This window comes from Adiantum capillus-veneris, chromosome 13 (assembly GCF_014529385.1).
Source record: "Adiantum capillus-veneris isolate H3 chromosome 13, ASM1452938v2, whole genome shotgun sequence".
Taxonomy (NCBI): domain Eukaryota; kingdom Viridiplantae; phylum Streptophyta; class Polypodiopsida; order Polypodiales; family Pteridaceae; genus Adiantum; species Adiantum capillus-veneris.
This window is the reverse complement of record NC_140943.1, coordinates 137495886-137784243: the sequence shown is the minus strand read 5'-3', so window position 1 is coordinate 137784243 and position 288358 is coordinate 137495886. Positions and strand designations below refer to the sequence as shown.

The window sequence follows — 288358 nt, the reverse complement described above, 5'->3', positions numbered from 1 at the left end:
GATCTTGTCTTGACCAAGTCTATTGGAAATCTCTCATTAGCAGTAGAAGAAGTCGAACCATCAACTCAATGGCAAATAACAGAATTAAAACCTAAACAAGTCTATCATCATAGACATTTGTTTAAACCTCACGCATCTAGTGAATCTTTAGTAAATAGATCTTTTATATCTATCTCTTCTGACAGTTCAATGCATTTCTCTAAACTCACCGAGATCCTCCAAAATGACAAAATAGAAGCCATCTAGGGAGGCAATCATTTTGTTCAATTTGGTTGTTTAGATATTTTAGAGTTCTGAGAATTTGTCAATAGAATTCTTAAATCAGAATTACTAAATATAATCCTTAGAGTAGAATTATTAGACATAATTCTCCGACTAGAACTTGTACAAAGAACTCTTAGATTAGAGTTAGGAAATAGAGTTCTTAGCATATATAAGTTAGAACTCAGAATTCCTAGATTAGTATTTATTAGAAAAATTCTCAAATTACTAATAGTAAGTAGAATTCTTATATTAGTATTCATAGATAGAATTCTTTGTACATATTTCTTTATGACTAATCTGGATTCATTTAATTATATAATTAGCTCACAAAAGCTGGTCAAAAGCCACAAGCCTATCTTTCTTTGCATACAAAACACTTTGCTTCTTCCTCTTATCTTATTATAGCAAGCCTCTCATTTACAAAACCATTGGTGCATAAAACTCCTGGTCACTCAGACAAATGTATGTTCTTAAATGTATGGAATTTACTAATGAACAGAAGAATTTTTCAGAAGAAGAACCAAGGTGGGAAGGTTGGGAAGCTATGAAGCGGCTTGATAATAAGCTACAAGGCAGCTTGCCTAATTCTGAGTTCAAGGCGGGGAGAGATTCATAGACTATTGTTCATTGTCATAAAAACTGCAACAATCTTATTGAGAACACAAGCAAAACTCCCTCCAAAGTCCCAGTAGGTATATCATTTGCAACAATTGACTATGCTTGGGAAGATGACTCAGATGAGCCAAGATGGGATATGACAAATGCAGAAACCAAGGGAGGAGTTAAAGACTGGTCTAAATGTTACAATGAATACAGTCAACAACTTTACTATTTTTATAAAAGAGTTAGTCTACAATGGCCTCAAAGAAGAATACATCTCATCTCAACTTCCATCTCCTCCTTACACTTACAATTTCAGCATGGCCCGATACAAGTGAAAGTGAAATTGATGATTCACAGGTATGAATTCCATCAGTACTAGATAACTCAAAGTTATATATCTCTTAAGTACCTCTACATATGGAAAAGGATGAGCCCATGGGAGAAACCTCTACTAGTGCTCCACCCATTCCAAAAACTCCCCAATTTGCAAGGCTTCATCTGCAGCAAAATAGGTCATTGGGCTTTTCCATGCCCTAAAAAGAAAAAATCCATGGCATTCAAGAATATATTTCTTGAAGATGGTTATAGCTATTCAGAGCTTTCCTCCAATGAAATCTCAAACTTCAATGTCAGTGTTACCCAGTTCAAATGTGAAGCCTCTTCTACAATCTAAGATTCTTCAAGCTTAGATTTAGGATTTGTAAGTGCTCAATATCATGACTATAGAAGATTTCATGCCAATAACCTTCAATCCTCACAGATGGAAAAAGTCTTCCAAAGCCAAATATTCGTCACGAAGATATAGGATTGAAGAATCTAAAGCAAGTGATTCCAGTTCTTCTTCAATGTTTGCAAAACCAGGTAAGAAAGATTGATCTGAAATATCAATCTTTCACAAGCAGCTAAAAGCAACTCTTAAAGAAGCAGAACAAGCCAATGCACCAGCATCAAAAAGAATGGTAATGCCAGCCTTGGCTAATAAAATGAATATAAAGAAATTCAAAGAGAATAAACCTTTCTTTGATGGAACTTTTAAAAGTAATATGGAAAGTGGAAAAGTCAAATCCCAATATGTCTATGATCTACCACTAGAAGAGGATCTTCTTCTTCATCAAGTTCAGATTTCGAAGATCTCTCAACCATGGCATCAACATCCAAGCAACCCATTCCTTTCTCTTATGATGCATTCCTCCCAAAGGAAAAAGAGCTTAAACAAAGGGAAGAACTTCTTGCCAAAAACAAACCAGCTCTCAACCACAATAGCTACACCTACAATCGACTTATACGCAGCATCTACAATAAGCATGACTGCACCAGTAATAGGTACAACTGCACCAATAGAAGTCACCAAAAGGTCATCCTTTTACCTCTGAAGAAATTCAAAGGCTTAAGGAATTATGATCTTTGCCTAAAAAGCCAAAAGAATAGTCCATAGAAGATAGGCAAAGCTCAAAAGCATTAACTCTATCTAAGCAACAAAATTAACCACCTAATGAAGAATTTAGAGAGTTACAAAGCGCCAACCCTATAGAACTACCAATGGCCAACGAATGCCAAATTGGCAATAAAGATATCCTACCGCTAAAGGCGGATATCACAGTAATTGGCAAAACTCTTGTCAAAGGAGAATGACATCTTACTTCTTTAGCAAAAGAATCATGTCCAAGCTCTTCAGCTAGTAAAGGTAAAGAGTCTCAAACTAAAGATAATGTCTCCATTATAATAAAGGAAATTAGTGAAGCAGACAGACAAGATATCTTACAATCTCCAGTAATCAATATTGATGGTATTCCTACAAAAGTCTGAAGAAAAGGTAAACTCTTATATCCATTATTTCCATAAAAAAAAGAACCTATTCTAGATCCAGAATACCCTTGCAGACTTCAAACCGATAAAGACAAAGCCAAATGGATTAATGCTAATGTGGCAATACATAGAACATCAAGGTATAAAGATTGGAGAAGGTTCTACATCAACTATGTAGACTCTGATTCAAAATCAAAAATCTCTGAAGAAGCTAATCCTCCTAGGAAATTGGATGTTGAACAAATCAAGTCAATTAATCTTAAAGCCATAAAGAAAGCATGGATCAATCCAATCAATAGACAGATTCAACAATGGATTGATGATCCTACAGAGCTTCAAGTCTTTGCTCAAATAATAGATGATAAGCAATCCCAGGATCAAATCCCAAAAGGATCATCTAGACAGAGCAATAGAAAAGGTAAGCAACCACAAAAAGAAAGGTTCTACCCAATGACCACCCATTCAAGAACCTCCATCAATATAAGTTTGGTTCTAACCAAACTCGACAAGCTTTTAGAAGATGTTGATGACATTCAATCCAGAGTATGTCATAACACAAAGTTAACTAAAGAAAATCAACAAAGCCTCGCAAGGATTACAAAAAAAGTAAAGGAATTCATCTTGTTCCAACAAGAAGAAATTCAGGAACCGATCAATGGCGTGGAGACAATTGTCTTTCACCATTAAAAGGAGTTTCCATTTCTATTATCCTTAATACAAAGTTTTAAAATTCTCTCAATGCAATTTTGTATACAGGAGCCAGCTTAACACTCCTTAATGAAAGGTTTGTTCCAAAAAATTATTGAAAAAGCTAGAGGAACCCTTTCTTATCAAATGTGCTAACAAATCAGAAGAGCTGATAAAATATCGGGGCTAAAGTTTGGCCAATACTTGGAAAAGACAGAATTCCTATCTTTGCCTATCTTTGTTTTCAACCAGGCTATGATATGATCGTTGGCAAAATGATCTTCTGGACAACTGTAGCCAATCACATTGGATATTTCAAATTCCGATGCAAAGAAATAGATTGCTTTATTGCAATCCTACATGAAATCCAATATACCATTCCTTCACATGAATGGACAAAAGTATATGAAGAAGAATTCAACTTAACCAATGCGGTCATTCAACAAGAAGCTACAAATATTATCCAAGTAAATCCCTATCCGGCTACCACGAGCACATTCTTCAAAACTAGAAAATATAAAAATCCAAAGGAGAATCCATTGAACCAAGGCCAACGGAGATCTCTACTTTTGATGTCACGATGGATCTAGCAATCTCATTCTGGAGGCGGGGTGGGATGACATAATCACTTACCCAAGGGTAAGGAATCTTATCGGTGACTTAATCCCTTATGTCATAAATGACACAGCTGTGCTAGCACTCAGTGTTTAGAAAAAAACATGTGCGATAAGATTCTCCACGTATCACTCCTCATCCTCCACCTCTCTCTACCTTTTGACTTGTCCACTTTGTAAAGCAATAAACCACCCTGGACAGTGACACTGACTAACGTAAAGTGATGCCCATCATGTAAAGTGACATCCACTACCTTACCCACCAAGGCGTCACCTTGAGCCTCAAGCCAAGCCTTTCCTATATACAGGAGTCCACACCTCACTGTAAATCCATCTCGGTATGAGTCTAGTTTTCATAGAACCCAACATTTTGGGTTGAGTCTTTATCTTAGAGTCTTGTAATACTTCTTTAGCCATCTACGGTCAAGTGTATCTTTAGTTGAGTCTTAGAGTCCTTCCTTGAGACTACTCTCTCAAGTTGAGTCCTTCTGTATCCCATTGTAAGCTTAGCCTATCTCTTGTACAATACTTTACTAATATAAGGCTTTCTTTTGTATTTCAACCGACTGCACACTCTGTGTATTTACCTTCCACCTATGTTAATAGAAATACACTCCTTCCTGCTGCAAGTTCTTTGTGTGCATTTTTTGGATGATATCATCGCTTATCCAAGTGAAAGGAATCTTACCAGTGACATAATCCCTTATGTCATAAACCACATGGCTGTGCTAGTACTCAGTGTCTAGAAAAAATCATGTGCGATAAGATTCTCTACCTACCACTCCTTATCCTCTACCTCCATCTACCTTTTGACATGTCCACTTTGTAAAGTGATAAACTATCTTGGATATCGACACCCACTAATGTAAAGTGATTCCCACTCATGTGAAGTGACATCCACTACCTTACCCACCAAGGTGTTACCTTGAGCCTCAAGCCAAGCCTTTCCTAGATAAAGGAGGCCACGTCTCATTGTAAATACATCTTGGGTTAGAGTTCTAGTAGTCACTCCTTTACTCCTCACCATCTTTGGTTGAGTGCATCTTTAGTCAAGTCTTAGAGTCCTTCCTTGAGACTACTCTCTCAAGTTGAGTCCTTCCATATCTTATAGTAAGCTTAGCCTTAACCATTGTAAAAGCTTTCACTAATATAAGCTTTCCCTTTTTTATTTTGATCCACTGCACACTTTGTGTATTTACCTTCCACTTATGTTAATATAAATACACTACTCTCGCCTGCAAATTCTTTGTGTGCGTTTTCTTGGTAACAGAGTCTGTGAATTAAGTTAATCTGCAGCTTACGTTCTCATTGTTTATTATGAATCTTGTTCTATGTGGTATCATACTTCAATTGTGTATGAGCTAAAGTCCAACAAGCCTTCGATAGAAGCCTACTTGCTCCGAGTGATTAGAGAGGATTTATCTCTTTATCCATTATTTATCCAACCATTATTTATCTAGCAGTGTTATTGTTGTTCACTTGAATCTACAATGCAAGGCAAGGTTGCGGTAACGTGGTAGCAAGGTAGCAAGATACAAATTTGGTAGCCTTCAGTGTTAAGGCAAGAAGGAAAGCCACTATGCCACAGGTGTAAAGTCCTCGGTAAAGTCCTACATGAAGTTCCGTGTAATGCGCCCGCTATAAATCCCCATCTTTTGATGTTTATTCAGGTAAGCTTCAATTGAATTTTTGAATAGATCTTTGTCTAAACTGACCAACTCTATTGAAAATCTCTCATTAGCAGTAGAAGAAGCCAAATCATCAACTCAATGGCAAATACCAGAATTAAAACCTGGACAAGCTATTGTCATAAACATTTGTTTAAACCTCATGCATCTACTGTATCTTTAGTAAATAGATCCTTTACATCCATTCCTTCTGACATTTAAATACATTTCATTAAACTCATTGAGATCCTCCAAAACAACAAAATGGAAGCCATCTTGGGAGGCAATCATTTTGTACAATTTGATTGTGAAACATATATAGAGTTTTAAGAATTTGTCAATATTGAGTGCATCTTTAGTTGAGTCTTAGAGTCCTTCCTTGAGACTACTCTCTCAAGTCAAGTCCTTTCATATCTTATAGTAAGCTTAGCCTTAACCATTGTATAAAGCTTCACTAATATAATCTTTTCCTTTTGTATTTTGATCCCCTGCACACTCTGTGTATTTACCTTCCGCCTACGTTAGTATAAATACACACTTTTCACCTGCAAATTCTTTGTGTGTGTTTCTTGTGGGATGATATCATTGCTTATCCAAGCAAGAGGAGTCTTACCAGTGACATAATCCATTATGTCATAAATCACACCGTTGTGCTAGCACTCAGTGTCTAGAAAAAAGCATGTGCGATAAGATTCTCCACCTACCACTCCTTATCCTCCACCTCTCTTTACTTTTTGACATGTCCAATTTGTAAAGGAATAAACCATTCTAGATAGTGACACCCACTAATGTAAAGTGATGCCCACTCATGTAAACTGACATCCACTACCTTACCCATCAAGGCGTTACCTTGAGCCTAAAGCCAAGCTTTTCCTATATAAAGGAGGCCACGTCTCATTGTAAATACATCTTCAGTTGAGTGCATCTTTAGTTGAGTCTTAAAGTCCTTCCTTGAGACTACTCTCTCAAGTCAAGTCTTTCCATAGTAAGCTTAACATATCTCTTGTACAAAGCTTCATCAATATAAGCTTTCCTTTGTATTTCAATCCACCACACACTCTGTGTATTTACCTTACGCCTATTTTACTAGAAATAAACTACTTTCGTCTGCAAATTCTTTGTGTGTGTTTCTTGGTATCAGAGCCTGTGAATTAAGTTAGCCTGCATCTTACGCTCTCATTGTTTATGAATCTTGTTCTACGCGGTATCATGCTTCAATTGTGTATGACCTAAATCTCAACAAGCCTTCGATCAAAGCCTACTTTCTCTTAGTGATTAGTGAGGATTTATCTCTTTATCCATTATTTATCCATCAGTGTTATTGTTGTTCACATAAATCTACAAAGATAGCAAGGTACAAATTTGGTAGCCGTAGACGTTAAGGCGAGAAGGAAATCCACTGAGCCTCAGGCATAAAGTCCTCGATAAATTCTTGCGTAAAGTCCCGTGTAATGCGCCTGCTATAAATCCCCATCTTTCGGTGTTTATTCAGGGAAGCTTCAATGGCATCTTTGAATAGATCTTTGTCTAAAGTTACCAAGTCTCTTGAAAATCTCTCATTAAAAGCAATACAAGAAGCCAAACCATCAGCTCAATGGCATATACCACAATCAAAACGTGAATAAGTCTATCATCATAAACATTTTTTTAAACCTCGTGCATCTACTGTATCTTTAGTAAATATCCGACTAAAGTTCGTACAGAAAACTCTTAGATTAAAGTTATAAAATAGAGTTCTTAGCATATATAAATTAGAACTCAAAATTCTTAGATTACTATTTATTAGCAAAATTCTCACATTACTAATCCTAAGTAGAATTCTTAGATTAGTATTCATAGATAGAATTCTTTGTACAGATTTCTATATGACTAATCTAGATTCATTTAATTATATAGTTAGCTCACAAAAGTTGGTTAACAGTATGCAAAATCCACAAGCCTATCTTTCTTTGCATACAAAACACTTTGTTTCTTCCTCTTCTCCCATTATACCAAGCTTCTCATTTACCAAACCACCGGTGCATAAAACTCCTGGTCACTCGGACCAATGTATGTTCTTTAATGTTATGGAGTTTACAAATGAACAGGAGAATTCTTTAACAAAGAACCAGGGTGGGAAGATTGGGAAGCCGCAGAGCGGCTTGATAACAAGCTGCAAGGCAGCTTGCCTAATTTTGAGTTCAAGGCAGGGAGAGATTTATACACTATTGCTCATTGTCATAAAAATTGGAACAATCTTATTGACAACACGGGCAAAACTCCCTCATAGTCCTAGCAAGTGTACCATTTGCAACAATTGACTATGCTTGGGAAGATGACTCAGATGAGCCATGATGGGATATGAAGAATGCACAAACCAGGAGAGGAATTAAAGATTGGCATGAATGTTACAATGAAAACAATCAACAACTTGACTATTTTTATGAAGAGTCAGTCTACAATGTCCTCCAAGAAGAGTACATCCCATCCCAACTTCCATCTCCTCCTTACGATTATAATTTCAGGATGGAAGATGACACCAGTGACAATGAAATTGATGATTCACAGGCATGAATTCCGTTAGTATTAGATAACTCAAAGGTATATATCTCTTAAGTGCCTCTACATATGGAAAAGGATGAGCCCATGGGAGAAACCTCTACTAGTGCTCCACCCATTCCACCAACTCCCCAATTTGTGCAAGGCATTAGAAAAGTAGGTGACATCACATTCTACAACATTGACAATTTTGAACAAGTTGATATCATCCTTGTTTTAGAATATATGAACAATTGGATCTATCAACAAATATTTTTTGGAAGAATGAAGCAACACACTATTGTGGAAGCGGTAATTAATGGATTCACTGGGATTCTAAAATCATGGTGGGAAATGCTTCCTCAAGAACTTAAAAATGTCGTCTTACGACCTCCTGACAACAACAGGTCTCCAATGCTTGTATTAGTTGAAGGAATCTACAAGGAGTCCATTGGACATCAAGAATCTGGCCCTTCAAGCTTTTCATGAAGCACAGATATGTAATTTCTCTTCAATTTGGGATTTCTCTATCTATTGCAGAACTTTAATTTATAAGCAGGAAAATATCATTTTGGAGAAATTAAAGGAGAATCCATCCATAAGGTTCCAAAAGCAATAACAAAGTTACTCTCAAAGAAATTAGAAAATCAAAATCTTGATCTTCAGACAACAACACTAGGTGACATCAGTCAATCTTTCCAAATAGTAATACATGAACTCTGCATCCAGAAGCAAGCACAAAAAGCGTTGAAAAACTCTAAACCTTCAAAGAAGTTATGCAAGCAAAACTATTATAGCAAAAACTTTGGTTGTGCTGATTGAAAGAAGAAATGTGCCTGCAAGGATAGAAAGAAAGAACCCAAGGAGAAGAAGTTTAGAAGAAAATCAAAATATCACCTTTTCAGAAAACATAAGTCCACTTCTTCTAAAATAGATAACAAATGCTTCATATGTGGTAAAACAAGTCATTGGGCTTCTAATTCCGTAGAAAGAAAAAATCAGTGGCTATAATCCTTCAAGATGGTTACAGTTTTTCAGAGCTTTCCTCCAACTAAATATCAGACTTCGAATCCAGTATTACCTAGATAAAAAACAAAGCCTCTTCTACAACAGAGATTCTTCAAGTTTAGAAATAGGATTCGAAGATTGTCCTATAGCACTCAATTTGATGACTATAGAAGATTTCATGCCAATACCCTTCAATCCTCACGGATGGGAAAAGTCTTCTAAAGACAAGTATTCTTCACAGAGACACAAGATTGAAGAATCTAAAGCAAATGATTCTAATTCTACTTCAATGTCTTTCAAATCAAGTAAGAAAGGCCTCTATGAAATTCACTAGCAGCTAAAAGCGGCTCTTAAAGAAATAGAACAGGCTAATGCACCAGCATCAGAACGAATGGTAATACTAGCCTTGGCTAATAAAATGAAGATAAAAAGAGTCAAAGAGAGTAAACCTTTCTTTGATGGAGGTTTTATTAGTAATCTGGCAAGTGTAAAAGTCAAAGCCCAATATGTCTATGATCTACCACTAGAAAGAGGATCTTCTTCTTCATCAAGTTCAAATTACAAAGATCTCTCGGCCATGGCATCAACATCCATGCAACCTATTCCTTTCTCTTATGATGCATTCCTCCAAAAGGAAAAAGAGCTTAAGCAAAGGGAAGAAATTCTTGCAAAACAAGAAGCACTTCTCAAATGGGAAACTGACCTTCAGGTTAAAGAGCATACTCTTCACTCTTTACGGCGGGGTGAAGTAAGGGAAATACTGCCTACAACAAGAAACCAACTCTTAACCACAATAGTTGCACCTACAATTGGCTTATCTGCAGCATCTACAACAAGCATGATTGCACCAACAATAGGTACAACTAGACCAAAAAAAAATCAGTCACCAAAAGATAATCCTTTTACCTCTGAAGAAATTCAAAGGCTTAAGGAATTATTAGCTTTGCCTAAAAAGCCAAAAAAATAGTCAATAGAAGATACGCAAAGCTCAAAAGCAACAAATCTGTCTAAGCAACAAAAGGATCAACCACCTAATAAATCATTTATTGAGTTACAAAGGGCCAACCCTACATAACTACCAATGGCCAATGAATGCAAATTGACAATAAAGAGATCCTACCACCAAAGGTGGATATCATGGTAATTGGCAAAGCCCCTCTCATAAGAGAATCACATCTAGCTTCTTTGATAGGAGAATCAGGACCAAGCTCTTCAGTCACTAAAGGTAAAGAGTCTCAAGCTAAAGATAATGTGTCCATTGCCATAAAAGAAATTAGTGAAGCACAAAGACAAAATATCTTAGAATCTCCAGCAATCAGTATTGATGGTATTCCTACAAAAGATCTACCAATTCTTACTTCTGAAGAAAAGGTAAACTTTTCCATCCATTATTCCTATCAAAAAGAAGAAACTCAGAATACCCCCTCAGACTTAAACCAATAAAGATAAAGCCAAATGAATTAATAATAATGTGGCAGTACATAGAACATCAAGGTACAGAGACTGGAGAAGGTTCTACATCAACTATGCAGACTTTGATTCAGAATCAAAAATCTCTGAACAAGCTACCCTCCTAAGCAATTGCATGATGAACAAATCAAGTCAATTATTCTTGATGCCATAAAGAAAGCATGGATCAATCCAATCAACAGGTAGATTCAACAATGGATTGATGATCCTACAGAGCTTCAAGTCTTTTCTCAAATAATAGATGATAAGCAATCCCAAGATCAAATTCCAAAAGGATCATCTACACAAAGCAATAGAAAAGGTAAGCAGCCACAAAAAGAAAGGTTCTACCCAACGACCACGCAATCAGGAACCTCCATCAACATAAGTCTAGTCCTCACTAAACTTGATAGGCTTTTAGAGGATGTTGATGACATTTGATCCAAATTATATCATAACACAAAGCTAACTAAAGAAAATCAACAAAGTCTCACAATGCAAAACAGGTAAAGGAAGTCATCCTCTTACAGCAAGAATAAATTCAAGAACCAATTAATGGAGATAACCATCTATCACCATTAAAAGGAGTTTCCATTTCTATTATCTTGAATACAAAATTTCAAATTCTGGAGTCAGTTTAACACTCCTTAATGAAAGGTTTGTTCCTGAAAATTATTGGGAAAAGTTAGAAGAACCCTTTCTTATCAAATGTGCTAACAAATCAAAAGAGCCAATAAAATATCGGGCTAAACTTTGGCTAATGCTTGGACAGGTCAAAATTCCTATCTTTGCCTATCTCTATTTTCAACCAAGCTATGATATGATTATCGGCAATGATATTCTAGACAAATTGCAGCCAATCACATTCGACAATGAATATTTCAAATTCAAATGGAAAGAAATAGATTGTTTTACTGCAATCCTAAACCAAAACTAATGTACCATTCCATCACATACATGGCCAAAGGTATATAAACAAGAATTCCACCTAACCAATGCGGCCATGCAAATCCCTGTCCGGCTAAAAGAACCACATTCTTCAAAAATAAAAAATATAAAAAGACAAAGGAGAAGGCATCGGACCAAAGCCAACGCAGATCTCTACTTCCAATGCCCCGACGAACAGAGCCAACTCACTCTAGAGGCGGGGTGGGATGATATCATCACTGAGACAACTCACTCTAGAGGCAGGGTGGGATGATATCAACGCTTATCCAAGCGATTGGAATCTTACTAGTGATATAATCCCAAGCAAGAGGAATCTTACCAGTGACATAATCCCTTATGTCATAACCACACGACTGTGCTAGCACTCAGTGTTTAGAAAAAATCTTGGGCGATAAGATTCTGCACCTACCACTCCTTATCCTCCACCTTTCTCTACTTTTTGACCTGGCCACTTTGTAAAGCAATAAATCATTCTGGACAGTGACACCCACTAATGTAAAGTGATGCCCACTCATGTAAAGTGGCATCCACTACATTACCCATCAAGGCTTACCTTGAGCCTCAAGTCAAGCCTTTCCTATATAAAGGAGGCCAGGCCTCATTGTAAATCAATCTTGTTATGAGTCTAGTTTTCATAGAATCCAATATCTCGGGTTTGAGTTCTAGTTTTTGAGTCTTAGTGTCCATCTCCTTACTCACCCAACAAATCTGGTCGAGCTTAGCAATTATAGAGCATATCTCTTAGTAGTCATCTTTCTTTAGTTGAGTCCTCCCATAGGCAGCTTAAGCATATCTCCTATACAAAGCTTAATCAATATGAGCTTTCCTTTTGTATTTCGATCCATTGCACACCCTGTGTATTTACCTTTCGCCTATCTTAATAGAAATACACTACTTCCGCCTGCAAATTCTAGCGCCCACCTGTGCTAAACGAGAGAGAGAGAGAGAGAGAGAGAGAGAGAGAGAGAGAGAGAGAGAGAGAGAGAGAGAGAGAGAGAGAGAGAGAGAGAGAGAGAGAGAGAGAGAGAGAGAGAAAGAAAGAGATAAAGAAGTTACATGTGAATATTTCTTCAATTTCACCAAATTGAGGTTACACACTTAAAGAAGTTCTTTATATACATCTCAAAAAGCAAAAACTATTTTGATTGTAAAAAGCTTTAAAATTTTGATTTTATCCTCTCTCTCTTTCTCTCTCTCTCTCTCTCTCTCTCTCTCTCTCTCTCTCTCAACGCAAGAGGGCGCTAGCACCCACTTGTGTTAAACACAAATGAGAGAGAGAGAGAGAGAGAGAGAGAGAGAGAATGTTACTTTGGAATAATTCTTGAACTTCTCATAATTGATGTTACACATTAAAAGAAGTTCCTTAAATACTTCTCAAAAAGCAAGTGTGTGTTTTATTTTTAATATATTTTCTCTCTCATATTGATCTAAATTGGGTGCTCCCTTTCAATCTCTCCCTCTCCCTCTCTCTCTCGCATTGATCTGAGCTGAGCGCTAGCACCCAGGAGGGATCAACACGAGAGAGAGAGAGAGAGAGAGAGAGAGAGAGAGAGAGAGAGAGAGAGAGAGAGAGAGAGAGAGAGAGAGAGAGAGAGAGAGACATTTTATTATCGTCATGGGAGGTCAAATATGACTATGGGACCAAAGTTATATATAATGTAGTATGCGTATGTCTAATGAGTGACTCTTGATGCTTCAAAATTTTGGTGATGAGAGTCGCAATGAAGAGCCCACACTGTGTCTGGGAGAGGAAAGTGTGTAGGTCTAAGTCATGGCTAAAAATGTGAGAGAAGCAAGTTCGGATGTGACCAAAAGCTGAGCACCCTAGTAGTGTGTGGTACTCAGACTCTCGAACTTATAGGAGCATAAAGTGCACAGTCGATTCGACTCTTCTCCATTGCCCCAACGCCCTGTCTCGCATCGAAGGAAATGGGAGCTAAGCCAAATGGCTGCGATAGTGTGTATCACCGACAAGGAGATAGGCTCAAGCATGTAAGTGTGAGTACGGTTTTCTCTTTCAACAAAAAGCATGGTTTTGTAGTTGGGGGCAATATGGTTGGTGTAATTTCTGAAGCATGACCCACCGGATTTCTCCCAAGCCATAATACATTGGCATTGTAGAAAAGCTTCATTCACTTGGGAGTCAATTGAAGCATCATGTAGCAAGTGTAATGCATCCCATCTCCCAAACCACTTCTTTATGTCTTCAATCCATCCCTTGCTCAAGATCTTGCTTTTATGCGTCTTTTGAAATTTTTTGCTTGATTCCCATGCAACTGTGTTTTGATGCATCTTTATCATGTACTCCACAACCCTTTCCATGCCCCTAACCTCAAATGGAAGAGATCCCAACTCAAGAAGTAGGAGCATATATAGTGTTTGTGTCTTAACTTGGAGAAAGTTTGTAAGAAAATGCTTTTGGACATTCTCAAACTCTTTCCAAGTAGACTTTGAAATGCTCCCGTCCCACACTTCAACTCCATAAAGAAGAACCTGTGTCACCAATGCATCAAAAAGATACTTCTTGAGAATCCATGTTGAGCCAGTAGAGGATCACACCCACATTTTTGCTCACACTCATCATTTTGTAACCATTGATTGTAATAAATGTCTTTCCGACATTAATTTTGATTTGAGCCATTCATTAAGTAACGGGACTCAATTGAGTTTCCAGCTCGTAATTCCGAAGTAATTTCACTTGCTGATGTAATTAGTTAGAGATGTTCTCACCTCCAAGGCTGAGGTATATAAGCCAAAGTTTTTGTAACCTAGGGATTCAGATTATTAATCAAAGTGAGTTTTTGGAGCGCCGTGACTGTGTCTGAGAGAGAGAAAGAGAGAGTGAGAGTCTTATCTACTTGCTACGCGAGCTACGGAGCCGCCATTGGAGAAGCGACACCGCCATTGTGTTAGCAACGGCGAGAGCTACGCACAGATACCAAGAGTGCGCACTATCGACTTCTATGTGTGGTAAGTTCCTACGAGCTTCGGTGTGAGTTTTCTTCCAACTCGTGTGTCAGAATAGAGAGTGCAGCATATCTATAGAACCACAACGAGTAGAGCTACACATTAGTACCATCGGGGTCAAGTTTCGATCACCTGCATTTTTCGGCCTGTCTTCATACGCGTTTACCGCACGGAGTGGTTATAGGTTGATTTTGGAGTTCAAGTCTTTAGGGTGTTGTTCTTACCTAGTGTATAGACTTCCCCTTGAGTTTGAGATCGATTCAATGATTCTAGATCCTGTTTCGTATAGCATTCGTTCGTAGTACGGATTTCAGTCACTTGCGTATTTTAGAACTTAGATTTGATTTCCTTAGTAGTGATTGTCATTAGAAGGTCGAGTAGGTGATTTGACACCCACCTAGTTGTTTCCATGCGCCTGCGGGTCAAGCTCCGTCCTCGTCTGACAAATTCTGTTGTTGGTTGAGTTCTCGCTATTTAGCTTCCGCTAACGGCGTAACCGCCTTAACATTTGGCGCCGCTGCTGGGGACGAGAGCCCTAAGTAGGTGACCTTAGACTAATCCTACGAGGTGAGTCATATAAACTACTTTGTATACTTTAGTTAGAAAAGATCTAGGAGTGGTGGACTCCGAAGATCTCAAGAGATACTAGGAAGTGGGGTATTCCTGGGTCTTCCGTGTTGACAGTATTTTTAGTTTAGCTTAGATTTGTTTGTTGTTTTATTGGTGTTGAGTAGTTGTTGATAGAAGAAGAATTTGCTAGTCCGTGAGTGACAGTGGATCTCTTTAAAATCACAATTACCAAACCCATTTTATGATTAGGAATAGCTTAGGTAGGACTTCATTTGATCCTGATCTGGAGCTAGTAATCATTGGAGTATTTGCTTGATATGGTTGATTGCATGTTAGATCACTAAACCGTCGAGTTAGTAGTGAAACTTGCAATAAATAAAAGTCAGAGAAATTTTTTGTGTATCTGGGAGCTGCTGAGCACTTGAGAAAGCTTTAGGAAGGATTCTGTGCCAAAAAAATTGGAAATCTACAACTTTAGACATCATACGCGTATGATGTCTAAATGACCAAACAGAGACCAAAACAGAAATTTTGACTTTACCAGAGTGTTCAAAAGGGGGGTTATACCCTAATTTCAACTTAAAACAAGAGCATTAACACTCAAAGAAACCCAAAAAGACAAGTCGGAGCCCAAGAAACGCAAAGAACAGGAAATTTTGGATTCAGATCTTGTTTTTACATTCAAACCTGACAAAAACACTTGAAACTCAATTATAAACATTGGAGAAGGCTTAAAACCAAGAATAGCCAAAATCTGGGAAAAAAGACATCATACGCATATAATGTCTTTTAGCACATCCACTGCTTATTTTTTATATCTGACCTGACAAGATTGTTACAAACACTGTAGAAAGCATAAATATCAAGTCTTGACCCAAATTGATGAAAAAGACATCATACGCGTATGATGTCTTTGACCTAATTTTGGACATATTTTGATACTTTGCCAACACAGATCCATTGTAATAGCTGTCTAGAGGTTATATTTCAAGTTTCATGGATCATAATTGACCCAAAACAAGTCAAAAGCGAAAAATTGCCAAGAAAAGCCTAAATTAGCCATAACTTGCTCAAACAGAGTTCAAACTGAATTTTGTGAGTGGACAGAGCATAAGGGGGCTACTGAGAGTGAGCATAACCAAAATAGTCCACATCTGTGAAAAAAGACATCATACGCGTATAATGTCTTTTTCAGCATAAGTGCAACAAACTTCTCACTTGACGAAACAGAAGTTGTCCAACTGACAAGATTAAACAATTGACCAAGTATCAGTCAGTTTGGATCAATTCTGACCACAAAAACTTGGGAAAACAAATTGCCGAGACGGAAAAGTTAAAGTCCTTTAGGGGAATTGATGAATTTGAGATCGGGCAGGAATCTCCAGAATAACCAACCAAAACAAGGGGAACAAGCAAGTGTCATATCAACCGAGGGAAGTGTGAACCAAAGTTGGGTGCAACCATTAGAGCCGATCTTTGAAGGAAGTGTTTCTGATACTTCTTCGGAGAGACCTTACGAGATTTTCACCGAACACTTGGAACACTTAAACCTGAACAACAGAGAAAATATGGCAGCAGGATCATCAAACCCTTCCGCCACAATGAAGCTATTGTTCATAAAATACCAGTACGACAATGAGCAAGGTGCCAAGATCTACAAAGACGGAATGGACCGCTATTGTGTAAAGATAGAAGATAGACCTAGTGAGTTCAAGGACTTAGTGCCTGTGAGCTATAGCGGAGATAGATATCTAGATGACGAGGATACCATGTACTTGGTAGTCCTAAACCCTAACATTGTGGACAAGTGGGGATTGATGGGCACCAAAGACAAAGTAGATGAAGAACTCGAGGAGAAAGCACCAATAATGAACTTCCCTGATGCGAGGTTAAGAATAGAGAATGAAACTACAAGGATCAACATTGATAACATCTATGTGGGGCTATACAAATATAATAATGGGGAGCAAGATCTCTATTATAGATGTGAAGAACCCTACACCAGAGAGTTGACAGATCAAAAAATACTTTATGTCTTTACCTACACAGAGGGATCGGAAGTGAAAATTGCCGCTTACGACAAGTATGGGAGGCAATACTCAACAATGGGCAAGAAAGAATTAGAAGGATATACATACTTTGGGGGACCACTACATCAGTATTATGTTACTTCTAGCTCACAAAGACCAGCACCAACAAATGGAGTGCAAAATCCAATGACAACAGGAGGACAAAGAACTCAGGCTGCTGACTCTTTCAGTCAACCTCAGTACTCGAAGCCCGGACCAATGGGATCATTACATTCCAGAGAGTCAATGGATACGAATCGAGGTAGTGCAGTTCCAATCCCCACATATACCACTCTAGGTCCAAGGTTCGAAGCGGAACCATCACATTTACCTCCTAGTAGTAGACTCAGGGCAGGGGAACCGACAAGGGTAACCCATGAAGTCCATGATGCTAGAGAAAGCTTTAGCCGGGACACAGGAGCAATGAGATTGGTAGCAGACCATAGACATATGAGACCATCACAAGTAGCCAAGTGTATGACAAAGAAGTATGATGGATCAGGAGATCTGTATGCACATGTGTCACTCTTTAAGCAAGTTTTAAGAGCTAAGCAGATAACAGATTTCCATACACAATACGAGGGATTTGGTCTTACTCTAGAAGGTATGGCATTGACATGGTTTCAACCACTGAACAGAGGGGGATTCCATGACATTGACCATTTGCTAAGAGAGTTTGCTAAGGAATTCTCAAAACGAGGGATTAAGCACAATACGGTCTCACAAATATATGCTTTTAAACAGAGAGAACACGAAAAAGTGAAGGAAGCTTCACTTCGCTTCAAACAATACATTGAGAGATGTCCAGTACGTGAACGACCACAAGATGACAGACTATCTGTTCTCTTTATTGAAGGATTGAGAAACGACACTCTCAAGAAGGACTTGCACTTGAAAGCTTGTACAAGTTTCGAGCAAGTAACAAGAGAAACATTGTACTTAGTGGATAACTGTACGGTTTATGGAGAGGTGTCAGCGGATACAGATTTTGCATCCAGTAGCTCTTCCTCCATAGCGAGTGAGACTACCACTAAAAAGAATGTTCAAACAACAACCATGCCAAATGTAGAGCAAATGATAGTAGATGCTCTAAAAAGGATGGCACCATACCAAAAACCATTGCCAAAACCACTGAAATGGTGTGCTATTGAACAAAAATGGACAAACCATCCAACAGAGGAGTGCTATTACAACAAAGGGTATGTAAGGGAGCGTCAGTATGCACCTCCTGCTCAATTAGCACCACCTCAGGTACATCCAGTACCTCGATACCCAACGGGAAATGTACCAGGACCTATGGGGATAGAAAGACCGCAACCGGTATTGGGACAACAACCACCTTTACCAGGAGCAAGACCAGTGGGCATTAGATATACACCAACCTTAGAGAATCAGGAAGAACAAGCCTTAGTGCCTGTTCAAGCCTATTATGAAGAATCTGGTGCACACATGTCTCCAACTGTGTATTACCCACCAGAAGAACCCAAACAACCAGAACCATGGGGCATGATTGGGAATGTTGGAATACCAACAGTTACAAGTGCTTCTGATGAAGAGAGATACAATTTGGACGCAAGAACATTGATGTTCATAGCTCATGGAGGGTTAACAGGACAAAGACCATCCTATCCACAAAGGACGAATCAAGTGGGACCAAGACCAGCACTAGGACCCTGTTACAAGTCTGGAGGTGACCATCTGATGAATGTTTGTCCACATACGGAAATCATTAGAATTTACGCTTATTGCACTGAGTGTGGGGTTACTCACTTCATTGAGGATTGTTCAAAGAATCCAAACAAAGTGCAAAAGACGACATTGAATATGCTAAAAACTATTCCTACCAGCAGTGGGTCTGAAAATGAAACTCTGATACCAACGCAAGTTGTGACTAGAGCTCAAGCTAAGAAAACCACTAGAGAACCTGAGAATGGAAAGTTAGCGACTGAAGTGGTTAGTCAAGGACCGCGGAGTCAGAGAAACACATGGAAAGCTAGAAAAGCACGTATGAAGTTGAGAAAAGAACGTGAAGACGCTATTCTAGCTGAGGAACTAAAGCGAACTAAAGATAGATTAGAAAAACTTGAGAGTCAAAACGGGAAACGAGAGATGATCCCGGAAAGAACGAAACAAAAGAGTACCAAAGAAACAACGAGCTTAAGCTCAGGGGGATCAGTGCTAGTCGACAAAGTACACGAACCATTGGACGCACTGATGAGAGCTTACGAAGCTAGGTTAAAGAACAAGCAAACACAAGAACAGAGATGGATGACATACCCAAACGCGGAATTGGAAAAGCAGAGACTTGAAATGTGCCAGAGAATGATCGAGACTGCACAAGCCTTATTAGAACCACCAAGAGAAACAATGAATTGTGGAACGAAAAACCCAATTAAGCAAGAGACTATCATTTCACGGGTAGCTGAAAAGATTCCCAGTGCACAAAAGCCTGAAAATACACACAAGGATGACCGCATAGTGTTGAACACAACCGATCAGGAGATAGAGAGTTTTCATCCAGTCATACAGAGGTCTTACGGAAGAGATGAGGATTACAATGAATTTTGGAAACAAATGAGAGAGGCAAACTTTGCAAACGAGCTAAGTTGCCAAGCTAATCAGACAAATTGAGAAAAGGACATCAGGAATCCTCCCATAGTGGAATTTGAGGCAGGATCTCAAGTGGACTTGGATCTGCAATCTTACTGGGGAGATGGGGGCTCAGTTAGAACAATGGAAAGCAAACCTCATTCACTGAATACCTTACCTTCATACTTAGGAGAGTATGAAGCAAAATCCGAGATTAGAGCACTTCCCTCACGAAGAATTTCATCAGAAAAAGTCATGGACTCGCAAGGATTGATAGAGATCTTGTCAACACCAGTGACATGCACTATCACTCTAGCTGAGCTTTTGAGGCTAAGAACACATATGTGGACCATTGTAGGAAAATGCTTGGAGAAATTCGGGATAAAAGACCCAACATCGAGACTGAAAGAGGGTATACAAGAGCTGAGCAAACCACAAAAGAACGCTAAGCCTGTACCCTTAAACAAGGTCGGAGAGTATTGCGAAGGTGAAGAGGGGAATACAACCTTACCAGTTGAATTCCAAGGAGTGAACACGATGGCAATACTAGACAGCGGAGCTGGGGTAGCCATTGCTACAAAAGAAATCTGGAAAAAATGGGGAAAACCAGCAATAAGGAAGACTAGGTTGAAACTCCAATTAGCAGATGGACACATGGAGAAACCTATGGGGTTATTAGAGAAAGTCGTAGTGACTTCTTGTGGCATTGAATACGAACATACTTTTGCTATTGTCGATTTTGGCAAGGAGTATGATATGATACTGGGAAGACCATTCATGAGACAGTTGAAAATGGTCTAGGATTGGGGCTACGATCACATATACCTGAGAAATATGGAAACCACTACACGTGTGAATCTGAAAGACCATAGCTACAAAGATGTGAACCGAACACCGGTAGAGGAGTTTGATTCAGCTACTTTGGCGGGATCCAAATTTCCAGCTTGGTTAGGTAAGCCCAAGGAGTTATGGATGTGTGGAGCCTCGAAATGTGGAAGTCTGAGGCGAGAAGAATATGTTTTAGAAAGGGCTATCGAAGACGAAACTTATATAGGAGAACCCTTTCCAGAGGACACGCTTGAACCATTAGAATGGACACACATTCTAGCAACCCTAGATGTTTGTGCAATTCCGGATGGTCCCACAACGAAATTTTGTGACAAGGACGGGTACGACGTGGTTCCGTACTTCATGCTGAGAACTATACTCGAAAAAGAAACTGAAAAGAACGATACACTGGAAAAGGAAGATGAAGAAGAGGTGTTTCACGACATTCCCGATCATCCAGAGTGGGGAAATGAAGCAGACAACGAGTCAACAGACAATTCAAGCGGAAACAAAGAAACTATAACGGATGTCAGATTTTATGATTTTCCGAACCAAACTAAACAACGCCAGAAACGCTATAGAGCAAAGAGAAAAACTGTAAGGTCCCCAACCCGCCTATACCAAGATCGGGATGGGATCCTTGACAGGTCTCTAGGTCTGATAAAAATCGGAGTCTCTAAACAAGAAAAATCCAAGGAATAGACCTTTACCATTGACAATGGCTTGGGTCTATAGCCTTAGAAGCAAACCCAGTCCTGTCTCGCAGCGGAAACGGGACAATGTATTCAAACAACCTACGAAAAAAAAAAATCTTATTTAGGCCCTATAACTTCATCACTCAAATTATGGTTTCCTTAGCCAACGCTTTTTTCCCCCTAATATATATGAGGGCACAGCCGTTGGTGGATTCCTCTTCCAAGTGAGAAGTTTCTAAAACGTTTTACTGCACGGGAATGGATAGTTACCTGACTAATCAGGTCCACCCTTCCATGATTGACAACCTTAGTCAATCCCCACTTACCACCCCGCACTCACACAAGATTCATTTATCTTATTATTACATTGTTTTAACATTTAAAATAATGGTTTCTTTTAACGTTCCATCACAGTAATTCCTTGAAGACAGCATTGAAAGCATTCTTTCAGAAAACAAACATCTTTAAACTTAAGGCAGGGTACTGTCAATCAAAACATTATCCATAATAACCATGACCAGTACTATTCTTGTCTCAAGACCACCTAAGGGTGAAAAAACGACACCCATTCCTTATTCAAATCCGGAGTGGATAAACCCCCACCCAAGGTTCCGGGTGCCCATACACCAAACCAGTTGCCCATACAACCGGGCGGCTCCCCTAGGATATAAAAAACGGTATCCTAACTTATGTAGAAACATCAAGACGTGACACGGAGTAGAAACTCATCGTTCATGGGGGTAACCGACTTAACCGTGGCTAGAAAGCCAATCATTATCATCAATTTATATCAAGGAGTCGGAGGTGTCTTGAGACAAGTTGTCTTAAGGATGATCAAACATATCTTTCCTAATTCAACCAGTTTTAACCCAAACAATTCTTTCCTACCTTATAAATAAATGCACGTTGGAAGTTACCTTTTGTTTTGAGTTAGTTTATCCTTCTTACGTATGCAATGCTAATTTATAAAATAACTTAAACTAATTAAAGACTTAATTGAATAATGGGACACCCACCTGGGATTGATTGGCCATTTGCTGCTGCACTGGCGCCTGAAGACTCTCCTCCGTAGGCCTACTACTAGGCCCGGCTTCGTCATCGTGCGACGCTCTAGTTTGTTTTGAAGCTACTTCCTCATCATCAGATGTAGGATTTTCTCGGTTTCTTTTTGGTGCCATAACTTCTTATCCATTTAAAAAGGACGTTTAATCATTAGGTAAATAAATCAAAATCTAGACTTAGGCTTTATATTCAATCGTAACCCATCCAAGGTTAAATTTATAGTCTTATTTGATAAATTCTTGACCTAGTAATTTCCTATTTGTCTATATAAGCATGATAACTTCTTCCACCGCTTCCCTAAGGGTTTTCTAAGCTCTCCGAACTTTCTTATAATTTTCTATATCTTTTTCCTAATTTTCCTATCAACTTTTAAGCTAATCATTTACTTATTTTGGGCTTAATATTTATTGTATTTAATTTCTCTTAAAGATTTCATTTCCTTAACTTGATATCATAAGTTTACACTTACTATAATTTTCCTAAAAACTTTTGACCACAAAGTCTATTTATTTTAATTAATCATTCGCTAAAAATAGGACTTTTGGTCAATTATAATTTTTTTAACCTCACCAATTAACTATGGTATAATTACCACAACTAGAAAATGATATTTTTGACCTCTGGTAATTATCTTATTATTTTCCAACTTATTTATATAATTTCCATCTTCAATTTTGAGCTAAATTTAGGATAATTTGACTTAAATAAATACTTATACTACTTTTTTAACCTTGAAATATTCATCACGGCCTCTTTATTATGTAAACTAGCTTTGATAAATAGAATGTAATCATATAGCATGATTTACTAATTTCCCCCTTGAACTTTTCACCAAAATTAGTATATTTTGACTTAGATAAATATTTATACTACTTTTCTAACCTTGGCATAATTATCACGGCCTTTTTACCCTATAATACAGCTCTGATAAATATCATGTAATCATATAGCATGATTTACTAATTTCCCCCTTGAAATTTCCACCAAAATTAGTATATTTTGACTTAGATAAATATTTATACTACTTTTCTAACCTTGGCATAATTATCACGGCGTCTTTACCCTATAATAAAGCTCTGATAAATAGCATGTAATCATATAGCATGATTTACTAATTTCCCTCTTTAATTTTTATCTGAAAATGGTGTAATTTGACTTAGATAAATATCTATACTACTTTTCTAACCTTGGCATAATTATCACGGCCTCTTTACTCTCTAATATAGCTCTGATAAATAGCATGTAATCATATATCATGGTTTACTAAATTCCCTCTTTAGTTTTTAGCTAAAAATAGTGTAATTTGACTTAGATAAATATCTATACTACTTTTGTAATCTTGACATAATTATCATGGCCTCTTGACCCTATAATACAGCTCTGATAAATAGCATGTAATTATAGCACATGATTTACTAATTTGTCCCCTTTACTTTTTAGCTAGAAATGGTATAATTTGACTTAATTAAATATCTATACTACTTTTATAACCTTGGCATAATTATCACGGTCTCTTGACCCTATAATACAGCTCTGATAAATAGCATGTAATTATAGTGCACGATTTACTAATTTCCCTCTTTACTTTTTAGCTAGAATTAGTATAATTTGACTTAAATAAATATCTATACTACTTTTCTAACCTTAGCATAATTATCACGGCCTCTTTACCCTATAATACAGCTCTAAAAAATAGCATGTAATTATAGCACATGATTTACTAATTTTTCCCTTTAATTTACCCCTAAAAAGAGCGTAATTTCTCCTAATTATCACAGATTTTGACACACCTAATTAACCACTGGTAAATATATCACAGCATTTAAATTCCATTAACTAATTTTTGCTATGTAATTTTCTCAAAAATTAGTGTATTTTAGCTAAAGTAATTATCTAAATTACTTTTCTGAGCTTCTCCTAATTATCATAGGATGTCACACACCTATTTAACCACTGATAAATATATCACATCATTTGAATTTCATTTACTAATTTTCCATATTTAAATTACTAAAAAAACTGGGTATTTTAACTAAAGTAATTAGCTAGATTAAGTTTCTGAACTTATCCTCATTATCATGGCTTATTGAACACTTAATTAACCACTGATAATTATATGGAAGCATTTGAATTCCATTTACTAATTTCCCCTATTAAAAATTGCTCAAAAAATAGGGGATTTTAGCTAAAATAATTAGCTAAATTAACTTTCTGAACTTCTACTAATTATCATGGGTTATTGAACACCTAATTAACCACTGATAATTATATGGAAGCATTTCAATTCCATTTACTAATTTCCCCTATTAAAATTGCTCAAAAAATAGAGTATTTTAGCTAAAATAATTATCTAAATTAACTTTCTGAACTTTTCCTAATTATCACGGGTTATTGAACACCTAGTTAACTACTGATAATTATATGGAAGCATTTTAATTCCATTTACTAATTTCCCCTATTAAAATTGTTCAAAAAACACAGTAATTATGCCTAATTAATTATTTAGATTAATTATCTGAGCTTCTCCTAATTATCACAGGTTTACTAACACCTGATTAACCACTGATAAATGTATCTCAACAATTGAAGTCAATTTACTAATTTCTCCTATTTAAATTGGTCAAAAAATAGAGTAATTCTACCTAATTAATTAGCTAGATTCATTATCTGAGCTTTTCCTAATTATTACGAGTTCCTTAACACCCAATTAACCACTAATAAATATATTATCGCAATTGAAATCAATTTACTAATTTCCCCTATTTAAATAGCTCAAAACACAGAGTAATTCTGTATAATTATTTAGCTAGATTCATTATTTGAACTTTTCTTAATTATCACGGGTTTTTTAACACCCAATTAACCACTGATAAATATATTATAGCAATTGAAATCAAATTTACTAATTTCCCTTATTTAAATGGCTCAAAAAACAGAGTAATTCTGCATAATTAATTAGAAAAATTACTCAAAAAATTATAGGATAATTTTCCTAGCTTGATGGCTGTCTAATGCAACTCTGATAATTACCTCATCTTAATCTAAGCTTAATTAATATATTTATCATTAATTCATGGTTAATTTGGCTAATTTCAGCCATAATATGATATGATAATTCATTAGCTTAATATTACTAAGCTTAATTACAATAATCAGCAGAGATTAATTAATTTAAAGAGGTTTAAGGAGCATGCATAGGCCTAATCTTTGATTTATTAACAATTTATCTTAATCTAACCTTGCTAATTAAGAAGGATTAGGTTAATTATCGTTAGGGTTAATCAATTAGAGATTAAACTCTAATGATTTCTGCGTAGTATTCTCTCTAGATGAGAGAGAGAGAGTAGCAAGGCTCCGAGTCTGTGTAAAATGTGAAGCTAGGGGTCCTATTTATAGTTTTTTGGCACTCATAAGCTCTCACCGGCTGAAAAAGGCAGTTGCTTGAAGTTCAAGCAGCCCCCAGCAAGTCAAAAAACGACCCCTGCTGCTAAATGAGTCCTTGGCAGGTCAGTGATGACCCTCCCATTACCTGTCAGCTTTTAAAATGTCAATTTTGCTATAATTTGACCTATTTTTGCTTAATTGGTAAATATCTTGTAAATATCTAGGAGACCTTTAATAAGGTCTATGCTTAAATGATTACTGTAACCCTTCAATTTTTCATTTCACAGTGTAAACTTCCAGGGGTCATGACTACGCCAGTTTTTATCGGAATTCAATTCTGAAAATTTCTAGCCCGGGGTTTGTTGTGCTTAAGATTCCAAAAATACCAATATTTGCCATGGTCGGACAATTCTACATTGCTTTTTCAATAATCATATCAGTTTGATTAAGCTTATACAACCTTTAAGGTTTCAGAAACTGGAAACCTTACAAAAACAAAGGGGGTTAGAACCAATCTGATGCCTAGAATAAGAGGAAAAAATCAATTCCTAATGCTAGTAAAGGCGGAAGATTGTGTTAAGGACAAGATTTCTGGAAGAATGAGAGGCAATGAGCAAAAGAGCTTACGAAAAGACAAAAGAAGCTCAAGAAATCAAGTTCAAAGGAATGAAACGAAAACTGAAACAGAAAAATCAGAAAAGAGCAAGCGCAACAGAGAACACACGGAGTCCAAGTTAGAACGTAGAAACAAGTACAGAGAGCTCAAGAAAACTCTGAAAGAAGTTTGGACAACAGAAATTGAGAGTGGAGAGGACGAAAACGCCAAAATCAAGGAAAGCATGGATGTTCCCTCTCACTACAAGAAATTCACAATAGAGGATAGGAAGGTGGTATTAACCCAACCTATTCGAGAGAGAAAGGCGAACGAATCTTATGACGGACCGGAGGATGCAAAAAAAGTTGATTTAGCAACTCCAGGTGAGACACCTAGACCGGTGTACATAGCCACAAATTTGTCTCCAGGCGAGGAAGAGAGACTTTTGAGTCTTCTCAGAGAGTACAGGGATGTGTTTGCATGGTCTTATAAGGACTTAAAGGGAGTTGACCCATCAATATGCCAACACACAATCCCACTAAACCAAAACGCAAAGCCTAGCAGACAGAGACCATACACATATAATGATACGTTTGCTAAGCGAATCAAAGAAGAGATAGATAAGCTAATGGAAGCTGAATTCATATACGAGATTGAACACACCGATTGGGTATCTCCGATTGTGGTGGTACCCAAGAAGAACGGAAAACTCCGAGTGTCTGTCAACTTAAAGAAAGTGAATGCTGCAACAATCAGGGACAATTATCCCCTGCCGATAACTGATCATGTTCTAGAGCGTGTATCAGGGAAAACAGCATACTCCTTTCTTGATGGTTTTTCAGGATATAACCAGCTAGCCATAGCACGGGCAGATCAACATAAAACAGCTTTTGCAACGGAGTGGGGAATTTATGCTTATCGGGTTATGCCTTTTGGTCTAACCAATGCTCCCGCAACCTTCCAGAGGCTGATGACGCATGCTTTCAAAGAATACTTAAGGTTGTTTCTAGAAATATACATGGATGACTTGTGTGTACATTCTCTTCTAAGAGATGAGCATCTAGAACACCTAAGAAAAGTATTTGAGAAATGTAGGACATATCGCATTTGTCTCAATCCTGAGAAATGTGTGTTTATGGTCCGACAGGGCAGAATTCTGGGACATATTGTCTCACAAAACGGAATATCCACGGATTTAGAGAAGATAAAAGTTATAGTGGATATGCCTAGACCAACCAATGCGAAACAAGTACAGAGCTTTATGGGACATTGCGGATATTATAGACGATTCATTTACATGTATGCTATAATAGGCCAACCACTTTACAAGCTAATAGTGAACTTTGAATGGACAGAGGAGTTTGAGGAATCATTCAAGAAATTGAAAGAGGCACTCATTACTGCTCCAGTCTTGAAATCACCAGATTGGGAGAAGATATTCCATGTGCATATAGATGCTTCGGCATATGCAATAGGATGCATTCTGGCTCAGCCAGAAGAAGGAAACATGGATTTTCCTATCTGTTACGCCAATCGACAGCTCAACAATGCAGAGAAGAATTACACCACAACAGAGCGGGAGGGATTAGGAATGATATATGCTGTGAAGAAATTTTGGCATTATCTTCTAGCCAACAAGTTTGTGTTTTTTACGGATCACCAAGCCTTGCTCTACCTAGTGAATAAACCATGCAATACCGGGAGAATAGCGAGATGGTTCATTATCTTACTGGAATTCGACTTCACGGTAGTAGTAAAGAAAGGAAAAACACATCTTAGAGTTGATCATCTTTCGCGATTGACGAATGGGGAAGACCCTATAGGAGTAGATGACGACATGCCAGACGCGTACTTGTTCAACATAGAAATGATACCGAAGTGGTCTCAAAATGTCGTTAGCTTATTAACCTATGGAGGAGAGTTTGATAGAAGAGAATACAACCAGAAACATATTGCTATTCAGCAATCCAAGAATCTTCAATTGGTTGCAGGAAGGTTGTATCAATTGGAAAATGATCATGTTTTACGACTATGCATCAATCCTGAGGAATATAATATATATCTGCGCGAAGCACATGTTCAAGAATGTGCATTTCATTGTTCAAGAAGGAACACGTATAGGAATTTGTTACAATTGGGAGTCTATTGGCCAGGAATGAAAGAAAGCGTACATGAATATGTCACTGTATGTATTGTATGTTCATCAAAACCGCCAGCAGAGTATTCGACATTATATCAGATAATGATAGCTCCGGAATGGAGTCAGTATATTGTTGAATATCTCACAAATAGAACTTTCCTAGAAGGAACGTCAAAAGCTCGTCAGAAATCTGTAGAGACAGAAGCTAGAGATTACGCTTTAATAGGAGATCAACTCTATAAGAGAGGTAACGACAACCAGCTTAGGATTTGCGCATCAGAGTCTGAGTATGTGATAATCCTGGAGCAAGCTCATGGAGGAGTAGGTGGAGGCCATTTCTTAGGTGATAAGACAACAAAACTTGTCTTAGCCGCAGGAATATGGTGGCCAACAATACATATGGACGCTGAGGAATACGTTAAACGGTGTGATGACTGTCAGCGGACCAAAGTACCACTTAAAAGAGATGATATGCCGCTTAGACCAATGATGGGGGCAAGAGCTTTTGCAAAATGGGGGATTGATTATGTCGGATCCATTTCACCTCCTGCATATAAGACTCATGCACAATACATCGTTGTGGCTACAGACTATCTAACAAAGTGGGTCAAAGCAAAGGCAACTCAAAAAGCAGATGCCAGGACCACGGCACAATTTCTATATGAATACGTCTTCGTACGATATGGATTGCCAATAGAAATTGTGAGTGATCGAGGCACACATTTTATAAATGAAGTGATAGAGATCCTTCTAGATGAATTCATGGTAATCCATAGGAAATCAGCCCCGTATCATCCACAAGCAAACGGACAAGCTGAAGCAACAAACAAAACCATATGCACGGTACTTACGAAGATTGTATCTGAGTCAAGAACTGACTGGGACCAGAAGTTGCATTCAACTTAATGGGCATATAGGGTAGCATATAAAACATCAATAGAAACGACCCCATATAACATGGTTTTTGGGCTAAAGGCTATCTTACCAATAGATTTCTTGATTTCAACCTTAAGGGTGGCTAAGGATCTAGAGTGGACAGGGCACGAGCTTTCTGATAGAATAGATGACCTGGAAAAGCTAGACGAGCTTCGCCTAAAAGCAGTAGCTTCTATCTACGCTCAAAAAAGGCGACAAAAGGAATTTTTTGATAAGCATGTGCGGACTAAAGAGTTTAAGGTTGGGGACTATGTCCTAGTTTACACTCTAAAACAGCATGCTAAGAAGCTTAAAAAGCGAGGGATGGGACCTCTGGTGATTAAAGATCTATCACCAAGTGCAGCCGTCAAGCTTGCTACATTAGACGGAGAAGAAATGCCCAATTGGATTAGTGGATGCAGAGTGAAAAAGTATCTTTTTCCGCTAACCCAAGACATGCTTCTCAAAATACATCAAGAAAAGCTGCGTGTCCCGAAAAAGAAAAAGATTGTGGAGGAAGCGCAAGCCGAGGCGAAGGAAAGAATGGAGAAAAGAAGACTACTGCGTCAGAAACAGCGCAATGAAGGAGCAATACAAATAAACGCAGTCAGTATAACAGAAATGGATAATGACAAAGAAGAACCCATCATTGAATGCAAAGTAGGAACCAACCAAATCAAAGCCAGAGCACTATTGGATTCAGGAGCTCAAACTAACCTACTTTCACTCAGTTTGTATAGACAATTGACAAATGACACTAAATTACAAACTGCCACGCAAGAGTTAAAGAGTTACTCTGAAGAATTCAATCAAAACTGTCGGATGCACAGTTTTACATATACAGATTAACCAGTATGTGTATCCTCATATGTTTTACGTGGTTGAAGACCAAGCTACACAACATCCATTATTGCTAGGACAACCATGGCAGAAGCAATACAATGCAATGATTGACTGGAGTTCTAAATCAGTGCTTATCAAATACGAAGGTGAAAGTCAATCAATTAAGTTCACCAAAGGAGCAGAGCCAACTCCAAAGGAAGAATCCAAGAACAAAGGTAAACAACAACCAGAGAAAAAGAAGAAGCAATGGCAACCAAAAGTTTCTATACAACTGGATTGCTCTTCGACGAGGAACTCTCAACATTGGATAAGGAAGACAAGCAATAATATAACAACTCAACCTTGGGAAAAAACGGAGTCAAAGTTGGTATGGAGACCAAAAAAGGTTGTGCCAGAGAACACAAAGGTGGAAAACAGAGTCTTCAATACTAGACAACAGAGTGATTTCAGACAATCAAGGACAGTGAAACAGATCTGGATTCCAAAGAGGTTCATGACGGCACAAAGCTATAGCCAGCAAATTTGGATCCTAAGGATTTGTAAACAGGAACTCCCTTCAGTACAATCCACGGAAACTCCTAGGTATTTCAAGGCGAGAAAATCAACACAAAGAACAAAGCAGGTTTGGGTCACAAAGAGTTTGTGGCAAGCACAAGCGAAGCGGAAGCAAATTTGGATTGTGAAAAAGAACAACAAGGTAAAGAAGAATCCATCTACTGATTCTACTACCGAAGTACCACCAACCCAAAACCCGACCACCAATCCTTCAATCAAACAAAGAGCAGCTTTATTGGAAAGACTGTTGTATCATCGCTCTACAATTGCATTGGGAACTTATGACCAAAACAACTACAATGCTTCACCCACAGACACTTCATAGTCGTCCGGGAGGACTCAGACTAGGAGGGGGGGAGGTATACAGGTATACAGGAGCTACAAAGCAGCTACAAGCGACAAAAACAAAGAAAAACAAAAATTATATTACAAGGGCAGTGTCTTACATGATTTTGCAATTTTTATGTTTGATTGCGGATATTGATAATATTTATGCCCTTATATACCTTGTTTTGCAACAAGAAGAGATCAAATGATGAATTTGGGTCTCCAGACGTGTAAATATCACTAAATAAGAGTGTTTTTGGAGCTAAAAAGTAAAAAAAAGTGGTAATCTAAGTCCAAAAATCACAAATAAGTGTATATTCATATACAAAGGGTTACCAGCTATTTATTGTGTATGTTTGGAATTTTTTGGCTTCAATTTGCTATTTTCCTTTATTTTTTATGATTTTCTTAATAAAAGTAAAAGAAAAATAAAAAAAGCAGGTGAAATGAGATCGGAAAAAAGAAAAGAATAGACGGTGATGGTTCTAATGACAAGGGCAACCCATGGTAAAAATTGGGTACAATTCTGAAAAAGTTGCGGAAAGTCCGAAACGGCAGAATTTTGGCAAGTGGACGGAATTCTAAGAAAACAGGTCAAACGGAGTCCAATTTGGGAAATTTCAGATCCTAAAGCGCATCTCACAACGAGATAGGAGCACATGACAAATTTGGTGGCAAGTGAACCGGGAAGTCCGAAGTTAAGTATTTTTCACATCACTTTCAAGCTCATTTACACTGTTACCTTCTTGGAGAAGAGCAGAGAGCCACAGGAGCACAGATCTTCTACGACCTTCTACGACTTCCACGAGAGCTCAGAGGACACCAGACATGAGAGGTAGACTCGTTGCCATAAGCTTTTGATGCTTATCATTAACTTTTGTCGCGAAAACTGACCAAAACCAAGAAACAAGAGCAGACGGGGAATGTGGTAGAATGCTAGGTAGTGGCACAACCGCCTAACCAAACCTTGCAAGAACTTATAGGTGGGTTACCCTAGTATAGAAGATGGGTTTCTAATACTCAAAGCTCGAGAAAGAACGACTGAAAAAACCCTAGGTCAACAGAGCCTGCAAGAGGCAAACAGGAAAAAGTTGTCGAAACAACACGAAACTTCACAGGAAGTTCAACCACATCAAGGACAATGCAACCATGGAGTATATCCAGGTTTGGACCACCAAAAGTAGGTCGGAACAACCGATTCGGCGACGGACACACAAAGCGTCATTTTGGCATAACGGCTGAAATTGACGACCGAATGAAATGAAACTTCACAAGCAGCTTCAAATATACATGGATGACTTATGTTTGCAAGCAAAACCCAAAAGAAAGCTGATTCACTTACCGATGGTGAAAAAGACGCTTTCGGGAAACCAAATGGAGAAAGATGGAGAACGGGGAGCCAAAGTCAAGTTCAACCAAATAGATGGCTTCACAACATATCCAATGAGCTGGAAATGCAACTCTCGAGAAGAAAAGTTGGAGAAATTCAACTCCAAGGCAAAAAGACGACTTCGGAGACTGAAATGCCTATAAGGGGGCTTTTTAGCTAAACTGATGACTTTTTAAGTTGAAAACTAGTTAGCAGGGCTTAGGGCACTAGCACAAAGCATTCTTTGCACAAAAAGACCAACATTTCAAGAAAAGACATCATACGCGTATGATGTCTCACATCATGAATTTCACATCCATTTCAACATTTGAGTGCATAGCCTCATTCCACATGTTAATCACATCCTATGAACCAAGTATCATGAGAATTGGATTTAGAAAACCCAAGGAAAACCAAAAAGACGCAAAGTAGGCCATAAAATTGATTTTTGGTTCTAATTTTGTCAAAATAACTCCAAACTCATTGAAACTTTGTAGGATTGTTGATTAACACATCTACAAGCTATCTAGAACCAAAAAGCACCATTTTGACACAAAAGACATCATACGTGTATGATGTCTATTTGCACTTACAGAGCCAAAACTGCTCATTTGTCATCATACATCCATTATATATATCTAATACATGCTACATATGAAATTTGGAACCATTTGGTCAAGAGGATCACCCCATTAGCCCAATTGAGGAAAAGCCTTCACCTAAAGCCTATTTTTGGCCCAAATCCAACATACTCAAGTCCAAACCAAGATTTGAGTAGAAACAGTCCTTCACTAGTACATGGTGAGTCCACAGAACCAATCCCATGCAAAATTGATGAAAAATGACATCATACGCGTATGATGTCTCCAGAGCCATTTTTAGCCCAAAATCTATCCAAACTTCATAAATCCACTGAATAAGCCTATCTAAAGCCAAATCCAAGCTTATAGAGAAATTTGATCCAAAAATACACTAAAACACATCATACGCGTATGATGTCTCACTATGTGATTTTGGCACCTCAGGGCTTCAACCACCAAACAGAAGTGATCTACATACCATTTGAAAGTGAACCACCAAGTTTTATCCAATTTGGATCATAAAATCCAATTCCCTTTCAAAATTTTGCCAAGAGCCGGAACTGGACTAAACTGGCCAAAACTTGACCAAATGGGATCCAAACTCAAATCCAAGCATATGATACTCATGTATACACTATCAGCTACAAGCACAACCAATATGAAGTCATTTTGACACAAAAGACATCATACGCGTATGATGTCTCCAGCATGATTTTGAGCCCATTTTGCATATTTTTTCACCTACCTTGCATCCTTAGGCCCTAAATAGCTCATGTTTCAATTTTCAAGTCATTTGAATAGTTAAAAGCTTCATTTCGGCTTTCAGTACTAAAAAGACGCTAACTTCTGAAATTGGAGTTACAGGATTCATGGATTCCGCCAAGTCATCGGCAACGAAGAGAAAAAGACCGACAATCAAAGATGCTCTTGCAAAAGCGGAACCCTTTGACATTCCAGCAGAAACCCTCAAGCCAACCAAAACTTGGGTGGAGGAAGCAGTATTGGAGAAAGAGGGAATAAAGATCTACCAGGGGACTTTCAGAGATCCTCAAGGGCAAGCGGTGGATGTACCGATGATCCCACAGGAATTGGTAGATTATAGCAGGTCAGAAGACATCAGCAAATACCTGGAAAGGGCAGACTTGCATAGTTTCTTCACCTCGAGACCATCAGATGTGGATACAAGAAGAGTGTACGAGTTGGCAAGATCCATTCAAAAGGACGGAAAAGCCACATTGACAGCCATGGATGGAGAGAAAGTAGAAGTACAGATCACTCCACAGCTCATTGCAGACGCATTGAAGCTGCACAACAAAGGGAGCTCGGTCAGGGAAAGAAGGGAGGCCATAGAGGTCTATGGGCCCAAGAAATAGAATGCAACCTATGGAGATATGGCGGACCCAAGAGCGGCAACCCTTTGTCGACTGTACAACCAGTTTCTCCATGTTTGCAATAAGAGACCGCAAAAGTATACGACACCACCCCATGTCATTGCGACCACCATCACATGGGCATTAAAGAGCAATATGCCAAAAGAGGTGAATTACGCTCAACACATCCACGAGCAAGTAATTGCCATGCACAACGAGAAGCCAAAATACATAGGAGGAGCGGAAATTCTGACAAGAATAGCTTATGAAGCTATTGGAGCTAGAGATCAGTGGCCAAAGGTTCCCTCCCAGAATGAGTGGCTTAGAGAAGCCGACGACGAGGAAGAACAACCCGAAGTATCCAAGAGGGCATCCACAAGAGCACGCCGGAAACTAGAAGTAGTTTCAGAACCTGAAGAGGATGTGGACGAGCCGCTTAAGAAGAAAGTAAAGAAGAAGGTTGCTCCCAAGCAAACCAAAAGTCAAAAAGCGGTAAGAATGGAAAGACTAGTGGAGCAGTTTAGAGCGGAAAGAGCTCTAAAGGGTGACTTTGAAGAAAAGTGGGTGCCAGACCCCACTAAAGTCGGAACTAGCTCATCCAGGCCACATATTGATCAATACGATCAATATATTAAAGCTTATGAGGAGTCAGAGGCTATTCTGGAGCAGCAACCTGTCGAGTCATACACTGAAGAGGAGGTACAACAATTAAAAGCTGAGCTGAAAAAAGACGACAAGGGGAAAAGGAAAGTAGATGAGTCTACTAAGCCTCAAGAGAAAGATGGGCAAGCCGACAAAGGGAAAGCCAAGGAAGCTGAGGACAGATATCCCTCTATGACTGATGTACCAAGCCCTAAGAAGACGGAAAAAATTGTGGAGGAGACCACAGTAGAGGTGGACACGGATGATTTGGAAAAGCCAGAGGTCGAGACCAAAGAAAAGAAGATAGATCCAGTTCAGCAAAAGAGAAATGATCATGAGGATCTGATAGAGATAGGATACACCGAAGAAGAGGCCCTTGAGGCAGTTTATGGGATCACCCTACAAAAACAAAATGAACGGAGAGGAACGGAGGAAAAAACAAAGAGTAAAAAAGAAAGTGAAGAGAAACTGGACGAACCGAAAGTACTAGAAGAGCCAAAGCCAGTGGAGGTGGTGGCGAAAAGAGCTTTAGAGTTGACAAATGATGATGAAAAAGACATGCACATGGTGCATGAACTGCTCAGCAAGATAAAAGAAAGGTCCAAGGCAAAGGAAGTAGAGATTGAGACAGCCAAACAAAGGGAAGCGGAGTTGCAGAGAAAATTAGAGAATGCTATGACTGAATCTGAAAGTCATAAAGCATCACTCTATGATGCGGAAAACGAGAGAGACGGCTTGATACTCCAGCTAGCCGAGGCTTCAAGAGAAGTAACAAATGCACAGGAAGCAAGGGAGCGGATAGAGGATGAGTTGGAGGCGGCCAAGGATGAGCTCATTGAGCTAAGGGAGAGAGTCGAGCTCCAAGAAAGAGCAATCACTAGACTCAGAACTACCCCTAGAGCTAGCAGAGCAGGAACCGAACAAGAGGGATCTATCGTACCAGTTTTGGAAGACCAAGTCCGAAGCTTACAAAGAGAGCTGAGATTAGAGCAAGTGCAAAGGTGGCACATTGCGGAGGGATCATTGGCCGTAGAGGAGAGGCCCACATTAGAAAATCAAACACTATGGACAGAGAATGAGGCCCTCCGCAAACAGCTCCAAGATCTACAAGAGCAACAAAGAAGAGAGACAGAGACACCACAAGAAGAATCAGGTGGAGCAGCCATAGAGCTACCAGAAACTGGAGAGGCAACCACAATTGAAGATCTAGCCCCAGCTCAAGAGGTGGCCTCGACTTCAAGAATCTCTGAAGAAGAAGAACAAAGGCTCCATGACCAAATAGAAAAGTCAGCAGAGGAGAGTGCCAAGGCGGAAATGGAATGGGAGAGGAGACTCCTAATCTCCATTAGACTTCAGGGACTAGACACAAAAGTGCTCCATGAGCAGTGGATGCAACCCAGCCTGCCTTTCCCTTTGATGAAATTTGAAGTGCTAAAGACGAAAAAGAGAATAGAGGAGGAGCAGTATGTCGCTCTTTACGAAGGCGACATCACAAAGGAGGAACAGTCAAAGAAGATAGTAGATTCACAACCTAGATGGAGGAAAGGTTGGCTGAACAAATACCCAGCCTACCTCATCTACTTGGTGGAGGCACCAAAGGAGATTCGGGAGGATGCAACCTTCTGCCCGGTGCCAAGAGTCAGAAACTGGAAAGAGCATGGCAGGATTGCAGAAAAGAAGTCAAATTGGCTTAATTATCCTAGGATGCCAGGACCAAAGGCAGAAGAGAGAATAGGTAAAGCCTACATGGTGAAAACCCTAACGGGCACCATCAAGCTCTTTACTGGCTCTCCTGACCTTTCATGTCAGATGCTCAAAAAAATCTGCAGGACTCTCTTAGCTTGCATTGAAGTGTTCGCGCTAGATAAAGCCACGACCTCGAGTCTACTATCGACGGCCGACACGGTGACTGATATGATGTACGATCTTTCATTGCAGCCTTCTCCAAAAGTGTTACACCTCCTATACCAAAGGATTATGTTTTTGCCTAGCTTCCACATGCAAACATTCGAAGAAGCTTTCTACACCGGCTTTTTCACCCACGAAAGCAAAATATTCGGCCCAACCTTGACCATCGGAAACCTACGATACGAATCACATTTGCAGATGCTCAAGACGACAGGACTTTATTGACCAAGCATAAAAGTCATGTCAGGGACGACATGAACGCGGAGGGGGGGAGTGTTGAGCCAGCAGAGGATCACACCCACATTTTTGCTCACACTCATCATTTTGTAACCATTGATTGTAATAAATGTCTTTCCGACATTAATTTTGATTTGAGCCATTCATTAAGTAACGGGACTCAATTGAGTTTCCAGCTTGTAATCCCGAAGTAATTTCACTTGCTAATGTAATTAGTTAGAGATGTTCTCACCTCCAAGGCTGAGGTATATAAGCCAAAGTTTTTGTAACCTAGGGATTCAGATTATTAATCAAAGTGAGTTTTTGGAGCGCCGTGACTGTGTCTGAGAGAGAGAAAGAGAGAGTGAGAGTTTTATCTACTTGCTACGCGAGCTACGGAGCCGCCATTGGAGAAGCGACACCGCCATTGTGTTAGCAACGGCAAGAGCTACGCACAGATACCAAGAGTGCGCGCTATCGGCTTCTATGTGTGGTAAGTTCCTACGAGCTTCGGTGTGAGTTTTCTTCCAACTCGTGTGTCGGAATAGAGCGTGCAGCATATCTATAGAACCACAATGAGTAGAGCTACACATTAGTACCATCGGGGTCAAGTTTCGATCACCTGTATTTTTCGGCCTGTCTTCATACGCGTTCACCGCACGGAGTGGTATAGGTTGATTTTGTAGTTCAAGTCTTTAGGGTGTTGTTCTTACCTAGTGTATAGACTTCCCCTTGAGTTTGAGATCGATTCAATGATTCTAGATCCTGTTTCGTATAGCATTCGTTCGTAGTACGGATTTCAGTCACTTGCGTATTTTAGAACTTAGATTTGATTTCCTTAGTAGTGATTGTCATTAGAAGGTCGAGTAGGTGATTTGGCACCCACCTAGTTGTTTCCATGCGCCTGCGGGTCAAGCTCCGTCCTCGTCTAACAAATTCTGTTGTTGGTTGAGTTCTCGCTATTTAGCTTCCGCTAGCGGCGTAACCGCCTTAACAATCCAGCACTTGATATTTCTCGCATTACACATGTTCTCAAATGAATAATATGCTCTCTTTCCTGCTTCCAAACAACACATAGCACATTCATGCCACTTGTGATTGGACGGAACCTCAAGGACAAGGTACTTAAGGCTCTCAACAACTTCAAGTGTGTCATTGTTGTACACAATGCATGGCTTCTCCTTATGGTTGGTTTTCACAAGCATAACCTTTGTTTTGGATTCATTCACAATCAGCCCACTATACAAGCAAAAGTTCTCAAGGAAAACCATAAGCTTTTGTGCATCTTCTAAAGTGTGTGCTAGAAGCACTACATCATCCGCGTACAACAAAAGCATGATTTCCACATTGCAAATAGTGAACTCTTTAATGCCTTCTTCTTGCATAAGTCAAGTACCATTTCCAATTGATCGATGCATAGACCAAAGAGAGTTGGTCACAACGGACATCCTTGTTTAACCCCAATAGTGCCTACAAATATTTTTGAAATTTCTCTTCCCATGCGCAATTGACAAATTACCTTCTCATGGATTTGAGAAACCGCAAGCATAAACTCACTTGGCACTTGGAGTTCTTCCATCCTTCTCCACAAATGGTTACGTGGAATCATATCAAAGGCTTTCTTAAAGTCCACAAAACAACAATACAATCGCTTGCCTTTCAACCGACTTTCCTCCATGAGAACACGAAGAGTAACAAGATGATCAATGGTGCTATGGCATCAACGGAAAACCCGCTTGTCCTTTTGCACGCTTGTCATTCTCTTCAGCCCAATCACTCAATTTCATCTCCATTATGCACCCAAACAACTTTGCCATAAGAGACACAATCATTATAGTTCGGTAGTTGTTTACATTCTTTACATCCCCTCCTTTATGCAAAGGTTTAACTCAATTACTCCAATCATAAGGCATACGATGTTGAAGTGCAAGGTTGAACATATCACACATCCACTCATGGGTAAAATCTCCCGTCCATTTGATCATCTCCGGCTTGATACCTTGAAGATCTCCCGCTTTGCGAGTGGCCAACTTTTCAAGCCCACCGTATACATCCTCAATAGTAAAAAAGGAGGGCATACATGGGAGTGAATCATAAAATAACATTTTCTCAGTATTTGCTTGCTCATACAATTTCCTACAATGTGTGTACATATCCACAAGACTCAAGTTACCAAAATTCTCAATCCGCTTGCCCCTCAAGTTTCTCCAAAATCTTCCACGTCATGTGCCTTTTCTTGGACTTGAAAAAGTTGTTGCTTTACTTCCCATCTTCTCCTCTTCTTTTGAATTAATGCCTTGTATGTATGCAAATGACTTTGATAGTTGTCTTTGTTCATAGTTGCATCAAGCTTTATCAAGGACTTTCGAGCCATAATGTCGGACATGCCAAAGTGGGTTTTGAAGAAATCTTTGATAACAATGGTAAGAGAAAAAGGTGTCTCTAACTTATCTTTGGGAATTCCACGAATAACAATGTTCTTGGAACGTCGCTCCCGTTCCTTCAACTCCTCCACATCCACATTCTCAACATTCTTTGTTTGAACCATAGCTTGCATGAGTGAGAAATTAGGAACCACATTGCTACCACATACATCAGCCCAAGACTTGTTTGTGCATACATTTTTCATCGTGCATACATCCCGGCTCATGGTGTCAAATTTCTCCTCTTTCAATACATAGTCATGCTCTACTTTGCTCACGCGCTCCTTCAAAGCATTCAAGCCCACAAGACAGAGTTTATATTCCTTTATTTCCTCTTCAAGCTACATCAAATGTGTTGTTTGCATCTCAAGTGTCCTCTTGAGATTCTCATTCTCAACCACAAGTACCCTTAGTGTGCCATTCTCCGTTGCAAGTGCTCGTAAGTCTTGGCCTTGTTTGTTTACGGTCTCTTGCAAATGATACCAAGTATGCCATGATCATGGTTTTCGATGTCATTGGTTGGGTGGTTGTGTTGCTATCTCCACACTTAGGATATTTTGGATCATTTTCCACAACAGTTGTGAACCTTGTTGAAGAAGAAGAATCCTTGCAAGTGCCGCAAAACATTGTATGTAAAATAAAAGATGAGAGTCAACTTTCTTGAGTGTGTTCACTTCAGAAATGCTGCCATAGAAACACCTTCCATAGCTCTGCAAATTTTTGTCTTTACATCAATGCGTAGAGAGCATTGTGATCTTTGATTGAGGCTATAGATCACCCAAATTGGAGTTTGAATGAAGAAGTTATGATCAAAAGAGTGAACTGCTATCTAGTAGGTCAAAAAATGGCTGCGTTTTTTGTCAAAGGAGAGGGAGAGAGAGAGAGAGAGAGAGAGAGCGTTTTTTGTCAAAGGAGAGGGAGAGAGAGAGAGAGAGAGAGAGCGTTTTTTGTCAAAGGAGAGGGAGAGAGAGAGAGAGAGAGAGGGAGAGAGAGGAGGGGAAGGGGGGAGGGAGATGTAGAAATAGGAAGAGAGAGAAAGAGAGAGAGAGAGAGAGAGAGAGAGAGAGAGAGAGATGGATGTGTTGTTCATTTAACAAAGGGAGGAGAAGAAGAGAGGAAGAGAGGGTGGGAAGGGGGGGGAGAGAGAGAGAGAGAGAGAGAGAGAGAGAGAGAGAGAGAGAGGTATAGGTATAGAAAGTGTGGGAGAGAGAGAAATTAATGCAAGGTGTAGAGGGTGAGAGAGAGAGAGAGAGAGAGAGAGAGAGAGAAAGAGACGGATAGAGAGAGAGGGAGAGGGAGATACAAAATGAGTGAGAGAGATGGATTGAGGTAGGGATTAACAAAGGGAGGCAAAAGAAGAGAGGGGGGGGGGGGGGGGGGGGGGAAGAGGGTGGAAAGGAAAGAGAGTGAGAGAGATAAAGAGGCAAAAAAGAAAGGAGAGAAAGAGATGAAGAGTGGGGAAGAATGATAGGGAGCATAGAGAGAGTTTCAATGTTTGTATTTGAGTGTGTCGATTGTCTATAAATATAGGCTAGGTTGTCAACTAAAATATATCTAAATAGCCACTAATATTTAGAAGATTCTCCCAATGGTGGCTCCCTCTTCGTCGTGCAAGGTGAGATTGTTCTTGAATATTATTAGCAGTGAACCTTTTGTTGCTTGATTGCCCTGCAAGATTTGCCATGGTCAATCCTAGAGATTATGAGGGTAGTAGTAACAGTGAGATGTTTGCCATCATTTCCACTTTGGATGGCGACATTCAAACTTAGGTGAAAGATGGTATGACATTAGGTCATCAATTTTAATTTGTATTGGATTCAACCATTTCAAGCTAACTTAGGGTTATTACTTCCTTAGCTGACAAAAAAACACTAATTAGTGACACTATTGCTTATAGAAAATACTATCTGCAGAAAGGAAGCTCTCTTTTTTAATGCATTAGTATTGAGTGATTTTCTTTAATCTCCCTTTTAAAGATTACTAAAGAAAGAGTTCCTTCAAAGATAATTCTGTTTCTACTCAAGATTCAATTCCTAGCCTTGTTTAAATCTACCACTCTAACCGATCGCACTTCTAAAAATTAAAAGAAACTAGTATGTGACCCGCATGCTGTTGCGGCCAAGCAAAGCATGGAAATTCTCTCTCTCTCTCTCTCTCTCTCTCTCTCTCTCTCTCTCTCTCTCTCTCTCTCTCTCTCTCTCTCTCTCTCTCTCTCACACACACACACACACACACACACACACACACACACACACACATAGTGTTTGTGTGCGCCTACGTGTGACAAGAATGGATTTGGAGTTCTTGGAATCACTCTAGTATGTGACCCGCACGTTGCTGTGGTCAAGAAAAGCATGGCAATTGGATCTCTCTCTCTCTCTCTCTCTCTCTCTCTCTCTCTCTCTCTCTCTCTCTCTCTCTCTCTCTCTCTCTCTCTCACACACACACACACACACACACACACATAGTGTTGTGTGCACGTGCGTGCCCACGTGTGAGGAGAATGGAATTGGAGTTCTTGGAATCACTCTAAGAAGATAACAATGTGTATGTATGCCTTCTCTCTCTCATATTAGATCTTGAGATCAAGACTCATCGTATATATTTTTGCTATCTCGTTTTCCACCTTCTTTTCCCCCTTTTTCAATTCTTTTGAGTTGAAAACTTTTTGAGTAGCTCTCTCTCTCTCTCTCTCTCTCTCTCTCTCTCTCTCTCTCTCTCTCTCTCTCAGAGTTCTACATTGATTTTTCATTCAATATATTTTGTATGCATTGAAATGATACCCTTATGGTGCTCTAGTGTGTGTGTGTGTGCACGTGTGTGCGTGTGTGTGTGTGTGTGTTGTTGTTCTTCTTCTTCTTCTTCTTCTTTTTAGACTTATACTTATACACAAAAGAACAAAACAGTTCAAAAAACAGCTAGCTTTAGACAAAGGACAATGATTAGCACAAAAAAACCTCAATCATTGATTTATTTTTGTGCATCATAGTGAGAATGAGGTATCATTCTAGTGTTTTGTACATAAGATAGTGAAAAACAACTTATTCTGAAGTGAAAGAGGCGAGGTTCGACAGTGATGGACAACAGCTTAGTCAAAAAGATCCTAAGTAAGTATAGAGTCCTCGCTTGCATCCATATAAACAAGACAACACATTTGTTAGCCTTGAATACGTATTACAAGTGTCAACAAACCTATCAGTTGTTATCCATGTCCTACTCAGAACCTTTTTAACTTATATCTACCATCCATGTAGCGTTAAATATCAACAAGTATCCATTCTTAGAACAATAAGAAGCCACAGATGAAAGTGACATATGTGTGTGTGCACACGCTCCTGCCCTAACCTAGGAACCATACTCAATGAGTGGTTAGTAGGTCCATTGAGTATGGGCCTACTACCTCATCAAGTTGATGAGGATAGAATAGTCAAGTCTAATGCCAAAGAGTTGTATCATATCAAAAAATCCATGAGTCCCATTGGAGCTATAACTAACATTGTTAAGAGAGAGTATTATAATCCACTCGGAGTTTTAAGGATTTGTTAGCCAATAGAGAATAGTATGGATGTCATTCATAGTCAGTCATAGAAGTTAATCTATGGATAGTCCTCAAATGAACCGTCCATCCAAGAATCTAAATATTACACAAGGGAAGTAACTTTGGATTAACTTGCAATCTAAAACAGCAGAGTCAAAGACTACAATAGTTGTGAGCAGGTTTTCAATCTATAGACAAGGAAATACCACCTAACGCATGTCAACCTAACAAGGAGTGATAGATAGTGGGTCCATCAGAGCTATAGACAAAAATCTCCAAAGCCAATGTTCTGGTTTCCCAGCTTTCGGGGGACCTTGTATTTAGGACGTGTGTGTTGTTATTTTTAGACTTTTACTTATACACAAAAGAACATAACATTTCAAAAGACAGTTGGCTTTATAATGATTAGCACAAAAACAACTCAGTCTTTGATTCATCTTTGTACATCATAGTGAGAATGAGGTATCATTCTCACTATCATTCTAGTGTTTTGTACATAAGATAGTCAAGAACAACTTATTCTAAAGTGAAAGAGGAAAAAGATCCCAAGTAAAGATAGAGTCTTCACCTTCATCCATATAAACAAGACAACAAATTTGTTAGCCTTGAATACATATTACAGATGTCAACAAACCTACTAGTTTTTATCCGTGTCCTACTTGAAACCTTTTTAACTTATACCTACCATCCATGTAGTGTTAAATATCAGCAAGTATCCATTCTCTAAACAGTAAGCCACATATGAAAGTGACGTGTGTGTGTGTGTGTGTGTGTGTCTTTCTTTGAGAAATAACAGACTTCTTCTTGCAATTGTCTTCTCCACCCCTTTTCTCTCTCCTCTCTCTCTCTCTCCTTCTCATACCAAGTCTTGAGGTCAAGACTTGCTCGCTAGATTTTCAATGTTCCTTTGGATTGAGCCCATGCTGTTAAAAATTATGTTTTCTCTCTCTCTTATCTCTCTCTCTCTCTCTCTCTCTCTCTCTCTCTCTCTCTCTCTCTCACACACACACACACACACACACACACACACACATGCCTTGCGATCCTATGAGTAGCTAAAGTAGTCGGAGGCACTGGCTCCTAGAAGATAAAACAACATTGCTAGCCACCGAAGAATCCCAAATGCATGCAATGTATGGTGCTTTGCATCTTGCATCCCCAATAAAGGTCTTTTTCTATTCACCATTAGGGAAAAGACCCATTTTGACTTTTTGCTTCAATTGCTACATCACCACCATAACCTATAGATAAACATCTCTCGGTACATCGGCCTCCACAACACTCTAATAGACAGGGAAGTGTCATCACTGATGATGGGAGGGTGGGAGAGTGCATGGAGAAAAATGTGCCCCCCAAGTTTGGACAGGTGAATGGGCTCTTGCATCTCTCTCTCTCTCTCTCTCTCTCTCTCTCTCTCTCTCTCTCTCTCTCTCTCTCTCTCTCTCTCTTACACACACATACATATACATAGTTTGTCGAGTTGTGGTTGAAGTTGATCCAGCCTAAGCCATTATCTCTTTACCCTCTTGCTACCATCCCCAACACTCAGTGGCTCAAACAAACCCATGTACACCCAATGCCTTGAGCACCTAGCTGCTACTACCAAGTGCTCCCCAGCAGTGGGAAGTGCATGTCCCCTATTCGCCTCCGATTTTCAACCAAGTTATGGCTACTAAACATCATGGCACCACCACTTAGCCTACCATACTAATGCGTGATCACCACCAACTACCCTCGTATTGGTCTTGGTTCTAGTCCTTGTGACCCACCTCACTTTCTCTTTCTCTGTCCGCTTGCCAATGGCAAAGTGCTCTTTGTGTGTATGTGTGTGCATGCGTGTGATGCACACGCTAACGATCACACACACACACACACACACACACACACACACAAAGCTGTCAGGTGCACAATTTTGGCTATATAGTCTATCCATTGTTGGAAATGGCTAGATTTTCATAGTCTATGGGGTCTCTCTCTCTCTCTCTCTCTCTCTCTCTCTCTCTCTCTCTCTCTCTCTCTCTCTCTCTCTCTCTCTCTCTCTCTCTCTCTCTCTCTACACCATGTCAATAACTATTGGCATTACTTGCACTCTTAGCTTAGTCAAGCCATGGAAACCTACCCTAATCTCTTTTTAGTTTTTTTACCCACTACTTGGATAATTTCTACACTCGCCCCGTTGTGGAACCCCATCATTAACTTGAAACCCCACTATCTATTGCATGTGTTATTACTCCGCACCCACGGGCTCAAATGCCACCCACTACCTTGCAATTTTTTGCTACAGACGGGCTCCACCATACCTTCACCCCGCACATGAGGGGTCTATTACCATATACATTTCATAGTGATGTGTATGAACACACTTAGGACATCCAAGGCATTTTTTCCCTCACTAGGCAATTTTCCTCCTTGTGGATTGTATATACGCCCAACACTCTAGGGCTATCTCATATTTTCAGTGCAGAATAAGTAATACACTCTTTGTTGTGTGCCTTGAGCCTCCTTTGTCTTCTCCAAGTTGTGTGGGTTTTCCTGCAACCCTAATTCCAACAATTGGTGTCAGAGCAGGTTGCATCCTCCCGAGCTTAGTCGCCAGTAGCTCCATCACACGCCTACTCACTTTCTTTGATTTTTGTGAGCTTCTGTGAGCGTCATTTGGGTGCGGGTGCGCTCATAGAGCTCGATCTGCTCAGGTTTCAGATTGGACTCATTGAAGGGGATCGGAGAGCACCACAGACGGAGAGTGAGAGAGAGAAGGAGACACACCACACAGATATGGGTGGGGAGACTCAAAAGAGTGAGCAACCCCCTATACACTTATGCTATGTATAAGGTATACAAGTCAGTGGGCGCCCAAACTCTGGGCGACCGAGCAAGGCACAGACGCCTATACCCCAACAACCTCCCACTTAAAGGCGATTGTGCCTTTAAGCAAGAGAACCTAATCTAAAGACTACAAAAGGCGAGAGAAAACCGCTCTCAACCGATGCCCACTGGCTGTCAGTGATCGTGTGCATCCAGTTGTCCTGCTCTCGTGTAAGTCCATACACCACCAGACATACCGCACACGTACTGCAAGTATGTACGCAATACCTGCATATCTCCCTCATGCACTATGCCATCATCAGTCAACAAACGACTGACAACCCCAACTGCAAATGCTCCCACTGCAGCTGCGATATCCAGTCTCAAGATCAGCATCTCATACATGAGACCACCGAATGCCGATGCAATGCTAGCGGACCCTGCTAGCTCTAAGGAGCATGCATCAACATATATATCCCTGGCAATAGGCATCTCTGACTGACAAGGTGTGTCAGCCACATGCATCTCCTGACTATTCGCAAAAGACGCATCAACCTGTCGTGCAACCTCAGAGCAAACCAGCTGCTCTAGGTGTCTGCTGGAAGACATATCCTGCACAACTATATCCCCATGCTCATTGTCGAGCATAGAAAAGAATGATTGCATAATCGCTGACATCTTAGTCTTCTCTGCAATCATCCACTGCAAACATGACCACTCAATCTGTTGTGACTCACTAGAGCTCTCATGCTCTAACTCCGTATGCATAGACTCTTGCACAACGTCCCTCTGTCGTGACTCACTAGAGCAAGACCGCTCTACCTGTCTATCCTGCATAGAAGTATCTCGCACAACTCACTCTCTGCTTTGCTTGGTCACTAGCAAAGCATGCATATCTGACTCTGTCACCTCTCTGTGTGACTGCTCAAGTCGTGCCCCAACTGTGTGCACAACGAGCTCACTACTCTGCACTCCATGCAAAGCACCCTGCAACCCATGAGTAAAAGAGACTGTCCGGGTCTCTCTCTCTCTGCATGGCTGTAACAAGATTGAGACTCGACCATCTCGCACCAGTACTACGTGTAATGGGTACCATGTGCCAACTCTAGCACCTCTCGCAATCACTAGTGAACCCAAATGCAACGCAAAAGATCGCTCAAGCAGCGATACCCGACATCCACTATCCCATAACTGTCTGACTGAGATCAAATCCCGTCTCAGATCTGGCACATACGCACATGACGCAGGGTAAATCTCATACCACTGGGCAAGGACAAACATACGTCTCCTGCAAGCTCAATGTCATACACAACACCATCAGCCATGTGCACACAACCAAGTCTCCCACTAGAAAACGTGCTAAACCACTCACGATGCGACGTGACATGAAAAGTAGCATCTGAATCTAGAAACCAATGTGAAGACAATGTGCAATCGGATATGCAATCCGTAGACATAAGATCGTCTGAAGACAAGCTAGATGTAAATGTGACATCGTTGTCACAAGCATACTCAGTAACCATCGTACTAATCTCACTAGCATCTGTCATGACCAAATCTGCATCACGCATATGTCGCCTCCGTTGTCTCAAATGCCTGAAACATCGACGCCTAATGTGCCCTCTATGTCCACAATGCCAACATGTCAAGTCTCTATGCCGTCGAGACTTGCGTGTGGGACCAATCTCTCCCATGGACATAGAAGTGGGACTAGACTCCCCTGTAGACATGGATGTCGCGTACATAGCATGTAAACTCTGCCATAAAGCATGAGTTGTAGTCTCCCTCGAGACCTGCCAGTAAACGGACTCAACCAGATGCAAATGAATCGTAGACATGGCTAACTCATCAAGATCCTGCCAATCATCATCACGCATAGACTTGGGCTTCGCCGATAAACCACGCAAGGGTTTGACCTGCCCCAAATCCGTCAATGCAACAAGCATATGCTCCTTCCAAGCAACAAAATCTGCACCATCAAACTGTGTCAGACCATAACGCTGGAAGTCAAATGAAAAATCAGCCATAATTCTCGCAAAAGAGTAACCAACAATGAGTAGCAAATGTCAACCAAATCAGCCCTAAACTGGCTCGTATCGCATCAACAAAAGTCTGCAAATATGGCTCAAAACCTGATGCAAAATTGCACCAATAACCGTGCAAAACCTTGCACAAAATCACAAGTCAATATGACTTGAATCCGGCTACATAGCTCGTAGCCACACAAGCATACATCACAATATTCACTCCTATGAGTGTGCGAAGATAATTGTACGCCTGTCAAAACTGTGAGTTAATCACCAAGCCCACACTGTGCGGTATCGATGCATACACACGCACAAATCTCCCACCTACAGAGAACACCACACGCAAATGCTGAGTGCAACCCACAATCTCTACCTAGATCGCATAAATGATACGCATAAAACTCTTCGGAAAATTTTGCCAGAGTTTCGACGCACAATGACTATTAACACAAAATAACCATTGTCCTGCAAGCTCAATACAATGAGCAATCAATGCGCATCAAACTACACTCAACATACATGCATAAGCTCTACAAACCTCTGTCCAACAAATGCTCACAAAGAGTACCACAGGTGACCATACATGTCATCTACAACCAACCTCTGCACTTGCTCACAAGATCTACTGCTCACCACATAAGCATACATAGAGCATTACCCGCTCAAAGACCATGTATGCAAGCCACAACACTGCAGAAGAACCACTCAACTGCAACTGGCAACACCTGTGGGAGTACTAGACTCAACCTGTACCTGGGAGTCAAACTTGATCTTGTAACACCTGATTTGTGCCTGTTACTTGCAGTGTGCACGGGTAAGCTATCTGCAGCAAAGAAAACAACAGAGCCCAAAACTGTCCTGAAAAATAGTCTCTGTGTTTTTAATTTCAGACCCACCTGCACTTCGAATCAGAGAATGATTCCTTCTACAAAGTCGTAGAGCTTGAAGCCAGCTCCGTTTTGAACCAAAAAGTTTTGGAATCGGAGCTGTGTAGCTCAAGTTATGAGCAAAACAGTGGACTGCTGTCAAACTGTCAAAAACTAAACGACTTTCTTTTGTGCTTCTTTGAGCTCATAGAAAGGCTCAAACTCACTTCCCACCTCGATGCGTGAGCTGAATGCATCAATCTCACAATGCTTCCATGTCTATGGAAGCTCCAACCTATCGTCGATGTAGCCATTGCAAAGCTTGCCGAGAAGAGGGAAGATGTTGTACACAATGGGCTGATTTGTAGAGGAACTGTGGACTGATCTGTGAGCACTAGGAAGCTCCTGAGAGCTCTCCTACAAGCCTCTGTATGGTTTTACACAAGCCTCCTCTATTTCTTTGCTCAGATATGTGACCTCTCTGCCATAGCCGACGAGTTCATCACGAAGCCGTCTATCTACGCTCTCACACCTATCGCTCTGATACCAATTGAAGGGGATCGGAGAGCACCACAGACGGAGAGTGAGAGAGAGAAGGAGACACACGACACAGATATGGGTGGGGAGACTCAAAAGAGTGAGCAGCCCCCTATACACTTATGCTATGTATAAGGTATACAAGTCAATGGGCGTCCAAACTCTGGGCGGCCGGGCAAGGCACAGACGCCTATACCCCAACACTCATTTCGGCCTCCGTTTCCATTACATGCAGTGCAACGCATGCAACTTTAGCATTTTGTGATGTCAGTGCCTTTTATTGCATAACACGTCCCTTACATTCTTCTATGGTTTGTGCTATATAGCACGTGTTGTTTTCGCTTTGTTTCTCCTCTTTTTTGACAGTTTTCACATCAAGTGCAGCATTTGCCATGGCTAACAACAACACACATGTGTTCAAGATGTTTACTGTTGAGGATAGATTGGATGGGGACAATTACCCTATGTGGGCTTCTATGATGCAACATGTTCTTGTGTCAAAGGGAGTTTGGAATATTGTGCATGGCATTGATGTACATGCTGGTTCTCAGGATGTAGGCGATGTTGAGGATGTTGTAGGTTTTGGTGGCAGGATTGCTGCTGCCAGAGCTGTTTTGCCGATGGCTGAGCAAGCTCGTTGGGATGTAAAAGATGCGCAAGCTCATGCATTAATTGTGTTCTCTATGAAGTGCACTATTACTCCTCACATTCGTTCATCAAAATCTGCAAAACAAGCTTGGGATATTCTAGCTGGTCTCTATGCAAGTCACAATGAGGCTACAATTGCATTGCTGCATAAAGAGCTAGAGTCGAAGATTATGCATGAGGAAGATGATATGGACACTTTCCTTGTTGGTGTCAAGGATATCAATGAGCAACTTATTTCTACAGGTGAAGTCATTTCTGACAGTTTCTTTGTGCAGACTGTTTTTGATGCTTTGCCACATTCTTACCAGACTTTTGCTAGTACTAGGAGACTTATGACCCAAGGAAATCTAGAAGTTGTCAAGTTTGATGCATTATGCACATTGCTGTTGCAAGAGTCACTTTCCAAAAAAAAACAGGACTAGACAACGCGCAGTTGAACATGCCTATATTGCTACTCAAAGAAAAGGTGGTAACAGCAATGTAGCCACGTCTCATGGTTCTTCTACGAGTGGTAAAACACCTATTCTAATGCTTCTACTGGTAGCAATCGGTTGGGAATCCCAACAAAAAGAAGATGCATTGCCATTATTGTAAAGCTATGATGAAGCAGTGTCCTAAATTGAAGGCCAAAGAGGCTAAGAAGAAAGAGGCAGGTTCCACTATTTATGTTGGTTCCACTACAAATGCAACTATCATTGGGTCTTTTGTGAAAGGAGACTGTGATGCTATTGTTGATGTCGAATGGGCTTTTAGTGCAGAATGCACTTATGATCCTTCTGTCCATGATGCATGTTTGTCGGTTTTGCTGCAGATGCTCATGTGTGGTACTTTGACCGTGGTGCTACAAAGCACATTACCTCTCATCGTGACTTGTTTACCTCTCTCGAGGATGTCCCTCATGGGATTTCAGCCACTTGTGCCAACAATATCTCTTATCCGGTCAAGGTAGTTGGCAAGATTGTGCTAATTGCTGCAAATGGAAGTTCTTTCACACTTGTTGATGCACTTTATGTACCTGGGATCACGCAGAACCTTTTGTCTGTATCTGCACTTGTTATACTTGGTCTTGTTGTCAAATTTGTGGATGATAGATGTACAATGCATGATCTCAATTTTGGTGATGAAATCGTTGCATCTGGCATTTTATGTCGTGGGTTGTATAAGCTCACTTTGTATGACAAGTGTGGGTAGAATTTTGCAAATGTTGTTGTGGATTCAAAGGCTATTACTGATGCAAAACTTTGGCATGCACATTTTGGGCATCTGAATTTTGCCAATTTGTTGCGTTTGCAAAAATCTAATATGGTTGCTTTTGATGATACTACTGAGCTCTTGGTCCTTGCCTAGCTTGACATACCATCATGGTTCAATATTTACGCTCTGGCTAGAGAGAACTATGCTATTGCAGTCACCCATCTCATGGGAACATTGCTGCAAATCTGCACACCATCTAGGATGATGATAGTAGAGAGCATACGGAATGGCTTGAGAACTCCCCCCACACCATGATAAAGCTCATGGATTTACATGTAAGCAACTTCCCTGTACAGCTTGGCCAACCTTTTGAAGCCCCCAGTGGTCGTGTTTGACAAGCCTTCACACGCAATTGTCTACCTACTGCTAAGTCCCTTCTCTATAAATAACCTCTTTTTAGTTCTGCAAGTCAAGAAAGAAGCTACTGGAAGGCTATCCTGGTCCCTCAGAAGAAGTAACTCGGAAAAATATTCATTAATGTCACCTACTATAACCCTCTTATGGATTTGCCTAGTCTCAAGTCCTTTTTTGGTTTAAATTTTAGAGTGACTCCTTGGTGGGAAGCCTGCTTGTTCACTTGGAACTTTAGGCCTTCTCTGGGAATTGACACTTTGTAATCAAAAGGATGTGTTCACTTCAGCTCACCCCCCTACATACCATTGTTTACCTACTACCCTGGCTTTGTGGCAGAGTTGGGACATGTGCTTACTGAAGTAACTAGCCTAAGTATTCCTCCAAAAGTAAAAAGGCTTATCCTTTTTGGGGCTGAGCCATATTCCATCATGTGCTCCTAACCTAGATGATACTTGTCTTGAACTTTTTTTTGTGGTAAAGAAACTCATGTTTGAAAGAATTGTTCTTCCCTCATTGTTTAGTAACTGCAATATTAAGGAATGCTTTTCATGTATTGTCATGTCTGGTTACCCTGACATAGATATCAATGTCTTTTTTCATACCCTCAGAACCAGATACTTAATCACTTGTATTGACAAGCCCCTAATAACATACTGTTTATCTGCAAAGTTTTTGCCCACTCTGAGATATTAAAAAGAGTTTCGAGCCTGAATTTTACCATTTGTATTGAGAAGCCTACTATTCTAGTAGAGGATATGCTTAATAGAATGTGCTTACCTATTCTTTACCGTGCTTACCTCTCCCCTTCCTAATGGCTCCTACAATATGCACAAAAAATCTTTCAAATTGCTCACATGTGGAGCTAATAGTGCTTATACCGAGTTATCCTTGCTCATGGCATGCTTGCTAAAGGCTTGCCTCCCCTTACTAAAAAACAGAGCAAGGGTACTCAATCAAAGGGCATTACTCTGCCATAACATCAAGCTCCAATCTTGGTGGATTATTGACTCCATTTATGATTGCATTCTCAACCTCCCAATTAATGCCTCCTCATTGTTCTCAACTGACATAAAGAAATGTTATGAGAACATCCCTCACTATGGTAAATATGGGTTAGCTCCACTCATAACTGACCTTATCTCATGGGCTTCTAAATCCATTACTGATGAGTTTATTTCTTTCAAAATATTCCCTCTGCTTGCCAATAAGTGGTTTGGACCAAGACAAAATACAAGAATGGACTCTCTTTTCACCTTATAAATGTGATTGAGATCAACAATTGGTTAATAAATCACATGGACATTCAATGTCACCAAACATTCTATAGATAAACCAATGGAATCCCAATGGGTTTAGCTTGCTCATCCATGTGGTGTAATCTCTACCTTCATGCCCTTGGATATAATTACCTTCAATAAATGCTAATGTCCCCTCTCAATAAGAAGAAATTGGCAGACTTGACCTACCCTTTTAGATATTTTGATGATATCCTTTTGATTGACTGTCCAAACCCTAAATTTTTTCTCTTTGAGAAAGGTATTTACCCTCTTGGACTCACTATTGAAGGCAAAAAGGCTACTAGTACTACTTCTCTCAACCTCTTGTTGTCTATATATCAAGGGTTTCTCACTAAATCCTTAGCCAAAAAAGAAGACCTCTTACCGTGTGCTCCTATAAGATACATTCATAGGGCTAGCAATAGACCTAGAAATTGGGCCCATAAGGTAATCCTCTCCCAACTAAAACCCATCCTCTGTTGCAATAGCAACACCAACAATGCTAGTAAAGATATCCTATGCTTGAAATATGCCTTTTGTGTAAAAGGAGACTAGTAAGTCATAACCTACTTAGGTTCAACCCCTCCCCCTATACATGTCATCCCCATGAAGTCTTGGCACAATTGTCTCTTGGTGTTGGACACTAGGACCCCTTAGAGGGGGTCTAGTGGCCCCTCTTAAGGATCTACTGTGGGAGTGGATGGAGGGATCTACACACCATGCCAATAACTACTGGCATTACTTGCACTCTATCTTACTCAAGCCACGAAAACCTACCTTGATCTCTTTTTAGTTTTTTTAACCGCTACTTGGATAATTTTTACATTGGATGCATGTGGAGCCCATCATTAACTTGAAACCCCACAATCTCTTGCATGTGTTAGTACTCCACACTCGCGGGCTCAAGTGATCCCCACTATTTTGTGTTTTTCTACCACAGACAGGCTCCACCATATCTTCACCCTGTACAAGAGGGGCCATGGCCTTAAAAGATGTTTCCTTCTTTGATTTGGTGCAGCATGAGGCATACTACCTTAGAGTAGTTGTGCAGGACATCAAGACACTGCAATTTTTTGAATAGCTGCTTGGACCTTACTCATACATACATGCTTCTACTTAGGTGTTTAGCTTCACACCCTCTTGAAAGCTTGCAAGTGCTTCATGCTTAGAGTTGACATCAATAACACATGGATTTCTTTTTTAACACATGTCTTCCACTGTCTAACACTCTTTTTGTTGTTGGTTGTCGGTGGCAGGTATAATAGGAGGAATCCTTGCTCTAATCACAACAGCATCTACTTCCAAGTTTTGTTGACTGCAGAACACCCCCACTCTCTACTTTTTTGTACCACTAAACCTCTCTAAATTAAAAATTATTGTTTATTTTACTGTATATTGCATCTTCCCTAATTTTAAGTGAAATTTGGAGAGTCTCTATTTGACAACCTACACACACACACACACAGAGGTTGTCAAGCGTACGATTTGACTATTGTGGGTCATTGGAAAAGGATGGAGTTGAGTAGAATCTAAACTACTTCATGCAAATGTTTTTAAGGCTCATTAATGCGTCTACGGTAAGGAGGAAATGTTGGGGGGTCCAATCCTTCCTCCAAAGTTCCAAACTCCATTATAACAGACTATTGATGAATAATAGAAAAAAACTATTGCAAATGTTTTTAAGGCTCTTTAATGCGTTTACGGTAAGGAGGAAATGTTGGGGGATCCGATCCTTCCTCCAAACTTCCAAACTCCATTATAACAAACTATTGATGAATTATAGAAAAAAACTATTGTGTACGAGAGTGTAGATAATGGACTATTGGGTAATAGAGAAAAACTATCCAATAATACAAATAATATAGATAATCGACTATTGAATAATAGAGAAAAACTATTATGTACCAGAGTGCTCGAGAAAAACCTAGGTTTAGTGTAATCCAACGTACAAATTCTCTCAACTATCTAATGCACCTTGGAGACCCTGCCACGTGACATAAGGAAAGGGCTTGGGGGGGGGGAGAGAGAAAAGTGTGAGTGTGTGTGTGTGTGTGTGTGTGTGTGTGTCCATAGGATGGGCCACACAATCGTAAGATTTAATTTGAAGGCTAGGACACCCACAACAATTGGAGGAAAAAACTGAGGTTTAGTATAATTCCACCTACAAATTTTGAGATTTACACCTTTTTTTTTAATGTTTTTAGCAACACTCACTTAACAGAGTGAGTTGTAATGAATTAGAAACATAACAAATACAACATCTCCATGCTCCAAAAGAGGCATGGACGCAAAAAGAGTAACAATTTTTTTGTTTCGATCACACAAATCCTGTGCAAGTCAAAGAAAACGTTCTTATGAGTGCATAGGGTGGCCTGGTCGCACTCGAACCCATGAGCCGGGCCACAGAGGTCGAGTACTCAATCTTAAATTTTAAATTGAAGGTGAGAATACCTCCGAAGTTCAAAGAAACTACAAAATTCAGAGACCTAAGCTAAAGTTAAGAGACACTATAAAGTGCATAGAAGTTTAGTGCAAAAACCTTCAAATATAGTAAATTTGACTCTCTCTCTTTTTTGGAAAAAAGCATAGTATAGGCGAATGCTTGAAAAGTCCTAGGTTTAGTGTAATCCCTCCTATAGATTTTGAAATTTATCTCTAAATTCTAGATTTGAAGGTGAGGAAACCTACAAAGTGTAGAGACAATGAGCATAAAAGCCTTCAAATATAATAAATTTGTCTGTCAAATTTCTCATACATAAGTTTTCTAAATTTTGGGAAGAAAGCACTCTACCTCAACTAGATTTAGTATAACCCTCTTACAATTTTTTAAAGAATTGCTTTGAACATTCTAATTTTCCTTTAAGCACTCAAAAAAATCTAAGTTTAGTGCAATCCCACCTATGGATTTTGAGATTCACCTTTAAATTCCAAGACAACATGAATGAGAGCACCCGCAAAGCTCAAAGAAATCTAGTATAAAAACCTTCAAAAATAGTCAAGAGTTGCCAAAGTTGCCTCTCGTCGTCAGCCTTTGCCATTTGTTGATGTTCGCTCCTACCTTGGGCTTGCACGCCTTCTTCCTTGGATTCATCGAATCAAAATTTCCCAATTACATCGATTCCTGATTTATCGATTCTCGATTCTACATATGTCGATGTTGATAGTTGATTTCTGATTCTCAGTTGTGGATTTTGTCGATCATCGCTTTGTCGATTTTTGAATGTAATACCAATGCTTATTCTTCGAGCCTTCTCACCCTCTCTCTCTCTCTCTCCCTCTCTCTAGCTAAGGAGAGCTTGGTGTTCTCTCTCTCTCATGCTCACACACTCACTCACATAGACTGTAGCGAATAACACTCTCTCTCACACACCCAATGATCTCTCTCTCTCTCTCTCTCTCTCACTCACTCACTCTCTCTCTCTCTCACACACACACACACATAGGATAAATTGCATGGACCATTCTCTATTTCTCAGCACTCTCGATCACACAAAAAAGCTTGCAAGCAACAACGTCACGATCTCTCTCTCTCTCTCTCTCCCTCTCTCTCTCTCTCTCTCTCTCTCTCTCTCTCTCTCTCTCTCACACACACACACACACACATGTCACTTTCATCTATGGCTTACTATTTAGAGAATGAATACTTGCTAATATTTAACATTACATGCATGGTAGGTATAATCTAGAAAGGTTTAAGGTAGGACCTGGATAACAAATGATAGGTTTGCTGACACCTGTAATATGTATTCAAGGCTAACAAATTTTTTATTTTGTTTATATGGATGCAGGTGAGAACTTTATCTTTACTTGGGAACTTTTTGTCTAAGCTGTTGTCCATCACTATAAACCTGGCCTCTTTCACTTCAGAATAAGTTGTTCTTGGCTATCTTATGTACAAAACACTAGAATGATACCTCATTCTCACTATGATGTACAAAAATGAATCAAAGAGTGAGTTGTTTTTGTGCTAATCATTGTCCTTTGTCTAAAGTCAACTATCTTTTTGGATTGTTATATTCTTTTGTGTATAAAAACAGCAACACACTCGTCCTAAACACAAGGTTCTCTTAGAAAGCTGGGAAACTAGGATGTTGTCTTTGGAGTTTTTTGTCTATAGGCTTTGACGGACCCATTGTCTATAATTCCTTGTTAGGTTGTCAGGTGTTAGGTGGTCTTTCCTTGTCTATAGATCGAATTCCTACTCAAAGCTATTGTAGTCTTTGACTCTGTTGGTTTTAGGTTGCAGGTTAATCCAAAATTACTTACCCTTGTGTTGTTATTATTCTTATGATTTCAGGAACATTTTATCTATAAACGCACTTTCTTGGTTTGTTTTAGGACTATCCATAGAAACTCGTTAAAGCATGGAAAACTTCTATGACTGACTGTGAATGGCATCCATACTATTTTCTACTAGCTAACAAAGCCTTAAAACTCCGACCGGAGTATAATCCTCTCTGTTAACATTGTCACTTATAGCTCCGATGAGACTCATGGATTTTTTGATATGATACAGCTCTTTGGTTTCAAACTTGACTATTCTATTCTCATTAACTTGATGAGGCAGTAGGCCCATACTTAAAGGGCCTACTGTCGACTCATTGAGTATGGTGCCTGGGTTAGGGCGGACGCGAGCGCACACACACACACACAGGTACTACTACTTTGATTAATAAAAGCAGGCCCACCGTTCCCCTAAAAGAACTAGTTCGGATTGCTTAAAACACTCTTTTGCCTTTACCTTCATTAAAGCCTGATACAGTCTGGAACACTGTACCAAGTTTGGTACTACCTTTTCTTTTCTATTAACCCCCCCCCCCCCCCTCTCGAGTGTGACCCGCGCTTTCCTATGGCAATATAATGGATATTTTCCTAACCTCTTTCACCTCAAGTTTTTTTTTTTTTTTTTTTTTTTAAAGGCTATTATAGGACTATACCCTTCACAAGGTGCTTGGGAGGTGCTTGGACTGTGTGAAACCACCCCAATGGGGCGCCTTGCTTAGATTTATTTTTTTTGTCACACCTACTTAAGTGCATAAATGACTTACTGGTGGGGGTACGTGCTCTATAAATGCATCACGCTTGGTTTTTTTCCCCTCTCTACCTCACAATTGTGTTGCGCTCTCTCTGCACCTGCACGCCTTCTAATGATTCCTTCTCTCTCCAACCCTTTCCTCTATGGGATTAACCATGGCGGCTGTCACTTCTAGCCATTTGCCTTGAGAATCTAGCATCAGGATGAACAGACCGGGAAGAGATCCTCCTTATTAGCCTTAAACATTACATCCACCAATGGTTGATCACTATATAAATGAGGTGAGGTTGGCTTTATGCCACTCACTTAGCCTTGTCTTTGTGTTTTGTGTGTGTATATGAAAGAAAGGTTTGAGGGCACTTTTGACGCCTGCTTACTATATGACTAAGGATGTGGTGGAACATGATGGTGCTTTTCAGGTTAGTACACTGTCAAAACCACCTTTGTCTTTTCAATTTTACAACATCCTCTATTATTGTTGCCGTACACTGGATCGTTGAATGAGTTATTAATGATAACACTACGGTAAATAATAGGTATGTTGCGCGGTTAAAAAACAAAAACATTAAAATTGTGGGTATTCTTTTGGCATCTAGTTGGGGATACCCGACGACCTGGAGGGCGCGTGTTACAGATAGCAATGGTTTTTTTTTGGTGGGGCTCTCTTTTTTGCATACTCTTAAGTGGTGTTTTTTTAATTCACTCTGCGTATGGTATGCTTCATAAGGGTCATCGTTTTAATGTATATGCATAATGTTATTAGCTTTTGTTACTTTGGCAATGCAAATCGGTTTGTATACTGTGGAAACTTGGAACTCTTTGCCGCAAAGGTTAGGAAAGCATTTTTTCACCTTAATGGCCGTTTAGGGTGCTGCATAATTCCTTATATATTGCATCTAGTGATGTTGTTTGCAGGCATAAAAGGATAGGTGATGGCTTTTGTTTTTGAATAAGAATAATGTAGTTGTTATGTCAATTGATTATAAGGTATTACAATTAAGGTTGGCCCAATAGGCCATTAAAAAAGGTTTTTTCCTTGGTTATTATGTTCTATATAGCATATGGTGATGCGCTACTGAAAAAAATGTAAGAAAAAGATAGTGGAATGTCACCTCATCCATTTTATCTAGTTTTTTATGCTCAAATTAAACTAGGATAGGACTTGTCTAAAGCCAACTGTCTTTTGAACTTTTATGTTTGTTTGTGTTTATTTATTAAAATAAAAACAGCCACACACACATCCTACACAAAAGGCTTTCCTAGTTTTCTGGAAAAACCTAGACGCTGACTTTAGAGACTTGTTTGAATTATAGGGTTAAGTTGGACCCACTGTCTATATTTAATGTTTATGTTGGCTAGTGCTAGGTCGTCCCTCTTAGACTATAATTATGGATACCTGTTCACTGCTATCATAGTCTTTTGACTTTGCCGGTTTAAGGGTTGTAGGTTTATCCAACGTTACTAACCTTGATGTTATATGATCTTTCAAGATCACACGCATTATAAATTGACTGCTCACATAAGAGTCATCTAGGACCGGAGAAGCATGCAAGAATTTTAGAACAAATTAGAACATACTTAAAGGACCACCCTCCAAAAAAAGCCCTTGCCCTTAGAACTAGACCCTTTCTTGCTCGAAAGGCCAAAAGCGTTGTAACTTTTTACCCTAATTAGTCTCTTTCTAACTCGTCAAATTGTTTGTTATAGGCCCTTGCTCTTTCTCAAGGCCTAGAATTAACTTCTGGCTCTTTTCTGTGGTGGCAACTTCCCTTATCCTTAGATGTATTAGCAGCTTGGAAGCGTCACAACTTATTTATGAATTGGCTTTAGCTTTAGATAAAAAAATATTCTATCTTACACATGCTTTCTTTTAATGATCGGGTCAAGATCTTGGCCATTTTAGACGAGGACAGTAAGGTTAGTGTAGCTATGATTTCCTATACATTGCACAATTGCCTATACTCTCTTTACAATACAACTAGGAGGTGGCTAGGTTCTCTTCATCGACGACGGAGTTATCTAACTTTCTTAAGAAGTTATGTGGCCTTAACCAAGATTTTATTAGTACCCCTACTACTCCTGCTATCCCTCAAACTGGTGGCATCTCCTACAGGGATAGTGCTACGATTGGAAGCCGTCAACAAACTTCAAAACAACCTTTGCTCGCTCAATGACTCTAACCTTTTGGAGATGGTGCCCAAAGTCTAAAGTTTTTCCTTTTTTACCTATTAGACAAATTGAGTGAGTATTTTGGTGTGGACCATCAGCTTTGGGTCCTCCCCAACAAAGCCTTTCTAGCACCTATCCTTACCAAAACATGGGTATATCTGGCCAACCTCCCTGCTTCCACTGTGGAGGATTGTAAACTCAAAGTTCTGAAAGGAGGGCAATTCTTGGACAAAGGAAAACTCATCAAGGCTCCCTTCAGCCTCAACTTTGTTGATCATTCTAAATGTTCATCGAATGCAGGGGTATATATTTGTACGAAAGGTAACATGGAGTTCGCTAAGAGCAACCCATACTTCTAAACTGAATCTATTTGGAATGTTTTACGACCTTATCTTAAATGTGCTTGCAAATTTCTCGACCCTAAGGCCTCTTGTGATTCCAATATCATGTGGCTTGACCATGCTATCTGGTACATTCTCAATCACTTGGAAACTCAAATATGATTAGCCTGGCACATATCTCACTACTTATGCCAATTACAAAGGTGTCAAAATCATTACTGGGTTTCTCAGGCCATATATTGAGGATGAGGATTCTCCCTCACTGAAAAGGCCTAACTCTTTAATCACTCCCAATAATTCTTTCACATCTTTTCTAACACCTAGTACTTCCTCTACCTTTAATAGAGGAAAGTCTCGCAACTTTACTAGAGGAAGAGGTAGAGATACTCCCATCCGGCACCTCCTTGACTTGTAATCATCTTTACTTTGCAGGTAATTCTTGGCCCATGTGGAAGGATGCGTCTCTTAAAAAAGACATTTACATCAAATTTTATCTATATACATTGTTTGTACCAGAATGAACTTTTGGATTGGTTTTCACCCAAAACAATATTATGTGAGTGTTTTGACTTACTTTTTGACAACAATAAAATGTTGGATAATGTCTTAACTAGATGGACATATCATCATCCTATCAAAATTTTAGTCTAAAACAATGATTTGTTACGTTACAATACTATTCCGGATTGTGCTTGTGATAAGTATACCACTTTTTGTAAAGATTTTGGTGATTTAGGCAAGCATGCTTGCACTTGTGATCTTAATATGATTGATGACACCACGGTCCAGAAAATCTTGGGTGGCGAAAGGATTGAATAAAAAATACATAGTTTTCCAAAAAACCCATACCTTACTCTATCAGCTTTACTTAGCTGCTTAACTGACCTTGTCATTTCTCTCCGACTAGAGAAGACAATCCTACTGGACTTAACCGAATTGGTTCAACAATGTTTCTTTCAAAAAATCTCCCTCTTATCGCACAATTGGCTGTCTACAAATAGAACTCGGATCACATCGGACCTCGGTTTGAAATTTCAAAAGCTCGCGCATAATTGGTTTGTTGCAAATAAACAAAGAGTTTATTCGGACTTTCTCAAGATACACTATAACCCCTTTTGGTTTATCAAGAACTTTACTGAGGTCATTCTCAACCTCCCTAGTCAAACATCTCTTTTTTGCTAACATCACTCAATGTTATGACAATATATCCCTAAATGGGGATATGGGGTTGAAGAATGTTAAATAAAATGACTAAGATTGCGTTTAACCATGCTAGGTTAAAAGGTTTTTTCTACATTTCTCTCGTTTATAAGCCTAGATGGATTAAAAAACCAACTCATCTTACTAACATCACTTGGCTTCTGGACAATTGTTCAGTCCACTTTGGTGGCCATTGCTATAACCAAAGCCTCGACATCCCTATGGGCTTTTCATGCTCACCCCTTATGTGTAGTTTGTATTTAGCATTTTTTGAGTACAAATAGTTTCTTGAAACCATGAGAGATAAAAGTACCAGTCATAAAATCTTGCTATTTAAACTACATGGATGATATCCTAAGCCTCAACAATAGAACTTTCCCTGATGAGATTAGCCTCATTTACCCTAATTGCCTTAAAATTGAGCCGACCTACGATGATGGTTTTAAAACAACTTCCGGATTCTTTTCCACTTCTATACAATTCGATAACTTTTCAATTATGTTACACAATCCCTGTAATGGAAACTATGACTACTGATTCATTTGGAAAAGAGATCAACTTAAAATCTCTTCCATTGAATTTATCAAGAAAAGGAGTAGCCAACTACATAAAGCGCCCAACTACATAAAGCGGCTCTAAATACATGTATTAGTCTTCTTTATATGATCCTTTATTCTTCCTCTAACTGTTTCATCGCTTGGGAAGACATGAGACAACTGATTCAAATTTTTGTCCTTAATAGCTTTAAAAGGAATGACCTAATTAATACTATCGTAAAATCCATTTCACTAAATAACTGGCATGGCTTAAAGTTTAATCACAGTAACCTCATTTGTTTAATTAGGTAGTAGACCCATGCACAATGGGCCTACTATCGACCCATTGTGTATGGCGCCTGGGATAGGGCGGGTACACACACACACACACACACACAAGTACTACTACTTTGATTAGTAAAAGCAGGCCCACCGTTCCCCTAAAAGAACTAGATCGGATTAGCTTACAACACTCTTTTGCCTTTACCTTCATTAAAGCCTGATACGGTCTCGAACATTGTACCAGGTTTGGTACTGCCTTTTCTTTTCTATTACCCCCCCCCCCGGGTATGACCCACACTTTGCTATGGCACCGTAAGGGATCTTTTCCTAACCTCTCTTCACCTCGAGTTTTAATAAAAAAGGCTATTATAGGACTATACCCTTCACAAGGTGCTTGGATTGTGTGAAACCACCCCAAATGGGGTGCCTGGCTTACATTTTTGTTTTTTGTCACACCTACTTAAGTGCATAAATGACTTGATGGTGGGGGTACGTGCTTTGTAAATGCATCACACCTGGTTTTTGCCTTCTGATGATTTCCCCTCTCTCCAAACCTTTCCTCTATGGGAGTTACCATGGCGGCTGCCACTTCTAGCCATTTTCCTTGAGAATCTAGTATCAGGATGAGCAGATCGGGAAGAGATCCTCCTTGCTGGCCTTACTCATTCCATCCACCAAGGGTTGATCACTATATAAATGAGGTGAGGTTGGCTCTATGCCCCTCACTTATCCTTGTCTTTGTGTATTGTGCGTGTATGTGAAAGAAAGGTTTGAGGGCATTTTTACGCTTGCTTACTATATGGCTATGGATTTGATGGAACATGATGGTGCTTCTCAGGTTCGTTCGTACATTGCCAAAACCACCTTTGTCTTTTTTCAGTTTTACACATTCTCTATTACTGTTGCCCTGCACTGGATCGTTGAATGAGTTATTATGATATGGTAACACTACGATAAACAATGGGTATGCTGTGCAGTAAAAAAACAGCAACATTAAAATTGTGGGTATTCTTTTGGCATCTAGCTGGGGATACCCAACCTAGAGGGCGCGCGTCATAGTTAGCAATGGTTTTTTTTGGGGGGGGGGGGGGGGGGGGGGGGGGGGGACTCTCTTTTTTGCATAGTTTTAAGTGGTGTTGTTTTGATTCACTCTGCCTATGATATGCTTCATAAGGGTCATGGTTTTACTGCATATGCATATTCTTATTAGCTTTGCCATTTTTCTCTAGATACAAAATACCTCGGGTTGTTTGATTGAAGGTCCTGCAAGTTGTTTTTGGATCAAATAAGGTTGTTACTGGCTGGGGACGGTTACGGAGCGAGCTTTGGAGTGAGCTTTTTTTTTTTTTCATCCCACCACCACTACCTCGTATTGCCGCCCCTTAGCACCCATCACCACCCACCACCCTAGCCAACACTAGTAGTTAGTGGTGTTAACTTACTACCACCATGTGCCGCCCCTACTCCTACCACCACCGCCCATTGCCACCCCTCCCTCCAGTGGAGTAGCCAAGGACCTCTCTCTCTCTCTCTCTCTCTCTCTCTCTCTCTCTACTTTTCTATGACATTAAAATTCTCTTTTCTTTCTCTCTATCTCTCCAACTAACCTAAAGCATTTGCAATTTTTCTAGGGTGCCTTTGTTTTTTTAAAATTAAAATCAGACCCTCTCACGGCTCCCCTTCTCTCCCTCTCATGATCCCTCCAACCCATTCCCTCTCTTGCCCCTCTCTCTCTCTCTCTCTCTCTCTCTAGCCCACCTCTTTCCTCTCTCTGGCCCCCACCTCTTGCTCTACGTCCATCCCTCCCTCTTCCCTAGCTCCTATCCTTCCCCTCTCTCTCTCTCTCTCTGCCCCCCCCCCCCCCCCCCCCCCCCCCCCCCCCCCCACTTACCACCCCTCTCCGCACCCCCTATTCCCTTTCTCTCTCTTTGCTCCCACCACACCCACCCCTCGAGTCCCTCCAGCCCTAGAGAGAAATCAAACAAAATGGAATGAATTGTTATATTAACTAAAATGGAATGAAATGCTATATTAAGAATTTTCATAAGGCAAAAATGACCTATGAAACCAAACTGATTCAGTCTTGGTGGATCTAATGCAATGCATGGGTACAAAGTAAAATGAGAGAGAGAGAGAGAGAGAGAGAGAGAGGGAAGGGAGGGGCCAGCGGGGAAGGGAGAGGTAGATATACAAATTTTATTATTGTCCTGGAACGTCAAATATGACATATGGGACCAAAGTTACATGTGATATAGTATTTTTGTGGCTGATGTGAGTGATTCTTGATGGTCCAAAATTGTGGTGATAAGAGTCGCAAATGGAGAGCCCACACTATGGTTGGGAGAGGAAAGTGTGTATGTCTAGGTCATGGCTGAAAATGTGAAGGAAGTAAGTTCGCATGTGACCAAAAGCTGAGCACTCTAGAAGTGTGAGGTACTCAGACTCTCGAACTTGCAATGAAAGGGAAAGAGAGAGAGAGAGAGAGAGAGAGAGAGAGAGAGAGAGAGAGAGAGAGAGAGAGAGAGAGAGAGAGAGAGAGAGAGAGAGAGGGTGTGGTGTGTGTGTGTGGGGGGGGGGGGGGGGGGGGGGGGTTGAGAGGGGAAGAGTGGAGTGTAGTATCTTTTTTTTTAAGGGAAAGAAAGGGAGTGCAGGGATGCTTAGGCCACAAAAAAGAAAAAAAGTCATTCAAAGCAATAGCGATATAAAAAAAAAGTCATCCAAAGAAATAGCGATATGGCTATTGCTTAGATCGAGAATGGTTAGGTTAGCTATTTCACTTTGGCCATCCGTTTGTGGATGATAGGCCGAAGAGAAGTTTAGCCTTGTCCCTAAATTCTCAAAGAGACCCTTCCAGAAATTACTGGTCATTCTAGGATCTCTATCCGACACTATGGACATTGGCAAGCCATGGTACTTGAAAATTTGTGAAATGAAGAGCGTTGCCATTTGATGGGCTTTGATAGTCTTTTTGACAGGTATAAAATGAGCTTGTTTACCAAACCTGTCTACTATCGTCCATATTCCCGTATTCCCATGGATAGCCTTAGGCAATCCAAAGATAAAATCCATGGATATGCTCTCCCATGGTGAATTAGGGATTAGCAAGGGTTGAAGCAATCCAAGTTGCTTCCCTCTATCAAATTTGTCTTCAGGCATACCACACATTTGGAAACATACTCTTGTATGTTCACTTTCATGGTAGGCGAATAGAAATATGTTTCAATTCCCTTTAAGGTAGACTGAATCCCTCTATGCCCCGCATAAGGTGGAGCATGAGATTCATACATTACTTTCTCACGTAGTGAGTTAGTAACGCATAGTCTATTGCCATAGAGAAGATAACTATCTTGTAAAGTAAATGGTTCTTCTTTCTTCCCTAATGCAAGGGCTGAAATCACATCTCTAAAATCGGGATCAATAGCATACTCATCTATCATTGAAGATAGATCATTGTGAGTTGCTATGGAAACCGCATTCACTCTCGGCCGTCTTGAGTGCATCAGCTACTTGATTATGCTTGCCAGCAATGTGAGCAATATGAAAATGAAATTGCGAAAGGAAATTTGCCCACCTCATTTGTTTGTCGGAGAGCTTGGTCTGCGTCATGAAGTACTTAAGACTTTGGTGATCCATTCGCAGAATGAAAGGAGTCCCCAATAAATAGTGCTTCCATGAGTCTAAGGCATGTAGAACTACAAGGAGTTCCTTTTCGTATATGCCTAGAGCTTGCTCAACAGGGTTGAGCCTTTGACTCTCATAGCCTATGGCATGCCATTCTTGGAGCAAAACAGCTCCAAGGCAATCACCACAAGCATCACATTGGACCTCAAATGGTTTTGAGAGGTCCGGTAGTGTAAGCACAGGTTGAGAGATAAGCTTTTCTTTAAGCTTTTCGAAAGTATTGTTCTCCTTAGCAGACCATGTATACCTAACGCTTTTCTTTGTTAGGTCATGTAATGGTCCCGCAATTTGTGAGAACTTTTCTATGAAGCGTCTATAGTATGCACACATACCTATAAAGCTTCTTAGTTCATGAAGATTCCTTGGTTTAGGCCATCCTTTTATTACCTCTAACTTGGATGGATCCATTTGGATGCCATCTTGAGAGATAATATGACCTAAATACTGAATCTCTTGCAAGAAAAATTCACTTTTCTTTCGATTAACATAAAGTTTATTCTCTCTCAAAACTTGAAATATTACCTGGAGATGTTGCTTGTGTTCCTCCAATGAATTAGAGTAGATGATAATATCATCAAAGAACACCCCAGTGAAGGTTCGATGAGGCCTGAACAGCTTCTCCATCAAGCGGTTGAATGTGGCTGGTGCATTGGTAAAACCAAAAGGCATGACAATGTATTCGTAAAGACCAAATGTGGTGCGAAATGCGGTCTTTGCAATGTCTTGATCAACTATCCTTATTTGATGATAGCCACTTTTTAGGTCAATCCTACTGAAGTAGGTCGATCCTTGTAGCTTATCAAATAGGTCTTCTACCCGTGGAACGGGAAACCTATTCTTGATAGTGATCCTATTTAGTGCTCTATAGTCGACACACATGCGATATGTGCCGTCTTTCTTTTGCACTAATAGCACAGGTGAGCAAAATGGAGATGTGCTTGGCCTAACCCTTCTCAACTAACTCATGCACTTGCCGCATGATCTCCTCTTGTTGAGCTTGAGAAACTCTATAAGGAGGTTTGTTAGGCGGTGAACTTCCTGGAAGAAGTTCAATTGCATGGTCATCATTACCTCGTTTAGGAGGTAGCTCACAAGGGATGTCGTCAATAAAAACATCTTGAAACCCCTTGAGAAAATTGGATAACTCTAATTCCTTTTGGTTGCTTTTATTTTCGTTTGCTAAAGCATTAGGTTCATTTTGAGAATCTTTAACAAAAATCATGTACACGGAAATAGAGCTCTTTATTGACTTGTTGAAAGCTGGTGTATGTACAATGGGGATGGTGTTACCCATTTCCTTAGCATCTATATACATGTCTTTTTCCCTGAACTTAAAGGAGATTCTCCTTTCAGGAAATTTAACATCGGCAGCCAGGCGGTCAAACCATGGTGCCCCTAGGATTACATCCTCATGCTTGAGAGGAGAGATAAACAAGTCCTCTTTGTCCACATAGCCTTCGACATGAAGCCTCAATTTCCCAATTAAGGGAGTGACTGAAGCTTCTTGCCCCTTGAAGGCACTGTCTGCGGGTAGGACATCTCCCATCTCGTAGGATTGTATGCCTAGCTTGGTGGCTAACTCCATAGATATAAAATTGTGGGTAGAACCAGGGTCAAAGAGAAAAAAGCATCATGTTCTCTTAGCTTTCCCCAAGCATGGCATAGAGGAGATCCTTTGTGGTGAGTTTGGTGAGTCTCCTCCTCTTGGATTTCAACCAAGGAAGCTCTAGGAGGATCTTGGCGGTTGTTCTTTTGGGGACAAGCGCGGTACGCATGCCCTTGTTTGCCAGACTTGAAACACCGGTTATCCTTACGATAACGCTCAAGCTCTTCAGGAGAGAGTTTATTCTTACCTTTGTAAACTCCCTTCTCTTTAGCTTTGTTGGAGTTGCCCTTAGGAGACTTTTGGACATTGTCCTTCCCCTTAGGCTCATTGGAACCCTTGTTTTCCGGGGGCTTATTATTTCTTTTTGCCCCCGTTTGGAAATTGATTCGAGAGGCCACCACAGTGTGGTGTATTACTGCCGATATGGTACGTGGCCTTTGGGAGTTGACATACTCCGCCATTTCTTCGGTTAAGCCCGCACAAAATTGTTGCTTTTGCTCTCCAAAATCCAACTTTTTGAAGACAGTGGCTTTGAGTTGTAGTTCCCAAAACTTGTCTACATATTTGTGGATGGATTCATTGGGAGAGAGCTTTAAGCTTCGCCATTCGGTGAGTACTTTGTCTTTGGCATCGGTGGCCAAAAACTGCTTCATAATGGAAGCTCTTAAAGCTTTCCATGTTCGTGGAGCTTCACCGTTGGCTCGTAGGCTAGACCACCATTGTCTGGCGGACTTTTGAAAGTGCATAGCTACATGGCGTAGCTTAGAGGACTCCGTGAAGCCCTCATCTCCAAACGCCGCATCGAATTGCTGGATAAAGGCCAAGACTTTGTCCGTGGCACCAAAGGTACCATCATAGGTAAGGAAAGAGATGCTCTTCCCTCCCTCTTTGAATTTCTTCAGCTTGGACGACCTCTTCCATGCGGCATAGGATTTCCTATGGCCTCTTCTTTTTGATGGTTCAAAAGTTGCACCATCACTTTCTTCAGAAGGTGAAGAATTTGAAGAAGGTGGAGAAGAGGGTGACCTCTTTCTCGCCTTTTTCTTATCTGGATCTTTGTCGTCTTCACCATAGCTTTCATAAGAGGAAGAGGATGAAGAAGATGGAGAAGAGGGTGTCCTCTTTCTCGCCTTTTTCTTCTCTTGCTTTTTATCATCCCTCTTTGAATTGTGGTGAGGAGAAGAATACGATGGTCTTCTCCGCTTTGGTGGTGATGGAGAGCGTTTAGCCTTCCGTCTTTGTGGAGCCATCTCCGCCTAGGTGGCGGGAGACTCGCTTCTTTCTCGTTCCTTCGGTGGAGGCTCTTGAGTTCTCCTTTGGGAAGGAGATACATCATCAAGAAGTAAATTCTTGAGCCCTTCATAAGGATTCTCTTCTTCTTCCCGAATCGGAAAGAGACCTCTTTTGGTAGTCTCACAAGGAGGCTTCCTAGGTGTTCTCTCGTCATGGTGAGTAGCTTGAAGAATCCCGTGAGCACGGAGCTGTCGTTGCACTTCACTTTGGAGAGATGGATTGCCCATGGCTTGTTGAAGCCTAGAAACAAGATAGTTAACAAGCATTGAAGCATCATCAGTAGCTTGCTCATGAGCAAAATCAAAGTTATCAACATTAATTTCACTCTCTTTACTATTGTCAGCCATTCTAACAACTTTTAGGTGTAAACTTTTTAGGTGTACTTTGGCACTTCAAGCCCTAGTTGCTACTCCTCTTTACCCCTTTAGAAAAAGCACTCAAGCTATTGTACCCGCGGCTCGAATACCATTTTGCAAGGAATAGAAGAGAGGGTCTTTCAACACCAAAACAGCACCGGCTCCTGTCAAGCTTCTAATAGCTCAATAGTGGTTAAGCCGTAGGCAAGCCCCGTAGGACTCCAATATTAAGACCATAGCTCTCGACGGTGATGCCCCGTTAAGTGCACAAAGGCAGGCGCATTGCAAGGCTGAAAAATCCCTATTCTACTTACTCACAGGCAATTAATAATACCAACCATTTGTAGCTAGCTTGAGGACCTCCCTTCTTGAGCAAGAAAAGAGAAACCTTGAGCTTTGATACCAATGTAACATTTAATGGCCTAATAACTTGTGTGTAGCGGAAATGAGCATGAACATAGTGGGCATTTCATTAGAATAGATTCCTAATGAGAATTACAAGAGTGCTTGGGTGGAGAGAGCAACAAAAAGCATAACACCTAGTTAGATAGCATCAACAATACTTTCAAAAGAGAGAGAAATTAAGATATTGACAACAGTTGAGGACCGGATGTGCATGGAGCCGGTCCCCCCTCCAAAAGGCTTTGTATTATGGTTTCTCCCATCAAGAGAGACATTGTACAATAAAATTCTTTGTGTTCCTTCAAGACTAGCTAGTGCAATGAAGATGGAAACTTCATGCACTAAGCAAAACACTTAACAAACACAACTTGAATTATCCCCGTTCTCAGACCCAAGACCTCACACACCTTCGAAGATGGTGAGAGCTAGCAGGGTATGAGAGTAGATTGAGAGGAAGAAGGAGTATCTTACAAGAAAGATGTACATCTCCTCACATAATCACTCATATTAGCATAGCTTAGCTTAGTAATTAGCTTGGTAGAGGAGATGAGCATGCATTGAAGCTTGGCTCTTGGTTGGATTTGCATCCACATGCCAAGAGAGTGTTGATGTAGGCTTCTATCTCACAAGCTTGGAGTAGGTGATGAGTTCTCCATTAAAGCTTGGGAAGAGATAGTCTTCTCTTTCTTCACACATGAGCTTGTGTGAGTGTGTGTGTGATAATGCCTTGCAAAAATCAGTCCCCTCTCTCTCTTGGGCGAGCCCTCTTGCTAATTGCTCTTGCTGAAGTCTCATTGGCCCTCCCCAAGTCAAGCCAATTACAATTAAGCAGCATAAGTGATAGCCTTCTGACATGTGTCCCCCTTTCCCCTTTTGTGAGAGCTTTAGGTAATTAAATAATTAAACTAAACTCTCATTGGACCCCTTTGCCTCCTGGCCAATAGGAATCAGGCAAGCCATGGGGCTCCTGAATGCTCATTGGACCCCTTGGGAGACTGCCCAATAGTCTTCTAGGAGACTTAATTCTCATTGGTTTCTTTTATTAAATGTTTTTAAATTAATTAAACTAGATTTACTCTAGCTAAATTCCCATTGGTCCACTTCAAGGGTCATCCAATAGAAATTGGGCACACCTTGTGGGCATCTAGCCTAGGGAGCTGACATGTGTCCCTCATTCCCTTTGTGTAAAGGGAGCCTGTGTGTGTGTGTGTGTGTGTGGCTTTCTCTCTCATCCCCTACCTTTAGGGCTCGCCCCCTCCCATGTAGGGATGTGCAAAGACTTTTAGGGCACACACAAAGCATCCAATTTTTCCTAGGGTTGACCTTTGGACACAACCTTTGAATTTTGGAACCTTAGCATTTTGGAAGTCTTAATGGGCTGAACCTTAGGGTCTTTTTAGCCCATTGTTGCACATGGCTCTTTTGCAGATGGCCCCCCCTTTGGATCCCTATTTTCCCTCCTTTGGATCCCTACTGTGGCCGGTCTGCTAGCTTAACCAATGTTCTAGCTTTTTCTCCCCTGGCACTTCCCCACATTAAATGATCAGTTTAATATGAGAAAATCATTTAGGAGAATTAGATATTGATTATTATGACAAAGTCCAACCCTCTTCCAACTAAGCTAGCCCCCTTGGGTACTTTGTCTTTTTATTTTCTACCATCTCAGTATTTATCCTTCACTTTTGCATTTTAAATTAAATGTTTCTTAATTTTTGTCTGCTGTCTGACACGTGAAGGCTCTCTCCTTTCTTGAAAATTTTAAGCTCCATTATATAAAGCATAGAAGTATAGATGTTCATGAGAACTATTTTGAATAGAAAAAGTGGAATTCTTCATCTTGCTACCTTTATGATTGTTAGAAACAAATGATTTATGTTGATACAATAGGTACTTGCTGCCACTTAAAGCTGACACTATCTAGCTACTATAAGCTGTCATACCATCATACTAACCAAAAAGCATAAAGAATAGACATGAATGTGAAAATAATAGACATGGATAACCATGCTTAACCAAGAGTGCTAATGATTTTTTTGTTTGCATGATGGTTGCAACTAAGGATTCTGATTCTGTTATCTCTAGATTCAAAAGCTGTTGAACCTTTCTAAGCAAAAAACCTCTATTGGTGCTACTTCACTTTTTTATCTTTTAGATGTAATTAAAACATCAAAATTCATTTCCATGTGTACATATATTCAATGAAAAAATTATATGTACCCATTTTTCCTTATCTTTGTTAATTTTCTTTTTGAATCTTTTGGTTCCATGTGTACATATATTTAATGAAAAAATTATATGTACCCATTTTTCTTATCTTTGTTAATTTTCTTTCGGAATCTTTTGGTTCAAGTTGTAAATAAGATATATAGATTAATATTCATACTCACTTGAATGAGCTTGAAAAACTATAGAGGTTGGCCCGTTGATAAGGCTATGGTCACGCGAGGCTTAGTTTTCGTCACAAGCTCTGACACGCTGCAGCTTTCGACCTGCTTAGTAGCTCAACTATGCCTAAAAAGACATAGTTGCAAAAACAATTCCGGTCGCCACAGCTTCGCATTGAGTTTCTATCTCTTGCCTGCGCCTGGCTCTCCCTCTCTCTACTTGCTGCTCCCGGTCTTCGCTCTGCACTCTTGTCAGACGCACGCCAGGCTTACGGGTAACTAAGCCTCGCGTGACCACGCCCTAAGAGCGAACGAGACCCGCTACAGCCGGCGGATCGTGCGAGGTCATAGTTAAGCGAGATCTTAGTTACAAAAGGCTTTGCTTAGTGGTGAAGTGTTTTCAGTTGAGCTGCTTCTCCATGCTGAGAGCTGCGCCCTCGCCCCTGCGCCCTCGCCCTCGTTCTCGTTCTCGTTCGTGTCCTTCAGCTAGGCCTGGCCCCTCCTCCTGGTGTGCTGCCGCTCTGGATCCCCACCCTCCCTCCCGCCGTGTCCTTGTCATTTCTGGACCAACCGCTGTCGGCAAGAGCTCCGTTGCCCTCGAAGTTGCCAAGCGTTTAAATGGAGAGATTATCAGCGCTGATTCTGTGCAGGTGTGTGTGTGTGTGTGCGCGCGCGTGAGAGAGAGAAGAATTTACAAAAGAGAGAGAGAGAGAGAGAGAGAGAGAGAGTTTGTTTCTTTTTGAGGATTGTTAGGAGGTAAATGTGTTTTGATCATTAGTTGTACTGCCATGTTGGAATGTTCCTCGGGTTTACTATTGTGCTTGTTTTCTACGTCTAGCTAGCTTGCTCTTGGATGGTCTATTCGCTTGCCAATTGGTTTTGGATAACACGTGCTTGGGTTGTTGCACTAGAGTAATTCTTGGCCACTTTTTAGTTGTGCTTGTTGGAATGTCTAGCAGCTAGCTGTCCTTCTCATGGGTGGTCTATCCTTTTGTCACTTGGTTTGTATAAGCGACAGCCATCCTTGAGGGGTCAAAAACATGTACAAGGGCTTGATCATTAGTGCTACCAGTGGTTCAAGTACCCTTTGTATGCGTTACTGCTATGCTTCATTTTTTATGACTAGTCGGCCAGCTCTTGCGCGGTCCTTTTGCCATTTGGTTTGCCAATTGCTAATTGGTTTAGATAGGAGCCATCCTTGAGATATTTTGGAGAGGTACCAGTGCTTTAATCATTAGAACTTAGTCCTAGGCTTGCACTCAGTTGAAGTGCCCCTTGTCCCCTTGGTTCCGTTATATAAATTTACATCTAGCTAGCCTACACTTGGTGCTCCATTCTTTTGCTGATTGGTTTGCTAGTTAGTTTGGGCTGGGGCCATTCTTTAGGCATTTTGGAAAGGTGTAAGTGATTTGAGCATCAGGCTATGAAGGGGTTGGAGCGCTTATTGACCACGTCAATCGTTGCACTTTTTTCATGTCTTATCCTTTCGGGTGGCCTATCCTTTTGCCATTGGTATGGACAAGATCCAGTTTTATGAGGATTTAGAGAAGTTCATCAGTCCTACCACCGGATCTTGAGTGCTCCTTGCTCACTTGGCTGCTCCGATTGTTTTGTAGGTAATGATTGTTCTTTCTTTCATTTTCAAATACTGGGTTAGTAATAGCATTAGCCTCTACTTCACGAGCAAGTATTTGCTAGGCAAGGTGTTTGTTGTAAAGAAGAGTCCTAAAAATGTCCAACATGCTTGATGATTCATCACATCTAAGAAACAACAATGATGCACAATCAAATGGGTATCCCTAAAGAGGGATTCCAAATGGAGTTAAACAACATCTACAAAACAAGAGAAAGTTTGGTGGTAAACCGTAAATCTCCTAGCCTAGAGTGACAATTTGCAACAAATTTTAACAAATTTCTGAATGGTAATGTGACTTATGTGGCTTCATCAAACCTAGAGCTAGGGCAATCTTCGCAACCAGTCGCCGTCGAAGAAGTTGAAGAGCTCATTCTGCATAGAGAATCACATTCTTAGGCTAAACTTATTGTGTGTTTGGAGCAGATATGCAGCTTTGTTGAGGATCAGAGTTTTGTGACTTGTGGCTTAATCGAATCTGTAGATAGGGCAATCTTTGTAGTCTGTAGAAGTATCTTGAAAATTCGTGGGCAGCTCTTCCTTTCTCTAGACTAAGTTGTAGGAGGCAGAATTGGACACATGGAAGAGTTTTCTAAATTTATGCGTGCGCGTGCGCGCGCGCGCACACACACACACACATACGATTATTTAGGGGTCTGCAAAAGAGGGTGTATACACACATGCTACATCATATATTGGCGCCGAGGCTGGGTTCACATCGGGGCGACGGAAAACATGACACTTTATGAGCTCTTCCCGGTGGAAAAGCTTGCAAACGTTCTCTTCCACTGCCCATGTGTTCACATTGCTGGTGGAGGAAAATGTGAGGCAATTTTCTACCACCGTCTTATGTGAACGTCGGGAGGCGGCGGAAGAAAGAGGAGGCAAGTGTGGACAAAAGGGTGGGAGGTTTAGTTTAATGTGATTGGTGTCAACACGGCACTTTTTGCCAAGGTGGAGGGTGGAAGAAAGAACTTTGGGGGGGGAGGGGTCGGAACAAATCCCCTTTTTCTCTTCCACGATATGGCACTCTTCATCTCACTTTTCCGCCGCCCTATGTGAACAACAGGGTCCACATGGCACTTTCTTGTTGGTTTACAGCTTTTCCAATTCCTTTCGCCGCCTTATGTGAACGCAGCCTAATACGATAAAGAAATACCGCCAGGGGTGCCTATTTAGAGAGAGAGAGAGAGAGAGAGAGAGAGAGAGAGAGAGAGAGAGAGAGAGAGAGAGAGAGAGAGAGAGAGAGAGAGAGAGGAAATGAAATGAAATGCTCTATTAAACGTCTTCAAAAGGCTGAAATAATCGTTGAGACCAACCTTATACAATCTTGGTGGATCTAACACAATGTCTAGGTACAAAGTAAAATGAAGTAAAATGAAAGCTAAAATGAACATCAATGTCCGAGGATGCCCGACATCGGGCACTGTCTGAGGATGTACTGCATTGATTACTGAAGAGCAACATCATTGTCGGCCTCTGTAAATAGTGGTATTGGATGTCTCCCATGTCATGCTAGAACAATCATGATCATTTGATGGAGCCTCCGTTGATGTCGTGGTGGCCCTCATAGATGTGGGTGTCTAGCTCTCCCAAGGTCAATGTCTCTGTTAATCAATATACCTCTAGTATAGGTGGACTCTGAAGTCTGCTGTGAAGCTTGTTCATCTGATTGTCGAGTCTCTGCTCTAAAGAGGTCAGCGATCTCTCTTTGTGAATGTCTCCCACTATCTAATCTCCTCACGAGACTCTCCCTATGTTTGTGCAGCTCTAGCAAAAACAACCCGAGGCATCTCTGATCGTGATGTCTCATGACTCTAGCATGTGGTTCAAGGCCCTTTCTGAATAGACAGTGAAAGCGGCCTTGTATTTCATAGTATATCGGACAATGACAGGTGATGTAAGTTGTAACTCTGTCTTTGGCTCTATATGACAGAACTGGCAAATCTTGGCCTCTATTGGCATTCTCCTAAATTTGCCAGTCTCAATCTCTAGCTAATGTGATGATGTGCACATCTGAGCAATAGCACATTGTATCCCATGTGATAAATGAGTGTCTATATAGGCAGGTCTTATTACATATCCATCCTCTATTAGCTGGAGAAGATGCTAAAAAGCCATCTTCGTGCCAAGCTCTTGTGTTGGTCTTACCAAGTCCTCCTTGTGTCTATCTGAATCAAATCTTGTCCGATGAGGCGGGTAATCTTGGTCTGTGTGAGGGACAAGGAGGGTGCATCCAAAGAGCACTGGAAAGGGGGTAGTTTGGCCATACTAAATCAATGTAGCTGAGACAATGATGTCATTTCTGCATACCAACAAGATGTGTCTTCCTATGAGGCAAGCTGTCGAGAAAACTTTAAAGCTACTTTGGGCAGAATCCAGATTCCAGATACTTTGTATTAACGAGACGGATCTGGTAAGTGCCCCCATGACGAGCGGGGGAGCAACAAGCTCTGCACAAATAATCTCGTGCGGTATAGAGGCCTTGGCCTCTCCGTACATCTCCATCCATCGGTACTAGCTCGGCTATGATGGTCTATTGATGGTCCCCATATCTTCACAGTATCCAATGTGTCAAATAGCCAGAGCTGTTCGAGGTTCCTGAAACTGAGTTTGAGAATACATCCTCTCCCTGCTCCCCAAAGGTACATATGCTCTCGTCAGTCTAGTCTGTGCTCCTTTCGTCAAGAACTTTGGACCATTGAAGACCACCCCCAGGTAAGTGTATGCGTCTGTATACCCAACGGTTTAGTGATCATACGTGAACGTTGGTGTAGATCACCTGACCCACTGTGTTGTGGTGTTGAACACCATAACTTTGATCTTGCCAAGGTTCACCGACAAGTCGCCATCACTAGCAAAAGTATGCAATGCATCTAAGTGTCGTTGCATCCCCTCTGGTGAATGTGTGATCAACACAATATTATTTGCATACAGTAGTAATGAAATCCATGTCCTTGCTAGCTGTGCTCCTTCGTCGCCTCCCCTCTCAATGTAATATGAAACCTCATCTACATACAAAACAGGCAATGGGGAGAGTGTGCATCATTGTTTCACTCCAATTGTGGAGTGAATATGCTTAGATAACACCTCGGAGTACGAACCTGTCACAAAATGATGACGTGGCATGACCACCTGCAGACAGAGGTGTTGACGTGGTAGTACGGGTGTTGACGTGGCAGTACGGGTGCTGACGTGGCAACGTGTACGGCCTTTCGCAATTCGCATCGGTAGCATGCTGACATGGCACCCTGGACGGCCCTCCGCATAAAGTGCTGACAGCATGATGGCGTGGCGATTGTACGGTTCTTCCGCATATTGCACTGGCTGCTTTTGTTGGCAGACTTTTGACTAGTTGCTTTTGGGACTCCTTGCTTTTGAGTTTGACTGCTTTTGGGGCTCTACTTTTGGGGCATCCCTTGTAAGAATAAATAGACTCTTAGGGGCCTCACTCTTTAGAGCATCTGGACACAGAGTTTCAGAGCGGAGGACTCCTTCGGGTGTTGTACTTTGCTCAAGCCTTAATATAATAAAGAAATATCGAAAGGGGCAATAGGTTTTGGGGCCAATACCTCTGGGCACGGAACTACGCCAGGCCGTGTTGACTCAAGTTTTAAAGTTGTGAATTATTTTAAGTGATTCTCTCGTGTGTAGTGCCAGATTTCCAACTTGGTGTGCCTAAGTTTGTGACAGTGGTGTCAAAGCATGGCCGATTTTTCTTCTACCGAGAAATCCGATCCTCTTACTGCGACACACATGGATTCAAACGACGGATCTCGCAAGAATCAGACGAACCCTCCTAACACTTTGGAAACAGGAGATATCACTGGAAATTCAAACGGATCAGCAGATTGTGAGTATATGCCACTTTGGCCTACGAGATATCAATTGATGGAATGCAATGTTGACAACAGGTTGATGATTGTGCAAAGCAGATGCTTCAGTTTGCAAAGAATCTGTCACAAAGTGATGACGTGGCTACCGACAACAAAAACCCTAATTTCTTCCAGAAACCCTAAAATTCTTGCAAACCCAATCCTACCAGAAACCCTAATTTCCAGAAATCGCGGAGGTGGAAAAATAAAAATAAACATAATTTTTTTTTTGGTTTTTTTGAGCGACGCAAATTCCTGCTTTTTGGCTTTGCAAGGAAATTGGAAGAGAGATAAAGAGAGAATATGCTTTATTTTTACTCTCATTGAGAGAGGGAGAGAGAGAATCTGCTTTTGCTTTCAAGCTTTTGGGGCTCTGCTTTTGGGCATCCCATGTAACATTTAAATATGCGGTGAGGGCCTCACTTCTTAGAGCATCTGGACACAGAGTTTGAGAGTGAAACCCTAACCGCTCTTTGTACTCTGACATTGATTTTAATACATAAAGAAATACCGAAAGGGGCGCCAGTCTTTGGGGCCAATATCTCTAGGCACGAAACTCCGCTGGGCCAATGTAAATCTATTGTGATTTGTGAATTGTTCTGAAGTGGTTATTTGGTGCTGTCGCGATTGATTCTTGACTCGGAGTGTCCAAGTCTGTTACAGTGGTATTAGAGCACGACCGATTTCTCTTCTACATGAAATCCGATTCCCAATTTTTTTTTTTTCCGCGGCACCTATGGCTTCATGCAAGAATCAGTTGACTCTCTCTGCATGTGGAGATGCGGGCAGGGATCACAACGAAGATTCCGACAGAGTATGGCCCGCCTCGGCCTACTCAGGCGGAGCAAAGAGAGATGAAGCGTCGTCAATTGATCGGCGATGCAACAAAGATGATGCTCACTTTTTGCGAAGGATCCGAAATTGGCAAAATATATGAGCGAGACTTCTTTACCTGAAACTCGCTCTCAAGAAACCTTCTGATCACAAACAGTACTCAGAGAAGGAATTACAAGAGGTGGTTGATGCACGGATTGCTCAGCTTTTTGAAGCGCAAAAGAAAGCCAAAAAGCACGGCAAAAAGCAGAAGAAAAGCACTGACTTCCTTGGATATTTGGGTCGTCAGTCTACTTTTGACAAGGCAAAGAAACGGAAGAAGCGTGTTCGGTTTGAAGGAGGATCCAGTTCTTCTTCTTCTTCTTCTTCTTCTTCTGACAGTTCTTCTAGCTCTTCAGATTCGAGCGAAGAAGACAGAAAAGGTAAAAAGCGAAGCAAGAAGCAAAGCTTCGGAAAGGGCAAGAAAAATGTTGAATCTCGCCCAGAGATTGACAGTTCTACTGAGGACTCGTCTACAGACAGCTCAGATTTGGATGACGGAAACTTCTATGCGAACAAGAAATTTTTACAAAGCCAACCAGTATGACTTTCTCGAAGATAAAAGCAAGAAAGTCCGAGAGTTTAAGGAAGGTGGCCACTCCATCAAGTTTTACTTTTTCAGGATACTCAGATGCTTCGAAGGCTTTGTCTTTTATACAGCAGTTTGACATCACTTTCGGGAGAGGACGCTATTCAGAGCACTCCAAGATTCGGAGAGCTGCCTCTTACTCTAAGGGGAATGCTCGTACTTGGTGGTCCACGCTTCATTTAAACAAGACTGCGCCTGTTAAATGGCTGAAATTTAAGAAGCTTTTTATTTCTTCCTGGTTGACGCAAGAAAATGAACGAGATGTACGAGCTGCTTGGAACCATCTTCGGATGACCAAGAAAGATACAATCAATGCTTACTGTGAAAGATTCTGGAGCTCTTTTCTACCTGCCTCTTCATTCAAGAAGATCTCGTTCAAAGAACAGATTGAGCGGTTTACCTTGGGTCTACCTACAGAGATCCGAGATCACTGCTTGGAACGGAAGTTAGCTTCTATTTAGGAGTTGATGAGTCATGCGAAGTGGGGCTTTGCCATTTACTCTGGTAGTCTGACCTACCCCACAGATGAGGTCATGACACAACGAGCCGAACAGACTTCTGGGAATGAAAGTAGAAAGAAAAAGAGCAACCCAGAGAAAAAGGATGCATGACCCAAGCTTACTCTTGAGGAGAGAGCTCGCTTCATCAGAGAGGGGAAGTGCTTTGGATGCAGGGAACATGGACATGTCTCCGCGAAGTGCCCTAAAAAGGCACAGAAAGAACAGAATGATAAAGACGACGACAGGCCTGAGAGTTCGAGAGCAGCCGAGGAACGTGGCAGAAAAGGCAGATAGAAAAGTAGAATTGGTACCACATGGCGTGGGACCTGCACCGAATCTAATGAATGAAAGTACAAACTTTGCCGCTTTTGGGGCAAAGTGAAGGATCAGGAAGCTCTTTTGAAGGAGCCAAGGCCAACTTCTTTTCACTTGGAATTGGCGGCTCGATTTGGAATTACGCCCGACAAACTGACGCCACAGGCGGAGGTAGTTCGACAGGCACCCGGATGGGATGTTGCCATTACACCGAGCATTGGCAAACTTCGTTTGCAATGACAGGGGTGTTCAAGGCACGCGAGTGACGTTCTACTCAGGATCCCTTGGTACCACAAGAACTACGCCGTGGTTGACTATCGAGCCGAGAAAGCGACTTTGATAAATGAAGGGCTTAGAGATTGTACTTGATGAACTTCAGTTTCTTTACTCATTCTTTTGGGAGAGAACTGAACGATGGATAAAGGTTGAATATCTTTTGACCCGATCAAAAGATCGCCAAAGATTTTTCTCCACACTCATGCCGATTGTTTTTCAGAGGGCGTGAAGATCAGACCATTGACCTGATACCTGGAAGCACGCCACCGAACCGGCCACCGAACCGTGTGAGCCGAGTACAGAATGAAAAGATTATGAACCCAGTGAAAGACCTCTTGGAAAAGGGTCTTGTCCAGCATAGTACTTCATCGTATTGCTCTCCACTGTTGTTGGATTTGAAGAAAGACGGATCTTGGAGAATGAGCATTGATTATATCGCTCTTAACAAAATCACCATCAAGAACAGATTTCCGATTCCTAGGATCGATGATATACTCGACAGGTTACAGGGATCCTCGTGCTTTAGCAGGATTGACTTGAAGAGTGGATATCATCAGATCCGAATCGCACCGGGAGACGTCTACAAGACAACCTTTCAGACGACTTTTGGGTTATTTGAGTTTTTTTGGTGATGCCTTTTGGCTTAAGCAATGCTCCTGCGACATTTAAACAGGATGATGGACATGATTTTTTCAAGAGTACAGGCTATTTGTTGGCACTTTCTTTGATGATACCATTGTTTTCTCCAAGAATGAAGCAGAACATAGAGATCATATGCTTCAAAGATATATTTTTTTTGGGACACTTTGTCTCAGCAACAGGAGTGCAAATGGATTCGGCCAAGATAGACACTATCCGTGATTGGCCCGATTTGAAGAATGTCCATGAAGTTGAAAGCTTCTTGGGACTGTGTTCGTACTACAGACGGTTCATTCGAAAGTTTGCAGAGGTTGCTTCCCCTTTGCATATTCTTGATACAGAAAGGAGTCCCTTTCTCGTGGGGATCCACAGAGGTGACTGCCTTTCAGACATTGAAAGAGAAATTGACTACAGGACCAGATTTGACTTTGCCGGACTTGCAGAAGTCATTTGAAGTATTTTGTGATGCTTGTGGTCGTAGTCTGGGTGCGGTCTTAATGCAAGAAGGCCATGTCATTGCTTACGAGAGTTGATAGTTCCCTAGGCCGGAACTAATAGCACAGATTTATGAGAAAGATACAGATTTTACAGATTTATTTTCACAGGATACGGGATGGGAGGACAGTAGCCGGATACTCCCTTCGGGAAGGCTACTTGATGAGAAAAACCATGTTGTGTGTTACACAGCCATTGAGGGAAAAGGTTACGATTGAATGCCACTGTCCACCTTTTACAGGTCATCGCGGCATTGCTACCACCATGAAGGGGGTAGAGAGATACTTCTTTTGGCCGAGACTCAAAAAGGATGTGGAAGAGTTTGTGCGCAGTCGCTTAGTATGCCAGAAGGTCAAGTTTGATAGGCATAAGGCACAGGGAATCTTACAGCCTTTACCCATACCCACCCGCCCCTGGGAAAGTATTGAAATGGATTTCATTTTTGATCTCCCGAGAACACAGAATGATCACGATGGTTTTCCAATTACATGGCACGTCTAAGACGATTGTCTCCGACAGAGACCCAGATTTATGAGTTTGTTTTGGAAGGCAATTTGGGAGAACATTGGCACGCGGTTGCAGTTCTCGTCATCGTTCCACTTGCAGACTGACGGGCAATTTGAGATTGCCAATTCGGTGGTTTTAGATATATTGAAGTCTTGTATCTCGAATCAAAAGACTCAATGGGAAAAGAACTTACCTTTGGTGGGATTTGCCTACAATAACACGATACACTCTTCGACGGGGAAGACGCCATTTGAGATTATTGAAAGTGCTGCGAATGTTCCATCCTTCCTGAGCACGAAAGATCAGATATTTGAAGCGGATGAATATTCGCGAGATTTGGATACGGGTTTTGCCAAGGTTCGCGAGACTTTGCAGAAGTCTCAAGAACGACAGAAAAAGGCAGCAGATCGCCATCGTCGTGATTTGAAACTGAAGGAGGATGATTGGGTGCTCTTACGTTTTGAGAAGGCACGCCTACGAAAGAAAAAGGGAAAGGAGAGGCTTTTTCCAAAGCTTAGTATGCGATACTACAGACCTTTCCAGATCACTGAAAAGATAAATGATGTCTCCTTTCGATTGAAACTGCCAGATACTTGGTGATTCAAAATGGATTCCATATGAGTCTCTTGAAACCTTTTAAGGGTGATGTGCCTGATGATGGGGAGTCTGATGAGCAACCCCAAGTGGAAGAAAACGAGGAGATCCTTGTTTCTGAACAGATTTTGGCATATAAAGATACGAAGACTAAAGGTAAAGTCCGAAGGCGGTTCTTGGTTAATTTCAAGAACTATCCTGCATTGGATGCGAAGTGGATGGAGGAGGAGGACCTAGTAGATACTCCTCGGATTGTGAAACTTTACCTCGATGCTTTGGTTTAGCATAGTCTACTCCAAACGGAACCCAAAATTCAGCTTGGCGGCAAGTCCACAAGATAACTTGTCTTTGACTCGTTTGCGTGCACGCGAAGCAAAGGCAGTTTCTTGCTGGCTTGCCGGCTCTAGCCCAAAAAAGTAAAAAGTAAAAGTAAAAAATTCAGCTTGGCCGGAGATCTGGTGCAGTGGGATGCACAAGAGGGGAGTCACTCCACTCCTTTGTCAACAGATGCCTTGATTTTGATACTAAAGTCACTGATGTCTCTTTGAGTTTCAGGGATACAGAGAGCTGACAGTATTCTGATGGATGACTTTATGAAATGGAATTCCTAATAATGATACTGATTTGTTCTTGACTTCTTTTGAGTGCAGGAAGTGATAGACGAAATGACAGTATTCTGATGGATGACTTTATGAAATGGAATTCCTAATAATGATACTGATTTGTTCTTGACTTCTTTTGAGTGCAGGAAGTGAGAGACGAAATGACTGCAGCATTTTGGTCTGATTGATCTCGAATAGACATGGTTGCAATAGGGGTTAGTCAATCAGACATCGATGAGGTCCCGATTGGACCTAGATGTGATTGCTAGCTACATTGCCGATAAATCATGGTCTAAGATCCGAATGAATGTTGAATGTCATGTGATGTCTAGTGATGTCCTTTGATGTCATGTGATGTGACTGTCGATTTGGTACATGTGCTAGATGTGTGTCCCTAGTACGTAGGTACTAACAGTCAGTGTCTGCTAGGACGGTTTATGGCTTTTGTCGGTTTTGCAGACATAATCGCGATCGATTACAATGCTTTCAAGAGGGGGGTATGTCACAAAGTGATGACGTGGCTACCGACAGCAGAAACCCTAAAATTCTTGCAAACCCTAATTTCTACCAAAAACCCTAATTTTTGGAAATCGCGGAGGTGGAAAAAAAAATTTGTTTTTTTTGAGTGACGCAAATCCATGCTTTTTGGCTTTGCAAGGAAATTGGAAGAGAGATAAAGAGAGAATATGCTTTATTTTTACTCTCATTGAGAGAGGGAGAGAGAGAATCTGCTTTTGCTTTCAAGCTTTTGGGGCTCTGCTTTTGGGCATCCCATGTAACATTTAAATATGCGGTGAGGGCCTCACTTCTTAGAGCATCTGGACACAGAGTTTGAGAGTGAAACCCTAACCGCTCTTTGTACTCTGACATTGATTTTAATACATAAAGAAATACCGAAAGGGGCGCCAGTCTTTGGGGCCAATATCTCTAGGCACGAAACTCCGCCGGGCCAATGTAAATCTATTGTGATTTGTGAATTGTTCTGAAGTGGTTATTTGGTGCTGTCGCGATTGATTCTTGACTCGGAGTGTCCAAGTCTGTTACAGTGGTATTAGAGCACGACCGATTTCTCTTCTACATGAAATCCGATTCCCAATTTTTTTTTTTTCCGCGGCACCTATGGCTTCATGCAAGAATCAGTTGACTCTCTCTGCATGTGGAGATGCGGGCAGGGATCACAACGAAGATTCCGGCAGAGTATGGCCCGCCTCGGCCTACTCAGGCGGAGCAAAGAGAGATGAAGCGTCGTCAATTGATCGGCGATGCAACAAAGATGATGCTCACTTTTTGCGAAGGATCCGAAATTGGCAAAATATATGAGCGAGACTTCTTTGCCTGAAACTCGCTCTCAAGAAACCTTCTGATCACAAACAGTACTCAGAGAAGGAATTACAAGAGGTGGTTGATGCACGGATTGCTCAGCTTTTTGAAGCGCAAAAGAAAGCCAAAAAGCACGGCAAAAAGCAGAAGAAAAGCACTGACTTCCCTGGATATTTGGGTCGTCAGTCTACTTTTGACAAGGCAAAGAAACGGAAGAAGCGTGTTCGGTTTGAAGGAGGATCCAGTTCTTCTTCTTCTTCTTCTTCTGACAGTTCTTCTAGCTCTTCAGATTCGAGCGAAGAAGACAGAAAAGGTAAAAAGCGAAGCAAGAAGCAAAGCTTCGGAAAGGGCCAGTGTAAATCTATTGTGATCTGTGAATTGTTTTGAATTGGTTATTTGGTGCTGTCGCGATTGATTCTTGACTTGGAGTGTCCAAGTCTGTTATAGAATCCCTAGTATACCAAATTTTTGACCCGCCACCCGATTGATGAGGTGCATTCCCATTGGCAGAAAGCCATCGATTCCCCTGGTTAAAAGACGAGTCAACCAATTGTTGGGGGTAAAGGAGAAGCAACTGAAGAAACGTAACAAGGAAACTGACTTCCCTGGTTACTTGGGTTGAAAATCCTCTTTTGAGAATGCGAGAAAATAGAAGAAGCGGGTATGCCTTGAAGGATTGTCCAGTTCGTCCTCATCTTCTTATGATAGCTCATCGTCTTCTGACTCGAGTTCTGAGGACAGAAAGGGCAAGAAACGACGGAAGGACCATGCATTTTATTAAAAAAGGAAGCACTTTTACAGAGCCAGTTAGTATGATTTTCTCAACGACAAGGGCAAAAAGGCTAAGGAATTTAAAGAGGGAGGACATGCAGTAAAGTTTGAGTACTTTTCAGGGTTTCGAGATGCTCCCAAGGCTTTAGCCTTTATCCAACAGTTTGATATAGCCTTTTTTGGAGGTTGCTATACCGAGCACTCCAAGATTAGACAGGCAACATCCTTTTTGAAAGGCAATGCACGGACATGGTGGTCCACTCTTTTGTTAAGAAACGAAGCACGAACAAAGTGGTCGAAGTTTAAGAAACTCTTTATTTCTTCATGGCTGACTCAAGAATAGGAACGAGACGTGATTACTGACTGGAATCATATTCGGATGTTCAAGGTAGAACCGTTGGATACTTACTGTGAGAGATTTTGGGATGCTTTTCTACTTGCTTCATGCTTTAAGAAGATCAGTTTTAAGGAGCAAATTGAGCGGTTTTGCTGTGGACTTCCGAGACTACTGTCTTGAGAAGAAGTCAGAGTCCATACAACAATTGAAGGGACATTCTAAGCGGGGATTCACTATGCATTCGGGTAACTTGACTTACTGTAAAGTGCAGCGGAATGAATGTTTGAACTTTGCTCAAGATGAGTGCTCCAAACTGTGCTCAAGGGTTCCTTTTACTTACGGAAGGGAGAACCTTCCGTTCCTTTAGTGAGAGAGTGCAATGGACACAAACAAAGTGAATGGACACCGTGAATGGAAATGCATGAGATTGAGAGATAGAGAGAGAAGAGAATACGACACCAGAGACGTCGTAAAACCCTCCTTCGAAGGCCCCACTCTCTATGGCGAGAGTGGTCTACTTATGATTGCACAAATCTCTACAATGCTTGGACTTGCCGACGATGTCGACGACGATGAGGACGGTGACGAGACGGCTGAAAATTGAAAACGCTAAGGGCTGAAATGTGCAAATCTTTATCTGCTGAATTCTGACTCTATGTTGGTGACGACGATGCAACGACGACGTGTTGAGAACGCAGATGCTGAAATCTGTGTTTTCCGAGCTGAAACTATAAACTTTGCGGAAACTGACCGTGCGGGGAGGAACTGTTGCGGGAAGGTGAGATCTGCGAGGTTCGGGACTTGATCTGCGGTGTCTAAGGGCTGAAAACTGAAAACGCTGATGCCTTGGTGTTCCGTCGCGGTAAATTTGTAAAACACTGGGGCTGATCTGCAAATCAAAAACGCTAGGGCTGAAAATGGTTATGCTGTCGCCGGATGTTCTGCAAATGCAAAACGCTAGGCTGATCTGCTTCTTGCTATCGCCAGGAATTTGCAAGACCCAAAAACGCTGGCTGATTTGGTCCAAAACGCTAGGTTGATGCTGTGGAGCAAAAATGCTAGGCCTCTTGGGGGTTTTGCTAAGAAGTTGCCTGTTGAGCGTGTGCTCCTGCTGCCTCTTCTGCCAGAAAGTGCTAGCCTAGGTTTGCTTATATACAAACTTACTCAATTTGCCCTACCTACTTTCCAACAAAAGTCACTTAGAAATAATAAGTGAAAAATGTCAAAAATAGGGAAAACATGCTAAATGCACTGGAAAATTCCCCTGAAGGATTCTGATGGGAATGCTTATGATCATGCTGTGTGCAACCAGAGGATATGCATCTACACTAAGTGTCTGGGCATGCACGGTCTACGAACAGACTCACAAAAGTGCCAGAACAATTCTAAATCTAGACTGAGTGGACCAACGGAACCCTTGTCGTGCTGTAGCTTGTCCACGGACACATAGGGTTGGATGTGTCACGTGACATCCCCTCCTTTTCAAAATGAGGTACTCATACCGAACTGTATGGCGTCGAGGGAGATCGCCAATAGCATCCGTAATCTCGGAAGGGACTCTTCACCGGCCCACTGTGATGTGTGGGTCGTGCGATACTTGAACTTCATAAAGGTCTGCAACGCTTGCTTCTTTGGGCCGCACCGAAATCGACACAAAGTCTTATGTGGCTCCTTCGATGCTTCAACTTCGTACATAGTCATGCTTCTTTCTTCTTCAAGAATCTCCATGGCTAAAAATTCTTGAAACCATTTCCAACACAAAACCATGAACATACCTATTCCATGTAAAGTGAGTGGAAAAAATTCTGTCGTCCTAATAGACTGTGCATGCAATGTAGATTAACAAAGAGACGGTGTGTCAAACTGTTCACCACACACACGCAAACAATGAGATTGAATCTTTCTCTTATGGTCTAAATTAATCAACTGTGGCAATTCACAATGGAAATGCCGATGCTTGGTGCTCATTCTTTCTTGTGCTCGTTCTACGAATGTGTCATGCCAAGGAAGAGACATGGAATGTGACTTCCTTACATACATACTTTTCAGCTTTTCATGAACAATCCGCATACATTTGTGCTTATTCATGAGTGAAACGTGCTCAACGTACAATATGTCATGCCTAGGAAAAGGGATCACATAAAGACGGTGACTAAAATATAGGAAACGATCACGAATGAAACACTCGAACAATGCGTGCGTACTAATCATGCGAACACATAATACTTCTTGCGAGGGTTCTTTGGACCTAGGCTCGAGAGCCAAGATCGGTTCTTCCTGAGGGGGTTCTTTGGACCTAGGCTCGAGAGCCAAGATCGATCCTTCGTGATTGATCGAATCTGCAACGAGGTTAGCTTTGCTAGAAAAAGCATCAACTAACTTATCATCCTTGTGAACAATCACATCGTTTTCATGCAAATTATCATGCTTGTGAGAAATCACATCTTGATCATGCAAATCATCAAGCTTGTCAGTGTCATCCAAATCATCATGCAAATCATTGGGATTCAATTCATCATGCAAATCATTGTCATTCAAATCATCATGCAAATCATGTGTGTCTTGCTTTGGAGAAGAAGAGACTGAGAGAGTCTCCTCCTCCTGATTCTGTGCAAAGTGCGCTTGCACTTGAGAAAAAAGTCGCAACATCTCTTCCATGTGTCGGTCGTTCATTGTCTTTCTTGCTTTCTTTTCGCGATCAAATTCGGCTTGTCTTTCTTTGACTTCCAAGCGTGCTTGCGTGCTCTCACGCGCCATGGCTGCCATTCTTTCTTGGTGTTCGCGCTCCATTTCTGCTTTCTTTCTGCTCTTCTTGCTTCGCGTTCTAACTTCCTGTCCATAAACATCTGCTCCAACTCCTCCATAGGAGTTAGTGCAATTCTTGGCGTAGATGGGGAAGGGGGAGGGTCGGAAAAACCTCCTTGTGGGGAAATTCTTCTTCGCCTCTCTCATGCTCATCACCTCTAAGCGAAGTATCCATTCCGCTTCGAGTGATGACCATCCACTGAAGTCTTGGGTTCTTGTGGGTTCTTGTGGTCTTGGGTTCTTAAGTTCACGAGGAACTTGGGCTCTTGCGGGTCTTGGATCTTGGGGTTCTTGAGGGTCTTGAGGTTCTTCTTTCGCTTGCAATTTGTGTTAGAGAAGGATCTTCTCTTCACCCAAGTTCTGCTCTTCTCCGTGGGCGCACCCCTGGGCGGCCTTGCGCTCACACCAAGGTTGCTTTTTCCCACCTCACGTCGATTAGCCGGCCGCTAAGTGCACGATCCGCTCTCAAATGAGTGAAAAGAGGCAAAAGGGGAGGCTGGGCAAGCCCTTCCTTCCTGGGATTCCTGTCACTCTTCAAAAACACGATTAGGAATCGACATGCCCAAGCGAACTTGGGTTCGTGCGACCGCAGCAAGCAAAAAAAATTATTGTGGTTCTTTCCTTGAGTGATACAGAATAGTGCCAAAGCTCTGATACCAATGTTAGGTGCAGCGGAATGAATGATTGAACTTTGCTCAAGATGAGTGCTCCGAACTGTGCTCAAGGGTTCCTTTTACTTACTGAAGGGAGAACCTTTCGTTCCTTTAGTGAGAGAGTGCAATGGACACAAACAAAGTGAATGGACACCGTGAATGGAAATGCATGAGACTGAGAGATAGAGAGAGAAGAGAATACGACAACAGAGACGTCGTAAAACCCTCCTCCGAAGGCCCTACTCTCTATGGCGAGAGCGGTCTACTTATGATTGCACAAATCTCTACAATGCTTGGACTTGCCGACGATGTCGACGACGATGATGAGACGGCTGAAAATTGAAAACGCTAAGGGCTGAAATGTGCAAATCTTTATCTGCTGAATTTTGACTCTATGTCGGTGACGACGGCGGTGACGACGATGCAACAACTACGCGCTGAAAACGCAGATGCTGAAATTTGCGTTTTCCGGGCTGAAACTATAAACCTTGCGGAAACTGACCATGCGGCGAGGAACTGTTGCGGGAAGGTGAGATATGCGGTGTCTCAGGGCTGAAAACTGAAAACGCTGATGCTTGGTGTTCCGTCGCGGTAAATCTGCAAAACGCTGGGGCTGATCTGCAAATAAAAAACGCTAGGGCTGAAAATAGTTCTGTTCAAAATGGTTCTGCTATCGCCGGATGTTCTGCAAATGCAAAACGCTAGGTTAATCTGCTTCTTGCTAACGCTTGTTGATTTGGTCCAAAACGCTAGGTTGATGTTGTGGAGCAAAAACGCTAGGCCTCTCGGGGGTTCTGCTGAGAAGTTGCCTATTGAGCGTGTGCTCCTGTTGCCTCTTCTGCCAGAAAGTGCCAGCCTGGGTTTGCTTATATACAAACTTACTCAATTTGCCCTACCTACTTTCCAACAAAAGTCACTTAAAAATAATAAGTGAAAAATGTCAAAAATAGGGAAAATAGGCTAAATGCACTGGAAAATTCCCCTGAAGGATTCTAATGGGAATGCTTATGATCATGCTGTGTGCAACCAGAGGATATGCATCTACACTAAGTGTCTGGGCATGCATGGTCTGCGAACAGACTCACAAAAGTGCCAGAACACTTCTAAATCTAGACTGACTGGATTGCCGAACCTTTGTCGTGCTCTAGCTTGTCCATGGACACATAGGGTTGGATGTGCACGTGACACTTACCCACCAGATAAACCTTCACAAGTCATAGCAAAAGCAGACGACAAAGAGATACACCATCTCGGCTGATAGAGAGATGAATATTTGGAAGCAAGAAAATGTTTTGAATGTGGAGAACAACTTACAAGGACATATCTCTGCACAGTGCCCGAAAAAAGCAAAAGAATAAGGAGGACTGACAGATTGAAAATACAGCGAGGTGAGGAGATACTCGTTCCAGAACAATTATTAGATAGAAAATTATGAATGACCTAGCATTATTTTGCTTTGTGAATTTATAAATGAAATAAGACTTTTTGAAGATGACTTTGATTTATGTATGAAACCAATGTTGCATGGGGAACTCGGGGAGGGCTGTCGAGGGTGAGGCTGAGGTGGAAGCTGGAGCAGGGGCCTCGTCCTGCTGAAGAGGGTCGAATCGGTTTCCCGTGGGAACCCACTGCTGCTGGGCAGCAGCCTGAGGACCACTCTGAGTGCCACGGTGGTGCGGTGGCCATTGTGGACGTCGACCGCGAACCTGCTGCCAGCCTTCCTTGCTTGAGCCCCAGGCTCGGAGGGTGGCTCTGCCTGTGTACTCTGTGGCTCTGCCTGCTGCTGCTGGCCAGCCTTTGAGGGGTGGGATTGGGCCTGAGGTGCAGGTCGGGGTCTCCTCTGTGGACAGGCCTTCGTCAGATGGCCCATTTGTCAACAAATGAAGCACTGTTCGGGAGGCCCGAAGACTCCACGCTCTGTCGGAACCAACCTCCACTCACCTGAGGAAGTAAGATGACCTTCGGGAGTGTAGGTATCCTTAACCAGAACGCGTACCGAGGGAATGCCGACCGCCTTGGCATCTATAGACGCTGTCGTACGAGGTGTCTCTAGGACGGTCCCAATCGTTGAGCCTATCTTGGACAAAAGTGGTAGGTACTCTTTCCTCAAATCAGAAAAGCAGACAGAGATGGGGAGGTCTGCCTTCTCTACCAGAACATCTGAAACTGGGTCAAAACCATGTCTCCACTGTCAAAAGTGGGCTTGAACTGCTCGGATGGTCAAAGGACTCATTGCGATGACCTTGGACGCCATCTCGGAGGTCTCATTTTGATAGTAGCCTGGTTCGAGGAATTGCACGTCCAAGATCTTACCCACCTCTGTAAGAAGGCGGGCTTGGAGAAGGTCTTGCAGCTCTCCTCTGCTAGGTCTGGTGCCAAGAATCTTGTAGATGACAGAAGTCGCCTGTAGGCGGTCTACCTCTGCGGCGGCCAGGCTCGCTTGCTTTCTCGGTGAGAGAGCAAGTTGAATGGTGGGCTCAGCGGGGTCGGGCGAGGGGACTTCATTAGAGTCCATCTGTGGCGGAGCTCGAGCCTCCATCTGTGTTCGCTGTTGTAGTGTAAAAGGAGTGGGTAAAGTAATTTCTCTACAAAAGGACCCCGACTAGCACTGTCAAGAACCAGCAGTGCCAGAGCCAATTGAAAGCAAAACTTCGGGGAGAGAACGACAGAACGAAATGAGTCGGGGGGGGGGGGGGGGGGGGGGGGTTTCAATGAGCGAAGAGAGGTGGGGGGGGGGGGGGGGAGGAGATGCAGTGGGCAATAGGGGCAGCAGGCAGCGAGGGCGCAATGAAGTGGCAGCGGGTGAGGGCATCGCAATGGGGGCAGCGGGCAGCGAGGGCGCAATGAAGTGGCAGCGGGTGAGGGCATCGCAATGGGGGCAGGAAACGCAATGGGCAGTAAGGGCGGGCGCAAGTGGCGAGCTGGTGACAGAGGGGGGCAGCGCAAGGGAAGGGCGAGGGGCAGCGCGCGTGTAGCTAGGAACACTAGCAATGCTAAAGCGTGGGGGGGAGTAGCTAGCAATGGCGAACGGGGGCGACAGGTTCATGTGCCAGGGGGCGAGCGGCAGTTGCAGCGAGCCCTGCATTGCAGCAGTCATCAAGCACTTACAAGTGCCATGTTTCCTGAGCGGCTACCAAATCGAGGCATCTGTTGACAAAGGAGCGGAGAACTCCCCTCTTGTGCAACCCACTGCACCAGATCTTCGGCCAAGCTGAATTCGGGGTTCCATTTGGAGTAGACTATGCTAAACCAAAAGCTTCAAGGTAAAGTTACACAATCTGAGGAGTATCTGCTAGGTCCTCCTCCTCCATCCACTTCGCATCCAATGCAGATAGTTTTTGAACTTAACCAAGAACCGCCTTCTGACTTTACCCTTATTCTTTCTGTCCTTATGTGCCAATATCTGTTCAGGAACAAGGATCTCCTTGTTTTCCTCCACTTCGGGTTGCTCATCAGGCTCACCATCTTCGGGCACATCACCTTAAAAGGTTTCAAGAGACTCACATGAAATGCATTGTGAATCCTCCAAGTGTCAGGCAGTTTCAGTCGGAAGGAGACATCATTGATCTTTTCAGAGATATGGAAAGGTCAGTAGTTTTCCATAGTAAGCTTTGGAAAAAGCCTCTCCTTTCCCTTTTTCTTTCTCAGGCGTGCCTTCTCAAAACATAAGAGCACCCAATCATCCTCCTTCAATTTCAAATCGCGACGATGGCGATTTGCTGCCTTTTTCTGTCTTCCCTTAGATTTCTGCAAAGCCTCGCGTACTTTGGCAAAAGCAGTGTCTAAGTCGCGCGTATACTCATTAGCTTTAACAATCTTATCTTTCGTGCTTAGGAAGGGTGGAACCTTCGCGGCACCTTCAATAATCTCAAATGGCGCCTTCCCTGTCAAAGAGTGTATCGTGTTGTTGTAGGAAAATTCCACCAAAGGTAGATACTTTTCCCATTGAGTCTTCTGATCTGAGATATAAGACTTCAATAAATCTAAAACCATTGAATTGGCAATCTCAGATTGCTCGTCAGTCTGCGTGTGGAAAGATGACGAGAACTGCAACCGCGTGCCAATGTTCTCTCAAATTGCCTTCTAAAAATAACTCGTAAATCTTGGGTCCCTATCGGAGACAATCGTCATGGGCATGCCATATAATCTGAAAATCTGGGCCACAAACAGTCTCGCTAAGTGATCCGGCTTGACTGTCTTCTGCATTGGAATGAAATGAGCTTGCTTGCTAAATGTGTCAATAACAGTCCATATCCATCGTGACCACTCTATGTTCTCGGGATATCAAAAATGAAATCCATCGTAATACTTTCCCAAGGGCGGGTGGGTATGGATAAAGGCTGTAACAATCCCTGTGCTTTATGCCTGCCAAACTTGACCTTCTGGCATACCAAGCAACTGCGCACAAACTCGTCCACATCCTTCCTTAGTCTCGGCCAAAAGAAATCTCTCTCTACCCCTTTCAAGGTGGTAGCAATGCAGCGGTGACCCATAAAAGGTAGACACTGGCATTCGATCCCGAATGGAATATCCCGCTACTATCTCCCCATCCCATATGCGTGTGAAAATGTCTGCAAAATCTGTATCTGTGGCATACCGTTCGACCATATCCTCCAAGCTCCTATGATGTATCGCGGAAATAGCCAGAACCAACGGCTTCCTAGACAAGGCATTTGCCACCAAATTCTTCTGTCCCTGCACATGGACAATCTGGTAGTGAAACTGTGACAAGATGTTTGCCCACCGCATCTGCTTTTCCGATAGCTGCTTTTGTGACAAGAAGTAGCGTAAACTCTGATGGTCTGTAAAGATAGTAAAATCCGCTCTGAGTAGATAATGCAGCCACTGAGTAAGAGCATGGATAACTGCCAAAAGCTCTTTCTCGTAAATCTGTGCTGTCAATTACGGCCTTGAGAACAATCGGCTCTCGTAGGCAATGACACGGCCTTCTTGCATTCAGACTGCAACCAGACTACGACCACAAGTATCACAATATACTTCAAATGACTTCTGCAAATCCGGCAAAGTCAAAACTGGTCCCGTAGTCAATTTCTCTTTGAATGTCTGAAAGGCAATCACCTCTGTGGGTCCCCACTCCTTTCCGTGTCAAGATATGCAAAGGGGAAGCAACCTCTGCAAACTTTCTAATGAACCGCCTATAGTATGAACACAATCCCAAGAAGCTTCTAACTTCATGGACATTCTTCAAATTGGGCCAATCACGAATAGTCTCTATCTTGGCCGGATCCATCTGCACTCCTGCTGCTGACACAATGTGTCCCAAAAAGTATGTCTCTGGTAGGAAAAATTCACTTTTCTTCTTATTAATCACTAACTTGTGATCTTGTAATGCCTGAAAGACTTGAAGCAGATGATCTCTATGTTGTGCCTCATCCTTGGAGAAAACAATGATATCGTTAAAGAAAGTGCCGACAAATAGTCTATACCCTCGAAAAATCCTCTCCATCATCCGGTTAAATGTCGCAAGAGCATTGCTTAGGCTAAAAGGCATCACCAAAAACTCAAATAACCCAAAAGTCGTTGGAAAGGCTGTCTTGTAGACATCTCCCGGCGTGATTCGGATATGATGATATCCACTTTTCAAGTCGGTCCTGCTAAAGCACGATGATCCTTGAAGTCGGTGTAACAAACTGCTAACGTGTCAAAGCCTTGAAGAAGGGAGCCAACTTGCAGATGTCAGCTGAGGGGCCTAAACCCTAAGAAGAACAAGTAAGAAGAAGAAGTCCTACCAACTTATGGGGACCTCGGTCGATGGGGCCCCAAGTGACAAAGGATTAGAATATAGCAGGACTTGCACACACACACAAACTGATGACGTGGCAGATTTTCAAAAATTGCGTTGACATGATGACGTGGTAGGCTGTATGGATTTTCGCGTTTTGCGTTGGCTGATGACGTGACAGGTTGTACGGATTTCCGTGATTTACTTTGGCAGGCTTTTGGCTTTGTTTTTGGACCAATTGGATATTGCTTTTGGGGCCTAGGGCCTTTAAACATGAGGTTAGGGCTCATTCTCTGGCATGCTTCGTGGAGAAGGTGCAGACTCTGGAGTATCTGCTTGTATTGAGTTGATGCAATATAAAGAAATACCGAAAGGGGCGCCAAGGTTTGGGGCCAATACTCTTTGGGGTGGAATTCCGCCACTCCGTGTCGTGTGTCGTCTCTCTCTCTCTCTCTCTCTCTCTCTCTCTCAATTCAGTTGTTATTGAAGTGCTAAAAAAGTCTGTTCAGTCTGTTCTTTTCTATTGGCACGTGGTGCCCGTCTTGTGACAGTGGTATCAAAGCATCAGGCATGTGCTTTTCTGAAAGCATACCGGTCCTACAAAAGAGTAGACAATTGGAATTTTATTTGAGGTATCTTTGCCCTCCAACCCGGACTATTAACCACTCCCACCCTTACTTCATCGCGCATCGGACACGCTCCCGTCTTCACCGCTCATGTCTTACAGGGCATAAGCCCTAAAGATCACTTACAAGAGAAGGATCCAAGATTTGTTTCGAGCTGCTGTTTTTCTCAGAGGTAGTGCCATGCAGATGTTGATGTCTATAGCTACCAAGCAGCACACTCCAAGGACTTGGCAAGCTTTCAAGAAATTTTTTTGTCCGAAGCTATATGGTTTTTGACATCTTCCTTCGGAGTGCAACGTCTGGCAGAGTGGGGTATCCTGAAATGCTTGCCATGGAAACCCTAAGAGATTATATCTTGAAATTTCTCGAGATCTCTCAATCGATGTCTCTTCTCGAGTTGATAACCTTGGTAGTTTTGTGCGATTGCTATCTTGGGACTACCATTGCTGCCAAAGAAACACTGTCTGTCCAAGAGCTAATGGACCATGCTGTGCTCGGCTACGACCTTATGGAATGAACCTAACCCTAATTTTTGGTGCAGGTTTCAGGATGAAAAGTCAGTCGACTTTTTGAGCTCGATTGATGTCGAGATTTCTTTTTAAGTTTGAATTCTGTTTGATCTTGTTTGGTGATCTTGTTTGGAATCTGTTTGAAATGGATGGTATCTGTTTTGAACCTGTGTTGGTACCGATTTGAATTGTTTGACTTTGGTTTTAAATACTGGTTCAATGATTGGTGATTTTACTCCCGGGTGGAGAAGTCATAAATATGTTTTGGTATTGTTTGAAGAAATACTGTTTTGGTATTGTTTGAACCTCGGAACGGTGCAGGCCGATGCTTGGGGAGCGTTTCATTGTATGTTTGAAAACCTCGGAACGACCCAGGCCGATGCCTGGGGAGCGTTCCGTTGTATGCTAGAAAACCTCCGAACGACGCAGGCCGATGCTTGGGAAGCATTTGGTTGTATGCTTGTAAAATAATTGTTTTTGTGACTCCTGGCCCGGACCCGGATGGTTATGCGGGAGGAGTATTAAGAAGTCTGAGTAGTGGTTACTCTCAGCACCTCCAAACGACGCAGGCTACGGTTTGGGGGGCGTTTGGTTGTAAAAGGCCTCTATATCTCCTGGCCCGGACCTTTTTAGGTTATGCGAGAGGAGTGATGAGGGAGTCGTTGAATATCTCCCGGCCCAGACCTTGTTAGGTTATGCGGGAGGAGTGTTCATCGGCAGCTTTATGTTTCTATGTCTTGTAACATACATATGTGAGTATTGTGTTGCATTGTGATGTGCCAATTACTGAGTATTCCTAACTAGATGAGGTTGCCTAGGTATGTAATTTTTTAGTGCATCAAGACACCTGTGGAAGATGAATATGGTATGGGTGTGATGGCTAATTTTACTACGCCGGAATATCAAGAGTTCTGATCCGGACGAAAGGAGAAGCTAACTCCTTGATCAAAAGAGCAAAAAGGAGAAGCTAACTCCTTGATCAAAACAATCGAAAGGAGAAGCTAACTCCTTGATCAATAGAGCAGAAAGGAGAAGCTAACTCCTTAATAAAAAGAGCAAACTGATTGTCCCTCGGAATGTCCCTCGGAATGACCCTCGAAATTTTTTGAGCTAACTTGAGTTGTTTTGCAGATATGTTGTAATCGCGGACGATTACTCTCTTTCAAGAAGGGGAGATGTAACAAACTGCTGACGTGTCAAAGCCATGAAGAAGGGAGCCAACTTGCAGATGTCGGCGGAGGGGCCTAAACCCTAAGAAGAACAAGTAACAAAAGAAGTCCTACCAACTTATGGGGACCCCGTTCGATGGGGCCCCAAGTGACAAAGGATTGCAGGACCTGCACCCACACACACAAACTGATGACGTGGCAGATTTTCAAAAATTGCACTGACATGATGACGTGGCAGGCTGTACGGATTTCTGTGATTTTTGCTAGCAGCTTTTTGGCTTTGTTTTTGGACCAGATGCTTTTGAGTTTGAAGGCTTTTTACTGTAAACTGCTCTTGGGGCCTAGGGCCTTTAAATATGAGGTTAGGGCTCATTCTCTGGCATGCTTCCTGGAGAAGGTGCAGAGTGTAGAGTACCGGCTTGTATTGAGTTGATCAATATAAAGAAATACCGAAAGGGGCGCCAAGGTTTGGGGCCAATACTCTCTGGGGTGGAATTCCGCCACTCCGTGTGGCGTGTCATCTCTCTCTCTCTCTCTCTCTCTCTCTCTCTCTCAATTCAGTTGTTAATGAAGTGCTAAAAAAGTCTGTTCAGTCTGTTCTTTTCTATTGGCACGTGGTGCCCGTCTTGTGACAGTCGGTCAAGTATATCATCGATTCTATCGAAAATCTGTTCTTGGTGGTGATTTTGTTGAGAGCTTTATAATCGATGCATATCCTCCAAGATTCGTCTTTCTTCAAAACCAACAACACTGGAGCGCAATACGATGAAGTACTAAGCTGGTCAAGACCCTTTTCCAAGAGGTCTTTCACTTGGTTCATAATCTCTTCATTCTGGGCTAGGCTCACATGGGAAGGTGGCCGGTTCGATGTGTGTTTCCAAGTATCAGATCAATGGTATGATCTTCAAGACGAGCAGGTGGTAACTCGCATGGCAGGCATTCTGAGAAGCAATCGACATGAGAGTGGAGAAAATCTTGGCGTTCTTTATCAAGATCAGACATATTTGCCCTATCCTCATTACTCAATTCTTGCAAAAAGATCGAGTAAACAAACAGACTGGATTTCATTAATTTAGAGATGGTCGAAGCCGATACAATAGGGACATACTCGCCCTTAAGTTTTATATCGAGTACAATGGTTCTGCCCTTCTCTGTGGTCAATGTCGCTTTCCTCGCCCGATAGTTGACCACGGCGTTGTTCTTGTGGTACCAGGGAATTCCCAAGAGGACATCACAACCTTCCTAAGGCATTATGTAAAAGTCCTCATGCCCCAAATACCCCTGACAATGCAACCGAAGTTTGCCAATGACAGGTGTAATGGCCACGTCCCTGTCGGGTGCCGCTAGAACTGCCTCCACTAGTGCCGCTAGTGGTCCCATTCGATCGGGTGTGATCTTGAGCCGCGCCGCCAATTCCGGTGCAATGAAGTTGGCCTTGGCTCCTCCATCAAAGAAGATCAGGGCTCCTTGGTCTTTCACTTTGCCCCAAGTCGGCAAAGTTCTGTACTCTCGTCTATCGTGCTGTGATCGGTACCCACGCAATCTGGAACCAGTCGTGTTTTCGTCTTGCCTTTTCTTCCACGGTCCTCAGCTGCTCTCGAACTCTGAGGCCTCTCATCGTCCTTGTCGTTTTGTTCTTTCTGTGTCTTTTTAGGGTACTCCGCGGAGATATGCCCAGTTTCTCCGCATCCAAAGCACTTCCCCTGCTTTATGTAGCGAGCCCTCTCTTGAGGAGTAAGCTTGGGTCGTGCATCCTCTGGTAGAGTGAATGGCAAAACCCCGTTTCACATGACTCACCAGCTCCTGAATGGAAGCTGACTTTTGTTCCAAGCAGTGATCTCGGATCTCTGTAGGTAGACACAAGGTAAACCGCTCAATCTGTTCCTTGAACGAGATCTTCTTAAATGAAGAGGCGGGTAGAAAAGAGCTTCAGAATCTCTCGCAATAAGCTCCACTGTGTCTTTCTTTGGTCATCCGAAGATGGTTCCAAGTAGTTCTTATGTCGCGTTCATGCTCTCGAGTCAGCCATGAAGAAATAAAAAGCCTCTTGAATTTCAGCCATTTAACTGCCGCTGTCTTGTTTAATAATCTTGTTCAATAGAAGCGTGGACCACCAAGTTCGAGCATTCCCCTTAAAGTAAGAGGCAGCCCTCGGAATCTTAAAGTGCTTTGAGTAACGCCCTCCAGAGAAAGCTATGTCAAACTGCTGTTAAAAGACAAAGCCTTCGAAGCATCTCTATAACCAGAAAACGTGTCAAATTTAATTGAATCTCCACCTTCCTTAAACTCTCGGACTTTCTTGCTTTTGTCTTCCAGAAAGTCATACCATATGGCTTTATAAAAATTCTTCTTTTTTGCATAAAAGCTGCTGTCGTCAGAGTCCGAACTATCTGAAGACGAGTCCTCTGTAGAACTGTCAACCACTGGGCGAGATTTAGACTTCTTTGCCTTTTTCTTGCCCTTTCCAAAGCTTTGCTTTTTGCTTTGCTTTTTACCTTTTCTGTCTTCTTCGCTCGAGTCAGAGGAGCTAGAAGAACTCTCAAAAGAAGAAGAGCTAGGTACTCCTTCAAATCGAACATGCTTCTTCTGCTTTCTTGCCAATTCAAATGTCGACTGACGACCCAAATAACTTGGGAAGTCAGTGCCTTTCTTCTGCTTTTTATCGTGCCTTTTATCTTTGTTTTGCGCGTCAAAAATCTGAGCAATTTGTGCATCAACCACCTCTTCTAATTCTTGCTCTGTGTACATCCTGGGCGTTAGGAGGTTTCTTGAGAGCCGGTTTGAGGGGTGGCTCTGTGGTCTTCTTCCACTGCATATGCACCTCATCGAAAGAGGTCTCGCTCATATATTTTGCAAATTTTGGGTCCTTCGAAAAATTGAGCATCATCTTTGTTACGTTGCCGATCAATCGTCGACGCTTCATTTCTTTGAGCTCCGCTTGAGTAGGTAGAGGCGGGCCATGCTCCTCGCGTGAATCTTGTTACCATATACATGTGGTAGTGATGTGTGTGAACACACTAGGACCGCCGGGGCATTTTTTCCCTCTTTAGGAGGTTTTTTCCCCCGTGCATTGTATATACGCCCATCACTCTAGGGCTATCTATCTTTCCATTGCACACTAAGTAACACACTCTCTATTGTGTGCCTTGAGCTTCCTTCGTCTTCTCCAAGCTGTGTGTGTTTCTCTGCAACCCTAATTCCAACAATTGGTATCAGAGCAGGTCACGTCCTCCCGGGCTTAGTCGCCAGCTGCTCCAGCACACGCCTGCTCACTTTCTCCGATTTCAGTGAGCTTTGGTGAGCGTTCGCAAGTCGACAAATATTTTGGGTACGCTCGAAGAGCTTAGTCTGCTCAGAATTTTGATTTGGGCTCATTTCGGTCTCCGTTTCTACTACGGGCAGTACTGCACAGACTATTTCGTCATTTTGTGCAGATTTTCTGTCAGTGCCGTTTTCTGCATAACAGGTGCCTTATAGTCTTCTACGGTTTGTGCTATATAGCACAAGTTGTTCCCGCTCCATTTCTCCTATTTTCGGGCAGTTTTCACATCAGGTGCAGCATTTACCATGGCTGACAACAACAACACAGATGTGTTCAAGATGTTTGCTGCTGAGGACAGGTTGGATGGGGACAACTACCCTATGTCGGCTTATATGATGCAACATGTTCTTGTGTCAAAAGGTGTCTGGAACATTGTGCAGGGCATTGATGTACGTCCTGGTTCTGAAGATGTAGGCGATATTGAGGATGTTGCAGGTCTTGCTGCAAGGATTGCAGCTGTTAGAGTTGTTTTGCCTACGGCAGAACAAGCTCGTTGGGATGTTAAGGATGCGCAGGCTCATGCATTGATTGCGTTGTCTGTGAAGCGCACCATTATTCCTCACATCCGTTCAGCAAAATCTGCAAAACAGGCTTGGGATATTCTAGCAGGTCTTTATGCAAGCCGCAATGAGGCTAAAATTGCTTTGCTGCGTAAAGAGCTAGAGTCGAAGATTATGCATGAGGAAGATGATATGGACACTTTCCTTGCTAGTGTCAAGGATATCAATGAGCAACTCATTTTTGCAGGTGAAGTCATTTCGGACAGTTCCCTTGTGCATACTGTTCTTGATGCCTTACCAGATTCCTACCAGACTTTTGCTAGTACTTGGAGACTGATGACCCAAGGAAATCCTGAAGTTGTCAAGTTTGATGCATTATGCACATTGCTGTTGCAAGAGTCACTTTCTAGAAAAAAACAGGACTAGGCAGCGTGCAGTTGAACAGGCTTTTATTGCTTCTCAAAGAAAGGGTGGTAACAGTAATGCAGCCACTTCTTATGGTTCTGCTGCGAGTGGCAAAAATTCTGTTCCTAATGCTTCTGCTGGCAGCACTTCGTCTGGCAATTCTGGTGATAAGGGCAAAAAGAAGATGCGTTGCCATTATTGTAAAGCCAATGATCACTTAATCAAGTCGTGTCCTAAGTTGAAGGCCAAAGAGGCTAAGAAGAAAGAGGGTGGTTCCACTGCAAATGCTGGTTCCACTACAAATGCAGCCATTGTTGAGTCTTCTGTGAAAGGAGATTGTGATGCTGATGTTGATGCAGAATGGGCTTTTAGCGCAGAGTGCACTTACAATCCTTCTGTCCATGATGCATGCTTGTCAGTTGCTGCAGATTCACATGTGTGGTATTTCGACAGTGGTGCTACAAAGCACATTACCTCACATCGTGAATTGTTTACCTCTCTCGAGTCTGTCTCTCATGGGAATTCAGTCACTTGTGCCAACAACGCCTCTTATCCAGTTCAGGGAGTTGGAAAGATTGTGCTCACTGCTGCTAATGGCAGTTCCTTCACACTTGTTGATGCACTTTATGTACCTGGGATCAAGAAGAATCTCTTGTCTGTATCCGCACTTGCTAGACTTGGACTTGTAGTCAAATTTGTGGATGACAGATGTACAGTTCATGATCTCAATTTTGGTGATGAAATTGTTGCATCTGGGCTTTTGTGCCGTGGGCTGTATAAGCTCACTTTGTATGACAAGTGTGGACAAAATTTTGCAAATGCTGTTGCAGATTCAAGGGCTATTTCAGATGCAAAACTTTGGCATGCACGTTTTGGTCATCTGAATTTTGCCAGTTTGCTGCGTTTGCAGAAATCTGATATGGTTGCTTCTTTGCCGCCTCTTGAAGCACCTGTCAAACATGTTTGTGAAGGCTGTATTCTGGGTAAAATGCAGCGTTCTAAGTTTCCAAAGGATGGTTCAGTTAGGGCCACATGCAGGTTGCAGCTTGTGCATAGTGATGTTTGTGGGCCCATGCAAACTCCGTCCTTGGGCAATTACCTGTACTTCGTGACTTTCATTGATGATTACTCCAGGCATGCATGGGTATTTCCGCTTAAAGCGAAGTCCGAAGTTTTTATGTGCTTCAAACAATTTTTGGCTATGGCTGAAAATGTCTCAAAATGTACTATGGGCACCCTCCGTTCCGATCGAGGGGGGGAGTATATGTCTCATGAATTTAATGCATTTCTGGCTAGTCGTGGGATAAAACACCAATGTACAGTGCCTTATACACCTCAGCAAAATGGTGTTGTTGAGAGGAAAAACAGGTCACTAACGGAAATGGCACGATGTATGGTCAAAAGTCAAGCTTTGCCGCATTCTTTTTGGCTTGAGGTCATCATGTGTGCCACTTATGTACTTAACAGGTGTCCTACGAAAGCTTTGCAGTCTATTACTCCATATGAAGCATGGCATGATAGAAAGCCTTCTATTGAGCACATGCGTGTTTTTGGCTGTTTGGCATATGCTTTGGTGCCACAAGTGCAGCGCAGAAAATTGGATGATAAGGCTGTCAAATGTATTTTTGTTGGTTATAGTGCTGAAAGCAAAGGTTACAGGTTGTATCATCCGCAAACAAAACGTATTCTGGTTTCACGGGATGTAGTGTTTGTGGAAGATTCTGTTCAGCCCTTGCTGTCATGTACTAGAGACAGTAATGTAAGCTCACAGGACATTTATGACACTTTGTTGCCTCTTTCAATGGTGGAAATACGAATGTAAGTTCCAATGAGGCAAATGTACAGCCTATGGGGGTTTCTGAAAATGTTTTAGAACAGCCTATTACTGATGCAGATGTACATGATGTACTTGATGAGGAAAGGGTTGAAAATGAGCAGGCTAGAGGTATGCCAAAATGGCTGGTGCACACTTTGCGTGACAGTAAACTGGATGCACCTTTATCTAGTCGTACTCGTTCAGGCTCTCGCCATGCATCTTATGCATCAGATTGTTATGCTTTGGCTGTGTCTAGTTTACATGATGTTGAGGAGCCTCTGTCTTTTGATGAAGCACAAAATTCAGAAAATTGGATTGCTGCCATGAAATCAGAATATGATGCACTTATAGAGAATGACACATGGACTTTATGTGATTTGCCTCCTGGCAAAAAGGCCATTGGTACGAAGTGGGTTTACAAGTTGAAACGCAAGCCGGATGGTGAGATCGATCGCCATAAGGCTCGACTTGTTGCAAAGGGTTATGCACAACAAAAAGGCATAGATTATGAAGAGACTTTTGCTCCCACTTGTCGTATGACTACCGTGCGTTTTCTATGTGCATTGGCAGCTCATTTTGGTTGGGATGTACATCAATCAGACATTGTTACTGCTTTCTTGAATGGTGACATATTTGAGGAAGTTTATGTAACGCAGCCTCGTGGTTTTGTCATAAAAGGACAAGAGGACAAAGTGTGCAAATGTAAGAAGGCTTTGTATGGGTTGAAGCAATCTCCTCGTGCTTGGTATGAGAAAGCTGACACTCATTTGGTTAAACGATGCTTTCGTAACAGTCCAACAGAAAGCACATTGTATGTAAAGCGTGAGGATGATGTATTTCTCATTGTGGTTCTTTATGTTGATGATTTGCTGATCACTGGACCAAATGAGAGACATATTGCTGAATTTAAGGCTGATTTGAATGCTACTTTCAAGATGAAAGATTTGGGGCTGTTGCATCATTACTTGGGTATACAGTTTAAGCAGTGTGATGGTGGTATTGCCTTGTGTCAGAAAAGTTACATAGAGACATTGCTATGTAAGTTTGGACTTGAGGATTGCAAACCTATTGCCACTCCCATGGAAACAGGTTTGAAGTTGAGTCTACATGATGCTGGCGATCCTGCTGATGTCACTCTTTACCAAACTGCTGTTGGCTGCCTCATTTATGTATGCAACACGAGGCCAGATATTCAGTTTGCAGTCTCGCAGGTCAGCAGATTTATGCATAGCCCAGGGTCTAAGCATTGGCAGGCTGTCAAGAGGATTTTCCGCTACCTTAGTGGCACTTTACATCTTGGCTTGTTTTATCCCAAGGGGGGATCATTGCCGCCAGACTTACATGCTTTTTCGGACTCAGATTGGGCTGGTTGTTTTGACACGCGAGTGTCCACAAGTGGTTTTTGTTTCATGCTTGGCAGTTCATGTATATCATGGTTGAGCAAGAAGCAACCTACTGTGGCCACTTCGAGTTGTGAGGCTGAGTACAGGGCAGTCTTCACAGCTACGGTTGAGTGTGTATGGCTCAGACGCCTTATGGCTGACTTGGGTGTTGGACAGGACACTGCCAACACTATCTACATTGACAGTCAGAGCGCATTGGCAATTGCGAGGAACCCAGTTTTTTATGCTCGCACAAAGCACATTGAGGTGCATTACCACTATGTCAGGGAGAGGCTCTCAGCAGGAGAGATCAGCTTGGCTTATGTGCCAACACAGGACAACCTTGCAGATCTTTTCACAAAGGCATTGTCTCGTGAGAAGCTTGAAGCTTTCCGCAAAGCTTTGGGCTTACTCCCCTTTGTGGACTGATCCTGTCCTCAGGGCATGGCACTTCCCTTTACTCATGTGCCAGCTCTCGTTCACCGCATCACTCCAGGGGGGATTTGTTACCATATACATGTGGTAGTGATGTGTGTGAACACACTAGGACCGCCGGGGCATTTTTTCCCTCTTTAGGAGGTTTTTTCCCCCGTGCATTGTATATACGCCCATCACTCTAGGGCTATCTATCTTTCCATTGCACACTAAGTAACACACTCTCTATTGTGTGCCTTGAGCTTCCTTCGTCTTCTCCAAGCTGTGTGTGTTTCTCTGCAACCCTAATTCCAACAAATCTTCGTTGTGATCTCTTCCCGCATCGCCAGATGCAGAGAAAGTCGATTGATCTTTGCCTGAAGCCATAGGTGCCGCGAAAAAAAGATCGGATTTCGCGTAGAAGAGAAATCGGCCGTGCTCTGATACCACTATAATAGACTTGGACACTCCAAGTCGAGAATCTACCACAACACCACAAACAATCACCTCAAACAGTTCACAGTTCACAATTGATTCGACACTGGCCCGACGGAGTTTCGTGCCTAGAGATATTGGCCCGAAAGACTCGCGCCCCTTTCGGTATTTCTTTTTGTATTAATCTGTGTTCAAAGTACAAGAGTGCAGGTAGACGCTCACACTCAGACTCTGCGTCCAGATGCTATGAGTTGTGAGGCCTTGCCCACGTATTTAAAGGTTTACATGGGATGCTAAAAGCAGAGCCCAAAAGCTGAAAATCAAAAGCTTGGGTGTATTTTAAAAGCCCTCATAAAATAAAGCAAAGTCTCTTTCTCTCTCTTTCTCTTATGCTTTAATAAAATAAAGCAAGAGCTTCTTCTCTCTCTCTCTCTCTCTCTCTCTCTCTCTCTCTCTCTCTCTCTCTCTCTCTCTCTCTCTCTCATCTCTTGCGTAGAATAAAGCAACGCAAAAAGCTGCACCAAAAATCCGTACACTGTCCGTGAATGGCGCAGGAAATCACGGGTGTCCGTACTGTTGCCACGTGGCACATTCTCTGCCATTTTCGAGTGTTGACCGTACGTAGCAGCCACGCCATCATTCAACCTGTTCTTCCCGGGACTGTCCATGCTTTAGGGGGGAAGGTGTGTGTGTACACAGGTTGCCACATGACTGAGTTGTGACAGTGGCCGGAGGTTCTTCTGTGGTAAACTCTAGCTTTCCCTTCATTAGTTTGTAGCTGATCGCGGCATGGTCCACAAGTTCTTGCATGGTGGAGACTTGCTTGGATAGACAATAATCTTGCAATGGTGATGGTAGTCCAATGGTGTATTGCTCGCATTGGGCCTCCAAGGAAACGATCCTAACGAAGGACAGCGGAAGGTACACGTCGAGAAACCTTTGGTTATAGTCGTCCATGGTTTCGGTGGCAAGCATTTTCAAGTCACCCCACTCTGCCAAAATCCGGACTTCAAACATAGAAGTCATGTAACTATGTGCAAAAACTGTCTTGAAAGCTTGAAAGGTTGCCGGTTGGAGGCCCTCGTACTTTCTGGTGCCGGAGAAGGAGGTACCACTTGAGGCATTAGCGGGGGTAACATGTAATTCAAAAATTGTTAAAAACTTTGTAGCATCGGGAGATTCTGTTGAGGATGCCGCGAAAGAATGTCGTGAAGCTCGTCGAGAAGAATCTGCAAATATTCGGGTGAATCCATGAACGCCATGTCTTGGGATCTTTATGGCTTATGCCATGTAAGACATGAGCGGTGAAGACTGGAGCGTGCCCGATGCGCGATGAAGTAAGGGTGGGAGTGACTAATAGGTCTGGGGTCCGGGGTACGGGGTCCGGGACCTGAAGATACTTCAAATAAAATTTCAATAGTCTCTGATTTGCTCTGTCTGCTCTTTTGTAGGACCGGTATGCTTTCAGAAAAGCACACGCCCAATGCTCTGATACCACTATCACAAGACGGGCACCACATGCCAATAGAAAAGAACAGAGTGAACAGACTTTTGACACTTCAATAACAATTGAATCGAAAGAGAGAGAGCACACGTGACACGGAGTGGCAGAATTCCACCCCAGAGAGTATTGGCCCCAAACCTTGGCGCCCCTTTCGGTATTTCTTTATATATGCCGGTACTCAGGCTCTGCACCGTCTCACTGAAGCGTGCCAGAGACTATCCCTTTGCACTTATTTAAAGGCCCTTGGCTTGAAAAGTAGCTAGAGGGAAAAGCTTCAAACTCAAAAGCAACTGGCCCAAAAGCTTGGCGCTGAAAATCAGCCAGCACAAATCACGGAAATCTGTAGAGACTGTCAACGTGAAATGTGGAAATCCGTACAGGCTGCCACATCAGTAGTCAACGCAAAATCCGGGTTGTTCGTACAAATGCCACGTCATCAGTTTCTGCGCAAGTCTTTGTGTATGTGTGTGGTTCCTGCTTTATTTTATTCTCTTGTGTCACTTGGGCCCCATCGGACGGGGTCCCATAAGTTGGTGGGAACTTCAACTTCTCAGCTGCTTCTTCTTAGGGTTTAGGCCCCTCAGTCGGGATCTGCACAGTGGCTCTGTTCTTCAGTGGCTTGACACGTCAGCAGTTTGTGACAGATGGTGTGCTTTATTTATCCCACAATGCAATTAGTATCTTGGTGGATGTGTCTCTGAGCCACTTCAGTGGTTGCTTCGTCTCTCGGATGTGTAGTGTGATGGTTGCTCTGCCAAGTGCATCAGAGCAGTAGTTCCTGTGTTTTGTCTTTCAGATTGATCCTTGAAGACTGTACCTTTCAAGATGAACCTACCTTCCTTATCCTTTGATTGGCATGTCATTTTGTACAAGTGGATAGTAGTCCTTGGACTAGGAACCAATTACAATTAGCTCGAGCATTCTTAAAGGTGAGGAGGTGTTCTTCTTGATTCTCCCAGATTTGGTTCTAGGTTCAACAAGTATATCTTCTTTCAGTTTTTCTTGTCTTCGGTGATCCAATTACACAGGTAGAGACTGTAAGAGAGTTGCGGCATTTATCCATGGTCCGAGTGTTCTCCCTTCAGAGGGGGATGTGGAGTCAGCTTGGGAGATGGACTACTTCTTTCAATTCTAGTTGTTCCATGTGCAATGGACATGATTGATAGTCTATCTAGGGGCTTTCTACAACACCTTGTTCTTCTCTTGCAAAGCTTTGATGCAGGGTCTCTTGATCTTGCCGTGTTAGCTGCAGCCTCAGTAAGGATGTGTGTTCCTTTTTGTTGGTGGATGTCTGTTTCCAATTCATTCTAGAAGCGGGGTGATATTCTCTCAGGATGTGTTCCACACATATGAAGATCAGTAGTAGTTTTCACTCTTAGTTCCGATGAAGTTCCTTCAGAGACAATTTGCAGTTCATCATGCTCTGTGGTGGTTGGTGCAGTTCTTTGGCTCATCGCCATGGAACACTTGATTTCTCAGTAGCCTCGGTTGTTTGCATTCTTTGGACTTCCTGTAGCAGCTTGGAGATTCTTGCATGTCGTATGTGACAGGAGGTGCAGGTTTCCAACTCTTTCTTCGAGGCTAGAGCACTTGAGAGTTGGGAAATGATCCGGAAACTAGTAGTTTACTCCTTTACCCTCATTTTTTATGCTTTCTCTTAGAGCAGTCAGCAATACCTTTTGCAGATGCTGGTTGTGCGACTTGTGAGTCAGTTAAGTTGAGGAGATTCTTGCTAGAGCTAGGCTCTTCCGTATTGGACAACATTTTACTTCCTGGACGTCTTTCGGCGCTAGTGGTCAGATGGTATAGTGGCCATGCATTGTTCGACCTTGGAGTTTTGTCCCGAACATCCTCGTGCACGGAACCCTCTCTTTTCAGTTGCAGATTGCTCACTCTAGCTTCTTGGTCCATCTTCCTTTCCAAGAGTTAAAAGAGTTATGTCATCTCTTTGGATTCGTCTACTCGGTCCCGGTTTCTTTCAGATAGGGAGTGAGGGCTGTTTTGTGGCTGTGCCCAGTCAGAGTGAGCCTGTTTTCTCATGTGGAGATCCAACCATATTTACCTCGAAGTTTTGGCTCATGACCATATAGGCTCCTGTAGGCCTGGTATATTTTATCCCAGCCTCTCCTAGATCGGAGGCAAGTTCTTGTCCGATGCCTATTCTGACATCTTATTATTGACCTGTACGAGTACTCCCTAATGAGTTATTTTCTTGGGTCATTCTCTTCCTCTCACATTTTATGTTTGTCTCCTCTCTCTTGTGCGCCTCTCTTCATTCCTTTGGTGTGCAGGTGTTTCTTTCTACCTACATGAATCCAAGAACAAGCTACACATGACTTTAAAACTAATTGCAATTTATGAACTCATGAATCAACGTTGCCAGGGTATTTATATGGAGTTCCAGTGTAATGCATGCAGGAAGAACCCTATGCTAGGTTGGCACAGCCAAGGTTGCAGTAGTGTTTGTTTCTGAAGGGCCTGTTGTTAAGACGAACTAAGGAAGATTCCTCACTGCTTTTTGTTATCATCGGATTGTGATGTACTCATGGATTCCTATGTGCTTTTGTGTGGTGGTGAGATGGTATGGCCCTGGAAACAAAGTGTTGCATGCCCATGGCCGGAAGTAAGCCTTTTAAGGCTGGAATTTTGTGGTAGAATCTGTTTTCTGTGAACGTGTGCATTATTTAGCACATCCTTATATTGGGGGCACCTACTGGCTTGTGGGGCAATGACTACTTCACAGCTGCTCTTTTAAGTAAAAGCAAACATTAACTACTTCACAAATTTGGTTTAAGTTAAGTGGGTGAACCTTGGGCATGAGTTGGGGGAGCTGCATTTCAAACAGTCTTAGCATTCAGTATGTTTCACATCTTTACGTCACATTTGTTTGTGTTTTAAGCAACCCTTGCTTTTCACCAGGTGTATCAAGGGCTTGATGTGGGAAGTGCAAAGACTCCCTTGGAGGATCGACAGGTCTTATTATGATCAACTATTTCAAGCTTCTTAATTGTCGGCTCACATTTGTCAGTTGCTCAAGGTTCTGATATTCATCAAGTGTATTTGGTGTGGACATTAAATAAATAGGGCTTTTGGTAGTACGATGCCACTTAAATAGACCTTTGTTTGCAGAACCCCTTCCCGATAGCATTTAAGGTACTGCTGTGTGTGTGTTGTACATTTGTTTTTATATAAAGCTTTTCGAGGGGTAATGAAATCTGTGATCAATATTTGGGGCCTTAATGTTTGAAACATGACTCTACACTTATTTTCTCAATTTTTGAAAACCACGTGTAATTGATTTGCAAATGTGAAGGTTCTATTTGAAACATTTGAAGCTGACATCTACCGTGTTGATTAAAGAAGCTATTTTGGGTGGTAGATAAAGGAAATTATGAAGCAGAACCATTTTCTTATTAAGTAGCCTTTTTCAAGTTTTAGGAGTATTTTGACCTAATCGGTGTTATCAACATTGGGCTAAATTGCATGTGTGTGGTGTGGGTGTGTGAGCATACATTGGTACCTAATTCTACACCCACTATTGGGCACTGACAATGTTAGTGGGGATGTCGTAGTATTTAGTCGATACTATGCATGATGGAGCTGACGGTCACATTGACTTGTGGATGACTACCATGAGTCTATGCCTTGTACTTTTCCTTTAAAGGCGAATCTGGGCTTATCCTGGATTCATCTAGGTACATTTTAGTTGTTTAGCGGACATGCATACGTCACATTGAGAAGTTTTCGTCGGAGTTACCAGTTGATACTGTTAATTCTTTCTATCTTTTGTGGTGTGCATGCCCTATCAACTACCTTATTCTTGTGCTAATTTTTCCTATTAAATGCTTCTCTTAGTTCTAGGCTTCATTATGATTGAGTCTACCGTGCATCTCTAGAGTGGTAGAAACTCAGTACGCAGATCTTTGTATTAATGTATGCTCGTGTTGTGTGTGTGTGTGTGTGTGTGTGTGGTGTGGGTGTATGTGAGCATACATTGGTACCTTGTCACAAGACGGGCACCACGTGCCAGTAGAAAAGAACAGACTGAACAGACTTTTAGCACTTCAATAACAACTGAACTGAGAGAGAAAGAGAGACGACACGCGACACAGAGTGGCGGAATTCCACCCCAGAGAGTATTGGCCCCAAACCTTGGCGCCCCTTTCGGTATTTGTTTATATTGCATCAACACAGTACAAGCCGGTACTCTAGACTCTGCACCTTCCCCAGGAAGCATGCCAGAGAATGAGCCCTAGCCTCATATTTAAAGGCCCTTGGCCTAAAAAGCAGTTTACATGAAAAGCTTTCAAACTCAAAAGCTTCTGGTCCAAAAAGCAATGCCAAAAGCTGCCAGCGTAAATCACGGAAATCCGTACAGCCTGCCACGTCATCAGCCAACGCAATTTTCGGAAATCTCCTTGCTGCCCTTAGGGTTAGGGTTAGGGTTTTTGCAGTTTTAGGGTAAGGGTTTCTAGAATTAGGGTTTCAACAGTTAGGGTTTTTGGCAGAAATTAGGGTTTAGGCCCCTCGGCCACATTTGTAAGTTGGCTCCATTCTTTAGGCTTTGACACGTCAGCAGTTTGTTACATCTCCCCTTCTTGAAAGAGAGTAATCGTCTGCGATTACAGCATATCTGCAAAACAACTCAACTTAGCTAAAAAATTTCCGAGGGACATTTCGAGGGACAATCAGTTTGCTCTTTTTATTAAGGAGTTAGCTTCTCCTTTCGGCTCTTTTGATCAAGGAGTTAGCTTCTCCTATCTGCTGTTTTGATTAAGGAGTTAGCTTCTCCTTTCGGCTGTTTTGATCAAGGAGCTAGCTTCTTCTTTTGTCCAGATCGGAACTCTTGATATTCCGGCGTACTAAAATTAGCCATCACACCCAGACCGTACTGATCTTCCACGGGTGTCTTGATGCACTAAAATTACATACCCAGGCAATCTCATCCAATTAGGAACATTCAGTAATTGACACATCACAATGCAACACAAATGCTCACATATGCATGTTTCAAGACACAATAAACAGCGCCGCTGAGCACTCCCCCGAGACAAACGGTTTGCGGTATGAAGCTACTCAACGACTACCTCGTCACTTTCCCCGCAAATAACCTAAAAAGGTCCGGGCCATGAGCTCAGAGGATTGTACAACCAAACGCTCCCCAGACCGCAGTCTGCGTCGCTCGGAGGTTCAAGCATACAACCAAACGCTCCCCAGGCATCGGCCTGCGTCGTTCGAAGGTTTTCTAGCATACAACGGAACGCCTCCCAGGCATCGGTCTGCGTCGTTCCGAGGTTTTCAAACTTACAACGAAACGCTTCCCAGGCATCAACCTGCGTCGTCTCGAGGTTCAAACAATACCAAAAAAGTATTTCTCTCTTCTCCGCTCGGGAGTAAAATCACCAATCATTGAAACCAGTATCAAACCAGAGTCAAACAATTTAAATCGGCACCAAAACAGGTTCAAAACAGATACCATCCATTTCAAACAGATTCCAAACAGGATCACCAAACAAGATCAAACAGAACTCAAACTTAAAAAGCAATCTTGACATCAGTCGAGCTGGAAAAGTCGAAAAGTCGAATGACTTTCCATCTTGAAACCTGCACCAAAAAATTAGGGTTAGGTTCCTTCCATAAGGTCGTAGCCGAGCACAGCATGGTCCGTCAGCTCTTGGACAGACAGTGTTTCTTTGGCGGCGATGGTAGTCCCAAGAGATAGCAATCACACCGAACCTCCAAGGTCATCTGCTCGTGAAGAGACATCTACTGAGAGATGTCGAGAAATTTCAAGATATAATCTGCTAGGGTTTCCATGGCAAGCATTTCAGGATACCCCACTCTACCACAAGTTGCACTGCGAAGGAAGATGTAAGAAACCATATAACTTCGGACAAAAATTTTCTTGAAAGCTTGCCAAGTCCTTGGAGTGTGCTGCTTGGTAGCTATAGACATCAACATCTGCATGGCACTACCTCTGAGAAAAACAGCAGCTCGAAACAAATCTTGGATCCTTCTCTTGTAAGTGATCTTTAGGGGTTATGCCCTGTAAGACATGAGCGGTGAAGACGGGAGCGTGCCCGATGCGCGATGAAGTAAGGGTGGGAGTGGCTAATAGGTCCGGGTTCGACGGCGAAGATACCTCCAATAAAATTCCATCATTAGCTCTGTCTGCTCTTTTGTAGGACCGGTATGCTTTCAGAAAAGCACATGCCCGATGCTCTGATACCACTGTCACAAGGCGGGCACCACGTGCCAATAGAAAAGAACAGACTGAACAGACTTTTAGCACTTCAATAACAACTGAACTGAGAGAGAAAGAGAGACGACACGCGACACGGAGTGGCGGAATTCCACCCCAAAGAGTATTGGCCCGAAACCTTGGCGCCCCTTTAGGTATTTATTTATATTGCATCAACACAGTACAAGCTGGTACTCCAGACTCTGCACCTTCTCCAGGAAGCTTGCCAGAGAATGAGCCCTAGCCTCATATTTAAAGGCCCTTGGCCTAAAAAGCAGTTTACATGAAAAGCTTTCAAACTCAAAAGCTTCTGGTCCAAAAAACAATGCCAAAAACTGCCAGCGTAAATCACGGAAATCCGTACAGCTTGCCACGTCATCAGCCAGCGCAATTTTTGGAAATCTCCCTGCTGCCATTAGGGTTAGGGTTAGGGTTTTTGCAGTTTTAGGGTTAGGGTTTGTAGGAATAGGGTTTGCAGGTTTTAGGGTTAGGGTTTCCAGAATTAGGGTTTCAGCAGTTAGGGTTTCTGGTAGAAATTAGGGTTTAGGCCCCTCGGCCACATCTGTAAGTTGGCTCCATTCTTTAGGCTTTGACACGTCAGCAGTTTGTTACAACCTAGTTCCACACCCACTATTGGGCACTGACGATGTTAGTGGGGATGTCATACTATTTAGTCAATACTATGCATGATGGAGCTGATGGTCATGTTGACTCGTGGCTGATCACCATGACTCTATACCTTGCACTTTCCTTTAAAGGTGAATCTGGGCTTATCTTGGATTCATTTGGTATATACATAAGATATTTTTGGTCTGAATCAAAGGTGGATGATTGTTTTATGTGATGGCAGGTAGTGTTCACACAACACCTCCCTTTAAGCTAAACTTGTGACAACACGAGTGAAGAAAATATCAGAGGACATTTCATCATTTGTTACGATTGTTGACCACCTTTCTGTGATTGTTACCATATATGTGGTAGTGATGTGTGTGAACACACTTCGACTGCCGAGGCACTTTTTTCTTGAGTATGAGGTTTTTTCCCCGTGCATTGTATATACGCCCATCACTCTAGGGCTAACTTATCTTTCTTTTTGCACACTAAGCAATGCACTCTCTGTCTTGTGCCTTGAGCTTCTTCATCTTCTCCAAGTTGTGTGTGCATCCCTGCAACCATACTTTCAACAATTGCAGGTTGCGTCCTCCCCGGCACAATTGCCTGTGTCGTCAACACCCCTTGCTCACGTTCTCCAAATTGGGTGAGCTTTTGTCTCGAGGACGTGGCACTGGAAGTTGGTCGGCACTGGAATTCGTATAGTTTAGGCTCAGTGCAAGATCGTGTAGGTCCCCCCGTCGCACTTAGCAAGTTGGTGGATACTAGGAAGTGAACTCAATAAAGGCATAAAGTCAAGGTGGGATCACCAATAGAAAGTATCCGACAGTTGGGCCACATTGCACTTTTGGATGCGGTCCCAATAAGGATAGATGGTCAGATGATGAGTGGGCTCCTAAAAATTAGGAAACTGCTATTTGGGCCGTGAAATGTGTTCGCGTCATTATCTTCGGAATGACAAGGGGAACATTTTTACAACTCTGCCGTGAATAAAGGCATAAAGTCAAGGTGGGATCACCAACAGAAAGTGAACTGAATAAAGGCATAAAGTCAAGGTGGGATCACCAACAGAAAGTATCCAACAGTTGGGCCACATTGCACTTTTGGATGCGGTCCCAATGAGGATAGATGGTCAGATGATGAGTGGGCTCCTAAAATTTAGGGAACTGCTATTTTGGGCCGTGAAATGTGCTCGCGTCATTACCTTCGGAATGACAAGGGGAACATTTTACAACTCTGCCGCGAAAGTCAACTGGGAAACCAAGTGGGAGATTTTTAGGCGGCAACCCCGAAACGGAAAAATGTTTGTAAACGCGCCAAGTGGCACATTCTTGTGCACTTTCCTCTTGCATCAAGAAGTGGCGCTGATTTTTAAGCTGGGAGAGGCCTCATTGTGCAACTGTCATAGGTTAAGAGCTATGGAGTGCTTTCTTTCCACTCGATGTACAGTGTGTAGGAGTAATGCCCTGCACACTACACATTGCTCTCTCTCTCTCTCTCTCTCTCTCTCTCTCTCTCTCTCTCTCCCCTACGTGCAGTTATGTGATGCCCCACAAGAGGACTCTTCATTTGAATGATGTACAACTGTGTGGTTTCATGCTTTTCTGCTGAGGCAAGAGCCTCCTTGAGCAGGAACAGGGGTAGCTAATTGCTACTCCAAAGCAGGCACCGGTGAGGGTCATAACCTCACCTTACAAATGCGTTTTCAGCACTGTGCATGCACTGTAAATTGACTGTTTTTCAGCCATACGGACGCCAGAACCATTGTGAACAGTGCCCCACTGGCAGAGGACAGTTCGGGGACTGTTTAGGACTGAAAACAGGGCAAAAACCAGTAAATACAGCGAGCTGAATTTACTGTTTTTTGGGCAGGAATCAGAGGGTTTATGCCAATGGAAGTGAGTTCTAGGAGGGGAATTGGTTTCGCGCAAGTTTTGGGTGTTGTTATGTTGCCGAAATTTGGCCAAACAGGTGGTATCTAGCGGGATACACGTAAAGGATTCCCAGGACTCTACTTTGTGATTTACCCTCTCAAAGTATAAAGAAATACAGAACGGGGCGCCAGTGTTGGGGCCTACAGGTTGTCGGCGTCTGCTCGGAGCATTCTAGTTTCCGAGCCGTGTGTGTGCTTAAGTGTTAATTCCTGTTGTAGGTTTCCTTTGCACGTTCTCTGTGTGTGTGTCTAAAGTAAAGAATTTCGGGTGAAAGCCAAAGCCTACCGCCCCACAGGTCGGTTTCTAGGTTCCGTTGCCGGGACATCAATCACTTTTTCCTCAAAGAGTGAGCCTCGGTTGTTTTGGGTAAAGACACAGAGTACAGGAACGCGGGATCACACTATGGCCGACAAAGGGAAGGGCATTATGGAAGAGGGTTCCTCTTCGAAGGACAGGCAGGAAACTCCTATGGTCTTCGAGATTGGCGAGAGTTCACGGCCACGTCAGCCTGTACCTCCTGTTGATGTGAATGTCCCTCCAGTAGTACAGGGCTTTATGACTGGGCAACTTGAGGATGATGCGTTCAGGACTCAGTTAGTTGTTGCAGTGAATGTCTTTTCGCAACTGGTGCAGAACCCAAGGTTTATGGAGTTCTTGCAAGCGCCACCAGTGCAACTGCAAAATAGGCAACCTACACCGTGTATAGAGCTTGTTGAGGCTCAAGCCCAAGTACTTCATGCGACTCAACAGGATAGGGAACACTCGCATGTTGCGGAGTCAAGGCACCAAAACAGATTTCTCTCGTGCTTGAACAGGTGGTTAGAACGCCTATTCCACAGGTTATGCCAGTTCAGCCTGCCACCTTTCAGAGCCCGCATGCTGTCTTGAATGGATAGGGAACTGGATACCAGGCTATGCACCCAATTTTTCCACCACCCACGGTACATCTTGGGTATTTCGAGGGTGGATCAGTGTTCCAAAGTATGGCTGGTTATGCGCTTGAAGGTCAACCGTACATGTCAGGAACAGTGTTTGGGGGTATGCAAGGCATGATACCAAACCCCATGTATGGTAGCATCGGCATGCAACAAGGTTTTCAGTGCAACCAGGGCTAGTTTGGGGTGCCACAGGGTCATTTTGACATGGCTGGTTTTTTTGGACAGCTATCCACCTATGGATACAAAGTGGATGGAAGAGCATGAACTGTCAGAATCACCAAATGTATTGCAGCTTTACCTTGAAGCCTTTGGGTTATAGCCTACTTATGCCCCAACCCAATGTGTGTAAAGGAGGGGTAATGATAGGGCTAGCACATCAAATGTACATATGAATTCAGTGTAATAGATGGAAATGACAAAAGTATGAAGGTCTCATTAAGTCATTTGTATCTATGTGTTACGACCTTTCTTGCGAATACATGCGATGATAAAAGAGTGCTAACAACACAAGATCATCAGTGGTGTGTATTTATGGTATGCAATTGAGGACGTTTGCGATTTCAAGAGGGGGTTATGTCACGAGGACGTGGCAGTTGTTAACTATGTCACGAGGACGTGGCAACTGCTAATGTCACGAGGACGTGGTAGTTGTTAACTATGTCACGAGGACGTGGCAACTGCTAACCTTAGTTGTTGGTTTCTTTCTAATTATTTTTGTTTTATTTTTGAGACCCTCTTTTTGAAGTTGCAAATGGTAGGACATTGTATGGCCAATGTGAACGGTAGTTTCACCCGCAGACGGGAAGTTGGTCGGCACTGGAATTCGTATAGTTTCGGCTTAGTGCAAGATCATGTAGGTCCCCCCGTCGCACTTAGCAAGTTGGTGGATACTAGGAAGTGAACTCAATGAAGGCATAAAGTCAAGGTGGGATCACCAACAGAAAGTATCCGAGAGTTGGGCCACATTGCACTTTTGGATGCGGTCCCAATGAGGATAGATGGTCAGATGACGAGTGGGCTCCTAAAAAATAGGGAACTGCTATTTTGGACTGTGAAATGTATTCGCATCATTACCTTCGGAATGACAAGGGGAACATTTTACAACTCTGCCGCGAAGTCAACTGGGCAACCAATCGGGAGATTTTTAGGCGGCAATCTCGAAAGGAGAAAATGTCTGTAAATGCGCCAAGTGACACATTCTTGTGCACTTTCCTCTTGCATCAAGAAGTGGTGCTGATTTTTAAGCTGGGAGAGGCCTCATTGTGCAACTGTCACAGGTTAAGAGCTATGGAGTGCTTTCTTTTCACTCAATGGACACTGTGGTGCTAGGAGTGATGCCGTGCACTATACACATTGCTCTCTCTCTCTCCCCTATGTGCAGTTATGTGATGCCCCACAAGAGGGCTCTTCATTTGACTGATGTACAACTGTGTGGTTTCATGCTTTTGTGCTGAGGCAAGAGCCTCCTTGAGCAGGAACAGGGGTAGCTAATTGCTACTCCAAAGCAGGCACCGGTGAGGGTCATAACCTCACCTTACAGGTGCGTTTTCAGCACTGTGCATGCATTGTAAATTGATTGTTTTTCAGCCATACGGACGCCAGAACCATTGGGAACAGTGCCCCACTGGCAGAGGACAGTTCGGGGACTGTTTAGGGCTGAAAACATGGCAACAACCAGTAACTACAGTGAGCTGAATTTATTGTCTTTTGGGTAGGAATCAGAGGGTTTATGCCAGTGGAAGTGAGTTCCAGCAGGGGAATTGGTTTTGCGCAAGTTTTGGGGATTGTTATGCTACCGAAATTTGGCAAAACAGGTGGAATCTAGCGAGATACAGGTAAAGGATTCCCAGGACTCTACTTTGTAATTTACCCTCTAAAAGTGTAAAGAAATACCGAAAGGGGCGCCAATTTTGGGGCATACAGGTTGTCGGCGTCTGCTCGGAGCATTCTAGTTTCCGAGCCGTGTATGTGCTTAAGCGTTGATTCCCGTCGCAGGTTTCCTTTGCAGTTCTCTCTGTGTGTGTCTAAAGTAAAAAATTTCGGGTGAAAGCCAAAGCCTACCGCCCCACGAGCCGGTTTCAGATTTAGTGAGGGTGAGTAGGCAGAGTAATACTTCCGGAGACTCATAGAGCTTGGTGTGCTTAGAATTTTGATTCGGGCTCATTTCGGCTTTCGTTTCTACTGTAAGGAGTACTGCACAAGCAATTTCATCCTTTTGTACATACTTTCTGTCAGTGCAATTTTATGCAGAGTTGGTCCCTTACAGTCCTCTTCTTGTTGTGCTACGTAGCACTTAATAGTCCTCCTTCGTTTGTCCTCTTTTGGAGCAATTTGCACATCAAGTGCAGTTAGTCGCCATGGTTGGCAACAACACAGATGTTTTCAAGATGTGTGCTGTTGAGGACAAATTGGATGGGGATAACTACTCAATGTGGGCTTACATGATGACACATGTGCTTGTGTCAAAGGGCGTTTGGAATGTTGTGTAAGGCATTGATGACAAAATTACATGCACCTTTTGAAAACACAGGCTTTGTTGAGGATGTTGCAGGTTCTAGCAAGTGTGTTGCTACTAGAGTTGTTTTGCCTACAGTTGAGAAATCTCGTTGGGATGTTAGAGATGCGCAGGCTCATGCATTGATTGCATTATCTGTGAAGCGCACTATTACTCCTCACATTCGCTTAGCAAAATCAACAAAACAAGCTTGGGATACTTTGGTTGGTCTTTATGCAATTCGCAATGAGGCGAAAATTGCATCGCTGCGTAAAGAGATGGAGTCGTAGATTATGCAAGAGGAAGATGACATGGACACTTTTCTTGCCGGTATCAAGGATACCAATGAGCAACTCATTTCTACAAGTGAAGTTATTTTTGACATTTCACTTGTGCAAGTTTGTTCTCGATGCATTGTCATACTCTTACTGGACTTTTGTTAGTATGTGGAGACTTATGACCCAAGGAACCCTCAAGCTGTCAAGGTTGATGCATTATGCACATTGTTGTTACAGGAGTTGCTTTCAAGAAAGAACAATGCTACAACGTACAATTGAACTGGTTTTTGTTCCTCCCCAAAGAGGAGGTGGTAATAGCAATGTAGCCACTTCTCGTGGTTCTTCAGTGAGTAGTAGATCACCTGTGTCTAGTGGTTCTGTTGGTAGCAACTCGTCTTGGAATCCTGGTGAAAAGGGAAGAAGAAGATGAGTTGCCATTATTGCAAGAAGCAATATCCCAAGTTGAAGGCAATAGAAGCCAAGAAGAAAGATGATGGATCTACCACGAGTGCAGCTATTGTAGATTCTTCTGTCAATGGAGATTGTGATGTTGATGTAGATGCAAAGTCAACATGTAGTGCAGAGTGTACTTATGGTCCTTATGTCTATGATGCACGTATGTCATTTGCTGCAAAGTCACATCTTTGGTACTTTGATAGTGGTGCTACAAAACACATTACTTCGCATGGTGATTTGTTTGACTCCCTTGAGGCCATCCCTCACGGGAATAAAGTCACTTGTGCCAACAATGCCTCTTATTCGGTCAAGGGAGTTGGAAAGAGTGTGCTAATTGCTACGACTAGTAGTTCTTCACACTTTTTGATGCACTTAATGTACCAGGGATCAAAAAGAACCTTCTGTCTGTATGTGCACTTGCAAGACTTCTTGTTGTCAAATTTGTGGATGACAAATGTATAGTTCGTGATCTCAGTTTTGGTGATGAAATTGTTGCATACGGCATTTTGTGCCGTTGGGCTGTATAAGCTCATTGTATGACAAGCGCATGAAGAATTTTGCAAATGCATTTGTTGTACATTTTATGCATCTGAATTTTACCAGTTTGTTGCGTTTACAAAAATCTGATATGGTGTTGCGTCTTGAAGCATCTTTGTGAAGGCTATATTCTGGGTAAGATGTAGTGTTTAAAATTTCAAAATTATGGTTCAGTAAGGTCTACACGGAGGTTGCAATATGTGCTCAATGATGTTTGTGGGCCTATGGAAACTCCATCCTTGGGTGAATTACCTATACTTTGTGAATTTCATTGATGATTACTCCAGGCATGCATGGGTGTATATGCCTAAAGTTAAGTCCGAAGTGTTTATGTGTTTCAAGTAATTTTTGGTCATAGCAAAAAATGATTCTAAATGTACTATGGGCACCCTCCGTTCAGATCGAGGAGGGGAGAATATGTCTCATGAATTTAATGCATTTTTTTCTGGTCGTGGGATAAAATACCAATGTGCAGTGTCGTATACACCTCAACAAAAATGATGTTGATGAAAGAAAAAAGAGGTCTCTTATGGAGATGGCACGATGTATGGTCAAGAGTCAAGCTTTACTACATTCGTTTTGACTTGAGGTTGTCAGGTATGCTACTTATGTATTATTTATTGAACAAGATTCCTACCAAAGCCTTGCAATCTATGACTCCTTATGAAGCATGGCATGGTAAGAAGCCATCTATTGATCACATGCACGTTTTTGATTGTTTGGGTTATGCTTTGGTGCCACAAATACAATGCAGAAAATTGGATGATAAGGCTGTCAAATGCATTTTTGTTGGTTAGAGTACTGAAAGCAAAGGTTACAGGTTATACCATCCGCAAACAAAAAGTATCTTGGTTTTACGAGATGTTGTATTTGTGAAAGATTTTGTTTAGCCTTTGTTGTCATCTACCATAAACTGTAATGTAAGCGCACATGACATTTATGACACTTTGTTGCCTCTTTTTAATTGTGGAAACTTAATGAGTCAAATGTAAAGCCTATGGGGGTTTCTAAAAATGTTACGGATCAACCTGTTACTGATGCAGATGTACATGATGTACTTGATGTGGAAAGGAGGTAGGGCCATGCCAAAATGGTTGGTGCATAGTTTGTGTGACATTAAATTTGATGCAGCTATGTCTAGTCGTACTCGTTCACGTTCTTGCCATGCATCATATGCGCCAGCTTGTTATGCTTTGATTGTTTCTAGTTTATGTGATGAAAAGGAATCTCTTTCTTTTAATGAAGCACAGAATCTGGAAAATTAGATGGTTGCAATGCAATCAGATATGATGCACTTATAGAGAATGAAACATTGACTCTATGTGATTTGCCTCCTAGAAAAAAGACCATTGGTACGAAGTGGGTTTACAGGTTGAAATGTAAGCCGGATAGTGAGATTCATTACTACAAGGCTAGACTTGTTGCAAAGGCTATGTTCAATAGAAAGGCACTGACTATGAAGAGTTTTTTGCTCCCACTTGTCGTATGACTACTATTCGTTTTCTATGTGCATTGGCAGCTCGTTTTGAATGGAATGTACATCAATCAGACATTGCTGCTGCTTTCTTGAATGGTGATATGTTTGAGGAAGTATCTGCAATGCAGCCTCACGGTTTTGTCAAGAAAGAAAAAAAAGTGTCAGAATGCAAGAAATCTTTGTATGGGTTGAAGTAGTCTCCTTGTGCTTTGTAGGAGAAAGCTAACACTCATTTGGTTAAACAAGGCTTTTGTAATAGTCCAACTGAAAGCACTTTGTATATTAAATGGAGGGTGATGTATATCTCAAGTCGTTTTGTATGTAGACGATTTGTTGATTATTGGTCCGAATGAGATACACATCGTTAAGTTCAAGGTTGAATTTAATGCTACTTTCAAGATGAAAGACTTTGGTTTTTTTCATCATTACTTGGACATATAGTTTAAGCAGTGTGATAGAGGAATTGCTTTGTGTCAAGCAAGATACATAGAGACATTACTATAAAAGTTTGGACTTGAGGACTGCAAACCTAGTGCTATTCCAATAAAAACAGATTTGAAATTGAGTCTTTGTGATATTGGAGGTCTTGCTGATGTCACTCTTTATCAGAGTGCTATTGGATGCCTTATTTATGTATGCAATACGGGGCCAGATATTCAGTTTGCAATCTCATAGGTCAACAGATTTATGCATAGCCCCAGGTCTAAGCATTGGCAGGTTGTTAAAAGGAACTTTCGTTACTTGAGTGACACTTTATATCTTGGGTTGTTTTATCTCAAGGGGGATTATGGTCGCAAGATTCGCATACTTTTTCGGATTGAGATTGGCCTAGTTGTTATGCCATACAAGTGTCCACGAGTGGTTTTTGTTTCATGCATATCATGGTTGAGCAAGAAGCAACCTATTGTGGCCACTTCGAGTTGTGAAGCTGATTATGGGGAATTTTCACAGCTACGGTTGAGTGTGTATGGCTCATGGATAGGACACTGCTTACATCATCCACACGGAGAGTTAGAGGGCATTGGTAGTTGCGAGGAACCCAATTTTTCATGCTTGCTCAAAGCCCATTGAGGTGCATTATCACTATGTTAGGGAGAGACTCTCAGGAGGAGAGATTAACTTGGCTTATATGCTGACACATGACAACCTTGCAGATCTATTCACAAAGGCATTGCCTCGTGAGAAGTTCGAAGCTTTCCTCAAAGCTTTGGGCTTGCTTCCGTTTGTGAATTGATCATGTCCTCAAGGATTGGCACTTCCCTATACACTATATGCCAACTGTTGTTCACCGCATCTCTCCTAGGGAGGTTTTGTTACCATATATGTGGTAGTGATTTGTGTGAATACACTTAGGACCATGGGGGCACTTTTTCCTTCACCAAGAGGTTTTTTTCCCTGTGCATTGTAAATACGTTTATCGCTCTATGGCTAACTTATCTTTCTATTTGCATGCTAAGCAATACACTCTCTGGTGTGTACCTTAAGCCTCTTCTTCTCCAAGTTGTGTGTCCATCCTTGCAACCCTAGTTCCAACACATCTTGGCACGACATCTGCTCGGTGGATGGTGATAGAGAAGTATCTGCTTCTAGTATATAACACGTGAAATGCCAACATGCACAGGGTTTTAGCTCCTGCAGTTGGTTACAAGGCCGCACAAGGATGGCATACCATTGTTTTTATTGTGCACGTACTAGGGATATGATACATACAAAGCGTAGAAATATGTGTCAGCCTTATGTGTCCAATAATCTCAAAATACCTCCTTTTGATGTGAGAGAAACATCATATGTGTGAACCAGAGCTTAGGGAGCTTGATATTAAAAGTTGTAAATATGAACCATAATATCAAAAGCACAACATCTTTCCATATGCTTAATGAGCCAATGTTGATTTTGGTAATCAAATGGAGTGCAATCCAAACTTCTTTCATGTGTGCCGTATGTTCGTGTAGGCCGATCTCCTTGTGTGTTTATCAAAGTAACCAGAGTATGTCTTAGAGAGGCAGAACTAGGCATTTCAAGAGGGACCGTCCACTTGCCTTGGGTTGTGCTGTATCTCCCAATTTAAAGTGGAGAACACTTGCACATATAATACCGGTCGGCTATTGATAATAAAAACCTATCATACAGATCGGTTGCAAGACTGATTTGCAGCTGAGTTTGTTGACTTGATGGCGAGGACTAGATGCAAACTGTCCCCACATAGAGAATCTGCATTCCAAACACCAACAATGCTTTTTAAAACAAAAATTACCCTCAATTGAAGACAAGGGTAAGTAGAAGAAGAAGAAGAGAATTTTAACGTCTTTGAAAACTATCCCAAGAGACCTCAAAGATCTATCCGACGAGAGTTGAACTCAAGACATGTTTTTCAAGAGGGAAATGGCATAACCAATCTACCACACTTAGGTGATAGAAAGGTTATACCATTTTCCTCTTTTTTATTAACACACACACGCCCACACACACACACACACCCCCTAGAAGAAGAGATTGAAGAAGAGATTTTTAACGTCGTAGGAAACTATCCCAAGAGACATCAAAGATCTATCCGACGAGAGTTGAACTCAAGACCCGTTATTGAAGAGGGAAATGACATAACCAATCTACCACACTTGGGTGATAGAAAGGTTATACTGTTTTTCTCTTTATTAACACACTCACACACCCACACACACACCCCAAGAAGAAGAGAATTTTAACATCGTCGAAAATTATCCCAAGAGGCCTCAAAGATCTATCCGAAGAGAGTTTAACTCAAGACTTGTTATTTAAGAGGGAAATGGCATAGCCAATCTACCACACTTGGGTGATAAAAAGTTATCCCATTTCCTCTTTGGGTGATTGATTGTCCTATGTGGATGATAACAGAGATTGGTGTAGTTCCCACAGCGCTCGCATGGTAAGCATTAGATGGCTCTCAGAAACCCCTTTTCCGGAAGTTTCCAACCTTTTTGAAACGTGCATGGGAAGTTTATGGGCTAGAACTGTAGTGCTCAAGGTGCTCTACGAGCTTGTCTTTACGGCTCGTCAATTGGAGCTATGGTGAAGAAGTTATGGCAGTTTTAAGTTTGAGTTGATGGCAGATCCGTACCGGATTGGGCAACTACAGTTGAGGGGACATAAATGAAATGAATGTATTGGTCTAAAGGGCTCACTTTGTGGAGCACGTCGGTCTTTTCAGATCGTAGTTATGGTTATCAAGATATCGCCAGATTAAATTTCCTCGGGGGTCAGTTTCGTGCCTCGGTCGGTCGCCTCGGTCGGTGTGCCATCTAGGAAGTTTACAGCTTTAGTAGGGTTTATATGCGTTCTATGCAGCTTGAGAAGTCTAAAGGAATTTACGGCTCGTCAGACTGAGTCTGGGTTGATGAGATAATATGGCTTGAGGCCAGTGTCAGTTGCTGGCACGGCTGAGCAAGATGATTTTGGAAGTGTCACAATACGATTGGCTGGGATTTTGGTGTCATAGATCAAAATCGAACGAAATTAGTATGCAAGTTTTGAGTTCAACAAAACTCCTACGTAGTTTTGAGCAAATTCCTTGAATAAATTTATACTTAGCTCCAGAGGCTTGTGTTTGATACGTGTATGCAGTTAGGTAACACCAGAAAATTGAAACCCAATTCACATTCTTTTCAAATGGCTGAAACCTCAAAATTTGGGAAAACCCCATTTCAGTACGCGGTTTCTAAAACCCCTTGTAACTATGACTCTTAGCATATCTTAAACTGTTTCTTGATGTTGTTGTGTTTGTTAGCTTCTGGAGAGTGCAAACAAAGTGTGATGATAGCCTTGGTAGTCCCTGCCTAGATTGTTTGGGAGGGAGTTCTTCAAGCTTCACTGTCATGTTTTCGGGCCAGTACTTTATAGTAGTGGTATCTTCATAAGGTACAAATTTGGATCAGGTTTCTTATACGACTTAAAAGTTTTTTTTTCTTTTTGTAGGGTATACCTCATCATCTGATAGACATTGTTCACCCGGAAGAAGGTTGATCAAGAAGGTTTTTATAATTAGAAGATAGAACAGAAAGTATTTGTCTTATATTCTGTAATCATAATTTTGTTTTCATTTTGAAAGGCTTAGTTTGTGTTTAAAGGTTCTCATTCAACTGTATATGTACTACAGATTACTCTGTTGGGCATTACTTCAAAAGATCGAGAGAAGCAACTGACATTGTACTCACAAAGTGCAGTGTTCCAATTCTTGTGGGAGGAACGGGCATGTATCTGCGATGGTATGTCCTGAAAAGGGTCACTGACCCGACACATTCCAATGGTGATACGTGACACTATATTGTCTGCATAAGAAAATTTTATCTGTTTTATTACGGTCAATTTTTTTGTTTCATTAGAATTGTGCGGTCATGTGGTAAAGCTGTACGTTTGGCTTGCTTTGTGTCAGCAAACATAATTATTTTTTCAGGTACTTGTATGGGCCCCCTGATGCGCCAAAATCTACACCTGAAATAAGGTCGTTGGTTGAAGAGGAGATCTCCAAGGCAGAAGGTGATTGGGATAAAGCTGTGGACATTCTTATTGATGCTGGGGATGGAGATGCTAGAAAGCTTCTGCGTAATGACTGGTACAGGCTTCGTAGAAGGTTCGAGGTTCTAAAGGTAAAAGCCAAAAGAATGAGTAGGGATTGGAAGTGTGTCACTTGCACTTTTCTCATAAAGTGATCGTGGAAATGTTGTTCAATACAGCTAGCTGTGTATATCAAACCTGTTTGCAAGCATCTGGGCTTCATTTTTAGATATTTTGGGTTTGGTCTCTGGTTTTAGATATTTCGAACACCCTCATACCCGTCTTGAACCTGTTCATGGAGCTTCTTGGTTACCTACATTTCTAAAGCCTTTTAATGTAAAAATAGCACACTTCAGGTGCGTGCAGGGTGCAGGCAATATCCATGTTATCATATGAATTTCGTGTTTAAAAGATGGTTGATGTTGCTCTTAGTTTGGTTTCAAATGAAGCTGGCTGGACTATTGCTTTAGGGACAGTAGGATAGAGTTTTAATTATCATGACTTAAGATCCCCCTTTTTCTCTCTTTTCAACTAGCCATCAAGGAGAAAATTTACAGGACTTTGATTTTGTAAGGATCTTTCTTATCATCACTTCAGTTGTGCTTTTCAGTGTATTCAATGCAGAGTATAATTTCAATGGATCAAGGACAGCTGATGGTTAAAAAGATCAGCACATCAAGAATGAAGAAGGAAACTGAAATGTGAAGTCGATGGAAAGAAGAAAGAAAAAGCAGAGAAAACCAGAAGGGAAACCAAAAGGAATGGTTGCCTGCAAAGTCTTGTAGATCACAAGCCTGTTGTGGATGTTACTTTATCATCAAAATCCACCACGAAGATGACACAAGAGCTTAGGGGTTATGCTAGGAACAAAATTCAGGAATGTAGCCTTCTTATCATTCCTAAGTAGCTAAAAACCTAGGACTGTTTTTTCCTGGGAGGGGTTTCTGTTATGCTCAATGGCCTTATATCAAGGTCTGTGCTAGTTAAGTGCGGTCTTTAGAATAACAGTAATTATTTGAAGTCTGTGAAGGTATGAAAAAGGTGCAAGGAAAGAAACGTGCAACTTGGAAGGGATGGAGGAATGTGACTTAGACAGGGTCGTAGACATATTCATGAGATTTATGAGTTGACTTTGGCGATAGTGGTCGATCGTCAATTGTGGTTCTTGTGCAAAATAGAGATAGGCTTTTCTAGTGTTCGAATCTTTGTCACGAAGTTGAACTTGGCATCAGGATTCAGAAGTATCCTACACTTGGAACACTGAACAGATTGCTCGGCGAGTTTGGGTTGATAACATGTTTTTTTTTTGCATTTTGGATGTCAGGGTTTTCCATGGCAACAGCTGGAAAAAGAACATATTTGTTTAATGAAGGCATCTTTCATTCTAGTCAGCCTTAGGCCTGACATTTCTTCTTTTCTTTGGTACCTTAAAAAGTTTGCAGCCTTTACTTCCCTAAAACACTCAATTCTGTCTTGGCTGATTCTGTTGCAGGCAACTGGTTCTCCCCGCAGGTCTAACAGTCTTCTCTATTCTGAGCTGGAAGGAGAACTAGAAGATCTCGAGGCCTCAAAGAAAAGCTTCCGTAGCATAGAGGATTTGGATTATGAATTCATATGTTTCTTCTTGTACAATGCTCGGAGCACATTATACAATCAGATTGATCAACGCTGTGAGGACATGTTGACAGGTGAATGTATGCATCGTTTGCTTAGGTCTGGCTTTTATCAATTTTGAGCACTTAAAATGAATGCTCAGTCTTGCTTTCAAATGTTATTCAGAAACATTACATTGCAACATCATCTTTGTTATCATACTTACCCGAAACTCCCCAAAACTCCCATGATTTTCTTGTTTCCACCGTTTCTATTTCCACTCCCCTCATTCCCCAAAGTTACTACTTTTGGTCGTTTTCTTGGGCAGACTACCACCATTTCAGTACTCTCTTGATGCTTCTACTCTCACCTTGAGCCGATCTGATATTACACAGCTTAATATTAGAAGGACATGGCTGATACCTTCATGGAAGCTGGGTACGAAGATGTCTTCCTATAGGAAACATCTTCTTCATGCTACTGAGGATGGCTTTATCATTCGCCCTATATATATGGACATGCATCTCTCACATGGGTCGAGATTTGTCATTGGTCAGATACTCACCTCGTTGCACCAGTTTGAGATAAGAGGTTGGGAGATACAGTGGAGTGCCTTAAAGAGCAACGCATGTGCCGAGTTTGTAGGCTGGCACCGGAGAACAAGTAGCATTTTATCCACCATTGCCCTCCTAATTATTAGGTGAGAGGACGTTTCCATTGCTCATTCAACGAGGGATTTGGACCACTTCCTAGAATCATGGGCTGACCAGATAGAGTAGGGAAGCCATCTCCTCATCCATAGCTTGCATCCTCAAAACAAGTGGGCTATACTTCCTTTGTAAGCTTTGTCATATATGCACAATGAGGAGCCAGGTAACTGTCATAAGTCAATCTCTACATAGGATTTCTTACTCTCTCAAATCTACGTGGTCAAGGATCACTTCTAGGCGCCTTATTCCTTGCTTGCATCCTTCTTGGACCCGGAATCCTCACAGGGTATACCAAACTCCTCATCTAAACTCTGCTTAGAATCATTGCTGCCACCATCATCATGACGTGCACTCAAATTTGGGAGCGTAGGGGCATCATCAACTTTTTCCTTTCCTTTTCTTGATACATTTGAAGAGTTAGCGGGACTCATGGTGTCTTGGTTTATACTTGCTAGAGATTCGCAAACTCAAAGATGCACTCGTGAGAGAGAGCACGTGTATTTTAGAGGAGGATTTACGCTATCATGATGAGATATCGGTCAAGGCTTACTCGCTTTTTTTGTGGAGAGGAGAGAGGTATCATTTTGGAGAGACCCATGTGATATTGTACCCTCTCTTGTTTACAATTTGATATCTTATATTGTAGCCCTGTGTCACTGTTTAATGCCCCTTGTCACCCTCCTTGCATATATTTTATTTTATCTTTTATTCATTTTTGTTTCAGACATCTATTATATTAGTAGTAACTTTTGGTTTCATAGGTCATTTTGGCCTTTTGCAGACTATAATATTACATCCCTCTCTCTCTCTCTCGCTCTCTCTCTCTCTCTCTCTCTCTCTCTCTCTCTCCTCTCCCTCCTATGTTCTGCCTTCTGTTAAGTGCAACGAAATTGATTGATGATGATATTTCGCTTAGTATGTACACAAGGTTCCCTTTTCTAAAATGAGAGAGAGAGAGAGAGAGAGAGAGAGAGAGAGAGAGAGAGAGAGAGTATTGATAGTGAAGGTTCTGTGAGTGATAGAGAGAGAAAGAACCAGATTGGGTCCAAACCCCCCTCCAAGGGCCTCTCAATTGCTAGAGAGGTATTTGCTTTATATTGGACAAATGCTGATATAGTGGATCTTGATGCTTAGATGTTGATGGGATCATGCGGTAGATGCTTGAATCTGAGAAACTAAGGGCTGAAATTGGAAAATGCTAGGATGTTTGACTTGGACCTGCAATGTGACGAGACTATGGGCTGATGTGCTAATGCTGATGTCGAGGGTGCTGATGCGGATGATGATGGGCTGAAATCTGAAAATGCTGCCTGAAATCTGAAGTGGGCTGAATTGCTTCAAAAACGCTACTGCTTCTGAGAGATTTGCTAAAGCTAGGGCTGATCTGCTATCGCCAGGTTGGTCAGGCATAGGGCTGAAAAATGCTGGTGAAGGGTGTTGATGAAGAGTAAAAACAGTAGAGGTACTGGTATGATGGGCATTGGTTGCCCATTCACGGAACTGTGCCGATTGATCTGATGAATGAAGTGGTGACCACCTAACGAGTCACCTATATAGGATTTGCAAGGTGAGGTAGGGCAATCCCAAATCGAACCCCACGACTTATAAATTAGCTGGGCATGTCACTTATCAACAAACTAAAAATTATTAACAAGAGGCGATTCATTTGCTGATAACTACCTAAGCCAGGTACGAACGTCTGTAAAGGGAACACTCCCTAGTGCCTACACCTAGTAGACACTGGCTATGATCATGTGCAATCAGAGGGTATGCAACTATGCTAAAGTGCTTGGACATGCACGTCTTGCGAATAGGTTCACAAAGGTGCCAGAACACTTCCTAGGTTGTCCTAAACCCTAGATGTAGGAGTTAGTGTGTCCACACGCACATAGGGTTAGATGTGCACGTGACACCTTCTTAGATGTACACGTGACACCTTTGTGCTCCTTTTCTCTATCCCTCTTCTCATATTGCAGCTCATGCTACTATTCTTGCTTGCCTACTTGTGTTGCGTCCAATCCATTGCTATCTGTCCCTTCTCCTACCCACCGCTTGTAGCTTCCATCTCTCATGAGGCTTGCATTATTTCACTTAGCCCAAGCCGTGTGTGTTCATGCTTTCTCCCCTTAAGGTTGGCCTTGTCGGCCCCTTTGTATTTCAAATTGTCTTTGTGAAGGCTGTGTGAGAGTTCAAGAGTCTAGCTAGAGGAGTATGTTTGTACCAAAACTTTGCGATTTTGGAGGAGAGTAAATTTTGGCCTTGTGCCTTGAGGAATAGGAAAGCTTGTGATCAGTCTTGGGATTCTCATTTGTTCGCGGCTTTATAAGAGGAGCATGGCTTCTTCATGCAAGATGTTTTTCACAATAGCGTTGGGGTTTCTCTCTCTTTAAACTTCGGAGTCTCCCCAGGCCCATATCCTACTCGGAAAATTTTTCTCTTGTGTAGAGTGGTTAGAGAAATGTGTACGTGTTAGTACATAATTAATCATTATTTGCAAGTGGCTTTCAAGTATAATTTGTGTTCTCCAATCATGTAGGTGCAGTTCTTGCAAATTGGCTATTGATGTTAGTAGGGCCATTTAGGGAAGCATGGATCTCTATTGCTTGGGAGGAGTGGCAATCATAGTTAGGGTATGTGGACTATTGATGGAGTTTATTCTATACAATCAAGAGATTGGGAGGATGAAACTCGGCTTTGGATACACGATAGGCCTAATTACTGCCAAATAACACTCTGCATACAAGATAAATACCAATCTTCGGGTATGTGGACTACTCTGTGTGTGTGTGTGTGTGTGTTCCCCCTCTTGCTTGCCCACATGTATCTTGATCTTGATGTTGCTCGGTATTGGTTTGTTATGTGGGTGCAATGTGCTATTCAAGATTATGGTAAGCATTACATGCATCGGACTCGGGGGGATGTTGATGCTACGAAACAGGTATGCCAACGGTTGCAAGTATTGGCTGACTCGTGGCCTTTGTCGGACCCTGAAATGAAGGAGTTGTGAAGCTTGTGTATGTCTCCAACATAATGACAATTGAAAACTAGATAAATGGCAAACATGTACCCATCAACGGGCTTTTGTGTAAAGGTTGTGTGCTTTGAAACGATTTTATGTCACATTTTCATTTCCAGATAGTCCATGTTCAAGGACAGAAAAATTTAGTGGCAGATGCGTTGTCTAGAAAGCCCTTGGCTCTGGCTATTTCCGCGATACATCATCGAAGTTTCGAGGATATGGTAGATCAATATGTCACAGATCCTAATTACTTTCATCGGATACAAAGTGGAGACAGTTGCAAGCTATTCCATACAAGACCGCTATTTGATGCGGAAAACAATGTTGTGTGTTACACACCTTTGAGGGAAAAGGTTTTGACAGAGTGTCATTGTCCACCTTTTTCCGGCCACCGCGGCATAGATACCACCTTGAAGGGTGTTGAGCATTACTTTTACTGGCCGAGGCTCAAAAAGGATGTGGACGAGTTTGTTCGCAGTTGTTTAGTAGATATTAGCCCTCCTCATTTGCTTTTCCGAAAGGTGCTTCTGCGACAAGAAGTAGCGTAAACTCTGATGGTCTGTGAAGATGGTAGAGTCGGCTCCCAGTCGAAAATGTCGCGACTGAGTAAGAGCATGGAATTCCCAACAACTCTTTCTCATAAATGTGTGCAACCCGTTTAGGACGTGAAAACATCTTGCTCTCGTAAGCTATCACATGGCCTTCTTGCATCTAGACTGCTCCAAAAGTGCGACCACATACATCACCATAAACATCAAAGGGCTTTTGCAAGTCTGGTAAAGCAAATATTGGTATGATTGTCAACTTTTCCTTGAGAATCTGAAAGGCTACAATCTCCGAGGGTCCCCAAGTAAAAGGAACCCCTTTTTGAATCAACACATGCAAAGGAGAATCTATCTGTGCAAATTTTCGAATGAATCTCTAATAATAAGAGCGAAAACCCAAAAAGCTTTGAACTTCATGAACATTCTTCAAATCTGGCCAATCACAAATGTTCTCAACTTTGGCTTGCTCCATCTTTACACCTTTCGCTGAGACGATGTGTCCCATAAAGTGCATCTCTCGCAAGAAAAACTCGCTCTTTTTCGCATTTACAACCAGTCCATGTTGACATAGTGTCTGGAAAACTTGTAACAGATGGTGTCTATGTTTTGTCTCACTCTTGGAGAAGAAGACGATGATTTCGTCAAAGAAAGTGTCTTCATGATCGGTACTCTCAAAAGTCATCCCGAAAACTTTCTTGTAAACGTCTCCAGGAGCAATTTGGATCTGATGATAACCACTCTTCAGATCAATTCGACAAGTAGAACCCTGAAGTCAGCTGGAATATCATTGATCCTTGGAATGGGGAATCTGTTCGGGTTCATTATTTCTTCATTTTGGGCTCGGCTAGGTCGGTAAGATGGCCGGTTCGGTGGTGTACCATTGAGAATCAAATTTTCTTTGACCGGGTCCATCTTCTGGTTGAGACAATGTGTCCCAAAAAAAAAGTGTCCTTGCAAGATTGATCATCATCTTTGTCGCATTGTCGACCAATTGTTGACGTTCCATCTCTTCAATCTCGCCTGAGTAGACCGAGGCGAGCCGTACTCTTCGTGAGAATCTTCTTTCCGATCTCTTCCTGTCACGTGCACATCTAACCCTATGTGCGTGTGGACAAGCTACTTCATGACTATGGTTTAGTTCAGCTTAGGGAGTGTTCTGGCACCTTGTGAGTCTGTTCGCAGGCCATGCATGTCCAGGCACTTAGAGTAGTTTCATTTCCTCTGGTTGCACACAACATGATCATCAGATTACAGTCAGTACCCATAAAGAGCATTTTACAGTGCACAGAATCTATTTTCCCTATTTTAGCCATTTTTCACTTATTATTAATAAGTGACTTTGCTGGGAAACTGGGTAGGGCAAATTGGCTAAGCAAATTTATAAGCAAACCTAGCGCTAGCAGTTTTTGGCAGAAGAGGCAGCAGGGACCAAGTGTCCAACAGAGCACCTTCTCAGCAAGGCTCCCCGGCAGGCAACCTAGCGTTTTCAGCCACCAAAGAAACCAGCGTTTTCATCAATAGATCAAGCCTAGCGTTTTGCTACAGATTCAACCCTGGCGTTAGCAGATCTTGTCACAAGACGGGCACCACGTGCCAATAGAAAAGAACAGACTGAACAGACTTTTAGCACTTCAATAACAACTGAACTGAGAGAGAGAGAGAGAGAGAGAGAGAGAGAGAGAGAGAGAGAGAGAGAGAGAGAGAGAGAGAGAGAGAGAGAGAGAGAGAGAGAGAGAGAGAGAGAGAGAGACGACACGCGGCACGGAGTGGCGGAATTTCACCCCAGAGAGTATTGGCCCCAAACCTTGGTGCCCCTTTCGGTGTTTCTTTATATTGCATCAACACAGTACAAGCCGGTACTCCAGACTCTGCACCTTCTCCAGGAAGCATGCTAGAGAATGAGCCCTAACCTCATATTTAAAGGCCCTTGGCCTAAAAAGCAGTTTACATGAAAAGCCTTCAAACTCAAAAGCTTCTAGTCCAAAAGCAAAGCCAAAAGGCTGTCGGCGTAAATCACGGAAATCTGTACAGCTTGCCACGTCATCAGCCAACGCAAAACGCAGAAATCCATACACCTGCCACATCATCATGCCAGCGCAATTTTTGGAAATCTGCCTTTGCGTGTGTGCGGGTCTTGCTTTATTTTAATCGTTTATGTCACTTGGGGCCCCATCGGACGGGGTCCCCATAAGTTGGGAGGACTTCTTCTGATACTTGTTCTTCTTAGAATTTAGGCCCCTCGGCCGGCATCTGTAAGTTGGCTTCATTCTCTAGGCTTTGACACGTCAGCGGTTTGTTACAGATCCCAGCATTCAGCCTAGCATTCAGCCTAGCATTCAGCCTAGTGTTTTTGCAAGCACAAGTCTAGCCCAACGTTTTTGCAACTTGCAATTCAGGCTAGTGTTTTACAGATTCCCAGTGACAAGCACCTCCGTTGCATCAGCGTTTTGCATTTTCAGCAGTCAGACTCCGTACCGCAGCCCCCAAACCTCGCAGATCTCACCTTCCCGCAGCAGATCCTTGCTGCACGATCAGATCGGCCAGCATTCGCAGATTTAGCCCGCTATTCGCAGATTTCAGCATCTGCGTTTTCAGCGGATTGTCGTCGCATCGTCGTCATCGCCGTTGTCACAGACATAAAGTCAAAATTTAGCAGATACAAGATTTGCAGATTTCAGCCCTTAGCGTTTTTAGTTTTCAGCCCGTCTCGTCGCCATCCTCATTATCGTCGACATCGTCGGCAAGTCCATTACATTGTAGAGATTTGTGCAATCAATAGTAGACCGCTCTCGCCATCGAGACTAGGGCCTTGGAGGAGGGGTTAAAAAACATTCTGGTGTCGTATTCTTCTCTCTATCTCTGAGTCTTAGCACCTTCATTCACAGTGTTTACCCACTTTGTTTGTGATTGTATTGCACTCTCTCACTAAAGGAACGGAAGGCTCTCCCTTCCGTAAGTAAAAAGAACCCCTTGAGCACAGTTTGGAGCACTCAAAGTTCAACATTCACTTCCTTTGCACCTTACATTGGTATCAGAGCTTTGGCAGTATTCTGTATCACTCAAGGAACCACAATAATTTTTTTTACTTGTTGCGGTCGCACGTAACCCAAGATCCCTTGGACGTGTCGATTCCTAATCGTGTTTTTGAAGAGTGACAAGAAACCCAAGAAAGAAGGGCTTGTCCAGCCTCCCCTTGTTCCTCCTTTCACTCATTGAGAGCGGACCGTGCACTTAGCGGCTAGCCAATCGACGTGAGGTGGGAAAAAGCAACCTTGGTGTGAGCGCAAGGCTTCCAAGAGGTGTGCCCGCAGGGAAGAGTAGAGCTCGGGTAAGAGAAGAGCCTTCTCTAAAAGAGATTGCAAGCTAAAGAAGAACCTCAAGAACTCCAGAACTCGAGAACCCAAGAACCACAAGAACCCAAGTTCCTCGTGAACTTAAGAACCCAAGACTTCAGTGTATGGTCATCACTTGAAGCGGAATGGATACTTCGCATGGAGGTGATGAGCATGGAGGTGGTGAAGAAGAATTTTCCCCACCAAGAGGTTTTCTGACCCACCCCCTTTCCCATCTACGCCAAGGATTGCACCAAATCTTATGGAGGCTTTGGTCAAGACGATGATGGACATGATGATACGACAAGAAGCGCAACGCGCCGCCTTGGAGCGTGTTGCTAAATTGGCTTTATCTGACAGAAAAATAATTCTAAATGAATTATTGGATTTATAAGTGAGAGGGTTTTCTCGCTTGGAACATCAAGGAAAAATAATTCTAAATGAATTATTGGAATTTTAAGTGAGGGTTTTTCTCACTGGAGACATCCGAGTACGGAGTATTCCTAGTGCGTCATTCAAAGTAATGACAGGAGCACTGTGAAAGGGAATATCTGTAAGGCCACCAGGAACAGGTGCTTCTGATGCGTCACATCGGATGGGTGACAGGGAGCATCGGAAAGAAGTATCTGACCATCCGGGAACGGACATCTCTGATGCGTCATAGGATGGGTGACATAGAGCATCGCGAAGGAGATTGTACCATAAGTTCGGTAGGAAAGGACTAGGTGATGGGTATTCCTGATGCGTCACAAGGTGGGTGACGGGTGCATCGGAAAGGGGATATCCATAGTCGAGAGGAAATTGCGAACTGTGTTAGAATTGTGCACAAGGAAAAGCAAGCACTTGAATGAAGATGGGTTCAGAGGAAACTTTGAGGAAAAACAGATGCTTTTCGGGAAAGCAGATGCTTTCCCGCGAGGAAGTCGATGTCTGCATTGCAACTGTGCATGTGATTGCATCTAGGGACGCCTGGGAAGTGTTGTGAAAGCATTGTTTTTAACTTATAAGGTTTTATTGAGTTTTTGGACAGATTCAGACTATTTTTAAAATATGTCGGCTGCCCATTTAATAAGTGGGCAGCCATCTGATCAATAAGGCCACAGATCAGCCAGCGTGTTCTCTCTCTCTTTTTTTGGCAGAACAACGAAAAAAAAAATGAAAAATTTTTTTTGTGAAAGAAAGAAAAAAGAAAAAACCGGCCACGATCTCTACGCGAGCAGCTATTCGTGCCCGTGGCTAGGAGCTATAAAAGCATCACATGCCCTCACTCAGAGGGGAGGATCAGTTTTTGCAAGAAGGAGATGCTACTGCAGAGTTCACCCGCAAAGAAGACGTTTGCCGGTGATGCCCATGATTGTCACAACTGTACCCGATGTCGCCAAGACCCAATGCGCGAGTTCCCTCGCGAAAAAGTGCCTACGGAGCATGTTTCCATCGCGACAAGCTGCTGTTTTTCTCAGTTTTCAGCCCATAAACGTCGTAGACGGGGCTGATTTACGAGAAGGAACTCAAGAACACACCTCTTTTGTGTGTAGGATTGGAAGAGAGGATTTTCTATGTAGAGATCTCTTCCGGGGAATTGCTTTTTCGAGAAGTGAGTTGCGTTACGAGCGTCGAGACTTTGAAGGTACGATTTTCATGTTATGATCTCTAAGTATTTGATTGTAGGTGTACTTCCTCTTCGTGAGGGAGTAGGAGCAGAGGAAGGCATGAGCCTCTGCAGGAGAAAAGCGCTCTGAGGAACTAGAGCCAGATCAGCCCAAGGGTTTCGTACACAAGTTTGGGAAGTAGATCCACGGATCGAAGAGAGGTAGACTCTCGAGATGTGATCCGGAAGTTGAAATTCCCAAGGTAAGGACTTCGTGTCCAGGAAAGCGGAGTTAATCTGCAGGAAGAGGACTCTGGAAACAGAGTTAGAAAAGAGTTGCAGGGATGTCATGCCCTGAGTTTGGAAGGTGAGATCCAGAGGCGAGAACCTTGGTTCTCAAGGATTTGGAATAAGGAACGGAAGTTCCTTGGAATAGGGTTTTGCCCTAGGAATCGGAAGCTGAGGCTTCCAGGAACCATCAAGTCTTATTCTAGAACGAACGTGGTAATACGTTCGGTTCAAGTGCTTGTATAGACTTCTCCTCAGTAATAAAGATACTATTACGGGGGGGACCAGCCCATCTTCTGGTCCCCAGTACTGTGTCGATCTTCTCACTCTCTATCTCTCTCTCTATCCATTTCTCTCTATATCCTTTGGCTTCAGTAATAAGTGATAAATTCTATTTATCCGAATGTATTTTATATTGTTATGCGTCCCCGTTTGTGACAGAGCGCGAGCGTGAAGAAAGAACGACAGCCTTAGGGTGTGAGCGCGAGTAAGCGCGCTTGGTGATCGAAGAAAGAAAGGCAGAATTGGATCGTGAACGTGAAGAAAGACGAGCCGCCTTGGAGTTAGAGCGTGAGGTGCAGAGAGACCAACTGAAACCGGCCTCTTCAATCCAAAAAAGGCGGTAGACTTTACTTCAAACCTTGATTTAGCTTTCACCCATTATTAGTCGTCTATTATACCTGCGCTATAGTGACACAAGAGAGGGGAAAGGGATACATATGCTAGAATGCACCTGTATGAGAAGACCGACACCAGATTGGCCCCTAACTTAGGCGCCCCTTTTCAGTAGCCAACTGGGTCCTAAATATATCATCATCCGTCTGTGGTGGTCTTGAGGACTCACCCACTTCATGTGTCTGTTGACCCTGCGAAGAGGAAACCTCTTCAGTCGCATCATCTGGTCTGTCAGCCATAATTGCAGTTCCCTGTGTCTGGTCTATGATCCCCTGTGTCTTCAAGCCCAAAACTGACCAAGGCTCACTTCTATGGGAAAAAGTGATTTAATCCCGTCGATGGAACCATGAAACTGGCCTGTTCAATCCAAAAAGGGCGGTAGACTTTACTTCAAACCTTGATTCAGCTTTCACCCATTATTAGTCGTCTATTATACCTGCGCTATAGTGACACAAGAGAGGGGAAAGGGATACAGATGCTAGAATGCACTTGCATGAGAAGACCGACACCAGATTGGCCCCTAACTTAGGCGCCCCTTTTCGGTATTTCTTTACCTACAAGCTGCCCCGCACAAACTCGGCTGAATTTCAACTGTTTCGGCCCGATTTCGGCAGCATAATTGTACTAGGACCCCTCACAGTCAGTATTCCCACGCATTGACTGACTTTCCCGACGCATACGGGTACTTTGCAAAACCTGGCGAGAATCTGCAGCACGCTGAATTCTCTGTTTTCAGCCCTGAAAATGCGCCAGATCGCCTGTACAGCGGTCCCCTTGCGTCCCCGAACCTCTTGGGGGTATTAGGGTCCGTTTAGGGCCAAAACCCTAAACCTGCAAAAATACACAGCAGGCTGTAATTTACTGTTTCGGGCTCCGTTTCGCGTGCCGGTCGCATCTGTAGCAAGTCCTTGAGCTCCCGCACCTGTAGGGCTACTTGCCCTTTGAATCGGACGAGATTTCTGGCGTGAAACCTCTCCGAATTCACCTGTACCTGCGGGGGGATTAGCCGCTAGCTAATCCAGTACCTGTGCAAGAGGCTCTTGCCTCAGCAATCGCGCATGAACCCACACAACTGTACATTGGTCAAATGAAAAGCCCACTAGAGGGGCATAACATACTGCCAAAGGGGAGAGAGAGGGCAGTGCGTAGCGTGCAGGGCATCACTCCTGGCACCGCACTGTACATATAGGAGAGAAAGCAAGCACTCCATAGCTCTTAACCTGTGACAAAAACTGAAAATGAGCCTCTCCCAACTTAAAAATCAGCGCCCATTTTTCCGCATGAGGAAAGTGCACCAGAATGTGCCACTTGGCGCATTTACAAGCATTTTCCCGTTTCGGGGTTTCCGCCTAAAAATCTCCCAACCGGTCGCCCAATTGACTTCACGGCAGACTAAGAAAATGTTCTCCTTGTCATTCCGGAGGTAATGACGTCAACACATTTTCAGCTCCCAAAATAGCAGTTCCCTAAATTTTAGGAGATACTGCCATTGTATCTTTCTAGGTCATCCGACCCTCTTTGTACACTGCGGCCACATCCAGAACTGAAATGTAGCCTCTGTAGCAAAGAATTCCACTTTGGCTAGTCAATGACCCCACTTTGGCTAACCATAGTCTTTGTCCAACCTTAGTGCTCTCTTACCCTCAAGCGTGGACTCCCTCTGGACAGTTCCACACTAGCTATGCAATGCAGGGCAGTTAGATTTCCCGAGGGGTGTTTCCAAAAAGTGAAAGTAAATAGATAATAAGAAAGAAATCAACAAAAAGGATAGATAGTAGTCACACGCTGGTGACATACCCCCCTCTTGAAATCTCAAACGTGCTCGTTTGCATCTATGTCGTACATGCCTACTGTCAACATTGATGTATTCAACACCTCTCGACTCATATACGACACATACATGCTCATTGTCAACCCTGGTGTATTCAACACCTCGTCGACACATGTATTGCCTGCGTGTGAACCCTGTCCCAATGACATAGTGGTAGCTGCGCACTGTGCCATTGCTTTGAGTCACTAACTTTCCAATGACAAAATGGTAGCTGCACATTTTGCCACTGTCTTATAGTACACGTTGGATCCCGTAACACTTCCGAGCATACCCAAACCGACAGTTTAAGAATGTTACACATGTACTCTTTAATAGAAGCAATCACTGTATCCTTGACAAACTGACAAGAAATACTCACTTCTATAGCACTAACCAAACTTTTGGACATTCCATAAGAGCAATTGCCAAACTGACAATCTGTACAGCTCTAACATTCACGAATGACATAGTGGTAGCTGCGCACTGTGCCTTTGCTTTGAGTCACTAACTTTCCAATGACAAAATGGTAGCTGCACATTTTGCCACTGTCTTATAGTACACGTTGGATCCCGTAACACTTTCGAGCATACCCAAACCGACAGTTTAAGAATGCAGTTACACATGTACTCTTTAATAGAAGCAATCACTGTATCCTTGACAAACTGACAAGAAATACTCACTTCTATAGCACTAACCAAACTTTTGGACATTCCATAAGAGCAATTGCCAAACTGACAATCTGTACAGCTCTAACATTCATGTAACAGGTATTTCATTTGAGCTCACTTTAAATACCATGTACATCATTTGTTTCAGAAGCCATTGTCACACTGACAATCCATGTAGCTTTGAAACTCAAGGGGTCAAGGTAGGATGCAAATCGAAGGCTTCAAGGTAAAGTGATAACACAGTTGGTGACTCTGCAAGTTCACCTTCTTCCATCCACTTAGCATCCATTGGTGGATAGTTTCTGAACTTTACCAAGTAACGCCTAACAACCTTGCCTTTCACTTTCCTTTCTTTGTGTGCCAAAATCTGTTCAGGGACCAAGATCTCGTCAAATTCCTCGACTTCCGGTTGATCTTCAGCTGGCATATCTTCTGGCACATCACCCACATAGGGTCTGAGAAGACTCACATGAAACGCATTGTGAATCTTCCAACTGTCAGGCAATTTCAGCCTATATGCAACATCACTGATTATGTCGCATACTTTTGTCTTCGTACAGTACTTTCTCAATCCTTTAGGTAGGCCACAACAGTATTTTTCAATCTGTTCTGTCAATGGCACAAACCTATAGGAAGTTACTGGAAGTAGAGCTTTTCAAAACTTCCGATTGTATTCATCCAGATTTCTGCAAGTGGCAGCATTAAGCTGGTGCCATTCTGTCATGACATCTGCTTCAAAGTCATCAGATAACCATGCTGCTGCAAAAATCTGCTTGAAGTAAATCCATGTGGACGGAGCTTGCCCTTGAAGCAATAAAGTTGTCCACCATTGTCCCGCATTCCCTGTCAAGAAAGTGGCTGCCTTGCGGACCTTTGAAGCCTCTGTAAAGTTTCCCCCTGCATAGGCCTTGTCAAACTGCTGGAGGAATGAGAGAGCCTTCTTCCTGTCATCAAACCTTGTAAAGGTCGTGAATGACACACCTTTGCCACCTTCTTTGTATGGAGTTGGCCTCTCCAGCGGCGTGAAATTGTCATATGGAAGTGACTGAAACATGGGAACATTGTTAGGGTTCATTGGTGTTCCTTGACCGCAATTAAGTTGACCTGGAAATGCCATATTTGGCTGCTGATTTGTAATTCCAGCCATACCAAAATTTGCCTGTGGCATCCCAAATTGGCCTTGAGTGCTCTGAAACCCTGGTAGCATGCCCGTGACACCATACATGGGGTTAGGCATCATCGTTTGAGCACCCCCAAACACTGTTCCTGGCGTATAAAACTGATTTCCAGGTGCATGACCAGCCATGCTCTGGAATACCGATCCACCTCCAAAATAGCCAGGGTGTACCGAAGGTGGTGGGAAGACTTGTTGCATAGCCTGTAGGTTGCTTCCCTGCCCATTAGAACCAGCTATAGGTTGCTGAAAGGTGGTGGGCTGAACTGGGACAACTTGAAAGACTGGCATCTCAGCCACCTGTTCTTGCCCTTTAGGCACACGTTGTGGAGACTGCATGTTCTCCGTCAAGTGTACAGGTGTTTCCATTGACTGTGCAGTATGAATCACCTGTGCTCGAGCCTTAACAGGCTTTTGAATATGATCCAGTGACCCAACTTGCTGAGACGGAACAGGAGGTTGCAGAAAGGCTAAAAACCTCGGGTTCTGTATTACTTGTGTGAACATAGCCACAGCAGTAGCCAACTGGGTCCTGAATATATCATCATTCGTATGTGGTGGTCTTGAGGACTCAACCCACTTTATGTGTCTGTTGACCCTGCGGAGAGGAAACCTCTTCAGTCGCATCATCTGGTCTATCAGCCATAATTGCAATTCCCTGTGTCTGGTCTATGATCCCCTGTGTCTTCAAGCCCAAAACTGACCAAGGCTCACTTCTATGGGAAAAAGTGATTTAATCCCGTCGATGGAACCATGAAACTGGCCTGTTCAATCCAAAAAGGGCGGTAGACTTTACTTCAAACCTTGATTTAGCTTTCACCCATTATTAGTCGTCTATTATACCTGCGCTATAGTGACACAAGAGAGGGGAAAGGGATACAGATGCTAGAATGCACCTGCATGAGAAGACCGACACCAGATTGGCCCCTAACTTAGGCGCCCCTTTTCAGTATTTCTTTATTGTTCAAAAGAGAGAATAAACGCTGTGGATCCCTACAAGCTGCCCCGCACAAACTCGGCTGAATTTCAACTGTTTCGGCCCGATTTCGGCAGCATAATTGTACTAGGACCCCTCACAGTCAGTATTCCCACGCATTGACTGACTTTCCCGACGCATACGGGTACTTTGCAAAACCTGGCGAGAATCTGCAGCACGCTGAATTCTCTGTTTTCAGCCCTGAAAATGCGCCAGATCGCCTGTACAGCGGTCCCCTTGCGTCCCCGAACCTCCTGGGGGTATTAGGGTCCGTTTAGGGCCAAAACCCTAAACCTGCAAAAATACACAGCAGGCTGTAATTTACTGTTTCGGGCTCCGTTTCGCGTGCCGGTCGCATCCGTAGCAAGTCCTTGAGCTCCCGCACCTGTAGGGCTACTTGCCCTTTGAATCGGACGAGATTTCTGGCGTGAAACCTCTCCGAATTCACCTGTACCTGCGGGGGGATTAGCCGCTAGCTAATCCAGTACCTGTGCAAGAGGCTCTTGCCTCGGCAATCGCGCATGAACCCACACAACTGTACATTGGTCAAATGAAAAGCCCACTAGAGGGGCATAACATACTGCCAAAGGGGAGAGAGAGGGTAGTGCGTAGCGTGCAGGGCATCACTCCTGGCACCGCACTGTACATAGGAGGGAAAGCAAGCACTCCATAGCTCTTAACCTGTGACAAAAACTGAAAATGAGCCTCTCCCAGCTTAAAAATCCGCACCCATTTTTCTGCATGAGGAAAGTGCACCAGAATGTGCCACTTGGCGCATTTACAAGCATTTTCTCGTTTCGGGGTTGCTGCCTAAAAATCTCCCAACCGGTCGCCCAATTGACTTCACGGCAATGTAAGAAAATGTTCTCCTTGTCATTCCGGAGGTAATGACGTCAACACATTTTCAGCTCCCAAAATAGCAGTTCCCTAAATTTTAGGAGATACTGCCATTGTATCTTTCTAGGTCATCCGACCCTCTTTGTACACTGCGGCCATATCCAGAACTGAAATGTAGCCTCTGTAGCAAAGGATTTCACTTTGGCTAGTCAATGACCCCACTTTGGCTAACCATAGTCTTTGTCCAACCTTAGTGCTCTCTTACCCTCAAGGTTGGACTCCCTCTGGACAGTTCCACACTAGTTATGCAATGCAGGGCAGTTAGATTTCCCGAGGGGGTGTTTCCAAAAAGTGAAAGTAAATAGATAATAAGAAAGAAATCAACAAAAAGGATAGATAGTAGTCACATGCTGGTGACGCCAACGCATGCAAGAGTTGGTCCTACAGGTACTCACCTCGAAACACGAGTCGGGCAAAGATGTTGGTGGTTCATCAAGTGGTGCAAGCCGAGATTCGGACTCCAACAACCCCGTCACCGAGAAGTTGACATTTAGGAAGTATGACGGTAAGATGGATGCTAATGTTATTCATTCTTGGTTGCATCAATTTAATGCTTATTTTGCGACAACTAAGAAGACAGGAAATAGCAAAGTTTTGACGACAGCCATGTATCTTGCCGGTGGTACCATTAATTAGTATCAAGCATGGCATTTTGGCCGCGCACCTAGAGGAAGCCAAGGTAGGCGTGCCCCTTTCTTTCAGTTGGGCCGACTTTCAAGACAAGCTCAAGGTGGGGTTCTTGCCACCTCAGTACATAGCGCGGTTAATTGGTGTAATCTTAAGCAGAACGATACTCTTGTCATGTCTTTTTATAACCGTGTTTTGCAGCTTTGCACCCAATTATGCAAATCGGATGCGAAGCGCAAAGAGGCTTTTCTGTTCGGGTTGAACGACTATATCAGGTTTGATGTCGAAGTCCTCGACCCCGTAGATCTCAACAAGGCGGTAGCGATTGCTCTCGCACAGGAGATGAAGCACAATAAGGGAAAGCCTAAGGAGAACAAGTCTTCGCAAAGTACCTCTTAGACTTTTTAGAACCCTCAGAACAGTAAGAATGGTAACTCTTCTGTGGTGCCTCTACTGAGATTCTGTGAAGCTAACCCTCCCCTGAATCTCGAAAAACATGGGGGGCGCTGTCTGCGAGGAAGCCCTAACGGCAATGAGCATCTCCAAGCACGTGAAGGCCCCCATCCATCTGGGAGTTGTGACCTCAAGAGGGGTGTGCCACTCACTTGGTATAGCCTATGTAATATCCTGACACATGCTCTGCACCCTCCTCATGCCTCGTAGTTGGATTCTTTGAATCTCCTCGAGAAGGTGTGAAAACTGTAGCCAGTCACTAAACGTGTAGGCTCGACCCTCTGCCATCGGACCCCAAGAAACATGAGGCATGTTGCCAACCAAGTGGCCTCTGTGTGTGTTAACCATGGGGTTCCAAACTAGAGGCTGTCTCAAGAGCTGCTCCATGCAAGTGGGCTGGTGTTGCTCCAAGCCACTCCTCAGCTGCTCCCAAGACCAACAGACTCCCAGCAAAGCGGTCCTCCCAACTCTTGCTCAGGTCGACCCGACGCATCTCTGGAAAAATCCACCTGATGGTGGGCGGGCTCCAAGGGCCACCAATATGAGGGACTCGAGCACGAAACCGATGTAGCAACATCTCCTTCCAAGGCTCCTCATTTGGAAGAAGTCCTATGATCACCAACTTCCCAAGGAGGGCTATGCTCTGCCATGCTGGGTCAATAATCCCTAGTCCTCCTTGAGAACATGGTAAGGTGATGACTTGCCAGGACACTTTGGCCCTGACTAACTGGGTGCCATGCCCTGACCACAAAATATTCTTGATCAGCCTCTTCAGCTGGTTGATACAGGAACTCCAGAAAATCGAACAAGACGCGATGACATAGTAGTCAACAGCACCTGGTTGGCCACTACCACTCTCTTAGCCAAAGAGAGCCGTGCAGAACTCCAATGCAGCAACTTCCTCCTAATGGATAGGAGGAGGGGGGTAGTGTGCTGCTCTGGAGACAAATCCAGGCCTACTTGACTGACCGGATATCGTACAGAAGTCCTTTGGGGGATCCACCTGAAGCCCTCGCCCGGCCACCAATCAGGCGTAGGAGCATTGCCAGCCAAGAAAGCCACAATCTTTCTCCACTTGATCAATGCCCCTGACACACAACAAAACACCTCAAGAGCCTACTTACATCTGTGCAGATTGGCCTCATGCCCCTCCAAGTCCAAGCCTAAGTCAACAAACTCAGAGTCAAGCAACTCATCTCCCTTAATATGGAGCTCTAGACCACGCAAACCAACCTCCTGTGAAGTCAGAAATTTGCTCATCGCCTCGGCATAGAGGAGAAAAAGGAAGGGGGTAAGAGGGAAACCCTATCTAACCGAGTGCGTGAGCATGAAGCGTTCCCCTCTTCCCCCTGCCAAGAGCGCCTTATTCTGTGCGCATTTGTAGAGAACTGACACCCCTCTAATCCAAGCATCTGAGAAGCCCATCCTGCGTAGAGTGTCCTCTAGGAAATCCCTGTCAACTCTATCGTAAGCCTTCTCAAAGTCGAGAAGGAGTATCACAGGATCCTCTCTTCGGAGACGGGCGAGGGCTGGCACCTCCCCCTTGACAAAACCCGTCCAAGTCCCATGTATAATGCTCTCAAGTAGTGGCTGAATTCTTGAACTCAGAGCCTTTGCTAAGATTTTGTAAGCTGAGTTGAGAATAGTGATGGGTTGCCACTTTTCAAATCTCATCCAAGGAACCCCCTCCTTGGGAATCAGGTTTCTTGTTTGCCATCAAAGATGGAAAACTTTACGCTTTGGCTTCCTTCCTTACTGGAATCAATTCTAAAAAAAAAATTGTATGAGGGAGATTATTATGTCTGTGTTCACAAGCATTTCCAAATCCAAGTCCCTTATCTCGCATATGCATAGCACAAATGATTACTTGCTTCGTCTTCATGATTTTCATAATGAGCATCAAAGAAACCTCGCCTTTCTTGAAAGGAACACAAATCATCAGCTGCTGCAAGGAAACAGATTCTCTCTCCATAAATTTGTTTGACCCTATCTTGAGTCGAGACTTTTGCCTTTCTCGTTCTGCTGCAGCCAATCTTTCTTAAGTCGCCCTTGCCAAAAGCTGTGGATTGGTTGCCTTCCATTGCTCTTTTAGACATAGTTACCAGGAATGGGAAACCGGAACGGGGAACGCGGAACGGCAACTGCCACAAAATGCCATTCCCTGTTACAGGTACTCACGTTTGAAACACGGAACGGGGATTCGGAACGGGAACTTAGAATGGGAACGGGGAACGAAGATCTGCAAATGGCCATTCCCTGTTACTATGCTTTTAGATCCTTTGCTGGAATGAACTTTGAAAGCTTTGGATCCTTGGTAGCAACAAGAAAATGTTGCATGAGTTGCATGGTTTTTGTTTTACCTACTTCTTCATCATCCGCCTCAAAGAACACATCCTCTACAAGATCCTTCTCTTTGTTGTCGTTTCCGAGCTCTACTTCTTAATTGTTGTTCTCCTCTTCACTTTCATGAGAGGTAGACTCTAAAACCATCGAGCTCTGCTATTGTGGGAAGGATTGGATTGTTCGTAGAAAAACAATCAACTGAGCTTGCCCCAAAGGTGTGAGGCCTTAGTGATGCCTCCCCTTTTTGCTAATGAAAAAGGAGAGTTTTTTTAAAAATTACACAAATTTTACTATTATTTAAATGGTGGATAGAGGTAGTGGACAATTATTAGGCTCAGAGAATGTCCCCTTCTCACTAGATTTAGCAAAACTAAAGCCTGGCATTTCTCCTAGTTCCCACACTCACACCTGCACATCCCTTTTGTAAATCCCTTGTCTCCATCTCCAAGCCCCCCTTGTAGGAAAGATCCTCCTCTGCTCCCGAACTCCCTCGATAGCAGTCCCCACGTCTCCATCTCCAAGCTCGCTATGGCAATGGAGGCGCCCCCTCGTAGCAAAGATCCTCCTCTGCTCTTGAGGCAAGCCTCTTGCCCCTCGCCTACCAAGGTCCAACTCTCGGGCACAGGGTCTGCGTCCTTGCGTCAACGATTGGAACGAGATAGCAACTCTCCTTCTGCGCTGACTGCCCCACATGCTTCTTGCTTATCATTAGCCAGCAAGCCCATGCTATCTTCTGTGCATGTACTGTCCATTTGCCTTCCTTCCCCTATGTGCCCTCTTGCTTGTGCCCCTCCCTTTGTATGCGCACACAGTTCAACTGTCGACCGCATGAGAAAAAGAGAGACGTCCACCTCTCGCTCAGGGATTGTCCCTCTCAATTCCTGACACGAGATAGAGAGAGGAAGCTTTGGGGGGGGGGGGGAAGAGAGAGAGAGAGAGAGAGAGAGAGAGGATATGCAAGCATGCCAACATGCTCTGCTCCTGCAAGGGGTAGTCCTTGATCACTAGACAGCTGTGAGCACTCTGTGAGCAGCACCATGTGCAACCAGATTGCGCAAGATGGCACTGATCGCGTGGGAGAGGAAATTTTTTGCCGACTGATTCATAGGACAATATATGAGAGAGAGAGAGAGAGAGAGAGAGAGAGAGAGAGAGAGAGATTCCGCTTGTACCCGGGGCTCCCCTGCAGAGGAGCGCGAGCTCTACAATGTGCACATGATGTCACGTCGCCTCTGCACCCCTCATCAACCTGACACAAGACATTAAACAAAAATCTACCTCCTCTCTCTCTCTCTCTCTCTCCCCACCACGTGCCTTGTCGACTTTCTTTTCATTTAGAAGGGAGGGCATCTCCTAAGGATATGGAGGTTCCATTCTATCTAATGAAACACAAAAAAAACATTTGCGGCACTTGCTGCAAAATGTGAAACTAATTAAAATAAAAAGAAGGTTACAAACTTGGCTTCAAAGGAAGGAAAGAGGCAATCTCAAATTTTAAAAAAATTAAACTAATTTCCTATGAGAATATGTTGAGCGAATCTTGCAATTGCAAAGCAAATGACTAAGGTCCAACACATGTCTCCATCAGCCCGTGCGCACATCCCTTGGCCCCCCTATTGCATGGTGCTCCCTCCCACCATTGTCCTGCTTTCCATCGCCATCTGCGACTTGTTCTGTAGAACCTAGGATTTGCGCCATGGCAGCACGTCAACCCCATCCCCAACTTGGTTTCTAGAACCCAAGATTGCCTCCTCACATATCCCCGAACTTGCTCATCACCCTTGTCTGATCTATACCATCGCTTCACCTCATCCCCACACTTGACTTGTTTGGACAATGCATGCGTTTATCTCACACACACGTCCTCCGGCACCACCGGCACCACTTGCTAATCGCCCAGGTCTGCTCACATGAACAAGCTGAAAATAGCCAAAAATATTTCCCTATCTCTCTGCGTCGTGCTGACACAAGGACTCTCTCTCTCTCTCCCCCCCAATCCATGTTGCACGGAGGTGGAACAAGAGCTGAGAGAGAGAGAGAGAGAGAGAGAGAGAGAGAGAGAGAGAGAGAGAGAGAGAGAGAGAGAGAGAGAAGAAGAAGAAGAAGAAGAGAATTTTAACGTCGTAGGAAACTATCCCAAGAGACCTTAAAGATCTATCCGACGAGGAGAGTTGAACTCAAGACCTGTTATTCAAGAGGGAAATGGCATAATCAATTTGCCACACTTGTGAGAGAGAGAGAGAGAGAGAGAGAGAGAGAGAGAGAGAGAGAGAGAGAGAAATGAAATGAAATGTTATATTAATGTCTTCAAAAGGCCAGAGTGACCTATGAGACCAAACTGATACAAAAGTGGTGAATCTGTTACAATGTCTGAAAAATGTGAAAGTGTGAAAATAAATGCGAAAAACTAAATACAAAGTATTAGGTAAACTTCTTAGGAGCATTCTGGGTGGCTAGAATGCTTCTAATCCTTTGTTGTAGTCTCCTCCGGTGAAGTGTGCTTCTGCATCTCGGTCGTGGTCGTCTCGATTTCCTAAGCTCAATCGCCCTGTCAATGAGGGTGCCTTTGGTATGAATGTGGGTACTCCTTTGTGCTCGCTGCTGGCCTCTTGCTTCTCCTTCCATTCCTGCTTCTCTCGATCCGAAGAAATCTGTGATCTGCCTCTGAGGCTGTAGTGCTCTTTGGCTGAGAGAGAGAGAGAGAGAGAGAGAGAGAGAGAGAGAGACAGGGGTGTTTAGTCCGCTCTTGTTGGTCTATCTTTCTTGGCGGGCTCGTGCTGACACACAACACCTCTGTCTCTCGTTTTTTCCCTCAAACATATGCGAGCATCTCAGTAGATTCCTTAATAAGCCCATTTCCTTCCATTGCTGCTCTCAAGGGCAGGCCTTGTGATTTTATCACTTTTTTTTCTCTTGTTGTATGTAAAGAATAGACGGTGAATCACAATAGCACACTTCAATGAGAGAGAGAGAGAGAGAGAGAGAGAGAGAGAGAGAGAGGTAGAGTTCCTTCCCTTGAAGCATTGGCCTGCAAGACGAGCACCCTCGAAGGGTATTTCTTTTATATTGCAAATGATGGCCAATACAAATTATTGTCACAAGTGCCTAAGGCCTTCTTGATCTTCACAAGAGCTCAAGGTCTTCTTGAACTTCACAAGTGCTCAAGCCTTCTTCATCTTCAAGAAAGCTGAAAGCCTTGGTCCTCTTCACAAATGCTCAAAGAGATTGCCCAAAAACTGACGCTTTTTACAAATGCCCCGAAGAGGTCTTTATATAGGTACTAGCGTAGCCTTATGGGTGCCCTTGACCCTTGCCTTATCACTTGTCGGACCTTGGCTTTTCATTTGTCCAATCCCTTGGCTTATAAAAAGAAGGGCACCCCAATTTTTAGAGCTGGTTTGTATTATACGCCCCACTTTTAGGGCTCATTTGTGATGGTGATGATCATATTTCCAAGTCTAATGAGTTAGAACCGGAAGAAGTAGAGGAAGTTCCCATCCCCGATCTGGAAGAGGTTGAACCTGCACGGTTGACACTTGTTTCCTATAGCTAAGTGTCATCATGAGATGATTCTTTTAATGCCATGCCATTTCCAATATAACATCTCATCCCTCCAAAGGCATGATGTGAAAGTTTTTGTGTCCAATATACCCTTGGACATGCAAATGGAGTTTGCCTAACCGCCACATCATGCCTTGGTGCTGCCAAAGCTGCATTTTTCTGTGGTCTCATCTCCTCAAGCTTTAATTCAAACGTGGTGCTAGTTTTGGTTTCTGATTTGTGCCACACCACTGCACAGAATTGAAATGACACTTTAATCTGCAAATGTTTCACTTCAAACAACAGGTAAAAGGTACAGGAGAGGCATAGTTTTTGTTGAGACGTGCTGGCCCTGGTGGTATCTCTTTATTTCAACAGTTCACAAAGGCTCTTTGGGGCACAGCGACTCACCCAATCTGTTCTGTGTTACATTGGGAACGCATGCCACACTTTCATAAAAGATAAAACTGTTAAAATCAGTTTAGTGAAAAAAATAACATGTAGCTTCAAAAGCTTTTGCGTATAAAAGCAGCCATGATCCTGTCCGTACAGCCTATGATGTCATTACTTGTGCATGTGGTCTGCACAGCCTCCCATGCCAACACCGTCTGTACAGCCCTATCTGTACTGCCGTGTTGCCACGTCAACATTACGTGATAGGTTTCTTTCTTATCAATGTGCAGGAAGTGTATAGTCTATTTTTCTGGAGGGTTAGATCTCTGTTATTGTGAGAACGATGCGTTTATGTGATCGTGTTTTCAGCACATTGAAAGTGGCAGTCCGTCGTCTGCAGCCTCATGCTCTAGTTTTTTCCTTTTTGGGGGTTGTCAGCATAAACAGATGCTCAGCCTTCAGGAAAAAATTCATTTCAGAGTCCAAATGTGGAGATGGATGTCTGAGAGGTTGGCACTTCGGTGACTAGGAAAATGTGGGGATCATTACCAGACAAACTTTGCATCTTTGGTATGCTGCAGTTTCTTCCGTTCTAGTGTCATTTATATGGTTGTAATTGAGTTCTGTGCGTGTCAAATATAGTACTTAATGTCATTATCTAGTACAGAAAAAAAAGAAGGGATATACACCCCCTGCCCATGGTACACTCATGCCTGCACCACACACGCACCTGAACACTATCTGTGTGTCAATTGATTTGAGAGGAATGACTTTATCTATGCTCTTGAGAGTTAAGAAAACCTATTGCACATGGAATTTAGTGTTTGAAAGACCTTAGGTTTTCTTTATCGTACTGTAATTTATGTGACTGTGACCTGTAACTTTTATTGGAATACAGGGGAGTTGGGGCTGCTAAGGGAGGCTTCATGGTTACTAGATCTTGGAATCTTACCAAACACATCTCCTGCTTCTCGAGCAATTGGTTACCGCCAAGTATGTTGAGTATTCTCCTTGTTTTGAAATTCTGAGGAAACCTCCAATTTACATCAAGTGTTTTGGAGTTTATTGTGTATGCAATGTCACTATAAAATTTAAGTCAAATGTTGTCAATAGGAGCTATTGATAACTTGTATGCTAACTCATATTACAAACGATCCTATCGTCTCACAGTAACAGTCATTGTGTGTATTTTCTTGGCAAACAGTTTAACAAACTGATAACGTTTTTTTGACGCAGTTTATATGTGGAAGTATGTTTGAGGTTCTTCTGAGTTCTTGTAATTAGCTTCTTGATATGGTGGATAGGAGTGAAGTCCAATTGTCCCTACTTGTTGGATCTTTACCCATGCAAATTGTTTGTCTCCAGGACGTAAGAGCACCTTAAAAACATTATTGATCTACAAAAGACAGAAGCACAGGTGTAATTCCCTAAAATGATGACGTAGTAGATGTCTAGCAGATTTGGTTGAAGGGATTTTAGTTTTGTGTGTGTGTGTGTGGGGGGGGGGGGGGGGGGGGGTATATATTGATGCATAGCTCTACTCCCACCATTGGGCACTGATGATGTTAGTGGGGACGTCATAATACTTTGAAAGGATGGTGGTAGTAGCTCTTAGTTATAATCCCCTAAAATGATAACTTATTTGGTTGAATTAGTTTTATTTTTCAGATACATTTATTTAAGCTTGACCTGTCCAAGAAAAGTATCATCAACTGGTGCTAGACCTTGCTTAATTTTTGGAGAGTAGTATGCAACTAGGGAGATGCTTGCATGCATTGCATTGCTTGTGCTACAGATCTTGGGCTACTGTGTTTACTATGTATTGCAAGCTTTTGTATCCCATTCTGCAGCATTTGTTTGTGCCACCTTGCAACATTGGCCTCCCCTAATTCTAGCTAGGCTTTTGACATAGTCATAATCAGACAATCAATCTCACCCTTATAGTTTGAGACCTTGTTCAAATCATTTTATGCAACCTTGTGTTACATTGCGATTTGATAAGAGGGGAAAAGTGGTTACACCATGGAATAGCAAGTATAGAGGAGGAAGTGGTCCTTGAAACAAACCTTCCACTTCATCTAATCCTTCTTTGTGCCCTAATTCCTTTAGGGGTAGCTTATCCAAAGGGTTGAGAGATGTGCTGAGAAAAAAAAAAATAATGCCCATGTTTTTTTTTTTTTTTTGGTGGAAGACTTAAAAAAGCCTTCAAATTCAAAATGTGATGATATCACTGGTTTGCTCTACCCATGGTCCATGTTATCTAAAAAATGTGGTGATATGGACAAATAAGAGAACTTCAACCCCAATTAATTTAGCAAGGTATAGTTAAATTAAAATAAGATCAAGCTTAAAGCACTTTAGATTAGGACCTTTGATAAGAATCCTGCTCTGATACCATGTTAAGAATATATATATATATAGATAGATAGATAGATAGATAGATAGAGAGAGAGAGACCCTAACCTTAATCTTTGAAACCCTAAATGTTGCTAAATTAGCTTTATTTGACTAAAAAGTAATTCTAAATGAATTATTGGAATTTTAAGTGAGGGTTTTTTCCCCTGGAGACATCCAAGTACACATATTCCTAGTATGTCATTCAGAGAAATGACGGGAGCACTGAGAACGGGAATATCTGTAAGGCCACGAGGAACAGGTACTTTTGATGCGTCACATTGGATGGGTGACAAGGAGCATCGGGAAGAAGTATTCGAGCATCCGGGAACAGACATCTTTGATGCGTCATAGGATGGGTGACATAGAGCATCGCAAAGGAGATTGTACTGTCAGTTCGGTAGGAAAGGACTAGGTGATGGATATTCTTGATGCGTCACATGGTGGGTGACGGGGGTATGGGAAAGGGAATATTCCGAAGTCGGGAGGAAATTTCGAACTGTGTTAGAATTGTGCACAAGGATGAGCAAGCATTTGAATGAAGATGGGTTCATAGTAAACTTTGAGGAAAAACAGATACTTTCTAAGAAAGCGGGTTGCTTTTCAGGAAAGCAGATGCCTTCGTGCGAGGAAGTCTATGTTTTTCTCTGTTTCAGCCCATAAACGTCATAGACGGGGCTATGTACGAGAAGGAACCCAAGAGCACACTTCTTATGTGTTGTAGTGCGGATAATGTGTCGTGCTCTCTACAGTGTGGGTGCCCCTCAGTGCAATGTGCGTGACAATCTCACTCAAACAAATGGAAACTCTCTCAAACAAAATGAAACACAGAAACAATGGATAACAACAGAGACACAACAATGGACCAGAACATGTGGACTCGACTAGCTCAAAGAACCATGTACAGACTCTGGCGTGGCAGCACACTCAGCTCCAGCCCAGGACTCACAGGTACAAATGGGGTGTCGAGGCTCAGAGAGGGTGGGTAGGGGCGAGAGGAAGTGAGGGCGTGGGTAGGGGCGAGGGGAAGTGAGGGGGAGGGTAGGGGCGAATCCTAACTGGGCTGGGGCGAGACAATTGGATAGGGGCGAATCCAGGTAGATTGGATAGGGGCAAGCCAAATTGGGCTGGGGCGAGACCAGTGGATAGGGGCGAGAGGGGGTGGGCTGGGGCGAGAGGGTGATCTAGACTAGTGGCTAATTAGCATGAAAGGAAAACGAGATTCAAACACTTGAACAGGCATTCCATCACACAACTAAAAGGACCTTGGTTTGAAGCTTCTACTTGCTAAAACATGATCAAATACTGACCAAACGATATTTGAATGTAGCTATCTGGTGTAGTGTGTATGAAGGCATGTCTTCAATTCGACTTACCGACTCCATTGCTAGCTCATGTTCAAGCTGCCCACGTGTAGCCTTCATCACTACATTGAACTCCGTGTATGAAGCACGCATGGCAAGCCACAAAGTATCCATAACTTTGAATGCCACTCAATACAGCAACTCGAAGGCCATCTCGTCTTCAGCAAGAATTCTCAAGAAACAAACTGCAGCCCAAGACCTCGGCTTTCTTGACCAAAGGTCAAGCATTTGAATCAGCATAAAGGTGATGTTCACACCAGCAACTGCGAACGGATACTCCCACGCTGCTCTTCTACCTCCTTTCTTGTACAACAGCTGCTGAAATGTTTTCGGGTATCGTTTTGGAGAAGAACAACAAATTCTCGAGAGAGATAAATCCTCCACCTCTGAAGTCTGTGGATGGGTCAGTCCCTTGCCGCCCGATATCTTTCCATTGACTGGAAACAAAGCCATTCAAGTGTGAGTTGGGAAAAGCAGCAGACCATAATTCCTTCAATACCTCACACAAGATCAAAAGGAAAGACTTCATAGACTTCAATTGCGTGTAGAGACTGTTTTTGATAGCTGTCGTTCTGATCACTTCCACAAAGGGAGCATCTGAGTGATCAATCTCTGTGACCTTTACACTTGCCATTGGCTGAGGTGGCTCATTGGGCTCGGCTACTGTAAGAACTTTGGAAGATGGAGGTGGGATATTCTCAGGCAAAGAGTGAACAGATACCCCATAACAAGGCATAGATTGGGTAGCTTCCAACCACTCTAGCAGGTCTTCATCTGACCCATCAGGAGGGACCGGCTGCTCCAAGTCAGGGCTGGACTCTACTGACAAAGAGCTATGCTGAACGACCGGATCCATACCTCCTTCGAGACGAATTTGTTGCATTGGAGAGCCAGGAGTATGTATCCACATGGCGTCGTTTTCCCAGTCGTGAAGTGCTTTCGTATGTCGCAACCATGGCCTACCAATCAGCAAGGGATAACCTCCCTCTACCCGGGGAAGATTAACTACCACAAAATCCAAGTTAAAAGTGAAATCTTGTACTTTCAGAGGCATCTTGTCAACTATGCCCACTGGGTAGACTGTTCTTTGATCGGCCAATGTAACAGTGAAAGGAGCAGGTTGGGTAGGCTTTAGACCTAAGGCCATCATAGTGAATTCGGGCATCAAATTGATTCCAGATCCACCATCAACGATGACGCCGGATAGCTGGTGCCCAAGAATAGATACAATGAGACGAGGACTTTTATAATCGGTGAGGGGAGCAGTTGGATAGGAAATCAAATAAGACTCTGAGGGCTGTACAGGGAGGTGCCCGCCACTAGGCCCAGCCCCCGGGTACAGAGACTGAATGACTGACAGGGTGTCACTTCTAAGTGTTGCGTCGAGCCTTAGCATGTCGTATAGTGACACCTACTGAAAAGTATTTTTCAAGATGGCTTCTGCTGTGGGCTTGTCGCCTTCGAATTGGGCTTCCTTTGGGACCTTAATTTGTTCCAAGTCAGCCACTGCTTCCAAGAAGGCTCCATCAATGTCAGATAACAGGGAAGTTGGTTTGCTCTGAGCAACTTTGAAGGACTCGTCCTTTGGGTCAGGTAGACCAGATTGAGGAAGTGGGAACTGGCGAGGTGGACCTGTGGGCAGATTGAGACCAAGAGTTGCTCTTTGTGCCCGAGTAAGGACACCAACAGGCTCCTCTACTTGCAGTGGCTTAACCACATGAGTAGCAGGTGATGGTTGAGGCACGGTGTTCACAGTAATCAAGTTTATCTTCGGGAAGGTGAAATCTTGCTGGTTCTGAGTCGAGCCTGAACACGCGGATGCCCTTTGTGTGGGACAATCCTTACTGTAGTGATCCTTCGAATCAGGGCAATGACGACAAGGAGGGGACCCCTCAGGTAAAGGACACTTGCTCTGATAATGCCCATATTCTCCGCATCTGTAGCAGAGTATGGGCCGATTGGAAGGACGAAACGGGGGACGAGGTGGTTGCTGCATGGAGTTGGAGGCTGAAGTGTAGAAGCTCTGAGGGGTCGAGGTGGCATTAGCATTATAAAAACTTTGAGTCGGGAAAGTACTTGACATACCTTGGACAGTAGGGGTATTGAGCAAAGGTGGCATGTAGTTGGGATGGCCGTAGTGGAAAACCATGTTGAATGCTGGTGCTAACCCTTGTTGGAGTGTAGGACCAAGACTTTGCTGTATTTTGTGCAATCCCTTTATATAGTAGCAATCCTTATCTTCATGACCCGATTTTTCGCAGAAGTGGCAATAAGAGCGAAGGGGACAGTCCTGTGGAGGGTGTCCTGGAGAGCGGCATGAACTACACCATACCATAGCCTTAGTCTCTTGCTGAGACCTGAGCTCTTCTAACTCTCTTTTAAGTTGATCATAAGCCTCTTGATGTGGAGGCTTCTCCTGTCTGAGAGAGAAGGATCTCTCTTCTTGAAGGGCCCGCTGTAACTTTAGGGCTTCCAGTTCCCTTCGTAAAGAAGTCAAGGGGTCTGTTGGATTGTCCACGAGTACAGGGGCAGTATCTAACATAGGAGAGTCAGTGAACTGCATTCTTGCTCCCTCTATTCTAGTAGCAGTAGCAACAAAGTCTTCCAGACTGGCTTCAGGACGGAGGCTTTCTCTGAGCTTTTGTTGAGAAGTCTTAGGCAGAGCTTTCTCTACCCACTTCTTCACCATGAATTCCCTTGGTTGCTGAGGCAGCTTGACGATTAGGGACTTTGTTCTGGTCATGAGCTCTGCAAATGTCTCCTTGGGCTGGAGCAACAGGTTGGCCAACTCATCTAGAATCTTCTCTTGATAATCCCCTGGTTGGAAAGCTTCATAGAACTGTTGTCTTAACATGGTCCAAGTAGTAAAGTGGTTTTCAGCAAACTGACTGTACCATTTATCTGCAAGACCATCCAAGGTGGACGGAAAGAGCACCAGGTATGCCTCTTCTCTGTTGAGGCCACGATCTCTGCAAAGAGAGGCAAACCTCCGAGCATGGTCGTCTGCATCTTCTGTGGAGAGACCTTTAAAGGTAGGGAACTTGATGTTCACCTTTGCCATAACACTTGTGAGCTCCTCCTTGGCCTTTTGCTCCTGAGTCTGTTGCTCACTAGCTTGCTGTAACAAAATGGGGGAGAGCCTTACCGGAGAAGGTGACCTGGAGGATGTAGAACCGGTCAAAGGAATGGAGGTAGCCGTATGAGTAGGTATGGGTGATGGGGTTAATATGCTTCTACTGGGCACCAAGGGTTGACGCCGTCTGTGGTAGTACTTCAAAGGACTCAGTAGTGCACTTTGACGCTCCAATGACCTCCTTGTATGTGTCATGCAGTAACCACCAACCCCACCAAGCTTTGGGCAAGAAGACCTTCACTTGGGCAAGACAACCTTCACTTGGCTGAACATTGGTCTAGACTCTACTAGACCAGGGCGAGTGACTAGACCACCTGGCCTTGACCAGAACGACGAAGGACTAGACCAGGGACGAGAAGGACTAGACCAGGACGAGGACTGGGTGGACCAGGGCGAGAGAGGACCAGACCAACAAGGCGAGAGACTAGACCAGCTAGATTAAGCTGTCAAGGGTGAAACTGGACCAGACCAACAGGCTGCACAGGCGAAGAGAAGAAACCAGCTACTCAACAGAGTGAGACTTCAATTGAGGTCCCACCGTGATCGCCAAAATGAGAGCACTTGTAGCGCGGATAATGTGTCGTGCTCTCTACAGTGTGGGTGCCCCTCAGTACAATGTGCGTGACAATCTCACTCAAACAAATGGAAACTCTCTCAAACAGAATGAAACACAGAAACAATGGATAACAACAGAGACACAATAGTGGACCAGAACATGTGGACTCGACTAGCTCAAAGAACCATGTACAGACTCTGGCATGGCAGCACACTCAGCTCCAGCCCAGGACTCACAGGTACAAATGGGGTGTCGAGGCTCAGATGTGCAGGGATGGTGAAGACGTGCTCTGTGTATAGACTCACTGCTCTCTAGAACGATGCTCGAACAAAGGTGAAGAAGATGATCCCAATGACCCACCGCTACTACTCCTATGTACCACCATAGAGAGCCACCAATGGCTCATAAATGTCAGCCATGTGGTGACCTGGCCACGAGGTCCACTAGACCATAGTCGGTACCTGCCACGTGTCACCCCCAGCCCAGAGGGTCCGTCCAGTGTGAACCAGACCAACTGTACTAACTGTGTCCTGTGAAAGTGACACTGTAGCCTGCTACATGTGTGTAGGATTGGAAGAGAGGATTCTCTCCGGTGAGAATTCTTCTCCGGAATTTCTTTTCGAGAACCGAGTTGCGTTTCGAATGTCCAGACTTCGAAGGTAACGTATTCTCATGTTATGATCTTCGAGTGTTTGTTTGCAGGTGTACTTTCTCTTCGTAATGGAGGAGCAGAGGAAGGCATAAACCTCTGTAGGAGAAAAGTGCTCTGAGGAACTAGAGCCAGATCAGCCCAAGGGTTTCGAACCCGAGGTTGGGAAGTAGATTCACGAATCTGAGAGTGATAGACCCTCGAGTTGTGATCAAGAACTTGAGATTCCCAAGGAAGGACTTCGCGTCCAGGAAAACAGAGTTATTCTAGGATGAGGACTTTGGGAGCAGAGTCGGGAAAGAGTTGCAGGGATACCATGCCCTGAGTCTGGAAGGTGAGATCCACAGGCAAGAACCTTGGTTCTCGAGGATTTGGAATAAGGAACAAAAGTTCCTTGGAATAGGGTGCTGCTCTTGGATTAGGAAGCGGAGAGTTCCAAGAACCATCGAGTCATATTCTAGAACGAACATGGTAATACGTTCGGTTCAAGTGCTTGTGTAGACTTCTTCCCAATAAGAAAGATACTTTTTGCGTTTGGTGGGAGTGGGGACCAGCCCATCTTTTGGTCCCCAATACTCTCTCTCTCTCTCTCTCTCTCTCTCTCTCTCTCTCCTCCCCCCCCCCCCCCCCCCCCCCCCCCCCCCCCCCCCTTCTGGCTAAAAACAGTAGTCGACCAGCTATCTCTCTCTCTCTTCTCTATCTAGAACTACCACCAACTCTCTCTCTCTCTCTCTCTCTCTCTCTCTCTCTCTCTCTCTCTCTCTCTCATGGGTCTCTCGCCACTTCTTCTTTGTTGTTTTTAGGGTTTCAAAATTGCCTTTTGGCTGTTTTTAGGGTTTCGTCACTGTTTTTTTGCTGTTTTTAGGATTTTGACATTGTTTTTTTAGGGTTTCGTCACTGTTTTTTGCTGTTTTTTAGGGTTTCATCACCGTTTCTTGCTGTTTTTTAGGGTTTTGCCACTGCTTTTTGTTGGTTTTTAGGGTTTCAGATCTGTGTTTTGCTGTTTTTAAAGGTTTTACAAGTGTTCTTGCTGTTTTTTAGGGTTACTTTTATTTTTTTGTTGTTTTAGACTCTCTCTCTCTCAATCATGGGAAGCGTTGACGAAGTGCCAATGGCTTTCTCCACGTGTAAGAAGACATTCATCGCCGGCCGTCCACAAAGCCTCTTTCATGTGGACAGGAAAAAGGATATTGGCAATAGAGAAGGAAATGAGAGAATGGAGAAACGAAGTTGAAGAGTGGAGAAAGGAGAGGAGTACTATTCTTCAAAGATGGACCGAAGAAAGAGATGGCATGTGTAGGAGGATCGCTTCGCTGGAGGAGAAAGTGGTCATGCAAGATTCCATCATCCGAAATCTACAAGCAAAAAGTGGGCAGCTTAAAGAAGATGAAATTCAACCATCCATGATGGAAGAATTGAATACCATGAGAGAAGAAATACGGGTTATCAAGGAAAGTGAGGAGAAGAAGTCATGGGCTGCGGTCATGTCCGCAACACAAAAGAAAGTAGAGGAGGCCGAAAAATGGATTGAGGTTGCCAAGAAAGGGAAAGGTAAGGAAGCTCCTTGTACACCCACTCTTATTAAAATGACTCTCAAAGAGGAACAAAGGAGGAGGATGCGGGCTCTACATGTGAGGGTAACCGGCCTCAAGGACATAAAGAATGTGGAAAAAGAGGTCACTTCAAAAGGGAGAGCTCTCATACTACGTTTCCCCTCCTTGGAAGAGAAGAAGGAATTATTGAGAAAGAGGCCTACTCTCAAGAAGACAGGTATTTTTTTCAATGATGATCTCACTCTCTCACAGCTTGCACATATGAGAGAGGTAATGCGAGAGATTACGGCAGCAAGGAAGAAGGGAAAGATTACCTTTTACAGAGATGGTCGGGTGGTGATTGTAGAGCGGCGCTCTACATGACGGTGTGAGACCTATGGGACCACACTGAAGATGGCTACTTGGAATTGTAATGGATCTATGAGGTTGGACGTTGGTGCCTTTGAAGACAGTTTCAGAGATAGGGACATTGTTTTCTTCTCAGAGACGCATCAAGCCCCCGAACAGCTTATGCCACATGTGGTGGGATACAGATGGGAGACAACCCACAGGACAGTCGCGAGATCTGAGCATGGGAGTAGAGGTTCAAGAGGAGCAGCAGTGCTATTTAGGGAGGAGTTACAACCACTATTACATGTTATACGGAGAGATGATTATGCTAGATACATGTGGGTGAGGCTGAGAGCTGACAGAGGCCGATTTCTATACATTGCCATATGTTACTTCCCCCCAGTACGTAAGTATATGCTGCATCCGGAGGATAATCGCCTTTTTCTATACTAGATGATGATATATGGGAGTTTTCTAGGGATGGTGATATCATCCTCGTAGGGGACTTCAATGCCCGAACGGCAACTCTCAACAAACATTCTTCTATGACACTTCAGATGAGATGCTTAGAGAGCTAGACGTGGGCGAGTTGGGGCTTGACAGATGCTCATATGACAGAGAGTAGATGGAGTATGGGAGATACCTCACGGAGATGACGACTGCACATGGGTTAGCCATACTTAATGGCTTACAGCGATTTCCTGGAGCAGCCGGTTTCACATGCTTTCCACACAGACACAGGATGGGGCTAGTACAATGGACTATGTTATGGCACAGCCGAGCTTTATTCCTTTTATTCAGGATTCCGTAGTGGAAGCCAGACCAATGGGCGTAGCACTGGATCATGCACTTTTGACATTTTCTGTTTCATTTCAGTATAGTACAGCCCATACATCAGGAGGTAGGTCACATACCCGTTATACATTTACACCAAAGATTGACTCAGTTTATATAGAGGAGATCTATAGCCGTCTATGCACTGCTGGTCTTGGCCTCTTAGTGGAGGAGTGCACCACTTTACTGACCGAGACACTGCATGGTGCAGCATCAAAGGCATACCCACACACTCAGCCGTGTCGGAGGCGATATTCTGGGAGCATGCTCCATAATAGTTGGTATGATGAGGAGTGCAGAGAGATGAGAGACCAACTTTAGAGGGATCTTCTTTTATGAGTCATCACTTACAGACAATCTCGGATTGCTTCCGGACGCCTTGTGCGACGGAAGAAACGAGCTTACTTGGCCCAGATGGAGCGAGACTTGTATTAGCTTTTCTTGAGCAGAGACTCAGGAGAGGTATGGCGATTCTTTCATGAGCACTCCCCTTCCCTAGTGATTACTTCTCCTGATGTGTGGGGCCAATATGCCTCATCGTTATATACGGTTCCTGATAGGACCCCCTTCCAGATCCTACAGAGCCATGCCCACCTGCCAGTGCCTTCTTTACCAATGAGACGATAAAGAGAGCCATTGACAGTATGAGGACCAGCAGGGCATATGATCGTGATGGTCTAGTAGCAAAGCACTTTACACATGCTAGAGATATGCTGGTAGAGGTTCTTGCAGTGTTGTTCAATCGTGCTATGTGTGAGGGGTTACCTGAGACTTGGACGTTGTCTATTATTGAGCCTATCTTCAAAGCAGGTGATCCTACAGAGCCTGGGAATTATCGCACTATTATGGTTCAACACACATTGACACCGTTGTATGCATCCATTCTTGAGTAGCAGTTGAGTAATTGGGCAGAGGGTGAGGGTGTACGAGCAAAGGGCCATGCCGGTTTGAGGAGGTTTTCTCCACTCTTGATCATATTCTGACACTCAGAGCCATCATTGAGGAGGGCAGGTCACATGGGAGATAGATTTATTGTAGCTTTGTGGATTTCCGCAAAGCATTTGACATGGTACCGAGAGCTCGATTGATGCGCAGATTGCAGGAGATGGGGGTGCCCATAGTGTTGATTTGGGGGATTATGGCTCTATGAAAAACCCTAATCCTAGCTAGTCTTGAGTACACATGTTGTATCTGCCCGTCGCGTCAGGTTTTCCTTGCTTGCCTGCTTGTCACTCGGCTCTGTCCCACCACCTGCGCCTCCCCTATCTGCTGGTTTGTCACCTCTATGCCCCTACCTACTTCCTCCAGCGCCCCTCACGCCGCCTCTAGTAGAGTTCCCCGCCCGCGTCCTCCGTCGCCGCCATCCATGCCCTCTTCTTCGCCCACGCTCTGCACCCCTGTTGTGCCTGTTGCTGCCTGTTGCATCCGAGAATTGAGCTTTAGGGTTTAGCTCCCGAGAGCAGTTTTAGGGTTTTAGTGCAGAGGAGGCTTTTCCGCCTAAGCTATCCACCCACTCACCCTCACTCCTTTACTCACGCAAGTACACATCCTTGCACTCCCATTGCTCTCTCTCTCTCTCTCTCTCTCTCTCACACACACACACACACACACACACACACACACACACACACACACACACACGCACGCACGCACTCACTCACTCACTCACTCACTCACTCACTCACACAGTTGAAGGGTTGAGGTAGGGAATTGTTTGGTTTTGGGGAAGGATTGATTTCAATTTGTGTTTTGGGGCATGGCTCCTTTTCTCGGGTATTAGACGCCGTCTCTCATCATCTCTGAGGATCTTCAATGAAAAATCGGGGATCGTATTGAGGTTCTCTCTCAAAGAGGGGTTGTGAGAGAGAGGGGTTGCTGGCCGCTTGGTCGAATGTTCCTATGCTTGTGTCAACGCCCGAGAGTGGCTCACGTGCACTCTAGCTGGTTCGGATGAAGGCAAAGTGGAGGAAATTATTTTGCTCAGTAGAGGTACTTTGATTGCTATTTTCTCATCGTAGGAGCTTGCCGCTAGGGCCATCAATCACGCTCCTCTCGGCTTCGGGGACAGATTGGTTTTACTACATCCATGGTACAGGGACTTTACATTAGCTCCTTTTGAGGACAGATGTCGAGTCTCAAAGTATTTCGTAAAAATAGCTTTTCCAAACATGTCAAGGCAGATGGGTTCTATCTTCGGCATACCATTCATGCCCTCATTACTGATCCAGACATCTATCTGTCCCATCTATAAAGGTGGCTACCACCCCTTCCACAGTCTTCCTAGATATCATCACTTTTGAGTGGAAAGGGGTGTTACACTCACAGAGGATTGTGGTTACAAGTAGACCAAACTAGTGCCTTAGATGTCATGAGGTAGGGCATTTGGTGAGGAATTGCCATAGAGAGCGACAACGTAGATAGAATGGTTGCAAGAGGAGACAACCCTCAGAGCCACAACAGACCCAACAAGGTTTTGCACAGAACAAGGCCCTATAGACAACACGATAGAGATGAGAGGGGTCAGAGTTAGGAGCAGTAGAGTGCTCAACAGTAACACAGTGATGATCAAACATAGAGACAGATACAAGCACCGAGATAGGCAGGTAGACAGGTACAGGCACAACCTATCCTTGTTTACAGACATGTAGTGAATAGAAGTTGACTGAGGTGGGGCAGCTAGCCCCCGACATACCTCTTGAGGAGAGATTACCAGACAGTATCGAGAGTAGGTACCAAAGCAGCTGGACAGAAGGATAGAGCATGAGGATTAGCGGTCGATTGCTGTTAGAGGCAGGCTGAGTTGCCCCAAGTTAGGCCAGTTCAGCAGGCTTTGGATCTCTCGGAGATTCAGTCGTAGGTGCCTCTTATAGTAGGCACTATTTAGGAGGAGCAAGAGAGTGGCTCTTCTTAGTTTGCAAAAGAGTTTGACTACTCGATAGGTTTTGCAACACCAGCAGATGTCCCGATATCTAGTATCTTGCCTGCACAGCTGTTTGATGTTGGTCTATGGAGATTCCCAGATGTCTCTTTTAGGAGTGGGTCATTATGTGTCGACATGTTTTTCCTGCAACTGTCAAGAACACGTCACGTTTTCCTCTGTCGAGAGAGAGCTCCTATGGTTAGATCAGATTACACGTTTTACATGAGGACTCCTTTTGGACGATGGAGGCTATTTATGATGCCATACAAGAGCAAACTATGGTTGAGGCCAACTACTTTGCAGATTTGTTTGAGAGTCAGTTTAGTGAAGCCTCGGGGAAGTAGTTTGGTCAAAAAGATTTGCATCTTGGTACCTTCCCTTGGCTTTTGAGGTGAACGACGATTGGGTCCCTCTTGCCTCTCTTACAATTTGGTTGTGCCGTATATCTGCATCCTTTTTTGGGGTACATCCTCGGGAAAAGTTAAGAGTGGATGCGGATGATTTTGGAGGCACCGCCCTGGGATTTGACAGTTCCTTGGCTTTTGTGTGCGACTAGAGGACGTTTTACAGCGGATGCTTTTATTAGTCAGACACCTAGCACTGGACTTTGTGGTTTTCGTCACATTGCTTGGGGTGGACAGAGCTTTAGGTAGATTTGTGTAGACTTGATCACAATCCAGATCGCTACATTTCACTACTGAGAGAGTATCTTTATCCCTAGATGTTTCTTGTGGTATGATCTGGGATTTGTCCCCATGATCTCATTGTATATCTTTCGGGGGTTTTCTCGTATTTCTTGTATGGTTGATTTTATGCCCCACTTTTATCTCTCACACACGCACACGCACACACGCGCACGCACACATGCGCATGCACACGCACGCGCACACACACACACACAGAGAGAGAGAGAGAGAGAGAGAGAGAGAGAGAGAGAGAGAGAGAGAGAGAGAGAGAGAGAAATGAAATGAAATGTTATATTAACGTCTTCAAAAGGCCAAAATGACCTATGAGACCAATTAGTTACAAAATAGTGAATCTAATACCATGTCTGGGTACAAAAGAACTAGAAAAGAACTAGAAGTGGAACAAAATACTACTACTACTACAATCTAAAACTACGTGGGTGTAGCAGCTGATACAATAGGTACCCGGTAAACTGGATGTAACAGTGTGTGAAACAAAGATGGAAGAAATGGTGAGGATCCATCCTCATCTGCACTCTGGATGTCGAGAGAGTATGGCTCGAATCTTCTGTTGTAGTCTCCGTCGATGCTGTGTAGCTCCTCTCCTCAGTCGCGGTCGTCTGTATCTCTGTAGCTCCAATGCTCGGTCGATGAGAGTGCTAGTAGTGGTCGAATGAGTGTGGGACGAGCTCTGCAGTGGTGGCTGCTCCTCTGGCTGTCCCATATCTAGTGAAAAGAAATCTGTAATGTGTCTCTGGGACTGCCTCTCTCTAGCTCTCCCCAGTAAAGTGTCTCTATACCTGTGTAACTCAAGTAGATATAGTCCAAGACATCTCTGATCCTCATAACTCATGACCCTAGATAGAGGACCAAAACCCTCTCTGAATAAGCAGTGGAAACGCCCCCGTATCTCATAGAACACTGTGCAATGACATATGTAGTGCAACTCTGTCTCTGGCTCTCTCTGGCATAATCGGCATATCCTGCTGTCTGCTGGTATCCCTCTCAATCTACCAGTCTCAATCCCTCTGAGAGAGAGAGAGAGAGAGAGAGAGAGAGAGAGAGAGAGAGAGAGAGAGAGAGAGAGAGAGAGAGAGAGAGAGAGAGAGAGAGAGAGAGAGAGAGAGAGAGAGAGAGAGAGAGAGAGAGAGAGAGAGAGAGAGAGAGAGAGAGAGAGAGAGATGAAATGAAATGAAACGTTAACACCGGAAGCAAGACTCAATAACTAGAACTCAAATCTCTAGAACTACTGGAACTGAGAGAATGTACAAGTGAGGGCTTGTAAAGCCAATATGCAATGCAAAATAACGTCACTGATTGCGTCAAGTGATAGTGACCTCATAGATTACGTCAAGCTTAGGATGCTGGTATAGGAACGGTTCTCCTATACCTAACAAGATGATCATAGCAAGGGTGGCACTAAAACCCTAGAAGCAAGTGTTTAACGTCCTTTTTGGACTCTAGGGGTAGCATTGGTGTTGTATGCCATGAAAGGCCACATTGTAGAAGTAACTGCTATAGTTGCGGGTAAAGGGAGGTGGCTTTTACCATGGGTAATGCCTAGACAGCAAGACAAAGAAGCCTTACTAGCCAATAAAACATAAGCAATCAAGACAAAGATAGAAGAGAACTTATGGATGTGTTTTTTGCAAGCTAGAAAGTATGGTGCTTAGAAGAAGCATCTATTGTCCACGATTGGCGACTTAACAAAGAGCTTTTTTTTTCCCAAGAAAAGATCATGCCATTAGTTAATAAAGTTGCCCATTGGGCTACAATCTGCCCCTGCTAGAGAGGGCTACATCAGCATGTGGAGAGTAGAGACTCTCCCAATGAAAAAATAAGATATGGAAGAAAAAGACACAATGGTGGATGGTACTACCGTGTAGGCGCACCATGAACCATGGTGAGGAAGGGCCCTGGGCACCATAGTTGCAAGAAGGCCTCATGGCGCTCTTGCATGCGGTTGGAGCTGCCCCTTAGTCTCTAAAACTGGCCCTTGAGTGTGTGAATCAGCTCCACCCAAACGTCATGGACAGTCTCCGCCGTCGGACTTGTTAAGGCTCGAAGATGCAGAAGCAACGGGCTCGCTAGATGAACCAGAGTGTCAGGCTGCAGACGAGCTCCCAACCTCTCTCCCTCTCTCTCTCTCTCTCTCTCTCTCTCTCTCTCTCTCTCTCTCTCTCTCTCTCTCTCCAATCCTGAGGGACTAGCTCAGTGACTGGCTAGCGTGTGGGCCGGCCCTCTTGTATCACAATCATCCTGCTGAGTGAAGCCATCTCGAACATCTCGAAGCGCAATGCTAGGCTCGTGAGTGTGGACCAGGCTGCATCACCCCAAGTGTATTGGTTGGTTGTGGAAAGTTATACACGCATCAGCCTAATAATCCAAGGCCACACCTACTGCACCATGGGGCAGTCCCATAAGCAGTGTTACCGGGGAACGCCATTTCATGGGCCAGGGGAACGCGGGCGTTGCGAGGAGTGGTCACGGCCTGGAACGGCCCGGAACGTCCAATCGTTCCAGACAGGCATGTGATATTGGAACAGCAAGCCTGGAACGGCTTGGAATTTTCAGATTTGGGTGGAGCCTCCCTCTTGTTAAATGCCCCTTCCCCCACCCCTTACCTTCACAATGCATACAAGTTTTCAAGGGCCAAGGTTCAAGCTCTACCCTCTGGAGTCACGACTCTCAAGCTCTAGCCTTTTTCAAGCTTTCAAGTCTAGACTCTACAAGGCTAAAAACTCTCTCTCTCTCTCTCTCTCTCTCTCTCTCTCTCTCTCTCTTCAAGCTCTCTCCCTCTCTCCCCCTCTCAAGCTCACGAGTCTACACAACACACGTTTGCCATAATAAGGTTGAATGGTCTTCCAATCAAGTTTTTGAGTCAAAGGACTTTGATACTAATTATATTCAATCACACAGAGCTAAAAATTGCATTATTTGGGTGTTTTTATGCCTCCCGTTCCGCGCTGTTCCTGTTTCGGACCCCCTTTGCCGTTCCCTTGTTCTGGGGAGATCCCGTTGCCGTTCCTGTTCCGTATTCCGTGTAACTCTGCACACAGGTAGTGTCGTTGTGTCTCAAGTGGGTGGTCATAGGGTGCACATACTGCTGAGAGGCCACTATGCACCAACCAACTCCCTACTCAAGTAACTACTGTCCCACAAGCTCTCCCAAAAACCTGCTAAGAAACTTGCCAAGAACTCGGACGTGAGACCCTCCTCCTGTCAGTGAGGCTCTATAGCAGGATGAGCCTCTCTCCTCGCTGTTAGCATGTGCGGACCCAGCCGAGCTGTTTATTGGAAGAAAGGGATCCCCAGGTGATCGCCTTGAGTAAAGGGATCCCGACAAAACCATTGTTGGCTCCAAAGGGGTGTGCCACTTTGTAGGTATAGCCTCCATAATATCCTCACACATCCGGTCTGCTACCAACCATGTGGCCTCTTTGTGTGCAGACCATCGGGTTTCAAACAAATGGCTGTGTCAATGGCTCCTCTATGCATGTGGGTTGGTGCTACTCAAGGCCACCCCGAAGTTGCTCCCTAGGATAGAGGTTGCTTATGCCTAGGTGCTAGTGGGTTTCGCAATCAGAGGGTATGCAACTACTTTAAGTGCATGGACATGCACGTCCTGCGTACAGGCTCACAAGGGTGCTAAAACACTTCCTAGGCTGTCCTAATTGAGAAGTTGAGCTACACTTGTCCACATGCACATAGGGTTAGATGTGCACGACGCACGTGACACCCTAGGGGCCTGTGTTCGTTGGAACTGACCGAGCCCTCCTACGTGGACATGCCCTTGCAAGATAGCCCATCTGTTTGCAAATCAAATCAAACACTGGTTTGGGAGGCCCGAATACTCCACTTTGTCTAATGCAACCGCCACTCACTTGAGGTTGCAGATTCACCTTCGAGAGTGTATATGTGTCCAGAATAAGAACCCGCACATTGGGTAACCCGACGACCTTGGCCGCAACTGATGCTGAAGTGTGCGGGGTCTCCAAGACCATCGCAATCATGGAGTAATTCTGGAAAGTAAGGGAAGAGACTCCCACCTCAGTCTTGGAAAGCAGAGTGCGATAGGGAGATTTGCCTCCTTAAGCACATCTGTAGTCGGGTCGAAGCTGTGGTGTCACTATTTGAAGTAAGCTCGAGCTCCTGAATGCCTAGCGGGCTCATGAAGAGCACTTTGGTTGCCATCTTTGAGACTCAAACTCTATCTAGTAGTAGCCTCTCGCGAGAATCTGCACATCAATGATTCTGCCCACTTTGGTGAGGAGTCGGGCTTGAATCTACCCCATTTGAGTTGGAATGGGCGCTTTCAGACCGTTGTGTCCCCATAATCAACCAAAATGCCTACCGGTGTGAGGATGCCAGTGTCCCACACAATTAAAAAAACAATTTGTGTTTGCCTCTAGCCTAGGAGGGCAAATGCCGCCAACAAGGGGAGAAAGTGACACCACGTACAAGGAAAGTCCTCCACCTCAACCTAGACAAGGCACTTATGACGAATAAGGCTCTGATAATCCTTGTTGAGAGCCCATGGCAAAACATGAGTCATTTGTGTATTGAAGAGAGCAGACATTTCAAGCAAGGCATCTCTGGCATCCATGTTTGCTAGTAAGACCTCATAAAACCCTCGCACCAAAGTAAACCCCTTGTATTGCTTGCCGCTTGAGCAAGAAATCAACCCATTGGCCTACATCTTGAGAAGTAGGCATCTCGCCCGGTTGGAAGAGAATCATTGCATTTAAGGCATATTGAGGGAGAGGATCCATAAGCTCCTGCATAGAAATATGCACTTCCGTGACAAAGTGAGGCCCTTCCTAGACTCAGTGTGCATCTACAAAATCCTCATGTAAACATTCTTTGATAAGAGTCAAGGTATCCATAGCCAAATTCTCCATAGCTTTCATGCACTTATAAATGAGAACCATCTGTCGGCGTATTCACACACTTGAACCTGTGGCTGAGTTGGGTGCACCACACACACTCGCACACACCATGCGCTATACACACACACACACACACACGGGGGCAAGCACCCACCCACCCACACACACACACACACAAAAGTGAGCATGCGCACGCGCACACACATATATAGCAGTGAGAGGTTGCAAATTGCCCAACGCTACACACTTAACACACACACCAACACCCAGTTGCACCAACACACACACCCACAAAAAACTAGAGGCGGCAGGCTGCCCACTTCTTCAGACGAGGGATGCGGACAACAATAGAGGCCGCGTGGAAATCTGCCAGCGTAGGAGCACAACATGCCCGAGAGGGTTGAGTTCGCACAGGAGGGTTGTGTTCGCGTGCGCACACCACCCAAAGATCTCTCTCTCTCTCTCTCTCTCTCTCTCTCTCTCTCTCTCTCTCTCTGTGCAGCCTGCAAGGCTTGCAAGGCAACACGCATGCCTGTAGGTTAATGCATAGAGCATAGAAAACCCTAATCCCACGGCAATTTGTCGCTCGAAACCCTAATTCGCGTGTCAGATTTCAGCTCCGAAACCGTAAAGGTTGCGCGCAGATAGTTTGTGTCAGGCAGCTTGCGCAACTAGATCTGGTGCATGCAACAGGATACGGGTAGGTAGCTCTATGCGACCAGATTAGGGTTTATGTTGTCGCAGCTTGCGGGTACAGAAGGAAGAGGGAACAGGTTAAGCATCCGCAGAAAACAAAGCTTCAATAAAGAGTTAGGCATTTTGAAACACAAATTACACATTTCTCAAAGACAAATGTATGCATTATTGAGGGAAAAATGTATGCATAATTGAGGAACAAACAGGGATGCTTATGTATGCATAACTGAGGAAAACATGTTTTCAGCTTTATTCTCGTGTCATCCTCAACATCACTTGTGGAAAGCAAACTCAAATATATGCTTCACTCCAAACGAATTTCCACCATTGAATCGGAAATGAAGTCATGGAGAAAAGAGATGGAGGATTGGAGGAATGCGAAGATTATCTTCCTCCAAGAGAATGAAGAAAAGGAGAAGAGGTGGAAGGATGAGAAGGATCACCTCCTTAACAAGATTGCCACATTGGAGAGTAGCGTTTCGGATCTCCGCAAAGAGGTGGCGGGAACACGCTCAAAAGCAGATTTGAAGAGGGGGAATTATAGCCCTCTTTGAGGGAAGAAATCGACAACATCAAAGAGCAAGCAAAGACGATTAAAACCGAGGAAGAACATAACAAGTCGGCAATGTCTTCATGGGCAGAAGTAGTCACGAAAACACAAAAGAAGATAAATGAGGTAGAGAAATGGATTGAGGTAGCAAAGAAAGGGAAAGATATGGCGACACCCACACCCACTCTCATAAACATGATCTTGGAAGAGGAATAGAAAAGGAGAACGAGAGCCATGCATGTTAAGAGTATCGGGTCAGACAATATGGATGAGGAAGTGGCAAAACTCATGGGTATGATGGGGATTATATCTCCAACACATACAAGAGCTTGGAGAGTGGGAAAGCAGAATAAAGAAAAAGGTGCATCCTCATCTAAAGACTGTGCACCTATGTTGCTATTGCTATTTTCCACCTGGCACATCAGTTTATGCAACGCCTAGAGGGCAATCACCATTTACCATACTAGACGACGATATTTGCGAGTTCTCTGAAGATGGTGATGTTATAATTTTGGGAGACTTTAATGCTAGGACAACGCACCATAAATCATCTTTGGGAGACTTTAATGCTAGGACAGCGCACCATAAATCATCTCTTTATGACACGTCAAAGGAAATGCTTAGGGAGCTTGATCCCACTGATATGGGTGTGGCCAAAGTCTCTCTGGATGGATAGCATACAGTGTATGGCAGGTTTCTTATTGAGATGGGTAGTGTGCATGGCTTGGCTATATTGAATGGTGTACATAGTTTCCCTAAGGTCCAATGGTTTTACTTGCTCTCCCCATCGGCATGGAGCGAGTAAAGTAGACTATGGCATGGCTACACCCAGCTTCATCCATGCATTGAGGACTTTGTGGTAGGCCCTAGACGAGTTGGGGTTGCAGTGGACCATGCGGTTTTGAGCCTTACAATAGCCTTTTCCTACAGTATAGATGCATCAACGCAGATACCCAGAGCTACTCGGTATACATCGAGGGAGACAGACTCTGTATACATTGATGAGATCTACGCACGCCTCTGTGGCGAGGAGCCAGAGCGTCCTCTTCATGAGTTCACACAGACTCTCACAGACACTACATTTGGCAGTGGTACATGCAGTAGCACATAGCCACCCTTCAGGGAGATCTCGTACTGGGAGGATGCCCCAGAACAGCTGGTATGATGAGGAGTGCAGGGAGACAAGAGCTACTCTACATAGGGAGGTGCTAGTACTCACAGACAGCCACACATCACCTTTCGGCGCCTTGTGCAACGAAAGAAGCGAGCCTATTTAACCCAATTGGAGAGAGATTTATACCAACTTTTCTTGAGTCAAGATTCAGGTGAGGCTTGGAGATTGTTTCATGAGCACTCCCCGGCACCAGCCATTACATCTACAGATACATGGAGTGAGTATGCTACTGTAAGGTGCAGCGGAAGTGAATGTTGATATTGCTCAAGATGAGTGCTTCGAATTGGGTTCCTTTTACTTACGGAAGGGAGAGCCTTCTGTTCCTTTAGAGAGAGAGTTCAATGATCACAAACAAAGTGAATGCTACTGTGAATGAAGGTGCTGAGACTGAGAGAAAGAGGGAGAGAAGAATACGACACCAGACGGTTCTCAAACCCTCCTCCAAGGGCCCCTCTCTTGATGGTGAGAGAGGTCTATGCTATAGATTGCACAAATCTGGTACGATGGTGTTGATGCAATGGACTTGATGCTATGATGCTAGGAAAGGGCTAAGTCGATGTTGACGGCGACGACGGTGGTGGCGACTAATGGCTGAAAACTGCAAATTCTTCTGTAGGGTTGAGCTACCTGCTCTGCAACAGAGGCTGGAATCTGGCTGAACTCTGAGGCTGAAAGCGCTAGTGCTCCTGGGATGAGATCACTGATGATCCTTGGCTGAAAACGCCGCTGATGCCTTGCTGAAAACGCTGAGGATGGCTGGCTGGAAATGCTGATGAGGCCCTGCTGAAAACACTGGGGGAATCTTGCTGAGGGAGTCTTGTTGAGGAAGGAACGCCAGAGGGCCCGTTGCAAGAATGCCTGTGCTCTCTTTGATTCTCCTGCTTCTACCGAGTGACTGTCAGGTTTCTTTTATATTTCCTTAACAATTTTCCCTACTTACTTTTCCAACAAAAGTCACTGATTAATAAATAAGTGAAAAATGTGTATTTTGGGAAAAAGGGTTCTATGCTTTGTAAAATGCTCATGATGGGTACTGAATGCCATGCTAATGATTATGTTGTGTGCAATCAGAGGATACTAATCTAAGTGCCTGGCCGTGCATGACCTACGTGCAGGCTCACAAAGGTGCCATAACACTTCCTAGGCTAACCTGAACCCTAGACCTGACATAGCTTTTCCACATGCACATAGGGTTGGATGTGCACGTGACAGCTACCTCGCTTTATACAGTCCCTGACCAGAGTTTATTGCTGCACCCACCAGAGGACAGACTTGTACTCTCTTTACTAAGGAGAGGGTAAAGAAAGCTATTGATAGGATGAAGACTAAGAGAGCATGTGATCATGATGGCTTAGTAGTTGGGCATCTTATACATGCAAGAGGTATGTTGGCTGAGTTGCTTGCATGGATGTTTAATAGAGCTGTGTGAGGGCTTCCTTGATACTTGGAGCATGTCGACTATCTTCAAATCTGGAGACCCTATGATATCGGAGAATTATTGTACTATTATGATTGGACTTACACTAGCCAGATTATATGCCTCCATCGTTGAGCATGAGCTTAGCAGATGGGCTGAGAGGGAGGGCATACGTGCGTACTATCATGATTGGACATACACTAGCCAGACTATATGGATCCATCAGTGAGCATGAGCTTAGCAGATGGATTGAGAGGAAGGGCATACGTGTGTTGGGCCAGGCTGGTTTTAGGAGAGGTTTCTCTACTCTTATCACATTCTCACACTTCGAGCTATTATTGAGGGCAGATTCCATGGGAGGAGGATCTATTGCAGCTTTGTGGATTTCCGCAAAGCTTTTGATACAGTGCCACGAGGTAGACTTATGCAGAGATCGTAGAGATTGGGAGTGCCTATAGAGCTCATTTTGGGCATCATGGCATTATATATGACAGTTGCAAGACGGGTATGTACACCTCAGGGGATGTGAGACACCATTCACTCCACCATTAGGGTGAAACAGGGTTGCCCATTATCTCCCACACTTTTTGGTATATATGTGGATGAGGTTTCACACTACATTGAGAGGGAGGGCGACAGAGGTGCGCAACTATCAGGGACATGGATACCTTATTGGTATATGCAGATGATATCGTACTACAGCGCAATGCGTCAAACGATCAGCACCCATCTTTACATATGGACAGGAGAGGGTAGAGTACACAGACATGTACACTTATCTTGGGGTGGTCTTTAATGGCCCGACTTTCTTTATGAGGCGAGCATATGCAGCTTCGGGAGGACTTGAGAGGATGTGTTCAAACATTCAATTCCAGGAACCTCGCACCGAGCTATGACTTTTTGATACTTTGGTTTCCTCAACCATGTTTTATGGAGTACAAATATGGGGACCTTCGGCGGATCATCAGAGCCGTCAGCATGGGGGCACCGATGGATGGCGAGGCATGGAAAGGCCACTTATCTCCATGATATTCAAGATGATCAGGTCTAAGGCCACAATACCACATGAGATTATTAGAGTAGAGATAGCCGCACCCCCACTAGTAGTAGAGGTGCTCACGAGATCAATATCTTTCTTACATAGCCTATGGAAGCTACCATGGGAGCGTTATGCCTTGGCTTGCTCTCGAGTCCTCTCAAAAGCTCACAGCTCAGGGAGACACATCATGTTGGTATGCACAGATGGCATCATGGTTTGAGTTACATGGTTTCTCTATGGATAGGCTTTCTCCTCTTCAGTATTGCCTGGATGCCCCCTCCTCCTCCTTGACACATAGGGAGATTAGCAAAGTTACACGGAGGGATATATTCCAGCTCGACACTTGGATACTTAGGAGCTAGGTACAAGATGGCTTTCTACAGAGAGCATCTTCTACAGCTCATAGAGGATGGATTTTTGCCTAGACCAGCTTACATGGATTCCCACTTGTCACATGCATTATGATGTGCTATTGGACAGATCCGCAGATCATCTCGTGAGCTGGAGATTTGTTGGAATTAGGGTTGCAGAGAAACACACACAGCTTGGAGAAGACGAAGGAAGCTCAAGGCACACAATAGAGAGTGTGTTACTTAGTGTACAATGGAAAGATTCATAGCCCTAGAGTGATGGGCGTATATACAATGCACGGGGGAAAAAACCTCCTAAAGAGGGAAAAAATGCCCCGGCGGTCCTAGTGTGTTCACACACATCACTACCACATGTATATGGTAACAAATCCCCCCTGGAGTGATGCGGGCACATGAGTAAAGGGAAGTGCCATGCCCTGAGGACAGGATCAGTCCACAAAGGGGAGTAAGCCCAAAGCTTTGCGGAAAGCTTCAAGCTTCTCACGAGACAATGCCTTTGTGAAAAGATCTGCAAGGTTGTCCTGTGTTGGCACATAAGCCAAGCTAATCTCTCCTGCTGAGAGCCTCTCCCTGACATAGTGGTAATGCACCTCAATGTGCTTTGTGCGAGCATGAAAAACTGGGTTCCTCGCAACTGCCAATGCGCTCTGACTGTCAGTGTAGATAGTGTTGGCAGTGTCCTGTCCAACACCCAAATCAGCCATAAGGCGTCTAAGCCATACACACTCAACCGTAGCTGTGAAGACTGCCCTGTAATCAGCCTCACAACTCGAAGTGGCCACAGTAGGTTGCTTCTTGCTCAACCATGATATACATGAACTTCCAAGCATGAAACAAAAACCTGATGTGGACACTCGCGTGTCAAAACAACCAGCCCAATCTGAGTGCGAAAAAGCATGTAAGTCTGGCGGCAATGATCCCCCCTTGGGATAAAACAAGCCAAGATGTAAAGTGCCACTAAGGTAGCGGAAAATCCTCTTGACAGCCTACCAATGCTTAGACCCTGGGCTTTGCATAAATCTGCTGACCTGTGAGACTGCAAACTGAATATCCGGCCTCGTGTTGCATACATAAATGAGGCAGCCAACAGCAGTTTGGTAAAGAGTGACATCAGCAAGATCGCCAGCATCATGTAGACTCAACTTCAAACCTGTTTCCATGGGAGTGGCAATAGGTTTGCAATCTTCAAGTCCAAACTTACATAGCAATGTCTCTATGTAACTTTTCTGACACAAGGCAATACCACCGTCACACTGTTTAAGCTGTATACCCAAATAATGATGCAACAACCCCAAATCTTTCATCTTGAAAGTAGCATTCAAATCAGTCTTAAATTCAGCAATATGTCTCTCATTTGGTCCAGTGATCAACAAATCATCAACATAAAGAACCACGATGAGAAATACATCACCCTCACGCTTTACATACAATGTGCTTTCTGTTGGACTGTTACGAAAGCCTTGTTTGACCAAATGAGTATCAGCTTTCTCATACCAAGCACGAGGAGATTGCTTCAACCCATACAAAGCCTTGTTACATTTGCACACTTTGTCCTCTTGTCCTTTTATGACAAAACCACGAGGCTGCGTTACATAAACTTCCTCAAATATGTCACCATTCAAGAAAGCAGGAACAATGTCTGATTGATGTATATCCCAACCAAAATGAGCTGCCAATGCACATAGAAAACGTACAGTAGTCATACGACAAGTGGAAGCAAAAGTCTCTTCATAATCTATGCCGTTTTGCTGTGCATAACCCTTTGCAACAAGTCGAGCCTTATGGCGATCGATCTCACCATCCGGTTTGCGTTTCAACTTGTAAACCCACTTCGTACCAATGGCCTTTTTGGCAGGAGGCAAATCACATAAAGTCCATGTGTCATTTTCTATAAGTGCATCATATTCTGATTGCATGGCAGCCATCCAATTTTCTGAATTCTGTGCTTCATCAAAAGACAGAGGCTCCTCAACATCATGTAAACTAGACATAGCCAAAGCATAACAATCTGATGCATAAGATGCATGGCGAGAGCCTGAAGGAGTACGACTAGACAAAGGTGCATCCAATTTATTGTCACGCAAAGTGTGCACCAGCGATTTTGGGATACCTCTAGCGTGCTCATTTTCACCCCTTTTCTCATCAAGTACATCATGTACATCTGCATCAGTAATAGGCTGATCTAAAACATTTTCAGAAACCCCCATAGGCTGTACATTTGCCTCATTGGAAATTACATTCGTATTTCCACCACTGAAAAGAGGCAACAAAGTGTCATAAATGTCCTGTGAGCTTACATTACTGTCTCTAGTACATGACAGCAAGGGCTGAACAGAATCTTCCACAAACAGTACATCCCGAGAAACCAGAATACGTTTTGTTTGCGGATGATACAACCTTTAACCTTTGCTTTCAACACTATAACCAACAAAAATACATTTGACAGCCTTATCATCCAATTTTCTACGCTGCACTTGTGGCACCAAAGCATATGCCAAACAGCCAAAAACACGCATGTGCATTATAGAAGGTTTTCTATCATGCCATGCTTCATATGGAGTAATAGACTGCAAAGCTTTCGTAGGACACCTGTTAAGTACATAAGTGGCACACATGATGGCCTCAAGCAAAAAAGAATGCGGCAAAGCTTGACTTTTGACCATACATCGTGCCATTTCCGTCAGTGACCTGTTTTTCCTCTCAGCAACACCATTTTGCTGAGGTGTATAAGGCACTGTACATTGGTGTTTTATTCCACAACTAGCCAGAAATGCAGTAAATTCATGAGACATATACTCCCCCCTCGATCGGAACGGAGGGTGACATAGTATATTTCGAGACATTTTCAGCCATAGCCAAAAATTGTTTGAAGCACATAAAAACTTCGGACTTCGCTTTAAGCGGAAATACCCATGTATGCCTGGAGTAATCATCAATGAAAGTCACGAAGTACAGGTAATTGCCCAAGGACGGAGTTTGCATGGGCCCACAAACATCACTATGCACAAGCTGCAACCTGCATGTGGCCCGAACTGAACCATCCTTTGGAAATTTAGAACGCTGCATCTTACCCAAAATAAAGCCTTCACAAACATGTTTGACAGGTGCTTCAAGAGGCGGCAAAGAAGCAACCATATCAGATTTCTGCAATCGCAGCAAACTGACCAAATTCAGATGACCAAAACGTGCATGCCAAAGTTTTGCATCTGAAATAGCCCTTGAATCTGCAACAACATTTGCAAAATTTTGTCCACACTTGTCATACAAAGTTAGCCTATACAGCCCACGGCACAAAAGCCCAGATGCAACAATTTCATCACCAAAACTGAGATCATGAACTTTACATCTGTCATCCACAAATTTGACTACAAGTCCAAGTCTAGCAAGTGCGGATACAGACAAGAGATTCTTCTTGATCCCAAGTACATAGAGTGCATCAACAAGTGTGAAGGAACTGCCATTAGCATTAGTGAGCACAATCTTTCCAACTCCCTAAACTGGATAAGAGGCATTGTTGGCACAAGTGACTGAATTCACATGAGGGACAGACTCGAGAGAGGTAAACAATTCACGATGTGAGGTAATGTGCTTTGTAGCACCACTGTCGAAATACCACACATGTGAATCTGCAGCAACTGACAAGCATGCATCATGGACAGCAGGATTGTAAGTGCACTCTGCGCTAAAAGCCCATTCTGCATCAACATCAGCATCACAATCTCCTTTCACAGAAGACTCAACAATGGCTGCATTTGTAGTGGAACCACCCTCTTTCTTCTCAGCCTCTTTGGCCTTCAACTTAGGACACGACTTGATCAAGTGATCATTGGCTTTACAATAATGGCAACGTATCTTCTTTGTGCCCTTATCACCAGAATTGCCAGACGAAGTACTGTCAGCAGAAGCATTAGGAACATAATTTTTGCCACTCGTAGCAGAACCATAAGAAGTGGCTGCATTGCTGTTACCACCCTTTCTTTGAGAAGCAATAAAAGCCTTTTCAACTGCACGCTGTCTAGTCCTGTTTTTTCTGGACAGTGACTCTTGCAACAGCAATGTGCATAATGCATCAAACTTGACAACTTCAGGATTTCCTTGGGTCATAAGTCTCCAAGTACTAGCAAAAGTCTGGTAGGAATCTGGTAAGGCATCAAGAACAGACTGCACAAGGGAATTGTGTGAAATGACTTCACATGGAGAAATAAGTTGCTCATTAATATCCTTGACACTAGCAAGGAAAGTGTCCATATCATCTTCCTCATGCATAATGTTCGACTCCAGCTCTTTGCGCAGCAAAGCAATTTTAGCCTCATTGCGGCTTGCATAAAGACCTGCTAGAATATCCCAAGCCTGTTTTGCAGATTTTGCTGAACGGATGTGAGGAACAATGGTGCGCTTCACAGACAATGCAATCAATGCATGAGCCTGCGCATCCTTAACATCCCAATGAGCTTGTTCTGCCGTAGGCAAAACAACTCTAACAGCTGCAATCCTTGCAGCAAGACCTGCAACATCCTCAACATCGCCTACATCCTCAAAACCAGGACGTACATCAATGCCGTGCACAATGTTCCAAACGCCCTTTGACACAAGAACATGTTGGATCATATAAGCCCGCATAGGGTAGTTGTCCCCTTCCAACCTGTCCTCAGCAGCAAACATCTTGAACACATCTGTGTTGTTGTTGTCAGCCATGGTAAATACTGCACCTGATGTGAAGACTGCCCTAAAATAGGAGAAACGGAGCGGGAACAACCTGTGCTATATAGCACAAACCGTAGAAGACTATAAGGCACCTGTTATGCAAAAAACGGCACTGACAGAAATTCTGCACAAAGTGACGAAATAGCCTGTGCAGTACTGCCTGTAGTGGAAACGGAGGCCGAAATGAGCCCAAATCAAAATTCTGAGCAAAATTTTTGTCGACCTGCGAACGCCGGCCAAAGCTCACTGAAATCGGAGAAAGTGAGCAGGCGTGTGCTGTAGCAGCTGGCGACTAAGCCCGGGAGGACGTGACGTGCTCTGATACCATTTGTTGGAATTAGGGTTGCAGAGAAACACACACAGCTTGGAGAAGACGAAGGAAGCTCAAGGCACACAATAGAGAGTGTGTTACTTAGTGTGCAATGGAAAGATTGATAGCCCTAGAGTGATGGGCGTATATACAATGCACGGGGGAAAAAACCTCCTAAAGAGGGAAAAAATGCCCCGGCGGTCCTAGTGTGTTTAGACACATCACTACCACATGTATATGGTAACAAGATTGAGAGAGGTAGACTTTATAGGCATCCCAGGCTCCAACGAGGAGAGACTCTATCAGCTAGGTCAGAGAGAGCCAGAGAGAGCTTCATTACATATGCCACTATACAGCCTACTATGAGATAGATGGCCGCTTCCATTGCGTCTTCAGAGAGGGGTTTGGGCCTTTAGCTAGAGTCATGCGATTCTACGACCAGAGATGCTTGGGTCTATATTTGATGGAGATACAGTGATATCGAGCAGAGCTCTTGGGGGGGGGGGGGGGGGGAGAGAGAGAGAGAGAGAGAGAGAGAGAGAGAGAAATGAAAGGAAATGATATACTAATGTCTACAAAAGGCCAAAATGACCTATGAGACCAAACTGATTACAATGATGAGTCTAGTACCAAGTCTGGGTACAAACAAAGAAAACTACTAACTAAAAACTGAGATAGGAGTGCTGCTGAAACCGGCCCGTAGGGCGGTAGGCGTTGGCTTTCACCCGAAATTCTTTACTTTAGACACACACACAGAGCACTTTGCAAAGAGAACCTGCGACGGGAATTAACACTTAATCACACACACGGCTCGGAAGCTAGAATGCTCGGAGCAGACGTCGACAATCTGTAGGCCCCAAAATTGGCGCCCCTTTCGGTATTTCTTTATTCTTTAGGAGGGTAAATTACAAGGTAAGGTCCTGGGAATCCTTCACGTGTATCCACCTAGATACCATTTGATTTGGCCAAATTTCGGCAGCATAACAGCCCCAAAACTTGCGCGAAACCAATTCCCCTGCTGGAACTCGCTTGCATTGTCGTATACCCTCTGATTCCTGTCCAAAATCAGTAAACTCAGCACGCTGTATTTACTGGTTTTTGCCCTGTTTTTAGCCCCAAACATTCCCCTAATTGTCCTTTGCCAGTGGGGCACGCTTCCCAATGATCCTGGCGTCCGTATGGCTGAAAAACAGTGAAATTACAGCGCATACACAGCGCTGATTTTGCACCTGTACGGTGAGGTTATGACCCTCACCAGTGCCTGCTTTGGAGCAGCAGTTAGCTACCCCTGTTCCTGCTCAAGGAGGCTCTTGCCTCAGCACAAAAGCATGAACCCACACAACTGTACATCAGTCAAATGAGTAGCCCTCTTGTGGGGCATCACATAACTGCACGTAGGGGAGAGAGAGAGCAGTGTGTAGTGTGCAGGGCATCACTCCTAGCACCACACTGTACATGAGTGGGAAAGGAAGCACTCCATAGCTCTTAACCTGTGACAAAAGCTGAAATGAGGCTCATCCCAGCTTAAAAATTCAGCGCCCATTTTTCTGGAAGAGGTAAGTTCACGAAAATGTGACACTTGGCGCATTTTCAAGCATTTTCCCGTTTCTGGTTCGCCGCTTAAAAATATCCCAACCGACGCGTCAATTGACTTCGTGGCAGAGTTATAAAATGTTCCCCTAGTCATACCGGAGGTAATGATGCGAACACATTTCATGGCCCAAAATAGCAGTTCCCTATATTTTAGGAGATGCTTCCGTTGGGCTCCCAGTGGTCTTCTGACCATCTATCCTCATTGGGAATGCATCCAAAAGTGCAATGTGGCCCAATTGTCGGATACTTTTTGTTGGTAGTCCCACCTTGACTTTACGCCTTAATTGAGTTCACTTCCTAGTATCCACCAACTTGCTAAGTGCGACGGGGGGACCTATATGATCTTGCTCTGAGCCTAGACATCCTCTTACCATACGAATTCCAGTGCCGACCACTTCCCGTCTGCGGGTGAATCTACCGTTCACATTGGCCATACAATGTCCGACCGTTTGCTACTTCATAAGGAGGGTCTCAAAACAAATAAAATAAACCCCATTGGAAAGAAACCAACAACCAAGGTTAGCAGTTGCCACATCTCTGTGACATGGTTAATAACTGCCAGGTCCTCGTGACAGCTGCCGACTCCTATGGGTGGCTGGTAAGCTGAGCAATGGTATCATGCCACAAAGGTACAAAGTGGGGATAAGTGTCACCATGATACAATATAGCAGTAACATGAAGCCTATCCTGATCGACACTCTGGATGTCGTGCTAGAATCCTGTGGATACTCTGCCGCAATCTCCTCCGGTGCTGCATGGCTCCCCTCCTCAGTCGCGGTCGTCTCGATCTCCCCAACTCTATAGCTCGGTCAATGAGAGTACCGGTGGTGTGTGTATGGGTGGGAACTGAGCTTTGTGATGGTGGTGTCCCCTCTGCCTTTGTGGTACTCGTACTGAAGAAATCTGAGATGCGTCTCTGGGACTGTCTCTGTCTATGCCCTCTCAATAGAGAGTCTCTATGTCTCTGTATCTCAAGTAGAAATAATCCGAGACATCTCTGATCCTGATATCTCATGACTCTATCTAACGAGTCAAAAACCATCTCTAAATAAACAATGAAAGCGTCCCCATATCTCATAGTAGACTGTGCAGTGACATATGTAGTGAAACTTTGTCTCTGTCTCTGTCTCTGCATGGCATCACTGACATATCCTACTGTCTACTAGTATGCCTCTGCATCTACCTATCTCAATCCCAAGCTGGTGTGAAGATGTGCGAATGTGGCCTATGGCACATCGTAACCCATGAGATAGATGTGTGTCCATGTAGCTGGGCCGTGTGACAAAAGCGTCTGTCGTGAGATGGAGAAGATGCTCTCTATAGAAAGCCCTCTTCGTACCCAACTCCGTGATGGCTCTATCCATGTCCTCCTGGTATCAAGCTGGATAAGATCCTACCGAATGAATCTAGTAATCTCCATACGTGTAAGAGCCAAAGATGGTGCATCAAGAGAATACTGGAAAGGGTGCAGCCTGTCCATGCTGAAACCATGCCTTTGAAACCATGAGCTCATCTGTGCATACCAACATGATGTATCTCCCTGTAATGCCAGCTGTCTGGATGAATCAAGAGCAAGCCTAGCATATCTGTCCCTAGTGGTGTCCCATAAGCTGTGTACAAATGATACTGATCTGGTAAGTGCCTCAACCTCCATAGGTGGGGCAGCCAGCTCCGCTCGTATGATGTCATGTGGAACTGAGGACTTGGCTCTAATCAGCCTAGAAATCATATATACCAAGGGCCTCTCCATATTACTCCATCCAGCACTATCAACAGACGGTCCCCAAACCTGAACCCCGTAGTGCATAACCGAAGCGACCAAAGTGTCGAAGAGCCAGAGCTTTGTTCGAGGTTCTTGGAACTGAACCTGCGAAAAAATCCTCTCTAAACCTCCTAGGACTGCATAGGCTCGAGTCAATCGGTGGGTAAGTATCTAGGGAGGTGTCAAAGATCAAAGGCTCGCATGGGTCAATGCGGAATGGTATCAATATCCTCCACAGAGAGGGTTTGCACAGGACAACTCCGGTGTCTCTCCAAGATAAGTCTAATCTGTTGCTGTAGTCTCTTTTGTCTGGAAGAGAGGCCTCTCATCCTGGATCTCCTTGATCTATCAATCTCGGCTTCTCGATCCTACTGATGCTATGGTTTGTATCTCCACTATTTGGCTTCTCTCCTCTGTGCTCTGGTATGAAAAAAATCTGTGCTCTCTCTCTCTCTCTCTCTCTCTCTCTCTCTCTCTCTCTCTCTCTCTCTCTCTCTCTCGCACATATTTTTTTTCTCTCTCCCACCCCTACCCACTATTTTCTTTTCAGTTCTTTGTAGTTTTTGTGCCCGGGCCTGGTATTAGATTCACCACATGTAACCTTTTGGTCTCATAGGTCATTTTGGCCTTTTGAAGACGTTAATATTACATTTCATTTCATTTTCTCTCTCTCTCTCTCTCTCTCTCTCTCTCTCTCTCTCTCTCTCTCTCGCTCTCTCTCTCTCTCTCTCTCTCACACACACACACACACACACACACACACACACACACACACACACACACACACACACACACTCACACACACACACACAAACACACAACATAGATTAATACTAGGTCCACACATTTGTTTATGAGATGCAGAGTAGACACAAAGATAACAAATCCTAGCACTAAGTTAACACTCCTACCTACTCAGAAACTCAACAAGTACTTTACGGAATAGAGTTAACCATTGAGCAGTCCGGTGATCATTTGAAAATAAAACTATTTTATCACTTCGTGTGAAAGAAGATTTAACTCCTCAAACAATGAGTAACCAAGATGTAGAAAAATGACCTAGATGTGACACTTAAAGCTCTTGATAAGTTTTGTTCCGGCCAATCTTGCTCGCCTACTGATATGCGACATTCTTGCTTGAGGATTGTTTCAAATAGAACCAAAGGACACCTTGCATCTGTAAGCACAAGTGTTGCTAAAATAAAATATGTACATGTCGCAACACAATGTCACGAGCTTGCATAGTTCGGCTTATAAAATCTCATGGTTCCAACAAAAAATTATTCCACAAGATCTTTGTTAAGGAGATTACTTAGCTACCGCTGTATGGGGAAGACAAGAGTGAGCATTCTTTTGAAGAATAGGACGCAAGCCTTATTAGTGAAGCTTGCAAAGGCATGAAGGAGAATGCCAGGGAAGAGGCTTACCGATTGTATTTAAAGACCGGCAAGTTTGGAGAGCAGATGCTTTTTGGAGTAGGTGGCTAAAGTAGGATACACTCTTGCTTGGTGAAGGTTGCATACTATTGATTGAAGCGTGTGGAACATCATCTTCTTCTGACTGATCACCTTTCAAAACATGAATTTTAGTATATTTGTGTAACAGGGAATTAGCAATCTCTCTCTCTCTCTCTCTCTCTCTCTCTCTCTCTCTCTCTCTCTCTCTCTCTCTCTCTCTCTGTGAGACAGAGCTACATTACGTATGTCACTGCCCAGTATACTATGAGATACAAGGCCGCTTTCACTGTCTGTTCAGAGAGGGTTTTGAACCACTTTCTAAAGTCATGAAATACCAGGATCTGCCTCGGATTATACTTACTGGAGAGTCGCAAACACAGAGAGGACCTCTTGAAGAGAGGCACAATGGGAGAGATCCAGCGACAGCGGAAGATTACAGATTTCTTTCAGTCACAGACAGAGGAGTTCGAGCAGCCCCCACAACATAACACCACCAGAGGCATACTGCTCAATTGGGTGATAGAGTTGGGGCGCTCCCATTGCCCACGGATGAGGCGGTCCTCTCAACATCGACGCAGGTTGCGACAGAGGATCCATACCATATTGGCACGACATAGGAGCCGTCTCGACAGAGTGCCTACCTTGGAGGACATTGAATCTCTATAGCCTTAATGATACTGATGTATATGTATATGATGCCTCGACTGTCAGAGAGCTCCATTGTATCATCTCACCCTTTGTATTCCCTTTGTATCGGCTTTCACCCCACCCCTACCCACTCTTTTCTTTTCAGTTCTTTGTACTTTTTCAACCGAGACCTGGTACTAGATTGACCACTTGTAACCTTTTGGTCTCATAAATCATTTTGGCCTTTTGAAGACGTTTATATTACATTTCATTTTATTTCATTTCTCAGCCGAGGATGGAGGAGCACTATTTGCCGATGTACAATATATTTGACAGGTATCACTATCTATTTCGAGAAGGTTTTGGCCGTTGAGATGGGTTATGCAATTTGAGAACCAAAGATTCTTTGGAGGCTGGACTCTTCCTCTTGGAGCTCCATTTGCGAGAGAGGAGATCTCATGCGCTGCCCACCTAGGCGAAGCACAATTATTATTTTCTTTATTACCCCATGACCGAGTATGAGGGTCATTGCCATTAAACACACGAGCTTCATGATTCATCGACACCTGTAGAGATACACCATCTGAAGTCTTCATCATCGCAAGGAGTCAATTGTGAGAGAGCAAGCGCAATAGATAATTTGTTTGCATCTTTGGGCTTGATACTAAACATCTAGAGGTTTGAAATCTCAGGTAGACCTATTGACCTTGTAGTAGACTATGATACGTGCTAGACTAAAATCCACAACCGGATGTGAACATACACAAGGGGTGCAATTGCAAGTACCTCGATTTCCGCGATAGTATGAGTTTATAGAGGAAACTTCTCATGTATATAATAATAACGTACAAAACGGGCTATCAGAGTCGGACATGCATAGTCCATTGGATGAGGTCCCGAAACACCTGGCCGTATATTGCATGATTCAGAAATTGAGGCTTTCCTATTTCGTATAAACCCTACTTGACCACCACAATGTACCGCACCATAGAATTGTTGGTATGGCGGTGCATGTCAAGAGACACAAGCATGTCTACAACGTGAGATGGCACTTGGCATATTTACTCATAAGCATGCTGGGACAGTCTTTCATCGACTTGTGCAACAGAACAAGCGAAATTATTTGGCTAGATTGGAGGAAGAGATATATCAATTGTTTATGGGACAAGATAGTAAGAGGGCATGTAGGCGATTTCATGATAGCTAGTCGTTGATACAGAACTCTCTTCATATTGACAGCGTGAAATCGCAACCGGGTGGGGGTGGCCTCTACACCTCCATCTTTGTAAATTGCGGTGGAATCCCAGGCAGCTAGCACTCTTGGGCGATCATTGAGGAGGTTCAAGCATAGAAAAAGAGGATCTATCATCTATTGCTGTTTTGTGGATATCCACAAAGCTTTCCACACAATGCCACGTGTGACATTGATGAGGAGGACGGAGGATATTGGAATCCCAATGGAGTCTCACTTGAGAATTTATGCCTTAAATGAGGTAGGGACAGGTAGAGTGGGGGCCGTTAGGGATGTATCTGATTTAGTTAGGAATGCAGTTGGGACAAAGCAAAGATGTCCACTTTCCCCCATCCTACTTAGGCTTTACATAGATGAAGTTTCAGAATGTTGAGAGAGGAGGGGCTAGCTTAGCTGGGGTGTTGATATCAACATTGCTATATGCAGAGGGTATCAGACCCATTAAAGGGGTACATCAACATTTGCATGCATTACAGACCTTTTGCACAGAAAGAGATCTTATGGTGAACTTGCAAAAGGCAAAGTCATTGTCTTCAATACTGCAGTAACATGGGTGACAAGATTTGCATATAGATTTGTTTTTGAGGGGGGCCAATTGAATTTGTCAGAGAGTATGTATGGGGATAATTTTCATGCATTACGACCTTGCTGAACTTCACACGCTCCAAAATGAACAGGTGGAATTGATAGTAGATTCCCAAATAGCGCGACAAGAAGCACATGAATCGCACAATCAGCTACTACCGCAGAGACAGAAGTTAGCTGAAGCTCATGAAGAAATCACGGCTACGAAAAGATTTGTTGCAGTTCAACAGGATGTGATCAATGAATTGCAGTTAGTATTTACGAATGTTTTCAACCAAGTAGATGCACCAGAGAATCAACTGGCCATGGCAGAAATACAATTAGTCAGTGTCGAGAAAGAGCTCATGGCTACGATGGGTGGGAGCATTTGGAGAGACCATTGGTCATGATGCTGTCACACATGATAAGGGCGAAGACCTCAATTCCACATGAGATCATTCGTGCAGAGATTGGTGCATCACCCATGTTGTCGAGACCTTGTTTCAGGCAGTGAGCTTCCTCCACAGATTATGGGAGCTCCCTTAAGATAGATACGCACGACTAGCATTGGGCTCATCCATGTAGTTAGCAGCCGAGGGTCACAGACATTGTTGGTATGCCCATATGAGCACGTGGATGAGTCTACATAACATGCAGATTGATAACCTACCTTGTTTGAGTACCAGTCAGGTACAGTCAGTGCCTAGGGATTAATGTTGGCAGGGCAATGCGGGTGCAAGGGACAATAGATTATGTAGATTGTAGAACAAAAAATCATGCAGGTGCGTGGTTCATTATGAGATTGAAGAGGCATACCATTGTCTATTCAAAGAGGGTTTCAATCCTTTGAGGAGAGTGGTGTCACGTGCAGCAAAAGCTGCTATGGTGCATCTCATGGCATGTGACTTGTAAACATGTAGGAAGTGTCGCCTTTCCACGACACTTAAGTACATACATACTCTATGGTATGCAAGAAGTGAGCTTGTAGTCTATGAACGATGTGCACCACTCTGTGCCAAGTTTGTTGTAGCTGCTGTAAATCAATTTCTGTCTACCTAGATTAATACAGGATGCAAAACTAATGCAGCTGATTGTCTCTTTTCTCCAATGAGTAAGAAACTGTACACATCATTTTGAATGTGCTGTGACTATGATGTCAGACTTCTGGTCAGATTTTATTTTTATTTTTTTGGCCCGCTGGGGGGGGGGGGGGGGGGGCAATGTGGAGGACAGTGGCACATGTAATTCTGCTATATTTGTTGCGGAGGTAGGTAACTTTAGGCATCCATTTTCAAGCCTGCATTTTTGCACATCCACCATGAAAGGTTTCTCTAGGAACAATTAATTCTATAATTCCTTAGCATAAGAGTATGAGAACAGCTCCTGAAACTCCTTTTTCTTGAGCCTCATCCGATTATCTTGTCGGCTTGATCTCTCTCTGTAGGTAGAATGCTAGCCACTTCTCTGATGTGTGCAAGTACTGTAAAATTTTAAACAACTTGATGTACAAAGAGATCTTTCAACCAGAAGCTCACTCTTTGTTGATTTTTGTTCAGGCGATGGAATACCTATTGAGTTGCCGAGAGGCTGATGGAGTGAGCTCCCCAGGACAATTTCTCCAATTCATTGAAGCTTTCCAGAAGGCATCAAGGTCTCTCTTTCTCTGTGGATAATTGCCAATTCATATGCAACATTCACCTAAGAAAAACTTCACAATATAGTGCAGAATGTTGTATATGTAGGAGATTTATTCATTAGAAGAATGTTTGTTTCTCATACTGGCTTAAGTTAAAAGAAATTTCTTAATTTCTTCAAAGATCCGTTCTGTTGTAACTTCTCATAAGGTTTCTACAAATCGACCCATGCAAACGCCACAACAGTGAAAGGAAGATGCAAGGTGAAGAGGATAACCTCCCTAGAGATTGCCACACACACACACACACAGACCTTTTTTTTTGGGTAAATCAGTTGTTATTGCTTTACAAATGGGAAACCTCGAAGTGAGGAAAACCCACCGAAAGACTCATGACACTACAACTTTATGTTCTATACAAGGGTAAGGCTTCAGAGAAAAGCAGAACCCAAGTGTCTAAAAACAGTGACTAAAAAGCTCCAGATGAGATGCGTCCAAATCATGTAGTTTGCAAGAGTCATATATAGATTGTTGCAATGAGCGGCGAAAGAAAACAGAAATGTCAAAATGTGCCGCATTAGTGAATGCCACATTCCTGCTCATCCAAATTGACCAAAATGCCCAAAATCTCACCCAATGCATAAATGTAGAGTATCCTGCAATGGATGTGGAAAGGCGTCCAAATATCCAAAAACATTTGCCAAATATTGTCGATGGAAACCTAGCTCGTAGTTGACCCGAAAGCTTTATCAAGAAGTCTCTGGTTTCCATACATTGCCACAAAAGGTGGGGAATTGTTTCGATGGGAGAGGAACATATCAAGCAACGAGATGACGTGATTCCTCTCCTAGATAAGAATTTGCCTACAGGCAAAATTCCAACAAGGCATCTCCATAGAAACAAACGTTGTTTAAGCGGTAGCTTATTCTTCCAAAGCTTTCGAAGTGTGGATTTCCACCATTTCAGAGATTTAGTAACTCTCCAAAGCGCATTTCCATGAACTTGTATCCAAGGAGGAGGGAGAATAGCATGATTACTTTTTTGGATGTCATTTTTGCCAAAGAAACTGAATGACATCTAGGAGAGTTACTGCGCAATTGCCAATCTCCAAGTCTATTAGATATATTCAAAGATGGAATTGGTTCAAATGGGATCAGCAAATGATGTATTTTGCGCCAAATATCCCGATGATGCATACCAAGATTAAGAGACCTGCATGTAGTAGTGAACGACAACACATGACCTATGTTGTCAACCACATCTCGGATGCATCTGACTCCCATTTTCATCAAATTGTAAGCCTTTATGGGTTTTGAACATGCCAAAGGCTGTGGAAAAACAGCAGACCAATGTATACTTTCTTGGGAAAGAGAGTTACCAAAATGAGAAGGTCTTGCAGACCAATGGGCTTGTGAAAGAACTTTCTTCCAGGCGTGTATCAGCATTGTTGAATGCAGGCAACCAGAAATTTGACCTTCAAATTTGCCTATAACCACTTCCCAATGGTGTGTAATCCAATTCCCATATGCATGTGTTTTCATAGAAGCCAAAATTTGCGCCCACGGTTGGGATTGTTCAAAAAACGTAAGTAATAAAGTGGCCTTTCTGGCAAGTACATGATAATGAATATTGAAACCTCCATGCATTTTTGGTGTACATACCAAATCTGCTTTAAGCAGATGCAAAGCTTTACGCTTTGGATGAGTTTTCCATAATAAATCAAGAGCGTGCGACATGAATTTAGAAATAGCCACTTTTGTCCAGGATACAAGTGGAAGATAGAATTGAATGTAAGCCATAACAATAGATTGAACAATCCTCAGTCTAACATGAAGAGGCCATGTAGACAGTTTCCAATAATACAATTTGGCTCTAAGCTTGTCCATCACCCATTGAATCTGATGTTTCACAGAAATATGCCAACCTATCGGGTAACTTAAATGTCTAACAAGTTCAGTAGGCATAATGATTGACCCGGCCAAAGAATAGAACGCCAGTCACATGCCTTCAAAGGCAGAAATTTAGATTTAAGAAAATTAACATGAAGTCCAGATGCTTTCCCAATAAAGACAAAGTATCCATCAGCTTGCGGAGAACCTCAGGACTGTTCTCAGGCATAAAAAAAGATGATTAAAAAAAGAATCATCTGTATATGCCTGAGCCAAGAAGGAATCTCTGCCCGGTATTTGCAACCCACGCAAGGTACCCTCATGACGAAGTTTATCTAGATACAATAACAACGGATGAGTTGCAATAGCATAGAGAAAAGCACTCAAAGGACAACCTTGGCGGACAGAGCGCCCCAAATTCCATGGCAATGTAATCTCCCCAGCCAAAAGGCATTGAGCAGATGCGTTCATATAAAATAGACAATGTTTGTCATTTTTGGACCAAAACCCAGTTTTGACATGACTTGAGAAATGAAGTCCCATTGAATCGTATCAAAGGCTTTAGCAATGTCAACTTGCAACATAAGTACATCCTGCTGAGTGTACTTTGCATATTCAATGGCAAATAAAACAGTTACAATATTATCATGAATTTGCCGTCTTGGAATAAAACCATATTACCTAGGGTGTAAACCATGCTGCAATACATCCTTAATGCGATGGACAACCATTTTGGAAACCAGCTTATAAATCAACGGCATCATAGTAACGGGCCTCCAATCATCAAACTTTTCAGCCAATGATCTTTTTGGTAGCAGCTTGATCAAACCATGTTTCCAAGAGGAAGGAAAACTTTGGTTACACCATACATGATTAATCATTGAAAGCAATTTATCTTTTAATTGTTCCCAGAATCGTAGATAAAATTCAACCGTAAGGCCATCTCAACCAGGCGATTTCCCTTTTGCCATTGCTTTCAATGCATCCAATTATTCCTCCTCAGTAAAACATCCTTCAAAATCTGCAGCTTGCTGATGATCCATAATAGGTTGAACCACATCTAAGAAGCAAGATCGAGCTGCTAAGTCAGAAGATGAAGGAGAAGAAGGCGCCATAAAAAGTGACAAAAAATGCGAAACAATTTCTTGAGCTAAATCCGATTTGGAAGAAGTCCAAATATCATCAGACTTTTGAACTCTAGAGATAGAGTCTCTCATGCGATGAGCGTGAAGAGATTTGAAGAATCTCTTGGAAGAACAACCTTTGTCCAAAAGTGAATTTTCTCTCACCCGAACTTTCCACTTACAAAGTTTGCGAGCATTATTATGCTTAATAATTGCTTTAGCTTCACATAATCTGTGCTGATCTTGCAAGTCCAGTGTAGATGATTGACTTAAGACTGTAAGACTCTGAGTCACTTGTTTAGCCCATGCTATATTAGCTCGCTATTCTCCCATAAACCAACGTCCGTATTCAAGCTGGATTGCTTGAACACACTGAACAAAAGACCGCCATGCAAAATCAAGATCCTCATGAATATGATGTTCCAAAGGTCTGATAGCTGTCATGATCATTCCACTGAAAGTGTCATGAGACAAGTAACTATTATTGATATGTAAAAGACGTCTATTATACAAAGGAGTGTCATCTATTTGCATATCAAAATACAAGCTGAGCCACAAAGGAGCATGATGTGACAATTGCATTGTGTGATCCGTGCACATTTTGCATATATAAGATTCATATTGATGTGCACGTAAAAGATACCATCTGTCAAGCCTGGCACGATATTCAGACAAAGCATAATGCTGATACGTAAATCCCAGATCATCAGGACGGACCATATTCCAAAGGTCCTGAGCATGCATAGTATTCACAAGGGATGACCAAGCTTGTTTCTCTGAGGAGAGTGTATGCGAATTGTGAGTAGTATTATCCTGAACATGTGGGGAATTATTGAAGTCACCACATAGTAAAGCATTGGATAATTAACTAACTGGACCCACAATTCTGCTCTTTGCCTGGAAGACTGCGGTGCATATACAGCAGCAAACTCAAAAATTTCATTATTGATCATACATTGAATCACCATCTAATGACCATCAGGGTCATTATAAGCAATACGAGGATCCAATTCATCATACACCAACGTAACCACACCTTAGAAAGCTTGCAGACCAACATAAAAGATATGATAACCCGCAAAGAACCCCATCTGACCAACAAGAGTGTGCTAACTATGTTCTTGCAAACAACGAACATGCGGACACATTTTCTATACATAATTCCACAATAGTCTCCACTTATGTACATGAGAGAGACCTGGACATTATATGTCAAACACTTTATCGGAGCAACCATGTGTATATACATATATACAAGTAGTGCATGAAGCACATCACATCATAACTGTATCCTCATGCTCATTGACAATTGAATGAGCACGAGAGGTATTCTGGCCTTCATTTTCCATAAAAGGCAATCCCTTTTTGAGTACATCTGTCCAAAGCATAGAAGCTTGCGTGTTCAGAGGCAGTGGAGACTGCTGACCTGGCAAAGGTGCTGCTGCACTCCAATTACGAGATTGCAAAGGCTTTTGCTTCAAAGAAACAACTTTCTTAGGTTGCTGCCAAGCATTATTCCCCACACCAGCATCTTGTACTTTCTCTTTACCTTTTTCTTTTGCCTTAAGCAAGGATAAGGAAGGTTGCTGAGAAGTAGAGACATTTTGATTCTTAGAATTCAAATTATGGAACAGAGATTTACTTCCTGTTTGTGAAGAACAGGGAGCAGGACGATCAGATTGGGGAAACAGCATTCGGAGGAGGTTTGTGAACCACTTGTGGACATTCTGGGGCTAGATGTCCAAATTTATGACACGTAAAGCAAGCTCAAGCAAATACGCCCCATTTTAGTTTGAAATACGTTTCGCCGATACCCACATTTTCTACTTCCACTGCTACGGAAGTTGGAGTAGGGATATCAATGTCCCATAGAATGCAAAAACGATTTCTATTACCTGTAGGATGAGGAGGACAAATCACTCGTCCAAGAGAAACTGCAAGTCCCGGTAATTCATCACGCATGTAATCCGGAAAATGCACTACTTCTACCCATACCGGACATGAGTGACGCATAAGACTTTGGCAGTCTTTATTCGGGGACCAAGGTAATACATGTACCATTTGCTTACCATAAAACAAAGGTGACATTTCCAGTAATTTCTGCTTATACATGGTATCCATGTGTTGGAATTAGGGTTGCAAAGAAACACACACAGCTTGGAGAAGACGAAGGAAGCTCTAGGCACACAATGGAGAGTGTGTTACTTCGTATGCAATGGAAAGATAGATAGCCCTAGAGTTATGGGCGTATATACAATGCTCGAGGGAAAAAACTTCCTAAAGAGGGAAAAAATTCCCCGGCGGTCCCAGTGTGTTCACACACATCACTACCACATGTATATGGTAACAAAACCCCCCTGGAGTGATGCGGTGAACGAGAGCTGGCACATGAGTAAAGGGAAGTGCCATGCCCCGAGGACATGATCAGTCCACAAAGGGGACTAAGCCCAAAGCTTTGCGGAAAGCTTCAAGCTTCTCACGAGACAATGCCTTTGTGAAAAGATCTGCAAGGTTGTCCTGTGTTGGCACATAAGCCAAGCTGATCTCTCCTGCTGAGAGCCTCTCCCTGACATAGTGGTAATGCACCTCAATGTGCTTTGTGCGAGCATGAAAAACTGGGTTCCTCGCAACTGCCAATGCGCTCTGACTGTCAGTGTAGATAGTGTTGGCAGTGTCGTGTCCAACACCCAAATTAGCCATAAGGCGTCTGAGCCATACACACTCAACCGTAGTTGTGAAGACTGCCCTGTACTCAGCCTCACAACTCGAAGTGGCCATAATAGGTTGCTTCTTGCTCAACCATGATATACATGAACTGCCAAGCATGAAACAAAAACCTGATGTGGATACTCGTGTGTCAAAACAACCACCCCAATCTGAGTCCGAAAAAGCATGTAAGTCTGGCGGCAATGATCCCCCCTTGGGATAAAACAAGCCAAGATGTAAAGTGCCACTAAGGTAACGGAAAATCCACTTGACAGCTTGCCAATGCTTAGACCTTGGGCTATGCATAAATCTGCTGACTTGTGAGACTGCAAAATGAATATCTGGCCTCGTGTTGCATACATAAATGAGGCAGCCAACAGGAGTTTGGTAAAGAGTGACATCAGCAGGATCGCCAGCATCATGTAGACTCAACTTCAAACCTGTTTCCATGGGAGTGGCAATAGGTTTGCAATCCTCAAGTCCAAACTTACATAGCAATGTCTCTATGTAACTTTTTTGACTCAAGGCAATACCACCATCACACTGCTTAAACTGTATGCCCAAGTAATGATGCAAGCCCAAATCTTTCATCTTGAAAGTAGCATTTAAATCAACCTTAAATTCAGCAATATGTCTCTCATTTGGTCCAGTGATCAGCAAATCATCGACATAAAGAACCACAATGGGAAGTACATCACCCTCACACTTTACATACATTGTGCTTTCTGTTGGACTGGTACAAAAGCCTCGTTTAACCAAATGATTGTCAGCTTTCTCATACCAAGCACGAGGAGATTGCTTCAACCCATACAAAGCCTTCTTACATCTACACACTTTGTTCTCTTATCCTTTTATCACAAAACCGCGAGGCTGCGTTACATAAACTTCCTTAAATATGTCACCATTTAAGAAAGCAGTAACAATGTCTGATTGATGTACATCCCAACCAAAATGAGTTGCCAATGCACATAGGAAACGCAGAGTAGTCATACGACAAGTGGGAGCAAAAGTCTCTGCATAATCTATGCCTTTTTGCTCTGCATAACCCTTTGCAACAAGTCGAGCCTTATGGCGATCGATCTCACCATCTGGCTTGCGTTTCAACTTGTAAACCTGTCACCAGCGTGTGACTACTATCTATCCTTTTTGTTGATTTCTTTCTTATTATCTATTTACTTTCACTTTTTGGAAACACCCCTCGGGAAATCTAACTGCCCTGCATTGCATAGCTAGTGTGGAACTGTTCAGAGGGAGTCCACGCCTGAGGGCAAGAGAGCACTAAGGTTGGACAAGGACTATGGTTAGCCAAAGTGGGGTCATTGACTAGCCAAAGTGGAATCCTTTGCTACAGAGGCTATACTTCAGTTTTGGGTGTGGCCGCAGTGTACAAAGAGGGTCGGATGACCTAGAAAGATACAATGGGAGCATCTCCTAAAATTTAGGGAACTGCTATTTTGGGACCCGAAAATGTGTTTGCGTCATTACCTCCGGAATGACAAGGAGAACATTTTCTTACTCTGCCGTGAAGTCAACTGGGCAACCGGTTGGGAGATTTTTAGGCGGCAACCCCGAAATGGGAAAATGCTTGTAAATGCGCCAAGTGGCACATTTTGGTGCACTTTCCTCATGCAGAAAAATGGGCGCTGATTTTGAAGCTGGGAGAGGCTCATTTTCAGATTTTGTCACAGGTTAAGAGCTATGGAAAGCTTGCTTTCCCTCTTATGCACAGTGCGGTGCCAGGAGTGATGCCCTGCACGCTACGCACTGCTCTCTTTCTCCCCTTTAGCAGTATGTTATGCCCCTTTAGTGGGCTCTTGATTTGACCAATGTACAGTTGTGTGGGTTCATGCGCGATTGCCGAGGCAAGAGCCTCTTGCACAGGTACTGGATTAGCTAGCGGCAATCCCCCGCAGGTACAGGTGATTCGGAGAGGTTTCACGCTCGAAATCTCGTCCGATTCAAAGGGCAAGTAGCCCTACAGGTGCGGGAGCTCGAGGACTTGCTACGGATGCAACCGGCACGCGAAACGGAGCCCGAAACAGTAAATTACAGCCTGCTGTGTATTTTTGCAGGTTTAGGGTTTTGGCCCTAAACGGACCCTAATACCCCCAGGAGGTTCGGGGACGCAAGGGGACCACTGCACAGGCGATCTGGCGCATTTTCAGGGCTGAAAACAGAGAATTCAGCGTGCTGCAGATTCTCGCCAGGTTTTGCAAAGTGCCCGTATGCGTCGGGAAAGTCAGTCAATGCGTGGGAATACTGAGTGTCAGGGGTCCTAGTACAGTTATGCTGTCGAAATTGGGCCGAAACAGTTGAAATTCAGCTGAGTTTGTGCGGGGCAGCTTGTAGGGAACCACAGTGTTTATTCCCTCTTTTGAACAATAAAGAAATACCGAAAGGGGCGCCTAAGTTAGGGGCCAATCTGGTGTCGGTCTTCTCATGCAGGTGCATTCTAGCATCTGTATTCCATTCCCCTCTCTTGTGTCACTATAGCGCAGGTATAATAGACGACTAACAATGGGTGAAAGCTAAATCAAGGTTTGAAGTAAAGTCTACCGCCCTTTTTGGATTGAACAGGCCGGTTTCAAAACCCACTTCGTACCAATGGCCTTTTTGGCAGGAGGCAAATCACATAAAGTCCATGTGTCATTTTCTATAAGTGCATCATATTCTGATTGCATGGCAGCCATCCAATTTTCTGAATTATGTGCTTCATCAAAAGACAGAGGCTCCTCAACATCATGTAAGCTAGACACAGCCAAAGCATAACAATCTGATGCATAAGATGCATGGCGAGAGCCTGAACGAGTACGAGGTGCATCCAATTTACTGTCACGGAAAGTGTGTACCAACCATTTTGGCATACCTCTAGCCTGCTCATTTTCAGCCCTTTCCTCATCAAGTACATCATGTAGATCTGCATCAGTAATAGGCTGATGTGTAACATTTTCAGAAACCCCCATAGGCTGTATATTTGCCTCATTGGAAATTACATTCGTATTTCCACCATTGAAAAGAGGCAACAAAGTGTCATAAATGTCCTGTGAGCTTATATTATTGTCTCTAGTACATGACAACAAGGGCTGAACAGAATCTTCCACAAACACTACATCCCATGAAACCAGATTACGCTTTGTTTGCAGATGATATAACCTGTAACCTTTGCTTTCAGCACTATAACCAACAAAAATACATTTGACAACCTTATCATTCAATTTTCTGTGCTGTGTTTCTGGCACCAAAGCATATCCCAAACAGCGAAAAACACGCACGTGCTCAATAGAAGGCTTTCTATCATGCCATGCTTCATATAAAGTAATAGATTGCAAAGGTTTCGTAGGACACTTGTTAAGTACATAAGTGGCACACATGATGGCCTCAAGCCAAAAAGAATTCGGCAAAGCTTGACTTTTGACCATACATTGTGCCATTTCCGTCAGTGACCTGTTTTTCCTCTCAGCAACACCATTTTGCTGAGGTGTATAAGGAACTGTACAGTCATGTTTTATCCCATGACTAGCTAGAAATGCATTAAATTCATGAGACATATACTCCCCCCCTCGATCGGAACGGAGGGTGTCCATAGTACCTTTCGAGACATTTCCAGCCATAGCCAGAAATTGTTTGAAGCACATAAAAACTTCGGACTTCGCTTTAAGTGGAAATACCCATGCATGCTTGGAGTAATCATCAATGAAAGTCACGAGCTAAAGGTAATTGCCCAAGGACGGAGTTTGCATGGGCCCACGAACATCACTATGCACAAGCTGCAACCTGCATGTGGCCCAATCTGAACCATCCTTTGGAAACGTAGAACGCTGCATCTTACCCAAAATACAGCCTTCACAAACATGTTTGACAGGTGTTTCAAGAGGCGGCAAAGAAGCAACCATATCAGATTTATGCAAAGGCAGCAAACTGGCAAAATTCAGATGACCAAAACGTGCATGCCAAAGTTTTGCATCTGAAATAGCCCTTGAATCTGCAACAACATTTGCAAAATTTTGTCCACACTTGTCATACAAAGTGAGCTTATACAGCCCACGGCACAAAAGGCCATATGCAACAATTTCATCATCAAAACTGAGATCATGAACTGTATATCTGTCATCCACAAATTTGACTACAAGTCCAAGTCTAGCAAGTGCGGATACAGACAAGAGATTCTTCTTGATCCCAGGTACATAAAGTGCATCAACAAGTGTGAAGGAACTTCCATTTGCAGCAGTAAGCACAATCTTTCCAACTCCCTGAACCGTATAAGAGACATTGTTGGCACAAGTGATTGAATTTCCATGAGGGACAGTCTCGAGAGAGGTAAACAATTCACGATGTGAGGTAATGTGCTTTGTAGCACCACTGTCGAAATACTACACATGTGAATCTGCAGCAACTGACAAGCTTGTATCACGGACAACAAGATTGTAAGTGCACTCTGCACTAAAAGCCCATTCTGCATCAACATCAGCATCACAGTCTCCTTTCAGAGAAGACTTTACAATGGCTGCATTTGTAGTGGAACCAGCATTTGCAGTGGAACCACCCTCTTTCTTCTTAGCCTCTTTGGCCTTCAACTTAGGACACGACTTGATCAAGTGATCATTAGCTTTACAATAATGGCAACGCATCTTCTTTTTGCCCTTATTACCAGAATTTCGAGACAAATTGCTGCCAACAAAAGCATTAGGAACAAAATTTTTGCCACACACAGCAGAACCATAAGAAGTGGCTGCATTGCTGTTACCACCCTTTTTTTGAGAATCAATTAAAGCCTGTTCAACTGCACGCTGCCTAGTCCTGTTTTTTCTGGAAAGTGACTCTTGCAACAGCAATGTGCATAATGCATCAAACTTGACAACTTCAGGATTTCCTTGGGTCATAAGTCTCCAAGTACTAGCAAAAGTTTGGTAAGAATTTGGTAAGGAATCAAGAATAGTCTGCACAAGGGAACTGTCTGAAATGACTTCACCTGCAGAAATAAGTTGCTCATTGATATCTTTGACACGAGCAAGAAAAGTGTCCATATCATCTTCCTCAGGATAATCTTCCACTCTAGCTCTTTACGCAGCAAGCAATTTTAGCCTCATTGCGGCTTGCATAAAGACCTGCTAGGATATCCCAAGCTTGTTTTGAAGATTTTGCTGAACGAATGTGAGGAACAATGGTACGCTTCGCAGACAACACAATCAATGCATGAGCCTGCGCATCCTTTACATCCCAACGAGCTTGTTCTGCCGTAGGCAAAACAACTCTAATAGCAGTAATCCTTGCAGCAAGACCTGCAACATCCTCAACATCGCCTACATCTTCAGAACCAGGACGTACATCAATGCCCTGCACAATGTTCCAGACGCCCTTTGACACAAGAACATGTTGCATCATATAAGCCCACATAGGGTAGTTGTCCCCATCCAACCTGTCCTCAGCAGCAATTTGAACACGTCTGTGTTGTTGTCAGCCATGGTAAATGCTGCACCTGATGTGAAAACTGGCCGAAAATAGGAGAAACGGAGCGGGAACAACACGTGCTATATAGCACAAACCGTAGAAGACTATGAGGCACCTATTATGCAGAAAACGGCATTGACAGAAATTCTGCAGAAAATGACGAAATAGCTTCTGCAGTACTGCCTGTACTGAAAACGGAGGCTGAAATGAGCCCGAATCAAAATCTGAGCAGACTAAGCTCTACAAGCGCTCCCGAAACTTTTGCAACCTACGAACGCTTGTCAAAGCTCACTGAAATCGGAGAAAGTGAGCAGGTGTGTGCTGGAGCAGCTGGAGACTAACCCCGGGAGGACGCAACCTGCTCTGATACCAATTGTTGGAATTAGAGTTGCAGAGAAACACACACAGCTTGGAGAAGACGAAGGAAGCTCTAGGCACACAATGGAGAGTGTGTTACTTAATATGCAATGGAAACCCCTTGATGCAAAATAAACCCCATCAACAAAACATCCACCCAGAAGGGATTTTATCCATTGTGCCACATCATTAGCAGATGGGAGTTTACCCGGGAAGAAAATAATAACCGCTGTCTGAGAAAGTTTTCTCAAGGGGGCTGCTATGGCTGGAAGCTTCATCTTGTATTTACAATTGGGGATAGGTGTGCCCTAATGAGATCGATTGGAAGAGAACTGCTGCTCAAGGGCTTCATGTACATACCGAACAGCTGACAGTATATCAGCTGAACCATCCGGTTGAAGACGCTTAGCAGCTGGAAATTTTTCCCTGCGAGAGAAGACAATACCCGAGGAAGCAGACTCCATAAGGAAAAGAAATTGACTTTCTAAGACACTGCTCGCAGTAAGCAGACCTGTTCACACTGAATCTCTGAAACACTAACCTGCTGACACCGCCCTTTGTTCAGAGACTAGCCAAGAAAGTCTGAAAAAAGCTTAGAGAAAACCTGCTGATTTGAATCTGAAAACTGAATACTGCTCACGCTGAGAGAAGAACCTACGCGCGCACTCACATACACAGACCCCAGAGGCGAGAAAAGACCACGAAGGGGCTGCAAAACAGAGAGCGGCAGCACAAGAACAGAGCAGGGAGCTCACACGCGGCGACAAGGAACCCCAGCAGGGTTGACAGACCTGTGTGCAGCCAGGTACAGAGCAGGGGAGGCCTTTGCGCAGCAAGCAGGCTTGATGCTCCTTCACCATAGAGTTTGCACACACCCCCCCCCCACACACACACACACTTTTTTTTTTGTAAATCTGCTTTGATTAATTTACAAGTGGGAAACCTCAAAGCGAGGAAAACCCACAAAAAGAAAAGGATACAAAGACGGAGCACTATGAGGCTCCGAAGGCTAGAAACAGTCAAAGTAAATTCTGTAGGCATCAAGAGTGATGTCTCCAGCTTCATAGGCAAGTGTAGCGCTTGACCAAGAGATAATTTGAAATAGGGAAAGGGGTCAACAAAAGTGCCTTGGAACATTAAGGAGCTCCTATGATGCCAAATGGCCCACATAGTCCAAAATCTGACCCAGGTGAAGAAGAACGCAAATTGAGATTGTGGTGACTGAAGCACCCCAAAAAGCCAAAATCGTCTGTGAAAAGAGCCGGAAGGAAAATGTAGTCGAAGAGCAGTCGACACTTGCCGAATGAAGGCTCTGGAGTGACGACAACACCACAGCAAGTGTGGCACGGTCTCCTCAGCTTCAAGGCATCTGGGGCAGCGGGAAGGCGCAATATGCCGAGCATGCAACACACTGCCAACAAGTAGAGCTCCCACCAAGCACCGCCACAAGAAAACACCTTCCTTCAGAGGCAGACGACTCTGCCAAACGCGAGACAATGCGTGTTGCCACCACAAGGATGACTCGGAAAGCGACCACAGCTGATTACCCCGATGCACAATCCATACATTAGACTGAAGAATGGCATAGACACTGGCTGCTGAGATGCAGTCCAATCTAGTAGTAGCCAGACTCCAATCAGAGAAGCGAGAGTCTTCATCCAGAGGAGGAATGGGCGAATGAGTAGCAAGCATGTTTTGAATCTCCCGCCAGAGAGGAACACACACACACACACACACACACACGACCTAGACGAGCTCTCCTCCATTCATTATGAGCTCTACTTTGACTCTTTGTAATTTCCCACATGTAATGTTTTCTACACACACACACACGCACACACACAACACACACGAGAGAGAGAGAGAGAGAGAGAGAGAGAGAGAGAGAGAGAGAGAGAGAGAGAGAGAGAGAGAGAGAGAGAGAGAGAGAATCAGAATCAGAATCAGTACCTATGAGACTATGAGAGAATCAGAATCAGTACCTATGAGACTATGAGACCAATCTGTTACAAAATAGTGAATCTGATACCATATCTGGGTACAAAAGAACTAGAACAAAGATACTACTACTGGAATCCATCCTCATCTGCACTCTGGATGTCGAGAGAGTATGGCTCGAATCCTTGCTGTAGTCTCCGTCGATGTTGTGTAGCCCCTCTCCTCAATCGTGGCCATGTGGATCTCCGTAGCTCCAGTGCTCGATCGATGAGAGTGCCAGTAGTGGTCGAATGAGTGTGGGCCGAGCTCTGCAGTGATGGCTGCTCCTCTCGCTGTCCCATATCTAGTGAAACGAAATCTGTAATCTGTCTCTGGGACTGTGTCTCTCTAGCTCTCCCAGTAAAGTATCTCTATATCTATGTAACTCAAGTAGATATAGCCCAAGACATTTTTGATCCTCATAACTCATGACCCTAGAGAAAGGACCGAAACCCTCTCTGCATAAGCAGTGGAAACGGCTTCGTATCTCATAGTACATTGTGCAATGACATGTAATGTAGCTCTGTCTTTGGCTCTAGCTGGCATAAGTGGCATATCATGCTGTCTGCTGATATCCCTCTGAATCTACCAGTCTCAATCTCTAGCTGATGCGAGGATGTGCGTATTTGCTGGCCGATACACCGCAAACCAATATGTGTGTCCATGTAGCTGGGTTGAAACACAAACCCATCTCCTATGAGGTGGAGAAGATGCTTTCTATAGAAAGCCATCTTTGTGCCCAACTCATATGGCGGCTCTATCCATGTCCTCTTGGTATCGAGCTGGATCAGGTCCTGAGGAATGAGTCTAGTAATCTCCACCCGTTAAGGTGCGTGAAGAGAGTACTGGAAAGGGGGCATCCTGTCCATGGCGAAGCCATGTGTCTGAAACCATGATGTCATCTGTGCATACTAGCATGAAGTGTCCCCCTGAAGGGCTAACTGTTTGACTCAAGGGCCAGTCTAGCATATTTGTCTCTAGGAGTATCCCACAAGATGTGCACAAAGGAGACTGATCTGGTAAGCGCGTCAATCTCCGTAGGAGGGATAGCTAGCTCTGCTCGAATGATAGCGTGGGGTACGGAGGCCTTGGCTCTGATCAATCGAGAGATCATAGATACCAAGGGCCTCTCCATACGTCTCCAACCATCCTGGCCTACAGAAGGTCCCCATATCTACACCCCATACAACGTAGCTGAGGCTACTTATGTGAGGATTCTAGGTACTAATCCTTTATTAAGTACTTAAACTCATGATTAAGACTTAAGAAACTTGAATTAAACTCAAAAACAAAACTCAGAAGACTCTGTGTTTGATTGATTGAAAATGTGATACAATGGCTCCTTATATAGGAGACGAAGAGACACAAATGAAAAGACACATCCCCTGATGAAGAGACATGACTTTAGATGTAAAGACACATCCTTTCGGCGAAGAGCTACAACCATTGGGCGAAGAGTCGCACCCGTAGAGCGAAGGGGTGCGACCAGACGTCGAAGGAGTGTTGCTTTTGGCGAAGAGGCACGTCTCTTGGGCGAAGGGTCGTGTCCATCCAAGCTTAGGGGTGCTGCTTGGCATGGCACTTCGCATATCTGTATCAATGAGTAAGTATGTAATGTAACTAAGTCACAAACGTGACATTCCCTCCCTCTTTAAATAAAACCCGCGTGTCAAATGAAAGTCTGCCGCTTGTCGAAGAATTCTTGAAGGAGGTGAGGGTATTATTTCTTCATCAGTTTGCCAAGTAGAACTTGACTTATCCAAGTCCATCCACTTAACAAGAAACTCCGTTATGATCCTTTGTCTTGTTTCTCTTTGGCGAACATTGAAATCTTTTCTGGGACAAGAATAACATGTTCATCTTCAATTTCTGGCACATAGGAAGATAAGTCTGCAACAAGCGAATCTCCTTGAATATACTGTTTGAGCCAAGAAATGTGAAAAGTTGGACGAATTTTTCCCCATGAAGGTGGAAGTTCCAACTTGTAGCTGACAACTGAATTCTTCTTGATGATCTTGAAAGGTCCATAGAAGCGAGGTCGCAATTTTGGGAAGACTGACTTCACTGTTTTGCAGCGATGAGGTGCTACATACAATAAAACCAAGTGACCTTCTTTAAATTCTGTATATCGACGATGCTTGATAACTTTGTTGAACATGAACCGATTTATCTCGAATCTGTAGGACATCTTGCATTTCTTGAACCAATTGATCTGCTAATGCTACTTTGTGTTGAAGAACAAAGTTCGTAGGCACAAGAGGAGTATGTCCATACGTTGCTTGAAATGGTGTCATTCGAGTTACCAAATGAGGAGAGTTATTATAAGCAAACTCCACGAGTGGCAAATAATCCTCCCAAGATGCTAATCGAGTTTGAATGTAATGTTGAAGCATCTCTTCCACAATTTGGTTCACTATTTCTGTTTGTCTATCTGTTTGAGGATGGTAAGCTGAACTGAACAATAGATTGGTGCCAAGAGACTTGAATAGAGAGGTCCAAAAATGTCCTGTAAACTTCGGATATTGGATATGATGGATTTTGGTTTCCATGCAATCTGAAAATATGTTGTACGAACAGTGTTGCAACATCCAGAGCAGAAACTGTTTTCTTGCAAGGGATAAAATGTGCCATTTTGGAAAATCGATCAACTACCACAAGAATTTGAGCATTGTCTTTAGGTGAGCGAGGTAAAGTGGTAATAAAATCCATGTTGATACTTTTTCATCTTTTGTTAGGCACGGGTAAAGGTTGAAGTAAACCTTGAGGTAACTGTCGAGAAGCTTTCATAATCTGACATGAGTGACAAGCTTTCACAAACTTGATAACATCTGCTTGCATCTGCTGCCAAAAATATGTTGCTGACAAAAGCCGATATGTTTTGTTAGCTTCAGGATGTGCAACAAAAGGTACTTCATGATGCTCCTGTATCAAAATCTTCCTCAAACATCCTTTTTGTGGAACACAAATACGATCCTTATAGTAGAGTAACTCATCCACAATTGTATATGCTACAAACATATTCATCTCTGAAGGAGTGGGACTTAGAGATTTGAGGGCTCGAATAACATCTCCAAAGTCTTTATCCGTCAAATATTCATTCTCGAAACATGCAGAAATTTCCATCTGCACATTTGTTATGGCAAAATTTGTTGCTTGAGGCATGCGGCTCAAAGCATCTGCGACCACATTTTGTAGACCAGGCATATAGTGAATCGCCATGTGAAAATTTGCCAAAAATTCAACCCATCTTCCTTGACGAGGATTCATCACTGGTTGAGTAAAAATATACGTCAAAGATTGATGATCTGTTTTAACCACTGAGTCTGCACCAAGGAGGTAATGTTTCCAAGTGCGGTAAGCATGTACGATAGCCAAAAATTCCTTATCATATACTCGGTATCACATCTGAATTGCTGAAAATTTTCGACTGTCAAAAGCAATGACACGATCATTTTGCATGAGAACGCCACCTGATGCTTGATCAGAAGCATCGGTCATCACATCAAATGGTTGAGTAAGATCTGCGATTGCTAAGACAGGAGTTGTCGTCAAAGCATGCTTAAGATCATTGAAAGACTTATTTGCTTTAGGAGTCCAATGTAGCTTATCCTTCTTTGTCAATTCCGTCAGAGGAGAAGCAATATCTGAGAACTTATGAACTTTAGTGTGATAAAAATTAGCAAGACCCAAGAAAGATCGCACATCTGTAATAGTGAGAGGTAAAGGCCAGTCAACAATGACCTTAATCTTCTTTGGATCCACTGCAATCCCTGTTAATGTCTCAAAGACAATCTGCAAGTGTTCTTTGTGATCTGCCATGGTTGTATTGAAGACAAGGATGTTGTCGAGGTACACGATTACAAATTTATCCAAATAAGGGCCAAAATTTCATTCATCAAGGTTATGAAGATTGCTGGGGCATTGGTTAACCCAAAAGGAATGACCAGAAATTCATAATGACCATACTTTGTCCAAAAAGCTGTTTTGTATTCATTGCCAATTCTAATGTGAATCTGGTGATAACCTGACTTCAGATTGATCTTGGAATAGGCCTTGAACTCAATAGTTGATCAAAGAGTTCATCGATGCGAGGTAAAGGAAATTTGTTTTTTTATCGTCAGCTTATTGAGAGCTCGATAATCAATGCAAAGACGCATGGAGCCATCCTTCTTTTTACCAATAAGACTGGAGCGCCAAAAGGACTTTTGCTGGGACGGATATGACCTTTATCCAATAAATCTTCCAATTGTCGCTCAATTTCTTGAGATTTTGAATATGAAACGCGATAAGGAGCTCAAACTGGAGGAGGTTGACCGGGAATCAAATCGATGGTATGATCCACAGGTCTACGAGGAGGTAATGTAGTTGAGAGCTCATTAGGAAATAAGTCCATGAATGGTTTAAAGAAGGGCTGTTGCAAGTAAGCAGTGGGTGATGTTGAGGATTTTGATGTTTCTCCTATTTCTGCTTCTTTTTCTCTCAACATAACCAAGGTTGTTGCACAATCACGCTTGCGAACCAAACGCTTAACTTGTAAAGCTGAGATCAAGGTGATAGGCTTTGCATTAAAAAGACCACGGAGTTCCACTTCTCGATGATCATGATAAAGCCGAATGGAATGATCTCTGATGCTGATGATAGGATCATACTGATACAGCCAAGATTGACCAAGAATCGTGTCATGGTGCGATAAGGCCATTACTGCAAAGCTTAACCGATCCTGGTAATCGTGAATTTGAAATTGTAACTGTTGAAGTTTCTTGTTGTAGTTCAAAAATGAACCATCTGCAAGTTCCACTTGAAAAGCTTCAAACTCGGTTGGGTTGGTAGGTGAAGCTTGCTAACTAAAGAAGTGCTTACAAAATTTGTGGAACATCCACTATCCACGAGCACATTGATTGGATGTTGACCAATGAAACCAAGAAGACTGAGCACCTGGTTGGAAAGATCAATAGGAAATGAGGTGCGATTGTGGGCATCTAGCATTAAGGCGCTAACCACTTTGGATACTCGAATCGCATGAACCGCCTGTTTGCCTTTGTCTTTTATAGGAGGTGGACAGTGTTCTGAATCTGTACATGACTCCATATTTGAATTTTGCCGTATATTTGAAGGGTTTGGACGCTTCGGGCATTCATACCACCTGTGTGGACCACCTCAAATTGTGTACAATCCTGTGCGGTTAGACCGAGAGGTGTAGACCGAGAGGTGGAGGGAGCCGATGAAGAGGCTTGTTGCTTTGCTGAACCATTACGACGGCTGTTACATCGGCGGTCGGACCGAAACCGTCCTCGATTCCGATTGTTGTTGCTGGAAGAGGAACTGTTATATGAAGCTGCTGCTTGTCCAGAGAACTGAGGCCGAAAAGACTGCTGTCTAGAAAATTGTTGTCCAGAAGACTGAGGCTGCTGTGGTGAGCGCCGATTAGGATTAAAGTTGCTTGGGCGACCACGTTGAGAAAAGCGGCCACTGGGTGAAGACTAATTGCCCATAAATGAGGTCCGTGTTGGACGGCGATTGTCTCCAAGCCGTTCGACATAAGCAATGGCAACATCCAGTGTAGTCGGGTTAAACTTTTGCACATCATCCTTCAGGTTGGGTTCTAGTCCGTCGATAAAAGTGTGTAGTTTATCCGATGAACTGAGGGCCTTTATCTCTAGAGTTAGCCTTTGGAACTTTATGATATACGCGGCCAAGGAACCTGTTTGGTTCAGGTGGCGGAGAGCAGACCGGGCATGAAAGTGCGCATTCGTAGGTTCAAATGCTTTGCGAATGGAGCGCGGGAATTTGTCCCATGAAGAGGTATGTTTACCGTCAGCAACTCTACGTTGCCACCACAGGAACGCTGTATCTTTTAATAGTGAACTGGCCAATGCAACTTTCTTACTTTCCACCAAGTCCGTATTGGACATCTAGACCTCCATCTTAAATATCCATTGGTCTAGCATGCGCTTGTCGCGGCGACCACTGTATGGTTTTGGTAGCTTAACATCGAGCTTCTTTTTCTGTGCGGAATTAAAATTTTTATAAAGAAGCTGTAATTCATTATTGTCTACCTCTACTATAGGATCTGGTTTGTCTTTGTGTGCGTCCACTGAAGCTTCTGATGAAGAGGGTGAAGCAGCAAAAGGGTTTGCTCAAGAAGAAGTGTATGTCTGTTTCATCTGCTCCAAACGAGTGTTGAGGGAAGCAAGACTTGTTGTAAAAGTCTGTTGTAAAGCTTCCATTTGTTCCTTGAGGAGAGCAAGCATCGGTGCCTGTTGGCCATCTTCTTCTGCTTGGGACGTCGACATAGTTCTACCTCAGAGAGAGTACCGAGGAGAAGCTGGAGAAGTATGGGGCATGTAGACATGAGAAGGTGCTACTAAAGATTCTCCGAACTCTGCTATGAAATCTGGATCCAGGTCCGAATCCTCGAGATCCTCGATCTCGTCCAATGGAGGTGTTTCCTCTAGAGCGGGTGTCAAAGGTGTATAATCTGAAATTAGAATCTCGCTGTGAACACGCACCAGCGGCTCGAGTGAAATAATATTGTTGATCACGTCCACACTACACTCTGTCAGTGAGTATGCAAGATTAAGGTTTCGTCACAAGGAAGTACTCATAGTGCTAAAGATGCTGCGGCTCGCACGTCAGAACAATATGCCACACCACCCAAGTCTGGAACTGTGTCAAGTGGTGGTGGGTGACATATAATAGGTAATGTTGCGGAGGAGGTACAACCTGGGGTACTAGAATTGGTATCTCTGCTGTAACGGGAGTGCTTTCGGAAATTGGAGCGTTCACGGGATCAGGGTCGGGTTCCGGCGAATCGGGAATGATAATAAATTCGGGTTCCGAAGTATCGGGAATTACAATGACTTCGCATTCCGGCAAGATTTCGTCTGGAATCTCGTCTATGTACGAGAGAAAAGGGATTGGAACGTCGAAGGCATCATCAACCATGACGGCGAAGAATCCTGCGCGCGTAGCGTACACCCAAAGCCAGGGAGAGATCGAAGTGCTGGATGCCAATGTTTGACGAAAAGCATCATTGGCTACTCGTTGGGCATTTTTATCATTTGTTTTTAATGAAGGGGTATGTTCACATAAGACTTAAAAAATTTGGTTCTTGGGTGGCCACTCAACTCAAGTACTTGGCCAGGCAATTTGAATGAAGTCTTTACGTGGAGTTGTAAAATGTAAGAGCCAGCGTGGAATAAAAAGCCAGGCAGTGCGTATGAATGAAGGAACAATGAAAAGGTTTTTTGAAGAGGCGCTTCAGCGTTGCTGATATGGGCTGCCGCTTGGAGAGGTGCCGCTTGGGGAAGGTTGCGATGCGAAGGGATTCCAGCGAATGGGTGCAATTCAGCCCGTGTTTGCAGAATTTCCGCCAAAGGGTGCTCACAAGAAAGGGTACTCAGTTGAAGAGGTACACACTGGAGCTTGAAAAGGCACATTCATTTGCATTGACCCATGCATCACCACAAGCACGACTGGTACGGGTACACACAGCCATGCTACTGTTTCTGGTGTTATGTAGTATATATTATACTAGAACATAAGTAAACTTAAGTTACCTCATATTGAGATGTGTGCGTAGGCCACCCGTCTTCCAATTCCATACAGCGCCGGGAGAGGGGTAGAGTGTAGCGTCAAGGGTGAGAGGCTCACAACCGTAGGGTCCCGGGATTTTTTTTTGCTCTGATACCACTGTGAGGATTCTAGGTACTAATCCTTTATTAAGTACTTAAACTCATGATTAAGACTTAAGAAACTTGAACTAAATTCAGATACAAGACTCAGAAGACTCTGTGTTTGATTGATTGAAAGTGTGATACAATGGCTCCTTATATAGGAGACGAAGAGACACAAATGAGAAGACACATCTCCTGGTGAAGAGACATGACTTTAGATGTAAAGACACATCCTTTTGGCGAAGAGAAGCAACCATTGGGCGAAGAGTCGCACCCGTAGAGCGAAGAGGTGTGACCAGTTGTCGAAGGAGTGTGGCTTTTGGCGAAGAGGCACGTCTCTTGGGCGAAGGATCGTGTCCATCCAAGCGTAGGGGTTCTGCTTGGCATGGCACTTCGCATATCTGCATCAATGAGTAAGTATGTAATGTAACTAAGTCACAAACGTGACAACTTAAGTATCAAGGAGCGATGACTTTGTCCGAGGTTCTTGGAACTGAACCTGCGAACACATCATCTCCAAGCCTCCCAAGGCCGCATAAGCTCTAGTCAGTCTAGTCTCAGTTGCTCTCCTCGAGGAAAACCTCGGCCTTGTGAAGACAACCCCAAGGTAAGTGTGCATTTTTATACTCTACAATCTCTTGACCATATGTGAAAGTGGATGCTGATCTCCTGATCCACTGTGATGGTGTTATACACCATAACCTTGGTTTTACCAAGGTTTATAGACAATCCACTATCCTCTGCAAAACTATGTAATGCATCCAACTGTCGTTGCATACCCTCTGCTAAGTCAGAGATCAACACAATATCATCAGCATATAACAACAATGGGATCTACGTCCTTGCCAGATGGGCACATCCATCACCCTCTCTGCCAATGTAATGAGACTCCTCATCAACATACATACCAAATAGAGTAGGAGACAATGGGAAACCATGTTTCACCCTAATGATGGAGTGAACAAAATCAGATATCCCCTCCGGGGTGCGTACATGTCCCATCACTAATCTGTATAGAGCCTTAATCCCCCAAATCAACACTATGGCTCCCCCATCTCCTTCAGTCTGCGCATCAATCAAGCTCTCAGTACCATGTCATAGAGAGAGAGAGAGAGAGAGAGAGAGAGAGAGAGAGAGAGAGAGAGAGAGAGAGAGAGAGAGAGAGAGAGAGAGAGAGAGGTGTCCTATTGCCCTATTGAGAAATGATATGAGATGAAATGCTACATGGACGTCTTCAAAAGGCCATGTCTGGGTACAAAAAAGAGATACTAAAATGAATCTAGAAGTGCTACTAGCTGGAACTGTGTGGGGTATGTGTGACCATTGATACAATGGGCGCCCAATATAAGAGGGTAATATAACAAGTGGTGAATCCATCCTCAACTGTACTCTGAGTGTGGAGATAGTTTGGCTCGAATCCTCTGTTGTAGTCTCCGTTGATGCTATGAAGCTCCTATCCTTGGTCGTGGGCATCTACGTCTCCCTAGCTCCAATGCTCGGTCAATGAGAGTAACGCGGGTGTGAGTATGAGCTGAGCTTTGCAGTGGTGGTTGCTCCTCCATCTATTTAGTGTCTGGTGTGAAGAAATCGGCAATGTGTCTCTGGGATTGTATCTCGCCAGATTTCCTCAATAAACTATTTGTGTTTGTGTAACTCAAGTAGATACACTCCAAGATATCTCTGGTCCCTATAGCTCGTGACTATGGAGAAGGGTCCAAATTCCTCTCTGAATAGGGAGTGGAAGCGACCCCATATCTCGTAATGTATTGTGCACTAACATATGTAATGCATGTTTGTCTGGTGAGTGGCAATGGCCTTCGTTGAGCAATGATGGAGTCCCTCTTATTCTTTTTTGAGTACTCTGTTTCCTTTGGGAGGAGGCTTCTTTTGTAGACTCGGCACCCTCCACACCTTCCACGTCAGTCAGACGTATGGCAGGATTACTGCATCCTCTCCGCTTGCCAAAGATAGTTTTGGTCATGCATGTGGGCCCTCCAAATCAGTCGCAGGATATGTTTTTTCATGTGGATGATAGCACATGCACGATTGTTCGTTGGTACTTGGTCGGCAGTCACCGGTCATGATCTAAATTGTGAGAGATATACTTCAGAGCGTGAGTCTTTGAGACACTACTTTTGGGTTTTTCCTTATGCACAGCCAGTGTGGATGACAGTTTGTTGTTTATTGATTAGAGTGTGCAGCCATGATGGGTTTGTGATGTGGGGGGTAGTTGCATGGCTTTGCAATTTCCAAAGTCATATCTTCTTCAGGGCTTGCCGATACTTTTTTTTTTTCCCGAGAAAAAGATCCTTCTATTAGTTAATGAAAACTGCCCATAGGGCTACAACCACCTCTGCAAGAGAGGGCTACAACAAACATGATGGGGAGACTCTCCCAATGAAAAAACAGCATATATACAATGAGGCTAAATCAAGAGATGGGAGGAGGGAAGAGCCACACAGGTGGACTGTAGTGCCATCTGAGCACACCCTAGACAATGGTGTACAAAGGCCCAGGCGCGAGAGTCAAAGGAAAGCCTCGCGGCGCTCCCGCATGCGGTCGGAGCTGCCATGTAGTCCCTCAAGCTGTCCTCTGAGAGTGTGGATCAGCTCTAGCCAAAAGTCACGAACAGTCTCTGCTGGTGGCACAGGGCGAGCCTCAAAGATGCGGAAACAGCGGGCCCGCCAGATAAACCAAAGTGTCAGGCCACTGATGAGCTCCCAACACTCCTCTCTCTCACTGCACCACTCCTGTGGAGTAAGCTCTGTAGCAGGCTGAGTGTAGGTTGTCGCCCCTGCATCACTATCATCCTGTTGGTGGAAGATAGCTCAAACTGAAGTGTCGGGCCCGTGAGAGTGGACCAAGCCGCTGCCCCCCAAGTGTAGTGGCGAGCCGTGGCGAGAGTAGGCATCAGCCGAAGAACTTGTAGCCACACCTGCTGGGCCAAGGGACATTCCCAAAGACAGTGACGCTGACTCTCCACCAAATGGTCACAAGCTGCACATACCGCCGAGAGACCACTATGCACTAGCCAGCTCCCTACTGCTGTAGCTTTGTGTGCGACCAGCCACTGAAACAAGGTGACGCGCCTTGGCTGTCTGGAGTCCCACAACCTCTCCCAAAAGGCTGCCAAGAACTTGACTGTGAGACCCTCCTCCTGCCAATGACATGTTGCAGCGGGGCGGGCCTCTCTATGTGCTGCTAGTATATGACGTCTCAGCCAAACAGTGTACTGAAAGAAAGGGACTCCTGGGTGGTCTGCAGAAGAGAAGGGGTCCCTCCATAGCCACTCACCAGGATCCCATTATACTCGTGCCAGTGGACAACACTCCCAAGCCCATAGCCTCCAGTGTCCAGTCTCAAGAGCTGCTCGGCATAGTGACATAAAAACCCATTTCAGCCCTCTAAAACGGCGAAACGGCTGAAACGTTTCGACGAAACGTGCGAAACAAGTTGATTTTTTTTTCCCCCCGCTTTTGACTAGTTAATCTCAAGCCACCCGTTTCGGGATTTTTTAAGCCATGCACAAAGGCCGCCTCGATTTTTTGACCCTCATGCACATCGAATAATGTCTGTGTGTGTGTGTGTGTGTGTGTGTGTGAACCTTACACATCATCATGGCCCCCTCGTCTTTGTTCACTCGTGACTCAAGTCTCACATCTAGATTTTGGTATTTCATGTCTTTACATGTGAATTTGTATGTGTATTCAATGTATAATTACCGACTTACCTTGTTCACTCGTGACTCAAGTCTCAAATCTAGATTTTGGTATTTCATGTCTTTACATGTGAATTTGTATGTGTATTCGATGTATAATTATACGAACATACATATAAAACGAAACTTGTGTTTCGTTTTCTTTGAGCTCCGAAACGAAACGTTTCAGAAACCTCGAAACCCCAAAACGCACGAAACCCCGAAACGTTTCATGTCACACTGCTGCTGGGTCAGGGTCTATGACGCAAGTCCTCCCACAGATGCCTACTACTCGGATCCTCTAAAAACAGCACTCTGCTACCTGCGGGGCCTCTACTGCAACTCGTTGTAGTCGTCCCCCACCCTGAAGCTCGAAGAACATGGCAGGGATAGTCTCTGAGCAGGCCCTGACTGAGATGAGAACCTCCAGTCGTGTGAAGACTCCCATCCATCGGTGTGCTACTGGCTCGAGAGGCGTGAACCACTCAGCTAGAACTGACTCTGAGATGTCCTGACACATGCTCTGCACCCCTCTCATGCCCTGTAGATGGAACCCCTGCACCTCCTCTGACAAACCTGTGAACTCTAGCCAGTCACCTAGAGAGCGCGCTGGACTTGCTGCCATGGGACCCCAGGAAACATGAGGCCGACTACCAACCAAGTGGCCTCTCTGAGTGCTAACCATGGGGTTCCATACGAGGGGCTGCCGTAGGCGCTCCTCCGTGCACGTCGACTGTCTTTGCTCCGGGCCACGCCGTAAGAGCTCCCAAGGTCGAAGCAAACTCACAGCGAAGCGATCCTCCAGTCTCCGGCTCAAACCAACTCTGCGCATCTCTGTAAAGATCCGTCTGGTCGAAGGTTGCCTCTCTGAAGCCGATGATGTAGTCCACTGTACTGCCGCCGCTGGGTACTGATGGTGGTATGCAAGTCAGGCCTCCAGATGATGGCCATTGCGCCATCCCGTTGTAAATAAGGAGACGGTGCTGTGATCCCAAACGAAGTAGATGTTGCCCGTATGGTGTCGGTGTGGTGGTGTCTCTGGAAGTCCTCTCTGCCTCTGTGTTCTCCATGGTGGAGAGTAGCTCTGGGTCGTCAAAGTCGTAGATGTCACACTCTCTACTCTGTGTCCTGGCGTTGAAGTCTCCCGTGAGGAAAACTTCTCCTAGCCTGGAGTATTCCATGATCTCCTCCCTGAGACATGCATATGGTGAAAGTGTATCATCCTCCTCCTCCCCGCCCTGTGTATGAGCCTCATCTGTCTCTCCTCTGCCTGTCTGTGCGAATCTAGAACCACTGGGTGCAAAGTAGCAAATGGCAATGTAGAGAATGTGTTCCTCGGAGAGCTCAATCCGCACCCACATGTAGCTTGCTCCTGGGTCACGAGCTACTATCCGTATCCTGCTATGGAGGTAGCGGACTGCTACTCTGCCAGATCCTCTAGTGGTGTTGTGCCGTGTGCACTTCCTGTGTGTAGACTCCCACTGATAGTCCTGTACTCGAGGTAGACCTCTCTCTGAGCTCTCATGTGTCTCTATGAGTAGAATTATGTCTCTGTTATGCATCACCTCCTCCAATCTCCCTGGGTGTGTCCACAAAGAGCCATTGCAGTTCTAAACTGCTATGTGTATCTCCTCATATAGTGTCCCATAGGCCGCGAGTTCCTATGCTACGGCCTTGCCATCGATGATGACCCAGCCGTCACGATAGGAGGCTCGTTTTCCTTCATTGCGCACTTGTTGGAGTCGAGGCATGCATGCTCTTCTATGCGCCACTTGCATTTTTGTGAGGTCGTCATCTAAGTAGATAGGGGGGCCCGTGAGACCTCGTAGGATTACCCTCTTCCGGATGAAAAGGGTGCGTGCCTCTTCCGATGGGAATTGGAGTATAAGAGGCCTCTTCTTGGTGAGGTCTTTGCCGGCTCGCCAAGCTTTGGTGAAGGGGGTTGAGTCTTCTATTTTGTAGCCAAGTGTGTTGCATAAGGTTTTACCATCTTTCTCGGGGGTGGATTCCTTCCCTTCTTCAATGCCGGTGACTCGTATATTGAGGCGACGGGCATTCCGCATCTTCTCCTCTTCAAGGGTGGTGTGTACAAGGAAAGCTTCTTCCTTGTGGGCGTCCTCTTTCGCTTCTTTCTTGAGGTTCTTTTTGACCACTTCTACCCATCCCTCCTTCGTGGCTTTGAGCTTGTCTTCCAAGCTCTCGGTAAGGGCTTTAGTGAGTTCTTCTTTGATGGCCTCCTTTGTGTCATTGTTGATTTCCCCTTCCTCGGGGGTAAGGGATGCGATTGAGGCCTTGAGGATGGCCATTTGCTAATGCATCTCTTCCTTCTCCTTCTTCCATCCTTCTTGGGCTTTCTTCCATCCCTCAAGCTCTTTCTTTTTTTCCTCTTCTTTAGCTTCCTTCTCCCTTGCCCATTCTTCTTTCTCTTTGTTCAAGACTTCTACTTCCTTCTCAAGTTTGGAGAGGCGGTTGATGATATTGGTGATGGCGGAGTCGGTCAATTTCTTGTTTTCTTTAATCGTGGCGTGTAGCTTGTCCTCCATCTTGGCCATGTCGTCCTTTGTGGCCCCTTTTGCCATAGCCGGGTCGGATTCAGGACGGTTCAAGGGGAGTGGCTCAAAGGGTGAGGCCCATTGGTATAAATGACGAGCAGCGGCAGTGGGAACAGGCGATATGCTGGGTATCTGTTGACTGCTGACGGGTAAAACAGGGTTTCTGGTAAATGACTGCTGACGGGTTCAGTTGGGCAGACAGTCTGGGCGCCGTACTGTTGATGGGCAGGGCCTTACGGGAATAGTGGGAACAGGTTCAGTCGCGCGAAGCAGGACTAAGCAGTTGCGCGAAAAAAACCCAAGCAGTAGCTCAGGTGCGTAGCAGGGGCTACGCGCGCAGGGCGACCTGGCCTGACAGGGGCAGACCTGCGCGACCTGAGGAGACCTGCGCGTGGCCTGACAGGGGGCAGACCTGCACGAGAGAGAGAGAGAGAGAGAGAGAGAGAGAGAGAGAGAGGAAATGAAATGAAATGTTATATTAAACGTCTTCAAAAGGCCAAAATAACCTATGAGAGCCCAAAAACTTACATCGTTGAAGTATATGATAAAATGTTTGGAAAAACAAAACAAAAACAATTAAAATATAACTGGGGCACACACACACACACACACACACACACACAGAGAGAGAGAGAGAGAGAGAGAGAGAGAGAGAGAGAGAGAGAGAGAGAGAGAAATGAAATGAAATGAAATGTTATATTAACGTCTTCAAAAGGCCAAAATGACCTATGAGACCAATCAGTTACAAAATAGTGAATCTAATACCATGTCTGGGTACAAAAGAACTAGAAAAGAACTAGAAGTGGAACAAAATACTACTACTACTACTACAATCTAAAACTACGTGGGTGTAGCAGCTGATACAATAGGTACCCGGTAAACTGGATGTAACAGTGTGTGAAACAAAGATGGAAGAAATGGTGAGGATCCATCCTCATCTGCACTCTGGATGTCGAGAGAGTATGGCTCAAGAGAGAGAGATGAAAGGAAATGTTATATTAAACGTCATCAAGAGGCCAAGATGACCTATGAGACCCAAAAAGCTACATCTCCGGAGAGTCTGATAAAATGTATGGGAAAAAACTAAAATAACTAAGCTCTCTAGCAAAAAACAAAGATACACTCTCATGAGGGTCAGCAGGGTAAAGAACATCATTGTCGTCGTCAGTGTTCCAAGATGTCTAGCATTGATCGTTGTCGAATATCATGAATGTCCTCCATGGTGAGTACTTTGACTAGGCATTTCCTGTGCTGAAGTAGAGTAGTCCGGATCTTCTAGTGTAGTCTCCGTCGATGTCATGATGCTCCTCGTAGTCTTGGCGTTTGGATCTTCCGAGCTCAAGGGCTCAGTCAATCAATGTACCTTTGGTATGGGTAGACTCTGAAATCTGCTGTAGCGGCTGCTCCTCTTGTTGCATAGTGGCTAGTCCGAAGAAATTTGTGATCCTTCTTTGGGACTGTCTCTCTCCGCATGATCGCCTTAGTAGACCCTCTCTGCGCAGCTCTAAAAGATACAAACCAAGGCATCTCTGATCTTGGTATCTCATGACTCTAGACAATGGTTCAAAACCCTCCCTGAAAAGATAGTGAAAACTGCCCCGTGTCTCGAGTGCACTGGACAATGGCATATATAAGTAGCTCTGCCTTTGGCTCCATATGACATAGGTGACATGTCCTAGCCTCCGCTGGTGCTCCTTAGAATCTACGAGCCTCAATCTCAGGCTGATGTGAAGATGTGCGCATTTGACCAATAGCACATCGTATCCCAACAGATAAATGAGTGTCCATGTAGCTAGGTCTGATCACAAACCCATCCTCCGTTAGCTGGAAAAATGCTCTATAGAAAGCCATCTACATGCTCACTTCATGTGTCGGATGCATCCATGTCAAATTAAGTTTTGCCTAATGAATTTGATGGTCTTTGTCCGCCTGAGAGACAGAGAGGGTGCATCCAAATGAGTACCAGAAGGGGGGAAGTCTGTCCATACGGAAACCAGGATGTCATCTATGCATATCAGCAAGATGTATCTCCCTGTGACGATAGCCGATGGGAGGACTCAAAGGCTAGTTGGACATATCTGTCTCTAGGAGGTCCTTGAAACTATGTATGAAGGAGACTGATCTAGTGAGTGCCTCTACCACCAACGGGGGGACAGCTAGCTCTGCATGAATAATCGCATGTGGTACTGAAGCTTTGGCTCTAATCATCCGAGATATCATAAAAACCAATGGCCTTTCCATGCATCTCCATCCCACAGTCACCAGTACTATGAGATATAGAGGGCCCCCATATCTGCACTCCTTAAAGCATTAGACTGAAGTGCTGGGCGGAAAATTGCATATAGCAATATATAGGTATGTGCCAGTCTTTATCCTCAATCTCACCCACGTGTATCTAGCTTGCTCATCTCTGCAAACAATGCGTAAGATTAGATGTAGCTCTTTCCTGAACCATCCCCCCCCCCCCCCCCCCCCCGGCGTCCAACCTCTGTGCTCAGATCTGGTTCTTGTTCTGCATGGAGTTTAGTCACACATGGCAGAAGTTGTCATGGCGCCTAATGTGTCTCTAAGTAGAAGATAATGTCTCTCCTATCCTCAAATGCCCCTACATCAAGGCGAAGTGACCCATTACAATTCCAAGCTGCTATCCTTATAGTGTTCCCATAGGTCTCGCACGGTCTTGTGGAGTGTCGTTTTATTATCACCACCCTCCCATCTCTGTAAAAAGCAGTCTTCCCTTTTTCCCTTGCCGCTCTCATCTCTGGTATTACCTCCTCCATATGAGCAATCTGGGAGAGTGTGAGGTCATCTCCAAGAAAGATACCCATCTTCAAAAAGTCCTTTGCTTTCATGGAGGGGAAGCGGAGAATAAGCGCTCTTTTCTTCTCAAGTGTGGGTCTTGTCTTCTTCTCTTTCATGGAGGAAAAGCAGAGAGTAAGTGCTCTTTCCTTTGAAGTTACCCCCTTGCTTTCACTTTTCTTGTAAGCGCTCTTTCCTTTGAAGTTTCCCCTTTGCTTTCGCTTTTCTTGTCACCCATTCTTCAAGCCCTTGTATGCATCGGCTCGATAACCCACATCGTAAACATAAGTTCTTTGACCACTTCGTCAACATTATCTTGGTCTTTGAGGCCAGAAATCATCGCATGTAAGGCACATATACGCCTCCTTTGTTCCACTTCCGAGGAGATGTAGAGAGGTAGACTCTAGAGAGATGGGGCTCTCAAGGACCTCAGTGGATGCTGAGGAATTTACGGAGTATGGGAGATATCTGATTGAGATGGGCACAACACATGGATTGGCTATTTTGGATGGCCTATATAGATACTCCGGTTCGGGCAGCTTCACTTTCTTCCTTCATAGACATGGTGCTAGCACTGTGGATTATGTTTTGGCTCCTACATCACTTATACCGTGCATTCAGGACTTATCAGTCTCGCCCAGACCTGTTGGAGTGGGTGTAGATCATGCTCAAAATAATTTTGCAGTAGATTTTACTTACACTATTGGTATCTTTCATCATGCAACATATCGCCATCCGAGAGATCACTTATGCACAGAGACAGATGGAGTGTATATAGAAGGTTGTATAGTCTTCTAGTAGGGGAGAATCCCCATTATCTGAGACCCTTGACAGAAATGTGATTGATCAGTGACTGATGTCTTTGTAGAAGTGTTGGATTGGTAGAGTGTGGTGCATGAGTACATAGAGCTAGTGTCTACTGAAGAAAGTTTATGTCCTTTGGTTGTTTTTGCACGCGTAATGGAGGGCGATTACAATTCTTTCAAGAGAGGGGAATGTCAAAAAATGATGGCGTAGCATGCCCAACTGGAAGAGAAATGGCCGAGTGGAGACAAGCTGAACCAACGAACTTAAAGAACTTATGAGTACCGACCGTGGGGTTTGAAACCCTAAAAACCCAAAGCTTGATATTTGAGGAGGTTTTCCATAAAATGTGCTGACATGCTGATGTGGCAAGCAATAGGATGTTGACGTGCTGTTGCTGTATGGAATTTCCACGTTTTGCACTGCTGGTGCCACGTGGTAGGTTGTACAGATTTCCGCAAATTACACAGGCTGCTTTTGGGGTCTCTGGCTCTAGCTTTTGGGAGCAGATGGTTTTGGGGTTTAGTGCTTTTGAACTGATTGCTTTTGAGGCGCTGCTTTTGGGCATCCCTTCTACTGTTTATAAGAGTCCCTAGGGCCTCACTTTGCAGAGCATCTGGACATAGAGTGTGAGAGCAGAGGACTCTCGCGAGTTGTACCTTGATGTGAGCAATAATAAAGAAATACCGAAAGGAATGCCAGTTTTTGGGGGCAATGCTTCTGGGCGCGGAACTCCACCGTGCCTTCTTGACTCTCTTGCTCTAGTAAAGTTCAGTGATTTTGAAGTTTGTGTTCGTGTGTTGCTATTGATTTCTCGCTTGGAGTGTCCAAGCTAACATTAACAAGATTTAGTAGATCAAGACATCCGTAAAAAGATCAATGCGATGTGGATGTGATTGCTAAATGGTTACAGTGATCATGATTTATATTTGAGGCCCTCTACAGAAATGTGATCGATTAGTGACTTATGTCTTTGTTGAAGTGTTGGATTGGTGGAGTCTAGTGCACGAGTACATAGAGTCAGTGTCTACTGAAGAAAGTTTCTGTCCTTTGGCTGTTTTGCAGGTGTAATCCAGGGCGATCACAATTCTTTCAAAAAGGGGGAATGTCACAAAGTGATGATGTGGCATGCCCAATTGGAAGGAAAATGAAAAACTGAACCTAGAAGAACTTCAAGAGTTTTGGGCGTGTGGCCTAAAATAAGGGGTTAGGATTTGAAATCCTAACACAACAAGTTGAACCAAGTTAAGGAGCACCAGCCGTGGGGCCTAAAATCCAAAATAAGCTTGACGTTTGGATTGTTATCCACAAATCGTGCTGGCTATGCCACGTGGCAGGCTGTACGGATTTTCACATTTTGTGCTGGCTGCTGACGTGGCAGTTTGTGTGTGGGCTTTTGAGAGCAAGAGCTTTTGGGTGTCGGTGATTTTGAACTAATGCTTTTCGGCATCCTTTGTACTGTTTATAAGTGCCCTTTGGGCCACTCTTCCATAGAGCATCGGGGCGTAGAGTCTCGGAGAGAGTTGAACCCTTAGGAGTTGTACTTTGCAAGCATAATAATAAGGAAATATCAGAAGGGGCAGTCTTTGGGGCCAGTGCATCTTGGCTCGGAACTTCGCTTTGGAGTGTTCAAGCCTGTAACAGAGATTCTCCCTTATTAGACATTTTTCACAATGGTGGATACATACTACTTGTGTGCTTAAATTCAGCTTCAGTTCTCATACCAAGATGACTTATCTAAGAGAAGCTTCTTTTTAGCGAGTGTGTCTCCTCTTTTAGCACTGACTATGTAACACTGGCCGTCTCAACAGTTAATCTGTTGTCATTTTTGACAGAAATTTTGCTAAACGACAACTCACCTGGTTTCGGCAAGAGCCTTTATACCATTGGATTGATGCATCCCAACAGCAGGTATCTTTCTTTTCAAGAATTAAGAAAAGGCTGCTTTTGATATCTCAGTTTTGTACTTGAACGAAGCATTTGTTTGACAAAAACTCATTATACAATCGCCCGAGTTTCATTAGTGCTCCGACTAGAGTTTCATTAGTGCCCCGACTATGTGTGAATAACTCTGTTCATATCTATACATCAATAAACAAAGCTTGGATTCACCCTTTTAAGCTGTTGCTTTGTTTAACTCATTGCATGTCTTACGTGGCCCTCAAAGTGCTACAGAATTACCCGACATAAAGCTGTATGCAACCTGCTCTGTAATTCCATGGATGCAAGCAGCTAATGTGGATTAATAAATCCTTTGGTGTAAGTTGACATAGCTCAATTGCTTTGGAAATTTTGTGGTCAATGAGCATTCATTTTTGCAAAGCCACTAAGTCTCTCATTACTTCTGCTATGGCTGACTCCATCCTGACACACTTATCTTCTGAAGAAAGGTCTACTTGGGCTGTTAAAATAGTCCCAGCTTAACATATGAGGGCACAACCTCTGCCTTACTGTCCGCATGTACACATCTATTCCAATTAGTGAGCAATCCCCAATTTATCTATAACATGGTACGACCTCCAGCCCTATGTTCACCTTACTGAAGACGCATGGAACATCATTATTTGTTTTCTGCCTACTGAAAAAGCTCAAAAGCATCTCTGGAAATGATTCATCATAACAAGCTCTTCTTGTGGACTATTGTATAGGTTGATGTGGGCAGGAAGGTTTTATGCATCTTATTTGTTTATTGGATGCCTTGTTTTGTTCTTGGCCATACTTATTCCCCATCTGAGTGCCTTCCTGGTACTTGACCTCTTGCCTTGTTGTATTTTGCTCACTTTTAGTGTGCCAGAAACTTGGTTCTAACTTTGGTGGTTTGGAAACTTGCACCCACCCTTGGGCACTAGTAACGCAAGTAGGAATACTGCTGCATCTTGGCCATGGGAGATAAGGTTTGATGAGCCCACTTTTGATGAAAAGCTGTAGAGTTAGGGTGGGCTTTCACTTTCAAGTGCCCTGCTCGTAGTATAGCAGTGTTTGAGGAATGCAATCTTTTCCAAAGTGTCTTTGTTTGTTGATGCACATTAGGAAGGTTTTGATCAATTGCGTGAATAATATGTGACTGTAATTACATCTATGGTAGATCTTATTCTCTGCTCTTAATGTCAAGCTATTTACATTGTAAATGCTCTAATGTACAGGAGGCTATTGTTGACTTCATTGTCAAGGCATATAGTGACCCCAGTGTCATTACATCAGCATCATTCAAAGGAACACTAATAGTGGATAAGAAAACCACAGTGGATAAAAAAAACAAGCTTAGAGACTATCAGCCAAGAAAAAAGTAAGTACGTATAATTTTGGGTTGACAAAGTTGCTTTACCCATCTAAAAATCTGATTATAATAGCTCTCAATTCTGTGCTGGAAGGTTCGTATTTAACGTAAAGCTACATAATAGCAATTGCAACTCAGGAATTGTACTTGGTTATGTTGTCAAAATGCATTTTTGTAGTTTATCACATGCTTAATGCTCAATGTTTGGTTCTTGTATCTTTCTTGAATGGAGTCTGTCTCGGATATAAGTAGGGTCTACATGAATCATTTTCATGATGTATTTTCATCATTTTATCTGGGTTTTCCATGGCTGGGGAAGAGATTCTAGTGGAAATTGTTGAAGATATTTTCCTCATCATCTAATTATACTCACCATTTCAAGAGTGGTTAATTCTTTCGCTGCAAGCCTTAGTGCAAAACGGCATCTCTGTCTTTAGTAGCTTGAACAGAAGTTTCTCAAGCATCAGATATCAACTTGTTTTTAGACAAAGGCTGGGTATATGTTAAATGGAAGATTTTACCTAGATCATGTAGTCACTTTAATGAATTGGATTTTGCACCCAGAACCACAAAACAAGCAACAGACACAAACGAGAATATTTAGTATTTTTTGTTTCTTATTGTGGGAGAAAGGTGTTTTATCCGATCGTCTTCTTGCCGCAGAATCTTCACAACACCGAAGAACTGCTCTCAAGTTCTTGGTTGGATACGCAAAACACAACGAAGAAAAAGCTGACAACAAAGGGGGTAAAATGCAGTTTTGATTGAAGGGTCTGAAGGCAAGGGCTCTTAATGGCGTTTGCTTTGAAGACTCCTTACTCAAGGCCTCAAAAGTGTGGCCACTATTCTGTGAAAAGTAATGCAGGTGGGAAAGAAGATAAGCTTTCGCACCCAATGATGGATGCTAGCAATTGGAAGATAATATCTTGCACGTAATCATAGTTTTTTCTGTGCAGAATTTTATAGCTGATTGATTCCCCCCCTTCAAGCATGCCAATTGTGTGTTTAAGGTGGTGTGTACATGTCATTGTCTATTGTAAGTTTGAGTCTTACATATACTTAGTTCTGCAAATTGGCACATTGTAGCATCACACACTGCACTTAGCATATTAGAACAGCTCTCTCTCTCTCTCTCTCTCTCTCTCTCTCTCTCTCTCTCTCTCTCTCTCTCTCTCTCTCTCTCTCTCTCTCTCTCTCTCTCTCTCTCTCTCTCTCGTCGGATAGATCTTTACGGTCTCTTGGGATAGTTTCCTATGATGTTAAAATTCTTTTCTTCTTCTTCTTCTTCTTCTTCTTCTCTCTCTCTCTCTCTCTCTCTCTCTCTCTCTCTCTCTCTCTCTCTCTCTCTCTCTCTCTCTGACGTTTTCACTCTCTTTTCTGAGAGGCTTTTGGACCATTTCTAGAGTTATGAGATACCAGTATCAGAGATGCCTTGGTTTGTATCTTTTAGAGCTACATAGACACAGAGAGGGTGACTAGCTCTTGAATCTTGAGGATTGGTTGGCAACACTGACAGCTCATACTAGTAAGTGCAAACGTCATCTTGATTTCAGCTCCATGGCTTGAGTACTCTCTAGACACACCATCTCTTACTTTGAGCCACTTAAAGGTTACCAAGATCATAAGGTAAGATCTCGCTCAATTGGATATCAAGATGACATGGCTTGCACCTTCAAGGGAGTTGGGGACAAAGGTATAGCCTTCTATCAAGATCACTTTCTTCATACTAAAGAGAATGGCTTGATCTTGCGATTGAGATTATGGATATCCATCTCTGACATGGTTTGAGAAGTACCGTTGATCAAATATGCACCTCATCACATCAGCTAGAGATAGAGACTGGTAGATATGGAGGTTCACCTCAAGAGAAGAGAAGCGGATATGTTAAATTTGTCAGCAAGAGTGTGAGACAAAGGAGCATTACATGTGCTAATGCATTGCTTATCATGAGATCTAAGGATGATCTCACTCTCTCTAAAGTGGGGTTTGGACCATGGAATACACAAACCAAAGACTCTTGAGGCTCCTCCTCTTAGAGACATAGGAGTTTGGAGAGACACACTTGAGGAGTAGGAAGTCAACAAACAAAGTGTCAGCCCAAAGAGGGCTTTAGGGATTTTTTTACCAGCACCACTTGCGATGTTGGTGAGGGCAAATGTCATATACCTCCTCGATAGGATATATTGCTTGATCAAACAGTGTAGATGGTGTTCACATCGCCCTATGCCTTGGAGATCTATGGATAGGTGGTGTGCACACATGAGGATACAAGGTATCAACGCTCAAGACTGGGTGAGACCTCCCTAACTTATCACCATGGAGGACATTGATGCTATGGTAGAATGGCCTATAAAAGAGTTCATGAGATCTCATCATTTTTGCCCACCCTATTAGTGTGTCGTCCTCATTGTCATACCACTTTCTACAGTTTGTAACATGAGAATGTACGGCGTACTTGTCTATCAGCTTCATTTCCTTTCTTGTGAGATTTTTTTAAGGATCTAAGGATGTTTCCTTTTGTGCTTCACCTCAGATTATTATAACACACATAGTTTTTCCATACGTCAACCATATGTCGGACGCACACGGGTATGGAAGTACGGAATAAGTACAGATCAGACTACTCGAAAATTCCACATGTCAGATAGCCTACTACATAGGATGGTTAAAAGCCTACATTCTACACCAGCATATTTAAAACTTTATACACAAACACAAAACCATAGAAAGTTCAGAAATTAGAATTTAGAGACTAGCTTGTGGGCACGGGAGAAGGTGAAGGTGAGCAAGAGAGGGCGAGAGGATGGGCTAGCCTCTCATTCGCAGCTCGCAGCTCACTGGTGTGCTTCAATGCCTTAATAACAGAGTCAGTAGCCCAACTCGCGCGGCCAACAGAATCACTTTTCGTACGTTTCCGTAGCCGGACAAGTATAGAAGTACGGTTGAGCAACCACACGGGTACGAAAAAAACTATAATGACACATTTGATAGAGTTGTAACTTTTGGTCTCATGGGTCATTTTGGCCTTTGGAAGATGTCAATATAACATTTGATGTGTCATATGGCTTTGGACCTCCTCCCATTGACACTGCAGACAGAGACATGGTGATACACCTCAATACCCCGGGAGTAGCGGATTTACCAACTAAGCGACTTAGAGCAAGAGAGAGGAGCATTACGCTCGTCAATGCCCTGAATGTTTTGAGATATAGGGACGTTGTCATTTTCCCCTTGGAGGGATTATGACCTCTGTCTTGGGCGATGGATTACATTGATCAAAGATGCCTTGGGCTATCCTTGCTAGAGCTACACAGACATAAGCATGCTTTATCACAAAGGACCCATACAGAGGCAAGTGAATATCTCTTCGAGTGTAGCAGCTCTTAGCAAGACCTTGAAATACATCAATTTTCAGTTCATGGGACTCTTATGGACAGAGCTATAGAGATTAGTAGAGCTTGGTGCCCGCTCACCTCTCCGGAAATCGTTATTTACCCCTGCAGTCATGGTGCAGCAACCCATGAGAAGCTGAGCCGTGCAGACGTTCGTAGCGTGTACACACACACACACACACACACACACTTTTTATTGTAAATCGATTGATTAATTTACTAGTGGGAAACCTCAAAGCGAGGAAAACCCACTGAAAAGATCATATACAAGGGGAGGAGCACAGAACTCCTCATCTGTAGAGCGTAGCTAAAACCATTCATATGAAAGCTGATGCATCTCTAAGGTGATATCACCAGCTTCCAAAGCAAACCGTAACGATTGCCTAAGAGAAAGCTTGAAGAGAGGGAATGGATCCGCATGAGTACGATGAAACATGTAAGCATTACGTTAACTCCACACGGTCCAGAAAGCCCAGTATCTGACCCACATGAAGAAGACCGCAAATCGCTGTAACGTCGGTGAGAAAATGACAAATGCCCAGAACCTTTTGTGAAAGACAACCCCAGGAAAACGGAGCCGCAAACACGCCGATACATGTCGAAGGAAGTCTCTAGTAACGCAGCAATCCCACAACAAGTGACAAATATCCTCTTGTCTAGTCGAGCAACGAACGCAAGAAGAAGGACGAATATGACGCGCTCGAAGAAAAGTGCCAACGGGAAGCACTCCAAGCAAACAGCGCCAAAGAAACAGACACTCCTTCAAAGGCATATGGCTTTTCCACAAGGTAGAGAGGAGCCTCCTCCACCAGAGGTCAGATTTGTGCATGCGCCAAATGGCATTAGAATGACCATCAAGCCATGGTCGTGGTAGAAGAATAGCATAAATTCGACCCGCAAAAATAGCTCGAAAAGGCGTTTCCCAAAAGGCCCAATCAAACATGCGATCACCATCAGGCAAAGGTGAAACATGCAAAAAGTCGAGCAACATGCTTTGAAGCTCTCTCCAAAACTGACGATAATGCATGCCCAACCCAAAACGACGAGCAACCAAGGAAAACTCAGAAGTATATCCAGCCTCATCGACCACATCCTCAACCACTCGAATGCCACGACCAGAGAGAGAGTAAGCTTGATGGGGTGAGCGGTCGACCAAAGTAAGAGAGAATGCCCGGCTCCAATGGAGACTTTCCAATCGGATCGAATCACCTTCCTGCCGAGGAGTCCACGATAAATGCATTGTAACCTCTTTCCAAGCAGATACTAGAGAGGAAGCAAGTGGACATCCAGGAATGTGCCCTTCCATCTTGCCAAAAACCACCTCCTAGAGAGAGGGCTGCCAATGGCCAAAAGCAGAAGTAACAACGTGCTGACCGAGGAATGCAAACATCAAAGTCCAAGGCTGAATTTGTTGCACAAGAGTGGGCAACAACATAGCTTTCCGCGCATACACATGCCTGCGCAAATCCAAGATATTCAGTCCACCAAAACGTTTAGGAGTGCAAAGCTTCTCCATCGACAACAAGTGTAAACCTTCATGGTAGCATGAGTCCGCCACAAATGGGACATAATGTCTTACATAAGAGAATCAAGACATCAGCGAGTCCAATGCATCAATGGCAAAAAGAACTGAACATATGCCAACAGGATACTCTGAACAATTTGCAGACGAACATGCAAGGGCCAAGTAGAAAGCTTCCAGTAATGCAATTTGGCATTCGAGCGTTGCATAACCCAATCGACTTTCTAAGAGTGAGCAACATTCCATCCAATTGGATAACCCAAATGCCTAGTGATCACATTTGAAGACACAATCTCACCATGCCACAACATACTATGCCAATCACAAGAATGGAGATGCAGAAGCTTCGATTTACAAAAGTTGACTTTAAGCCCAGTTGCAATGCCAAACAGTTCCAAGGCTTCCATAATCACCTTGACATCCTCCTGCTGACTACGAGGCATAAACAACGAATCATCAACGTAAGCGTGGCCAATGAATGTACGACCCGAAGGTAACTGCAGACCATGCAGACTCTGAACAGAGGTCAAGTGATCAAGATAAGTCAACAACGGGTGAGTAGCAACAACATACAACAGAGCACTAAGGGGGCAGCCCTGCTTGGCTGAACAACCAAGAGGCCAAGATTCAGTTAATTCACCTTCTAATATCCCTGAAGACGTGCTACATGCATACAAAAAATAAACCACATTGGCGAATTTAGGACCAAACCCTAAACACGTCATGGTGGCAGCAATGAAGTCCCACTGTACAGTGTCAAAGGCCTTTTCAATGTCAACTTGCATAACCAACACATCTTGTTGAGTGTACTTAGCGTACTCCATGCCAATCAAAACATTAGCCAGATTATCCATAATCTGGCGACGTGGAATGAAACCATATTGAGCCTGATGGAGTCCTGCAAAAAGATGGTCCTTAATGCGGTGCACCAACATCTTAGCCAATATCTTATAAACCACCGGCATCAAAGTAATCGGACGCCAATGAGAGAATCGCTCACAAAGCGCTTGCTTAGGCAGCAATTTAAGTAAACCGTCTTTCCAAGATGTCGGCAAATCTTGTTTCTCCCATGCCGCATTAATCATGTAAAGCAGTGGATGCTCAAGATCCTCCCAGAAGGAGAGGAAAAATTCCACAGTAAACCCATCCCAGCTAGGAGACCGCCAACGGCCCAAAGCAAGCAACGCACTATGCAATTCTGAAGCAGTGAAGGGGTCCTCAAGACCACATGCATCTTGCGGGGATATAATCGGAGTAACAAAGGAAAGCATCAATTGACGCGCATGGCGAGCAGCCAAAGATTTCTGAGGAGGAGTAGCAAACACCTGTCGATAATGCAAAACCATGGCATCCGCAAGTTCCTGCTTTGAAGAAGTCCAAACACTCAAGGAAAGCATACACGCTTGATTGCACATGAGATTCTCGAATGATGTAAATGCTTTAAAAATTGCTTTGAAGCACAGCCTTTGTCCATGAAAGCCTGCTGGCAAGCACGCGTCTGCCATTTAGCAAGCTTTCGCTTGTCATTACGCTGAATACACACAGAGGCTTCAGGCTTCACATAGCTCCGACATCTCAGAATTAGACAGAGGCTGCAAATCAGCCAACTCTTGCAGTCTTTGACAAGCATGATTCGCATCTTTGACTTCCCCTCGAGTGCACTGCATGTAATGCTTGCCATAGTCACAAATAACAGTTTGCACCCTCATAACAAAGCGATACCAAGCGGCATCAGGATCAAGATGCATATGAACCAGCAGAGGGGGAATAAACTCAGAGATCATTCCCCGAAAAACCTCATGTGTGAGATAAGCATTATTGACAAGTAGCAGACGTTTCCTGGGAAGAGCCCGATCACAACGAGTCTGCCCAAAACTCACATCCAGCAAAATAGGGTAATGATCCGGTAACTGCAAGGTGTAATCGATGTGGACCTCACATACAAATTCCTCATATTGTTGCAAATTAAGCAGATACCATCTGTCCAACCGCGCTCGATAAGAAGAATGGGCAATATGTTGAAAAGTAAAACCAGATGCATTTGGACGCAAATGCCGCCATATATATATATATTATAATATATAATATCAGTCATCTGAGTAACAACAAAGAGATTATCCCATTCTTGCCTTTCTGCAAACAACATATGTGAATTGCGAGTGGTACTATCATCCATCTTAGGAGTATCATTAAAATCACCGCAAAGGAATGCACTTGAGGTCCATGAGCGAGAAGAGATGTCTCGCCATAGAGAAGCCCTTTGTCCAGATGATGTATACGCATAAACACCTCCAAATTCATACACCTGACCGTTCAACAAGCATTGAATCACCATCCAACGGCCGTTCGGATCATTATACAAGAGAACTGGCTGAAGCTCATGCCGATCCAACATCAATAAACCTGAGTAATCATGCAAACCAGCATATGCAATCCAGTAACCTGCGAAATAAGAATACCAACCAGCAAAGTCATGTTGGTTGTGTTCTTGCAAAACCACGATATCTGCCTTACATGTATGTACATAGTGCCAAGTCAGTCGCCATTTGTCCAGGTTACATAACCCACGCACATTATATGAAATGCATTTAATACGACTATGCATTAAAACCATATTTACAACGACACGAAACGAAAGGATCAAGTCGAGATGCCCATATGGACATCTCTATCCACCACATCCATGCCAGAACCCATCCGCTGAGTCAAAGCAGGAAACTTGTCCATAGAGACTGCCTGAGAAGTGGAAGCCTCGCCTAAAAGTACATCCTTATAAGAGTGCATCGCTTTTTCCCAAGCGTCAATCAACGTGCGATTGTCATTGCAGAGAAGCTGCTTAAAGGATACATTCTTATTGGTGTTGACCAGAGGAGCATAATTACGGGATGAAGGAAGCGTACGAATTTTTACTGTCTTTTTAGGAATCGCCCACGAGCCAACATCAGTCGACGCAACAATTTTCCCTTTCCCTGCATTTACATTCCCAACATCCGCAGACGGTGGATTTTTGTTTTTCCCTTTATCTGCATTAGAAGCCACCTTCATTGCAGGGATTCCATTTGATTTAGCTTCACCAATAGATTTGCCTATAGGGGCAGGGGCAGGGGCAGGGGCAGAGGAAGGAACAGCTAAAAGAGGGGGCTGCAAAATTGGTTCAGGACATTCAGATTACATGTGACCGAATTTACCGCATCGAAAACAGGAGTTAGCAAATTTGCCCCATTTAAGTTCAAAAGGGCGCTTGCCCACCCAAGGATCCCCTGAATCGACCATAATTCCATCCGGGGTTTGCTTATCCGTATCCCACAAAATGCAAAACCTGTTAGTGTTCGCGTCCAATTTCGGCGGGCAAATGACCTTGCCAAGTTGAGCAGCCAACAATGGAAGAAAATGCCTCCACGTGCGGGGAAAATCAATAATTTCCACCCACACAGGACATTTGTTACGAATAAGACTTTGATAGTCCTTCGTAAGTGCCCAAGGGAGAACATGAGTCATCCGCGTGCCAAAAAAGAGAGGAGACATCTCCAGCAAGAGGTTTCTAGCCTCAATATCTGCCAATAATACCTTGTAGAAACCCCGAGCACCAAAATAAACGCCTCGGACAGCTTGATGTTTGAGTAGGAAATCAACCCACTGTCCGACATCCTGCGCAACAGGCATTTTGCCAGGGAAAAACAAAATGACTGCATTCATGGCATATTCGAGGCTTTTCGGGCCTCTTCGAAGTCTTCATACAGACAAGTTTTGATTTCAGAAGCACTCTCCGAAACACTTTCCATGGCTCTACGATGCTTGAAGACGCACGGGAACTTTGACTGCATTAACCAGACCACGACCGAGAACTAAAGCAAATACTGATTTTCCCTTTTTTTTGGTAATTTGACACTTTATCTATTTACAAAGACCGCAGAGATATGTACATCTCCTACAAAACTCATACATCTGCTAAAAACCTTGCCTGTTATACTGTAATTTAAACTTTGCCTGTAATGCTGTAATTTGTGCGTAATTGTAAACTGCCTAACACTGATGCTGCAACAGTCGACCAAATTCTGTTCACTTGCAGGGTTGTAATGGTGCAGCCTTGTAATTTGCACTGCTGCTGACTGAACAGAAGACCTCACAAGCCGTACAGTATTTGTGCAGGACGCTGACTGTCGAGGCAGGGCCTGAACACAGTTCTGCAGAATTGAGGGGAGCCAGGGACGCTCAGCGCAGGAGCAGAACTGCGCGCAGCAGGTCACACGAACACACACACACACTCGCACACAACCTGCTAACGCAGGCGCAGTGAGCTGGAGCAGCGCACAGGCAGGCTCGCGACAGAGAGCGGAGTTGTGCCTCGCGTCAAATTTTCACCACACACACACACACACACACACAGGGAGAGCAGGCCCCAGGGCTTTGCGTCCCTGCTGTTAGAGGGAGAAGTGAAATGAAATGATATATTAGCGTCTTCAAAAGGCCAAAATGACCTGATACCTAATGGATACAAACTGGTGAATCTAATACCATGTCTGGGTACAAAAAAGAGATGCTAAAAATGAAACTAGGAGTGCTACCACCTGGTACTGTGTGAGATGTGTGACCACTGATACAATGGGTGCCTACTACAAGAGGGTGATATAATGGGTCTAGGGTCATTTGTACGCCGGATGTGGAGACAGTATGGCTGGAATCCTGAGTTGCAGTCTCCGTCGATGCTGTGAAGCTCCTCTCCGTAGTCGCGGGTGTCTCGATCTCCCTAGCTCCAATGCTCGGTCAATGAGAGTACCGCAAGTCTGAGTATGAGCTGAGCTTTGCAGCTGTGGCTGCTTTTGTGTCAATACAGTGTCTGGTGTGGAGAAATCGGTAATCTGTCTCGAGGATTCTCTTTTCAAAACTCCTCAATAAGCTGTCTCTGAGAGAGCACGCCATACACTACGCAAGCAACACCATGCGCATGTACTAGGCATTGTTATGGAAACCACTAAGATTTTCAAATCCAATTTTATGCGAGCAAGGATGAACCCCATTATATGTCATCACCCCCATGTACATACCACATGCTTGCATGGTGGGAAGTAGGGTTCAAAAGGCTGTGTAGTTTTCCATGTTGACCCTCATAGCATAAACAATCAAAGAAAAAAATGCTCTAGCTATTTCAAAGGATTCTTACGTTGAGCGCTTTTCACGTAGTATATACTGATGCGTGTATCAATTACATTTTTATCAAGGCTTATACTGATGCTTTTTTAAATTTTTTAAAAGAGATCTATAGTCTGCGATTATATTATATATATCTTGTCAGTGGAAGTAAGCTCAACCTATTGACCTCCTCTTCTTCTGTGCTCTCCACACAATGCTTGCACACGTCATTTGGCACACTGAGTGAAATGTAATGTTATATTAACGTCTTTAATTTTGATAGATAGTTAACCACAAGGAAAAGGGGGAAGGAGGACGGGGGGTGAGCTAAATGAAATGTTATATTAGCGTCTTCAAAAGGACAAAATGACCCATAAGACCAAAAGGTGACTCATAAGATTATCCATGACAGTGTTTGGGCATATATGAGAAAAACATGTTGAAGAACCCTCCCAACAGGTTGAGATGAGTAAAGTTACCTTTCAAGATGTTACACCACCTGTTCTCATGAGAAAATACAATAGTCTGTCCATTGGTCACAAGGTGAAGAAAGTATGTCAAGTGATTCTCCTCCCAACTTTGACTATGCACAAATTAGTGTAGCTCATTGAGTATGTTGACACAAGTGGGATAGCTAGTTCCTCATTCAAAAACTATTGCAATGAGAAGACCTGCTAGAGTTTCTAGGCATGTGAATGGTTTTTGCTAGAGCCTAGTTAAATTATGTTGAAAAAATGGAGAGCCCCTATTGCTATGATGAGGCTATAGTACAAGCTAGCAAGCTTACATGGGAGAGTACTATGAAATCTGAGATGGATCCTCTAGAAACAAAGTCATGGGAGTTGAAAGCTTTGGCCAAAGGGAAGATCGCTTTGTCGTTTATATGGGTCTAAAAGTCGAGGATCACACTTAGCAAGGTGAAGGGGTCTCTTACATGGTGGTGCTCCATGAGGGAATTTACATGTAACAACGGAAGTGTTTTATTGACAAAGGAAAAGAGAACTTAGTGTAGCTTAAGAGAAGCGTATATGGTTTGAAGCAAGCACCAAGCAAATGTTGGTGCTTTCATAAAGTCTCATAGGTAGAGCAAAATGTGTTATTCTCACTACACAGAGAAAGCTTCAAATGTATTATTATGACTTTGATCCTCTATGTGGGTAATATGCTCATAGCTAGGAAGAACAATCTTGTGAGACATCCATTAAGACAAAGTTATCAATAGTGTGGGCATTAATGCTTTGGTCAAGCTCATTCCTCATTTTTGTGGTCCTTTTAAAATTTTGTTGTCATTAGCTAAATCTTTTACGCTAGATTCACCATCTCACTTGCACATTTATGATGTCTTTTACATTAGCCTTTGAGACCTTTTGGTGGTGAACCCCTACACTCTTATCCAATATTTGAAGGTCCACTTGCACTTGTGGACCAAGAAGAGCAATTTGTACCTGCAAAGGTTGTTCACAATGAGAATACCAATAATACCTTTGAAGGTCCACTTGCACTCGTAGATCAAGAAAAGGAACTTGTACCTGCACAGGACTTGCACATATTTTGACAATGAGAATACTACTACACGCATTGACACAATAATACCTTTGATTTTTAAGGGCCACCCCAAAGAAGGTGCTTGTTGGATGTCGAAAAAGTTTTTTTGCGATTTTTAGAATTTTGCCTTCCATCACTCACATACCCGATGAGATCTCTATCGATCAACTAAGGACAATTGTTATCCTCGGTGGGAGGCATATGATAGTTTTTGTCCAAATTTGTGTGCTGCATGTGGTTAGCATTACCATGTGTATTGGGCAACTAGGCTTTGAATCATTATGACTTTATTTCTATCTTGTTAAATTAGTGGTTAACTAATTGTGAGATTGATGTTTGTGTAGATTGTGGTTTTGGAAGCTAAGGAGGAGGTTACAGAGTCGAGAATCTTAGTTTAACAATTAGCATTCATTGGTTTTTTTAATATTTAATAAGCCAACAGATAATTATTTTTATATACAAGACTAGAGACAATTTCCAATAAGATGCAAATCAATTCTTATGGTTTCATGCAAACTTTATGTTGAAAGAAATTTTTTGGCAGTAGTCTTTATAAACATCAAATACCCAAGATTTAGGGTGTGACATGCTTGAGGGTTAGATTAGGCCATTAGTAATGTGATTCTCTCTCTAACCTATTCTTTGTATGAAAATCCTCATCCATCTCCATTTTTACATCTCACACTTTATACCTACATCTATATGTTTGCATGTATGCGCGCGCGTGCACAACAAGAAAATGTCTCATTGTTGAGTGTGTTTGAGAGAGCCAGATGGTAAAAGGTGAGAGAAATTTGTGTGTCAGTAGAGCTTAGAGGAGGATTTCGGCTTCTCATTTTGTCAACAGTGAATTCCTTAAGCTTCTCTTTTTCCTTTTTACAACATCTTTGAATTGAGGTTCATGATCTTTTTCCTCGAGGATTGTAACTATATGATCATAACAAGGTGAAAGTACACCTGAAAGGATTGCAATTTTTTCATGTTCAGGCACATCCCACTCACTGTAAGTGAGTTAAGTGATGCACACTCTCATCTACAAATTGGACTTATTAATCTTGGAGTGATGCGATTGTCCAATGCTTGTGGTAATTTAACTTTTCATATTGGTTGCAAAAGTATATGCTCTAAGTTTGTGCTTCTTCTTGTCCATTTTTCCCTATTAGAGTTCGGATTATTGTCCATAGATCTTTTTCATTACATACTCTTATAATTTAGGTTGCCAAGTGCGAAATCTCTCCCCATTCAATATCGTTATTAACCCTTTCTTTCCATTGTGCTATAGAGGGACTTAGCTTAGTAGACTCTCCTTAAACTAATGTTGTCACTTCACAAAAGTGCAAAGATGATCTATGCTCATATGACAATAATCATAACATAAGTAGCTAGGGAAAGGATTTGGAGTACAAAAATAAGGGGCAATGAAAATACAATAAGAGATTTGTAAGAGGCACAAGCTCTATCTTTCCTTCCGCGCCAATCACTGGGGAAGCGCTAAGTAATGGTATAGTAGAAGAATCGCGTGAAATGCAGGACAGGGTAGGTTGGCGGGGCTTTGTTGAATCTTCAAGATAAATCTCCTCTTGCAAAAATATGAAGAGATTTTTGTTCAAAGCATTGTGTGGTGACAGTAGTGGGAGAAAGCTCTTAGGCAAAACTTTACTAGATGTGTTGGAGATAAAGAAAAAGAGGGATTAATCCATTGCATGGCAAGGACCAAGTTTTGGACCTAAAAGGGTTCTTCAAACAAGCTTACTACGGATGTAAATTTTGGGAAAGAAGAGTGCACAAAAATGGTTTGTTTGATTGGAATTCCCCTCGAAGTATTCAGACTTGAATTTAGATTTCTATTTAGTTAATGTCAGAGTGAGATTTGCCCAATGAGCACCTGTCAAAACTAGGGACTTTAACCATTGACCTTGCAAATCAAAGGCCTTCAATTGGCCCAAACCAAGCGTCCACATTTCTTTGCTTGTATGAAAAGACCAAAATAGAAGTCTTTATCCTTGACTCAATAGTGAGAGACACACACCCTCTCATTAAACAAGGTGATTAGCGGCACCAATCGTGTGCAAATGTAAGAGTTAAGGACTTCTATGAAAGCTCTTGTGGTAGGCTATTATTTCACACAAAGAATTACATCAAAACCCTCAGGGTTCACCTTTTAAAGATACATACCTCTTTTAAATAAAACGTGGCTTTTTCGGGAATTAAAAAATATTCATGTTGAACCTATGTTAATTTTAGGTGACCTCGAGTCCCTTTCCTATGCATACTTGATTAGCATGACTACTGGCTTGTCCTCACTATATCTCTCTCTTCATACATCATTGATTACTCTAACTTGGAATCATTTCATTCTAATTACATTAAATCTTGAAAAGTGTATCTTGGGAATCTATACATTGCCAATTGAAGATTGACATGGGATTGATTTGGAGTGATAAGCATCATTTTTGTGCCAATTAGTGCCCATAATTAAGAACCCTTTTTAATGCTTTGATCCTTGGAGGTCCACCTCAAAGTATGTAAGTGTAGCATGTGAGAGGGGTTTTTATTTTCCAATGAGCTACAAAATCACATTTAGAAGAGTGGTTCAAAAATCAAGTTTTTAAAAAAGTTACACGTTTATGAAAGAAAAGGGATCTTTTAATTCATGGAGTGAAGTGGGTGTGTAGATGGGTTTTATAAATACCTCTTGAATGTGGGACTTTGAGTGCAAAGCAATTGATTTCAAGTCGATTAGAGAAAAGAGAGAGTCTCTAGTTGATATAGCATAGGGAAGAATGCTTAACCATAGGATATAAGCATATTACAAAGTTCTAATATATGTATAACCTTTGATACCACTTGTTGAGAAATTGGCTAGGGTTGAAAGATGAAGCTCTCACTCATGGGGTGCATTATTATATTGAATGACACACTAATTAATCAATGTAAGAGAGAGAGTATGACCAACATACACTTGATTGAAGTACATTATGAAGGGTGATTACAAGAGCAACATATAAGCATGCTAGGGAGCTTACAATAGGTAAGAGATTATCTAAAGCCTTAAATTATCTCTAACTTCACGGATGTGACCCATTTTCATAGGGCTTGATTGACACCTCATGGTTACTCATTTACATTCATTATAGACTCAAGATGCATATTATAGGAGGTGAAGGTTCACAAGGAGGTCTAGGATCATAGGCTAAACCCCATTCCCACCAAAGAGCATCAACTATAATGTTATATTTAACTTGGTGATTTCATTGCTTGCACTCACACTCTTCGACAATCTCAACTCATGTGACCTATTGACCCTTCAAATCGTTCCATTGATAAAACTACTTGATTCTTGTGGTCAAACATTGCCTTAAACTAAGCACGATATGAACAATGTTTCCATTTTCATAAGGCATAGACACTAGCATAAATCTCTCTTTCACTTTCAAAAGAAATCAGTACAGAGTCTTCCAACAAAACTATACGATAACGTGATTACAAGGTGTTGATTTCCATTAAAAAATATCTTTGTCGATTCACCATCACTAAAATTTGAAATTTAGCTTGAAACATCTTTAGCCTCTCAAAGCTACAATGTTGTTCTTCTCCTAGTGAAAAGTTCTTTTTGTATTTGTGCTGATAAAACCCAAAAATGGCAAGTAATATTTGCAATTCCTTGAGATCATTAGGATGTGGCCCCTCCAAATTTTCGTCTAGAGTAACATGAATTGAATTCTACACACACACACACAGAGGGGGGGGGGGGGGGCAAAGAAGAAGAAGAAGAGAGATATTGGGATTGCCCTAGCCATGGAGTGCTATGGGAATACCCTCTCTCTCCATGACATGATATCCATGAGGCATACATCCATGCATATATGCATGACCCATGAAGATCACACTAAATAAAGTCCACAAAGACTGCATTAAAGAAGGTCCATGATCTCTATCTTTTAGCAGCATAGCTTTGGGTTATAAAAGCACTATGTACATTATTCATTATGATCTTTAATGCTTTGCTTTTTCATTTGCACCCCAATCGAGTTCGCTACCTTGTAATTAATTCCATTACACTAATTACCCATGAACACCACTAACACATATCCATAGAGAAGCTTGCAACATAGCAACATCTCTAATAACAATATTTACACACTCAACAATATTGAAATCAAACAGACAAAGAGTAACAAAGGAAAACTTGCTCTAGTTCAATGTTGTCATATAGTTTGTTTAGTTTGAGTGTGGTTGAGGGTATATGCTACTCCCATTAGTGATACATCCTTACCATTGGTGTATAATTGGAGAGAATAAAACCATGCAGCCATGACAAGGTGTATATCTTTGCTTTGTTGGACTCCTTGGACCTAACATGCACATAATATTCCTCATAAGCACCAAAAAATTGAAGTAAATCTTCTCTTTCTTGGCTCTTTCAAATGCCTCCTTAGAGAGTGGTGCATTGGGTCCCTTAGAATTCTTGTGCAATTTACGCATAGGAGCTTTAAGTAGTCTCACCTTCACCAAGGATGGTGATGGCATTAGCCTCTTCAAATTAGTTTTGTCCTTATCTTGCCCAAATGTAGCCAAGAATAGTCTTAATTTCTTGTAATTATGTTGTGTTCTTTGGAAGAAGCCTTAAAAGGCTCGCTTTAATGACAAGTCCACCATTCAAATTTGAATTTCAAGACGTAAATTTTCCCTTGCCAAATAGCATGTATCTAGAAGGTCAATGCATGAGCATGTTTTGAGAAAGTAATAAAGACTAGTTATTAGCAAAAAAAAGTCATAACTATCGATATTGACAAAAACAAGGTGTTCGTTTTGATAGCTATTGCTAATTAAACTTGACACTCATTTAATGTGGGTTCATCTTTTCTCACCACATAGACTTTCAAGCAAAAACAAGTGAAAGGGTCATGATGGATTTCTAAGAAATTGATAAAGTCATTAGGTTGAGTTTGATTGGAATCAATGTTCGAGAAAGGATTGCCTCAGTTTAGCCTTGAGCCGGTTGAAAATCGAGACTAGCCGGTTGCAAACCATGGTAAAGGTAAGAAAAACGGTGAAATATGTGAGAAAATAGTTCAAAAACCTTGCAAATTTTACATTTATGCTAGTATATCTGGTTTGCCTCTTTGTGAGGAGGAAACTCGGCCAACGTTCGCTTAATAAAAGAGACTTTCTCGAATATTGATTAGACTTAATTTATAGAATGCAAGAAAAGTCAAGCCATGTGAAGCTGTGAAATGAAAAGAACCCATCAATGTGTGTGTGTGTGTGTGTGTGTCTCTATAGAATTTACTAGAATTATGCAAGGTGAAGATTCACTTACATTCTAAAACAATAGAATGCAAGAAAAGTCAACACATGTCAGCATATGAAATGAAAGGTGAAATAAAAAGATTCATTTATTATTTTAAAATTGAAATAATGTTTAAGACAAGTCTCAATCATCACTAAATGCATTGAAAGTATGCCTAAAGCAACTCTCCTCTAAGGCTTCTTTTAGAAAGCCAAAAATATGTCTTGTACTTTGGATGGATGCAAGTAATAAGACTTCCCTTCTCTTGTTTTGTGAATTTCTTTGCTGTTGACGACCAAAATATAATGACATTTCATCTCTACAACTATTACATTAATGTTTTAGAGCGATTTACATCTGCGATTAATTTGTGTACAAACCTCATAAAATGATACATATTTGTACGATTTTCTTATTTCAAGAGTCCAAATGTCTACCCAAAATGACCATGTCTTCAAACATGTAGAGAAATGTTCTGTGTAGCATTAGTTTATCCCTTGCCCTTCCTCTAAGGAAGCTATACCATTGGTCATGATGGTACTTGCTATTTTTGGGCTACATAAGTAGTCATTAGTAAAGGGTGGATTTTGGGTGCAAATCTAGACCATTGGAAAAAGCTTGCCGATTAATGTCACATGGCAAGTTAATAATAATAAATTTTATTTTAAATTATTTTTTTAAAGCATTTATGAGAGGGTGTTGACATTTGTGTACCTCTCTTTAAAGAAGGACATTAAGTATTGTGTCAAACATTATTTTCTATGATTTTGTAATTTATTGTAAACTAAATAGTTGATTGTTGTCACACTTTTTTTTCAAAAAAACGTAATCTTTTGTTGTGATACCACATGTTTTCAAATACTAGTGTCGCATTCTATTCTTTCCTGTCACAAAGAACCCTTTATTATGAAACACTTCTCAATAGCCTTATGTGGGCCATAGTGAATTTTCACCTTGTTTGTTTATGACATATAAATAACCTTTAAAGTCTTTCTTGCTAGTATATTAACCTTCAAGAGAACGGTGGAGTATAGGAAGAAGGAAAGCTTGTGCATATATTAGAACAACAACGTCTTGGGATTAGAGAGTAAGTTGATAAGAAATAAGCTACAAATGGATATGAATATGCATCTCATAGATAAGAAGAAAAGAGTGGTTTTCTTATAAAATACAACAAAAATGTGTGTGGGTTAGAAAGAAATGAGCTACAAAGGGAGAAAATGATATGCACTTGCATATCATAGATAAAACAAAAGATTTTTGAGGGCATCAAGGGAGAACATTAGAGTTGCAATACTTTGTCCAAAATTTGGTGAACTTTGTGTATCCAATTAATAATTGCTCTATAAATGTGACTATATGAAGAGGTGGGGAATCTTCCTCACCCCCACTATTTCAGGTTGGAATAGGCAAGGCAGAGGCCGAGCCTGTTCCATGTCTCGAAACAATGGGAGTGAGGGAGATTCCCATCCATCATGCATTTGATTGGTTAGAATGTTGTTTGTGTGATATGATTGGCTGGAATTTTCTCTAAGTGAATTCCATTGGTGGAATTATGTTGACTACACTATTCATGTTCTGTTCACTTTAAGAATGCTAATGCAATGGACGGTTGAGATTGCTTGATGTGCTGGAATACACAGGCCCAAGGCATGACGGTATAAATAATGCATTTTGTTGCTCTTAGGTAGGGTTTTCTGTGTGCAAAGTTGGGTGCTTATTGGCTACATGTGTATCTTTCTAGACGTGAGAGCAGTATGTATGCAGCCAATGGCACTTTATAGGTGTTTGATGACTTGCGAGCAGCTTCCCTCTCTTTCTTTTTGTATTTCACTTCAAGTAAAATGTGGAGACTTAGTCTTTATGATAAAATCACTCAACATTTTAGTATGGTCCTTTCTCTACCTCTCTTTACATCTATGAGGGATAGGCACACACATGAAAATAATTGTACACACACATGTATTGATGAGCCATGTCAAATTCTTTAAGAACCATCTTAGATATGTATGTTAAAACCTCTACCTACCAAGCATATCCTATATCAAATGAAAGTAAACTTAGGTTGAAACTTTGGGCCAAAAATTGGGGCTCCATGTTGTAGGAGATAATGAGTGCATGGTCCCAAGAATCAATTATTGTAGGCTCTATATAAACACCACATAAGTGTGCGTATACGTGAGAGCAGCCAAAGAAAATGTCAAGTTTACTACGACACACATATATGAAAAATGAGTAAGGAAAAAGAAATCATCACAGTATCATTTTTCTAATGAAAATCACAATATGGCACATGCTACCAATATGCCCTTTGGATTGATGCAAGGAGGGTATGGACTTCAATAATTTATTCTTGGGACATTCCTTGCACTTGCTATTTGCCTTTTTTCTTATTATATTTAGCCATGTTGTTTATGCCTACCTACTAGTATTCACCCTCACTCATGTCGCATTATTGACCCACATCTATCTTAGTTGGCAATTATTACCTCCATAGGCAGTGGGGTATCCACTCATATAAAATAACAAAAGAAATGCAAGTGTTTTTTGTTAATGAACTTTGGTAATGTAAAAATCCATATTTATGCCAAGCCTTTGTGGAATCCATGTCCCGTTATGAGGAAGTTGGTTCAACCCTTACCACTCACCACTACTGTAGTCACAGAATTGGCCTAGGCATTGGAGTCCTTTGTTGTTCATTTTTCTAGCCACTTCCCTCCAAGTAGGGTTCAACAAGATGCTTCCCACCGTAGAAATCCAAGCGTACTAGTGAGACATCGAGTTGTGAAAGTACCTAGTTACGTCTTCCCATTCTAAGGTCTTTGCTGCTTTATTGCACTTTCGAGCTAGCTCGCCCGTTAATCCCCCAAGTTTTCAGCTAGTCCATCGAGGGACAAACAATTTTTCATGTAGCTTCAGCCCTTTCCACTGGACCCCTTGCAAGCATGGTTTGGCATTCTCAATCATGGCCTTTGTCATAACAACCCACTCTTGGTCTTGCTATGTGATTGCAATCACAAACTTGGCACACTGGGCCTCTGTATGAGTACTATTCCGATACTGACTTACTATATCGATCTCGCTATGGCCTCGCAGCTTGCCCACTGCAATGGCAGTGAGTCTTTATTGTTGTTTTTCTAAAGGAATCTTTTTACCGGTTTTGAGAACTCCTTCCAATTGCATTTGGCTATCTTAATCAACGGGCCATTGAATGCTATATAGGGGAGCATAAACAAATTGATCACTTTCAATCTGCTCAAGAAAGGGAGAAGCACATACTCCCACCTATGGAACTTGCTCCTTATCTTATCCATCACCCATGAGAATCTTTGCTTGTGGGTTATATCCACTCCCAAAGGGGCTCCTAGATGCCTAAAAACCGTCCCTCGGAACACAATCTCCCCATTCCATAGTGTCGGGTTGAACGAGTCATCTTCTGAGAGGGAGATCAATCTAGATTTTTCAATATTACGCTTTGAGCCAATCGTTTGCACAATCACTAGAGCCTTCCTAATCACCTGAGGACAAGGTAAACGCTTCATCCACAAACAACTTATCCAACAGTTGGTCAATATTGTGAAGAGATAGCCCTTGAATCTCCCTTCTTGAAGCACTATCTTTGAGCATTGTCACCAAGGGATGAGATCCAATGGCAAACAATAGAGGAGCTAGTGGGAAGACTTGCTTGATTGATCTTTTTACTTCAAAAGGCCCCACAATCCTCTCATTGAACAAAAGCTCAGATTGACTACCATCACCCACTGTGCTAACCAACAGACACATCGGCGGCCCAAACCCCATTGATTCCATGACCTCTTCAATGAAGGACCATGTGATCCTATCATACGCTTTATCTAAATCCAATTGTAGTAGTACACACTTTTGCTTAGTGAATGACAAAAACTCTGTGCCGACCATTGCTGCCAAAATGTTGTCGTCGATTGATCTAAATCCAATTGTAGTAGTACACACTTTTGCTTAGTGAATGACAAAAACTCTATGCCGACCATTGTTGCCAAAATGTTGTCGTCGATTGATCTAAATCCAATTGCAGTAGTACACACTTTTGCTTAGTGAATGACAAAAACTCTATGGCGACCATTGCTGCCAAAATGTTGACGTCGATTGACCTTCCTTTTATAAATTCATGGGGGTGGTGGGTGGGAACAATAGCATCTATCCAATCCAGACGTCGTGCTAGCATATTGCAGGCTGTATACGTGAAACCTGGCATGCTATTCCATGGACCCACCTCCCACAAGCCCATTCCTCACATACTATTTTCCATCTGGATCTCTTTGATCCCACAAGCATGTTGGATGAACTTGTTCTATCCTTTCTCTTCTCCAACATATATCGATGTCTCCCATTAGGAGCCATTCCCCTTCCAGATGGATGCCTTTTAGGTGTTCCCAAAGCTATGCTCTTTCCTTCACCAAGCAGGTTCCATATATGTTGACAATGGTGATATGTTGGCCAACCCACTTGATCTTTACTCCCAAAGCTCTCCCAGATGGATGATTGAACACCACCTTGGGCTCTAGGTCTCTGTCCACAACCATCAGGACACCATTGTACCCTTCCAAATACAAGCCGAGCAAAGACACGTCTCCCTCAAAAATTATATCGAACATGCCCTCCTTGTACTTCTCGTCACACTTTTGCAACTTATCGTACTCCTTTTCGTATAAGTCACTTATCTCTTTCCTAATTGGTTTGTTTTGAGTGAACATTCTTATATTTCTATGGAATTTGTCCATTTGCAACAATTTGCCAGAATCCCACACACCCAATGGGTTTGAACATTGGGACTTGCATGAGCGAGATACATCCAAACAAAGGACTTTTTAGATGCCATGGCTTCCTCTGAGCTTGTAATTGACTCTATGAAGGAGTGGCACTATTGTTGAGTTCGCCAAAAGGATTGTGTCAATATGGTCATAGATGCCATTGCTCACAACCATAGTTCTCTCTCTCTCTCTCTCTCTCTCTCTCTCTCTCTCTCTCTCTCTCTCTCTCTCTCTCTCTCTCTCTCTCTCTCTCTCTCTCTCTCTCTCTCTCTCTCTCTCTCTCTCTCTCTCTCTCTCTCAAGGAGTGGCTTATATGCCAGTTTCATCATACTCCTGCAAAATGCAAAAAGAAACAAAACAAAACACCTTTGTGTGTGTGTGTGTGTGTGTGTGTGTGTGTGTGTGTGTGTGTGTGTGTGTGTGTGTGTGTGTGTGTGTGTGTGAGATCAATATTTGGAGGTAGATAGATCCTTTGCGGGTGGCTAATCTTTAGGAGCTGTAGGTAGTGCCCACTTGAGCTGAGAGAGAGAGAGAGAGAGAGAGAGAGAGAGAGAGAGAGAGAGAGAGAGAGAGAGAGAGAGAGAGAGAATATGGATCCATGATGAGTTGGGAAGTTTGATGATGTAATCATTATGGCAGCCTCTCTCAAGCTACCAAAACAAGAGTGGGAGAGCATCCTTTGAAGGCTAGACTGAGGTGATGTCATCAATTGTTCAATTTCATAATGAAGGTGGGCATCTTTGATGACTAAGTTTGATTTCTCTTCAAGAGGATTGATACTCGTCGCTACCTTTCATTAAACAAGGAACATACATACAGGTAAAAGCATCAACGTGAAAAATTGCTGCATTTTTTGCACAATGTGATGGGTTTAAATTAGATCATCTCAATCAAACCTCTATACACATAAGCATGTGCTTGTAGACACCCCCCTTGCACACCCATGTGGGCATTGGCATATTATGTAAAGAGCATTGTTTTCAGTTCTCCCTTTGATTTAGGGGTGTTTTTGAATAGAGAGAGAGAGAGAGAGAGAGAGAGAGAGAGAGAGAGAGAGAGAGAGAGAGAGAGAGAGAGAGAGAAGGATAGAGAGAGAGGTGAAAGAGAGAGAGAGAGAGAGAGAGAGAGAGAGAGAGAGAGAGAGAGAGAGAGAGGGGGGGGGGGGGGAGGGGGAGAGAGAGGGAGAGGGAGACCAAAAAAAAGATCGCTCCAAAAACTCATTTTGGAGCGAGCTTTTTAGAGTGAGATTTTTTTAAAGATTTGGTCAGTTGAGCGATATCTGAAAAAAGATCACTCCAAAGCTTGCTCCGTTCCAATCCATGTTCTCCATGGTACATCAAATGCTTTGCATCCCATGGAAACTAGTCTAGCTAGACATGGTTTCAAGCTAGGTTCGAGAACGAGTTTCTTCCATTATTAGTAATGAGGATGACAAGATCTAGCAGCCCTTGGATGAGTGTTTTACAAACACTTCATCTTTGACCACTTATTTTTCTCATTAAAGGAAAGTTATTTTGGATGGTCTCAATGAATTTCACGATTCCTACGAGGACTACAGCTTGATGTCAAGGCAAAAAAATACTTAAATGAAAGCAAGTAAATGAAATAGAGCATTGTTATTTTTGTAGCAAATTGAGCATTCTCGCTCAGGGTGATACAAGAACGTCCGTGAGCGCACAAGGTTGCTTGGTTTCCTTTGAACCCTCACCCGAATCACAAAGGATGAAAGTTGAACCAATCAAGTAGCTCCTTTGGACATGAAATAAGCAATTTTATTTGTGTTACCATGTGTCTCACTTGTTTGTACCAACCAAGCTAGCTCCTTTGGACATGAAATAGAGCAATTTTATTTTTGTTACCACGTCTTGCTTATTTGTACATGAAGATTTAAGTCTCAAGATTGAAGTTGTTTTCCAAAGTGATGAACTTAATCAAGTTTTTCACAATTATATCATGTTTTTCCTTTGGGTTACCTCCGGAGTTGGCAATTCAACACAATATAGATGTGCAACCAAACAATAAACTTATAAGAAAACCAACAAATATGCATGCTAAGTCAATCCAAGCTAAGAAATTAGAACATCAACTTTGTGATTATTTCAATAACATTTTTATTTCAACCACTTGTTCTGCATGGGCATCTCTAGTGCAATTGGTGATGAAGAAGCATGGCTCTATGCACATCTGTGGTCTCAATAAGGTTTTTTTAAATCTATGCCAAAAAATGATGAGCTTTTTGACCAGCCCCAAGAGGATATATATATTTCACAAAGATTGATTTAAGATTAGGATATCATAAATGATGTATTAACTTTGAGTGATATCCCTAAAACAGCTTTTCACACACGATTTGACAATTTCGAGATGGGACACAAACTTTAGGTAAGTTTTTGGTGGTTCTTTCGGATGAATCTTCATTTAGAGTCATTCTAAAGAGGAACATTTAGAGCATTTCACAAAAGTCTTTGATTTGCTTAGGTAGTGTGCATTATATGCCCAGAAGATTAAGTGTGCCTTTATGCAATCAAAAGTGCATTATCTTGAGCATGCTATTTTTGTTGAGGGTCTTAAGACAAATCCTAGTAAGGTATAGGCTTTTTTGAAGTGGTTTCCTCCCAAAAATTTGGAAGGACATTATATTTCTTTGATATGGTTGGCTATTTTTCCAATTTACAGTTGTTCTAAAGAGGAACATTTAGAGCATCTCACAAAAGTCTTTGATTTGCTTAGGTAGAGTGCATTATATGCCAAGAAAAGTAAGTGTGCCTTTATGCAATGAAAAGTACATGATCTTCCGCATGCTACTTTTGTTGAGGGTCTTAAGATGAATCTTAGTAGTAGAGGCTGTCTTGAAGTGGCGTCCTCCCAAAAATTTGGAAGGACATCACATTTCTTTGGTATGGCTAGCTATTATTACAAATTTATGAAGAATTGTGCAAACATAACAACTTATTGCTGATCAATTGAAGGGTCATGGTCATTAATTTATTCGGCATGACACATAGTAATGTAGAGGTGGAGTTCCCACCTCAAGCTCAGTCCTAGCTTGCCTAAGATCAAAGGCAACTTTAGGTCGGGTTCCCACCTCAAGCACAGCCCTAGTTTGCTTAAGGTCAAAGACAAGTTTAGATCGGGTTCCCACCTCAAGCTCAGCCCTAGCTTGCTTAAGGTCAAAGGACTTTTTAACACTAACCATTGGAGGTCTTTAATGAAGCTAACCCTATGGTCTTTTAAGCTCCATTAGTTAACCTTGCTCTTTGACAGACCATCTCTCATTTGGGCCCCTTTACCATTGGCCCCATGTTGAGATAGATCCGTAAGCACATGTCTATAATGTAACCCTTGTTCCCGTTTATTATCCCACATAAAAGATCAGTTTAATATGAGAAAATCAATTGGGTTGGTTAGATATTAGATATTTAATGACAGGTGATGCAAAAGGATAGCAACCTTATGGACATTTCATTATTTAAATGCTCTTTATGAGCTAAGGCCATTTAAGTCCGGCCGGACAATGTGTAATCATTTTTTAGCATTGAAATAATCTATAAATAAATACGTGCAAGAGGTAAATGCTCACTCTTGCACGGGGGGAGATTGCACCCAGTGCTTGTGTCTTTCTCCTCTCCTCTCCTCTTTTCTCTCTCTCGCCGTGCCGGTGTAGCACTCCACTCTAGGAGGTGCACCTGCATGTGCTCTCTCGCTCTGTTCGTTTATAGCTTTGATTACGTGCTTGTGGACATGTCAGGTATGCAGATCTGTCAATTTATGGATTGTACTATGTTATTCTTGATATTTGTAGGGCTCTCCGCGCCTCCGCTTGTAGCAGTGGTATCAAAGCGCAATTCATTGCTCTTGGTCAATTGTGGATCATAGCAACAAAGGCCTCTATGTATGACAGAATTTGGAGTTAGGTTGTGCTTTTCACGGTTCTTGCAATTTTTCTTTTGTTTAGGCTCTATCGGTGAGATCCAACGGTAAGCTAGAGTGATAAGAGGTATATCTTACATCCAAAAGGAATGGGAATCGGAAACTAATTCCAGAGTCGAAGGCAAGAGCTCAAACAGTGTACTAGTATTTCCCAACCATGGGGTGAGTGAAACCCAATATTAGGAGATGTTTTGATAAGCTTAAGATAACTTTTGCTATTGCTTCTCTATTAAATATCAGTGGCATCCACCAAAACCTTTTGTTCTAGAGATTGATGCTAGTAATATGAGCATTTGTGATGTTCTATTTCAAGATGGTAGGCCTATTGCCTTTGAAATTTAAACCAATCTCAATAGAATTATTCTACATTTGAGCATGAGTTATCCCATTACACATGAGGCACCATTATTTTTATGGTACATAGTTTGAAATTTTGTTTGAGCATAAGAGCATTAAATATTTTCTAGCTTAAAAAGATTTGTAGGGTCATAAGGCTCGGTGGACAAAGCTGCTTCAAGAATTTGATTGTTCTTTATCATGTCATAAAGGTCGCTATACAAAATAGGAGTTGATCCTTAAGTAACGTGCTTGAAATAAACTCTCTTTCTTTCACAGAATCTAAGAGTGAATTCTTGGCCTCTCTTCTAGGGAAGTGGGAGCACGATCATTCATATAGTTAAATGTGGATTCATGTAATAAAGAGGGATATTGTTCACTTTGATTGAAGTGCAAACGTTATCTCTACACACGCTTCTACTTTTTCCCAAGTAGAATTGTAGTGATGGAAGAATTTTTCTATTGAAGATGGGTCCACAAGGGGGGACCATGTGTACTTGCGGGCTTAGACACTAAGCAACATTTTTTTAAAAACTATCACAAAAATCCCAATGCAGGTCATCTGGGTGTTAGAAAGACGAATGCATTAATTAGAAGGAAATTTTGAGTGGTCATGTTTACATAAGTATTTACATGAATACATGCTGCATTTCCAAAAATAGAGCATCTCAATGTAGGCAAGCTTTTACATCCTTTGGAGATCCCCAACAAAAAATGGTAGAGCATCTCTATGGATTTCATTGTTGGTCTACTTATGACTGTTCATGGCCACAATTTTATTCATTTGACCAAGATGTGTAGGTTTATTCATGTAAAGAGTACAATAAACACTCTAGAATTAAAGACTATTTATGGAGAATGTATACATGTTATATGGACTTTTGTTTAGTATTGTTAGAGATTGCAACAAAAAAATTGATGGCCATTTTGGAGAGTAGTATTCCTTAACTAAGAGAATGAGGTTTTGAGAGAGAATTTCCACAATCCATAATGAAATAGAAACGTGTATATAATGATGCAAGATTCCCATTAACATGGGAAAACAAGAAGAGTGTAGGTACACTTCTATAGCTAAGCAAGGTGTAGACTGAAAAGGACTTTCCACGTGCAAGTAATAGGATGGAGGCATGGTGTGGAGATGAAGGAGACATACGAAGGATGGAGGGATTCTTAGGGAACCACATACAAGATATTGCATGTATAGTAATGGGCTTTCAACAAATTACACATTGCAAATTGTGCTCAATCTAGAGACGATGGAGGCAAAGTATTGTATCTTGATGTGCTATCAAATCTATTTGATACTTGGAGGAATTCAAGTGCCATTCTTTGCACACACAAAAAACAAAGTAGAAGATGATCAAAACAGCCTTTGGGGTTGAAGTGGCATGGAGATGGTACCTTCCGGGGAGGTCACCCATCAAGCACCCATCTCAATGTTTTTCCCGCACAAGCACGCTTAACTACAAGATTTTCACAAAGTGATCCAACCATCTAGACCCCAAAACCTTAAGGTGTTAGAGACCTCCTATCTAGCCAATTTATGCAATCCTTCCAACAAGAGATCGCCTAGCCCCCCAACAAGCACCCCCTTAAGCCAAACTTGGGACTTTCTTCATCAATATGTCTTTCATTATTCTCTTGTTGACATCATATCATTATGTATTGACTATTCTCATGTTGGCACTACCTTTACACCTACTCTCTTACTTTAACAAAAACCATTAGCTTCCAAGGCGCCCTTGAATCATCCCGCCCCCCCTTTTCACAGAACCTCATCAACAACTTTTGGTGCTTTCATTCTCTCCTTCCTAGGGAAATCTCATCAACATTTTTTTGTGCTTTTGAGAAGTGAGGTTCCACAAGCGCTCACTAGCAATTTCATTGCTATTACTCTCTTATGCAAGCGTCTCGTGCAACACCACATGCCTGAGAGAGAGAGAGAGAGAGAGAGAGAGAGAGAGAGAGAGAGAGAGAGAGAGAGAGAGAGAGAGAGAGAGAGGTGCCTAACAGCAGCATGCAAAGATGCAGGTCCTAACTATAGGAGGTGAAAATTAAAGTCCCAAAACCAAAAATAGAGTGGCAAGTGCCAATAGAGTGAAGTGATCTTAAATTCCATCCTTCGGACTGTGGACATGTCATTTGGAATATTTAGATGATCTAAAAGATTTTTAATTTTCAAAAAATGTTGGCACCTTCAAAGAGTTTTGGTTTCCTCTCAACCATGAGTTTTTGGTTTACTTATCAACTATGGGTTTTACTCATCAAGTATGGGTTTTAGGTTTTCTCCACAACCAAAGGTTTTAGGTTTCTCCCATAACCTAGCGCTAATGGAGAGCCCCCCTCAAGCTAGGATGGGGGTAAAGTAGCCACCCTAGCAAGAGGTTACACTCTAACCTTGGGTTTAGAAGGTCTAACTAAAAACCTTTGTCTTGATACTAGTGAAAGTGGCATGCAAGTACCACCTTCTTAAGAGGTCACCCATCCTACTACTATTGCTACACATGGATGCTTAACTATATGACCTCCACAAACTAGTCTATCCATCTAAACTTCAAAACCTTAAGGTGGTAGGGGCTTCCAGTTTAACCAACCAAGCTATGCAGGCCTTACAACAAGACACCACTTATAGTTCATATGTTGGGCTTGCAAGTAACACCTTCTTAAGAGGACACCCATCCCACTACTATTCCTACAAATGCATGCTTAACTATATGCTTCCACACACTAGTCTATCCATCTAAACTTCAAAACCTTAAGGTGTTAGGGAGTTTAACCAAGCTATGCAAGCCTTACAGCAAGACACCACTTATAATTCTTATGTTGGGCTTGCCCCAACATGTTCCTCTTGAATCTTTTGTAGTTGCACATGTTTTATATGATAATGGTATAGAGTGTACTTTTCTCAATGCTCCTAACCAAGCTATGCAAGCCTTACAACAAGACACCACTTATAATTCATATGTTGGGCTTGCCCCAACATGTTCCTCTTGAATCTTTTGTAGTTGCACATATTTTATATGATAATGGTGTAGAGTGTACTTTTCTCAATGCTCCTAACTCTATTCATTCATAGAGCTTGCTTATAGGAAATTGCATGCATCGTTTTCAAGGGGACTCACACCCCCTTAAGCATTTCCAATCAAGTTAGGGCTTGAAAAAACTTACGTATGCTACCTGGTGCTTCCATTAGTCTTTTGAAGGGTTCTTTTTTACATGGGTTTTGCTTAGTATGCTTTAGTTCAGGACAAATTGCAATGTATCCCTATAATCATCACATTCCAACGTTCACATACTTACTTGATAAAGTTCTTATTGATTATGTGGTATGGTATTTTGTTTCTGATCCATTGAACTCTTTCAAGCTCTTGAATGGTATAAGCTTTTAATAAATGGGAATATGTGCTAGAGCTAGTATATAGGGTAGTGTTCCATTGGCTTGATTACTCCTAGATATTTTTTATTGCTTTAGATGTGGTGACATGAGCCATTTTCTTTTGTAAAGCAAGCCTTTCTAGTGGACCGTTGGATATTGAATGCAAACCTATCAAAATAATGTGTGACCATCGGTGTCCTATTCACCAACGCATGGATTTTTGTACAATCATGTGCATCTTGTAGGGAAGCTTCTAAAATGAGCATTGAGGAGACTTAAGATGCCCCATCTTAGATTTGGTTGTCATGTTTATTGGAAAGTGAACAATGGACATCTCCATCCTACATGGGTGTTGGTGTGTTGTTAGCATTATCCTATCATTCATAGTGTGACATTTTGGCTGAATTCCCATCTTTTTTTTCGATAGAGATGTTATTCAAAGTCTTCCTTTTGAAAATCATACCTAAAGGTATGCACTAACATCATATAATGGAGTTGTCATTATTGTTCATTCTTATATACTAAATGACTTTTGATAATGCGATAACCAAAATGAGTGGTTATGCAGGCTTATCTTGTGCTTTGATATGGGCTTTATAGTTATGAAGTATGGTTCTCTTTGTGATATAGTTTGTGAGCTTGCCCTTGAGTATTCTCTATTCCTCATACATATCTATACTATATATAAAGGGGTAAGGAATTTTGGTTGTCCCCTCCTTGATGTGGTTTTGCCGATGCGTGTTCTCTACTTCAACCAATGCTCTGACCCACTATTTTAGACCCCTAATTTGTTACCCCAGTTTTGAAAATGGTGGCACTGCCCAATGATGAATGGCACTCTGCCTTCCTTTTCTAGCTGCCAACGGGTCCTCTTGATCAGTCTGCCTTCCTCTGCTAGTTGCCAACCCGGCCTCGATTCTCCTCGAGTAGCCAGGCACTCTCATGTCGACTCTTCTCAAGCAGTGTACACACCTTGCCTTGAACGTGGGTTCCCACTCACCCTGACTCCTTGAAGTGCAAGAGAGTGATGAGCTTGAATTAGAGCTTGGGCACCTTGGCTTTTTGTTTGGCCATCCAACTCTCTCTCTTGATCAAGAAAATAGGCAATTGGATTAATTGTGCGAAGATGTTGGTAATGATTTTGAGTGGCCTTGCTATCCAGCCTACTGCCCGATCACTAGTCACTGGCCTTCTCTCTCTACACATCAAATCATGACTAATAAAGACCTTTGAAAAATGAAAACCCTGTAATTTCCTAGATAATGGAGCCAAGAACTAGCCTTGCTAGCCGCTAACCTTTTGTGCCCACTACATTCACTGGAAACTACTTGAAATCATTACCGACATCTTTGCATGATTAACCTAGCCAGACAATAGGACAAGGTGACCAAGCTCTTACAAGCTGACCTCGTAGTCATCTTTGCATGCACCACTAATGATGCCTTTGAGAGGCATGTGTCAGGCAACCGCTACTAGCTATCGACCACCCCTCATCATAATATTGTTTGTTGTACCACTTGTAGTCATTTTTGCTATTGCCTTGCACATTAAACATGTTCATCTACACTTCAACTGCTTCACTCTCTACTACTTGGCTTCTTAGAGACCCATAACTATCAAGCTTGCGTGCGCGCGCGCACACACACACACACACATATAGAGAGAAGGGAGTATAATCATGCTATATCTGTGTGCATGAGCAAGCGTTGACTCCACATTGACGAGGTTACACAAGGGTTGTGAAGCTGTGTGTGTGTGTGTGTGTGTGTGTGTGTGTGTGTGTGTGTGTGTGTGTGTGTGTGTGTGTGTGTGTGTGTGTGTGTGTGTGTGTGTGTGTGTGTGCGCGCGCGCGCGCGCGCATGCATTGTGAACCTGTGAACTTGTTTGTGTGTGCATGCCTTGAGTCCAAAGAGTTCAGAACAATTGATGGTGGGACGAGAAATTCTTCCGCATTCGAGTTGCTGGTATTGTCAACACAAGGTGCACTTGCATGTAGCTCAAGTAGGTGCAAGCATAAGGCTTCATGCAACACACCTAGTTGATGAGCACCTACAAATATAATATTTCATCTTTAAATTAAATATTCAAAGTTATATTGAATCTAAGCTAGGCTATTTTTGTCCAATTTATGTAGTGAAGCATGAGAAAGGACTCATGTAATCTTGTGTGTGTGTGTGTGTGTGTGTGTGTGTGTGTGTGTGTGTGTGTGTGTGTGTGTGTGTGTGTGAGTGTGAGAGAGAGAGAGAGAGAGAGAGAGAAGAAGAAGAAGAAGAAGAAGTAGTTTGATGTCGTAGAAATAATCCCAAAAGGCATTAAAATTGTATCCAATGAGACTTGAAATCAAAACCCGTTATTTAGGAGGGCATTAGAATAATGAGCCTACCACATTATGATAATCCATTGAACTTCATTGCAATTGCCAATCTCACATACATATGCATAGGCATAGCAAATTACACACATATCCATATTATAGGTTTAAGTGCACTCTAAGAAAGATTAACATGTTTTGGGCCACATGCTTTGGAGTAAGAGGGAAGTTGGAGAAGTATAATATTTAAGTAAGGAAACTAGCTAGGGAGGATTACCCATCATATGAGTGCAAGGCTAAGGTGAATCTATGTCTATACATGTGTAAAGGGGGAAGAGATTCTAGCCCCCCCACCATGTGACAACTTCTCCTACACTTTGCAGCTCTAGGCCAGTGTGCCATGTGCAAAATGATGACTTAGTCAAACAACACGCCTGTGAGAGAGAGAGAGAGAGAGAGGTGTTGTGAGCGGCCCTTCTAGCGTGGCTACCCCTTTGATGACCTGTTATTGGAGGATGTCAAAAATCGCTTGCACAAACCTAGTCTTTCCATTGATATGGTGTTTCCATCCACACCGTTATAGTATGGTCTGATGCTTGCAACGGGGATACAAACATGCTCATCATCCTTCTCCACTACAAGCTGAAGCTAGAAGCTCTCAATTTCTCTCTCTCTCTCTCTCTCTCTCTCTCTCTCTCTCTCTCTCTCTCTCTCTCTCTCTCTCTCTCTCTCTCTCTCCCCTTGTGTGTGTGTGTGTGTGTTTTTACAACTCCCCCAATTTATGAGTTGCATGCTACTTTGACAAATTCATGCTACATTGGACATTAGTGTTATAGAGCACATCACATTCAATGCTTTTAAATCTACAATGTTTTACCATGTGTGTTTGTATAAAAGTGAGGATAGTTGTCCCAAGGCGGATGGAGAATAGGTACGTTGCTAACACTGCCTCTTTATCCCTACATGCATAGGCTGGTTATGATCAAGTGGACCACCACCTTGGCGTAGATATGGGCCAAAGGTTAAGAAGCTAGAAGCTCCCTAGAAGGTCCACAAATGTAAGCTCTCCATGCACCCTTTCTTACATTGCATGTGCGAGCAGCTTGTAGCCCCTTTTTGATACTTGATGTCCCTTGCTATATGGATTGTTGGCTCCTTGTAAAAGTAGGATGGTAGTTGTTATGTACTCCCTATGTCCCCATGGAAAGTTCTTTTTGCATGGGTCTATTTGTACTTTTTTTTTGTTTCTATCAAAACAAATATCCGATATAATGTGGGAATTGTAAAAAGAAATATTAAACACCAAAACTTTTTTATATAATTACTTCAATCTACATTCACAAAGAGATTTTTTGCAGCTCAATTTCTCTTTGTTGTTCACTCTAGAAAGCATGACACCAACAATAAAATAGTGAGCCCTACAAGAGTAAAACCAAACAAGGTGAAGACTTCACAATGGCCTTGAAGGCAACAATTTTGGCTGTAATAAATTGAGCAATTATTAGAACACATTTGACGTATTAATGGAGGGAGATTATATATGTATAGAGAGAGATGCACATGATTTCCAACACATTGGTTCTTTCTCATATATGTATGTGTGTGTGTGTGTGTGTGTGTGTGTGTGTGTGTGTGTGTGTCGTTGTGTGGCCGGAGCCTACAAGGAACACTTGCTGCTTGAAGGAGCTCTCGCTTGGAATCCCTCCCCCTCTTATAATAGTATATATTAAGCAAGCCATGATGTGAACAATCAAGTTTTAAAATTATAGGGTGTGATTTTTTAAAAAAAAGTCTTGAAATATCAACACTCAAAGTTCATGTAATGGTGACATTGGATGGTGAGAGGTGCAAAGATGAATTACATGTTTTCTATACCACTCCCCTATGGCCTTCTTGGCCAAAAAATGGTATTGTTACATACTTTCCTCTCCCCCCGCCCCCACCCACCCACCAACAATACACACATACCATAATGTACATATGAATGTGTGTTATGTATGAATGTCACTATATCTTTGGATGACCTCTACCCTCTCTCTCTCTCTCTCTCTCTCTCTCTCTCTCTCTCTCTCTCTCTCTCTCTCTCTCTCTCACTTCTGTCCGGATCGTCTACTTGTACTTGCAACCTCACAAGTCGCATCTCTAAACATAATATAACTTACATTTGACCTTGTCATTTTTTACTCCTAATTGTATGCCACAAGTTTCCTCTTTGTCTAGTTTTCTACGGTACCCCAATTTAGAAGACACTGTGGCAATCACACTCTCTTTTGCATACTTTAGGATTCAAGTAGAACCAACCCAACACCCCCTCCCCCCCCCCCCCCAAACCCAAGAAAAAAAAAATCCCCTCTCTCCACATATAAATAACAACTTATCTAGCCATAAAAAGCAAGGCATGTTCTTCACATTTTTAAAGAGCCACTAGTAAAACAAAGTCGCCTCTGGTGGCGGCATGGCCTCTCTTACCCTCAAGCCCTTTGCTCTTGAGACATTTCATAAAAGCAAACCAAAACAAGGTGAAAGTTCATTATGGCATACATAAGACTATCACAAGAATTCACATGAGATGTTGAATTTGCTACCATCCTTCCCAAGTACGGACAACTAGGAATATGAAAGAAGGCCCTCTAGAATCCTCCCAAACCCCCTTCCTCTATGATAATATTTTTGAGGTTCTTCAAAATGCCAACCCGGAAAACCTCATGGTAATCAAGGGGAACGATAAAGGGCCAATGGAGGAGGACACAAGGAAAGAGGGCACAGAAGAAGAGTGTCTAGAGGTGGAGTTCGCTCCCCTCTCTCAGTAATGGAGGAGCTGATTATCCAATCATGGAATGTGAAGGGGATCAAGACCTAAAAGAAGAGATCCCTCACCTCGATGACGCAAGTAAAAGAAAGCGAGAACTGGGAAAGAAGCTTGTATTTTATGGAGAGGGTGGTATTCACTACATCTTTATTGCATGCCGGATCTTCACCTCTATAAAATGGCGGCTTTGAGATCCTTCATCCACGCTAGTATTCTCATTGTTGATGCCTTCCATAACTTGCGCCGGAGGAGATTTCCATACGGGAGAAACCTCATTGGTCCCTATGCTAGGAAAGGTTGTATTGTTGACCAAATCCATTCAGCTTGTAACATAAAGTATTAACCCTCTGTGAGTGCAGTTAAATTGCTATTAATAAAGGCCAAACTAAATTTCAATATGTTGAGTTCAACATAGAAGAGCATTGAGATCAGGCATGTTGACAAAGCCATGATTATTTTGTAGGTCATCGTTCTTGTGCCAATAACTTTGACCACCTAAGATACTCAAGCCCCAAGTTAGGATGTTCCCTTTAGTGTGAAAAGTATTGTAGCTATGGCAAGGAAGCTAGTGAGAAGCATGTGGAGATGGAGAGGCTTTTGTGTTGCACTTTAGAGGCCCTAAGGGTGCTTGGTGATGAAGCAAGAGTTGAAGAGTAGGTTCTTGTGTTCACTTTGGGCACCACTCGTGCACAAAAAAAGCCCTAGTAGAGGACAAACCTTCCTCACCTAAGCCATCACTCCCACCACAATTTTTTTGGAAAAATTATGGCATTGGTGCTAAAAATAGCATCCATGGCCCTTCCCGTGCCTAAAAGAAAGTCCCCTCATAAGCTCCAACACAAACTAAAGGCCTAGGGAACTATGTTGTGTCTTCTCCACCCAACCAACCTTGTTATAGGAGCCTTGGTCCCTATCTTTCTGACCCCTTTCACCTCATAGCCATAGCTTTAGACCTTCTCCTCTAGGACTTTTCCCTTTCACACACACACAATCTCTCTCTCTCTCTCTCTCTCTCTCTCTCTCTCTCTCTCTCTCTCTCTCTCTCTCTCTCTCTCTCTCTCTCTATCTATCTATCTATCTATCTATATATATGTGTGTGTGTGTGTGTGTGTGTGTGTGTGTGTGTGTGTGTGTGTGTGTGTGTGTGTAACAAAAATTGATTATTGTGACTTCTTTTGTACCATTACATGTTGGCATGTGATACTCGTAACAAAAGCCTAGGAAACAATGCCGGCTAAGTGTTGCCTAATAAATTTTCAACACACATAATGATCTCCTCTTATTTTTGGGATGCGTGACACATCCGCAACAGCAACTAGTGGAAACCCCCTCTACTTTGGAAACCTACATCTTTGAAATCATTGCTTATGCCACTAGATGCTCTCTCCCTAATCCTATAAAAGAATCCCAAGTTACATGCTTCGTATCCAAGCATTTGCCCCATCCTTTGAGCCCACTTTGTATCCATCATTTGCATCTACTTATCATTAATCATATCCATGTTTTTCTACTTCTATTTGTGTTAATCTCTCTCTCTCTCTCTCACTCTAACCTCTTGTGACTAACATGCTAAGTACACTATGAATGGCTCACTAGTGTTTCCACTTTATCTTTATAAATCCACCTAGGCCTACTAATCCATTTTACTTTCTCATTAATATCTTAATCAATCACATCTAATCCCCATTTCATTAGCATTGTAGGTTAATAATATTCCTACACTCTAATCACCATTGGGGCATGAGCATGCTCCACTACCCTTTGTTGATTAGATGAGGAGAAGGTTGCACTTTTCACTTTAGATTGTATTTAGTGCTGATTTTACACAAATTTTTCTCCCTTAATTACTCTCTATTTAACCTCAACTCATTGCATCACTTATGGTGCATGAACCACTAGACTTGAGCTTTTTTTAGAGTCCATAAGCTCTAGATTTGGGAGCTCATTAGCCCAACCTAGTCTCCATCCTAATTTTGGGTGTGTATGCTTGTGTGGAGTGATGCATAATCCGAGCTCAATTTCCTTTTATTAGGCTTCCTATAACAAGCAAATCCACAAGGCTTGGTGGAAAGGTAACTTGACCCAGCTAGAAATGGTTTCAAGACTAATTTAACATTTGGGAACGTGGGAATATGTGTAACAACAACTTCAAATCGATTGATTCAGCTGGCAATTCTGCAAGCCCCTCTTCACATGCCAATCCACTTTTGAGTTGCTTCCCACATGCAAAGTCACGGTTCAATCTAGCGTATGCATTTTTTGGCTATGCTACAAACATTCCCACGTGTGTGCATTGAAATTTTGGCTCTCAAGCTCCAAGGGCAAGTTCTTCTCGGTGTCCTTCTTTGGCACTAGCTCTATATTAACAACCCTTTCCCACATTGTAGCCTTGCCACATCCATCAAGGGGAGGTGCCCAATTGGCTCGAAGTTTCAAGGAAGAGATCTACCGGCTCTCAAGTTTTGCAAAGCCCAAAATTTGACCCCCAAAGTCTTAAGATATCCACATCCAAATAAACCAATGTATGCGAAATCTAATCCCAAGATTGCCCAAGTGACTCCAAACCATGCATTTGCACAAACATACTCTCGTATTTTGCACAAACTCTTTACATTCACATTTGCATGCATACAAACTATGATCATAATTGGCTTCATAAAGACAATATGCATTTTGATCCTACACCTTATTGTTAGATTCTCCAAGGGAGGATACTTTGTACTTTTGGGTGCTACTATGACACACACATGGAGCATTGTTGGGGTGTGTGACACATCCATACCACCAATGAGTGGAAATCCCCTCTACTTTGGAAGCCTACCTCTCTAACATTATCACTTATGTCACTAGATGCTCTCATCCTACTCATGTAAATGAAGCTCAAGCTACACACTATATATCCAAGCATTTGCCCCATCATTTGAGACCACTTTGTATCCACCATTTGCATCTACTTTTTTATTAATCATATCCATGTTTTTCTATTTCCATTGGTGTTACTCTCTCTCTCTCTCTCTCTCTCTCTATATATATATATATATATAAATAACCCCTTGTGATTAACACACTAACTACACTATGAATGGTTCACTAGTGTTTTTTCCATAACCAATCCCTTTCTTTTGATCTTGAGGTGTATAATGTATAGGCAGTACAAGTAGAGGCAACAAGAAGAGGAGTGGTTATTCATATGTATGACAAGTATGGCACTTCATATACACCTAATAGAGGACACAAAAATCAAGGAGGGGAGTAGAAATCAATAATAGTTTAGTATTAACCTATTGATAAGATAGTTCAATTCAATAATAGTTTAGTATTAACCTATTGATAAGATAGTTTAGTATTAACCTATTGATAAGATAGTTCAATTCTCCAAGTATACCACCCACCTTTACAACAACCTGTAATAATACCCACAATGTAATCCACCACAACATCATCAATAGGCATTCATGACTCCATAGATCTAGGCACAAAGTGGGGTAGGGGATGATAGCCCACCTATAGGACTAGGATCTCTTAAGCTTTAATCACATCAAAATAGGTATGTCACGCCCCTCAGTAGAATCTATTGATGGTAATCACTATGTGATTTTTTTTTTGGGAAAAGAGTGCATTTTCATAAATGAAAACATGCCTTAACATCCTTGCAATAGTTATAAAGACCTAAATCAAGTGTTATGTTTATCACAATATGTGTAAACTCACATTCATTCGAACAATCAATGATCTTTTTCAAAAATGACTAACTAGATAAGTTCATCTTGATATGAGAGCGCAAAATTATAGCAAGCTTAATAAATGTCATGTTCTCCAATCCTACCTAGTAGGTTGTCTCTAAATATGAGGAGAAAATATTCAAAAAAATTTAACAAATAATTAAAACAAACTAAATGGAAACTATACCTAAGTCATGTATCTAAAGCTGTTGTTGCTCCCCCCCCCCCCCCCCCCCCCCCTCCCCACCCCTTTAAAAACAACCCCTTAAATGGACGGTATGGCTATGTAAACAAGGGGGCCTACCCCTAATGCATATGATTCAGCACCTTCTCTTTAAAATACCTCTTTTGTACACTCAAGTGATACCATACAGACATACATATAGGGATGCCCCTATATAAGAGGTTGGTAGTTATAGGGTTGCGGGAGGTCTAAATGCCAACTCTCCACCCTACCATAGCCCTTTATAGGCACTCCTGAGCTGTTTCAAACCGGTGAGTGGCCTTTGGCCCTTTGCCTCAGCCTCACATTACTCCCCCCTTGGAGAAGCGTTTTTGTCCTCAAAAACAAAAGTGAGAAATTCTTTTAAATAACACTAATGTTTTCCCAAATAGCACTTTCCTTAGGTCTGTCTTTCCAATTGACTAATGCTTCTTGACATACATGATGACACACATATAGATAATGATAATTGAGAATACGCTCAATTTCATGCGGCTAACTTGGAGGCTCAATGAAATCAACTAGAATCTGTTGATCAACAACATTATTGTCCTTATATAAGCATTTACGTAAAGGACTTACACGGAATACTGGATGAATGCGAGAGTGCATAGGTAATGAGAGTCTATAGGCCATATCACAAACTCGCTTGACTATCTTAAATGGCCCACAATACCATATAATTTAGGTGTTGTTCCTGTCTTCAGACTTTTTGATCGCTCTGGCACACACAAAAATACCTCTTCTCCTTCTATGAAGGTAACTTGCCGATGTTTCTCATCAGCATAAGTTTATACTAATCTTGTGCCTGTGGAACATCTTAAATGACCCACAATACCATATAATTTAGGTGTTGGTCCTGTCTTCAGACTTTTTGATCGCTCTGGCACACGCTTAAATACCTCTTCTCCTTCTATGAAGGTAACTTGCCGATGTTTCTCATCAGCATAAGTTTATACTAATCTTGTGCTTGTGGAACATCTTAAATGGCCCACAATACCATATAATTTAGGTGTTGGTCCTGTCTTCAGACTTTTTGATCGCTCTGGCACATGCTTAAATACCTCTTCTCCTTCTATGAAGGTAACTTGCCATTGTTTCTCATCAGCATAAGTTTATACTAATCTTGTGCTTGTGGAACATTTTGACGAGTTAGTCTTAGCATTTCCATGTGGTCTTGGAGGAAATCCTTGACCTGCTGAAGCTTTTCAGTCGCCAACGCCACCGCTATTCGTGATCTAGGTTGAAAACCATACATAAGCATGAAAGGACTAAAATAAGTCGAGACATGCTTCGCACTATTGTACGAAAACTCAAAAATAGGAAGATAATATTTCCAAATTGAGACTGTGATACATCACTCGTGCACTACTTTAGTGTGTGTTACCCCAGAGACAGCATTTGCACCATGTGCACCGCTTTCTCTTTACTTTGGGCAGCAAATTTCTCCTTGGGACATCCTTTGTGCCGTGGCCACTCCCCAAACATGTAAAACATAAAGTTTCCTTTTTAGCCTTCTCAAACTCTTCACTAGACAGAGGACTCCTACACCCCTAGGTCTTCTTGGTTGTGTCCATGATGTGTGCATGCATTTTCATGTACAATATCAGGCATGTGAGTGGTATGCAATGATTTTTCATCGGGATCATCATGTATATGTGCTTGCACTATGGCCTCCTCGAGCATCTTGGGGTCTTGGATTTTGACATGCTTCTTATTCTCTCATTTCAATCCACAGATAAACGCATGCAATTGTTGAAATGTATCCAAACTCTCTAGCTTGAGAATGCGAGAGATACTCGAAGAGTGTCTGATGATGACCCATAGAGCACTTATCGCAAGCAGACCAATTTTTGTCCGCTTCATTTGTGGACATAAACTCCTTTTTTAACATAGTTTTGAAGGTTGGCCAAGTATGTGGTATGATGCCCTTCTCCTTGAAAGACATTCACCATTTGTAGACCTTGCCTTTCACTTGTTGAAATGTATCCAAACTCTCTGGCTTGAGAATGTGAGATATACTCCAAGAGTGTTTGACGACTGATGATGACCCATAGAGCACTTATCGCAAGCAGACCATTTTTGTCCGCTTCATTTGTGGACATAAACTCCTTTTTTAACACGGTTTTGAAGGTTGGCCAAGTATGTGGTATGATGCCCTTCTCCTTGAAAGACATTCACCATTTGTAGACCTTGCCTTTTAGTGTCAAACTCATTTGTAGTGCCTTGCCTGCATGTAGAGTGTGTCTAAGATCGTGAATCCCATCCCATTTTCTTAAGAGAATATTTACAGTATCTTTGTTGCATTCCCTTTCCTCTCCCCTAAAAATTGGTGGCTTGGTATTTTTTAATAAGTCATCCACCTTTTTTTGAGAGAGAAGGGGCAACCCTCTAGATTGGAGCCTTGCTACTGTAGACCAAGTGTGCGCTCCCACCAGGCACAGGGGATGCAAAAACCCGAGTCTGCTCATTAAGCTGGCCCGCCTGACTGTTGCATGAATTGCACAAACATATCAAACATTTTGGTGACATTCTCGTTCAATTTTGAAAAGTTAGACTCTAATACAGTCATGCGTGTTTGTAGTGCTCTAAACTCTTAGATGTCAAGCATTTCGTAGCTATCATCTGACCTTGTTGTCACACGGGTACCCTCCATGAGAGTGGCCTACCGTGGGGTAACAAGATGTGGAACTTCTGCAGGATTTTCAAAATCAAACGTATGCTGCATGCCAATGTTTGAATCCATGGTGATTTTGTGTTGTGCTAGCAAGAGAAAAGATGAGGAAAAGATGTACCTTAAAGAAATCATCACATACTGGAAACAAATTGAAATAGACTATAAACCATCGCAATCAGAATTAATTTCCCTTGTTAATTTAATTTTGACAAGTCATAGAAAATCATCCCAACTTGAGCTTTTCCGCTTTGTAAACGCCCGTTGAACAAGATCATGTTGAACTCCGACATTGTGAACTATCAATTCAAAGATAGCAACAATGTTTTGCTAGCAGCGTCCAACTAGTGTGGTGCAAATCTTTGCAATCACTGCCTTGAATAGCTGGAAATCATTGTCAAATACTATGGTAGAAATATTTACTTTTTGAAACTCTCGAATTGCTAGAATTTTATCATGTTGGAATTTCAAGAGTTGTTCTTGCCTTGCTTGCCTCGTCCTTGGTTGCCTTCAGTGCATTGCGAAACCGCAAAAAATTGAGTGGGGGGAGTGGATGCCAACCGTGTGTATCCCTTGCACTTTGTTTTAATTGAGTTGAAACCCTAAAGGGTGTTGGGTGCCCAAGGTGGGAAAAGTCGACCTGTTGTAGATAAGAGCGATGGAGACAATGCTAGGGGATGAAGACAAGGCCGTAGCGATCGCCACACACCGCGAGAGAGAGGAGCAAGAAGCAACTTTTTCTCCACATCTTAGTGCGAGCCTATCAAGCTAAACATTGCTTGATTTTACTGTGGTTGACCTTCTCCTCTCCCTCCTACTTATTGGAGAAGGATCTTCCCAAAACTTCCTAGCAAAAACTCCGAGCGTCTCCGACCTAATGCCGCTATCTATCTTTCCATTGCACACTAAGTAATACACTCATTGTTGTCCCCCTACATGGCTTGGATTTCAACCAACGGATGCCACTGTGGGGCCACAAGAGATCTAAGTGCTAACTCTCCACCCAATCGTAGTAGCCATTTATCGGCACCCCCCTGAGCTGCGTTTAGACCGACTTGTGGCCTTTGGCCATTGGCCTCACACTAGTCCATGCCTCTCAATTTAAATCCTTAGATTTTAAGCGAGATGATACATCCTGTGTTTATATGTAGTATTTTCATCCAATCCTTCAAGGTCTAGGCTAAGGCCAATAGTTATGCCATTACTATTTGAGAAGAGACAAATCTTTTTCTTTTTCAAAAATCACAATTGTGAGTGATTGTATTATAATTTCACCAAGAAATATACAAATCAGCCTCAAGCTCAATCCGAGCCTCAAGGGACAGAAGGTTACATCAGATACCAAGACGTGCACTATTACCAAAATTCCAATCCTTTACTCAACAAGGCTCAAGCGGATGGCAAGGGTCGCCCTAAGCCAATCATCTAAGACCTTCCTTTTACCTAACACATATATAATCTCCTTACTTTCTTGTACAATCTTTGCGAAGCTAGCCATAGAGAGGTCGCTATCAAAGACGTGGCAGTTCCTGGCCTTCCATATATTACTAAAGAAACAATATCAGACAATTTGAGTATAGATTAGAAGTGCAGCACTTTGAAACTATTTCCCACCAAGGCACAAATCCTTCTTGAAGAACCCTATCTTCCATGTTCTTTGTATCCATTTGTAGATCTTTCCTGCTAGACCTCTAATTGTCGAGCATTCCATGAAAAGGTGGGTGAGATCTTCGCTACCCAATCTGCATCCTGACCATCTATCGGATCGATACCCCATGCTCGAATCTTGATGCTTGTCGGCAAGGGACCCCACATTACCTTCCACAAAAATATCTTCATAAAATGTGGCCATTCTAGATTCGAGATGTTCTTCGTGACCTCAAACCATCGAGCCTCTGGCCATTGTTTCTTCCATTGCTTGTTCAAAGGGGTGAACCAATCAACCTCATGAATGAACTCTTGGTAAATGCTCTTGACATGAGATTTAAAAAATTGGCTACTCATGGGCCATTTCCAAGCTTTCCACTCAAAAGTAGATTCACAGATCGGCATCAGAATATTGTCTAGGTCTTCTACAATTTTATTGACGAGTATCTTCTCAGTGCCATTGAGTTGAAATTGGGCAGCCACCTTGCCAGAGGATTTCGAGCAGTTGTTATTTCTATCCAAAAAGTGGCTCAACCTTTGGAGTCCTTTATTGTTCATCTTTCTCGCAGTTTCTCTCCAATAAGGGTTCAAGATAGCACCAGTAGCTTTAGAGAGGGATAGAACAATTATTTTGGACTCAAAGGCTACTTGTTTACAAGATCCACAAGTTGAAACCTATATATTTTCTAATGGTGACTTTACAAGAAGATTTTGGATACTTTGAATGTAGAAGGGTTGTTAACCCTCACGCACATTCCTATCATCTACAATAGACGCCGTATTATTATTTGGTAGAGTCAGGTACCAGGCCATTCGGTCCAATAGGAAAAGGGTAAGAGTGATCGCCGATGAGAGGTGCACCCTAACAGGAACATTCAAGGGTTAGTTGTCTAAGATGGGCGCCTAAGTGTGAATGGGGCGAGCTCATATAAAAGTCACCTAAACCTAAAAACCATTCATTCTTTCATTTGTGCAATTGAAGAGTGCTCTTGCTCCATCTCCATCTTCTTCTTCTTCATCTCCTTGTGTGTGTGTGTGTGTGTGTGTGTGTGCGTGCGTGAGAGAGAGAGAGGGTGTGTGTGATCGAGCATTGCAACGACGGCACGACGGCGGTGAAGTGGTTGAGCGCGGTGCAGCGGCGGCTCCTTCTTCTTCGCGGCGAGGAATATTCCATGACAGCAAGCATAGAGCGGTGAGTGACACACCATCGTCATCTTTGAGCTTACTACTTTAGGCTGGTTGCATGCTTGGAGCCATCTGTGGCTCGCATACACTGCTAGGCAAGGCCCTTGCTTCAATACGTGCGGTAGAAGCACACATTTTTTGTGCCATTGCCGGGGAATCACCCTGTACTAATCTCAAACAGGCACTTTGTGCTGCATTGTGGTGCAATTTCAAATGTAGGAAAGGTAGAGAAGGAAGGTGTGTGTGTTGAGAAGGAGTCTGTTTTGCTGATGTGTATTGTTTTGTTAATAAGGTATTGAAAGGTAGTGTGTTTTTTCTATTCATAAGGTGTTTTCTATGTGATAAGGTGTTAGAATTAAGGTAGTACATCTATAATGTTAGTTCTGTGTAAAGTACACTAAGTAGTTCTGTTAGCTAATAAGTTGTTGTAGTAGTGTGTTAGTGTGTAACAGTAGCTCTATTAGTTATAAGTAGGTAGGTTAGGTGTGTGTGTGCTCGCGCGCACAACGCGACCACGACGACCTTATCCAAAATTTTAAAATTTAAAATTTTAAAATTTTAAAAATTTAAAAATTTAAAATTTTAAAAAGTTTAAAGGTAGGACCGGGCTCGATAATATTTCCCAAGCCCAAGCCCACGCTGAGGCTCAGGCCTCAGTCCCCCCTTAAAATTACGTATTTTAGTCTCATGCGTAGGTAAAAATCGACCTTTTTGAGGACCAACGGAGCTTCGGGTAACCGAACGCTGTGCTGTAAAGCACACCACGGCCCCCTGAGCAATATGCTTGTTTCGAGTTATCACACGATCTAATCCAAAAGCTTACCATTAAAAAACATCAAAAAATGAGTGAAAATGGACGTCTAAAAAAGTAAGCGGTTAACATTCGAGGTTATTCGCCGACGCTTGTAGGGTGCCAAAGGCACATGCATCTGCACTCTGGTCATGTACTAGAGACGGAGCAACTAGCGAGCATTTCGACTTACGCGAGTTCTCAATATCCACCTACATTAGGTTCCGGGCCCTCGGCGGGGACCCAAGATAGTACAAACCAAGACCCAAACATAGTGGCTAGTGACTCTTCCTCTGACTACGACGTCATGGAGGGTTACCAATGCCTAATCCTGATAGCTCAAGCCAAGACATGCATGCCATGGGCCCACGGTCCAGGCCAAGCATTCTTATCCGCTTGAAGGAAACCTTTAGTAGAGCCACTCGCTCCGAACATGGAGCTAACGATGTAAATGAAGGGGGTGGGGAAGTAAATTCGCCATTCATGACCAATGTAGACCCCATGCTCTTGGAGAGTGTGCACGTGAATGCTCCATTCACTGCACACCCTGACTCTTCAGAGCTATTCCCCTCCGAGGTCATATTACCTAAGGAAATCGAGAGCTTACGCAAGGCGGAGCAACGAAGAGAGTTAAAAGAGAAAGCTCCTATGTCAATATCCTTGCTAAGAGAGCAATTGAGTGCACCTAACTTAGCAACCACTAAGGGCCAACCCATAGAGAGCAACATTGCATCTAGCTCAAAGGACACCCCTAGCACCTCAATCCTAGATGGAGCGTTCTTAAATGAGAACTGGAAGTACGAACTACAAACGAAAACTCTACTCGACCTATACATAGGTCACACCTATCACGTGGGTTGGTTAGATATCCTACAATCCACAACGGGTGCTACTAGCGTGGAGGATCAACAACAAAGAGTTGGTGAGGTCATCCATAGGGTTATTGAGCTAGAGAGACAGAACAAGGGGATCCATATGCCTTCAACGGGTCTCATGAGATTCTTGGATACAGGGAAGGCTAAACAACCAACCTTATCGCAAATGGAGACTCCCTCGGTAAGTCCGATGGATCCCCCATATGTTGTTTTGGTAGGGGTCTCAGTGCAATCTGAGCCCACAAGTGATAGCTTTACTTTTCCAAGTCTAGCTCATCTTTCCCTTGATGACACCACGGCTACCATGCCTACCCCAATGATGGGCATGCCAAGAAACACGCCATAGACCTCATTTGTTAGTAAAGCACCGCTACATGGTAGCTCAATGCCGACAACGGCCCCTACTAGTGTGTACCAATCGTATACACCTATAGGTCCTTGTACTCATGTAGCCCCTACCCCTCCCATTGTTTCAACAACCTATGCTCCACAACCACAACACCCAAGCTCTTATTTCCATGGGACCATACCGGCTAGCATTAGCATGTCACATCCGACGTCTGCTATGTCTAGGGCCACACATATGAACTTTGGATTGCCACATGGCACAACATCGTACCAAACGTGGAACCCAAGGCTTTCTATGTGCCAAGCCCAATGCCAATACCTACTCCACATGTAGTCTCTGGAGCACCTCTACCCACAGTTCCTGCTCACTTAGGTGACTTGGCAACATTTGCTCAAGCTATCGGTCAATCTATTGCTGAGAATATGTGTAACACGCCTGATAGAGAACCTAGAAGTAAGGTAGTACAAATAGCCAAGCTCACATACAAATTTAGTGGAGACGGGGATGTGAGAAAGCATATCGAAGTGCTTGAACAAATATGTGATTCTCTAGGAGAACACAATGACCTGCATAAGAGTAATGCTTTAAGCCTAACCTTAAGTGGGAAGGTTGGGGATTGGTATAGAACCCTAAGGGTGGAAGAAAAAACGATTTACCCTACTCTTAGGAGACTGTTGTTAAAAGAATACATATGAGAGGGAGTGCTTTGGGGTGTAGCCTCTCAGCTCCAGAAAGCCCAACGAGAGGAAATAGATTCGATGAGAGACTTTATTAGTCGCTTGAAGCATTTGAATTCTCGTTGTAATCCAGATGAGCGCTTCAATAATAATCAATTGCTTGATAGATTAATTAGGAGATTATGACATGATGATATCTACAATGGCCTAGTCATTAGAGGTATCACCACTTGGGAAGCAGTCACCACCAATGCGATCCAATTGGAGGATAATTTAATGATTCAAGGAGAAAGAGTGTTTGTTGAGCCTAACTCTATTAGCTCGCAAGCATCGGGGCATCAAGCAATGACCCTAAAGCCTATTGTTAAGGAGCCAAGGATATCTGAGATGACTTTAGCAGATCTCACCAAGGCCATTCAAGAGAGTCTTAGAGACAATCATGCTCCACAAAACAATCATATGTATCCAAGAAGGTAGCAACAATGGTGCTCAGTATGCTATGGACCGCATAGTACCAGTAAATGCCCTACTTTTAGAGTAAAATTCAATGGGAACTGCAGTGCCTGTGGGGAGGTATGGTCATCAAGCTAAGGATTGCATAGTATTTAAGAGCGCGATGGCCAATAGACCAACCTTAGCATGGACAGACACACCTCGAGTGCCTGCATTGATGCCGGCTCCACCTCTTGAACAAAAGTCACAACACATGGTCCCTAGGGCCCAAAATGTTGTTCAAACAACACCCTTACCACCTCCATTGCTAGGACCACAACCACCACATCCGAGAATCACTTCTGTGAATCAAGTGGGTTGTGAGTCATCTATTGCTTGTTTGGAAGGTTGTGAGGAAGATATAGACCCTAATATTGCCTATGGGATGCATGCGCTTGAAGAAAGTCCACAATACTACATGGAGGACTATTGGGGACAAGTCAAACCTGTCTATCAAGTAGGTGCTCTTGCTGCAAGAGGCCCAAATATCAATTACACTGCTAAGAGACCACCTCTTCAATGCTATGAGTGTGGAGGTCCACATTGTGTGGCCGAGTGTCCTGTTAGGCTACAAAAGAACGCCACACTAATGCAAACAAATCAAACAAGCACGTCTACAATGCCGATACTCATGTGTAATCAATGTGGCATAGATCATTTGATTGCCCAATGTCCAAATAATCCAAATGCACAAAAGATCATGCCATCAAGGAGCCATTACAAAGTACACATGTGGTACCAATAAACGTACTCACACGATTGATGCTCCAAAAATAAAATTACTTTTGAGGAAAGAGACGGCATCAATTGCCCAATCTCAGAAAAAGAAGAAAACACGAAGGAAGAGACCTGCAAAAAGCAGCGAAGGCAGACCCCAGTTCAAAGACCAACATAGGAACTAGTGACGACCCCGTATATATGAACGATGTTGAAGAGGATTCTGATTCAGGTGAAACCATGGAGACCAAAATGACCACTAAGATAGAAACCAACAAGGAAGATCTTCATGAGCCACAATGGCTAGGATCCAAGAAGAAGATAGGAACTTATCCAAACCCTACAGAGGAGATCGAGCGAGTCAAGCAATTAAGGAGTTTTGTAGAAGATACCCAAAGGGATCTAGAACCAGCACCTAGGAAGATCCAGATTACAGACACCGTGTTCCCTACGCAACAACAACCTCACCAAGTCCATAGACCCTTAGCCATACCTAGTGTCATCGAAGAACAAAGTGACTTAAAGTCATGGGAAAGTGGACATACTCACTTCTTGATGGAAAGAATGTTTACAGAGGGACAACCTGATCCTATCGGAAGAAATGGAGATCCCATCTTCCCCATGTCAAGGGACTAAAGCCCAAAAGGTGTCGTTAAACATTTCCAAATTGATGGATTTCATGTCTTCAGAATTTAGAACCACCATCATGTCCAAACTATATAAAGATCCTGAGCTAGTCTCAGCGCTTCGAGCTTTCCTTAATGGAGAACTGAAGTTTGGGCTACCACAATTTGCACAGATGGATGGGGCTGGGGAGATGCAAATAGAGGAGGAACACTTAGATCCACAACCCAACCTAGATGAGAACCTTGTTGTAGAAATACCTGTTAACAAGTTGGGACAATACTTTGAGGGTGATGAATCCAATGCAACCATACCAATCACTACTAAGGGATTAATTGTGAAGGGAATCCTTGATGGTGGCGTTGGGGTTAGCATTGTGACTAAAATTGATGGGAAACTATGGGAAGACCTCACCTTGCGACCACAACCATAGTAGTGAAGATGGCCAATGGGTCTATTGTTAAATCTATTGGGATGCTAGAAGATCTCAAGATCAAGGTCTTTGGACATAAAATAAGAATTACCTTCATTGTTATGGATTTCTCCAAGCACACTATGGCCTCGGAGATGATCTTAGGACGTCCTTTCATGAGGGAAGCAAAAATGGTGCATGACTGGTCTAAAAACCATGTCTACCTGCAGTTCTAAGATTCTGTCATTTGAGTGGATCTTGTAACTGGTCGAGCACATCCCCTAGGAATCAGATTTATAATTGATCATAGATCTGACACCACAGTTCACTCGGCCCCATTGCAGTATTGTTACACGTGTAAAGCGGACGCTGATGTTGGGGAAGATTCTCCTTATATGGATGCTCTACCTGGGATGACTGAGTCTGACAATGTGGATTGGGTCCACCTAGCAACAACCATAGACACTTGGGGAAACAAGGGGACAACCTGGGTAACACCTGAGGGGGATGAAATGCCATCACTCGTACCCTTAAATATGCTACAAGCAATGCATATAGCTTCTGACAAGACTCATCCTAATATAATGAAGAAAACATACAAGTAGGTCCCTAAAGCTTCTTTAGCGACCATAGCTAGTGCTAAAAAATAGAAGCCTTGTAAGAAACGTCCCACTCGCCCCAAGAAATGTAAGAAAACATGGAGGTGGATTCCCAAAAAACTATTGGAAGCCCAAGGCTACTATGAAGGAAATTATCAAATTTGGGTGCCAAAACGTAAATTGTGCTCTTACCTGTCACTTGACCCATGTGAGCCCAATCCTGTAGCTCCAAAACGAATTGAAGATCGTGGAAAGGAAAAAATCACGGAATGCTACACACCCACTCAAGAGCTAGTTTGGCTTCCAAGTAAAAACCAATCTATTCAACCAAGCTCAGGAACAGGGATGTTAAATGAACCTTCTTGCTCTTCATGTAGTTCTTGTACGGAAATCGAAGCTTCAACACAACCTCCACATACCTTTGTACATATCCATACAAACAAGGAAGAGTTTGCACCTCCCGTTGTAAATTCACCACCTACAACAACGTTGCAAATAAAATCATGGGAGAGTACCTTACCACCCTTGCAACTAGATGAAACGCATAGGGCGGTCGAAAATTATTGGTCAAAGTCTTCACCCATAACAACTTGGAACAATTGGTTTCAAAAGGTGACAACATCATTCTAGAAGGTATGATCTACCCAAGGAAGGGGGGAGTGTTTGCTGACATCCATCATTCACTTGCTTCCCTCTCAACCTTCCTCCCTGACCTCTCAATCTCCCAATCTTAGGGAATGTAATATATAAAGCCTTATACTTACAGAAACAAGACAAAATAGTAAAGAGCAAGAGCAATTAGCAAATCAGTATGCACAATAAAAGTCAAAACATTGACCCAGACCTACACATTCACATCCGGTACACTGAAACAGAAACCTATGTCATCAAACACCTTTGATCCTCATCACTCGAGTGATGGAGGGTAGGTACGATTAGTATAATAGGAGTGTTTCTGTTTTAGGGTTTAGTGATTAGCAAAGTTCTTTTTTCCCATTGATGTGCCTCCTAGAGGTATTCTTGTGTTTCATAGTGTGTAGAGGAACGTGTTACTGTGGTTAGGATTTGGACATCCATGGAATATTTCTCTCGTTCACTCTCCAAATCAAGTGCGATCATCAACACAAACAAGTGTTTCTTGTCCATTAGCATGGCCCCTTATCTTTTTTGCATCCATGTTTGTCTGCTTTTATTGTGATTGGTAGTATAATATTCAACGCATTTGCTTAGTATCAAACATTAAATTCAATGTAATTTTTTGTCATAATCACTTGTCTAGGTTTAAAAATCAAGCAACGACTAAGCTAGTTTGACCAAGCTAGGCGTTAGAGATCTTCTCTTAATACCATGGGGAATGCCTTCCTAATAATCAATGGTTACTTAGGTTCTTAATCCAGTTTAGGTAGCATTGTGTGAAATGTACTAGGGCTTTCTAGTGGGCTTAGTCCTTACTGACCTTTAGCTTAAGTATGATAAAGGGAGTTTACTAGTGTGATGAGACTGGGGAGGGTAACAATGTTATATGACCCCACAAAGTTACAAAAATTAAAATGCTGAAAACGAACAAACAAAAATCAAAGTGCCACAATGTAAAATCTTAAGCCGGAAGAGAAATCTCAGCCTGATTTGGTACTTCACTCACATGTATTTGAAGGTGCAAAGGGAAGCGTGTGTGAGTGCAAGTGCGAGAGCAGAGAGAGAGAGACCTGATTTGGGTGGAGCGCACAGCAACGTTATCCTATTGTTGTAGCTTCTTATTCTGTTGTATTAAAGAATAAGTGTATACATGGTTAAGTTAGTAGATGGGTTAGTAGTAAGTGGGATGTCCGGCCATTTGGCCTGAATCCCAACAAACTCCCACTTGAAGGCCAACGCAGCCCAAGTGACTTGGTATGTACAACCATGAAGCAATCTAGTGGCTTCAACCTATACCCATCAACTCACTGCAATGTGTAAACTGCTCCAAAGCTAAGCCTTTCGTCAAAGCATCTGCTAGGTTGTCGTAAGAGTGTACCTTGACCAAATCAATGAGCTTTTTGGCCAAGAAATCTCTCATGAGATGATACCTGACTTCAATGTGTTTCGATTTGGAGTGAAACACGGGATTCCTTGTCAATGCAAGAGCACTCTGACTATCACAATATATCACTGGAGTCTCATCAATGCCAAGATTTTTGACCAAGTGAGATAACCATACAGACTCTTTACTTGCATTCGACAATGCAACGCACTCTGCTTCTGTAGTGGAAGACGACGTATAATCTTGAAGACATGACCTCCAAGATGCTAATGCTCTAGCAAATATGAAGACATAGCCAGATGTTGATCTCCTATTGTCGACACAACCCGCATAGTCTGCATCCACATAGCCCACGATGGATGCATCACTATTCCCGAAGCGTAAACACCTGCGGACCGTACCTTTGAGGTACCTAAGAATGTACTTCACTGCTTCCCAATGCTTGCTGCCAGGATTTGCCATAAATCTGCTTTCTACTCCCACTACAAAAGAAATGTCTGGTGTTGTGGCCACCATAGCATACATGAGACTGCCCACTATCAAAGAATATGGTACCTTAGCCATTTCAGCTTGCTCAGCATCAGATTTGCATCTTCCTTGCTAAGTTTCAAGAATACCTGCATTGGGGTACTCAATGCTTCCCCCCCTGCATATTGAAATGCTGCAAAACTTTCTCAATTGTTTCCTGAGATAACTCAAGAATACGACGTTTGCGATCACTTTTGATTCGCATGCCAAGAAAGTGTGTAGCATCCCCAAATCTTTCATTGCAAAATTATTGCTAAGTGTTTTCTTCAAGTTGGCAATTTCCGCAATGGATTTCCCAGCTATAAGCATGTCATCAACATACAAAACTAGAATGATCATTGAGCCATCATCTAGCTTTCTTGTGTACAAGCAACCCCGAGCATTGTATATACACCCATCACTCTAGGGCTATCTATCTTTCCATTGCATATTAAGTAACAAACTCTCTATTGTGTGCCTTGAGCTTACATAATTATCACAAAAGAAGAAATGAGGGCTCGAAAATTTGCTCCTTGATGACGCATCTCGTTCTCAAAGAGAACTCAAGAGCCTCCACCAAAGGAACGAGAAAGAAGTGACTCTCCCGCCACCTCGACGGAGATGGCTCCACGAAGACGGAGGGCTAAACGCTCTCCATTGCCTCCAAAACGGAGAAGACCATCGCATACTTCTCCACACCATACTTCAAAGAGGGATGACAAAAAGCAAGAGAAGAGAAAGGCAAGAAAGAGGACACCCTCTTCTCCATCTTCTTCATCCTCTTCCTCTTATGAAAGTGATGGTGAAGACAACGAAGATCAAGGCCAGAAAAAGGCCAGAAAGAGGTCACCCTCTTCTCCATCTTCCTCAAATTCTTCATCTTTTGAAGAAAGTGATGGTGCAACCTTTGAACCATCAAAAAGAAGAGGCCATAGGAAATCCTATGCCGCGTGGAAGAGATCATCTAAGCTCAAGAAGTTCAAACAGGGAGGAAAGAGCATCTCTTTCCTTTACTACGATGGCACTTTTGGTGCTATGGACAAAGTCTTGGCCTTTATCCAACAATTCGATGCGGCGTTTGGAGATGAGGTCTTCACGGAGTCCTCTAAGCTACGCCATGTAGCTATGCACTTTCAAAAGTCCGTCAGGCAATGGTGGTCTAGCCTACGGGCCAGCGGTGAAGCTCCACAAACATGGAAAGCTTTAAGAGCTTCCAGTATGAAGAATTTTTTGGCCACCGATGCCAAAGACAAAGCACTCACCGAATGGCGAAGCTTAAAGCTCTCTCCTTACGAATCCATCCACAAATATGTAGACAAGTTTTGGGACCTACAACTCAAAGCCACTGTCTTCAAAAAGTTGGACTTTGGAGAGAAAAAGCAACAATTTTGTGCAGGCTTAACTGAAGAAATGGCGGAGTATGTCAACTCCCAAAGGCCATGCACCATATCGGCGGTTATACACCATACTATGGTGGCCTCTCGAATCAATTTCCAAACGGGGGCTAAAAGAAATTCTAAGCCCACGAAAAACAAGGGTTCCAATGAGCCTAAGGGGAAGGACAATGTCCAAAAGTCTCCTAAGGGCAACTCCAACAAAGCTAAAGAGAAGGGAGTTTATAAAGGCAAAAATAAACTCTCTCCTGAAGAGCTTGAGCGTTATCGCAAGGATAATCGTTGTTTCAAGTGCGGCGAGCAAGGGCATGCGTATCGCTCTTGTTCCCAAAAGAACACCCGCCATGAACCTCCTAGAGCTACCTTGGTCGAAATCCAAGAGGAGGAATTCACCACAAAGGATCTCCTCTATGCCATGCTTGGGGAAAGGTAAGAGAACATGATGCTTTTATTCTCTTTGACCCTGGTTCTACTCACAATTTTATATCTATAGAGTTGGCCACCAAGCTAAGCATACAAGCCTACGAGATGGGAGATGTCCTACCCGCAAATGGTGCTTTCAAGGGGCAAGAAGATTCAGTCACTCCCTTAATCAGGAAATTGAGGCTCCATGTCCAAAGCTATGTGGACAAAGAGGACTTCTTTATCTCTCCTCTCAAGCATGAGGATGTAATCCTAGGGGCACCATGGTTTGATCGCATGGCTGCCAATGTAAAATTCCCTGAAAGGAGAATCTCCTTTAAGTTCAGGGAAAAAGATATGTATATAGATGCTAAGGAAATGGGTAACACTATACCCATTGTACATACACAAGCTTTCAACAAGTCAATAAAGAGCTCTATCTCCGTGTACATGATTTTTGTTAAAGATTCTCAAAATGAACCTAATGTTTTAGCAAAAGTTAATATACACAATCAAAAGGAATTAGAGTTATCCAATTTTCTCAAGGGGTTTTAGGATGTCTTTATTGATGACATCCCTTGTGAGCTACCTCCTAAACAAGGTAATGATGACCATGCAATTGAACTTCTTCCAGGAAGTTCACCGCCTAACAAACCTCCTTATAGAGTTTCTCAAGCTCAACAAGAGGAGATTATGCGGCAAGTGCATGAGTTAGTTGAGAAGGGCATAGTTAGGCCTAGCTCATCTCCATTTTGTTCTCCTGTGCTACTAGTGCAAAAGAAAGACGGCATATATTGTATGTGTGGTCGACTATAGAGCACTAAATAGGATCACTATCAAAATAGGTTTCCCGTTCCACGGGTAGAAGACCTATTTGATAAGCTACAAGGGTCCACCTACTTCAGTAGGATTGACCTAAAAAGTGACTATCATCAAATAAGGATAGTTGATCAAGACATTGTAAAGATCGCATTTTGCACTACGTTTGGTCTTTACGAATACATTGTCATGCCTTTTGGCTTGACCAACGCACTAGCCACATTCAACCGCTTGATGGAGAAGCTATTCAAGCCTCACCGAACCTTTACTGGAGTGTTCTTTGATGATATCATCATCTACTCTAATTCATTCGACAAACACAAGCAACACCTCCAGGTAATATTTCAAGTTCTAAGAGAGAATAAACTTTATGTGTGCGCGTATGTTGCACGTGTCAATGCAAGGAGCTTGCCGATACACCGTGTGCGAGCCACAAATGGCTCCAAGCACACAACAAGCCTAAACTAGTAAGCTCAAAGATGGCGTTGGTGTGTCACTCACCGCTCTACGCTTCCTGTCGTGGAGGATTCCTTGCCGCGAAGAAGAGGGAGACGTCGCTACGCCACGCTCAACCGCCTCGCCGCCGTCATGCCGCCGCAATGCTCGATCGCACACGCTCTCCCTCTCTCTCTCTCTCTCTCTCTCTCATGCATACACACACACACAAGGAGATGAAGAAGAAGAAGATGGAGATGGAGCAAGAGCACTCTTCAATTGCACAAATGAGAGAATAAGTGAATTTTAGGTTTAGTTGACTTTTATATGAGCTCGCCCCATTCACACTTGGGCGCCCATGCTTAGCCAACTAATCCCTTGAATGTTCCAGTTAGAGTGCACCTCTCATCGGTGATCACTCTTATCCTTTTCCTATTGGACCAACAAGCCCGGTACCTGACTCTACCAAGTAAATAATACAACATCCGTTGTAGGTGATATTGTGTCCGTGAGCCGTGAGGGTTAACATGCCCCCCTTCGTGATGTAGATTCCGTCCTCGGAAGCTATTGAGTTGAAGCTCGTTCGTCGAGGTGGAAGAGCATTTGAGATGAATGTCCTTAGCCTTCTTCAGTCACACTGCAAAATCAAACAACATTGGCACAGTAATTGCATTCTCATAAGCAATTAAAAAGCATATGCAGTTGTAGGTAGACAATTTGATTGGTAACAACCATTGGTCAGCAATAAACATTAAATTGCAATATAATCAAATGCATAAACAGATGTAAAGGTAAAAAATTAAGCACGTCTGGGGTCGCTAATTTAACGATCGAAAGGCACTAGAGATCGACTATTAATACCATGGGTAAGCTTCTTAATTTTCTCTGGTTAATTAAGTTATTTAATCGCGAGAGCCAAGTATTTCATGTTCGAGGGTTGACTAGAGGCTATACCTAGAAGACCTTGTAGTTAAGCTATGATAAAAGAAATTTCTCATGAAATCATCGCCTAACTAATTACCTTTTCTGTGACCCCCCAAAGTCTTTTCATAGTGATTCAATTTTGATGTGTGTGCTTATTTTGTATGCCTTGGGTTTTTTGCTTTTCAAGGAAAAGCGCCCACACTAGGAACCTCTAGGGCTCTAGTACCATAGGCGATACATATGAGTGAAGTACCAAATCAAGCTGAGATTTCTTTTCCAGCTTAAGATTTTACATTGTGGCACTTTGATTTGTTTTTGTTTGTTCGTTTTCAGCATTTTAATTTTGTAACTTTTGGGGGGTCATATAACACTGTTACACCTCCCCAGACTCATCACACTAGTAAACTCCCTTTATAATACCTAAGCTAAAGGTCAATAGGGACTAAGCCCACTAGAAGGCCCTAGTACATTTCACACAATGTTGCCTAAATCTGATTAAGAACCTAAGTAACCATTAATTATTAGGAAAGCATTCACCATGGTATTAAGAGAAGATCTCTAACGCTTAGCTTGGTCAAACTAGCTTAGTCGGACTGCTTAATTTTTAAACCTAGACAAGTGATTATGACAAAAAATTACATTGAATTAAATGTTTGATACTAAGCAAATGCGATGAATATTATGCTACCAATCACAATCAAAGCAGACAAACATGGATGCAAAAAAGATAAGGGGCAATGCTAATGGACAAGAAACACCTGTTTGTGTTGATGGTCACGCTTAATTTGAAGTGTGAACGAGAGAAAGATCCCATGAAGGTCCAAATCCTAACCACAGCAACACGTTTCTGTATACACTAGGAAACACAAAGAATACCTCTAGGAGGCACATCAGTGGGAAAAGGTACCAACACTTATTGAACACAACAAAAAACATAAGGAATCCTAAGCTAATTATTTGCACTCCCCCTAGAGAGTCAAGGGAATAGGATATTGTAGAGATTGGGGGGAAACCCTAAGGCTAAACCCCTATCCTCGTCGTCGAGATAAACAAAGTCATCATCCATGAGACCATATGTGCCATCCGTGTAGTCATGTAAATCTTCTTCTTCATCATAGGTACCCATGTTTACTAAGAAGGTCGACGCCTATAGTCATCTTGGTCAAAAGGATAGGCTTGTGCAATGGGAGACACGCTCTTTACTAAGTATGGATCAGTCGTGGTCAAGAGACGTATCAGCCATTCTAACTCCTCAAAATTCCTCTCGCATGCTAGCGTACCTACCAAATCCCATTCACATGCAAGCACTGGAAAGACCATGTGAAACATTTGTGAAAGGTAACGAGGGTACCTCTCCCCCAAGGCAAGAGTGGATGACTAGCGTACTAGCCATATCTGTACACGCAAATAGATGATGGTTAGAGTGCAAATATTACAAGGGTCGTGTTCTTGTGCATAATGTGTTTTTATGATTTTGTGCTATGTCTCTTGCTCTTTTACTTTTTTATCTTGTTTTTGTGAGTGTAAGGATTTATATATACATTCCCTAAGATTGGAGATTAAGAGGTCAGGGAGGAAGGTTGCGAGAAGCAAGTGAATGATGGATGTCAGCAAACACTCCCCCTTCCTTGGGTAGATCATACCTTTTGGAATGATGTCGTCACCTTTTGAAACCAATTGTTCCAAGTTTTTATGGGTGAAGGCTTTAACCAATAGTTTTCGACCGTCCTATGCATTTCATCTAGTTGCAAGGGTGGTAAGGTACTCTCCCATGATTTTATTTGCAACATTGTTGTTGGTGGTGAACTTACAACGGGAGGTGCAAACTCTTTCTTGCTTGTCTGGATATGTACAATGGTAGGTGGAGGTTGTGTCGAAGCTTCTATTTCCGTATAGGAACTACATGAAGAGCAAGAAGCTTCATTTGATTTCCCTGTTCCTGAGCTAGGTGGAACAAATCGTTCTTTCTTTGGAACCCAAACTAGCTCTAGAGCGGGTGTGTAACATTCCGTGATTTTTTCATTTCCGCAATCTTCAATTCGTTTTGGAGCCACAGGATTGAGCTCACATGGGCCCGGTGACAAGTAAGAGCACAAATTACATTTTGGCACCCAGATTTGATCATTTCCTTTATAGTAGCCTTGGGCTTCCAATAGTTTTTTAGGAATCCAACGCAACATTTCTTTACATTTCTTGGGGCGAATGGGACGTCTCTTACCAAGCTCCTGTCTTTTAGCACTGACTCTGGTTGCTAAGAAGCTTTAGGGACCCACTTGTATGTTTTCTTTGTTATATTGGGATGGGTCTTGTGTGTCTCAAGCTTTATTTCAGCTACATCAATTGAAGCTCTAGAGACTTGGGCTATGGGGACATATGGTTCAACCTCTTGGACATGCAATGTTTTGGGTTTTATTTTCTTAAGAGGCAATATCTCAGGGACTATGGCTTGCGTGTCAGGGCTAAGAGTTGGTTTCTGTGTTGTGACACCCCTGTCCCCCAATCAATAGTGCATTTGGTGGCTATCATCCACATGCGTCCTAGATTTATATTACCCTCCATAGTTACGACAGGCATGACCAAAAAGTCTTGAGCTACAACCCCATTGTCATAATTGACAAAAGTGTGCTAGATTTCAAAAACCGAAGTTATTTTCTTGTTGACACCTTTGACTTGGATAATACTCTCAGATAGAGGTGGCTTCCCTAAATGACACCACACCCCATATCATAGCAGATTATATTTAGCACCTGTGTCCAATCAGGTGTTATATAGCACTTTTCCATAAGTGTTGTTTAGCTCAATAGGGTATCGTAGAGGTGTGTCAGAGTCCAACCAATCCTCGTCGGTTTCGACGTGGAGTGCATGTGTGACTCCAAGGTTAGCCTCTCGTTTTCGCCTTATGCGTTGTTGTCGCTCCTTAGCCTCAGCTTGAGCTTGTATCTTCTTCAATTCTATTTGTGCCTTGGCTGCCTTTTTTGTATGGATGGCACGTAGCTCCTCTTTGCTTAAAGGATCATAGTATCTTTTAAATTTGCTCCCATTGAGGAATCCAATGGTTTCAACTCCATCAAGAGTCTCCACACGAATGGTTCCTTGTGGGGTGATCTCACATACTCTATATGGTCCTTTTCCCGCATATTTCAACTTTTTCTTTTCGTTACGCACTCCATACATAAGGACTTTATCACCAACATTGATATCTTTGTTCTTTAAATGACGGTCAAACCATTTCTTCCTCCTATCTTTCTCCACAAGTGCATTTTGCACAGCTAATTGCCTCTCTTCATCTAGCCTTTCAAGGATATATAATCACGCAACTAAGGGGTTACCATCCCAACCTTCTTGAGAAGCTACTCGAAGACTAGGAACGACAAACTCCCATGCCATAACTGCTTCTTGGCCATACACCATCTTGAATAGTGTGCAATTAATGGCAACTTTGTACGCAGTACGATAAACCCATAGAGCTGATGTAAGCTTTAAATCCCAATCTGTGCGATGAGCTTCCACCGTTTTGGTCAAGATAGAGATTAAGGTCTTATTGGTGCTCTCAGCTTGGCCATTTGCTTGTGGATAATAAGGTGTGGACTTATGGTGAGCTATCATAAAGTTGGTAGTGAGTTCTTTTATTACTCCATTTATAAAATGAGTACCATTGTCACTCACAATCTCAAAGGGACAACCAAATCTTGTAATTATGTTCTCAAAGAGAAACTTGGCAGTTGACCTCGCATCGGCCTTACATGTCGCCCTGGCTTCCGCCCACTTTGTCACATAGTCAGTGGCAACGATAATATATCGAGATTGAGAGCTACGAGCTGCCGGACCAATTGGGCCTACAAAGTCCAAACCCCATTTTTCAAATGGTTGAGTCACTTTAACATGATGTAAGGGCATCCTATCCTTTCGTTGTGTGATCTTGTAACGTTGGCATTCATCACATCCTTTTGCAAAAAGTGATACATCCTTAAATAAGGTTGGCCACCAATAGCCTGATTGCAACACCTTTCTAGCTGCTAGTTCCCCTGAGAAATGTCCTCCGGCTATACCCATGTGGGCTTCTTGCACTATGTATAAATACTCATCCTCATGGGCACATCGTCTAAGAATATCATCCTTCCCTAGCCTGTAGATAGTTCCTGCAATGAGAGAGTAAGGTTCACATTCTTTTAATAGTTTTCGAGCTATCTTTATGAAGCTCTTTGGGTGGAAAACCATTAACTAGAAAGTTCACAATCTTCTCACTCCATTCAGGTATGGTTTCGACTAGGAATAGAGAAGTACCGGGCAACTCATCATCGACTCCAGTAGGGGCTTCACCATTGGGTATGCGAGACAAATGATCCGCCATGACATGTCTTTTACCAGGTCTCACCACAACGGTAAAATCAAACTCAAGGAGAATTAACAACCATCGTGTAATTCTTCCTGTGGAACAAGGTTTATTTACTAGATACAACAACGCTTGATGATCAACATAGAACACAAACTTGTTGGCCAGAAGGTAGTACCGAAATTTCTTCACTGCATAAATCATACCAAAACCTTCTCGCTCTGTAACCTTCTCTCGGCATCATTCAATTGACGACTTGCAAAGCTAATGGGGTAGTCCAGTTTATGTTCTCCTGGTTGAGCTAGAACACACCTAATAGCAAAGTTCGATGCATCAATATGCACATGAAAAATTACATTCCGATCGGGCACTCGTAGAATAGGAGCACTAGTCAAGGTCTTTTTCAATGACTCATAAGCATGGTCACACTCCGCAGTCCATTGGAACTCAATAAGAAGCTTGTACAAAGGACGAGCTATCTCCACAAAGTTTAAAATAAACCGTCAGTAATAACCAACATGGCCCATGAACCTTTGAACTCCTTTATAGTTTGTAGGTGGTGGCAATTCAGCAATGGCTTTAATTTTTCCCTCATCTGTGGAAATCTCATTTTTTGACATATATGCCCTAAAATGACTCCATGTTTAACCCAGAATTGGCATTTGAAAGGGTTTAAGGAGATGCGATACAATCTACACTTCTCAAACACTTTTCGTAAGCATGATAGATGTTCTTTCCAAGAGGAATAAGCACAAAGGTCATCTAAGAAATCTTCACAAAACTTCCTCAAATATTCTCTAAAAGCAGTGTTTATTAATCTTTGAAAGGTAGCTGGGGCATTGGTTAAGCCAAAAGCCATAACACGAAATGCGAACACTCCAAATTCGGTTATAAAGGCTGTTTTAGCTTGGTCCTCCAACGCAATTGTGATTTGATTGTAGCCAGAGTACCCATCTAACAAGCTATAAGCTTCCTTCCCTGCAACTCTTTCAAGCACATGTTCTGAATATGGCAAGGGGTAATGGTCCCTCCTAGTGGGGGCATTGACCTTCTTGAGATCCACTCACACTCTGAGTTTCCCATTCTTCTTTGGCACAATCACTATTGGAGACACCCATTCTGAGTGCTCAATAGGGTATATGAATGTGCATTCCACAAGATTTTCAATCTCTTCTTGAACGATTTTTGCATATTTAGGATTCATTGGATAGGGTCATTGCTGAACTGGTTTAGCCATGCTATTCATGGGGATTGTGTGTTGCACCACAGAAGGTGGAACACCTTTCATATCATGATATTTCCATGCAAATATATCCCTGAATTCTTTGAGAAGTTCTTTAAGTACACACTCCTCAGTCTCGGTCAGATCTTGGGCAATGAAAACAGGTTTAGACTCTTCTCCTGGGTCTGCTAACTCTATTTCCTTAACTATCGTTGGACCATCATAGACTCCATTGCTCCCATCGATAGGTTTTCTTTGAGCCTTTGTATACACAACCTTACATTCCTCTGTGGTATAGGATTTGAAATGTTCAAGTGCAGGGTGTAAGTCTGTGGGAACCTGTTGTTCTGTGGACTGTGATTAACTTCTGATTCCTTTTGTTGTTGAGCTAACTCTCGATTTTTTCGTCTCCTTACGGTACGGCTCAACTTTGGCTTCTCTGTAGCCTCTATTTGTGCGATGTCAATGGGTTGTGGACTACACCACATAACGCTTTGAAGGTATTCACCCCAATTATCTACCAACTTCCGATGAGCATCACATGCCCCTATATAATTAAGCCATTATGTGGTAGATTTCTTTTCACTTATTCTAGCACACACATTTTCTCGATATCGTCGCCTCTTATATCTCTTACTCTTCTTGTTTAATTCTCGATTACGGACGACCTCTAGTGAAGAGTCACTATATGAATCACTACTTGTGTCTTATGCTCCCTTGGATAGATTGTCATCTAGGTTACCACTGGGCCCCGAATGGTTTGTCCCCACATTTGCACTAAGATTTAACTCAGATTCTTCGTCCTCAGAGTCAATTTCAACTGATGATTCTGACCCCAAATCGTGTGGGCTATAGTCTTGTGAGGCACTACTGGTTCCAATGCCAGTCAAACTTTCATCTTGTAGGTCATCAAAAGCTATATGCATTGCTTCTAGCATGTTTAAGGATACGAGTGGTGGCATTTCATCCCCCTCAGGTGTTACCCAGGTCGTCCCCCTATTTCCCCAAGTGTCTATGGTTGCTGATAGGTAGACCCAATCCACATTGTCTGACTCAGTTATCCCAGGTAGTACATCCATATAAGGAGAATCTTCCCCAACATCAGTGTCCGCTTTACACGTGTAACAATACTGCAATGGGGCCAAGTGAACTGTGGTGTCAAATCTATGATCAATTATAAACCTGTTTCCTGGGGGATGTGCTCGACCAGTTACAAGGTCCACTCGAATGACAGAATCTTGGAACTGCAAGTAGACATGGTTTTTAGACCAGTCATGCACCATTTTTGCTTCCCTCATGAAAGGACGTCCTAAGATCATCTCCGATGCCATAGTGTGTTTGGCGAAATCCATAACAATGAAGGTAATCCTTATTTTATGTCCAAAGACCTTGATCTTGAGATCTTCTAGCATTCCAATATGTTTAACAATAGACCCATTGGCCATCTTCACTACTATGGTTGTGATCGCAAGGTGAGGTCTTCCCATAGTTTCCCAGCAATTTTTAGTCACAATGCTAACCCTAGCGCCACCATCAAGGATTCCCTTCACAGTTAATCCCTTAGTAGTGATTGGTATGGTTGCATTGGATTCATCACCCTCAAAGTATTGTCCCAACTTGTTAACATGTATTTCTATAACAGGGTTCTCATCTAGGTTGGGTTGTGGATCTAAGTGTTCCTCCTCTATTGGCATCTCCCCAGCTCCATCCATCAGTGCAAATTGTGGTAGCCCAAACTTTAGTTCTCCATTGAGGAAGGCTCGAAGAGCTGAGACTAGCTCAGGGTCTTTATATAGTTTGGACATGATGGTGGTTCTAACTTCTGAAGACATGAAATCCATCAATTTGGCAATGTTTAACGACACCTTTTGGACTTCAGTCCCTTGACGTGGGGAAGATGGGATCTCCATTTATTCGATAGGATCAAGTAGTCCCTCTGTAAACATTCTTTCCATCAAGAAGTGAGTACGTCCACTTTACCATGACTTTAAGTCACTCTCTTCTTGGATGACACTAGGTATGGCTAAGGGTCTATGGTCTTGGTGAGGTTGTTGTTGTGTAGGGAAACGGTGTCTGTAATCTGGATCTTCCTAGGTGCTGGTTCTAAATCCCTTTGGGTATCTTCTACCAAACTCCTTAATTGCTTGACTCGCTCAATCTCCTCTGTAGGGTTTGGGTAAGTTCTTATCTTCTTCTTGGATCCTGGCCATTGTGGCTCATGAAGATCTTCCTTGTTGGTTTCTATCTTAGTGGTTGTTTTGGTCTCCATGGTTTCACCTGAATCAGAATCCTCTTCAGCGTCATTCATATATACGGGGTCGTCACCAGTCCCTATGTTGGTCTTTGAACTAGGGTCTGACTTCGCTGTTTTTTGCGATCTCTTCCTTCGTGTTTTCTTCTTTTTCTGAGATTGGGCAATTGATGCCGTGTCTCTTTCCTCAAGAATATAGTTTTGTTTTTGGAGCATCGATCATGTGAGTACGTTTACTGGTACCACAGGTGTACTTGGTGATGGCTCCTTAGTAACTTCAATCAAGTTTAATGGCATGATCTTCGGTGCATTTGGATTATTTGGACATTGGGCAATCAAATGATCTATGCCACATCGATTACACATGAGTATTGGCATTGTAGTCGTGCTTGCTTTGATTGGTTTGCATTAGTGTGGCGTTGTTTTGTAGCCTAATAGGACACTCGACTACAAGATGTGGGCCTCCACACTCATAGCATTGAAGAGGTGGTCTCTTAGCGGTGTAATTGATATTTTGGCCTCTTGCCGCAAGAGCAGCTACTTGATAGACAGGTTTGACTTGTCCCCAATAGTCCTCCATGTAGTATTGTGGACTTTCTTCAAGCACTCCATCCCATAGGCGATATTCGGATCTATATCTTCCTCATAGCCTTCCAAACAAGAAATAGATGACTCACAACCCACTTGATTCACAGAAGTGATTCTCGGATGTGGTGGTTGCGGTCCTAGCACTGGAGGTGGTAAAGGTGTTGTTTGAACAACATTTTGGGTCCTATGTACCATGTGTTGTGTTGTTTGTTCAAGAGGTGCGGCCGACATCAATGCAGGCACTCGAGGTGTGTCTGAGGTTGGTCTATTGGCCATCGCGCACTTAAATACTATGCAATTCTTAGCTTGATGACCATACCTCCCATAGGCATTGCAGTTCCCAT

At 42.9% G+C, this 288358-nt stretch overlaps 2 protein-coding genes and 1 pseudogene across 3 annotated transcripts; 1 reads left to right on the top strand and 2 right to left on the bottom strand.

The window, feature by feature from the left end:
• Positions 1 to 72372: 72372 nt before the first annotated feature.
• LOC147444937 (tRNA dimethylallyltransferase 9-like) lies at positions 72373 to 224771 on the top strand. Of its 2 annotated transcripts, XM_086527439.1 has the most exons (11): positions 72376 to 72852; positions 109731 to 109784; positions 125727 to 125769; positions 125908 to 126016; positions 126205 to 126397; positions 127798 to 127993; positions 151835 to 151929; positions 189317 to 189411; positions 222258 to 222333; positions 223566 to 223708; positions 224363 to 224771. In XM_086527439.1, the coding sequence occupies exons 1-11, from the start codon at positions 72622 to 72624 to the stop codon at positions 224433 to 224435; spliced, it is 1308 nt and encodes a 435-aa protein (XP_086383565.1). In that variant the 5' UTR covers positions 72376 to 72621; the 3' UTR covers positions 224436 to 224771. The 2 variants fall into 2 exon arrangements, with proteins under 2 accessions (XP_086383566.1, XP_086383565.1); XM_086527440.1 differs by lacking the exon at positions 223566 to 223708 and having other exon boundaries at positions 72373 to 72852.
• Positions 154562 to 155223, bottom strand: LOC147444938 (uncharacterized; annotated as a pseudogene).
• A 19320-nt stretch (positions 224772 to 244091) lies between the features above and the next one.
• LOC147444936 (secreted RxLR effector protein 78-like) lies at positions 244092 to 244499 on the bottom strand. The gene has a single exon (XM_086528158.1). The coding sequence runs from the start codon at positions 244497 to 244499 to the stop codon at positions 244092 to 244094; it is 408 nt and encodes a 135-aa protein (XP_086384284.1).
• Between the last annotated feature and the right edge of the window lie 43859 nt (positions 244500 to 288358).

Bases quoted from the DNA above. Each gene is read 5' to 3' on its own strand.
- LOC147444937 (XM_086527439.1), top strand. From the start codon at position 72,622: ATGCTGAGAGCTGCGCCCTCGCCCCTGCGCCCTCGCCCTCGTTCTCGT. The intron at 126,017-126,204 runs GTATGTCCTGAA...TTATTTTTTCAG, and splicing joins ACGGGCATGTATCTGCGATG to GTACTTGTATGGGCCCCCTG. The intron at 223,709-224,362 runs GTAAGTACGTAT...TTCTTGCCGCAG, and splicing joins GACTATCAGCCAAGAAAAAA to AATCTTCACAACACCGAAGA.
- LOC147444936 (XM_086528158.1), bottom strand. From the start codon at position 244,499: ATGGTCGGCACAGAGTTTTTGTCATTCACTAAGCAAAAGTGTGTACTA.